This window comes from Tyto alba, unplaced genomic scaffold (assembly GCF_018691265.1).
Source record: "Tyto alba isolate M040663 unplaced genomic scaffold, T.alba_DEE_v4.0 Super-Scaffold_2, whole genome shotgun sequence".
NCBI classification, from domain to species: Eukaryota; Metazoa; Chordata; class Aves; order Strigiformes; family Tytonidae; genus Tyto; species Tyto alba.
In genome coordinates this window covers 74,245,945-74,497,364 of record NW_024881282.1, presented here as the reverse complement: position 1 = coordinate 74,497,364, position 251,420 = coordinate 74,245,945, and the positions used below count along the sequence as shown (strand labels likewise).

At 39.6% G+C, this 251,420-nt stretch overlaps 2 protein-coding genes across 3 annotated transcripts; one reads left to right on the top strand and one right to left on the bottom strand.

The window, feature by feature from the left end:
• Window positions 1-60,817: 60,817 nt before the first annotated feature.
• SLC2A13 (solute carrier family 2 member 13) lies at window positions 60,818-222,207 on the top strand. 2 transcript variants are annotated; one of them, XM_032996257.2, is made up of 11 exons: window positions 73,443-73,462; window positions 73,862-73,981; window positions 90,703-90,862; window positions 96,735-96,943; window positions 133,147-133,255; window positions 173,689-173,852; window positions 178,735-178,855; window positions 191,846-191,971; window positions 214,221-214,342; window positions 214,476-214,628; window positions 215,802-222,207. In XM_032996257.2, the coding sequence occupies exons 2-11, from the start codon at window positions 73,945-73,947 to the stop codon at window positions 216,026-216,028; spliced, it is 1,428 nt and encodes a 475-aa protein (XP_032852148.1). In that variant the 5' UTR covers window positions 73,443-73,462; window positions 73,862-73,944; the 3' UTR covers window positions 216,029-222,207. The 2 variants fall into 2 exon arrangements, with proteins under 2 accessions (XP_042648403.1, XP_032852148.1); XM_042792469.1 differs by lacking the exons at window positions 73,443-73,462; window positions 73,862-73,981 and adding an exon at window positions 60,818-61,699.
• A 4,036-nt stretch (window positions 222,208-226,243) lies between these two features.
• CUNH12orf40 (chromosome unknown C12orf40 homolog) lies at window positions 226,244-242,122 on the bottom strand. The gene is made up of 11 exons (XM_032996256.2): window positions 241,995-242,122; window positions 240,976-241,108; window positions 240,408-240,474; window positions 238,498-238,695; window positions 235,356-235,462; window positions 230,851-231,383; window positions 230,544-230,616; window positions 229,814-229,874; window positions 229,180-229,246; window positions 227,987-228,069; window positions 226,244-227,384 (listed from the first exon to the last, which is right to left on the bottom strand). Exons 1-11 carry the CDS (start codon window positions 242,095-242,097, stop codon window positions 226,773-226,775), a joined length of 2,037 nt encoding a protein of 678 aa, XP_032852147.2. The 5' UTR covers window positions 242,098-242,122; the 3' UTR covers window positions 226,244-226,772.
• Between the last annotated feature and the right edge of the window lie 9,298 nt (window positions 242,123-251,420).

Here is a 251,420-nt window from a genome sequence, read left to right as displayed (position 1 = left end):
TGCCTCTGTGATAACCTGTTTAAGAAAGGGGAAAAAAAACTTGTGCAACAGCAATTGCAGCTGGAGAGAGGAGTGGGAATATGTGAGAGAAGCAACCCTTCAGACACCAAAGTCAGCGAAGGAGAGTTTGGAGATGCTCCAGGTACCAGAGCAGAGATTCCCCTGCAGCCCAGGGTGAAGACCACAGTGAGGCAGGCTGTGCCCCTGCACCCGTGGAGGTCCATGGTGGAGCAGATCTCTGCCTGCAGCCCGGGGAGGACCCCATGCCGGAGCAGGTGGATGTGCCCAAAGGAGGCTGTGACCCCGTGGGAGGCCCACGCTGGAGCAGGCTCCTGGCAGGACCTGTGACCCATGGGGAGAAGAACCCACACTGGAGCACGTTTTCTGGCAAGACTTATGACCCTGTGTGGGATCCACGCTGGAGCAGTCTGTTCCTGAAGGACTGCACCCCATAGAAGGGACCCACACTGGAGCTGTTAGTGAAGAACTGCAGCCTGTGGGAAGGACCTGTGTTGGAGAAGCTCACGGAGGACTGACTCCCCTGGGAGGGACCCCACGCTGGGGCAGGGGAAGAGTGTGAGGAGTCTTCTCCCCGAGGAAGAAGGAGCAGCAGAGACAACATGTGATGAGCTGACCACAATCCCCATTCCCTATCCCCCTGTGCAGCTCAGGGACAGAGAGGAGGTAGAGAAAATCAAGAGTGAAGTTGAGCCCAGGAAGAAGGGAGCAGTGGAGGGAAGGTGTTTTAAGATTTAGGGTTTTTTTCTCTTTACCCTACTCTGATTTGATTGGCAATAAATTAAGTTAATTCTCTTAGTTGAGTCTGTTTTGCCCACACTGGTAACTGCTGAGTGATCTCCCTGTCCTTATCTTGAAGCATGAACCTTGCATTATATTTTCTCTTCCCTGTCCAGTTGAGGGGGGAGTGATAGACTGGTGTTGGGTACCTGGTGTCTAGCCAGGGTCAACCCACCACAGTCCTTTTTGGCACCCATCACATTAGTCTTACCTGAAACCACAGATGTCTGATATCTTCAGTGTGTATCTTTTACTAGCCTTTATAGTAAGTGTAGGGTAGTTGTAATATCCCTGCCCCTTCCATCCTGTTGTGTACAGCTGACATGCTGTCCAGGATCATTTGTAGCTCCTTGAGTAAATAATTTGTAGCAACTGTAGATTGCTGAGCTAGATGGCTTGGGGCCTGGGTTAATATTTCCTCCTCTTTCCACTTGTGTTGGTAAAGAACAAAAAACTATATTAGTGCTTGAGGTGGCTGAACTGATAAAGGAACTGTCTTCTTGAGATCCAGGCATCTCAAGCCTGAAACTTGCAACATGGCTCCCAAACTTAATTCCTTTGCAGGTGGAAGACCGCTTGGAGGGGATGCCAACTTCTGCTAAGTCACCATGAGTCTGGGAGAGTTTGCTTAAAGTCTTCTGCACTGTGGTAATTAGTTAAACCAGAGGAGAATGGAAAGAACAAGATGGTCCTGGTAAGTATCTATGTTGTACAGTTTTCCTATATTTTCCTAGGAAAATCTGCTGAAGATATCAGTAATATCTGTAGAAGAGATTAGGGGTTTTTGACTGAGCAGTCTTGTCTTGATGACTGGCAGAGAGGTTGAGCTCTGATAGTAAAGTGTAGTTGTCTGGATGGCTTGCTTATCAGAGCATTGGAAAAGAGGCAAAGGACTTTGCCTCTGGAGCACCTCTAATATTTTTTCTGTTCTGGAAGTTTTATATTTCTGTGTTCTTCCTAAGGCTGCATCAGTGAGTGTGGATGGCTTGTCCTGCCTAACCATAAAGAAACACAGCAAAGGGCCACCCCCATCTTTAACTGGTTTAAACAATTTGTTCTCTTTCTCTCTTGGGGCCCAGTGTTTTTCTTTCACTTCTGCCCTCTATCAGCCATAGCTTGTGTTTTATCCACGTTTTGAAAAGAGTGTGTTCCCACAACACATGTCCAGGTTTCTTGGCTGAGCGGTGCCTGAACTTCTCAGTGCTGTGTTTTCCTCTGCCTAGAAATACTCTGAGTAACTTTCCCCTAAGCTGAATAGCTGTTAGCAGGCATCTCTGACAGATGGTGGTTCTTCAGCTAGTTGTTACTGCTAGGGTCTTTTCAAAGTGCTTTACTCCACGGCTATAGCTTTCAAGCTGGTCCATTTCTTAAACCCCTCCTTGAAATCTGGAAATAAATTGGCTGGAGATTTTCTATTACACCGTTCACTTGATCCCATTAGTGCCTATGGTAGCTAGATCTTTTAGGGTTGTTTTGGTGACGTTTGTCTCTTCACTAAGGCCAATGACTGTCTACAACATGTTAGTCGATTTCTTTGCATCCCTCTGCAGCCATTTCTCAGGATGGTGGTATCCTGTGTATATGAAATTCTGTGTAATCTGTGAACTCGTAGATTCACAGTGAGCTTATGTGGTGCTAACTCCTAAATTGCAGCCCTTTGTGCTGCTGTAAAGTAAGTGGTTTTCTGTAAAGGCTGGAAAACATAACCCCCCTTTAACAGCACTTTTGGTGTTGTTATTCAGATTTTGAACCTTCCATCTGCTAGTTATGTAAATCTTGGGATTGTGAAGATATTTAAATTGTGAGCTTTTGGCGAGGTTTTAACAGAGCTTTTGTGATATTAGAAAGTGGAGATTCCAGTTTTGTCAGTACTTCTGGTTTAGCAGTTGCTACTCACAGATCAATTTTTAGTTAGATATATTTTAAAAAGTTGCCTGGATGCTCATACTGAGAATGTTGGACAACATCCATGGACTGCAGTTATTGATTGTGTATGCATTATGGCTGGGTTTGATAGAAGACTTTATGACACTTCTCCCTCTGAGTTTATGAACCAGTGTTCCACAGGAAATATGAGAGGTGTTCCTCATATCTGTTCCCATGACTTTTCAGGATCAGACTTCCAGCAAAGGCTAGGGTGGTGGATGTGTTCTCTCCATGGTGGGATGCACTGCTGATGGTCTCTAACTGGCAGAGTAATGAATGTGTGATGATGTTGGACCTTCTTTCTTTAAACTCCAGTCTTAATAGTAATTGATTCAACGAGTTCCTTCAATTCCAGGTAAGGAGTAACAATTTTGTCTGCACACAGGATTAGTTCAATTACTTGGTGACTAGCCTTTTTTGTCTAAGAACCCAGAGGATGTGAAATGGAGTTGATGGCTTCACCAAATTGATGAACACTACCCCCAGGGGATTATGCTGCTCTTTGACATGTTGAATCATGAATGCACGTGCTTTTCAATTTTTAGAGTGGTCAGCTGCAGTTATGTAGTCTCTTTGACTTTTAATAGCATTCTTACCCAAAGTAGTAACCGGTCAGGTACAATCTGTGTTAAGCTGAGATTTATTGATTAGTTGATTGATGTAGGAGGGAAAAAGATATAGCATTCAGGGGGAAGATAAGTCAGGCATGTATGTACACTGTTTTATCAGCCTGAAGAGCTTGGCTGGCTGGGCCAAAGGATTCTTGGTGAAGTGGGGCTTCCTGAACCTGGTAGGTGTCCTGCAGTTTTGACTTGATGTGCAGCAAGACAAATTCTGCTGTTCTCTGCACTTTTATAGTCTCTGGGGTTGCCAAGCTGAGTTCCTGCTGGAAGCTGACAGAGTTGCCAGGCCAAGTTCTCAGGGACAGCCATGCTCATACTGCAACCATGCTCAGCAAATCTGTCTCGTGCTGTGGGGACTGGATTTCTCACTTGGTGGGTTTGAACCCCCCTCTTTCTACTTGGACTCACCACAGCTTTTGTTGTAGTTGGTGTCTTCCTCTACCTTTCTGGACTGATTTTTCTCTGGTTCTGGGAGTCTGTAACTCTTTAGGGGTGGGAATGGAAGTAACCACACTGGTAGTGCATCTAGTGAGAGCTTGTTCACGTGGAATCCAGGCATTTGTCAGGCAGATTCCCCTCACTGTGTCAATGCATGGATGTGACTGAAAGGCTAATCCAGACTTTTAAGTGGGTCCATGAAATAAGATGCCTGAGATGCAGCTGGCCAGTTGCAGAAAAAAGCTTAACCACTGCAGCTGTAAATCCTTCTAAATATAACAAGAAACCAAGAAATATTTGTTGTCTCTTCTTTGTGGTATGGGTAATTTCCTGTAAGAAGCAAGTAGTCATTTCCCTATTCTTTTTGTAGATGAAGCAAGAACTGAAACAGTCAGGGAAGACTAGACTGGTGGAGATATTTTTTTTTTTGCATGTGAGCTTGAATTTAATTTTTCTTGTAAAATGGTCTGTCACAGACCAAAGTGTAACTGTTCATGTTGAGGCCATACTTCTGGACTGCTTAAGTCTAAGATGGTAGGTGTATAGCATGGGGAAAGTACTGCTCTGGCTTCTATTTCTTCCTCATTCTATGTGTTTGTGTGATGGGAAAGATTTGACCCTGAGTGCTCAGCCACTAGTCCAGCCTCAAGAAGTGTCAGCCGCCTCCTCGTAAGCCTTGTTGCTCTGGTCCTGTTCTTTGACCATGACTTCAACCTGTATGCCATGCCACATCTTACCTATCCCTTGTGAGAGCCTGCTGCTGCAGTTCCTCCTCAGCTAGTGCGACTTGTAACACTTAGCAGTGAAGCACTTCTGTCCCCTCTGTCCAACAGAGAGGTACCATATACACATGTAAAGTAGCTGATTTTAGCCATCCTTTTTATGCGTTTGGTTTAGTGGCCCTTCTTGTTACTAGCCCTCCTCACTCTTTAGAGAGGGGACTGTGGGGAATAGGAGTACCAAGAAGTATTAAATGTACTTGGTGTAAGTTTTCTGCCACTGTGTGTGTGGTGGTGGTTGCAACTTCTTGACTTAATGTAGCTTCCCAAAAGCTATGGGCCTGTATAAGCTGTACACTCTGTATTGGTTTCCATTGTAGCCTGACTAGTCAATACACCTCACTGCAACTGCCTGAAGGCCTTGTGATTTCTCAGATCTTATATTTCACGGTGTCAGCAGAAACAATATGTATCTTAGGTCTTGAAAGATGGAGTTGGTAATTGAATGAATTTGAGAGGCATCTTGCAGAAGCTATAAATGGGAGGGTCTGTAGGGGGTATACCAGGAAAACAACCTTCAAAGCAGACTAAAAGAAAATTGCATCACTAAGGCCCTATAACCATTTCCCTAAAATGGGAATTGTCTGTCTAATGTGGAATATAATAGTACTTTTCCCCCATCAGGCTGTTGTATAAAGTTTGTGGAAGTGGTACCACAAATACAGCAGATGAACTCTGGACAAAGACTAGCAAAACTAGCTTTTATTTGAGTGTAAAATAACATTTAAGTATAGATTTAAAGTCTAATCTAAAACCTAATTTTTCTTGAATAAATGTGTTCAATGCACTCTGATACTTTACAGCTAGGGACACCTGTAGTTGAAGTGCTTTGCCACTTGATGCTTTAGTATTGTATTACAGTTTGTATGATATAGTTGGTGTGAGGCTTACTAGCTTCAAGCAATTATCCCAGTGATTTTTGTTACTCTTACCACTTATCCTTTGGTGTTACTTGAATTTTGTACAGTGTTTAAAAAACAAACAAACAAAAAAACAAAACAAAGATTTGATTGCTTTATTTAAACAGTCTTATTAGAGTGTGCACAAATGACAAGGTTTCAGTCTGACTTGTTGCTCAGGAAATGGTAATGATGAGCTGCTCTTAATCATTCTGGAAGCTGTGCTGTTTTATTCCCAGTGAGCTCCCCCATCTTGCCAAGCAGAGCATTACTGACAATTTCATTCTTCCTCGACTGTCTCCAACATTTTTCTTATGAGACCGATAGCTGGGTTTACTGAGAATGCAATTTTATTTTTGTTCAGTCTTACTGGATATTGCCACTAGGTGTCCGCTGAGCATTATCATAGAATACCGGGTTGGAAGGGACCTCAAGGATCATCTGGTCCAAATTTTCTTGGCAACTTAGGTATACTTAACATTAATTGTTTTTTTTTCCTAGACTAAACTTTTTTTTCCTCTTGAAAATGATGCATACGGTAGTCTGGCAGACCCAATCATAGCAGTCGGTTTCAATATCTCATTCTCAGCTGGTGGCTTGCTAATACTAAAGAAAATTCCCATTACATATTGTTTGTGAGCAACACAAACTTGATTAAAGCATGGCAAAATGCCCTCTCAGAAAGATTCTGGGGGTTATAGGTTAGAAATAAGGATGAATTACCCTGGAGTCCCAAATGACAAAATGCAGTGCTAAAAATCAAGTCCCAGTTTGTGATATCCAGAAGATTTATAAAGACACGGGGCCAAAAAGCTATTGTCTGCATAATACAACTAATTTTTTTTTTTATTCCTGCTCCTTACAAATGTGGCTAAATGAGCTATTCTTTATTTTCTGATGATTGCATATGTCTATTCCCACTTCAGCTATTTCTCTTCTGCCTTTTTCATCTGGAATAGAAATTGTGATGTTGCTTGGATCCTCTTATTGGTTATTGTACCTTTACTGTATGAAATAGTTCTCTCGGCTTGTGTTACAGGTAGGTCTATGAACAGTTAATAGAAACTTACTGAGCATGTCCATGTCAGTAGAATCTGTTTTCAGGACTGGGCCACCAAACATCGTCAAGGACGAGGAGGACCTTCCCTGGCAGGAAAAGCTGAAGGAATATCTTCTGCCCAGAGAAAACAGTTGTGGGGGGACATAACAGCAGCCTGCCGATAAGTTTGAGGTGATGGAACCACTTTCTTTGGTGCATGGTGGGAGGATGAGGGACATCAGGCATAAAGTAAAATGATAGGTTCAGAATGGATATAAGGGAAAACTGTTTCACCATGGGACAAGTCAGTACAGCAGGCTGCCTGAAGAGGTTGTTAGGCCTGTGTCTTTGGATGCTTTGAAAACTTGACTGGATAAAGCACTGACCAACTTGGCCTAACCTCAGAGCTGACTGCTTGGAGCAGGAGCTTGGGCTGGCAACTTAGACATCCCTTCCAATCTGAATTATCCTATGATGCTATGATTTGCTTTCTGTTCAGTGGCAGACCATAGATGATAAGCTGTTGCTTTGTCAAAGTTGGAAGTCTTAATAAAATGTGCTGAGGCTCTAGACAGTCAGTGTGGTTATGTTAGATGACACAGAGAGCTTCTGAATAGTTAATAGAATATTTAATCATAGGCAGTTCTGCTTTCCTCATGAATAGTAGTAAAGTCTACAGTATACATGATTGCATGACTAGTGGCTGGTCAAAATTCCTGGTTAGATTGTCTTTCTGAAACCAGCTTGTGACAGCAAGACTTCCATCTCTTATTTCATGTCATCTTGGAATACACAAAACAGGACTTTTTTGTGTATCTGTCAGCACAGGTTACTTTTACCTTTGTTTGGACAGGACTGGGAAGCAGTGGAGTGGGAGAAGTAGACTGCCCCTCTGTTGCTAATCTTTATTCTAAATTTGATTTGCTTTGTGAAATCTATGGGGCAGTCAGCAAAGTAAAGACAAGTGTTCATATGGATATGTTTATTCAACAGAGCTGTGAATATTGTAACCTGACCTCTTATGACAGTGGAATTATCACTTTTACTTCTGTTTTTTAAGCTTACTTAACCTGATCCTGACCTTTTTAAGATGCAAACAAACGGAAATTGTTATGAAGGCTCTATGTTGTTACTAACCTTTCTCTGATACTGTATTGATATTTTTCCAGTTGTAATAACTCATTCCCACATATCTAACCAGAGAATGAGGCCTTGTGACTTCTTTTTCACTGAGCTTAAGTTTTATCTGTATGTAAAATGGACCTGGAATCTGCCTTTTTTTTTTTTTTTCAACCTTTGAGTTTTATATACTTATTTCAGGCTTTAGCATTGTTATTTAATTGCCAAGTCAATATTCAACAGTAGTTAATCTCAGAATCACAGAAGAGCTGAGGTTGACAGGGACTTCTAGAGACTGTCTAGTCCAATGCCTGCTCAGAGCAGGGTTACTTAGTTCAGGTTGCTCAGGCCCATATCCAATTGGGTTTTGAGTATCCATGGACTGAAGGATTTCTGGACAGCCTATTGCAGTGCTTGGACACCTTCTCAGGAGATTGATTTTGTCCTTGTATAGCATTTCATGTATTTTAGTTTGTGCCACTGCTGTTTATCCTGTCATTGGGCACCACTGAGCAAAGCCTTACTCTGTTATCTTTACTTTCCCTTATCAGGAATAAGATTCCCTTATCAATAAGGTTCCCCTGAGTTTCTCATCTTGAGGTTTCTCAGCACAGTTCCTAATATTTTTGCATGCGTCTCTCCCCGCTTTCACAACCTGTTCCTGTCTCACACCTTTTTAATTTAGTGATTCTACTTTCAGTTTCAATATTCCCATTTAAGTTTCTGAGGTATCTTTCTTCTTTCCTCCTGAGTGAGGAAAAGTAGGAGTTAATCAATGAATTCTAGGAGCAAATATGGTTGCAACCACTTTATCAAATACTATGATAATATAAAGCTATTACAAAGTACTATCAGTAATCAATAATATAGCAACAATTAATAGTATGGCAGAAATCAATTGTGTAGCAACAAGCAATATAATAGCAACAACAAAATAGGTGTATATACTATTACAGGTTGCCACAAACTTATTGCTACTGAAGCAAACTTATCAACAGTATAACAGCAGATATAATTATGATGCATTACTTAAATATACACATGGTACCAAGTGCATTAAACAGATGCCAGAAGGGGCCAAACCATCTGAGTGAGGGTGAACTAACTGATCCCAGAGAGGGACCCAACTATGTCAGAAGTGAGTGAACAAACTGAACTGGCCCCAGAGGTGGGCCTAGAGGGGGACCAATAAAATAAGTCTCACTACAAAGCTGATCGGCATCTTAGAGTTTGGAGTCAGTCATATGTCCTTAGTGGTGGTTGAAGATCTCAAAGTTTGTGTGGAGAGTTCAACCCAAGTACGTGCAGCACTGGAAGTTCTCTGAGAAAAGCTCTACTTTGGATAAAAATTAAGTCTTTCTTGTATCAGAGACATAGGAGGATGTTGGACACCATTGCTTTGAGCAGCCAATATATGCCGTTAATTTGTGGTTTTCACCTGTAACAGTTGATCGATAATGGTTTTTGTCCTTTCAGACCAATTTTTTTCTCAGACTGTTTCTACTTTTTCAGATAAGTTGCTGTTACAGTTTCTTGGGTTTTGCACTTATCACTGGTATCTTAGGATGTCTCTGTTTTCTAGGTTCTCAGCTGTCTACTTCAAAGAGGCCAGCTGCACTTTTCAAGGATGCTTCTGGTTCCCAGGCTGGCTGGAATTTCTCTGTCAGTATTTTTCAGTAGACCTTTTCTTTTGTTCAGTAATATTTTTTCCCTTCTGACCAGGCCCCCTTTATGCCTCCTCACATCACAGGATTATGAGAGGGACAAAGTCCCGGGTTCCATTTAGAGTATCAGTGCAAAATGGACACTAAGAGAAGGATTAGGCTGCCAAATGACCTCTCCCCTGAGACCTGCTTGGTCTAAGTCAGGACTGGAGTCTGAGGCTGAGAGAAGGGCTAGGGTTAGGAGCAAAGCAAAACCTCAGGTTCTACTTAGTGTGGGCTGAAGTAAGCTGCCAAAGGAAGGGTTGGGCTGTCAAAAGATCTTGCCCCCAAGAACATTAGTTTTGGGCTGTTGCTGGGATTCTTGTCTTAATGCTCTGGCTGTGCCCATCCTTAGGGTTAGGAGAGAGGGAAATCCTATAGCTTCTGTTGGAGTAGGGCTGCAAAGGTGTTGTGGTTTAGGGCTGGTTGGCAGCCAACCACAATGCAGCACCTCTCTCTCCCTTCCCCTCCAGCAATGAGAAGGGACAGAGAGCCAGGCTTGGGGTTCAAGATAGGACTGGGATGGGGAAAAATCCCCCTTTTATGATCACGAGCAAAAGACAGACTCGTTAGGGGAAGAAAAAAAGAACATACATTTATTATAAACACTAACAACACATAACAGAGTAGGACAGTGAGAAGCATTGCCACATCTTGAGAACACCTTCCCCCCACCCCTCCCTTCTTCCCGGGCTCAGCTCTGCTCCCGATATCTCTACCTCCTCCCCCAGTGGCGCAGGGGCAGGGAATGGGGGGTGCAGTCAGCGCTGCCACTTTCTTCATCTTCGGTGAGGGGAGTGTCCGAAACTTGTTCCTCCTGCTCCATCGTGGTCCCCCTCTCACAGGAGACAGTCCTCCACAAACTTTCTCCGACATGAATTCCTCCCATGGGCCGCAGCATTCCCCACACTGCTCCATCATGGGTCACTAACTTCCTCCGACTGGATTCCCTCCCACGGCTGCAGCCCTTCCCGAACTGCTCTGGTGTGGGACTCCCCCACATGCTGCAATCCTCCCAGCGCTGAATTACAGCAGCGGGGCTACCTTTTCCCATGAGACCCCGGCCTTCTTCAGGCACAGAACCTTGATCATCAGAGCAGGAGCAACAGGCCACAAATCAATGTCTGCTCCACCGTAGATCTTCATGGGTGGCAGGGTGGGGCCGCCCTGCCGTCTCCCCACAGGATACAGGGGGGTCTCTGCTCCAGCACACCTCCCCCCTCCTCCCTTCCTCCGTTCCTCCACTGACCTTGGTGTTCATGCAGCTGCAGCAACTCCTCCTCACAAGTCCAACTGCCCGTCACCATGTCCCTTCTTAAATACGTTATCGCAGAGGCGCAGCCGATTGGCTCAATTTCCCAAACAGAAGTGGAGCTGACGTGGAGCTGGGGGAGCTTCGAGAAGCTTCTCACAGGGGGCTGCCCCGATAGCCCCCTCCCCTGCCACCAAAAAACTCCACCACTCACTCAACCCAGGAAAAAAGGGGACTCCAAAAGAAGGGGCAGGCTGCTAGAAGACATACCAGATGCTCTGCCAAGAACTTTTTCGTCTCGGTTATGGCTGCGGTCTGGGCTTGAGGCTCATCCCATTCCTAGGATTAGGTTTGTGATAAGTAATAGAAGAATTTTGCTTTCGCTAAAAGTAATTAAACAATTACTTCTTAGGCTAAAGCTATTATTAGTACAGTGATCCAAATTTTAAGAAAAGTAAAAGACATTACTACTGGAAAAAGAAAAGGGGGGAATTGATCTGAGGAAACACCAACCCAACAGCCCCCCCCCCTCCTTGGGATGCTCACCAGATGATCCATATCAAAGGGTGGTAACTCCTTTGCAATGGAATGAGAAAGAACAGAATGGGCCATCTCTGGTATCCCTTGTCCTTGAGATAAGAGAGGAACTGAAACCACTGAGCCATAAAAGGCAAAGGAGCTGCAAATTGGCCCAGACTGGAAGGATGGACAAGGTGTACATGACCACAGGACTGAAGAAAGAAGAAGATAAGATTGTAGAAGAAGCCAGGAGGCATGCCGAAGGTGTTGAAAGCAGCAGCTGTGTGGATAAAAGGGGGTTTGAAACTTAAACAATTTGGTGAGCCTGGACAGAGCTGTGACTCCTCAGCCACCCCAGCGCTGCGTTTGCTCTCTTACCTTAATAAAGATTCATTAATCCATATTTGGATGTGATTTGCCTTAATCTACCTATAACAGGTTTAGAAATTAAATTCATCTTGGAACTCCAGTTTGACTGGGGCTGTAAAGGGTCTGTGAAAAACATAGGTATGATTCGTGTCAAAATAGAGTATGGTGTGATAAGTGTAATTGTTGTACTCTGCGGATCTGAACTGAATTGGGATCACTATAACCTATATAATAATTGTGATGAACGTTGGAATCAAATCGAGAATGTGTAGGAGTATAAAGTGTACCTTTTGCTTGGAACAATGTAACCGCTGCCTTTTAGAAACACTCCTTAAAACCCCACCCCCACTTCAGAGCTGATGCAATAGCTGCTTAGAAAAAGCCCGCTGAAAGATGAGACCCCGAGACTTTCAAAGGATCCAATAAGAGGAAAGCGTGCCAAGAGGTGGAAACCTTCAGACTTTCAAAGGATCCAATGGGAGGAGGACGCTGCTCCAACAATTTAAATAACCCAATAGAAGAGGAGCAGGACGACTATCTGATGGAAAGGGATTGGTCAAGACGCTTGTGAAAGAGTATAAAAGACACTGCTTTTAGAACTCTATGTGCGTGTGGCAGAGTTGTGACTCTCCACGCACCCAGCGCTGCTTTGCCTATTGTTTTTCACCCTAAATTGATTAAACCTGAATAAAATGATATGGTTTTTATAAAGATTGGCTTCAATCATTTTATCAGGTCCACTTTTGCCTTCTGTTTTCAGTCAGCCCCGTGTCTCTTCTGAGAATAATTTTCCTGCCTTGGGGCCCTTTTTCCCCTCTTAGCTACATTTATTGTCATGTTTGAAATAAAATTTCCCACTTCGTATTTGAACTCAGTCTGTCCTTGATATCAGCCAGCTCGGATTGGCTATTGTCATCAGTTGTGTAGCAATTCTTTCATTTCTTCGTCCTTCCCAGCTTTGGTGTTGACACTGATTTGAGTGTTCTGTGATGCTTATAGGGTGAGAGATCAGGAAACATAGAGACTCTGGGTTAGTTGTGACAGGCCAGTATGTTGCATTGTGATACAAACATATTTCAGAACCGAAGCTTCATCTTTTTGACAGGAGAGGGAGGCTGTGTGCAAGAAAAGACTGTAGGCTGTGTTTTCTGCATTGCTGAAAATGAAGGTGGTCTTCTGGAACAGTTCTTTTCGCTGAACCATTGCTAGCTCCAACTGGTGATTCTTTTGTTGTTGTTTATTTGTTTTGGTTTTCCCCTTCCTGCTCTTCCATTATTTTGTTTGCAGTGCTTTACATCACTGAGCTTGCAGAGGCTGTGTTAGGTATTACCTAGGGACTTTCCTCTGCAAGCTCTTTCTGACAGAGTGCAATGTCAGTCAGGTCCATTTTCCCACATTCAACTTCATCTCATCATACTCCCCCTAGAGAAGGAAATGAAAATTTAATTACAGGAGACTTCATAACCACCTTTTTTGTTTTTGAAATCTGCTTTGAAGAGCCCATGCATATTTATGACTGAAGGCATAATACTCTGAATGCATATTTTTCTCTATGTTACATCCCTGTTCTGTGTGTTTTAAGCCGTGCAATTGGAAAGGGGGTGGTGTTAATCTGAATGACAGAAGGTGCTCAGACAGGGGCCTGTTCGGAAGTGATATGACAGTTATTTGATTCTCTTCTGGACAAAATGCTGATAAGTGGTCCATCTGTTTTTATCTCCTAGCCAGCAGGGGCTCTGTGGTGGTAATGGATTCATTGCCTCAGAAAACATTGTCAGGGCAGGTATTGAACCTCGACTTTTTCAGCTCATGTTTTAGCTGTCAGGGCTTTGAATTTTAAAAAGATGTACTGTCTATGGGCCTGAGCTAGTTCTCTGCTCTCAGTACATGAAGGTGAATCATCTCCAAAGCCTCTGAATGGACAAGCTTGGACAGGGGTACTCTTTGCTAGGTAAAAAACTGGCTGGATAGAAGATCCCAAACTGTTGTGGTGAATAGAGTTATATCCAGCTGATGGCCAGTCACAAGTGGTGTTCTCCAGGGATCAGTACTGGGGCTAGTTCTGTTTATCAGTGAGGGGATCGAATGCACTCAGTAAGTTTGCAGATGACGCCAAGTTGGGTGGGAGTGTTGATCTGCTTGAGGGTAGGAAGGCTCTACAGAGGGATCTGGGCAGGCTGGATCAATGGGCCGAGGTCAATTGTATGAGGTTCAACAAGGCTCAGTGCTGGGTCCTGCACTGGGGTCACAACAACCCCCTGCAATGCTACAGGCTTGGGGAAGAGTGGCTGGGAAGCTCGTTGATGGAAAAGGACTTGGGGGTGTTGGTCAACAGCCAGCTGAATATGAGCTGACAGTGTGCCCAGGTGGCCAAAGTGGCCAATAGCCTCCTGGCTTGTATCAGAAGTAGTGTGGCCAGCAGGACGAGAGAAGTGATTGTCCCCCTGTACTTGGTGCTGGTGAGGCCGCACTTTGAATACGGTGTTCAGTTTTGGGCCCTCACTGCAAGACAGACACTGAGGTGCTGGAGTATGCCCAGAGAAGAGCAACGAAAATGGTGAAGGGTCTAGAGCACAAGTCTTATGAGGAGTGGCTGAGGGAGCTGGGGTGTGGAAAAAAGGAGGCTGAGGGGAGATCTTACCACTCTCTACAACTACCTACAAGGAGGCTGTAGAGAGGTGGGTGTCAGTCTCTTCTCCCAAGTAAGAAGTGATAGGACAAGAGGAAATGGCCTCAAGTTGCACCAGGGGAGGTTTAGATTGGATAGTAGGAAAAATTTCTTCACTTGAAAGAGTTATCAAGCATTAGAACAGATTGCTCAGGGAAGTGGTTGAGTCACCATCCCTGGAGGTACTTAAAAGACGTGTAGATGTGGCACTTGGGGACATGGTTTTGTGGTGGACTTGGCAGTGTTAGGTTAATGGATGGACTCTATGATCTTAAGGGTCTTTTTCAACCTAAACGATTGTATGATTCTATGAAATGTATTTTTGTGAAAGCAGGTGCCCTACTTGAGTTTCAAAAATGTGCTAGGTGTTTGATAGTATGCTTTTCTGTAAATGTCATTAGGTGTGTTTCTTAAAGTCAGCTTAATAGTGTTATATATCTATGTATTTGTTATATGTATGTGTGAATATTTCCATGATATAGTTAGAAGGTTAAAGTATATTGAAAATGAGATTTTATCAAAAGAAATTTGTATATATAATATCTTAAATTGGGCTGACACCTAGTGGTGGGTATTCTTCTAATACAGTTAACGTACAGTCTATGGATCCTCTGGTCCTGTGAGTCCTCTAAGTTAAACTAAGGCTTCTTGAAACTGTGCTTTTCTCAGGAGAGGCCAGAGAAGACCTGGATTTGCTCAAAGAATAGCTGTCCCTGGAGTTCCTGCTCTCCACCTCTCCTGAAATTCCCATTTTCCTCCTGCCTGTTTTTCCCCCTCATTATCCTTTGGGGTGCACTGTTTTGCCATATACCGCTAGGTCTATATGTTAACAGGGCAGATAAGATTACTATAGTACTTCAAAGCCCAAATAATTTTTCCAGATCTTTCCTGCTGAATAGCTGATGATGTACTCTGTGTGTCTAAATTAGAAACCAAAGCTGATATTCAGGATGGTTTCTACCAGTATCCAGCTGATTAAATAGCTTCTGTTAAAGAGGTAAAACTCGCCTTCGATCAGATATTTAAACTGAACAATTAATAAGTGGGACTTGCGGCTGGTTTCTAAGGAGGTGCAACATAAAGCCTAAATTCCCAGGCACTGGCTTCAAGGTTATCTTGAAGAGGGCTGGGAAGAGGAGGGCTAAGGACCAGCTGATCCAGAGGGAGCAGCTGATCTGTGGGGATGTAGCACTTGGCCTTGATGGAGTTGCAAGGGGATGTAGGTTTAAAAAAGAGGTTCCTATGGCTGAGGATCAGACAGCACTGAGTGCATGAAAACAAGCACCAGGAAGAATTAACACTTTCAGAGTGTCTGAAATATATGGACCCTGGATATAATAGGAAATGTGGGCCTTTGGTTTACTTAATGTGGTCCAGCTACACTACAATGCATACAGAAGTGGCTTTACTCACCAGCTAGAAGCCAGTGCTAAGTCTCACCTGGTTAATACTGCTCATCTTGAGATTATTTCACTTATTTAAGTATTTTCTTAATAACTGGAACTAATACTTTACAGCATCCGTGGGTTTACAGGGCCAGGTATGATGCATTTTACCTGTGTCTAGAGCTTTGTCTGTCTTTTCCAATTTAATTTTTATGAGTCTCTTTAATTGCATCATAATGTCTATCTGTGATCAACTTTCATAAAGAGTACAAATAAAGACAGGGATGCAAATGAGTGTAAATCCCTGAAGCAGAATTAAAGAATGTGGCACCAAGGTAAGTCATAATCCAGCAACATAATTTTTCCCCTTTCTGTCTGTTCATTTATTGGTGAATTGATCTACACTGTTTTTAGTAAGGAAGAAGGTTCTTGGCTCTTATATAGGCAGTTATTCATAGGGGTTCATTATTTATGCTGGATATATTCTGGCAGTTTATAGAAAAATTATCTTATTTGGTTTGCCAACCATTATAAAATAAGAATTTTTCACTTTCTATGGGTCTCTCTTAGAGTTAGTAGATCTGGTTTTAGTTCTGCCAGAGAATGCATTGTTGTCTAATATGTGTTTTTGCACTATAAATCAAAGGCATTTTCTTTACAAGAACCGATTTCATTAGTTTAAATATAAAAATTGTTCTAAGCTCTCACCAGATTTGCAAGTGGCTAAAATGATTGACAGTTAGACAATTGGTGTTCCTATGTCTCTCCAAGCATTTTGGTGCTATATCAAGTAACTCAATGTGAGCTGATGCTCCATATACTGCAAAAGTTGCTGGAGATAAATGAGTTGATAAATGATAAAAGTTGGTCAGATATCTTGGTTAATGTTCACTACAAGTGTGCCAAGTCCTCCATGCTCTTGCTTATTCCAAAGAGGGTATGTGTATTGAAGTGCTCATGAGAAAGACAACAGAGCCTTTGGCACCAAAGGTGCAATACTGAGTGCTTCCAGTAGCACAGCTGCTCGCTATAATGTGCATTTATCTTGTGTTATCAATACTGGTGGTGTTTGGCTTTCTGGCAGGCGTCTTACCACATCAGTGGGTGTTCCAACTCCAGAAATGAAATGATACAATTTTCCTACTTTTCCTTGCACTTTGTTAATGATAATATTGTATACAAGGTCCTTATTGTTTTACTCTGTGTTGCCAGTGTAATTAAGCCTCTTTCAGAATGGATTTGGCATTCACTTCAGTCACTGAATAAGTCTGTCATATCAGGGGCTGGTTACCCACAGCAGTAGTGGGCCTGTCCTCTGACTCACGGCAGGACCTGATAGATGAGGAAGTGGCAGTGGGCTCTACAGGATCACAGGGAAGAAAACATACAGTTGGAATATACGTGTCCCTTTTGTAGCCATGTCTTTAAAGGAAAAAAAAAATAGACATATGTTTACAATGGAAAAATATTAATTTAAGCTTTGTCTCAGCTGAATTCTTAAACAAAAAGGAAAATGAGGCCTTCATATGGTTTGGTCATTGCCCTGTCTGCCTGAGCACTGTGATGCCTCAGGATTAAGTGTCCCCAGGCCACTGCTCAAGTCCTGACCCACGTGATATGTGGGGATGGCCAACAAAGGGGTGTGAGGACCAAAGAAATTTGGTATTGTGGAATCTGAGAGACTTTCCATAGAGGAGAGGGAGGCAAGCCTGACTGGGAGGGTGGGACTCCATTTGGCGGGCTGGAGCATGGTCAAGTGAAAGCCTGACATAGAGGCCATGTCACCCTTCCCTGGTGTAAGTTGTGGTAGTAGGAGAGCCCTGGTCTTAGACATGCAAGATCAGATGCTGCTGCATGTGCTGGCAATTGAAGCAACTCATAGCAAGGAAAGGCATTTTACCATCCTCCCTGATGTGTTAGTAGCTTACTTTTCATGTTCTCCTGTGTGATGCTGGTATAAACTGCAGCACTGGGCTCTAGTATTTTCCTGCTATGCTTGCGGAGACAGGCTTTGCCCCAAAACAATGGGTAAGGCCACTTTGCAGTTTGCTAGGTTGGTGTTTATATAGCAAGATGGGACGGATCAGTATAGGATGCCTTAGAGTATGGTGTTGAGATATGTCTGATCTTGGGAAGCCTCAAGTCCATTGGCACAGGCAAGTGATGGACTGTGGCAAGTGGGGTGGTGAGATATTATCAGGGTCTTGTCCATGCAACCTCTGAACAGCAATCCCTGCTATCATTTTACCCCAATCACTCCAAGGTATCATTCTAGACTGAGCCACGTGAATCACTGGGGTATTTATTATGTAGATGAGGAGGCTGACTGCTCCCAGGCTTGCTTCTTATGGTTATTTCGTAACACAGACTTGTGAGGACTTTTTGCTGTTTCTCATGTGAGAATGGTTTAATTGTTTGGCAGTGTGTACTGAGCCTTGCAATTGTATGCAAAGCTACGCTGACTGCTCTTGGTTCAGAAAGTTTGCAACTGTTCATGTGAGAATTTCATGTGTCTGACTCATTGTGAATAAGGCTATGAGTGACACAGTACTTTGCAGTTATTTTTCTTTTTTCCCCCCAAAGAGTAGGAGGAAAGCAGAGATATTCCTCCCCCCTGCATAGAAATAGCAAGCCTGGATTAGATTTTTAGGGTGTTTTTTTTTTTTCCTCCCTTAATGCATAAAACTAGGTTGTGAATTTCATCTGTAGGTTGCCTGGCAAGTTTCTTTGAACTTGCTTGAATAATCAGCCATCACTTTTGCTGCAGCCAATATCTTTAAACACCACTGGTTATAGAAGATGTGTTGGTATGCAGCATTGTTTTTTTTCTTGGATAGTCAGCCAATACTCTCACAAAATGCAAACTGTAGCACTTAATTTTTCAGTCACAAGTACTGTTTAATAGTATTATCTGAGCTATTTTTGTCTGCTGTGCAAATGTGAGTGTCTAACATAGAAGCCACATGGACTTCTGTTCAAAGTATAGTGATTTCCCCGAAGAGTTTGTAGTTGGGTATTTGATACCTTGCATTTAACACTTTCAGGAGGTCTGACATCCTCCTTTCTACATAGTAAATAGTGAGATTTGGTTCCTGCAAATATACAATAAGACTTCTAGTTTCTTTTTTAGCTTTTTGTAATCAGTGAAGCGGGACTTACTCTTGTTGATATATGGCTTCAACCTTTTGATGAATACTGTCTCCACATGTCTATTATCAAGCTAAAATTAGTCCATATTTAGATGTATGAGTTGGGATATAGTGACAGCAGTGAATATTTGGGGACTGCAAGAGTGTTCCAGAAGTTACTGTGTTGTCAATATGTTGGCCAGCAGTTGTACTTCCCATAAGATAAACCTTCATAGATACTCTCAGATAATACCTTATTTTTCCCTCCCAGAGTAATTTAGTCCCAACAAAGTTTGTTCAGGACTGAAGACGATCCCACAAACAGCAGCCACATCACCACATTCCTTTACTCTCCCAGCAAAAATTTCCTTTCCTCAGTTATGGCTCGTTTGCAAAGCCCAAATCTCAAATATATCTATTCTATTAAGGGAAGTCATCCCCAACCTCACAGCTGGATAATCTCATTCTTTAGTTGTACAATAAAAGTTTTTGAATTTCATGAATTACTTTCATTTTATTTCTGAGATCTCAGCATTCATGCACAGTAGGGCTTATGTCCAGCCCGTGTGCTTTTGGATTCTTTTGTTTCATGACAAAATGAATACGAGCAAAGATTTTGAAGCTAGATGATTAGTAGAAATTATTATTGTCAGAACTCTTTTTAAAGTATCAGTGAAGGAACAGTAGCTGAAGCTTTATAAGCTATTAGACTATTTATGAAAATCACTGAACAGAAAAAATGCCCTTTTTACACTGACTTAGTGTGTGCTAGTGGCTGACAAATTTCAGTAAGTCTTAATCTCCATTTATACTCAAAGTTTTAGTATTGCTTGTTAATTCTGTGCAGTTTTGTGCTAGACATCTGAATTTTGGGGTCAGCAGCCAGGCAACAATTTCTTGGTCCAGTCTCGATGAATAGCATTGCTTTTCAGTTTGTCAGAGCTTTCCAAATATATTGCACAGTTCTTTAAGTTAGGAAATTTTTCTGGGAAGACTTTTACTCATTTTTTTTGTCATGCATTGGCCTTGCTTTGTGCAGTTTTTGTGCAGCTTCTTGCAGTTGTACTTTCATACTGTTTCCCATAAAATAGTGGATAGAATGTAGCATGTCAGTGGATTGGCCATGACAAAGAAGTCTCTGAAACTGACAGTTAATTTTAATACTCACTAGATGAAATGATTTCACTCCTATTTTATTAGAAAAATATTTCTTCATGTGACTGTATTGATTGGCCTGCTGAAATAAAGTTAAAATTCCCTATATTGCTATTATAGCTTTCCTTTTCTGCCTTTAATCACATTGGTTGGAAATGGTTGTAGATAAGTTTTGTTCCTATTTGATCAGTTATCCTCTGATTTAGTCTTTTTATTGGTAAAAAAATGTGCTTTGAGCTATTTTGAAATGTGTGCACTGGAAGATTTTGGATTCAACCAGTTTTGGCATATCCTATTTTCTGTTTGTCTGGAGATTGTTCAAGGTTTTTACTGTTCAATTAATCAGATTTTGGCTTTGGATGGAGTCATAAAGGGAGACTGTGAAGCATTTTGTAACAAAGCCAACTCCTCCAAAATTTGTTACAGAGCTGGTTTAATTTAAGAAACTATAATTAGCTATCTTTTTCATATTTCTGGCACAAATTGATTTTTTTTCAAAATTAAGTATATAGGACAGAAAATTTGTAGTGGAACACAGACTACAGACAGGTCCAAACCTGGACCATGTCATATGCAAATCTTGCCCATTTTTCTGTCAAAATCTTCAGTAACTTTTTATAATTCATCCTGATTTTACAGGGTTTATCACAGTTAAACTACTTACAAACACTGCTGGATGAAATATACTTCATTTAGACATTGAGCTGTTGACTGCAACTCTCTGGATGTGGACATCCAGCTAATTCCTTAGCCATAGAAGAGTCCATATCTCCAACTGAGAAACAAGGATGTTGTGTGGAACTGTGTCAAAGGCCTTGCAGAAGTCAAGGTAGATAAAGTTGCTCTTCTTTTGTCCACTGATTCAGTCAGTCCATCGTAGAAGGCCACCAGATTAGTTGGGCACAATTTGCCCTTTGTGAAGCCAGAAATCTGAGAAAACAAATATGCCCTAACTTGTTAAGGTTAAATCAATATATGACAAATCTCTTTGTTGCTGCAAATGAAACTTACTTAGCAGAGCACCAGTTGTGTGCACAACTGGTGGGCTGTGGGCTAATAGTTTAGATTGTCCAAAGTTATATATAAATCATATACTTACTAAATTCAGTCAGATGCAAAAAAAAAAACAAACCCTCAGAATTCAAGAACAAGGTTTTACAAGGCTAGGGCTGCAAGAAGAGTTTAATAGAATAATTATGATGACAATAATTTGCCATTATCATTGTTTCTGTCAGATTGCTTCTTTAGGAATAAAGAAAATTATCTGAAGTCTGCTGTTGATGGCAAAATTATTATTGTTCCTTCTTTTTTGTTCACTAATTGAAAAATTCATAGATGAGACTTAAATGTGCCATGTTAGCATATCCACATTATCTTGTTATTGCAGAGAGAGCTAACAAAAAAATCTATGCAATTCATCCTCATTCATCAGCTTTACTACATTTGCTGCAATAATCACTCTATTTAGCCTTGTATTTGTGGTTCAATCTTGCATTGTTTTTTCACTTCCTCTGTAAACATCAGAGGTGAACCTGAGGTTTTGTTTTAAGCATGGTTTTGTTTTGAGAACTTCATTTTCCATTACATTTCTGGAATTAGATCTGAAAGTGTTCACTAGGGCAAAAATGCTCAGTGTGCACATTGCTTACAGATGTTACTGAAAATAATCAGTGTGAATATTGCTTCCTGATATTGCCATAATATGTTGAGCTATCTTTAGCAAATTAAAATAATTGTTTATTTGGGAGGGCTTCATGCACCATATACTTGATGTCAGGTCTGCATTTCCTGCTGATGAATACATCTTTGAATAATAGGAACTTGTTTTGGAGATAGTTACCATGAAAAATACTGTTTTTTCAGGCTTAGATTGCTTTGGCAAATAGTGCAAACATAGAAGTGATGAAGGTAGCAGTCTGAAATTACAAGAAATGTGGAAATTCTAGAAGAGCCTTTCTTGTGCAGTTAGGATAAGCAAATTTTGAGTGGCTGCCAATTTTTAAGCAAACTTAATAAGGCTACAGACCAGAGTAACCAGCATTTTTGTAAATGGCATATGCTTGTGTGCTGTGGTATAGTCAAGGAGGTTTTGTGAATGTCTTCATAAAAAGCTGGAGGCTTTTTGCCTGATTGTTTATGAAAATAAATAACCGAGAAACAAAATTTCTTGGTCTCCTGTTTGATATATCTGCTGATGTAAAAGGACTACAATACATTTTTTTTCCTGTATGGAGGACCAAAAATTCACTTGGTCTTTGTATGTTCATGTTTTATTGTACACACAATGGAAAAATAATTGAACGCTGCAGCTGTAACATTTGTTTCCATGGCCTTGAACATCAACATTGTCGCTATGACTTATCTTATAAATAGTTAAAACGAATTCTGTGAGTGCTACTTGCTCCTCTCTGCAGCTGCTGTTTCTGTCACAAGAGTCCTTTTCACTGCCTTATGTAGAAATGTTGCATTTCCCAGGATTATTTACAGCTCTAAAGCCATCATGCTCCATTGTGAAGTTTAGTAGATGCAATTAACATCATCCTTTCTCAGCAACGTCCTTTGCTTGTGCTCTTTTCTTTCTTGAACTGTTAATCACTAAATGGATATGTTACTGTATACATCTATGGTATACTGACATCTTGAACATTTTGTAATTGGTCCTCTTATCTCAAGAAGAATATAGTAACACTGGAAATGTTCTATCTAATGGCTGATTTTCTGATCAAGGAATGGAATGATTCCTGTATGAGGAACATTTTGCTGAATCCTCATCCAGGGTCTTCAGTCTTAAAGGGAGAACTGATCTGGGTTATTAATGTATAAATCTGTGAGTGGCACAAACTGGATAGGGAACTTCTTCCGTTCTTGTTCTGTGCAAGAATTAGGGGTGCCAAAGCCACCTAGCCTGTAGTAGGTTCAAAACAAATGCAAAATATATTCATCAAAACATGCTGTGGAACTTTTCATCACGGGATGTTCTGGATACTAAAGATTTACATGTATTCCAAAAATGATTGGATTAATTCACAGATGAAAAATATGTCAATGACTACTAAATACAAAGATTTACTTCTGGTTTAGGAAGTCTGAGATGATAATTCCTGGAAGCAGTGCTGAAGCTTGGACTGTTCAGATCAAACCTTGACATCTGGCAGGTCTGTTCTTACTCATTTGTGTGGTGCTGTAGTCTGACACTCAGGGCTTTACTGTGCAAATGCTGGGGAAAAATTTGTCCCGAAATATCTGTGCATCTGAGGAAATGGAAAGTGTCATCAAAATGGGAAATAGTCCCAATGGCTCAGTGAGGCTAATGGGGAAGCAGTGTGGGAACCAGTAAATGCAGTATCACAAAATGGTTGAGGTGACCTCTGGCAGTTGTCCACAGCTGGTTGCTCAGGACCATTACCAGACTTTTGCATATCTCCAAGGAGGGAGATTCTGCCACCTCTCTGGGCAACCTGTGCCAGTGCTCAGTTGCCCTCACAGAAAAAGTGTTTTCTGATGTTCAGATGACATCACCCGTGTTTCAGTTTGTGTCCATTGCTTCTGGTCCTATCACTGGGCACAGCTGAAAAGAGTCTGGCTCCATCCTCTTTACACGTGCCCTTCAGGTCATTTTCTGAAAGCTGCTTTCCAGCTAGGTGGCCCCAGCATGTGCTGGTGCATGGGATTGTTCCTCCCCACCTGAAGGACTTTCCATGTCTTGTTGAACTTCATGAGGTTCCTGTCAGCCCATTTCTCCAGCCTGTCAAGGTCCATCTGGGTGGCAGCACAACCCTCTGGCATATCAGCCACTGCTCTCAGTTTTGTGTCATTTTCAAGCTTGCTGAGGGTACACTCTGCACCACCACCTGGACCATTAATGAAGATTGTAAACAGGATTAGACCCAGTATTGACCCCTGGGGTACATTGCTAGTTACTGGCTTGCAGCTAGACTTAGTGCCACTGATCACCACCCTCTGGGCCTGGTCATCCAGCCAGTTTTCAGTCCACCTCCCTGTCTGCTGATCTGGACTATACATCAACATCTTCTCTATGAGAATCTTGTGGCAGACAGGGTTGAAAACCTCGCTAAAGCCGAGGTAAACTATATCCACTGCTCTCCCTTTGCCTCTCCCTTTGTCTACCAGGCTAGTCATTTCATTGTAGTTGGTTATGAAGTTTGTCAAGTATAACTTGTCCTTGGTGAATCTATGCTGACTCTTCTTGATGATTGTCTTCTTTCATGTGCTTGGAAATGGTTTCCAGGATTACCTGCTCCATCACCTTCAAAGGGATCAAGTTGAGTCTGACTGGCCTGTAGTTCCCTGGATCCTCCTTCTTGAAGACAGGAGCAACATTTGCTTTCCTCTGTCCTTCAGGCACTCCTCCCAGTTGCTGTGGTCAATCAAAGATTATAGAGAGTAGCAGTGCAATGATATCAGCCAGCTCCCTCAGGATCATTATCCAGCCCCAGGCAAAACTCCAACTGTTCCTTCATGTAAAGGACAACTCCCCTCCCTCATCTTCCCAGACTGTCCTTCCTAGAGAGCCTCTACCCCTGCATTTCAACAGTCCAGTCATGGGAACCATTCTGCCATATCTCTGTGATCCCAATGAGATTGTAGCCCTGCAACTGCACACAGATCTATAACTCATCACATTTATTCCCCACAATGTGTGCATTAGCATAGAGGCACTTTAGGGAGGCACCCTAGCATGTTGACTTACTAAAAAGGGGTTTGGGAATTTCTCCATAATGGTGCCTTGCAGGTACTTCCTTGCTTTACCTGTAAATGCTAGAGTTGACCCCAATTAAGTTCTGTATTGCTGATTTTGTGATCCCTTCCTTTCACGTCACCCCATGCCCTTTGCTATTGACACTGTCATTCCCCACTGTTGTACTCATCTGAAGGGGTGAAGAGATATTTAGAGAATAGCTGGCTAAGCCTAGACCACCTTTTTGATCTGAAATGCCAATATCAGATACCTATGCACTGGGGCAGAGTTGAGTGTAAAAGTATATCAGTACAAAAGGTTGATGTTTGTGCTAGCAGTACAGAGGCTTCCATCCCTGATAAGGTGAAATGTATTTGTGGTTGAATTCAGAATGGGCATTTCAGCACTTGCAGTCCTCTGATCCTTGCTTCCTGGAGAATCTGTGCTATTTGTAGAAAACTTGCGAAGTTTCTTCTGGAGAGGCTAGTTTACTGCCAATGTAAGAATAGTATAAACAGTATGTGGTAGCTTTGTAGTTTACTAATGGCTTCATATGGACGTGTTCTACTTATTGCACTTTCTCCAGAGCTAATAGCTGGTTAAGGATGTCAATCAGCTGAATGGATGTGATTTCTAATGCTTGCATAAAGCTAGAAGTCTATAGCTATCCCTTCAGTAATTATGTGGCTTTTGATATCTTGACTAGTGGTGATATAATGATAGCTATGTGAGAGTCTTCTTCCTGTGGAAGTATGGGAGTAAGGACTGCTTGACATCTAGCCTGGGAAGGACTATCTCAGCTCACAAGTGCTTGAGGTTAGGTACGAAGCTGAGGCAGTTGTATTAAGTGATTCAGGTAGATCTTGGACACAAATTTTAGTAATGGCAACAACAGTATATCCAGCCTCCCTGGAGAAGGAAATGATTTTATGCATGTCTAAGAGACAGCGGTCTCTTAGGCAGTGATGGGTGGGCACTGCCTCATGCTGAAGGTACAATTTAAAAATGGTTCCTTTTTCTGTCCTGTTTTCCTTGTGCATACTTCATTCAACTAAATGTCCTGGGTTTCTTACCTGTATTTTGTTAACTCACTGAATTCTTCCTTTCCAGCCTAGAAAATATTGATATCAGTGTAAGCATGGAACAAATATTTTTATGGAGGTCCAAGGCGAAATGGAAATTGCTAACAGCTTAGTGACATGACAGAGGGCAGCAGTCTGGAAAAATAGAAAAACAATGGTTTTAAACTAAATAAATGGTCAAGCCCTAGTTTGAAGTTATTTAATGTTTCTGTCTACTGTATGAAAGAAAAAGATAGCGTGAAGATATCCAGAATTCTAGCAATGATTGAACAGAATCTAATCATATAACTTTTCAGTAAATATAATTTGAAGGATGTGGGAATTGTGGCTGCTGTATGTAGGGCAGATTGATGGACGTGATCCAGTCAATGCCAAAATTCAGCAGCTACTTAATGCATAATATGAAATGCTCCAAAAGTATTTTTTTTCCTCTAGATGTAACAACAATCAATGAAAAGTTATGGCATTACATAGATTGAACTTGGTGATACATTGAATTGCTGATGAGAAGCCAAGGTGGAACACCCACAAGGCTGTGTTGACTGTCTTAAAGACTTTGTCTTCTATGCTGTTCTTAAAGATGTTTTATGTCAGTCACACTCTTGTAGTACTCCTGTAAACCTGCTGTGGTGTTATATGATTATAGACAGGTTTATGCTGCCATCTTTGTGCCATGTTGCACACCAGATGTCAGGATAAAACTTGCAGTAACAATGTTGTGGAATGTAACTGGTTTTAGGAGCTGAATCCATGATGTTTGGGCCAATATCTAAAATGAAAGTCTAGAAGCAGCTGTGTCTTGTGAGTTGAAGCAGGAAACGATCAACACTGAAGCTCAAAGTAGTGGTTGAAAATAACTGACATATGCCAAGTTGTACTTGTGCTGAGCCGTTCAAGTTAGAGTGGGTAAGTGTGATGATAATGTGAAAACTGCTATTGAAGTCCAGGAACTACTGCTGAACATCAGTAGTTCTGCAGGTAGAGTCCCTGCAGACTCTACCTGCTGCTGTTACTGGATACATGAGTAGCTGACATAGAGAACTCATACAGTTGGGCTTTTTAACTAGATTTGTATGCATTAATTGTAATACTGCCAGCTGCAGCAAGTTTTTGTTTCAAAGGATGGGGCAATGACACTCTGGAAGGAAAGGCTATCCTCTTCTGCTCCTCAACAGACTTCAAGTACAGCTCTGGACCTGGAGAAGAGGTTTTAGTACTAGAGTGTCTGAGCTCTTTAATCTCTATTCCCTGCCAAAATCAAACTCAACACAGAAATCTGTTTGGACAGATGGAGGCAAAGGCTGTCATTTTATACAGCTTCATACTGTTGATATTCTGAGTGTTATCCTTTGACCTGCCTACAAACAGCTCACTTTATCTTTCCCATTCTTAAATTCCCCTGCCTAAAATGCAGTTTTGTGTGACAGCTCTGAAACCACAAAGTGGTTCTAATTCCCTTCCTCCAGCTCTTGCTCAATGTCACAAGCATCCAATACATATGAAATCTTTCTTTAGAGAAGTACCATTTCTCTGCTTCCTCAGCTCTACTGTGTGCTATCACAGATGACAGTTCAGATGACAAAATAAAAATTTCAATCACCCATTGACATGTGATAACTCCTGACTTCTGAGGATGGCCATGTTATTCCAGATGCTGCAAAACCATATTTACAAGTGTGAAATCAGTCGACTGTAAGAATTGTGGAGTATATCTACTGACTCCAAGGTATGTAAAGAAGGGCTTACTTGTTTTAGAGGGATAATTCCTGGGCAGACATTTTCAGGATTATTGGAACAGTGTAGCTTGGGATAGAGTCTACTAAATATAGTTAAATTTGAATTTGTAGATGTTCATCAGATTAACTACTTCAAAGACTCTTAGCAGAGGAGGAGGAAGATGTTGTCTTGATGTATGATAAGGTGGCAGATTAACAGCTTTATTTTTCCCTTTTTGGGGGAATGTTGAGCTTGATCAAGATGCTCAAGCTGAGTGGTAGCAGGAAAAATGGTCTCTCTGCAACCTTACCTAGCCAAAAAAGAGGCAGATTAGAAAAACAGATGTAACGGAAGCGAATGATACATCCAAGTCACTCATGCACAAGAAGATTCCTTCTGGATACGGAAGGGAGATGAAGAGGTGAGATACCTGATGCTGAGATGAAGGTAAAATGCAGGAAAACTACACTGTTGTGAGAGTAGCATTTGGTGATCATCAGCTGGACTGAGGAAAGAAAATGTTTATGTCTTGGCCTTTGAAAGTATACACTGAGAATGATGCAGCCGTGGTGGGCACTGATGTTGGCATTTTGTTGCACTTGTAAGCTTCTCTTATACTCAGTACAGAACCTGTCTTTTGAGGTAGAGGTGATTGGATCTGTGCTGCAAATTCCAAAAATGTGCACTACAACAGTTGGAGATGAGATTCTTTTTCAGACTTAGTTATTGGCTGGACTGCCCTCTTCAAGCTGCATGGGAAGATATCAGCCTTACTGGTGTCTCTGCCAGTTGTTCTATAGACAGTCCTATTGACAGTGCTCTCTAAAGATTGTGAAGCTTGAGTAATGTATAGATGGAGCAGTGCCTTGATGTGTGGTTCTCTTCCAAGCAAACATTCCTGTTTAAATAAAAGCAGTCTCTCTGTATTACATGTAGTTTGAAACACTTGGTATCTTTATTGGAAGGTTGTCACAGACTCAGGTGAGGAGACATCCGGGTTCCGAGTTTACATAAGAGATTGAGTTTCAAAGATAATCCCAAGGTTAGAAAATAAATAATGCGGTTCAAAAGCTGAATGAGGAATGGAGGACTTCTTATGACTGAAACATCTGAGACTTAGGGACACACCACTGAGTCCCACCACTTGCATTTCCTTCAGTGCTGTTTGCCCATCAACCAACTATCAGGTGGTCCTGACTTCAGGCACATCATTCCTGGCTGGCATTCTACTCAAGCAGCAAAACTGCAATATGTGGGCTCTGGTTTACTTTTGGCCCTGGGCATTAATTCTTAAACATAATTAACAGAATCTTGCTGAGATCATGGATCACTGTGTGAACACTGAGATGATCCTAGAATTCTCAATCCTTTGTCACTTCAAGCTGCTCTATAAGGAGGTGACTTCTGCCACTAGTAGAATGCCTCTAAGCACGGAGCCTGCACAAAGTGTGACTTGTATCACTGAAGCATCTGTTTCAACTTTCTGGTTTCAAGTTGAGAATGATGAATATTGAGTGTCATGATCTATAGTTACCAGGATGTTTCCAGAGTTACTTGTGTCTGCCTTTCTGGAAAGCAAGTCAATGCATGGCAGCTCCAAAGAGTTGATACTGGTGACATTTTTTATAAATAAAACAGATTGTTCTCTTTATCCAGTGTGGTTTAAAGTTCCTTCAGCTACCAAAGTCATGATTCATAGTCCTAATATCAATTGTTTCTTGTTTTCTGAATAGCACTGTTTTGTTCTTTTGTTTTTTTTTTTTTTTTTTTTTTTTTTTTTCCAATTCGATTAAAGAACTATAAATATCCACTGCAGGGCTGCATCAGTCAGCATCAGTCTGCTTAATTCTCTTAATAGCAAATCAGTTTCTAAAACAGGTTAAATACCCCCTATCCTATCTAATTGAGAGAAGCTAATGGTACACTTCAGGATCAGAGTTTTGCTGATGTGCATGTAGACTGTCAAGTCATCTAAATGCTTCCCAGTTTTCTCAGATATCCACCGTGTTTGGAGCCTATGGGTGTTGAACTTGAGCATCACCATCCTTCTAATGGGACTTTCTAGATTGGTAGAGAGTGTTCAACCTGTAACTCACTGGGTAGCTGTCTTGCATGGGAACACCTAGCTGGACCCTTTTCAGCACAGAAATGCTGGTTATTGGCACCTCAGGTTGAAAACAAATACAACCTCTTCACTTTTTTGAAAGAGCCTGTTTTAGGGCTGTGAACTCCATGCTGTGAATGATCCAGTCTCACCACCAGAGTTTTCCCTGGCTGACACAGGGCAGTGGTTCCTGCCCCTTGATGCATCACTGCAATGGGAGCACAGCACTCACTTCTGTGCTGATGTCCTGCTGCATATAGGATGAAGTTAATATTAAGAATGAGGAATGTTTGTAGTCTGGTGATTCTGGTTCTTCTTGTTGGCCCTTGAACTTTCCAGACTCTTTCATGTGAACAGACCTGGCTTCTGGTCAGGTCACTTGGCAGTTCAGTTAGAGTGGTATTTTTTCCTCACAAATCATAGCTGTGGCTACAAAAGTCCATAAAATGTTTCAGCTGTGTACTTTTAAAGCCCAAACTACATAATGGAGGATGTCTCTCTTTTTGGGGCCCATACACAGACCTTACTGGGATGCACTTTTTCAGTTAATATCTGAACTTCTTGTTCTTCAGCTGTTCACGCAGAGAACCTAAAGCACTTCTTTGACTCTTGTACATACTGTGTTGACTCAGTCTGTCTCCTGAGCTCATACTCCTCTCTCTCTTTTCTTCACTGGCCAGACTGAAGAAAACCTTTAACTAGTTTGCAGTTGATCAGTCAGCCACTTGCTGGCAAACTCCCTGGCCTTGTCATGGATATGCACTAACGCAGGCAAAGGACTGTTCCCAATGGGTGATATGAATGAGGCCACTTTTGGTGGTAGGAGCCTATTTAGCTGTATGAGCGTAAACTCAGGGCCAGAGAATTGGTTCAGGCTATAACAGCTGCCCAGGCCGTTTTTTCAAAGTTCACTGTTTCTTCAGCCGCAGATCTCTATAGCAATGTCTTCTGCCTCCGGGTGCAGGCAGAAATACCATCTCCTCAGGACTGTAGGGATTCTCTATGGATTTCATGGCTGTCAGACTGTTACTAATGCCAGCTGCAGTTTTCAATCTTCAAGGTACAAATTACATCTGGAACTAGGCCCCTGAAACTCTCTTTTTCTGCTTTTGACATCTGCCTCTTTCAGCATTTGAGTTGCATGCAAATGGCTCTTCACCTGATACCATTGAACTTTGAACTAGAAATTGTAGTAATTTCCTTTAGGGAACTATCCTGGGGCCTACTGCAGAACTTTTGCATATTTGAGGGAGAAGCTGCACCTGGGATTGGGGCTGTTGGTATTCACCCAGTCCCTTAAGGTTTGCCATCATGTGGCCAGTTGACAAATGCACACACTGGTCAAGATGGTTAAGGCTAGTGGAAGTGCATCAGTGAGTGCTTATGTGATTACGTTAGAAGGAGATGCACAGTACCTGCCAAACCTTAGGCTGGTATTTGAACCTTGGGTAGGCTGGGATCTGTGCCTGGGAAGAGGATCTTGGCTTTACCTTTCTGATAGATAGAGGAATTCTTAAAGACCTTGGTGTCATAAGTGTAGCTTCTGTATTCATCTTTCTTGGTGGTCTTCCAAAAGTGATGGGTAGATAGCCTTTGCAACTGATTTCTTGGTAGGAACCTCATGGGAGATGTGGGATATAATTTTTGTTGATGGCCCCACTGCAGCTGAGGAGCCCCTGGCTGGTAGGGCCAGACCAACCTTATGTTATATATATATTTAGGAAGCCAACACTCAAATTACAGAGTCTTCCCTCACAAACATGCTCATTGCGGACATGCATTGGTTTCCCTATTCTCCTTTATGAGTCAGTGATGGCATAGCTCCAGAGGTAATCCTCATTTCTACCAGTATAGCATCCCGGGAGATGGTCTGTTAGTGCTGAATAGCCCACATTAGGTTCCTTGATATCCAGAAAGTTGTGGTCCCATGGTTGTTCATCCTGTGTGTGTACATTAGTCGTTCCCATCAGAGATAGAATGGTGATCGCTAAGGTGAGCTGGCCTGGTACCATGTACCTGAATGGCCAGCTCGGGTCCTTAACCTGGAGTAAAACCTAGGATCTGTGGAGCAATTCTTGTAATACTGTCTGCAGGAAAATTCCAGGCCCACAAACCGGGGAGAAAAAATTGCAGAGGCTCTCTGGTGGGAATACAAGGAGCAAATGCAGTGGATGTAGAGGTATCAAGACCAGTGTGTGCAGATGTCATTACAAAGGTAGGAGCCATCCTTAAGGCACCTGTTTCTGTGATATGAGCAGGCAAATAGTGCACACGTTTCATTAGGTAGGTGAGAGGAAGACACCGAAGGTCATAAAATGGATACTGAGCACTACAAGTGCGGTGTGGATATGATAGAGTAGATGTGGTCTGTATTGTGCTGTTAGGGCTGCAAGAACAAAACTGCTCCTCAGGGGGGATATTTGTGGCCGTGTAGATGTAACCTAAGGTAACTGTGATGCTGATTTTGGTATGTAACCACATACAGCTTAAATATGCGTGTCTAATGAGTTAAAAAAGTTATTAAAAGCCATGTGTAAAGAAAGTTTATTATAAACCAGGTTTCTGCAAAGTATTGCCTTTTACCTCTGGCCAGCACAGTGTTCTTCCAAACCAAAAAAGTTTGTATATAATATATGTACCTCATTATAGATCTACTCAGGCATGTGTTACTAGCCTGGGAGACCAACTTACCTGTAGCCATCTCCATTCCACTTCTGATGGGAACGCATAATGTATGTGAATAGTGTAAACATATATAGAGAGAGATAAATATATAAAATATGTACTGAGAGACAGACCACAGTAACAAGAAATGTTGATAAAATTTGTTCTGTAGAAGGTCTTTTTTATCTCTAGTAATAAACTTATTATGTTTCTGTGGTATGGATATATTTCATACTTTTTTACCTAAAATCTGTTACATCTAGCTGTTAACAGGCCTACTTTAACAGCTATTAGGTAGTAATTAGTCTCTTTTGGGGAACAATTAGAGCTCCTCCTAGTGTCTTTGGAGTAATACTGTAGAGGAGCTGGGCCAATTATGCTCAAAATATCTTGCAGTTTTCACAGAAATAAAAAGTAATTAACAGCTTGCCTTAGTGTTCTCATTAAGTTCAGAACTGTTTCAGGGCTAGGATTTTAATTGGAAAATAATTGGAAAGCTTTCCCTTAAGAACTATTCATTTTTTCTTTTTATCTCTCTTTCTTATATAAACAGATTTTAGAGTACTTGTTTGTGATCCCACTGCTGGGGAAAACAGTTACATCTTTGGTTTATTAGAGTCAGGCAAAGATGACTAGAAGAGCTGCAAAAACCTGTACATTTTCATGATGAGACTGTTTAAAATTACCCACCAGCATGTGTAATTATTTTCTGTTTATCTTGTATTTTCAAAACAAGTGTATCCTGTAAAGGGTACTTGCTAATTAATTGTAGTTAGAGCCTAAGCTTTGTATGCCATTAAATCAAAATGAGAGGGAATTCTTCTAACCTACATTATTTTATATTAATTATTCTCCCTAGATTCTGAATTGCTTTGTAAAGTAAAATTTTGCTATAGTGAAGGCTTATAAATGCTAAGTAGTACTCTTGTAATATCATAGCATTAATATTTACTATAATTTTTATAAATACAAGTATATTAGGATTTTATGTGACGTAGTTGAAGCATAATGGCAAGTTCAGTTTGGCAAGTTCCACCTATTCCTTGTAAAACTAGAGGACAGGTTGTTACTGACTTTGCTCATGTTAAAATCTCACTGCTGCCAAAAGGCAGCAGCAGTTGCTTTTGGTTTGATGTGAAATCATGTTTTGGAGAAGTAACATTGTGGGCTTAAAACTGGTGAAAATCTTGATGTTTTTCAGCTGAACTATTCTTCAGCTTGATCAAAAAAACTGCCATTGCATTGGGTACTTTGGATGTACAGTGTGCTAGAACTACCTAGCTTTGGGAAATTGGTATGTTTGGGCAACTAAAATCAGCTGAAACAAGAAAAAAAACTTGGAAAAGACTTAGTTTCTTTGAAGTGTTGACTATGGTTTCATGTACTTGTAGGTGTAAATTGAGAATCTCTAGGCAATTAAATCACATTTTCACTGTGAATTCATCATCTTGAGCCACACTTTTCTACTTTCCTGTAATCTTTTGAGATCAGTTTTAAAAAGTATGAAATCATTTAATCCTTAAGATACCAGAGGATCTAGGGCTCTTGTCAAGGCAGGGGGCTCATTAGGGCAATAGCAGATCACACTAATGAGTGGGGTACCAGCTGCCAAGTGATGTAGCACCTGGTGCTGGAGGTGTGCATAGGATGAAGATTGACTTTCATCATATTTCAGCTCATTATAAAATTGGTCTTGCAGACCACTTGGATGGTTTGTGCACTGCAAGGACCGTGCTTATGGCACTAAAGCAGGCAACTTGTTTTCAAAGCATGTTACCTTTCTTGCTGTGGAAGAAGCACTGCACCTACCAAGAAGCATTTTAGGTTGCTAGCATAAAACATTGCTTACCTAGGGAGACAAGGAATAGGAATTTAAACCTTAACCTTTGAATAGCTCTTTTTCTCCCCTTGAGCATCACTGAGTCCCTCCTAGCCTTTGAAAGGAGACCAAAGTTGACCAGAATTACACAATCCTGGAACCATATTCAGTGAGCAGAGGAAGCATCAACTTTGCAAGTTACTGCAGGGATGGCATGCTAAAAGTGTTTGTCTGAGATGTGTCTGTCTGATAGTAGTGTTCAGGGCCATGTATATTAAAGTAGGATTCCTTTACTTGTCAAACTAATCTGTAATGAAACAACAGATCTATCATGGATAGAACTGTCAACTGTCTGATAGGCAAGTGGATTTGTTTCTTAAATTGACTTCACCAGAACAGTGAAGAAAATTTAAGATTAAGAAAAGATTCTTCTTAATGTTTTGATTTACAGTATTTTTGGAAAATACTGTATTATTTAAAAAGTATTATTACTTTAACTGAGGAAGAGTAAGAGGTTTTCTGTTTTAGAAAGTAGTTCTGTATTCTCCATCACTTGTTTAAAAAAGAAAATAGAAAACTGAAAGCAAAAGTTGTCCTGAGCTGTTGCAAAGTCACTGGTTGCAAGAATTGACATATGAATTAAACTGCAGAATGGGTTGAACCCCACTGTGAATACAGGTAGCTGAGGACTCCTATGCAGAGATACTTTCAAGTTGCATGTGGGGTGTTTTGGTGTTGGGAGGGTTAAAATAACACTAATTCTGCAGCCTGTATGTACTGGGCATCACAGAATATATTATCAGCTTCCTCCCTACTGTTCCATTAATGGAAGGAAGCTCTCAGTTTGTGACAAGGTCTTTAATCTCATTCAGTCAGAAGTAGAGAGGTTGAGACCTGGTACACATCTACACAATTTATACCAACACAAAACTAAGAGAATTCCAGGTGATAATTTTTAATCTCTGGCTCCTTAAATTAATTTGTCCTTTGGTAGTTGTTAAATTACCTACCAGCCAATCCTTATTTGTCCTGTTAGGGTTAAAAGGCAGATTTTAATGTGATACAGAGCACAGAAAGTATACTGCTGTAGTAATGAGCTGATGAAAGCATCTTCATTATTAACAACTGCACTATCTGCATAGAAGATATTGTTCAGTTTGGGTGAATGAACTGAGATATTTCTGAACTGACTTGGACATAATTTTTGTAAGATGTCATTTGGCTTGCAATAGTCCTATCTGCATCATCAAGCACAGTTGAAATTGGAACCATATACCTCAAACAGACGTTGAATTTCTGTATCTGTTGGATCTGAAGGGGTCACCATTCTAAATATTTTTATAGCCTTTTTGTTTGAATTGTGATTGAATGCTGACGACTGTAAGAGCAACCACTTCCAAGTAGATATAATTACAAGATGCCCAAATTTGGGTACCTGCTTCACTTGCCCCTATTTGCAATTGTTCAGGATTTCTGTTTCCTTGGAAGTTCAAGCTTTCTTACTTGCCACTTGAAATGTTTCTGATGAATCTATTCTCCAGTGTGACTTTTGATTAAATGCATGGAAATAAATTAAAAGATCAGCCTTCTTTTGTGAAAGACTCCAGTACTTGTGGACACGATACATCTGTTGTGATTAGAATGATAGGTTAAGTATGAAAAGGAAAGCTACACTTTTTCATTTGAAGTGTTTTGCTATCAATTTAGGGTCTGGTTCAGGGATATCCAAAGTATATACACTGATAGACTTTTAGTTGCATACCATACAAGATCTCAATGAAGCCTATACTTTTGCATGGGACTTATTGGAGAGGAAACAGCAAGGTGTTTATGATGCATTAACACAACATATTCTGAAATACAGTATTTCTTTCAGGGAACTTTTTGCCTGTATGGTTTAACTAATAGTTTCTTGGATGCTATGTGAATACTATTCTTGTCAGGTCAAATTCAAATCATTAATAGTCACATTGATTTTTGGTTGTTGCTGTTAGGTACAGGTGTTATTAACAGATTGTAAATCTGCTAAATGAATCATGCAGTTAGAGCTCAGAGTGGGGTGTTTGTTATTCCACAGATTTAGATTAATCACACACAATTAATTTTGCTGATGTACAGGTTATCTTGAACAATCCAATTAGATTTTAACTTTTCATATTGTCACTCACTGTAGACAGGAAACTATCAATTTTTATCATCCTGTTCTAGTATTACAAAGTATTTTTTTACTGGACTCACAAGAAGAAATGCTAAAACAAAAATGTAATTGAGAACACTGAAATTTAGGTTCTAGTTCTTTCCTTCCTTTCTTCTTCCTGTTCCATTTCCCATGCAGATGGTTGCTAGTGTATGTTTTCATAGGACTTGTACAGTTCATTTCAAAGCCCTGTGATTTACAGCCGTGCAAGCATCTCTCTTGTGTTTTTTTCTGCCATCTTAACAGGCAGCACACAGCACTTATTCTCTTGGTGAGTTGCATCTGTTCTGTAGTGGATGGAGGACTGATAGGAAAATGGCTGGAGTAGTTACAAAGGTAAGAAAAAAAAACAGATGACTTATCCTACAGTGACCTGCATTTTATATTCCCTGTTCTTTTCTTTCAGCTGTTGAGTAGCTTTGCTACTTTCAGTGTTCCTAAACGACTGCATTGAGAGGCATGAATGCACAAAAATATGGTGTGACCTTAGACTATCTCCATTAATAGTAAGATATAAGGTCTATGCTACATATGTTTTAGACCTGTTTTCATTAATGTGTAGCATAACTTGGTCATATCTTTTCTTTGCTACTCCTGCTGTCAAACTTAATAGCATTCTTTGGAGGCTTAAAATTCATCTAAAACACCTGAAAGTGGCAGGAGAAAATCTATTAAACAACAGCAGGTGAAAATTTAAGAGCTATTTTATGCTAAATGTTACCCACATCAGTTGGTATACCAGAAGTGTGAAACATGGTTTTGAATTATCTTGCAGTCTTGATTAGAAAATGATTTTGCCCATGTACTAATCTGTTCTGGAGTGAGATGGAAAAGATTTACAGTGCACGCATAATTCCTGTGCATTTAAACTAGCTCAGGCTATGACTGTGCATTAAAAAGTAGGCAATGAAAGATTCTGTTTTTGAAGCTTCTTTAATTTGCCATTTTAACTTAAACTTCTGAAAAGCTGACTACTCTCTCACTGGCAAGCTAGCTTTTTAAAAATGGTTTGCTTTCCAGCATGGCCACTTCTGCAGCTTTAAATTCTTAGTTCATGTCTGTTATTCTTAAATGCCATGTGATTAAAATAAAGCCTTAAGGCTTTCTCAAAGCCAGTTCCTAATATTTGACAAATACCATAGTACTGTGTAAATACAAAATTATTGGATTTGCAGAATGTTTGTACCAAGAAACCTTGTGGAAGATGAAGCACTTTCTGGGTTGGTCTCATACTAGCAAACAAAACACATGGAAAGCACATGGGGCACCATATTATTGCGAACTGGACTATTTGTCACACCAAGCATTGCTCTATCAGGACTTGGCTCCACCTCTTGATTCATCTACTATGAAATTTTCCTCATGTTCTGTTCAGACAAGTCATCTGTAGAATTAACCTTTCTTTCTGACACTGAGTTTAAAGGAAAAAAAATACTTCTTTAGTAGACAAGCATGTTTAATCTCCATAGTTCCAAGTAGCTCTGATAGTGACTAAGCACACTTTTTCAGAACTGATTATTAACATTCACTCTAAAGCTGGGTTTGCAGCTATGGCCACCATAGCAACAACAGAAAACAATTTCTTCAGTAATAACTAATACAGGTAATTTGGGTGAACTTTCTGGGCAGTTTGAAATAAATAATAAGATTGGATTAAGGATCTGGGTTCTGTTTCTTTTTGTTTGTGAGATTAACTTTCCATTGCCTCTATTTGTATTACCTGTTATGTTGTGTATGTTTTATGATATTTATAAGAGTTAGTGTTTGATAAACATTACCAGAGAGTGAAATACAAATTCAGTTCAATATAAAAAATATTTATAATATATTACAATGTTTATAACATATTTCTGTGACTCTAAATTCAGTTAAAAAGACAGACAAGTCTCTGGGCACAAAGAAGATGCATCAGAGCATGAGCTGTCCTTATAAACTTGCAAATATGGTTGCATCAGGCTAAGCTAATCACTGCTGAGGCAAATGAGCACCAGACTTGGAATACTAAAGGTAGCTTCTGGCCGTAGCCTGTGATTCAGCCAGGGAGAAATGCAGCTGGGAGAGGGCTATGAAAAAACATCATGACAGGATCTGATGGAAAGGAAAAGGCAAAGTAGTTTCTGTAGTGGTGGAGACAGCCTAGTTGTTTTTGAGGTTGACAGGCCTGCGACCTGTGGCTATCAAGGCTGAAAAAGGAGAAACAATGTTGGAGAGTCGCTCAGAGACAAGGGTCCTGAGCCCACCGAGCAGTTGTACAATCAGAGCCTGTTCTAGCCGCTGATGCTGGGCCTCCCTAGGGTTTGCCTGAAGCTGCTCGCAGCTGCTGATACATGAAGAATGTCGAGGATGCTTCGGCCTTGTGTACCGTGGTGTGTCGAAAACAGGTTAAGAGGAATTAGAAATAGTGGCCTGAGAAACTTAGTGTTATGAGAAGCTTGTGCTGTTAGCTAACCGCAAGTAGGTGGACCGTGCGAATACGACCTTTAGAGCTTAAGCCAATCAGCTAGTGACTAGTAGGCATAATAATTAGTGTTGTCTGTATAAATATATGTACCCTGGACCAATAAAGGGAAACAATGCTCTATCACCCACATTGAGTCTGTCTCGGCGTGTCGTTCCTCCGCTGCTCCGCAAAACAACTACTAAAAATAGGAATAAGAGAAAGAATTTTAAAATAACAAAAAGTAAAACCAAAGCATACCCTGCTGGATGATGAAGCAACTCATAGAAGAACAGTTGCATGGCATAGGACTAAGAACGTAAGGTTCACCTTGTGTTTAAATTAAGTCTTTGCTGAAATCCCAAAAGGAGTAGACTTGGTTGAAAGATCATGTCAGCCAATTGCTTATATTTAAATAAAAGAGGTCAAAGAGAAACTGATGCAGCAAAGTGAGGTGGGGAGGGGGCAATGTCAGATAGTATATTTAGGGTGATGTTACTACAATCTATTTCACAGTTTAACATACCTTTCATCACTGATTTGTCTTGAGCAGAGTAGACAACCCTGGATGTCAGCTTAGTCTGTTTTTCTTGTTTTACAGATTAACTTTCTTGATGTAATAGTTTCAAAAACTGTTGAGTTTAAGAAAGCCATAAGCAACTATTTGAGGACTTCCTATCTGCCCTAATACAATATTTTATTGAGTAGTAAAAAAACAGCAAGTAGTGGTTTGTAAAACAACCCTGAATACAAGTGCTGTTGTCATATTGTATATATTACTGTGCCTGGTTGGTAAGCAAGGTTGGTGTTGTACTACTTTGCGGTAGTGTTGGCATTATACCTGGGAAGACCTAAGACTACAGGAAAAGCCAAAGTGTACAACAAAAATCTATACCTTTATTTTATTAATTTATGCATTTATTTTGTTTTAATTGTTTGAACAGATTAAAAGAAAATTTAAATTGGGCCTAATTTTCTGACTATACCACTAAGCAGCATGTTTTATCCTGTTTCAAATTATGACCACTTTAAGACTCATGTTTTAGTGCCCTCCCCAGCCTCGAGCACCCTCCACAAGTCAAATACATAATTATCCTGCTCTTTGCTGAGCTTGTGCCCCAGTCAATTTTGTGATTTTCTTCACAAAGTCCCTGAAGTTGGCTGTTAGGAGCTTATTCATCTTCTACCAGTTATGAACATCTCGGTTCCTTCCTCAGGGTCCGCACCAGCAAAGGCTTTGCCTGTTCATTGGATGCTGTGTAGGAATAAGTTGAAGCCTGATGGAAATCTCATGGACATCTCTTTGGGTTTTCAAGAATGCAAGAAGTGCCCTATGGGATCAGACCAGTTTCTGGTGGTGGCAATTGGAAATGCTGTTTAGGGAGACCACATAAATCTAGCTGCTTTCTGCCATCCATTCCACTTGCACTACTCTAATAACCACATTTATTGTGTGAGGGATGTTAGAGGGGGAAGTCCTGGTCTGTTTCTTCAGTATCTGTTTATGGACATGTTGTCCATAAAATGGTACAATACCTGCTCGAACCTTTCCCCTCTACATCTTCCTATGGCAACAGATTCCACAGGTTCACTACAACCCATGAAGAAAAGCAGTTTATATGTTTCAAACTGATCCCCAGTTATTTTCAGTGAGTGACCTATAGTTCTGACATTTAAAGTACTTGGTGGATAAGTTGTAAATTTTTTTCCTCTGCCTTTGTGATTTTGTAAGCTTTGCTTGTATGCTCCCTCAGCATTTTTAGTTCTTACAAGGCAGCTGACCTCTCCCTTTCATCATCCTAGCTGCCCTTCTGTGTTCCTTCCCTATCTCTACTATTTCCTTCCTGAGATGTGGAGAGTGGGGCTGCAAATGGTGCTTGAGACGAGAGCTCAGCAAGGTTTTGCATGGAGGCAGAATGGTGCCCTATGTCTTGCTTTACTGCCCTTCTGGGTACAGATGACAAACTGAATCGTTAGCTGTTCAGTGTTGCAATGTGCAAATGCCTGTCCCAGCCATTTTCCTTTTGCATCTTCCTGATCTTGAGGCCATGTCTTGATGATGCTCCCCAGAAGTGTAATAAGCACAGGCCCCTGAAATGTCCTGGGGATGATTTTTGACCCAGGCATGTGAATTGTTGCTTCTTTTGGAAAGCTACAAATAGGGTTTATTCCTCCTGCCAAATGGAGGCTGACTATTCTTCCCCATGGGATGGTTAGTGACCAGGATGATCTATGGGTTATATTACAACAGTCACAGAGGTGCGGGGAAAGACTCCCCAGAATCCTGTTTGTGGTGGCTCTTGCCTGGTGGCTGCTCACACTGCTGGGTAGGGAGGGAAATTTCTCATTTCTGGCAATGAGGATTTGTCTGTGTATCAACTCCCACCATTTATTTTGATTTCCACATTTTCTTTCATGAAATTTTTAATTCCTTTGCATCACAGGCTGTTTTCCACATTAGCAATTCACTTTAATACCAATTTCTTCTGAAGCTGTCAGATTTTGAGAAGCAACTCATAAAGCTGAATTAGTTTACGTGACCAGAAACTGAAACCTAAAGATACTCAGTCATTTCTGCAAGATTTTAATCCACAAATAGCTGTGGATATTTTATTTAGAAAAGCATCTTATTTTCAGAGCCATATTACTGCAAAGCTAGAATATATTGCTTAGTGTGTCTGTTAGGGAGTCCCTGAGACTCCCTGTCCCATATGGGCCTCTCTGTTCTTTCTTTCCTACTCCCTGCCATGATCCAATTCTGTTCATGTAGCTCATGATCCCAGGCTGCATTTAAATTGCTACAGCAGATTGCTTCAAAGAGAGACCCATCACCGATACCTGCCTCTTCTCAGAAAAGAATACAATAAAATCAAGCTCCCAAGAATATTTCCTGGGTCCGTCTTTGCCATCTTTAACAGGAATGTACGAAAATAGGAGCCACTACCACGTACTGCCTTTTGCCCCATTTTGTTCCTTCCCAAGAAGCATTTATTGTGCTGGTGCCAAAGCAGCTGCTGGCTCTATGGGATTTTGGAAAGTTAACTGTAGCTTGTGACTCCTTTGGTCTTTAGTTCCTTGGGGAAATAAAAAGCTGATGCCCCTTTCTCTGAGCTTCTGTTACACAGACAAGCCAAAGATCAGGCTGAGGAACTCCCGTGGTACTGTAGTAGAGCTCGGCAGGTTAGCTAATGGAGGGCTTATCGATCACTACGGTCTGCACAGATGAGCGTGGACTAAACCCGTAGCAACTGAGAGTACAACAATAAAATTGCAAAAGCTAAAGACAAATTAGTGTGGTCCTGGCCTCCTGCACCTGCATCCTTGCAGAACAGGTATTTCCACTTCATCCCTATGCCTAACGATCAGCTTAGACTACACATCGTCTTTGAAACTGCAGAGTAGTTTCTGGCAGTGGTTTCATGGACTTCAGGCACATGTGCACACCTTGCAGAGAAGTGTCACTTTGTCTGTGGCTGGTCAGGGTACAGCCTCTGTTACCAACAACTTTCATGATCCTGCTGGCTGCTCATCTAAATGAGCTATCAGGCTCAGAGGCCCATGGCCCTCTCCCCTTTTGCCCCCCACACTCCAGGAAATCTGGAAGGGGTTCCAGTTTTGGTCTCCAGCTTGGCTGTCCCTCCAGCAGTGCACAGTGATGGCTATGCTCACAGGGACAGGAAAGCCTGACTACTGCATGTATTGGAGAGGTGGGGGGCTTTCTCTGTGGCCCTCCACATGGTTAGAGAGAAAGATGTGCCTTGAGGAAGAAAAGTCTGTTATTCTTACCCAGATGTCTGTGCATACCTGGATGGGGTGATAGTTCCTTTATGGAGCATGTACACTAGGCTGTACTGGGAGGATAGTACTTGTGTTAGCATTTATCAGAATATTTACCCTTTGCACAGACATTTCCAATCCCATATCAAACCCAGCCTTTGCTTTCATAGGGTCCCTTCCACAGAAATGTTCATATCAATACAGCAAATGGCAAAAGACCAGGCAGTACTGGGTCTTGGAAGATGTACTGCAAAGGAGAAACATGCCTGAGCATCCAGTGGGAGCCCCAGGCCCTGAGACCCTGGTGTGAAGATGCCCGGCTGGTGTAGTGCATGAGTTCACCACAAATGTTCCTCCATGGGACATTTGCCTGTAGGGGATCAACCACTGCCTCCTCTAAGACCTTCATGGGATCCCCTCCTCTCACATGCAGTCTTCCTGGGTTTCCAGGAGGCTGGGACATAAGTTATTTGTACCTCATTGCCTCATTTTCTCTGGGCTCCTAATGTTCAGAAGATGAAGCAATTAGAAAGCAGTGTACTATTTTGGGGTGAAATGGGCAATCCATGTCTTGTGTGGCATACTTAATAGCAAGCAATCTTTGTAAAGTTTTCTGATTGGTATTTTCTCCCTTGAAGACAGATATTACATTGAAAATGGGAGAAAAAATATGGCTTTTCTTTTGTACCTGATATTTCTCTTTGTGTAGGTCACTATTCACAAACTGTGGACATGTTACTTGAAAGCCTGTTTTTCTTCCTGAGGCATTTTTGTAGCTATGTGATGTAAGCAGTGTTTGTGTCTGTCAGCTCCATGGTTTCCCAAGGTGGAAATGTCTACAAAGGCACAAGGAAGCATCTGGATGAATGGTAGGTGTTGGGTCTACCCCTGAGGCTGACAAGGAAATGTCTAATTGTCACTAGTAGCTGCCTGGAAGAAGCTGAGTAAGGTTAAGAAGCATGTAAACTGTAAGTTCAGCAAAGTGCTAGCTCTGAACAGCTGGAGAGAATGCAAATCAGACAGAGTGTTCCTCTGTGAAATCACCTTGTTTGAGATGTTTGATAAACCACCCTTGAAAGCAGTGAGTTAGAAATTATCTGCTATAAAAGAGACTGAACAACAGCAGGTCATCCTACAAGAGTCCTATGATTTGAAATGGATTCCTCAGCTTGTCTGTAAGAGCCAGATCTCTCTGCCTTCTGAACACACTGTAAAGCATCCTTTAGGAGGTTAGGAAGAGGGTTAATGTACCATGAAGATGCTTTTGTTTGTATTCTGTGGGTAGAGTTCTCTGGTGTCTGAGTGCTTGTTACCGGGGAGTCTTTGCTGAAATGCTGGCTGAAGGATAATCCTAGTGACTTCAGAGTAAATGTAATTCTTTGTATGTTCAAACACTAAATGTTTTAGACAATTTATTAAGGAAGGTGGAGGAAGAGGACTGAAGATGGGAAGACTGGTATCAGCAATAGATTTAAATTCTAAGGGCTGTTGCTGTCTTTTCTTTAAGAAGCACTCATAACTCTTCCATTTATAACAGGGTTTTGTTGTCCAGCAGAGGAGATTCACTGGGCTTCCAGGGTGTCTCTTCTGTGCCACACAGAATTCTGATACGCATTTGAGAAACTATAGGCTATTATTTGCTACTTCAATTCTCTCTCTTTCAGTCCTCATGATAATTTTAGCAATTGCACAGGAGTGCTCCATTTTGCATAAGCACTCAGCGTCCCTTGTTCCCAGCCTACCAGCCACAGTGTCTATACTGAATGAGGTGAAGGAAAACGATACTGTGTGAAAGAGGTCTTCTTTAAGGCAAAGGGTATAGATTATAGGTATATCGTATCCTTTTTACCCCCAGATCCAAGCCAAACTTAGTAATAGGTGCCCTTGGGCACTATTTTGAACTGTCTCACTCCTAGCTCCTGGAAGTAGTCAGAGCTCCATACTGAGCTGCGGTGCTAACCGCCAGCCAGCACAGCTAGTTTTGAAGGCTATCAGTTGTGATGGTAGTGGTTCAAGGCTTCAAATCTTAGTGCTGATTCCTGATAGCAAAAACATTGCCTCTGAACTCTGTTGATTCTTTTTTACTCTTTTCGTTCAAAATAACTGTTCTAAATGGTGAAGTGAAGCACATGAGAGAATGATTGACAGTCAGGTGCCTCTTATTGGGCATGATGGTGTGATATTCAATGTCATCAGCATGCTCTGTTATTTCAATAGAACATTCAAACTTCTGGATGGATGGTCAAGAAAAGATCTATTTTGGTCTGGGTGATCCTCATGGTTTTTACTAATTCACAGTTAAATAATATTCTTCTAAATGTTTGTTATAGGTACATACCTATCCACAACTCCTTGGCTATACTGACTCCCAACATGTTTTCAGTGCCTTAATTCCTATGTGTCATCTTGAGCCAGAAATGTAAGTAGTGGAGGAACATCTATAGATGAAGAAATAGATCCATGTATATTGATTGAAAGCTGTGTCAATGCCCATGATTAAAGCCAGAAAAATAAACAAGAAGTTCTAGAATAGATCTTCCAATATGAAATTTAAGAAGTATGATCTCTTCAGCTTTGAAGGTGATTGGTGATGTTGTATAAATGCTTGCACGTGGGAATGAGAAGTGACAAACTTCTCAGTATTTTAGACAAAAGAAAATAGCTTGCAGGTGAAGTTGCTATCTGGAAGCTGCAATCTGGTAGATGGGGATTTCCATAGGAGGTAGATTTTCTGACCTGCCTGCACTGTCTAGAGACTTTAAAATGAGATCAGGCAGCTTCCTAAAAAATTATTTTATTCCATCCTTTGTAAAAGTCCTTTGACTGTTCTGTGCAGGGAAGCCTGGAAGAGCAGACTTGTCTCTTCTGGCATTTGTCTGTAAGTCATGTAACTAAGAATGCTCAGTTTACCCACCACACCTGCACATGGCTTGCATAACCATCCATGAGTTGAAAGTCTCGGGGCTTTGTATTCCAAATTCATCATGTGTAAATAACGTTTCAGAATTCTATTAGCAAATTACATCACCTGACACTTCTCATTCTTCATATATTTCAATTTAAAAGCAGCTTTTAATGCTTTTTCATTCATTAATATTCTATAAATTTCAGCAGCTGGCATACGCTAAGTTAGTTTTCAAAGTCAAAATCTCCATAAGGCATGGACAGATGTTGATATCAAAATAGCAGTGGTAGAACATTCTTCTATTGAACCAAGAGCAAAATGTTGTTGCTGAAGATTAGTAGTACTTTAGTGTCAACATTATTAGACAGAAGGAATGTTACCTCTTACAGTCAAAACTATAACTTTTCTTCAAATGGGTGTTGCTGTTTTCCAATCACTGGATGCAATGGATTGCAGCACATAGGTTCTATAGCAGTTTCCACATTCAAAACCTCTTATGAAATAGTTTGTAGAACGTAGCTCATAAAACTGCTGTCACGCTTTTTTGTTTGTTTTAGTAGCCTGGGGTGCTGGAGGATAATTAGGTTTATATTTGGCCTGTAGCATCTTGTTCAGGTAAAGCCAATCCCCCAGTAGAGTGACTTTCACTGAGACATAGTCTTGTTTAATACCAAAGTAGTAGTAAGTTTAAAAACAGTGGTCAGATGAACTTCAGTGATAGATTTTAGACCAATACGTAGGTTCAAGTACCAGATCATAACAAGAAGAATGCATTCAGGTTGCCCTAGAGAACCTACTTTGTACCATCATCAGCTGACTTCAGTTAAGGAAGGCCAAAATGGTCCTACCACATGCTGCAACTAAAGGGATGTGTACTTGAATTACAAAAAACTGTTTCCACATTTATGCCACTTCTTTCTCTCTCAGTCGTAGCACTTTGAGTCCCATCTGAAGGACGTTTGAGTAGTGCTTTTTCCAGCTATATTTGGGAATATATGACAAGTAGGACTTAAAGCATGCCAGTTTTGCTTTTTTTTCATCTTGTTCTTGTTGTCAGGCCCCTGAGCACACTCCCCACTCCTGAAGGTTGTCTGCCTGTGCTCAATGTTGGTGCTGACATGGTGCCCCCAAGTATCCTTGGTTCAAGTGGATTGTGTTCAGGTGAGTTATGCAAGGAAGAGCCATGAGAAGCAGCATCTTCCCTCTGGAGCTGCATTTCAGCTCAGACCCCTGCCCCTCTTTGTGCCTGAGCTACGTTACAGCCATGCCCATGTACCCTGTCTGTCTGCACCTCACCTCTTGGCATGACCTTGGATCAGCCTCATTACTTCAAACTTCTCCGGCCATCGCTGTTTCTTGACCGCCCTGGCTATCCTCACTGGACCTGATCCTGACCCTGATTTGTTGACTTAGATTTTTCTGCTTAATCTTGGAGCTGCCTTATTGCTATAGACTTGCCTGGTGGATCTGTGGACATTATGGACCCTTAGCTGACCCTGGTTACTGTCACTGGAGCTGCTCTGCTCATCTTGCTCAGGTACAGTGGGATAGCACCCTTGACAGTGATGTTACTGCCTGTGCCTGCCTTGCTGTCACCCTCTGGTCCAACCTCCCCCTCACCAAGGATCTATCTGTTGCTACAATTTTTCTCCAAGCCTAAGAGTAATGCTTTAATTTCTGGTTTTATTTGGTGAATGTCTATCTTATTTCACAACTTAATACTTTCCTTTTAATGCAGTATCTTCTTTGGCCTGTTATTGTATTCAAGTATATTTCTGAACAATTGCAAGCTTAACTGAAGAGCCCAGAGCTTTTTTTTCTTGCTGAAAAGCAGATATGAGTAAATCTAAACTTTTAAATATTTAGATATATGTAAGTAGAATCCCTTGAAGCCATTGTGACATTTTGATTGAATTTTTTTAAGGCTCAGTCCCCAAAATAGATTAATGTTGCAGAACACATCTGGTGTGGTAGTTTGCTGTTGTAAGACCACTGCTTACAACAGATGTAGTCCATTCTGCAGTGAAACTGTTTTACTCAGTTTCATCAAATATGAACAGTTTGGGGACACAACATTCTTCATGACTGAATAAAAAGGAATTAAGAAATTACTCTCTTGGCACAGGAAAATTTGAGGACCAACTGTTGCCATCTTTGGGCATGGCTTACTAATAGAAGATAGTTTATAATATCTATATGAAGTTGCAGCGTGTTGAGTGGCTAACACTAAATGCAATAATACGGAAGGCCATAAGCCAAACAGCAGTGCAGACATGCTACTAAATATTCAGGGATTCAGTGGTACCTGGGCTACCTGTTCAACATGGTGTCATTAGTGTGATGTTCAGCACTACATTAGTAAAACCTCTATGAATGACAGATTAGACCAAGTAGAGCTCTGTTTGGGTGGCAAGGTGTACCCTGATCTAGTTCAGATATATCTGCTTGAAGCTGCAGCGTGTGATGCAGACATACTCTCACTTCTTCAGATGCCAGCCACAGTTAAAGCTGCTCAGTGCCTCCCATTGGAAATAAGACATGGTTATAACTTTGTTAGACTGCAGTTTATCATTTGTGTCAGACTGGATTTTTCCTGAAAATGTCAGTAAAATTTTCCAAAAAGTAAATGATGGAAGAAACGTGTTGATTTGACCGTGTCAGTAACCAAATACCCAATTCTTACCATGTTGGGATTGAGAAGATGAGCTATCTCTTTGCTCAGGACTCAGGAGATGATGGTTGGTTGCTGGGTAGAAAAGAGGACTTTAAATCAGCTGTCCGTTTTATGATTTCTAAAAAGAGACATTAAAACTTTCTGGAGGAAAAAAAAAAAATGGTTAGGAAAAAGATTTCAGTAGAGATTTGTGACAGATTCTTGGCTGCACAGAAGATAAACCTGATGTGAGTATGCTCCAGTCCAGAAAGTCTGACCTCAAGCAGGCATTTGTGTTGCTTCTGAGCAACAGGTCTGCTTTGGGGCTTTTCATGAGCTCTTTTGTTTTCTCAGAGGGTCGGTCAAAGTCTTTCTAGAATGGAAAGTTCATCTCTTTCATCAACAAGGAGACTTTAAATCAATGATCCGATTCACCAAGGCAACTGATTATGAAATAAAATTAGAACAAGGTGTTGGTTCTTTCATGTTGCATCAGAGAGGGAGAGTGAATAGAGATTCCCAGAGAATAGCAGCGTAACTACACAGATGTCTCAGCATCATCCAGAAGAGTTCCAGCTGGACACCTGGTGTAATAGAGAATAGAAGCAGGTCCCATCCCAGCGGACCAGTCTCAAACATCTCTGCCTTGGGTCTAATGAGTGGTGATGCTAGGCAGCATCAGGAAGAGGCCGACAGTGGCAGCTTTCATGGCTACAGATAAGGCAATACCTGTGAGGAAAGCACATTGCTCATTTGCGGTCCCCCCACCCCATACAACAAATCAATGGCCTATTTTAAAAGGTTTCTTTTATTTCATTAGTAATTCTTTTCCTTGGGGATCTCACACGTCAAGAAAGATCCTCTCATCTCCTCTCTTACACTAAGTCTCAGATACTTTCTTTCATCTCTGTTGATGAACCCTTTAGTTCATGAGAACTAAACCAGTTATGAGAATTTGATGACAAAAAAATGATTTTTTTTTATCCTTTCATATGACTTCCAAATAACTGATACAGAAATTTCAAATGACAGGCACCAATGTATTAGTACTACAGAAAGTTCCAGTGTAATTTACGGTGCTAGTGCCCTGCCTCTCTTCCCTGTTTGCTTTTTATGAATGAATATAAGGAATCGGCACACCTGTGAGAAATAAACCATCTCATAGCTGAGAATCAGTCAACAAGCAGCAGCTTTTAAGGCAAACAAGTCTGAACATCAATGGTATTTGAAGAAAAAGAGAAGGAGTAAAGAAGCAATCTTTTGTGGCACAATCCCTCCCTATGCTCCCTCTTGCTATTGGGATTGACATTGCTTTAAAAGCCCAACCACATTTGTTTGTAATCTGATAGCAAAGCCGTGTATCAAAGAGCTTCCAGGCTGGCATTTGTCAAGAGGAACTTCTGCTGAAGCACAGGACAGACCTTCACTAGGTTTCTTTGCAGGAAGACATAGTTAAGATGGGTGTTTTTCAGATCTGCCTCCAAGTGTCAGGCCCACACTCAGACCTGAACGTGATTCTCTGGCAGAATCCATCCCAACCCTTCTTGTGAGTTGGGCCCTTTGCAAGGCACAACACAGCTGCCTGCTCACCAGAGTTGTACCCTGATCCTGCCTTTCTATAAGGCAGGGACGAGATGAATGGATGGGGTTCCCTTCTACTTGAAACCTTCTACAACAACGCTTCCTCATTTGTCGTTGGTCCTGAGCAATAACCACCCCATTGATCACAGAAGTGTATATTTGATAGCAGTGGTAAATGCATTCATCAAATTGTGTTCCTTGAATAGTTCTTTTTCACTTAGAGATGTTCCACCTGTTTACTGTTAGAAAAATACAGACCAGTTAAGTCCCCACTTCTTTATTAGGCATTTCCCTCTGAAATTAAAGTTATCAGAAGAATTAGCATACAGCTGCGGAAATGCAACAAATAAAATGCAAATTTCGTCCTCTTCAGTGTTGAGAGTAAGCACACACGTTTCAGTGTAGCCAAACCTTTCACGCTTTCTTAAATGTTTACAGTCTTATGGTCTTGTGAAGAGTATCAGTCTCATTGCACAACTCAAGATGCAATCCTTAAATGTGTTCTGTTATCTCCCCAAGCCCTTGCATTTACATACCTCCATGTCAGCTGTTTGGCTGTGTTCCCCTAGGATATATTCAGGATACCTGTACTATTGATTAACGGTAGGTACCTGCCATTTCTGTGTTGACTGCACACTTGGTGTCACCTACATGTGTCACTGTCAGAGTTAGAAGCTGCACCTATCCTAAACTGCACTGCTAATGTTTTAGAGGGAGGCTGAATACTAAACCATCCTTATTACCTTCTATATTTCATATTAACACAAAAAATGTATATTGCTTTATTCTCTGCTAACAATACTTTCTGTTGCTTTCTGTAAGCCAATACCTTACACTTATGTTTGTATTACACACAGGGCTATGCCTCTCAGGGACCTAATTGTTTTCTGTAGTAAATGCTTTAGTACAGGCAGCATGCCCAGTTGCCTACATGAAGGTGGGTTTTGACACCATCTGCTTTAAGCGTGTAAGCAGAAGTGCTGAGGCAGGAGCTACAGCTCCCTGCATAGTCAGCAGAGAAGGTCTTTTGCTCTGCTAAATAAAATAGTGCTTGGAAGCGAACTCAAGTGCTGATCTCTAAAATGCCAAAGTGCAAAATTTCAGTTCACTCCAGCCTCCATTTTGAAGAAAACCAACTGGATCTGAGACAAATCCTGGGAACGGTTTGGGGTTGGTTGCTCTTGGGACCATTCCTGGCAGGCAGTATGAACGTGGCTGCATGGGTTGTGTTTCTCTGCCTCACACAGTCCTCCAGCACAGTCCCAGCACCACTCATGCCATGTGCACTCATGGTGCCGAATGAACACCGCTTGTGTGGAGGGCAGCGCTGTCATCCTACCGAGGGGACCCTTGCGCTCCCAGGGATAACAAGGAACAGCCTGGTGGCCCGGTGACACCCTGGGTGTCTGTATGAAGCAGAAATGAGCCTCTTGCATAACCTGCCAGGGGCTGCTCCAGCAGCTCAGCACTCTGCACTGAATGGTTCTCCACATTAAGACACCTTTCAAGGCTGCCTGCATCAAGGCTTCCAGCATCAGTGAGAGATGTGGGGAGCTCAGCACAGGAGCCACCTGGCATAGGTGAGCTTGGATTCCACCACAGCACTAGGTGACCTGCGTCAGCATCTCTGGGCACAGCCAGGAGGAAAAGGGCACAGTCAGGTACCATCTTTCCCTGGAGGATCAATCAGGGTGACCTACAGTTCTCTGTGTCCTTGTTGCCTTTATTTTAAAAATATGTGTAATGTTAGCCTTCTTGCAGTCATCAGGGTCCCCTCCTGCTTGCCATGAGTTTCTGTAGATGATAGACAGTGACCTTGCAATGACACTGCCCGACAATATTGATGCTCTTGAGTGACGACCACCTGACTCCAGGGGTTTGAATGTGTGCAAGTTGTTTCGGTGGTCCCTAACTGCTGCTCCCCCAGTGCCCTCCTCAGTCCCTGCTGTGCTGTGCAAAGGCCAGGGAGCACAATTCACGTGACAACTGGTGCAAAAAAAATGTGCTGATTATTTCAGCATTTTCTGTTCTGTCTGTGACTGTGTTGTCTCTCCCATCCACCTGCGTACCCACATTATATGTGTAGGTATCTCTTTTTACCTTACTACCCTTTATGTCCCTCACAAATTTTACTTCCAGCTGGGCTTTATCATCCCTGATTTTACCCCTAAATGCCTGAGCAGTGCTTTTTGCTCCTGCTTCTGCTTCCTGCATATTCTCTGTCCATATTTTGGTTCATTAGGATGGTCCTTTCCTAGCCAAATGGGCACTCAGCTGAAGCTTCCTGTGCTCCTGAACAAGGGGATAGTTCATGCATGAGCTTTCAGTAAGTTCTCTTTAAAAACCAATTAGTTCTTCTGGAGACTCTTCCCCTTCATGGCTGCTTCCCACAGGCTATTTCCTGCATAAGTCACAGTCTGCTCTCCCAGAGCACTGCTCACCTTCCCGGCTCTCCTCTGCATGTGTCGCCTCATGGCTGCTGCAGCACAAGACATGTTCTGTGACCGTTCTCCCCTGACTTCACCCCTGCTCCTCAGCAGGAGGTCAAGCCAGCATTAAGCAGAAGGCCATGACTTCCCCCCTCTTGCTTTTGTATTAGGAAAATGTCACCACTGCTCTCTAAGAACTCCCTGGATTGCCTGCCCAATGCCACACTGCTCGTCCAGCAGACAACCAGGTGGCTGAAATATCCAGCGATGACAGGGGTTCCAAATGGGAGACTTCTAGTTTGCAGTAAGCCTCAGCCCCTGCCTCCTCATAGCCTGCAGGCTGTAGTACACGCTTAATCACAACGTCCTCCAGGTTCCTCCTCACTCTGATTTTGACCCAGAAACTCTCAGCAGGCACATGTCCAGTCTGATACTGGGGCACTGTGTAGTCAAGGAGCTCCTTAACGTAAAGCGTGATGTCCCCTGCTCCTCTCTGCCTGTCCTTCCTAAAGACCCTGTATCCACCTGTGGCCATGTTCCAGCCATGGGCACCAGCCCACAAAGTCTCTGTGACTCTGATGAGAGAGACTCTGCGCTGTGCCTGGCAGCGCAGCTGCTCCTCCTCACTGCCAGGCGCTGTGCATCTGCCTACAGGCACCCGAGGGGAGTCTCCGCGTGCCTGCCTTTTTGATGCAAGGAAACATAGGATGGGAGCAACCCTGCCTTATTTAGGCATATAATTTGTAGCTGGAGAGGGAAGCAGGTGCACAGATTTTCCATCATTAGTGAAAACAGCCTGGTACCTTGGAAAGCCTCTAGAAAGAAACCCCATGTGCTTAACTCCCACCCTTCCTCTTTCACCTAGAGCACTGTCAGAAGTGCCTCCTAGATATATCCAGGACCACGTGGTAGCATCAGATGGTGAGCAAGAGTTCTCACTGAACACACAGAGGCTTTTTAAAAATCAGTGGCATTCCTTTGTGATGGATATCAGTGACTCTTCAACACTTCCTACTGATGGCATTAACCTTCCCATAAGATTAGCACATACTCATATCAATTGCTTTGAAGGGGTCAAGAATCACTATTAATGCAATTTTCATGAGTGTTTAATGTTATACTTGAAATTATCACTGTGGCAGGTGTGATGTTCATCAGGGAATTTGTTAGAATTTCTAGAGGGAGTTCCATAAAACATTTCACAGAGGACCTATTTAAAAAATGTAGCAGATTTTAATACTCGCAGCCTAACAAAATAAAGAGGATGTCTCTCTACATTGGTGGAGATAGAACTTCTGAAGTACAGATACAGAAAGAAACAAGCAAGGAGGCAAATAAAAGTCCCAGCTTGTTGCTGCTCCATCCTGTTTCCCAGCCATGGAAAGTGCTGGTTTTCAGGTTCCACATTCCAAGATGATGTCCTGGCACGTATCAGGTTGACTTTAGGCACTCTCTGTGCGTATTTTGCCTTTGCACAGGGAATTCATGTGGTCCAATTTCCTTTTCAGGCTTGCTTATCCCTCATTGTACAGTTCTCTCCAAAAAAACACCGAACAAGTTTTGATGGATTCACCATCTGTCAGATCCAGAGGGTATGACCAACTTAGTTAGTCAGTAACTTAATTCCTCCGAGTCTGTTTCCAGTTTCATTTGCAGCCTCGGATAAAGCACTCCTGTGTAGTGTTCTGCTCAGAGGCAATGCAATGTCAAGGCTGACAGCAAAGCCAGCTTTTAACCTGCTGCTTAAAACATATGGTTTCCACTTCTCAGGACTTTAATTTGACAGTAAGGTTTTGCTTTGATGAGGCAAGAGCTTATAAAGTAGTGAACTCATGCTGGGTCAGCCTTTACTTTTCTAGGGATTCAGAATAGCATGTGGTTATACATAAGCCTCAAAGCCTTTCTAATTTATTTTTCATTTTTATTTCATTAAATGATGGACAACTGATGTTCTGGTCTTATGTAATCTGTAGAAGGATTTGGTTTAGAACTCCTGTCCACCTTTTAGAGAAATGGACTCTCATAAATCAAATTTGGTTAGTGAACAATAGAATTAAGTGGGTTTGGACTACAAATGATGGTTTTGCACGTGGTTCTCTTCTTCCTGCATATGTCTTTCATCTGTGCTGGAAGAGGGGGTTACCCTCTGTTGCCAGGAATCAGAGCTGACTGAGAGATGACCTGTTGTTCTTCTGGGTTTATCTGCAGCACTTAAGGAGGTTTCTGTCTGGCAGACAGACAAACAGCTCTGTGTTGGTTTATGTTTGTTTGAAGAAACGGCGTATCAAGAGCAGTGTTTCCCTGGTATCTTGTGGGTAGTGTTTTGCCAAGTCCTTGATTTTTATGCTGTCAGGTATTGTAACTAAGTAATTATAACTTTTACAGGCTAATAATGACTTGATAAGGATTGGAACGTGGCAAACCATCTTTTCAAGTACATGAATGTAAAAATTCCACACTGTACAATAATAAAAGTCTTCCTTCCCCCAAAAACTTTGCACCACCACTGCCTTTCAGTATGTGCTGGGCCCTGATTTTTAAAGCAAGGTATCTAAATGGGCTGTCCGAATCTCGCCTCTGGATGCCTACACAGAGGTTAGTGCAGTTACCAGTTCAATGGCTGCAGACCCTCTTGGGGCACACTTGGATTTAGCAGCACGCTCTCACACATATTGCTGCTGACTCTACCAGAGACTCTCTTTCAGTCAAATCTCATTAGCTCTTTCTTTTGACAGCCAAAGGCAGAAAGGAACTGTTCTCCTGCCAAAAATCAAACCCCTGCTTTAAAGCATGAAAAAGCTGGAGATCTTAAAAATAGAGAGAAAAATTCAACTTAAAACCCCATGTGTTTCTTACAGTTGCATTTTCAATGGGTCTGAGGTGGGTTTGCTGGAATTCATATATTTAGCATGAGAGAGAGAGCAATTATGCAAAATGTGAGCTCAACTGATTACTTTGGTAAAGTTACCTGGGATTAAAAACAGTCTGTGGTGTGAAGTCTTAGGCAACCTTAGCTGTACTGCTGCCAGCTCTGCGTGTCAGGAAAGGAATGCATCATCCCACAGTTTTGTCAGCTTCTGTCTGCAATCACCGTCATCCACACACTTTTCCAGTGCTAATACTGTAACTCTTCCTACTTGCTAAGCAATTTATCTCTTAACACTTGACCAGTAGGATTAAATGCATGCTGCCAGTGGGTTCCTTGCTAATAAATTCTGACATGACTTTCATTTTGAAAGGATTTTACAGAGGAGGTCAATAGCGTTGTTCCAGTTTACAGACTCAGATAACCAGGGTAGAAGGCAAACAATTAGCTAAAATTCACCAGAGAGACCAGAAGACCAGGACAGCCAAGAATTAAAGTCCCAAGTAACAGTGTCCAGTCAGGGAGAGCTTATGTATATGAAGGGTGACTTTTGTTGAGATCATAGAATCACAGAATCATAGAATGGTTTGGGTTGGAAGGGACCTTAAAGATCATCCCGTTCCACCCCCCCTGCCATAGGCAGGGACACCTTCCACTAGACCAGGTTTCTCAAAGCCCCATCCAGCCTGACCTTGAACCCTTCCAGGGAGGGGGCAGCCACAGCTTCTTTGGGCAACCTGTGCCAGTGGCTCACCACCCTCACAGGGAAGAATTTCTTCCTCATATCTAATCTAAATCTGCCCTCTTTCAGTTTAAAACCATTACACCTCTGCATATCCCTACAGTACCTGATACAGAGTCCCTCCCCACCTTTCCTGTAGCCCCCTTTAAGTACTAGAAGGCTACTATAAGGTCTCCCCAGAACCTTCTCTTCCCCAGGCTGAACAACCCCAACTCTCTCAGCCTGTCCTCACAGGGGAGGTGCTCCAGCCCCCTGATCATCTTTGTGGCCTCCTCTGGACCCACTCGAGCAGGTCCATGTCCTTCTTATGTTGGGGGCCCCAGAGCTGGACACAGCACTGCAGGGGGGGGTCTCATGAGAGTGGAGTGGAGGGGGAGAATCACCTCCCTCGACCTGATGGTCATGTTTGTTTTGATGCAGCCCAGGACACAGTTGGCTTTCTGGACTGCAAGCGCACATTGCTGGCTCATGTTCAGTTTTCTATCCACTGATACCCCCAAGTCCTTCTCCACAGGGCTGCTCTCAATCCATTAATTGCCCCGACTATATTTGTGCTTAGAATATTGGAGTAGGGTCTAATTAGGATCTGTACATCTAAGGAGAACCCAAAGCAAACACTGGAAGGATTATAAACAACTAAAACCACTTTGAGAGCTAAGAGATAGATACATTCAGATAAATGAACAAACTGACTCTGTCAGGATAGTGAAAATGACTGGAGAAGGAATGTTATACAATGATCAGAAAATAATGGAATGTATCTGAAAATGTCTTCTTTCCAAAGAGACCAAATAAGAACAGGATGAATTTTGGAATAAAAGGAAGTTTTAAGGCAATACACAGCTTATTTCAAACTGTTTTCAATGTTAAATTCCTATTCACAGCTCCGATTTTTTTTTTCTTTTTTTAAACTAGTGTTCGTTAAAGTCCCAACCTTGTATTACCAATACATATTTGCAAACTCAACAAACTGGTGTGATCCAGGATCAAGGTTTGTGTCTTGTCAGAAGGAAAAAATACTTTTCGCGTGAAGCGGTAGCTAGCCATATTCCTTGGCACACTGATAATGTATAATTCTGTGTAGAGAAAGGTTTCGGAACCTTGAGAACTGCACACAAACCTAAGTTGTAAGAAAAGATTTTGGCATTTCTATCAGTGTTTCTCCAAGGTTTCAGACATTATATAAGCTGCTATTATAAACACTATTTGCTGATCTTTTTTCGTGTATTAAGCTAGGTGATTTCCCTGAGCCCAGCACAGTGGTATTTCTCAACATACATAGCAACTCTGCTTATGGTTAAATAGTGTGAGTATCAGCGCAGGCTGCTTATCAGAGTTTAAGGCATCATAACACTAATGAACAAGAAATCAGTTTAAGAGCCTAAAACCACAAGAGGTTGCACATTGTATTGCTAAAGCCCAGATAAGGTTGAGGCCCTCATGCCTACCCCTGCAGCACTGACTGAGATGGGAAGAACTCTTGGCTTGGGGATTTGCTCCTTGTATTATTCTCTTTTTAAATGCAACCACAACTTCATGTAGAGAATATAACCAGCACTGAAAAGGCTGGGCCACCTTCTGCCAGAGAGTGCTTTTCTGCCTCACTGTCTGTCTAGCCCCATGGCTCTTACATTCTTGTCTGCTGTCCTGGGTTGAGTGAATGGTGGAATTTTTTTGGTGGCAGGGGAGGGGGCTATTGGGGCGGCCCCCTGTGAGAAGCTTCTCAAAGCTCCCCCAGCTTCACGTCAGCTCCACTTCTGTTTGGAAACTGAGCCCATCAGCTGCGCCTCTGCGATAACATATTTAAGAAGGGACGTGGTGACGGGCAGTCGGACTTGTGAGGAGGAGTTGCTGCAGCTGCATGAACACCAAGGTCAGTGGAGGAACGGAGGAAGAAAGGAGGGGGGAGGTGTGCCGGAGCAGAGACCCCCCTGTATCCTGTGGTGAGATGGCAGGGCAGCCGCCCCCCGCCACCCATGAAGATCTACGGTGGAGCAGACATTGATTTATGGCCTGTGGCTTCTGCTTGCCTGATCAAGGTTCTGTACCCGAAGAAGGCCGGGGTCTCATGGGAAAAGGTAGCCCCGCTACTGTAATTCAGTGCTGGGAGGATTGCAGCATGTGGGGGAGTCCCACGCCGGAGCAGTTCGGGAAGGGCTGCAGCCGTGGGAGGGAATCCAGTCGGAGGAAGTTAGTGACCCATGACGGAGCAGTGTGGGGAACGCTGCGGCCCATGGGAGGAACTCATGTCGGAGAAAGTTTGTGGAGGACTGTCTCCTGTGAGAGGGGGACCATGATGGAGCAGGAGGAACAAGTTCCGGACACTCCCCTCACCGAAGATGAAGGAAGTGGCAGCACTGACTGCACCCCCCATTCCCTGCCCCTGCACTGCTGGGGGGAGGAGGTAGAGATATCGGGAGCAGAACTGAGCTCAGGCAGAAGGGAGGGGTGGGGGGAAGGTGTTCTCAAGATATGGCAATGCTTCTCACTGTCCTACTCTGTTATGTGTTGTTAGTGTCTGTAATAAATGTATGTTCTTTTTTTCTTCCCCTAACGAGTCTGCCTTTTGCTCGTGATCATAAAGGGGAATTTTTTCCCCATCCCAGTCCTATCTTGAACCCCAAGCCTGGCTCTCTGTCCCTTCTCATTGCCGGAGGGGAAGGGAGAGAGAGGTGCTGCATTGTGGTTGGCTGTCATTCAGGCCTAAACCACGACATCTGCACAGCATCTCAATTTCCTTGAAGAATCCACTTTTTTTCCCCATTTAACCTACAGTCTTCTTGAGAGGTGAGAGAAAGATTTGAATCCTGCTGGGCTGAAGCAAATCTGTAGTTCTGGCCTCCTGCTTCCTGGGTGAGGCTACCAACCATGAGGCTACCACACAGAAGACCTGCAGCATCTCACTGTCCATCTTGGCTGGACTGAAGTCCCCAGGAGATTTAGGCACTGGTCCATCTGCTTTGGAGTGCCAGCAAAGGGACAGGAGCTAACTCCCAGCTATTCAGGTCTGGGGGAGTTCTGGGCATACGCACAAAGCGTTTGGTAGTTTTCTGGAAGACATTTTCTGACGTATGCCATGTTTCAACAATATAAAAGCAGTAAAATCCTGAAATTATTCCTGCTCTCTGCTGAAACACAAAAAATCCGGTTTCTTAAAGCTGGGCTAGTTCTTTGATCTAGTTCACGACATCACCTGGCAAACAATTGTGCAAACATAACTTAAAGGAGAGAATAAGGCAGTGCTGCAAATCTAAACATTGTTTCAATTAAACATTGAATCTCTTGGAAGCATAACATCATGCCTAAAATCCACCCAAATTCTTCTTGGATCTGACCCCCCATCTTAATTTACAAATCCTACCTACTACATCTTGCCTTACTGTGAAATCATTTATAAGTCAGGTCTTATAATGAAATCCAGTACTATGGAGAGATGGTCACAATAACGAAAATCTGCACACAAAACAAACAAATTCTCCCTCTTTCTCATGAGGTTGGTGTTCAGTGTAGTGTGCCCCGCAGCTGAACTTCTTTGTTTTGTTTCTTCAGGGAATCCTTTCAAGAGGTGAGCCTGACAGTATGATCTGATGAGAAATTATGTTTGTGATTGCGTTGGGCCAGCGATGGAAAAAACCAAGGCTTTTTGTTAGCTCTCTGGAGTCTCTATTAACTGTAACATACAGAAAGCCTCCAGCTTCTGAGATGGCTGTTAAAAGGACAGGTTGTTTTTGTGACAGCCAGCTGTTGTGACAATATTCTGTGAAAGCACTCCTAGCTGGCTAGGGATTTGGTGTGAATATTTTCTGTTTAATGCACTGTGTCCCATATTTTTTATTTGGGGCTTATGTATAAAAAGCATTGAGTGCTGTGCTTGTCAGGCAAGTGTGGAGACTTCTGGAAAATTACAGATCTCTCTCCTGATGGCGTTGTAGAAATGTAAGCCAGTCTGCTTGTGGAGAGCTAGATGCTGGACCTGAGGGGACAGCTTCTTGTAGCACAATGGAACTTCATTCCCAATGCTACAACCTGGAACTGCTTCTTGCTTTAGTGCTGGGTTGGGCTCTAACGGTCTGTACAGGAATAAGGAATGCTCTGTGCCAACCACACCACCTTATCCAAACCTTGATTAAAAACAGCTGAATGTTAACGTGTTTAATTTTTACCTAGTTCAGGCTTCTCACATGTCCAAACATGGAAGTTGTATTCATAAATGTATTTATTGTATTATTATATTGTATTTATAAATCCAATGCCACATCTATCACTAACTGGACTAACTACATAGACAACTGTTATTATAATTAATTTTCTTAACTACTGCTCACTATTTTAGTCGGCATTACCTGGCCTGCGGTATTAGCATTTCACAGCTTGCTTCGAGGCAGAGGCAAACCACTCCAGAGGCTGTGCGCAGCTGGCCACATCGGACTTCGCTCCTTCTTCTAGTTTTTAAATTCATGTGGCTATGACTATTACTGCTCACAAGCTGTGGGCTGGGAACAACAGAGCCAATTAATTACCGAAATTCTCCACCTACTGGCTGGCCCCATTATGAGGATCTTTACAGAAGACTGTCGAGTCAGAAGAGAAATTTTGTTTAACACATGCCATTAGCGATACACCACGAGTGACAGTATTCTGACGGAGCTCCCGTTCCCCACAGCGCTCGCGTCGCACCAGGGGGCCTCTTTCGCGCGCTCGCCACCAGGCCCCCCCCGCCCCGCCCACCGCCCCATGCCCCGCCCACCTCACCCCTGCCCCCGCCCACCGTCCCCTCTGCCCGCCCCCATCTCCGCCTTCAGCCTAGTGGAAGCCCCAAGCGCAAACGCGCGGGGAGGGGATTATCAAACCGCTCTGCTCTGATCTGAAACGTGACAGCAGGCTCTCAACTTTTCTCCTGTGCAGGAACAAACCAGCCCCGCTCTGAACAAGCGGTGGAAATGTTCCCTTCTGCCACCCAGCACTTTAGAAAATTACAAACGCGAACTGTCTCTGTTCAAGCGATCCAGTTATTAACTGCGATTTCTACGTACGCCAGCCGCTCGGCCAACGCGCCCCGGCAGAGCGGTGAGCGGCGCAAGGAGGCGGGCGGGGCCGGCAGCCCCTTCCACCCCGCGCGGGCGGGGGCTGCCCAGCAGGCACACCGCCCGCCCCGGCGCCCCACACCGCGGCGGGCTGGGGGAACCGCCCCCCGGGCCTGTCTCCCACCCGCCCATGGCTGCCGCCAGCCCCGCCGCTTGCCAGCACCTTCCGTGAGGGCGAGCGGGCGGGGCCGGCGGCGTCGCGGCGCTCGGTGCGCAGGCGCAGCCCGCCGTGCCTGCGCAGTGCTGCCCGCCACGGAGGATCGGGGCGGGGCGGCGGGGCCCGCCCCCTGGCGGCCGCCGGGCCGCGCTCACCGCTGTCCCCGCCCGCCCCCGCCTCCAGCTCCGCCCGGGCGCTGGGAGCGGCGGCGGGCAACTTCCCCTCAAGTCTGTCCGGTGTCGGGGGAGGGGGGAATATGCGACCCAGTTGAACGCGGCCCGGGAGGGGCGGGCGGGGCGAGGGCAGGCGGCGCCAGCACCAGCAGCAGCCCCGCTGCCGTAGATCAGAGCCGCCCGGCGAGCCGCACCGCCTCAGTCCCCCCCTGCCCTCCCCCCGGCGGGGGCAGGAGCCGCCGCGGCCGTCCCATGTCCCGCAAGGCCAGCGACAATGTGGAGTACACGCTGCGGAGCCTGAGCAACCTGATGGGCGAGAAGCGGCGGCGGCAGGCGGACGGGTCCGCCAGCTCGGGCGCGGCGGCGGCGGCGGCGGCGGCGGGCGAGCGGAGCCTCATCGCCGCCGAGTCGTGCTCCAGCCTCAACAGCGCGGCGTCGGGCGGCGAGCTGGAGCGGGCGGCGCGGCGGCAGTTCCAGCAGGACGAGACCCCCGGCTTCGTCTACGTGGTGTCGGTCTTCTCCGCCCTGGGGGGCTTCCTCTTCGGCTACGACACCGGCGTGGTGTCGGGGGCCCTGCTCCTCCTCAAGAAGGAGCTCAACCTGGACGCCCTCTGGCAGGAGCTGCTGGTCTCCGGCACGGTGGGCGCCGCCGCCCTCTCCGCCCTGGCCGGCGGCGTCCTCAACGGGCTGTGCGGCCGGCGGCCCTGCATCCTGCTGGCCAGCGGCCTCTTCACGGCGGGGGCCGGCGTGCTGGCCGCCGCCCGCGACAAGGAGACGCTGCTGGCGGGACGCGTGGTGGTGGGGCTGGGCATCGGTGAGTGCCGGGCTCCCCTCCGGTCTCTGCTGCGCGACACCCCCCCCACACCCTCCGCCCCGGGGGGATCCCCCCCACCCCCTCTGCTCCGGCGGGGGAAATGCTCCCCCGGGAGGGCAGGTTTAACCGAGCCTAAAATCCGCCCGACTCCGCGCGTCCACATCCCGCTTTACGTAAGGCAGCCCGCGAACAAAAGGCGAATGTTGGCCCGTGGGGTTTGAAGTGCCCTGGGCTGCTGGCGAGGGAAAGGCAACGCCGAGCTGGGGGCAGGAGCGGGGTCCGCTGGCCTTCGCGGCGGGGGTGGAAAGGGAGAGAGCGTCTGCCTGCCTTCTGCGTTTTTACTTACAGGTGGTGTGGTCCTAGCCCGTTCTGGGGCAGAGTTGTCTGGTTTCTGTACGAGGAGAATGGTCTCGCATGCCTGCGGCCAATTCGTCTGGAGGGCGGTCTGTCGGTAGCAGCGGCTCACGCTGCAGGCTTCGCATCTGAGGGGGTTCTGGGGAGTCGGGGGGGAAGATCACGCCGGTCTGGCTGAACTGTAAATACCTTTCTTCTGGTTCCCCGCAGAGCTTTGCTTTTCGTTGGGCGTTAAAGGAATGCTTGTGGGGCAAAATGAGATACTCTGTCTGGTCAAATGAGATGACACTTGCTTTGGAAGGCTTTGGATTTCATTAATAGCATCCTGCAAAACTGAACATGAATTGCTGCTCTTAGGCTGTCTTCCTATGTGCCTTGCATAACTTGCAAGCAGTAGGTTCGGGTAAAACTTTGTAATTGTTCCAAAAAACTTGATGTGATGAGAAGTGTTTCCTGTAACCTTTGAGGCTGGTTTCTGTGCCAGCTATATTTTAAATATCTCCACAATTTTGGTTGCGCTTCAGCTGCCATCCTGTCAGGCAGTAATTTGAATTATCCTCATCATCCAGGATGGGCTGTGTGAGGTTATTCAGAGTCCTTAGACTACAGTATGTGTTAAAAAAAAAAAAAAAAAAAGAGAAGTAGATATTTCTTACTGTCATCTTGCAACCCTTTCTAAAACCTTGAGGACAAGTTGAGGATTAGACTTGTTGTCCTCTACATAGCAAAGTTCTGTTTCTTAGCCATTGAATAATTTTTTGAATTCTCTGGCTTGTTATAGACACATTTGATGTGATGCAATTTGTGGTCTTATTAAGGAAAAAACGTTAGTGAGTCATAATAAGGGCTGTCAGAAATAAAATTGACTCCATCCTTGAAAGGGCTCATGCTGGTTTTCCCATACAGTAAGGGACATCTTCAGGTTGAAGTTTTCCTACCTCGAGTTGGGTGGTTATTTTTTATTTTTAAATGCTACCTCTCTGCATTTTTTTTTTTTAATCAAGACTTTATTCAGACTGCAGAATGTTGATAACATTTGTTATAATGTTTAGGAGACAAGAAAACTAAACTTGATTATGAGGTAGCAGAACACGTATTTTGATGGCAATATGTAATACATATGTTTAGTGTCAGATACTAAAAATATAATATTTGACATTTTTGTGTTTGTAAAGCTTCTCATGTTATTTGCTGACTGTAACTGGTTACATTGACAACTTAGGCGAAAGAGAGAGGAAGGGGATTGATGGTTTGCTTGACTCTTGTGTATGTGTGTCTTGTAGAGAGATACATAGGCACATTGCAGTTGTCTTACAGTGGTGCAAATAAGTGATACTGGTATTGTCGGAAGGGTATGTGACTTGGAGCTTAATAAAATTAATAATAAATCACGGAAATTGGGAGCTAGGGGTTGTTCTTTTGTACAGGTCTAGATCTCTTGTGTGGTCTGGGGAGAGGGATCTCTCTTTGGCCTCTTTCCACATTGGGGACAGAGGTGGTTGTTCTTCTGGGGCTCTGGAGAGCTGTAGTAAGGACTGAGAAATGTTTTGAGGATTTTGGAGCACAGACACTAACATATTTTAAAAATACAATATTTTCTCCTTTTTGTCAAAGGTTGCTCTTCTTTATGTGATGGGAGTTTATGGCCAGAAACAAAGCATTATCTTAAATTGCTGTGACTGAAACATCACAAAAGACTTCGTGAATTGCCGAGTCCAATCCTAACAAGGTTTATTTTACAGAAGAAAAAAATGTGGTTCAAAACTGTTCTACAGCAAACTGCAACTCTCTCTACATTAAATCCCCCACCAGAGGGAGCCTGGATAATTTCACGAAGGCATTAGAAACTGGGACTTTTAACCAGTTTCTTCCCTTTCTTCTCTTGGAGCTCTCTGACTACCATTTTACAGCCCATGGTGAGCAAGAACTTCCTAGTGTTGGTATAAGGAGGTCTCTCAGTAACGTGACGCTTCAGTGACTGTGTGAAATGCTGAAATGTAAGGGTGCGATGGTATAGTGTTATGAAATGCTTTCCTACGTGCAAACCAGTAAAAACTTCTTAACTGTGTATAATTTTATACATTTTTGAGGTCTCTGTAGCTCTCTGCCAGTTGCACATCAAGGGATCTACTCCCAAAATACGTGTTTGCTTGCATTTAATAAATGAATTACTGTTTTATGGGCAGTACTGTGGTGCTGTAAGAGCAGATGCAGTGATAGTTACCTATGGGACTTCGTTCTGCCCTCACGGGTACAGGGCAGATCTGTGTTAATTGTGTCCATGTGAGAAAATGGCCATTTTTCTCATGACGGTCATTTATAGAGGGCTACAATTAAACTTTCAAGGAAGAAAACCACAGGGTATATGCTGAAATGAGGAACATCTCTCACTTGGCTGTCTCATCTGTTTCTTACCATTTTCCACAGAGCTGTTTTGAGATACAAAAACTCTCCCTTCCTCCCAGCGATTACAGAAGGAGATGTTTCTGGAAAATAAAGACCTTCTCTCAAGGACAAGTCAAAGTGCTCTTTTATTGCAAATACTGAATAGATGTTTATGGTTGGAAACAGTTATGTTTCCCTTCCCCCCCCCACCCCCCTAGTATAAATACAAAATATAAGGAGTGCAAAAAAGGGGAAACTGTTCAGCATGAGCTTAGAATATGCATAGATCTTTTCAGATCTGAATTTCTAAACACATAGTTCATGACAACTTCAGGCAAAATGGCTTAAGAACAAGATTGTGGCTATCCTTCCCTCCCCCACACCTGCCCCTTCCTGAGCAGCTCTGCTGTCCCTGACTCCTTAGGAATTTGGCTGAGCCTGGCATCAGGAATGCAACATTTGGATGGATGTTCATTACAGCAAATGTGGGCAGAATTCAGATGTTTAGGAAATTAGATCGCATGTGCTTGGTAGGGACTTGTATGACCTTAGCTAGGAAAAACACCATCGATACCAACCATATTTGGATCTTTTGCATCTGATAATGCTCATAGTCTTAGCCTGGTGCTGACGTGTGACCAGCCACAGTTGGTATGGGATTGAGGGTCAACATAATTTTGTGTTGGCTGATGCAGTTTGCATGCTTGGCAGGAAACCCAAGTTCTTCCATTGGCTCATCTTTGGTCTGTCCTACCGAAGTCAGAGGACAGGCCAGAACTGAAACACCAAAGGTTAGAGCTAGGCATGGCCATAGATGAGAGCCAATTCTACTGAACACCTGCTGCCGTGAGATGGAAGGTAGAGAGTGAGTAAACACTGGGACTAAGCATAGTAAAGACTGGAAAGGATAATAATAAATTGTGATGTTTGCAAAGTCACTTCTTTCTTAGACTGTAATCAGTCCAATGTCCCAATTTTACAATCGCTTTGTTGTCTGAACCCATTGGCCAGGTGTGTTCAACGGCTCGCCGGTCTGCAAAGGGGGCAGTTTATCTCGTCATCTGAGGATGCTGAAGGTTCTGAGCCTGCAGCTGATGTACGTGGGTGTTGGCGTTGTGTTTCAGGTAGTGTGCTGTTCAGATCAATGCTTCAAGAACATTTATGTACCAGCTGTGGAAGGAAGGCTGTTTGAGCTAAGCGGAGTTCAGGAAGTGACAGAATTAAGCTTGCTTGTGGAGAGTTGATCTCTATCTTAATGTACAATCATTAGCTGGATGATTAGATTCTCCTGTCTTGTTCAACATGCAGAATAGATGGTGCTCAATTAATGATCAGCTCTTCAGTGTTTTGTTTTCTTCCTCAGTGTGTGGCTTAGGCGTTACTTAATGCACATGCTACCCAAGCCCTTGGGAAAGGAAAGCAGAGTTACTTCTTAGAACTACTCTGTGTGTGTGTGCACTCTGTTACTAGGTCTGTGATGCAATGGAGACCTGACTGGTTAGGTGCCTTGTCTTCTCTCTGACCCCTGTCTTTGCTGGTACGTGATGTATCTTCACAATGTAAGCCTACTGCTCAGTGCTTGCTTTGTACTCAAAATGTCTGTAGTTTTTTTTTTTTTGTTTGTTTGTTTGTTTTTTTAAAGGCTGTATTTGGATGTGACATATGAAGTGTTCCTGGTAGCATCTTTTCCCTGCATATGTAGGTCATTTTCTGAGCAGAGGAAACAAGATTGTACACAGAATTGAGCAGGAGTGAAGAGCGCTGGCATATGGTTCAGGGCTCCCCTGGTGGGACTTGCTTCTACTGACAGTAAGGTCCAGTAGCAAATAACAAAAATAACCAAATTTAACTAAAGGACTTGCATAATGTAGTACCAGCTCTGTAATATCTTTACAGTGGTTAAGCAAAGATCCACCATATCACATATCATCTGGAATACCAGGTATGCTCTGAAAATGTTGGAAAATGACTGGTATGACCTGTTGCCTATTAAAGATGAGGATGTGTGCGCGCTGTGTTTTTTTTTTTCTTCTGTGTGTTTCTTGAGTTTTTTTTTTTTTTAAGTGTACTACTGAGCTTTTTCAGGTTCTGTGTATTTTTATCTTGGAAAAAATTATAGGTTAATCTTTTTCTTCCCTGCCCCAACCCCTCCATGGGAAGCTCTAAAGCTTAAGTCTGTTTTTATAAGTGAGTGTCCACCAGACTTTTTTTTTTTTTTTTTTTTTTAAAGTAATTCATACTTTAGTACATTTTGGAGGGGAATGTCACCCTCTGCCCCCAAATATGCTTTGCTGCTTCTGGCAGATGGTAATTTTCAATCCAGAGTTTCATAGGCTATTTTTTTTTTCTCCAGAGACAGTGGTTTGTTAGTATAGGCTTGCAGTAGGGATGGAGGGGAATGGAGAGACAAATAGCCACGTTGTTGGAATTGACTCTTGTACTGCCACTGTCCCTAGCTGCTCACTCCTCATCTATAGTTACTGACATTACTGTGTGTGCTCAGGGTTGAATCTCTGCATTTTAAGAGCTTAATCTGTTCTTGTGCAAAAGCATCTGGGAGGATACATTTAGCTTCTGACTGGAGCTGTGATCTTGCAGGATACAAGGAGTACATTAAGATGAGAAACTGTATCTTTTGAAGTCTTCTAATTTTGTGTGCATTGGACAGGATACACAGTATTATGAGCAGTTCACTGTCATGTCAACAAGCACCGACTCCATTATTGTTTTGTCTGATGGTGTAATACAAAAACATCAGTGATTTATACATAAATGTTGCTACCTTTGGCAAATATTTAGTGACCCTTTCAGGATAAAGTATTGAATACACTGAGATATATCTAAGAATTTTTGGACTTTTGATTCTTCTGGAAACTGTTTAAAGTCATAAGGGTGGTGTTTCCTTTTTTTCTTGTTTAGTTTTGGGTTGTTTTACCTTTGTTTTGGGCTTTATGCTGTTGTTTTTGTTTAACTTAAAAATAAATTTTCCCTGGTTCATAAATGTTGAAATTGATTTTCTGTCTCTGAAACATGGGAATCTTGTAAAATAGTTTTCCCTGTACTTGGTCAAACTGTTCTATCAAAAAGTAGTTCCTGTTGCATTTTAAGTATTTTTGTTCATTTGGGAAAGAATACAATGCATCCAGTTCATACGTGACATAAAACTGAAACTTCTGTGATCCTTTTACTACTTATAAAAAGGCAACTTGAAGGAAGCATGCACTGTTAAACACAAGTGTTTCCTTACCTATCTTGAAAATTCATGTGGGCACCCACAGGTGGGCCTATTTTCAAAATATTTGCTACGGAAACAAGAGACCAGTGGCATCTACTTACCATGATGTTAAAGGTAGCAAATCATTCAGCTGGAACTCATGGATTTGTGTGACTTGTTTGACTGAAGCTTATACCAGTCCCATCAGCAGAGGCATGAGGCAGGACATCTAAGGACAGTCCAAGCAGCACATTTGAAGTGCTAGCTACTGTATTCGGCTGTGCAGTGTTAGCATATGCACTCAGTTTTTATTCTGAGCGTGCTGGTATGTATTTTGCCAAGTGTATCCTGAGAAGCAATGAAAAAAGTAGAACCACTGAACATAGATGCCGAAAAGGGGGTTTTTAAATGATCTTTTTTCCTTATCTCATTATTGGTAGACTTTGAGATAATTAGTTATAGCAGCTATATGCTCTTATGTGGATTTTTATGCGATATATTCTATTTCTAAATACATTATTTTAAAATGTAGTATTTTAGGGATTGTTCCATGAAAGTATGGTAAGCTCTTAGGTTGCAAATACTACAAAAGTGCTGAAAATTGATGATTTCTACTTAAGATGGCTGGACTCAAACTCGATGACTATGGTTTTGCTGCATGCTGGTACCACAGAAGTAGAATGGGCATGATGGATAGCTTTGTTTGCAGAACTGTTTTATGGGTCTTCATTTGGTGAAGAATTGAGTTTTTATATCTGAACTGTAAAGTCAGTGTTGCTGGTGTGAAGCTTAGTGAGGAGGCTGGGTCAGGTGGAACAGTCATTGGAGCTGCCATAAGTGTAAAAGTAGTGACAGCTGAAAATTAGGGGAGCAGAGTTCTGCCTTTGGTTTCTTTTTGCAGTTGTTATGCCAGTAGCAAGAGAAGCGGTTATTAAATACTTTGTAGAGATCTTGTGCAACACAGCTCTGGATGAGTGTGTAGTCATCTCACTACTTTAGCAAAACTATAATTCTGTAATAGGTCTTACGATGCAACTTGAATGCAAACTCTTCTAAAATGTATTTTGCTTATGATAATTGAAGAAACGAAGCTTTAAAACCCACACTTTCCTGTTCTTCCCGTTTCTTATCTTCCTCTGATTTGCAGGAGGTTTTAGACATGAGGTTTTATTCAAAGTAAATGCCTGTTCTGAAGGTGAATTTTTTCATAGGTGGTTTCTCATTTTGACTGCTTGTATACCCAGTCACTGAACTTGGATTTCTTAGCTCAGGGAGTCTGTCCCTTCTTCCTTTGCAAGTCCCTTACAGATGTGCTGTCTGCGTGGATGAAATGTCACACTGTGACCTCGGAGCTCCCCACGTGTTTGGCTGTGGATAGGCCAGGGCATGCTTTCAGCATGGTCTGAGAAAATGCATTCTCACCTCCCTCTTGGTTTGGTCTCTTATTTGGCTAAATTGCAAGGGAGGTTGCCTGTTCTGCAGCTGGGGACAGACTTCCTTCTTGTTGCTCCCCTTCAAGCAGCAAATCCTTGTTTGAAGTCCCACAGTGCCCTCCGGATTGCTCCTGAATTGACTTTCCTGGGAGTTCAGTCATCTCTTCATGTGGCCGTTGCGTTAGTGGGCTCAGGCACTGAAGCGGTTGTGTGAATTTAAAAAAGAAAAAAGTGTATATTTATTGATACATGCAGCTTTTTACCTTGGGCTTGTCCTTTAGTTGTTCCTCGGGGGTCTTCTTCCTGCTCCCCTAGAGATACGTCTTCCAGTTAAGTATATTCAGGAGCTGTCACACCAGCTTCTCTACCTTAACTTTTCTTCCTCTCTCCCCGATTTCTCCAATGTAATTCAGCAAGGGAGCAGCTCTCTGGAGGAGGTTTGCCCTCTATGGCTAATCTGAAAGGCTTCTTGCCTCTCATTAGAGCTGATGTTTTCCAGAGGTACCTGGCATTGACATTGGGCTTCATCCTTTGCTCGTGAGCATTTTACATCAATGAGTACATTCTACTTCTGTTCCCGAGTGACGAGGCAATTTCAAGGCAAAAAAAAAAAAAAATTCCAGTCAGTGTGGAAATCCCCCGTGATGCCTGAAGCTTTTAGCACAAAGGCTGACAGGTACTCTGCAAGGCTGAGCAGTGGTAAGGGAGAAGGGGGGTTTCCCTGGGAGGCAATTGATTCAGCCTCAAATCTAGAACTTTCAGGTGTCTTTTCAACACTCTGTATTTGGGAAGGTCTGAGTTTTCACAGGTCTCATGCTAACTGGTAGCACTGAGGAGCTGTCTAATCTAATCAACAGCCAGCCAAGCACATCCAGCTGTGTGCTCAGTTGTCTCTGAGGCAATAATGAAGTGATTGTCGATCTTCAGATGATAGATGCCAGCTATTGTTGGAGGACCTGCTGTGTAAACAAAAACGTGTATCCAGAAGTAGATTCACCTGGCAATTGCCCATATTTTCATAGTCTAGACAAAATAAAATAGCTTTAGAAACCTGTACTACAAGTGGGAGCCCTAAGACAAGATTTTTCTAACCATTTCCCGGAAGTGGAAGTTCATGCAAGCTAACCTTTTCTGTCTTGGACAGAAACAAGGAGTGACAGCCCTCACGTTTCTCTTTTTTTTTGGTCAGGAGCCTCACATGCATGGTTTTCTCCACTGTTGCTTCTCTTGCAAGCTTTCAGGGAAGCAAAAACAATAATTGTGGTTATAATTTGCCTATGGACATAATTACTTTGGGAAAAGAAGATTCCAACAACTGGAAGGAAGTATTAGGGATGTCTTTGTGTTTAGCCACAGATCTTCTGCTTTCCTGTTGTACTCTGGAAATCCAGAGGAATGCGTTCCAAGTTGGAAAGAGCAGAAGAACCTGTGCAGTATTGCATGCATTGTATTGCCCATGCTGTGGGGCATGTGGTCTTGTAAATTGGGAGCATGTTCTTGGGAGTGCTGTTCTTGGAGAAACATCTACTGAAGTGATCACGGGTTGTGCCAATGGAAGAAGGTCTTGCTGATTGCTCATAAGGTCTGATTTCTGTTGGCTCATAAGAAATTCTCTCCTGTTCCTTCTTTCAAATGCTTGTTCTGTGCCAGAATGGCATAGAAACCCTATGAAGCCTTGCATAATCTGCCTTGCTTAGTAACTTCTGGTAGTTTTCCAGGTGTATTTTTGTAGTTTGAGCATTGCAACTCTTTGTTCACCAGATAAGACCTTTGACCTTAGGCCTGCTTGAAGGCACTAAGAATTTGAAATTTAAATCCATTTTGAACTGATTGCACCCCTAATGAATAGATGGATGTAGGATTTTTTTTTTTTCCCTCCAACCTTTTGGTTGTTCCTGTCTGATGGTCATCTTCATGCTGACGCAGTCATAAAAACATGAAGGTGACCTTAAGTAAGTGTCTTTAAGTGACTTCATGTTGTTATGGCCCATACATTACTATCGGAGCAGTGACATCATTCATAAGCTATAAATCACATTTATTGTAATCAAATAGGAGAAAAAAAGTTAGTTATTGGTAGTATTTGAAAACAATAGTAGTTATCTTGATTCATGTCCTGTTCTCAACTGCCTTCTGCAGTTTAGCCAGTATGTGATAGTGCTATGATACCTAGTAGTTTTCTGTGATTCTGTGGGGTTTTTAACCAGTATTATAAAAGATTCAAACAGTGTGGCCCATTACTTTTTTTACAGCTCTGATCCTGGAGGAATTATCAGTACTTAACCTGGAGAAAATACAGTTATTGACTTACTGCCTCCTCAGCTGCACACTTGGAAATGGATAGGCAGTCCGTATTCAGTAATTTCTTTAAGGAAGAGTTAGATGGTCCTGATGCTGAAGGCAACTACCTTCTGAGCATGTTGCAGTTTTCTTTTGTGCTGTTGAACTGGCAGTTGTAGTATAGGCTTCACATTCTGCCATTCAACAGCAAAAATTATCAGGGAATTATAGAAGAAAAAAAAAAGCTGACATCCTAAAGGTGCCCAGAGAAAGTTGGAAACAAAAGCTGTGTATTTGAAGCTAATAAATATACTTATTCCTAAGTACTTGCTCTCTTGCTTTGGTTGGTGGTTTGATTTTTTTTTTTGTTAGAGTTGTTGATTGGAGCTATGATGGATCCTGGGGAAGTCTGACATCTGAGAAAGGCAGTGAACTAGATCACAGCAGGCATGGAGGAAGTACTGGTTAAGACTGAAGCAATGTGTACTTTAAGCGTGCACTTCAGCAAATGTTTGCATATAAGTGACCTTTTTTGTTTGTTCACAGGTCCTTGATTATTGGACTGTTGAGGTCAGTAGTAGCTATGTCAGCACAGGAATGGGGAATCTGCCTGAGGGGAAAAGGTAAGCCTGGTTTTATTCACTATGGAGTTCAGCAGCTAAGTCTTTTGCCGTGTAGACTCCTTGCTCCTGCATTAATCATTGGCACTGCTGACCTCACCAGTCCAACTCACACTGGAACAACTTGGTACAGATGGAAAGCCAGGGCCACCCGGACAGCTTCAGGATCTTGAAGAAAAGGGTGGAAAAGACTAAATGTTGTACATAGTCATTCATGATGTTTTAGCCCAGGAATTTAGTCACTGTAGTAATATTTTGAGCTGAGTACTGGGTCTGGTTTTGTGCTGTATGTATAGGAGAGGAGAAATAAACCACATAATGTAGATCCTTTCTCTTGTAATGATTGACTGGCATGTTCTGGGAAAAAAATGTTAGTGCATACAGCAGAAATCTGGGCACACATTGAGTACAGCATTACATAAATAATGCCAACTTCTCTTTTAGTGAGTGGGAATGTATTTTACTAAATTATTTGAAAGCTTGGATGAGAAGGTACCATTTATCTTGAACTCTAACTGTGATGCAGGGCACAGTAGTTGTCTACATCTGTATGGTCTGTGTGAGTAGCTCTGCATCTTACTGTCCTGCAGGTTTAGGGCTTTCCTCCTCTCCTGACCCCAATCTGCAGTTTTACGAGCTAGGGTAAATAAAATATTATCATGTTCAGCACTGTGTGTACATCTGAAAAAGCTGTAGTTTCAAGGCATAATTTTTAGGTCAAGCTCTGTTGTTTTGCTTTCTTTTGTGTCTGCCAATGGTGACTTTAAAGTAAGAAAAGATGCAGCTTGTGTTTTGACTGTGATTCTGCCTATCCCCACCTATTTCTGAATCTTCCTTCCCTGGAGTCAAAAGCTGTCTGTGCTATCAGTCTGCAGGGCTTCTCCCTGATTCAAAGTTAATTGCTTTGCCTGACACCCAAGTACTATCTGGGCGATTAATCATTACCCTCTTAGATGTAGAGTGCTCCCTTGCACAGAAGGAAACAGTGCTCTAAGCTTATAAACTGAGCAGTGCAGAGGTTTTTCCTCATAGCTCAAGACCAGCAGGCCTGTCTCTGCTGTAATACTGACTGTATCTTTAGCAAGATCTGAGCCACCTGCTCAGAATATTTATGTTTAGTCTATTCAGAAGTTAATTCTCAGTAATTCACTTTGTAATGGTGAAACTTCTAAGGGACTGGGTGTGTGCTTTCTGTTTTTTCCTTACCTAGAATCTTAACCTGTTTCTGGCTAGCTTAATAGAGCCTCTGCTTGTGGTCGTATGCCCCTTTGTAGCTTTCATCTGTGAGTATGGATTTGTGTGTGTGTGACTGTTTTAGATGGGTTGCTGAGGCATGAGGCCCTGTGGCTGTGTGCTGGTTGGATGAAGGTGAGCCTGGCCTCCTGTTAGCCTGCTGTCTCACACTTTTGCATTAATTCTGCTTTTCTTTCTAGAGGCTCTTTCCGGGATACACGAAGTGAAACTGTCCCTATGTGTGGTGAGGACTTCTTATGGACCACTTCATTACAGTCAAACTATTCAGGTTTTCAATTTCTCTAGATGCAATGGCTTCTTATTCCCAAGTTTCTCTTCTGAGGGAGTTTCCTTTGAATTAGGTTATAGAGAAACCACGCTCCTTGCACTGGTGCAAAGAAGGGAGAACTGGAAGTGTGAGTGCTAAAGTAGCACTAGTTGAACCTCAGTAACTCATCTGCCACACTTGTCTTTCCTGGCCCATGTTGGTGAGGAGGAGTGTCTGATCCAGGCCATTTATGTTGGGAAGTAGGAATACAGACATTTGAGAATTCTGTGTGTGTGCATGCGCAGGAAGAATTGAGTAATGAAATAAAATTGTATTAGTGGATATTTTAATTAGGAGTTGTTTGTATTTTTGTAGTGAGAAAATATGTGATTGAAGGTGGCTATGGAAGAGGATGCCATTAACCAATTGTGCAGATTTTCAGGATTAGTGTGTTGGGAATGAATTCCACAGCTGTGCTCAGGAGGACAAGAGAAGGTATGAAGAACTGCTTTGGGGTATGGAGCTGTTCTTTTTGCTTTATATTTTTTTATTAAGTGGAAATATATAGTTCTTGGCTCAATTCTTTTTTCTTAGTTAAATATTTATCAAGTAGGGATGCATGTTTCTTTGCCTAGATAATGTGGACTTGCATGGTCTAATACCTGCACAAGGTAACTAGTTTTCATCTGTGCTGTGGCAATGAGCAAGAGAGAGAACTTAGAGACTTGAATTGGCACTCTTACCAGTTTTAAGCCAGTGTGATTCCACTGTCATTACAACAACATTAATTTCGTTATCTCATGATCGTGATAAACTACTAATTAGTATAGTACTTTACAGGAGATAGGAATCTGTTCATCAAGTAATTGTAGATTCATATAAAATGAAGTCTGTAAGGTATAGATATGGATGCCATACTGAGCTACAACTGAAAAATACAATTTTAGGCAGATTTGTTAGAGAAGTTTTTAAGACTTTTAAGCTGATATTGAAGACAACACATATCATTTCTTTGTAAATGCTTATATTCTATGATACGGTGCTTACAGTAAGCAATGCTCTGTTTCTTGCTTAAAGCAAATGATTCAGTTGTAGTAAAACATAAAAATGCCTGTGTGCATACTTCTCAGTCTTGTACAAATATGTTCCCCGTGTAGCTGAATCATCCAGAAGCAATGTATGGCTCTCTTTGTTTGGATTTCTATTTATTGTACATTATTAGCACTCAAATACATGTATCCCTAAAGCAATAATAGGTTGAGAAGTGCTTGGTCTACCGTGTCTCCTTTTAATAGTTGCTCTGTGTGTTCTTTGGTTTGGATTTCTATTTGTCACGCATTATCTGTCACTAAAATACATACATCCCTGAAGCAATAATAGACTGAGAAACATCTGGTCTGCTGCATTTCCCTTGCACAATTGCTCTGTGTGTTCTGTACTCTGCTAATTCATCCTGCTACAGGATCTGTAGCGATCAGTTTTCTAAATCGCAGTAAATTTTGCCAAGGCAAATACCAGCTTGGGTTACCTGTCCCAGGAGCTGGAACCCATACAATTTACTTGTGTGCTGTAGAAGCCATAGTAGCAAGGACACTGTTGTGAGGGAAAAAAAAATATTTCATGCTGATGCAAAGAGCTAGACACACATAGCCTTGAACTCATCTTGCCATAACATAAAGTTCTATGTGTCATGCAGTTTTATAGTCTCAAGGCTGAATTACAACAAGCCTTATGTTAAAATAAGTTAAATACATGCATGTGGTTATTTTACTCTGCCCCTCAGAAGGCTTTCTAACTTTAAATACTGCAATAAGAAAATGTCTCTTGTACTGTTGAAAGGCCTGACTTGCACATTGTGAGACCCCAAATGTCTGATGCACTGTCTTTTGCTAAGTAGACATAAGACTAATCTGTAATTCTTGGATTTGTCACTTCCTGGAGACTTGATCTTAAAGTGACTGTGGTACTTTATGCCTCCATTTTTCCTTCTGTAAGGTGGGGCTGACATTGGCTTGCATTTTTGAATGGCATTCTTGGAGTTTTTTTAAAAAAAAAAAAATCTTAAATTCTGTAAGTCATAACCTGTTCAACACTACAGTTTCTGAGAGTGGGCTTCATAATCTGATTTTCAGTTTCTCAGATAATTTCCTCTACAGTCACATTTCTTATCTCCTCTTTCCCTCCTTGATGTGTGTTTGGCCTTCAGACAGGCAGTACTGTTGGTGGTACTAGTCAGAGAAGACGGGGCTCAGGGAAGCCTGATGTTCAAATCTCACTGAAATGCTGGTAAATTATTAGTTACGCATTGCAATTAATGGCTGTTACATAATTCCCACTTGGCTTTGTAACTGTAGGTAATTCTACTTAACTGGCAGCACAAACTGCGCATTAATAGATTCATATATACAAATTGTCACATACTTGTCATTGCCCAGAAAAATAAGCCTGCTTAAAATCAACCCAAATCTATAAAGTATTTTTAAGATGCATCTCAGTAGACTAATGTAGATTTAGCTTCCAGAATGTAATCTGACATGCTGTATCACTAACTATGCTTATTCTTCAGTTACTCCCACGAGCCTTTTCTGTTCTTTACAAGCAGTTGGCACAAGTCATTAAAGGACTTTGGTACTAAATGCTTATGGTAATTTATACCTAAGCTTGAGTTTTCTGATATGGTATATTGAAACACTTCTCAAGGGGTCTGTTGTATGTCTTAGCAATTAAAAAGTCCTTTAAACTGAGAAAGGAAGGCAATGTAAACTCAGAGTGAGCAGATGAGTGTAGATGTGAATTTGACAGTATTTGAAAAGTGGATCATGCTGCACCTGAAGATAAGAAGCTATAGACTTTTGAATTGCTGAAATCACATGCTGCATTGGAAGCACAGTGTGTGTGAAGTTTTTCTAGCTGTTATATTACTGTGGTAGTTTGTAAGTATTAAGGAAGGGGGATTCTGCTATTAAGGAGGTCATCTTTGGTGTCAGGAAGAGTAGCATTCTGCTAGAAAAGAGGCTTTTTCCCAATTTTACAAATGTGTCCTTTGAAATGGATTGTAAAATTTCATAGGGGAAATACTGTGGTTTTATTACTTTCTTACTGCATGCAAGTATAAATGGTGCTAGCTGGGAAGGCTGGAGAGGAGTGGGTAGTGAATAATTCAGAGATCCAGGTACCTGTGAGGTATTTTTGCTTCATTGCTGATTCCTAGCGCTTTGTTAGAAGCTATTGCAACTCGTTTCTTTCCTACTCACAGTTAATCTATTACTGCTCAGTTTAATGAATCTTCTCTAGTTGAGTAATTAATTCTGCCTCCTGATGCTGCCCTCCTACAGTATCATCAGCAGTCCCTACCTTTTGTTTTGGGAAATAAGGAAGAGAATGTAGACCAGAGATGTTCTTAAAATGTAAATAAAAGTAATTCTTTTTACGTTTGAATGAGAATTCAATTATACGTAGCTAGGTTTTACTGTAATTGATGTTTCAATTAGATCTTGCTTTATGAAAACTTAATTAAAAGATCAGGTGAAATGTGACCAGATTATAGGGAAAAACAAGATGGGAGCCAGTAATTACTTCATAGGGTTTTTTTGAAAGAGTGCTGTGAGGATTCAGAGCTCCCTCCCCACTCTGGTGTTAGGATTGTCAATCCTCAAATATGAAAATTTCTTAGTAAAGTCTCTCTGCAAAAGTCAAGTAAGGCTGGAAGTGCAGAACTCACAAAGTCTGTGTTTTAGAGAGATCCTGCATTTAGTTGTTTTTTCTTGGTGATAGCTTGTGCATGCATCTTTTCACTTAAAACTTGAACCTGACATGAGAATATCTTGTTACTTCGAAAGAGCGTGGCTTCATTTTTATTGGTCAGCCCTTCAGTTTTAAGGATGGAATCTGCTTCTTGGTGGAAGCAGATATGAACAAGGTAAATAAAATTGACTGGAGGCTTTCTGTAATAGCTGTACCTCAGAGTACAAAAAAGCTGGGGCACTTAGAGGCTGGGGATTAGCAAACTGAAACAGCAGAATATTTCATTGTCTGGTTAGTCATTTTATGACTTACAGTGATTTATTGCAACAGGAAAAGCAGATTTTAATCTTAACAAGGATATTTGCTGTATCTATGTTAGAATGGGATTGTTAGATACGCCATTTTAAATGCCAACTCCTAATTCTTCTTAAAATTGCTTGTTTTCACTATTCTCTTATTGCTTAGGGGCAATACAGTACACTGCCAGATGAATTGAGTGCTCTGAGTTACAGATGGGCATTTTAGATACCCATCTTTATTTCCTTTTAATCTTTAGGTTGTCTAGAGTTACCAGTGTCTTGTATCAATTAATGAGATTTACTGAGAACATCACAGTGTTTGCCCAGCTTTCGCTGCAGGCAGACCTGCAGCTCTTCCTAAACCCTCCCCTATCAACATGCCCAGTAAACGAAAAAAGGGCAGGAAAGAGCCACTCCTCAGGGGGGCCTTGGAACTGTGCTCCTGTGATCTGCTGTTCTCCCATCTGTTTGCTCTGAGCACTATTATTAATTAGAAGGTCTGCAAAGCAACCCTGTTAACAGAATTACATCTGCTGTTTGGAAGACAGCTGTCCATTACAGTGCATCTGGGTGACTGCAACTTGTCAAAAGCTGAAAGCTGTGGGAGCAGCATCTCTCAGGTCTTCCTGAGATCTTCTGTCCTCTACAAGTCTCTTCCCTGTGGCCTTGAGACTTGCAGCCTTATTTTTAGGAAGCTCTTTTGTACTCCATTTCCCTGATAAAATTTAGCAATAGTTTCTTCCCACCTGCAGCATCCACCCACTCCTGGTTAGCTGAGGCTTTCTTCAGCTTTTTGTCATTAGATGTTGGTAATTGAGTAGTTGATCTCTTCCTTTTTTCTCTTTAACACTTGACAGCTACTGTCTTGTTTGTTTTTTTTTGTTTTGTTTTGTTTTTTTTTTCACAAATGCAGCAGCCTCATTCTTCACTTGTAACATCTTCTTTTTGTTGCTATAAGTAACTGATGGAAGTAAATATACACCAAAATAGGTTAATGTACCCTTGTATCCCTTGACAGCTTGAGTATTACATTGTGAATCCTGCAGTTGTGACTCGATCTAGACTATGGCAAGTCATTTTTAGGAGTAAACCCATGTGGCCTAAAGAAGTTCAGCACTTGTTTGTCCCTCTACTAAGGACAGCCTAGTGCAAAATCTTTGTCCTAATAACCAAAACCCTTTCTGAGACTTAACCACTTTACTTGAAAGATCCTTAACTGGGATTCCTCCATTGGATGTTCTCCTATTACAATTTCATTTCACTGGCACCAAGCAGCTGTTACTGAAATGGCAGCAGGGAAACTCCAGACCACGGGGAGAAGCTGCATGGAAGCTAGACACTTCAACTGAGCTGCTTCTCATAAAGCAAGGAAATGTGCAGCACTTAGACTATAGACTCAAGATGTTGACTTAACCTGTGTGTACTGGGAACACCCTTCTTCTTCCTAGAAAGCAAAATGTATGTGCCATGGGAGGTATCTTGAGGAAGAAGTACTGTATTGATTTCTACCACCCCCCTCCAGTATTGCAAATACAGACACCATTTATTTCCCTATACGATCAAAAAAATGTGTTTTATTTTCTCCACATGGATCACTTGTGTTTGTAGAGACAATCTTATTTGTGTCTTCACTGCATAGACAGAAATTTGTTTCTGTATGAAACCTCTAGTGTAGAAGGAAACTGAGCAGTCACTGTGACTCGTATATTTTCATTATAATGATAGTTATACTTACATTACTGTCATAAATGCTACTTGCATTATAATGATATAATGAAAACTGTTTCTAAAAATTAGGCCTTAGGCTATAAAAGGCTTACAGGGCTTTTGTTTGTTTTTTAGAGCAATTGTTAGAAAACCATATAACTGGCACCTGTCTTCCTGCAAATCATTCTGTTTTTTGAGCAAGTGAGTAACTAAATGTAGTAATTCATATCAAAATACAGTTTTCTGCATTGATGGTTGCAATGTATTTACCCATTGCAAGTACAAATTTACCGGGAATGTAAACTAGAGACAACATTATTTTTATGAATGGCTTTCCAGAATAGCAGATGAACACATTCAATATTACTCCATAGATTTTGTCTAAAATACTAAGTTTGCAATATTAGTCTTTCTAGATGAGTTTGGTTTTTTTTTTTTTTTTAAATTAATGGCACATGGTAGGTAAGAAAATGCATTCTTCTGGTTGTCTTCATCTTAAGCTCAAGTTTGGAGTTAGTTGCTGGATTTCTGGTTAACTCAATGAAACCTAAAGCAGTTTACAGAAAAGTTAACCAATTTAGCTGTTTTAGTAATTGCACTTGTAGAAAGAGGCACAGTTAAAACCATGTTACTTCTTAGTTGAAGATGTAGGGCTCTGAGTTGGGCTTTAGTATAAGTTGAAGGCATGTTTTTAGCTGAGCTGTAGTTCAGCTTCTAAAGCTTGTTCACGTTTGTTTAAATATCACTTCTCTTAGAATTACTGTAAATTGGGTAAGGCATCACTGTAGTAGAACTAGGAAAGAAAAAAGTGATTTATAAACAAAAGCACAAAGATAGAAAGGAGTATTAATTTTATGTGTAGCTTTCAAATTATTACCCTTGTCCTCTGAAAATAAAATTTCTCTGCAGAGATCATCTTTGCTAATCCTTGAAGTGCTCAACTGTTGTGTGTTTTTTGGTGTGAGACTGTATTTGTGGTTTTTGTTAATCATGTAATGATTGCACAGTGTTCATAATGCTGGCTTTCTAGCGTGTGTGAATGGTTATGCAGATGAGTCCTGCCAAATCTGTCAGGGCTGTTATAAAAACATACTTCCCCGCTGGAAGTTGCTGTTTGCTTGGCTGAGTCAGCAGAAAGAGCTGGATGGTCACTCCCCAGCCCCTCAGTGCTGCTTGTGCTCTCACGCCTCAGCACAAGTCCATGTCAGCCACCAGATCAAAAGTCTCAAATGGGACATGGAGTAGCTGAGACATGGATAAACATCCTGATCTGCTGCTTTGCTGGAAAGGGAGGAGCCACTGGCTGGGGAAGCAACTCCTTATCTTTGGCTGTGCCTGCCTCAGGACGTGGACAAGTTCATCTGCCTGTTCTTCCTAGGTGTCAGCAAGCAGCATGTATAGTGCATAGTCTGCCTGTGCTAAAGAATGTCTATGGCAAAGCACTGCTTGTATCAATTATTATTTATTTAAGCTAAAAGCTTTACTTTTAGAGTAGGTTAAGTAGTGCTTGTCTTACGTGTTTATACAAGCTGTCATAAAGAAAACTATGTGGTATTTATAATTTTCAAGTGAAAGAAAAATAAAATGCTGTTATTTTCTGAAGTGAGAAGCTTTTGTAGTATTGTAAAAATAAAAGTAGTGTTAAGTAGTATAAAAATCTCTACTGCTTCACTCTTTCACAAAGAAAGATCTTCCACAGCTCGTAAGTTCATTCAAGCTTTGTGAATTAGTTGTTGATCAAAATTAATTCAGAAACAAAACAAATGAGGACTTTTTACTAGCTGCTTTTGGTAGATTTTAGTCACTTTTAGGACCGATTGTTAATCTTGTACTGTTATAATGGTTCAGAAATGCACTTTTTAACGGTTCCTGGTACTTTTCAAGTAGAGGGAGCCATAGCAAATTCAATATTGAAAATTAGTGGTACTCCCACTTCGGCATACCTGTGTGCACACACATACTTTTTGAGAAGGAGTTTTTCTTATTTAAGGTTTCCTCAAAATGCTGTTCTAGAAATAATTCATCTGATGCTATCTGGGTCTCTTAAAAAAAATAAAAAGGGGGGGGGAATCCACTTCAGTGTTGAAAGTTGCTAATTGATAGCTGTGTAGGTGACCCTACAAAAGACTTTTTAACACTCTTGCTTATTGAAAAACATAGGTGTAGGTTAGTAAGCAATTACTTTGCTTATCTATTTTGAAGAACCTGTCACTGATGAGCTAGCTCAATGAATTAACAGTTCAGCTGTTACATTTTCATGATGCTGTCTTCTAGCTGGATTTGTTTTAGGAATGATTCTTAGTGTTTTTAAGTAACCTGACTCAGGCTAAATCTTAAAACCAGGTCTGTGGATAGATTTGGAGAGCATGAAGGGAATAACATGCTTTAAACATGCCAGCTTTCTGGAATGAGATCTGCATCCGTGAAGTACAAGCACAAGTTCCCAGTATGGCACGCTGTGAGGAGGAGGTCGGTCAGTAGGATACCCAGAAGGGCAGCTAAGTGAGGAGATGGCTGACCAGGTGTTTCACAACCTGGATTAAAAGTGATATATGCTGGCCATAAAGAATGACTGAATATTATGGGTATCTAATCTGAGGTTGCTGAGAAGCATGAACTGTGATCTGACATTTGTAGTGCTAGGCATGCTCTTATGCTTTGGACAGTTGTGAAGATCTTTGCTTCAAATTTTCTGGATGTTTAGCTTGATTATTTTGTCTCTGGTTAATTAAGTCCCACTTTCTCTTTCTGACTTTGCCACTCAGATTTCCTCTTAACATGTTTTTGGGTTACTGTCACCTTGAATAATCTTAAAACAACTTTGGATAGAAAAAATGATTTAAAAATCCTCTTCCCAAAATGAGCTACTCTATACATAGTACTAATGTTGAAGTTGAGGTTGAATAGGACCCTACAATTAAAGTGGTTATAACACTTATAAATAGTTACTTTCACGTGACCTTAAAAACTTTCTCAGTTCTGTTTGCTTTCATGCAAAATTCTCTTTCTCTTCCCACTGTTTGACAATTTTCTGAGAAAAGTAGTATTTTTCCCCAACTTAGCTCTCCTACTTACTCTATTGGTGTCCACAGATTGTGGCGTGTTTTGTATCTTTCTCTACATTGGGATGTTATTTGGTAGAGCTGAATGCCTGCAGTTTTCTGGCTGTGGGTAGTATTTTTTTTTTTTTTATTTACTGTGTGTGTGTTGTTAAAGATTCCTGTAAATTTTTGATATGTTTTCAAGTTTTTGATAAACTAAGTTTTATTTTAAGAAACTGAATAAGCCAAGTTTTATTTTAAGAAACTTTCACACTCTACCCTGTACATTGTAGGTTCTTGTCTATCTTGCCTCAGGTGTTATGGCTGGCAGTTTCCCATTTCATAACCACCCAGTTTCCAGATTTAAAAAGATTCCTTGGCTTGCAGAATTGCAGTGTAGGAAAATAAGTACTGTGATAAATAGTCTCTCCTTGTTTACTCAGTTTGAATATTCATGTGTCTCTACTATGATTTGTGGTTTTCTTATGTTCTTGCAAGATACTGCCCTGGAGATGTCAGAGAAAGGTCTTGGCACCTTCATTATACAGAAATTGTACTCTGTGTTGGTATCTTTTTTTTTTTTTTTTTTTTATGAGCTGGGTTTGCAACTGGATCTTTAGATCAAGGGAGAGTTTGAAACATGAAATTTGGTAGTGTAGTGTGGTTCACAGAGGCTAATACTACCCTTTTGGGAGTTTGCCTTTACAGTATGACAGTTGTGGTTGTTCCTAGTGGACTCAATTTGAGTTTTTTTTTTTTTTTTGTCAAAGAGGGATTTTGTGTTCTTGATCCTTACTGATGCATACAACAGTGAAAAACCTTCTTGTGGTCAACAGAAGGAATTATTCATCCAGGCTCATTAAGATATGATTGTTCTATAAATTTGACACAACATCAACTAGTTAATAGCTTCGTTTATTTTTCTTAAGGTTGTTCTTGGGCCTTGGACTTCTCCACAGTTGAATGCCACATAGTAACATAGGTTTTTGGCAGTAATTATAATATTGGTCACTCTGGTTTGAGCTAGTGGCTAGGTAAGGACAGAAAGATCTGCAGTTACTTAGTGTGTTAGATGTTCAACAGTACAGGTTCTTTAACTATGATGAACCAGCTCTCTCTCTGATTTAATAAATTAGTGATTAAATACAAGACTTTAGTGAGGTCTGCTGACATTGGACCCTCATTCTAGAGGAGGTACACCTAAATCTACCCGTTACTGTGATTTATGTTCTCACAAAGCAATATGGTTTTAGGGCTAGTGGTTTGTCCCGCTGCACTTATGTATTTCAGAGCTCTGCTGTAGCTGAGTACAGTTGTGCCACTGCTAAGAAACAGATTTATAATCTGATGTAGGGGAGAGATTGAAATGGGAAAGTGTGCTGCCAGTCATACTTCAAATAACTTTCAGTCATCAGTTACAAACTATTAATAATGCCTTTACTAGATATGTGCAGTGGGTGGAAAGCCTAGATGTTAGAAAGGACTTGAGCTCTCCCCTGATGTTCACACTCAAATACAAACTGTTTTGATGAAGATTTTAGGTTTATCTGCTAGGGCAGTGGTTACTGTACTAGAACAGTGTTCAAATGCACTGCTTTCTCAAGTATTTCCTATTAGCATGTTTAATGTGGCACTAATATCTCCTTAGGTTGACTGTTTTTACTGGAGGCTGAAGTGTTAACTGTAACAGCAGAAAAGACTCTACAATACTATGAAAAGGCTTAATTTTTGTTTAAGTTGAGCCATATAACGAAAATATATTGTGGAGTTGTCTGTAGAATAGAGGTGTTGATGACTGTCAGCTCCTGTGTTTGTGAAAGCTAGTGGTCTTTTAAAGTAAATATTCTTTGCGGCTAAAATGCATCCATTTTGTCAGTGATTGACATTCTTCTCTCCACAAACTACTGAAATAGATTCTTTTTTAGAATGACAGTAAAGAATGTACAATTATTGTGGAACTTGTCCCTTCTTTCAAAAAGATAACCGGTGTGTTGCCCTTATCCTCTTGAATATTACTATTCAAATGTCAGCAATGTTCTAAACCTATTGGTTGGCAAGAATGCCGTTTTTGTCAGAAGTAAAGTAAAAACCTTAGAGTATAATTTGCGGGAACACAACTGAAAGAAAATACTTGATGAAAGTCGCTTTGTCTGTATAATCTCATGTACTTCTGGGATCAATAGTGTTTCAAGGCACTAAATTTAGGTTGCATGTCCAATATCAAAGATGTAAGAAGTTTATCAGATTTCCTGCAAAGTTGATGGAAGAAAACATTTAGCCTGGTGTTCAACTGTAGCTTGACAAGTTCCCCCTGTTCCTTTTGGAATTTGCTGTTTAGTTAAAAAAAAAAGCTAAACAAAAAAAAACAAACCACCACCAAACCTTGAATTCATATTCAGACTTTCTTGTAGCGTAATGACCTCTATTAAGCTGTTTATTAATATTTAATTCCCAATTCTCTTTGCCATAAACTTGCTTCTTCATCAGGTTGCCTCCACAAATCCTCCATCAGTGGAATCACTTGCTAAAGCTGATTGGAATCCTTACAAGTAGAACAAACCGTTATGGGCAGCTTCTAAATGAAGTGAACTTCAAAGTTGATTGCATTAAAGTTTAACATTTTAATGAAAATTTGCTTTTACATGTTCATTCTAAGATATGTGAAAAAACAAAACTATTACCTTGGTTAAGTTTCTCAGTACAGCTTTATATGTTAGTGAAGAATGCCTCATTCCCATGAGTATTCCCTTGAAAGGAAATGTTTTTGGTAACTTCTGTTTGTGCCTCTTCATTTGGAACTTGTACCAATACAGATTTCTGTAATGAGCTGTGAATATTCTTTGTTGTTAATAGAGATTAATGGCTCAGTTGCTATAGTGTAAAATAGGATCCGGGATATCTTTGCATTTTGTTTTTTATGATTATTTCACATACTGATTTTAGTTTCCAACTGGACAGTCTGGAGTCTCATGGCAGTTCAAGCCAGTCTCCTTTACTGTACATAGTCCTGCCTATGGGCCAGTACAGGCTTTTGATCTTTTGATTTTGAGCTGTTGAAGGGAACTAAGGGGTACAAATCCCTTAGAGGGCAGATGGATATCCTGTTAGCTCATTGTATTCCCTGGTTTACCTAGTGTTGGTGCAAAGAGTCAGGGTGAGCTGGACAGGAGGAGGGACAGATCCATGATGCAAAGAGACCAGCTTCTGGATGTGCCTCCTTAGCGCTTCCAGTTAACCATCAGTCCTGTATTCCTAAGCATGAAAGGCTGGTTGAGTTGTATGATTTACTTTTTTTTTTAAGTTACCCAGTTCTTGTCACCTATCTCTTGTGTTTATGAAGCTTTTGAGTAGTAATCAAAACTGCAACAACAAAAAATTGTCAGGAATCCTTCCCAATGTTTTTGCTGCTCCTGACACTGGTTATTGGTTGATGCCAGTGGCTGACCCTTACATCCCTACTACCTTAGAGCATTTATATTATGCTAGGAGTAAAAGTGCATCTCATTCAATCTCCTGGCTCCAGCTTTTGTTGCTCCTCTGTTGCTTTTATGACACACCTTCACTCATGTCTGCTAGACACACAATTGGAGCTGTGGTGGGAGTCCTGGTCTTTACAGGATGTGTTTATATCCATCTGATCTTGCAAAAAAGTCTTTAAAATTATTCTACCTCCCTAGTATTTATTCCTAAATGCTCTTTATAAACAAGATCTTGGATTCTTCCTTTAGTCGTTTTGTTCTGCTACCTTAATCTCATTTTTAAAAATATACCTTTAATTCTCCTAATTATTCTAGGAGTTTTCCTTCATGAACTTATCTCTTCTGTTAGTAGATTTGTTGACTTCCTGAACTTCTTAATGAATTCTTTATAATGCTTACATGTTCACACTGAAAACACCTTTCTGGATGGTAATGTGATTCTAAGATGTCTCTTCACATCTGCTTTCTATTGACTGTCTTAAAATTGAGCTGTGCACTGTCTTGTTGCTGCTTTCCAATAGTAAATCTGTAGATTATAGTAGCAGCTCTAGTAATTAGTCTCCTAAGTGATTTTAGAAGTAAAAAAACTTCTAATATGATGATTTCAGTCCATTGTGTCACCTAATGCTTCCCGTATAATAATTAGATGCATCTTGTGGTCTAAATTTATGGAACCTTCTATTACATTTTTTTCTGAACTATATTCTTGAATGAGGGCAGAAGGTTAATGCCTTGCTTGCTCAAGTGCATAAAGATTGGCCTTGCCTGCTCTCTTGTCTCCAATTTCATAGCTGTGGTGCGCAATGTAGAGCTTAAACTTTCTCTGACAGATTTCCAGTTAATTGTTTTCATTTTCTTTTCCTCACATCTTGTCACTTACCAACTTTATTAGTTAGGTAGTAATATACTTGCCTGCAGCAAGAATCTTGTATTTGGATTGAGCAGTTTAACAGTCAGTGTGTATTAGAAAATGCCATCTAAGTGTAAATGAAAGCATTATCATATGAAAGATTAAGGAAAGATTCCATTGCAGCCATATTTATTTTGCTAGGAATGCTGTTCTTTGATTTCAGATTTCTTTAATATCTAGCTATTAAAATAACTACATAATGAATACAGGTTTTGTATTTCAGAGATTTTTATAGTTGATTAACATTTAGTGCCTCGTTTCTGACTATGTTTTTTCACAGGAACTTTTTCTTCTGTGTTCTAGTGTGTCTTAAATTGAAATTAGAAGAGAAAAATCTGGAGAACATTGATGTATTCTAAGGCAACTGAAAGCAAATATGTAATGTAAATAACATTATAGAACCAAAAACATTGTTTCTGCAAAGTGGTGTGTTTTTTTTTTTTTTTTTTTTTTTTTTTTTTTTTTTTCTCTCCTTAATTTGACCTGTTTCAGAAGAGCATTTTTTACTCCTGGTATTTTGTTTACGAAATAACTTTGCTTTTGTACATGAATGCTTGCTGGATAGCAGCCAGACAAACTGGGGAGGCTTTCCTAATTGCCTCTTCCCATTCCCTGAAATTTCCAGCTACACTTTCTTTCAGGCTCAGAGTAGCAAACGTATGTTTTGATATCTACATGATAAGTGGAAATATATAATATAAATTCTGAACTGTGGTTTTTGTTTGGATGTTCTGAACCTATAGGTTTTGGGATAGCCACTATGGAAATAAGGTCTGAGTACAAGGCCAAAAAGGCTGTTTTTGACAGCAGCATTGTGAAACGTCTCAGAGTGAGAAAGCTGACATGGAAGTTGCAGAATCACAGAATAATTTTGGTTGGAGACCCACCTGTGGAGATGATCAAGACCTAACTAAGCATGGTCCTAGACCTGCTGTAGCTCACTCTGCTTGAACAGGGGTTGGACTAGATGATCTCCTGTCAATCTAAACAATCCTGTGTGATTTTGAACTAATACTCAAGTATTAGTGTGTTAGATATTACATCTAGTATGATGAGTTCAAGACACTTTACAAACACGTTTTAACCTTCACTATCCTTATGTTACAACAACAGGCTTTAGTTTCACCTGTAAATGGCAAGTATTGCATTAGCTGGGGCTAACGGTGGTTCTAGCAGTGTCCCAGGACTGATGGTATGTGCTGGACATTACTAATAGCTGTTGGTCTGATCAATGGTATATGCCTCTGCTTTTTGGATGCCTGAGAATCAGATTTGGCTGGCACATTGTGAACAAGATTTCTCTGCAGATCCTGTGTAAAATCAGTCTTTTTTAAGGGGGGGGTGGGGAGGGTGAGGAAAGTAGCTTTTTTACAGAGCATGTATTGGTTTTGGGTTGTGCACATCTTTAACTGCTTTGCAATAAAGTTCCCATACAGGTGTTGCCAACATTACCTCTCAAATTAGCTTCACTAGATGGTTATCTGTTTCAAAGATACCCTTCTTAGGACTATATGCTACTTTTCTAAAGCTTTTAATGGGGACTGATTTTTCAGTAGCTTCCAAGAGAAAGATATAAGGTCAGTTTTTCTGTCCCCTGAAAGACAAACACAACCATCTTTTTCTTCCCTGTGTTTATTGCAAGACCCTGTTCTGTTTCTATACCTGTCAGCTCTGTGTTGGAGGGCTTGGTCTCTCATTTTGTTCCTGCTGCTCTGCATTCAGTCATCTTTTTTCATTTCTGTGTTACTCTTGCAAACAGCAGGGAAGGTGTTTATGTGCCAAATGATAAAATAGCCCTGGCAAGCAGACTTTTTTTTTTTTTTTTTGGGTGTTTCCATGGCTTTTTAGTGATGATTGGCCTGAATAGAGTAGCAGAGAGCAAAGAATGAATGACCTCCAAAAAACCCTCCAGAAATATCAAGCATCTGGTCCATCGAGTCATGAGTTCCCAAACCTGGCAATTATCAGAAGCTCGTTTAGAGTGTAGCAGGGGAATTATTTGATGCTTGTTTTGCTGCTGACCCTTTCCTAGCCTTCTGCCTGCCAGAAGTGGGGACCGTGACACCAAGCTTTGGGCCTGGCCCCACAGAGCTGGGTGTCTTGCTGGGCCAGTGCCGGCGGTGGGAAGATGGCAACGCTGCAGTGGGGGAACGAGCGTGAGCGTGTGAGGTGGCGTGCCCGAGGCAGAGGGGAGGGTGGGGAGCGGGAAGACCTGGCCTCCCTGGGACAGGGCTGCCACAGCTGTAGGACCCTTCCCCTCCACCCTGGCGTGAGCCACTGCCTCACACGGGTCCTCCGTGGCTTTTATTTGCAGAAAGTGGACGTACTTCTCTGCTTTCCCATAAATGCTTTTCCCTTATATGTGTGCTATCTCCATCCCTTCAGTTGTAATTAGTTCAAATGCTGATGTGAAAGATGTGAGAGAAATCCCCAGTGGTGGACTGTTTGAAAATTGGCCTCTCTCAAACATGCAAAGGGCTATTTGAATGCTTCTTTTCCGTGGTGCTTTCTGGTTGGCTTTGAAAAATGGTTGAATAAATTTTTAATGATTTTTTTTTTTTTTTTTTCCTGACACTTTTAATTGTTTTTTTTTATTCCTATTGACTGAGCAACCCACACAGAGGAGGTGGCATTGACACGTCCTGGGAGGCTCTGCTGGGAACTGGGTTATCACACTGAGAGGCTGCTGCAAGTGTTTACCTATGGTAACAAAGGATCTTCTGATGCCATTTTATTATTAAACAAACCATATTCCTCACTTAAGCTTTTGGAGGCTTCCAGCAGCTCTGTCAGGCTAACCTTGTCTCTAAAGATGATTTTATGCTCTTAGTTTGGTGAGTCAGCCAGGTAGCGGGGCACCAGCCAAAGCTTCTGCCATTTTATGACGAAGCCTTTTTGTTGTGCCGTGAGCTGGGAACTGTAGCCATGCTTCAGCAGCCATGTGCATGCCTTTAGGTGCACACTTTTATTGCTGGAGGTGCAACACTGGCCCTTGCTGGCATGGAGCTATTGGTGTGGAGCCTGTGGAGCAGCTCCAGCCTGGAAGATGTGATGTCTCTGCTGCTGCTCGCCTGTGCTCACTGTACTCAAGTTTTACCTCAGCTGGCTTCAGTTGAAATGTATTTTTGTGTGTGTGCCACCAACGTACTTCCAGTTTTAACTATGAAAAGAATTGCTGTTGGTTGTCACTGTTGGTTCTCTTAAGAAAATAGGGATATAAATTTCCTTTAAATCAGAGCGTGACTTTGTTGGTGGATTTGGACCACCAAAGCATGTACCTCACCCAGCTCTGTTCTTTATATGCTCTTGAACTCCTGTTTTTACAGTTTGTGTGTGTGTGTGTGCTCCTGTGTGTGTTCCACATGGGCATTTCTGTCATTTGCCCAAATGTCTCATTTAGAGCCATTGCATAATTCATAGGAAATACTAGTGTTAAGACAGACTAAAAGGCAGCTATGCTTTAGCTTCAGTCCTTGCTTCTTTATGGCAGTAGAGTTTTTAGCACTGCATGTGGAATACTTTTAAACCAAGTCAAGAAATAATCCATTCTATATAACAATAATGAAATTAAACAATAATAATAATGAGAATAATAATGTTTGACCTTGCTTTTTCTTGGAGGTGGAAACCATGCTAAAGTTCTGTTTAAACTCAAAGCTGTGAACACTTGGCATCTTCAGTTAGTCATTTTACTTACATGTGCTTACTTGGATCATAGCATCTTTTTGTTTCAAAACTATAAGTATATTTATGCTTTGTAGTTAGTATACATGCAATGTGAATTGAAGTGAGTTATGCCTTGTGTCATTACATCAAACCTTGAACTTGCAATACAGCCGCTAGTAAACAGCGTGTGTGCCCATTTGCTCTGGGTATGCTTTTAGAGTTCATTAGGTGTATTTTCTTTCATTTCATCTTTTGGAACCTGGAAATCAAATTCCTTCACCTTGTTCCATTTAAATTTTATAATATTTTATTATGCAAAAGTGACGTATCTCTTTTGGTTTTATAACTATAATTGAATTTATTCTTGTAGGTGTAGCATCTATGACTGTGCCAGTGTACATCGCAGAAGTTGCACCACCGCACTTAAGAGGCAGATTAGTCACCATTAACACTTTGTTCATCACTGGAGGGCAGTTTTTTGCAAGTGTCGTCGATGGAATCTTCAGCTATCTTGCAAAGGATGGATGGAGGTTTGTGAGTCTTCCTTGATAAAAGCAAAACTGGCGTGGTCGTGATTTGGTTGACTGCTATTATTATTCATGTTGGTAAAATAGTTTACATATGAAGTGGTAAAACTGTATACTGAAATGGAACTTTAAGAATTAACTCTTGCTAAATGATACCCGTACTGCTTTCACTTAGGCTTAATATTCACATTATGATTAGGCTTTTTGACTTTACTAAACTTTACAATGGATGAGCAATAAATATGCATCTACAAGCATGAATGATTGTCATGCTGTTTATGAAAGTAGCTTGCCTTTTGCATTTAGAATAATTACATGCTGTTTTTTCAAAAGGCAAATTTCCAGTGAGTATGATGCTGCATGTGCAAAATAGATGCGTATTTAGAATGTTCTTAATTTGAGCAGTAGTAATCCAGTCAGAATCGAAGAATACTGTAGCATAACTTTATAGTTAAAAGTTTAGGTTACAGAATGATAGGAATCTCTTTTACTCTACTTCCTAGATACGTTCTTCCTGTAGACATCACTAAGTGTTTCTGGATGTGTCATTTGAGAGAGATGAGAAATTTCAGTGGCTCAGGATTTTACTTGCAGTGCTGACATGAAAAAATAATTAACAGACATGCGTAGGAGGAATAATTTATACTATACATTCCAACTTCTGGAAACTTGTGCTTAATTTTGTGTTCTTTTCTCTTGAAACACTCTTGGGAAAGGACGCATGTTGTTGTAGGGCCTTCTATTTTTGTTCTGCGTGGAATCATTTTGCTATTCGAAAATCCTAATTTGAAGGATCTTCCCCCCAACCACAAAAACTTGCAACATAAATATTGTTACGTACTCTGGCTTCTAGCGGAGCTGAATTGGGATTTCTAGGTGCACTGATGTTTGAGGCTTAAGTTAGGAACAATTAATTTGGGACTCAATACATAAAAGAACTTGAAAGCTGATTTTTTTATAGCATGTAAAGAAATATGCATTAAAACAAGAAGTTTGTGTTTTCTTAATGAATCTGTGGTTTGTGTATGTCTGAAGATTCAAGAACTTTGAGGTTTTACTTTTTATCCATATGATTGTTTCCTTTGCCTCATTTATAAAAAGATGGCACATTCTGACCTTAAGAAGTCACTGTGTGCTGATTTTTGTTTAATTTTAATTTAAAGGTTTAGCTCTGCTTTGTGCTTTCTGAAAATGCTTTGGTTACTTCAGCTCAAATGAAAACAGCATTTTGCATTTTTACATGAAGCTTTTGATGACCTTTTCATTATAATGCAGCTGCATTCCCTGGCAGTCTATATGTCCACTTACGGAGAACTGAGAAACAGCCTTCACTGAAAGAAAAACTTAGTTTTACAGGATTGCTAATCCCTTTCTTCAGTTAAAGAAATACGCTCAATTTTGAGAAAAGGTAATGGCATGCAGTAATGCATTTCTAAGTAAAATACAGACTGAAGTATTTCATCCCCCATGCCAGTTATTCAGTAGTTGCTTTATTATTTTAAACTAACTTTTAGCATAGATAATTTGCTAATGTAATGGCTCCCTGTGCGTGGAGCCGAGTGGGAGGAATGGACAAGTAAAGATATTTATTTAGAAATGGAGCTCTGAGTCACTGTTACTGTTAGAGGCGTTGTGCACTTTCTGTTTAGGCAGATTTTTCGAGTTCAGTTTACCTCAGCGGTTAGGGATTCAGCTGGGGAAAGCTTTTGTGGATGTAAATCTGTTTGTGGTTTTTTTTTTTTTTTTTTTTTGTTTTTTTTCTGACACATGAGAGGTAAGGATGTGTTTGTAATCTGTGTGTTTCAGTAAATACTAGCCTATTGGAAGAAAAATACAAGTATCTGACAAAATAACAAAGTATCCGACAAGTATTGATCTTATTGGAGTTGTGTTTTTTGTTTAATTGTTCAGGTAAACTAAGATATTCCGTAGCTTGAATTTTTTCAGCTCAAAAGCAGACTTCTAGGCTTCTTAGGAGAAGATCAAAGAGCTAGCATTGTGGTATAGGATGTATCGGTTTCCAAATCAAGCAGTGACACAGGATTGACAAGTACATTGGTATGTAAATGATTATGTAAGTGAAAATTATCATTCTGATTTGTTACACGCACACAAGTAACCATCTTTTGATATGTTACTTTGTAAATATATTTAGCTAATGTAGAAGATTTGTGGAAGGCAATATGTAGATTTCATCTTTTTGTAAAATACTGATGTTTTGATGTGCCACTATACCTTAAATAGGAATGAGGCCCCCACAGACTGAAATGCTGCACAACTGTTCTGAGAACTTCTACATTGGCATAGCTTATTCTTCCATTTGGAACAAAAAATAAACTACTTGGGTTTAAAGGCCTGAATTACCAATCTGAAATTAAAAAATTAAAAGTAAAATCTTAAATCTGTGGTTTGAGTCAGACTGGGAGGTTGGGTATTTGAGAGCTGTGTAAGATGCTGACTTGTGAAAATCTCCAATTATGGACATTTCCATTTCTCAAGACAACTTGTTTACATATTCAGTCACTCTTACTGTGAAGAATTGTTTTCTCTCATCTGTGATCTGAGTTTTCCTTGTTGCAACTTGTGACTATCAACTCTTGTCCTTCCACAGTGTACATCTGAGAAAAGAGTCTGTCCCTGTCTTCTCTGAGCTCCTTTTCAGTTGCGAAGGAAGCAATTGGATTTCCTCTTGATCATCTCTTTTCTGTGTAGCACAAATCCAGTTCTCTCAGCCTCTTGTTTTATGTCTTACACACCAGCTGCATGACTGACTGTCTTAGTGATCCATTGCTCTTCCTGGTTTGTAACTTCCTTTCATGTTGGTGGTCCCAGTCTTCCAGATTCAGCATGGTGTGTTGAGCAGTGAGGAGTAATTGCTTCTTTCAGCCTGCTGGCTTATGCTGGGTAACTTTTGCGAAGGCAGTGATGCCGTGCTTTTCGTACATGCCAAGTACTGTTCTGTTGGATTGCGTGAACTGAAATAGTTGATGATTCATTGGGCAGAAACTGAGGCTATGCTAGTGATGAGGTATCCAAGGATTCTCAGCTGCAATGTTGGAGCTGTTAATCGGGGATTGTGTGCTTGTCTGTCCTCAGCTAGTTCACTGCAACTTAAGACTGAGCAGGGAAGAGTACAGATGGTCTGTCACCTGGAAAAAATGGCCGGCAAATGCATGGGGAGAAATCACAATTGTTCACCCCTGAGTCACACATATAAGGAGGAAAATTACAGTAGTTATTGTAGCTTGTAGTGACTGAATGGCTAGCTATTGGAGCGCTACACAAAAAACCAATAAAGAACTTTACTTTTTCTCGGCTCTGCTTGTTCTTGGAAATGCTGGATATTAAATTATAAATAACCCCCCAAAAGTAAGTATTTAACCTGACTTTTATGTCAGGTTAGCTTTATAAACCTTGCTAATGCCATCTTTATAGTATTGCAGTGGTATGTCTGAGAAGGAGAAATGTTACAGTAGACTTAATAGATTTCATGCTGGATTTTTTCAGGTCTGCTAGACATCTGGCTTCATATGCAAAGTCTGGTACTCTGTATAGGGAAGAACTATATTAGATTTCTGAAAGCTGGCTCACTTCATGAAATGTCTAAAATTGCCTGCTTTTACTATAAATTGGTTATATCAAAATTGCTTGATCTGAAAATTGGAACAACTTGAACTTGGAATGGATGTATGCTCTTAACTGAATATTTTCCTTCTTGTCTGCTCCTTGTACTGAACTTTGACTAGAAACATGTTGATTGGAAACTAACTTCAGTGAACGAGCACTTTCTGTATATTTCTTTTTTATCTTACCTGTGATAAACAATCTGTTCAATAGGGTCCAACTGGTAGCTTTAACAGGCTGGATCGAACTTTCAGGAGCCTCAATTGATTTTGTCTCCTAAGATGATTGCAGGTACCCAGCTGCTTAGTTCTGGAGGCTCTGCTGCATTTAAGGGACTGAAGGGCTTTAGAGGAGCAGAAATTAAGTAATATGAGTGTAAAGGACTAACATTGTTTATTTAGATTCAATAAAAGACTCTTTGGCTTGCAGTTTGACAGAATACAGTGATTGTGTTTTTAATCTCTATGGTTTTGTTTTACTCTTAATTTGAAATAGAAAAGGCTTCCTAAATAGCACTCTAATGCAGATATTGAATATACAATTTAGTGAGCTTCAATGGTGTATATGTAAAGCTGATTCTGTATACAGCTGCCAGAGTGTTTGTGGAGAGGGAAGAGCATAGGAAGAAATGAGGACATTAATGAATAAGAACATTAGTGAATTAGTGACACTTGTTAGATGTATTAGCTGAAGACTATTCAACTAATAATCCTTCCACACAAGATTTGTTTTGAATTTATTTTCTTCACTCTGCTTTTCCTTTTTTTTTTTTTTTTTAAAAAAAAAATGATGAGCTATACCGTTCATAAAGTTGTTAGAAAATAAGAAACTTGCTCACAGATTTCTTTCTAGAGCAAGATTACTTGCAAGACCATTAACAGAAACCTTGTTTCAGGGCAGTGAACCAAATGTATCTAACAAGTTCAAATGCTTTTTGGGTGAGAATGGAAAAATACTTTCTTAGAGGCATCTGTAGATTTAACAGAGAAGAACATAGCTGAGGATCTAGAGGAGAGATTAGGAAATCTCCTTAATCTCATGACTCATGTCAAGGTGTGAACCTGTTCGAGTACCGACTACCTCAGTATTCAGTCTGAGGGCTAGTTTCTGGAGGTGTTTTAATGATTATAACCACTGATGTGAAACCTGTGATAGCTGCAGTAAGTATGGGTGTTGCCAGCGCAGTTTAAAGCCTTTAATGGAAGTGAAAAAATCTCAGTGAAGTGCAAATGGGAAAAGGTCATATTTAAAAAGCAGAGCAAAATTACACCTTGTTCTGCAGTTGTTGTTATTCTTCTTAAGTGTTTTGTTGAGAGAATATTAAGATGTGAACTGTATAGACTAGAACCACGCATGAAAGCTGGTGGTATGCTTGTCTTCCACAGCCTTTTCCCCCCACTTTAGCTGGAGCAACTCATGGTAACTCTGGGTGTTGTCACAGGTGTCTGCATATTCCTGGACGCATAACACTGGCCAGTTGTAATTCTCTGTTGAGTAGAGAACTAGCCTTAACGCTGTGTATAGTAAGTCACCCAGGCATCTAAAATGCAGTTTTGATTGAAAATAGAACATGGCAGCTGGCTGAAGATTTAAGAGCAGACTCTTTAAAGATTTGATGTAAATTGATGTGCTGGTGAAATTAACTTTTTTCAGTGTTTCTGCTTATAGTCAGAAGTTTTGATGAGTAAAACAGGCACCTCCTTACATAGGAAGTGTATTCCTTGGTCACCTGTGTCTGTGTATACATATTACTGACCAAATTAAGCATTTTTCATTGGTTGTTTTTGGGTTTGGGCTTTTTTAATTTTTTTTTTTTTTGTAATGTCTGTAAAACAATTAGCAGGATTTCAATCTCATTTTTGCCATCAGCAGTACCAATTTGTTCTCTGTGCCTTTGCTTTCTCCTTCTGTTCACTCTTTCATCTTCACTGAAGGGATTATCAGTTTCCAAACTACTGGATAGTTTCAGGGTTTTTATTTAGTCTGATTTAGTGTCCTCAGGATGAGTGACTATAGGGTCATTGGTGGCAGAACAGATAACGTGTCCTTGGGATTTCCTGGAATTGAAAGCAAGGGTCCTGTTTTCTAAAACACTTGCAGAATCTGGTTCTTGCCTGCTTAACTTCTGGTAGTAAAGAATGTGAGGGGAGGAAGGTTTGTTTTGTAAATTACAACTTGAGTAGCTGTAATGGAGTCGTCTCATTAGCATGTTTAGTAGGCAAATATTAGATATTTATTTATTTATTTCCAGGTACATGCTGGGCCTGTCAGCTGTTCCAGCAGTTATACAGTTCCTTGGATTCCTGTTTCTTCCCGAAAGTCCCCGCTGGCTCATTCAGAAAGGCCAGACTCAGAGAGCACGGAGAATTCTGTCTCAAATGCGTGGCAACCAGGCAATTGATGAGGAGTATGACAGTATCAAAAACAACATTGAAGAAGAAGAAAAAGAACTTGGAGCAGGTATGCTGAATGCTTGTTGGCCCGTCTGCCTATCAATGAGGATATAAAATCAGAAGAAATTTTGAAATTGTAGCCTGTGGGAACTTGATGTTTTGCTTTTTCTTGTCTGTTTTGCTGTTGTTTGAAATATTTCATATACTGGTGGATTCAGAAATAAACAGATGTTTCAACGATCCTACAGTTTTAAATTAGGTTCTGATTTCTTAAGTGAGGAAAAAGTAAAGTTGTGGAAGATTCTAAGTTTATACACCTATGCTTATGTGGGAATTGTACTCAAAAATTACTTCAGTTTAAGAATGCACATCTTGAAGAGTGGAAATAAATAAAATAAAGTTTGGGGTTTTTTCACCTGTGGAAAAGGCCAGCCAGACACTAGGGAGGTCAGAAGGCATTTTACATGTCTGAAGTATCCATAGGCTGTATCCTGGCCAACCATATTCTAGACAAATAGCCTTTGGAAAGATTTACAAAACTAGGCATGTAATATAGAGATTCTTTTTCAGTAAAGGCAGTTTCCAAAAGTCCTCTTGGTCTGCCCCCAAGAAAATAAGGCATCTAAATCAAATCCTTTTTTAACTCTTCTGTATCCTTATGCCATTAATGCTCAAAACTTTATGTATGTACTTATGTGTGTTCTTATAAAGCATGATTACCATTCCATTGACTTTCTGTCCTCTACGTATTTTTCCTTTGCTTTGTGCTGAAACTGTCAACCTGGGAATCTCAAGTAAGGCTCTTAAGAATTAAGATGAGTCTTATTTCTGTAAACATTGATAGGAAAATACTATAATTCTTCAGAGCTGGTGGGAAGAAAAATGCCAGTTATTTTACATTTGTGTAAATTTAGATTCAACATGTTATAATATCTAATCTCACTGCCTCATTGACTTTGGCTTTGAGCCTTAGAATAAATAATTAAGTATCTAGAAAAAGTTATTTGACACTAGTGAAGAGATTTTCAGAATATTTATCACTGGTGTGAAGCATGGCTGGATTTTTTTTTTTCCTCTCATTTTGAGGCTTTGAATACTTCTTTTTTTCCAGTTCTTTGAGGGTGGAGGGATGTGAAATTAAGTTCACTGAAGCTGATTTATTAAAAGCTGAAGTCTATATTCATAGAACAGCTTGGGTTTAAGAGTCCCATGCCAAGGTTCTTGATCCTGATTAGGGATTGGGCTGTTCAATTCTGTGGAAAGCCACTTAATGTCTAGTATTAAAGTGTTCATGCTTAGTAGAAATTAAAGGAGCGGATGTTTCACCCATCCAGTCCCTTACTTTCAGTCACTGGGCTGTAGGGCAGGACCTTGATTCTCTCTCTTAAATCTTTCTTCATACTGGTGTTTCACTATTTGTAAACTAAATGTGGTGGTGTAAGGTTGCAATAGGACTGACTCCAGCTCAGTTGTTAAATCAGTCTTCTATACATTTGTAACTTGGACTAGCACACTAATTATGAGGTGGTTGGCTTTCTGGCATGTGCAAGTTTCTTGATTCCCCCACACGCTCCCCTGAAAACGTAATGTTCCTGGAGTGTAGTTAAATTGAGCACATTCCTAGCAGAAAGCCTGGTTACAGGGAATCAGTGTTTTCCCCTCAGATAATCCACAGCTTTAGAGTTGTCACCAATGGGTGTTAAAAAAAGAATTAGGGTAGTTACAGGTACACGCTGTCCTGCTTGTTATAAATGCTTAGCAAATAGGCAGTAGATAGTTATGATTTTGATTGGTTTTGATTATAACTTGGTTATAAATGCACTTCATCCCATTTAACCCAATGTCTTTGTTGTTATGAAAAGGTATGTTGTGTGTCAGCATCAAGACATACATTATTTTTGTTATCTTTCTGTGACTTAGAGGTGGTGTTTACAAGTGGTGTTAAACTGTAATTTAATTTCTTGAAGAGTTGTCTGGATCCTCAGTATTGAATTTGGCATGCTTAGTGCAAAAGCAACTTGCTGTTCATGGTTGCATTGCTAGATGTTCAGGTATTGATGACTTAAATGTGTGCTTCTGCAAAGACCTGGCGTTTCATTTTTGCTATGTGTATTTTGGTTGTTTTTTTGTGTGTTGTTTTGTTTTTTTTTATATGTTGCTGTAGTACTTCTTGTATTCATTTCTCCTATTTGTGACAGACAATGTTTTACATCACTAGTCAATAGGAATGATAAATGGTGGTAGTAATTCCTATCAGACATTGTGGACATCATTCCAGTTTTACAGAAAGCTTTAATGACCCTAAACTGACAGTGTTGTGTATGTGACAATCAAGAAAAGGTAACTTTGTAGGTCAAAAATAAAACCTAATTACTTTTAGGTAAATTTACTTTTAGGCCTTTTCCTTTCCTGTCTTTTCCTTTTTAGCAAAAGAACAAATGTTCTTGTTCATTAATTGATAAATGAGCATCTTTAGCAGTTTCTTGGGGTATCATTTTCTAAGTGAAAATAAGCCTGTGTTTGACTCTTCCTCTGCAAGGAAGTAACAGAACATAACCGTAACATATTCTTCAGTCCCACACTAAAAATTGTAATGCTTTTTGTAACTGTTTCATCAATTATTCCTGTCATGGAAATAATGAATCACATGGTAACTTCATCTGTGTTGTTTAAGCAACTTTCTTAAAAATTTGGTTTTAATGTCTGTCGTAAACCAGGGAAGTTTTACATCAAGCAGCTTCTGTCCTGAAAATAATAAAAATGCCTTCAGCAACAAACCTCTGTTTCAGAAGTCCTTTGTACCAATGTGGGATACCTGTTAAGTGAATGATTCCCATTTTTTTAATCCTTTCCAATATATTCAGCCAAATCACTGCTGCTGTTACTGCTTGGCAGCTTATATTTTAGCATTTTCAGATTGGCAGCAGGAAAAGGATGTATCTTTTTGACAAACACTCTCCCCATGACTGGTTATGCAAATGACTTTTTTTTCTGGCAGTCATAAAGACTGCTTTTATGTGATCTGTTCCGTACTCCCAGTGTGACTTTTGGTGTTGTAACCTTGCATGTTGAGAAGCAAAGGGGATGGCATTGTATTCTATAGTAACATTACAAGGCAAGTTGGGTCTTGGTCAAGTCCAGCTAATCATCATCCGTTAACATCATCCCCCTCTCAGATAGTGGGTGTGTAGTGCAAAAGGGAGCTGGGAATATGAACATCAAGGGCAGAAGGACTAATGAGGAAGATGTTAGAAAAAGGAGAGCTCCCCAAGAGTTGTGGAAACAGTAGTTTATAGGTGCGAAGTGGCCTTTCCCTTCAAATACGCAGTGGATCTCACCGATTCCCCAGTGCTTGGCGCAGGCTCTGAAGCCTTTAGGGAGAGGGTGATCAGAAGGGGTTTGCAGCCGAGGGAAGGATCAAAGATATTGCTGGGAGAGTGTTCTGGGGCGACTCATCCTAGAAAAACACGTGTGCCTTGCACAGCTGCTGAATTGTAGTTTTTAGTATAGTTAAGGCCAGAGATTCTGTACTGCACGCTAGTTAAAAACAGGGAGTCAGGTCAAAGCAATGCAGGTAAGCACTGGCACAGTGGCTTAATACACAGGTATAGATGAAGTAGCTTGTGCTCCTAAGCGAATTAGAGAGTGGGATTTGTAATGCTGATTCTAGAGCAAACACTTTGGAGTGAATTTAACGTGGTGCTTTTGTGTATAACAAAGCTATCTAGCACCCCTTTCGTAAAAGTTTTACAGGCTGCCAGCGTAATGGTCATTTCAGACTGGAAAGAAATCTTTATAGCATCCAAGAGGTTAATTTTAAATACATCATTAATTTCCTGTATGTTTGACAACACCCAAGTGTTCAAAGCAAATCAGAGAAAACTCAGTTTGTACTGTCTTTCTGCATGAAAGCATCTGCAAACTGCATGGCTTTTCTTCACGCCCGTCTTGTAGCAATACTGAGCTGTGATGTGCCAGGACGCATGGTGTTTCATGTGGAATCGGTAGTGATGAGTATAGTACTAACTTAGCATCTTGACGAAATGAACATCATTTACATTAAGACTAGACATTTATTTTTGTGTAGATGAAGGATGTGTAACCATGGATCACAATTGCGCTAGGAGAGCAGTGTAATCTCCCCCAGCCTTATTTATCCCACATTTCTCTAACCTGTGAATTAGGATTGAGACTCTTGACCTTATCTGCTATGCCTCTGGACCTCTGCATTTCATTATCTGTTCTCATCCATGTATATATGTCAACTTCTGATCATGAAGCTGTCTTTCTTGCACATGTTATGCTTTGTAATTCTGGTGGTGCAAAACTGCTGGGGCTCAGTGGTGCACGGAACCATGCTGCTTCTGTGGAATTCACTGAGTGATTTAGAAAATTGATCATTACACTCTAATATTGTTTAACCTACCATTCTGTGTCTGTACCAGAATGTTACGTAATAGGCACTGCTTCTAGATTAGACATTTACTTGAGTTCTTATTATTGTTAATACATTTTTGTTATAGCCTAGCTTTTTTTTTTTTTTTTTTGTGAGACCAAGAAAAATGTATCCATGACACTCTTTCACTCCTGTAGGCTTGACTCACTTCTTTGCTGAATTTCCTATTGCATCTGTGAGTCAGTCTCCTTTTTTAGGTTTTGTATTTCCCTGTTGGAGATAAATGTCCCATGATACAAAGGTAAAATCACCTCATTACATTAGGTTTCAGCTCATAACTTTACCCAATTAACTGTCAGTTAAAATAGGGTATTATCAGGCAGGAGATCTGGACCTTCTGTCCTTCGTGGTCCCAGTATATTTCTATATTTTGCACTTTTTCTTCTCAAGTAATAATCTTAACTTGTTAGTATTCCTGGCTATGGCTTTAGCTGGAACCATGACATGCATCTTTCTAGGGAGATAATGGAACCTTGCAGTGTTTTCGTTCTTAATCATAATTCTCCCCTTACTTCTGGGAGACCTTTTTATCCTAGGCCATTGTCTGACATGACTGGTGTTGAAAAAGATACAGACGTGCTTATTATTATTGGGCATCAGCTGCAATCTTATCTAATGAAACTTGGTAATACTGTGATGCTCTGGTAGGGCTGTGCAGAATTCTGAATCATTCCACTTCCAGGCACTCAAATCCATATTTGAAGTTAATTCCTCTTTTATGATATTAAGTGGCCGTCATTAACTATAACCGTGAAATTCGATGGAAGTATTTGGGGCAAAAGGAAACAAAGGAGTTGGGCTAAGGATTTGTTGAAGAAAACCCCAAGTTCAAAATAGTTGGATGTCATGTCAGCCTGAAATTCTTGCTTGTGGCAATACCAAATGCCAGGGTCAGTTCCAGGTGGATTTTGTCTCTGGATTTTGTGGGAAGCCTGGCCAATGCAAGAGGTACTTGAAAGGAATGTCTTAATTTCATTCTTGTATTTTAACCATTTGATGTGTGAAATTGTCTTGCTGTTCCCTTAGGAACAAAAATTCTTCCTGTGTATGTCTCCATTGGAATTTGTTCTGAGTTGAACCCATAAAAAAAAGCACCCCTCTGGATAATTTAAAATTCATGCAATGCAGGCAAATAAAACATGGAGACATTTGATCTTGAGAAAGTATACTAACTCAGTTCACTGTATGATCAGATAACAAGAAAAAGACTCCTACAAAACTTGGTAAGGAATATTGAAAGAATGAATTACTGTATTAAACAATTGATAGAGAGATAAGAAGATTTTTGGTTCTCCTTTTATCCCTGAGGTCTTTCAAAAACCAGACTTATTCTTGCAAATATGACCTTTGAGAAATAAAATCTATAAAGAACATTATTGCTTTTCTGCCTTGCATAGAAATATGACTGCTATATTTTAAAAATAATAGTTTGTTTCTGATATCTTAGAGTTCTGCTTATACCTTTGCCTTGTGTGCCTAACCATGTCTGTATACTTTAGGAATCCTGGTGTTAGTGTGTTTACCTGGCAGGGCCTTTGGAGTCAGCCTTGCTTCAGTGGCTTATGACCAAAACCAATCCCTTAATCTTTCACCTTGGCTTTCAGTGCGCTGACATAAATTGCACATTTGTCTGGAAATTATGGTTAATTGCCTGTCTAAAGATCAGATTCTTTTGGGTAGACTGCTTCAGATGTATGTTTTGGAACAAACTCTGTGCCTGAAGTCCAGACAGATTTTGTAGTCCTAAAGGCCAAGAAAGAGCAAAACTCTAAAACACTAACTCTGTAAGTATAGGAAGCACTGTGAGGCAGGAAGGTTTGGTTTGGTCTCGTTTCTTTTTTCTCACTTCAGATTAACTATGAAGTTTCTGGAAGTAAAATTAGCTTTCCATTGACAGTGTTATTTGCTTCATATTAGTTCGCAGCTTCTGAAGCCTACAGAAAATTCAAGCTACAAGTCTGGAAAATAAAATTAAAAAGACTTTATCTCTTACCAGTTAAAAAGTAAATTTGGGCGTAATGATTTTGGTTTAAGCCAAATTACATTATTCACAGATTGAAGCTGAATTTGCTTATGTTCAGGAAGTATTAACTGCTGCTCTTCATCTGAGGTTGCTTGTGGGACTAAAGTTTGGAAACAGTATTGGATTCCACTCCACTACTAGTGTATCACTGAACATTGACTTGCTCTGTATGCTTTCTTTAGAAACAGTTATCAGTTTTAAGAACACATGTTTCAGAGTGGAAGAGTAAGACTACAGATTGACATCTTTTCATGAGACAATGTGGTTCTTCTAAAGCAAAACCTGACCGAAGGGAGGGCTGTCAATAAGGATAGCCTGTGTCCAGGGAACTGGAATTTAACTTGTTTAAAAAACAAACAAATCCCTACAGCCCCCACCCCTACAAATTTAACTGGAATAGTTCATTTTTCTTTCTTAATATGAATAGCCAAAGTTAGTAATTTTTAGCTGGTTGTTTAGATGTTATCATTATTTCATGTTTGTTATTTGTTAGGGCTAGCTACAATACTTCAAATTTATGGAAAAGTATCTTTTTCCTTTAACACAAAACCTACTTGGTTTTTGTATTTAAATAAGCTAGTCTGACTGACTTGGACTGGATCAATTTCTAGAAGCTGTTGACTTTTGAACCCAATTTGCATGCCTTATAGGAGCTCAGTTCAGTTCTAGAAAGCAGTAAGCTAGATACATTCCTTGGATTTTCTCGAAGTAGTGCTTAGCTGTATAACCTGACCTGTTATTAAAAGTCTGCTGTACAATAGCATAAACTTTACACAGCATTTGTTACAATTTACAATAGTTCCTTCCTCGTTAGTCCAGGGGAAAACCACAAAAATAGTGTGGCATGTGGTGAGATTTTAGGAAAGCTGGATTAAAGATTCCTGGCAGAAATGAACTTGAAGGATGTGGTTGGAACATTCTTGGTCAATAAAAAGAAAAATGGGTGTGCGTAACATGAGTTATAGGAAAGGAGTGAAGCAAGCAAAAAAGACCAGGTAAAGGAGAAGGGAGGGGAGATGAAAAAAAAGAAAACAACAAAAAACAACCTGAAGGAGGTGGTTCTTGCATTGTTGGGAGGCAGACCTATTCTGATCAGTAGTAAGACTTGTTCCTTACTCAGTACAGAAATGGGAGAGAAAGTAAGTGGTGGGAAACACCTGTGTGTGGTCCGTAACACCCACGGTTTGTTATGCTGGGAAGGGATCCCGAGGAGGTGAGGTGGGCCTGAGAGAGAAGCCTGTGTTGGTAAAAGGTAGGCATAGGATTTTAATGCCAGGATAGGAATGAAAGGTCAGAGTACATCTGCTTAAAGGAAGGCTACAGCATTTACCATTGACCATTTTTTGATCAGCAAAAGGTTAGAATTCTGCTTTCCTTTTTGGCTATTTTTTTTAGATGGTATCCCCTAAGCCATAGTGCTGCTCAGTAACTGTGTAGTAGTGTGCTAGTCTTGCTGTAGAGCCAAATCCTTAGGAGAGAGCTTCCTCCTTGTGTTATTTCACCCCAGAATACGAAGGGTGAACACCTTTAATCATCTGTATGAATGTGTCTGTGGACTTACAGTTTTCGTGTGGTGTTTCTGTAAGTGAAGTACTTTCTAGGAAGTTTACTGTATTATTTCGTATTCTAAAATATTACTGGTCTCCTGCAAAATGTCCTTGTAGATTACAGGGAGGTTTATGTGGTTGAAGCATATGTGTGTGTGTGTGAGATAACTAACACTTCATGAATAATTCACAAAGAATAATTTATCTAATTAATTTAGACTTTCTTTCTGCTTGTCAGTTGTCTGTGGGGAAACCGCAGTTTCCTTAGACATATTTGTTTTGGAAGTGTTAAAGTACTTTTGAATTTTTCTGTGTGAAGCTGTAACAAATGCATTGCAAACTTGAAATTTTTAGTATAAACTCTTTGGAATCTGTGGCTTTCACAAATATTAAACAGTACTTCAATCATGTTCTATAAATACCTGTACAAATAAAGCTCTGAATAGCTCAATTAACAAAATAAGAAAAATATAAAAGAATCAGTAAGACTGGTCCCTCTCCATCCCTGTTTTCAGGTTTCCCTTTTGTTAAAAAAAAAAAACAACAAAATGAACTAACCCCCACCCCCACAAACAAAGAAAAAAACCCCACAAATAACAATTCCTTCCCCAAAAGCTGTTCGTAATTTTTTTAGCACTTTTTTTCCCCCATGATGAGGGAACACTGTTCTGTTAAATGTCTTTTCCTATGAGGAAAGGATCGCTCCACTGTTCTAGTAGTTGTCAGTTTCTTTATGTTGTTGTGTTTTTTCTGTCAACATTCAGAGGTAAATACTGCATTTGTGGATAATGGTGGCTTTCAACTTTTTCTGCTGATTCTGCACATACTTGTATATTTCTGTTTTTGTTGAATAAGAAGTAATGTTTTCAAAACCAGTATAGTTCAGTGTCTATGGATATTCAAATATTTGCTAAAAGTAATATGGAAAATATTGTTACCTAGTCAAAGTAAGTTATCTCACAATGCAGCCGTGGTGATTTATGAATGAAGAAATATTTTTTTTTTTTTTCCTCCAATATTGTGAGTTAAGTTTAGAATTATTCTGTAACTAAAGGTTGCGAGGGCTCGAAAAATTTCTCCTTTTCCCTGCCATATAATGATCATCCAATTCCCCCTTTATAGAGTTGACTTCAGGCCAGTATTTAGTGAACAGCAAACCTAGCATGTTGTTATTTTTCCCCTCTTTGGTTACAAGGAGCTTGTAGAATTGCTAAGAAACTGCCAATCGTTAAAGTTGCTGTATTGCTTGTAACTGCTTAAATATGTTTAATTGAACATGCTGCACGTTTATTCTGCCCTTGTTTAGTGAAATGACAGTTTTTATTGTACATTATGGAACAGACATCTTTGTTGAAACACACAATAGCCTTGTCCTGCAGGCCGGTCTGCAGTGGTGGGCAGGGGCCGGTGGGAACCCGCTGGTGTTCCTGGGGTGTCCGTGTGCCCAAACCCATGCAAATTGGGGTTGTGAGGATTTCCAGGCATTCATTGCCTTGTAGAACAGTATTTTAGGGCAGAAAGAGAGTAGATCTTTGGTTTGGTACTAAAATTGCATAAATATATTTAGGTTTTTTCAGTGCTGTACATCTTTAATTTTTATGTGCATTCTCCTTGGTGGCAGTGACTATAAAGAGGAAAAAAAATACCATTTTCTTTGGTGTGTTTTGACCTGTTTGCCATCACTTACCAGACATGGAAAGGTTTAATTACAAATATTTAATAAAATGGATTAAGAGCATAAATAATTTTAAAATAATTATGTCCTTTCATAATTATATAGAGTAATTGCACTAGTTTCATTTAAGTATAAATGTAGAAATACCTTGTATAACAAAACGCATGTGATCTTCATTGTAGCTGAAGTGGATGTAGCTCACTTAAGAGAGTGCAAGTATGGACACATAAATGGATAAATTATAATCTCTTCTGTAGTGTATGATATAGAAAGTAGATGATTGGCTATGAGCCAGGAGACTTCCTTTTTAGTTCAAGCAAATATACGTTTCTATGGCAATAAAAGCAAATTTAAAATGTAGGTGGTTCTGACTATTGCTAGTCTAAAATAAAGGTTGCAGTTGCAGAATAGTTCATTTCATAGCCAAAGGAAAACAAGATTTTTATTAAAGAAGATGCATCTATATTGCCCCATACTTAATTTTTAAAATTTCTGAATTGCAAGCTCTTTCTGATATTTATTTTTCCCTCCTTTAATTTCTCCTTGTTCTTCACTGCATGTAGCAAAAACAGGAGTCTGCATATAAATGCTATACAGATCTTCTGTTATTATCAAGTAGATTTAAACTTTAATGGTGATTTGTATTATCTTTGCAGCTTTAATATTGTGTTGGCACTGTCAATTGTTAATGTTTTGTTAAGTGATGATTATTTTCAGTAGTAATCAGAGACAAGAGGCATGAGAGTCTTACAGCTGAAGATAAATTAAAGCGGTATTTACCAACAGAACACCAGATTGGTGGGATGGGAAGGGGACAACAGGTCACAGATAAATAAGGTTGAATATAGTGAGAAGTGTTTATCCTACTCTAATTACAGTGCAGTGTAACAATGGAAGAGGTCTGAGACACCATTTCATCTCTAGATTGGATTGTTTAGAGCTTCACATCCCTTTGAAGCACATTCCCAGAAGAATTATCCATTATAGAATACTAAAATACCACCTATTTGTGAATGAGTGGCCTCAAATTAATCATCCTGTCCCATCTGTCATACTTGGTATCTTTCAAACTGTTTAGTATTCTGGCCTCTAAATCTTCCCCAAATCAGTCGGATAGATTATAGGGTCCTGAGGATTCAATATCTTGGGGGGGGGGGAAGGGGGGGGTGTTGTTTAAAGAAGAGAGTATGGGCAGCCTATTTCATATATGAGATTGTTTTGCAGCCAGAATTTGTTATTATTTAGGTATAGGGTGTGTGCATACATAAAAACCAAATGGTATCTTTTTGGTCACTTGCACACTTTGATTTGTTGTGACATACCCTGACAGAGACAGAGCTTGACAGGTACCTGAAAAGTTTATTGATCATTGGGTAGGATGGGAACGTGTGGTACCAATCCAAGGTTGAAACTGGATCTTTCAGTTCATCTTAATGTCAGTTTTCATGAAGTTTTCTTTTGCAAAGATGATCTTGACTGAAGACAGTCAAGGTCATTTTAAAGTTATAACTTGACAATATTTAATGTGAAGATACTGACCTAAATTTGCACCAGAATGTGGTATCTGTGAGATGCACACTCATTTCCCTCATTGCAGTGAAGGCTCACTTGCTTGTCCTTGGTAATTCAGAGAATTGGTGTTAGCTGCTCAGTGTCAAAAACTGGACGAAATATCATAAAAAGATGTAAGGTGTGTGCCAGCTGGCTGCTGCTTGAAGTGCTGGGATGGCAGGTTTGAGGGCTTCAGTTCCCATCCAATGGAAGGAATCAAGACATAAAGAAAGGGCTTTGGATATCTGGGCTGCCAGGAGCCAGTGAAGCTGTTGGTGTTGAATGCTTTATTAGGGAAAAACTGCCCAGTTTTATGTACTAAAAATCTGTGTATAAATATACCAAATTATGGTTAGTGAATAATATTGTAAGCCTGGAAGTAATATATGTACTCCCAGGCTGCATAATGATAATGTTTTGATTTTAAATATTTCTTGACAAGCTGTATTAGATGTAAATCCTTGAAATACAGACACACTTTTAAATGTAGCTTAATTTATTCTATATTTAAATCAACTGCAGTGTAACCTAGCAGCATTACAAAGGAGGCAGAATTTATTTTTTTGTTATTTTGAGGCAAATGATTTGTATTTTACAAATCTGAGAAGTCAGCGCTGAGTTTAGCATTCTGTTCTCATCTGAGAAACATTCCCTACCATCTGCAGCCAGTCATCTGTTGTGCTGTGTGAGCCTGGCTCCAAATACAAAATATCAGCTAGTCTGTATACTGCCATCTTTGACAACCCCTCCAAAATGTGACTGATGGACATCAAGGTACTCTCTGTTCAGGTGCTGGCAGATCCATTAAAAATGTGAATTCTGGAAAACATTGACTGGTCTTTCACGGATGCAGCTGCATTTTACCAAACTGTGCAATTTATAATGGTATGTTAGGAGATACTACACACAAAAATACTTTAAAACAAGGACTTCTAATATGCTTTGAGTTTCTAATTTTTTTTCTTAGCAGTTGAAATTCATTTTCAGACTAAACTCTGAGTTATTTTGAAATGTAGTTTTAATAAGCTTGCACTCCTCTGCCCTGCTGATAAACTTCTGTTCCTTTCTTCTGTAAGTCCAGTAGAGAGAAATTAACCTGCAAAACCTGTTATATGCCTTTTCCCACCTTGTATTTTAGAACCGCATGAATCTGAAGAGCTGTCTTCAATTCTAGTTCAGCAGTTTCAAAGCAGTTTCCTTTTATCATGACTTGGATAATTTCAAACAATCCACTTTTCTTCATGTGGTGCTTCTTAAACGTATTTATTTTCTTTGGTGATAAAACTTCCCCTCTATATTCATATGTGTTTGCAAATTTGAATATTGTTTTATGCTGATATCAGTATTAGACCTTACTTTTGCTTACATTTTGTAATGATATTGAGACATTAGTGCTACATTAGAGAATATTTCTGAGTTTTAATTGTAAGACATAACCATTGAAAACAACTAACCAATTTTGTGTAAATCCTATATGATATCATACTCAAAAGTGTACTATTTTGTTGCTATGGTGATGAGCACAGTAGGTTTTTTCAGGATTTTTGCAGCAGCTTATAATAGTTGAAATGGCTACAGAGAAGAAGCATCATCTACAATTTGGGTTCCATTGAGAATCTAAACTTTGAATGATGTATAAACTATTTTTACAAAATAAGTTGCCTTGAGGACCTGAGTTGTAGTAATGCATTATATCCAAACTTTATCTGTAGAATAAACTTGGATTTAACACTTGAATTAGTTCAAGAAGGTTTTAAATGTATTTGTTGAATTGGAAAAATTTTTGCAAGTGATTTACTTGAAGGATTTGATTGAGGTGAAAACTCTTATTTGTCTTTAGAGAGAGAGAGTGTGGAGTTTTTTCAGTGATTCATTTTTCTATGTAGATAGAGCAGAGAACATTGGGTGTAGGCTGTAAGGGCTGTATATTTTTTTACTGTTTGTTGTATTTCTTAGTAAAAACATGCAAGAACATCTGTTACTACAGTAACTGAACCACTCCTGTGACAATACATCAGTAAAATTCTGATGTGCTTGGAAAATTAACTTGTAACTGTGGGCTAGTGGTGATCCTGAAAATAAGAAAGTTTTGCATTTAAAAAAAACAAAAACAAAACCAACAAAACAAAAACCAACCAAACAAACAAAAAAAAACCCCAAAAAAACAAAATGCACACATTTATTTTGGAACTGTAAAAATTGTGCTCTGTTCATGAACTGTTGGGAGACACAGCATGGAGCCAAAGTCCTTAAAAACTCAAGCAAACCACTTTTTCCTATTTTCCTCCATTTAAAGTCTTTTGGACAGGGGATGCACCAAATGGGCTGGAAATAAAAGCTTCAGTTCCTCTTGCAACATTTCCACTACTAAGATTCTAGACAGTGGATAGCCTATAGGTAGTGGTCCTTACACAGCATCACTGATGAGAGATCAAGGCCAACCTGCTGTTTTGCAGAAATAGTAGTCGAGGCAGTGTGATTTAATTTCTGGTAAAACTAAGAATAGACCCAAGGTATTAAGTGCTTTGACTTCAGCACCCTTCTGAGACACAGTGTTGTTCAAATACTGTATGTGTCAGCTATGAAATGTGCTTACACCATTTGTTGTTCACTATTACATAGCATCTTCTAGTGGTAATAAATCTGCTGGATGATTATTCTTGTCTCATTTACTAAAGATAATGTATGGACTCAAGTGAATGCAGATAGATAATTACACTGTTTTTTTAATTAATAAGATGTGTATGTTGGTAACACCAAATGAGCATTCAACAGTAATATTAGAAGGACATGCAGAAATGAAGAGAAGCATTCACACATTTATGGAAAGGAAAGAATTAAATTGCCTGTAATTCTTCTTACATGTTTGTTTATATAGTCCTATTAGCCCAGTCTTGATTCAGCAGTAGCCAACAGTAAATGTCTGGGAAAGAGAAGAGCCTGAGCATGTATGCTTTTTTATCCAAGTACTCTTCTAGTTTGTGACGATTTTGGATGGAATTGTCTGGTCTCCCTATGCACGCATTTAGTTCGTTATGCATATTCAACCTTTAACCATAGATTAACTACAGTGTGAAATATAAGTGATGGTTTTAATGCTGTAACTTTTTTTTTTTTAATCTGAGGGTTTTTCAGCTTTTCAGTAGATGTTCTTAGGTGTTTAGATGTGGGACTTTTTTAACATAACAACTAAATGTTCCAAAAGTTTACAACAACTAATTCATTTTTTTGCACTGATTTTTTTTTTTTATAGGATTTACCTCCTGTTATCAAAATTCTTCAGCCTTTTCCAGGAAAGGTATTTGTTGTTTTGCCATCTGATTAGGAAATGACCCTATATAAATGTATACACCTCTTCATTTCTGAATAACTTCAAAATCATGAATGCAATGAAGTGCTACTAATCCCACTTTACAGAGAGAGAACAGGCAAGGGCTTTGCACCAAAGAAAGTTTCCAAGGGTTGCATGAGGCTTGGGATGGAATTCAGCTCCCACAACTACCCCTGGCAATACTAGACCATCCTCAGAAGTTTATGTTAAAGTAGATAAGCGTGTATGTGCACCTTGAGGGGAGGCCAGAGGGTAAGTACCAGCTGTGGGTGAAAGCTCTTCAGAGGCTTCAAGTGTAGATGTTGACAAAACTGGCTTAGTACTGACCCTTCTGTCAAGTGTACCGAAGTGGGTGCTGCTAAACCAAGCACGTGTTCAGGCTGTTATTCCATGGCTTAAGCACCTTGGTCCTTGAATAGAGTCCCGCTTCATTCGGGGTGATGGTCTCTTGTATATCCGTTTGAAGGTCGGTCCGGGTAATTCCTGTGCAGGTAAAACAACAAATTACCGCTGACATGTGGTGGGATTCTAGATGCCTGTGAGGAGGATTTCTCTGTGGCCCATAGGGCTCTCACAAGTCTGAAACACTGTGTGGGACAGGGGCTGTCACAGAGATCTGCCTCAGCTGGTGTTACTGTTGTATTTGAAGCCTGATACTTGCTCATGCTCTCTCACAAGCTTAGGGTGCTGTAATGCTTTTCTTAAGTGTTTTAGAAACCCAGCATCATCAGCAGAGTCTGTTCCTGTGCTCTCCTTATGCGAGCTCAGCTGCCATGCACAGACACAGTAACACTCTTATAGTCTCTTTAAAAATTAATACTTAGCAACACAAAGAAAAACTTCAGTGATCGGCAAAAATTGCATTAGATGGCTAAGTAGGTCGATCCATCCACTGTAGACAGATGCAGAGAGACAATCCACATGCATTACATCTTGATTGGTTCCAATGTGAAAGGAACATTTGTATGAAAAGCTTTCTAGTCAAAACAGGAGTCACAAATTAATCCCTGATGTGTGAAGTACAGACCTCCTGAATGATGAGCTCTGGGGAATGCTTGTTGTGCTATAGCTTTTAGTTGGTTCATATTTTCTTCATTTCTTAAACCTCTTTTTTATTACTTCTTGAGATCTACTGTTGCCTTTTCATTTCTTTAACTCTTATGATACTTTATAGGGATAGGTACTTCTTGTTTCTTCCACTGTTTCAATAACAGTGGCTAATTAATTGGTACCTACAAAGAATGCTTAGGAAAAATTGAACTGAGACTTGCTGCTCGCAACTGCATGTTTTGCTGTACTTTAGGGAAATCAGAACTTGAATTTTGCCCATGCTTATTTTTGTTCTGTATCTGTCAAGTCAGCCTGCCGTAAATGAGTTTTGTTTTCTTTAATAGCTTATTTACTAAGGATATCACATCCAGAAGGATATAGTCTTGTGCATTAGACCTTGGAAACAAGGGAAAGTTTGCCTGTATGCTAGCAGGAAGTGGTGATTGCCTCTGGGGATAGGATGGATGTTTGATACTTTCTGTGATAGCATTATGCCATCAGGTAACATTTTCAGTAAAACAATTTCCATTTAGTGTAGTGCATCATTTGTGAATGAGTGATGCAGTGGTGCAATCTCAGCAATATCCTACCCTGAGTTCGTGTACTTTCCAGATCAGTCTGGGCACTTTGCACATGCTATTGACAGTGTTGCCATACTGGAATGAAAACCAACCTTGGGCTTGTAAAAGCCAGGCTGTGTTTCCCCAGTAATTCTGAGAATCTACAGATTCTGAAAAAGAGCAGAGAGAAGGGAAGTGCCTTCTCATTTGTTAAAAGTGTAATGTTTTAATTACACTGGTTTTCCTTCCCCTTCTTGCAAGGGTAAGTTACTAATGAATCTTTCTGTTCAAACTTTTTTGGTCTATCCATGTCCAGAAAGATTTGTTACTTCTGGCGCAAGCAAGACGATCAGTTGTACTTCTTTGGTATACCTGGCAAAGATAGCTGACATGTTCATTCTGAGTACGTATCTGTATACATTTCCAGGTTAAATTTACTTTTCAATGCTTGAAACTGAGTATGTCCACTGAATGTAGGAAAAAATATTTTAAAATACAATCTATGTATTTTTTTTCCCTCTGTTTTGTATATTAAACATGAAGTACTCTTTAAGGAGCAACTGAATTATTTGTATAGCTCATTCTGAAGTCTTGCATTATTCACTGTACTTTCTTCTTTGATGCGAGACCGCTGGAATAATGGTGCTTTTTGAGAAAGCAAGAGCAAGCAAAAAATAAGCATTTGTTCTCTTCTAAACTGAAAAGCTGTTGTCATGCTGTAATTCTTTTTGGTTTTCTACTCTTTATCTACATGTATTTGAGATTTGCCTTCCAGCATATACCAGATGTGAACAGCCAAAAGTCACTGTTTCAGTGACAGATTAATGTGTTTATCACCATCTTAAATATTTCTTTCCATCCTTGTAAAATAAGGGAAGATATTGGAGATGTAGGTGTTAGATCTGTATCACGGTGCTTGAGATTGGAATAACTTTTTTTTTTTTTATTGTTCTTGTGGTTTAACCCCAGTTGACAACTAAGCACCACACAGCCAGTTGCTCACTCCTTTCCCCTGCAGTGGGATGGGAAGGAGAACTGGAAAAAAAAAAAAAAAGTAGTAAAACTCATGCGTTGAGATAAGAACAGTTTAATAATTGAAACATGATATAATAGTAATTGTAATGAAAAGGAAGATAACAAAAAGAGAGAAAAATAAAATCCAAGACAGACAAGTGATGCACTATGCAATTGCTCACCACCTGCTCTGGCTGATGCCCAGCAGGGCCCCCAGCAGTGGTCCGGGCCTCCCAGCCAGCTTCCCCCAGTTTATATACTGAGCAAGATGTTCTAGGGTATGGGATATTCCTCTGGCTATTTCGGGCCAGCTGTCCTGGCCATGCTCCCTCCCAGCTTCTTGTGCACATGGCAGAGCGTGGGAAACTGAAAAAACCTTGACTTGTTGCTAAGTAGTGCTGATACTAATAACTAAACCATCAGTGTGTTATCAACATTATTCTCATACTAAATGCAAAACACAGCACTGTACCAGCTACTAGGAGAAGAATTAACTCTGCCAAAATCAGGACAAGTGTAAAGACTTTTCTTTACTAGTTTAAAAGTTACACAGTGTGTTTGTGGAAAATTTACAATCTATACAGTCCTTCCAGTTGGTCCTTGTGGTGTAACGCCACAGGGAGTTAGTGTCATTGATGAACCTTGAGATTATAAAGGAAATACCTGGCCTTTGGGAGGAACAAAGTGTAAGTAAAGTGTGGTGTTAGGAAGAATGTTAAGAGACCTTACTCAATTTCATCATGTAAGTCAAAAATGCTGAGTTAGAGGATTGTTCTCCTATGGCAGTACATATTGGTAGAGCTTCATGGGCTGCCGCTTTGCACAGAAGAAAGGGCACGCTGGTGCCGATTTTACATGCTGGTAGTCTGAAATGGTTTCTTAAATGTTGATGTCTCTTTTCTAGACAGAACTGTATGTTTTCGCTCTTGTTATATCACATCAGCTGCTTTTGAGAGCTTCTCTCTACCTGAGGCCCAGGAAGAACTGTGTCATGTTGGTGACATTTGTGATCATTGTATTTATCCACTGAGAATAGAAAAGCCTCCTGTTTTAAATCAATGGCATTGTAAATACCATCTATCAGATGTGAATGGTGAAGTGAAATACCGCTCTTCTCAATCACAGGATTAAGTTGCTGCCCTTTACTGAGGAAGGTCACTTGTTTAAAATCTGAATTCTTGTACAATACAAGACATCTAGACTTATGTCCACAGGTTAGTTTACAGAGTGAATTATCTGGAAGAATCAATGTAAAAAAAGTGTTCAGCCTCTCTTCTCATATAAATAGCATCATGTATCACATATTTGGAGGCTTGCACTTCCTCCATAAAATAGTATTTCTCTGTTGCTGTGATCGATACTGGTAGAAGATTTGAGCACATGTGAATGAGCCGCATGGCAGAGGGTCGCTGGGTGTTTTTGAGGTAAACACTTGGCTTCGCAGCAGCGTAGGATGGCACCCTCTCTGCAGGCCATCTGTAGAGAGCACAGAAGAAAGAGCAGTCGCCTGACTCAGCTGCAGAGCTTCCGGGCACCGGAGCCAGATCTACGCTCCTGTGTCCTTTCTGAGTAAGTGCAACATGTGCCAATCTACTTTGCTGGTATGTGTGTGGGTTCACCTCTCTGGATCTGTTCCTCTCCCACAAGCTGCTGCCTCCCCAGTTCCTTTTGTAGAGGCTGCTTTTTTTTTTTTTTTTAAACTTTAGGTGTTTCTTGCTGATAGAAATGTTGCTGCGTCCCACATCTTTGCTGCTTCTCCTGTTGTTCATTGTGGGTGGCGAGGTGGCCTAGCCTCAGTATTTTTAATGGGAAACTTGTGTGTTTTCCTTTAATGGTAAGTGATATTGGACCACTGCCATTTTCATGTGTTATTTTAAAGATGCAGAATGTAGTTTGTAGTGTTCCTGCAAAATCTTCCGTTCAGTCACCTGGATTTCACTGTCACCTGCATCACCTTGTCAGCCAGCTGCTGCCCCCACAATATACCAAGTGACCGAAGCAGAAACATCTGCTGGTTGATGTTCCCACATCTGGACTGGAAGTGAAAGAGCTAGCATTCCTCTTCACAGGTCTGCAAAACATCTGGAAGTGCCAGCTGTAAATGCCCTGATGTACTTCGAGTCAGTGGGAGACATTAGTTGTATTTTTGTGGCACAAGTAAACATTTTCTCCTGAGCCCTCTTATCTGACAGCAGCAAATAATTTTCTTCAAAACTACCTCTTGAGAAGCTTGATTTTTTTTTTTTTTTTTTTCTTTCTGTAAATTACAACTAGACTCACAACCACAGATTTCTGCTTTCCTTTGTCCCAGTTCAGTCCTGGCTCTTGTTCAGCTTCTTTAAATGTGTTGTGAGCTTTTCTTAATGCTGCGAAGGTTGGTTTGAAATATGGAAAAACTTAAAAGAATGTCACCTTCAGTCAGCTACTATCAGTTGAGCTCATCGTTATCTAAAGCCAATACAAAATCCCCTTTCCTGTGGTGTTTCTAAGCAACCAGCACGGACCGGTGAGGGAAGCGCGAGACGTGCGGGAGCTGAGACCTGAGCGGCTGCTGCGGAAGGGTCAGCGGCGTCGGCTGGGAAGGAGGAGAGGAGCTGGAGCTGGGATGCTGCAGGTGTCTCTGAGGATGGGATGCCTGCCTCGAGACTTGCATTTAAATGGTCAGGTGTGTGCAGGTTGGTCCAAAGAAAAGCTAGTGTTGTCACTAGCTGTTGTCACACCAGTAGTGTGAACAGTAGAAGGTAATTTGGTTTTGATGTAAAGGCTTGGATCTGAAACTATGAAAATTAATGCACTTAAATAGTGGCCTTCCCTGAAGCTGGAAGTGTGGAGACACACTGTAGTGACATTGATAAGTTCATCTCTTTAGTGTTTACACTGCCATTGGTTTAGTTATATAATGTGTACCTAAATTTGGTCCTAATGGACAAGATTTGTTTTTTATTTGAAATGAAAGCACACTTTTAGTTTCCAACAACTTTCTGTAGCAATGTAATAAACACTTCTTTAAACTGATTTTTAAAAATAAAGGCCAACTTATTCAACCTTTCCATACCTCTTTGGACAATTCTATTCTAAAATTATAAATTATTTTCCCCTTGTTTATATGTTGGTTGTCCCTGAAAATCCAGGATGCAAGAAGAGGGTGTAGAACATAACCAGCTATCAGAACCTGCCTTTGTCTTCCCTCTGCTCCCCATCCACTCCCAGCCCTCATATTTTTTATCATTATTTACTAAGCTTGTCTAGTAAAAAGATGTACAGCCCTACTGGAGGAAACAGGACCTTATAAATCTGTTGAGAAAAACAAAATATTGTGCAGGGAAAAAATATCTTCTGTTTCTTGTCAAAAGCTATCATCCATAGTGTTAAAGGACCTGAGGTGACTCAGGTTTTTGGCTGAACTTGCAAAACTAGTAATGAGGAGGAAAAAGGAAGAGAGACAAATTAAAAGAATAAAACTCAAACCCACAGGGAGCTGCTGCATGATTGAATGCATTGTGCTAGCATTACAAAATATTGAATTAATTTTGTCTGATGTTTCTTCTAAATAAAACCTTATAGTTCATAGGAGCAGCTTATATTGCTTTTTTCCTGGTGTGGTTTTATGTAGAACCATTCCAGTTGCTGTCAGCGACTAAAAGATGCATCGACTGCATCTGCATTAGCATTTTGTCTCTGAACAGCAGCGTAGCTCTGCAGTGAGTCTCTTCTCATCTCCCGTCATCACCCCCACGTACTGTTTGTTCAGACTGCAAAGCAGTGTTAGTGCCCATGGAGTAACTTCCTTCAGGGGAAATTAAACCAGAGGTCTGCTGCAGAGATGCATTCAGGTTGTTCGGACTCTTTTGGAGATGTGAAGGTTTAAATCAATGATAGAGTCTAAGGGCAGCTTCTAGCAGCCCGTGCAGGGTAGTGTTCTGCCTAGGGGATGGGGCTAAATCTAGTCTGACATAAAGCCTACAAATCATGTGTCATGTACATCTAGGGACCTCGGCTTCAAACAGCTTCAACCTGGTGATCCCCACCTACTGCACTGCCTCACTTGCTGACATGCACATGGTCATGCTGTCTCATAAACTGTGTATTGCCCAGAGGAATTAATCTTGTGCACAGTTGAGTGAGCTTCTCTGTTAAAATACCTTGTATAACTTAGTGTACTCTTAAACCTATAACCCTAGGTATATAGTTAAACCTAAAGTTCATTGGATGTGGGGTGTTGTGTGTACCCTCCCCTTACCCCAGTCAAAGTTAGCACTTCTCCAAGGAGGGGAGGACTTAATAGTATTTTCCGTCTTTAAGGAAACTACTTCTCTTTGTGGTGGAATTGATCTTGAAGTTACCATGGTAAGGCCAAACTTTTCTTGTAGCTTGTACTTAGTGTATTACGCTAAGAATGAATTTACAGTTGAGTAATTTTTGGTAATGGAAATGATTCATTTATGTTTTGGTGTGTCAGATGCAGAGATCAAGTCAGATGGCTGTTGCGTCTCCGTATTACTCTGCAAGTTTTACTATATTTGATTTTAAACATCCTCCATTCCCTTTAGGTGAATGTTAGGTACTTGAATGACGATTCCTGCATGCATTCATGGGCCAGTAATTATCTTTAGGAAAACACTTGCAGAAATCAGTTTGTGACTGCAGGCATACTTTACTTTTTCCTTATCTATCACTGTTTCTATGAAAAAGAAGCATATGTTTACCCTCTGTTTGTCTGGTTGCCCAAAGTCAGCCTGAGAGTTTGAGCTCATCGAAAGTGATGTCATTTCTATGTTGGAAACTTGATTTTATATCTGCCTTTTTTTTTTTTTCCCATGTGCTGTAGTCAGGCAAGTCATTCTTTCCTCCACTCTCCGCCTTATTCCATGCTTGTCTGCTGGTGTCTTCATCCTAATTGTGTAGGTGCAGAATGCATATAGGTACATAGAGGTGGAGAATAGAAAGGAATTAGCTTCTCAGATTAGCTTCACAGCCTGCATGATCAACAGTAGCAACTTCTGTCAGTGACTAAGTGGCAGCTCAGGGAACACCAGCAAATATGAGGTCAGTGAATGGAGATATTTGGACATCCACTCTGAAATGTAGGTGGCTCAAACACTGCAGCTTTCTTCCAGCTTTGCTCTCTCTCTGTTTTTGTTTACAAGTTTCCCCCGGACTTCCTGCCCAAGAATTTTTCCTTTCAGCCTGCTTAATAGGTTGATGACAGCTGGCAGAAGGCACAGTTGGGCAATGATGCTCTTACTGAAAAACATGAAAATATTTTCCTGGTATCTGTATAAAGATGCAGATGCTTCTTATATCTGACACTGAAAATTAACTTTCATTGTTACCTGACCCAATCCAATGCCAACCAGACTGTTGTAACTCATGATGGTACAAAGCAGTTTTGCTGATGCCTTCAGGTTCATCGGTCTCTCTAGCCTGACAAATTCTGAATGGAGTAACTGCCCCCTCCTTTTTTTTTTTTTTTTTTTGTAAACAGGTGGTTTATACTATTCCTGTTCTTTTTAGTGCTTACTGTTTAAACATCTATTTTTCATATCAAGTTTCTTTGCCCTTGAAAGTAGTTAACCTTCCTGGAAAGGTACTTCCTGTGCGTTAGAGAGGACATGCATGTCTGGGTAAAATTCTGCCCCTCCTCTGTGTCACAGCCAATCTTTCTGGATTACTGCAGGTGGGAAACCTGAAGTTTGCCTTGAAGACAGGAAGATTACCTGAAATTTCAGCTATGATAGTGATACTTTTTGCCTCAAATCTAGGAAAACGAGGAGCTCCTAGGGAAACTGAAATGCTGTTTGGTAACCACTAGTTGCTGAGCACATACTTCCACTGGGACGGTGTGAAGTTTGTCTTGTGTCATGTTTGAGTTTAGGTAGCGCACATGTGCTTCTGAAGACCTAGGTAAGAATTCATGTTGGTCCTAAAATCAGCTTCATCTCATAATGCAGCTTAGCCTCCTACTGCCTTTATATAATTTTTCTGAAATAGCGTTACAGCTGAGAATGCTTGCTGTGTTTATGCAAGTAATAATGTTGAAGTTGAAACCTTAAAAATATCAACAAGGTGGTAATGCAGGTGGTTTTTCCCTGGCTATTATTTCTTAACTCCAACAGATTTGGCTTGGAACCTAAGCAGACCAAAAATATTGAAATAGCTTGTTCTAACAGCATCTTCCATGTGCAACAGTTAGCTAATGTAGATTTTCTTACATATTTTACATATAGAAGTATATTTATTGATTTTACTGTACATGCCCTGGTGCTGCTGTAGTTGCTGTTTCTGTTTCCATCATTGTTTTTTTTTGTTTCCCTGCAAAAATGAGCATCCGCAAATTAAATTAGGAAGAAGCTGAATGTAACATGTTTCTGTGTAGCATCTTTAGGGATAGTTGGGATGTTCTGAAAGCAGGTTGCTGGCACAGATGTATACACCCAGGGACATAGCTTCAGGGAGTTAGTGGTGCCTACAAAACCCAAAGAATCTAAAGTTTGGTTTGAGTAGATGGTTATGTTGATTCTATTATAATAGTGATTTTTCTGTTATAGTCTATAGGGTGTAGGTAGACCAACTTAAAGGATAGGATTGTTTTGGTGCCAATCCAGTTTTTACTTACTTTTTTTTTATTGAGTCTTCATTTGGTGACTAGGGCACGTTCTTCAGTGCTACAGGGCAGTTGGAGTTTCACAGTGATTTTTGCCTTGTTCAGAGCCAAAACCCAAAGTACCTGTGCACGGGGTAGGCTCAGCCCTGAGTTGGAAGCTTCCATTCCTTAAAATGTTATGTAAGTAAGTGAATCAAAAACTGCGTCTGTCCTAGATGATCTTCTGGTAAAGGAACAGTTGTGGCCTGTACCGTGCCGGTTGGTTGGTGTGGCCTCGGGGCTGTGCAGCAGGACAGCTGTTGCCTGCAGGCAGGACCCTGCACCGAGCCCCGTGGTACCTCGTGGGTGACAGTGATGGGAGGGGGCCAGGGACAGCCACGCCTGCTTCTGTCGGAAGTACAGCCCTCACAACACGGTTGTAGGATGGACTCTGCTGGTTTGGCACTGCTGTCCTTGTACAGGAGTAATGGGGGGAACAGTCAACGCTTGCCAAACAAAACGAGTTCAGACAACCTCTACTCCCACACCTCACGGGGTTTTTGGTAGCATCTCTTCACAAGGGCCTCCTGACAGTACACCAGTGTCTGAAATTGCATCTCCTCGTGTCCTGGCAGGCAGCAGTGTGCCAGGGAAAGTCTGTGCTGTGGATGTTACTTAAAACCTCCCCTTCATCTTCTGGTGTGCAGGGGCTTTCTTCATGCTTTGTTCCTCTCTAGGTAAAATCAGATGTTATTCCGTCACAAACTGTGTTTCTTTCCACATGATAACATATCATGGTCTGTGCAGACAGCCAACACTGGGGTCCTGAAGCAGATCACCTTTGTGAGTGAAGCAGATGTGTGCACTCTTCCGTTAAAGTGGGATTTTTTTGAATACAAACTCTGACTGTCCTTGCCCAGGTTGTATTTAGAGATCAGTTGGTCTTTGTAGGTCTTCTAGGGAGTGTGTAACAGTGTGACTCCTTGATAGTTACACCAAGACATGTAGATTTTTTAAAAATATTCCAGTTTTCCTGTGAGGCCCATGTTTGTTCTTACTGGCTTTCAGGCCAAAGCTTGCCATGCTTCTTCTCATTACCACATTGAAACTTGTTTGCTTCTACTCTTAACACTGAAGAAATCCTGATGGTCCCTTTTTATTCTGAGAGAATAAAGCTCTTGCCACATATTTAGAAGTAGTATTTTAACATTATTGTTAGTATCTATTGCCAAAGAAAGAAATGCCTATCTGTTGATGTTGAAAGGGCTCAGATCACTGCAGGTGTCTGAGAAATGACCGATAACTTAAATGGTTTGATTTGAATATGGTCAAATGTGATGATGGAGTGGAAATGTGCCCCTTCAAAATGGCAGCTCTGGTGAGGCCTGGCTCTGCTCTTAATGGTTCCCTTTTCCTTGTGATTGGGGTTGCCTTCTCTAATTAGGACCAGCTGTAAGCTGCTGCATAAGAAACACAGTTTAAAAACACGATGTCTGTCCAAAACCTAAAAATTTCTGTTTAAAATTTTAAAACAGATGGCGTTCAGTAGGGGAGCACAAGAAAAGACTGAGATGCATCATAAATACCAGTTTTTATATATGTACATCCAGCTTAGTGTTTTCTGAATGGTGTCTATCATTTGGATATTGTCCTTTCTTTTAGGTGATGGGTTAACTTGAGGATATAAAATCAGCATAAAAATCTACTTCCTTAAATTAGTGAGGAAATCTATTAGAATTCCTGTATCTTTTTGAAAAATGGGTCTCAGGTCTCTAAATAATTTAGGACACTCTTTATGGTCTTCCTTTCTATCTGCTATGCAGAGAAGCAATGAAAAGATCCATGTTCTGCATGCTTCTACCTTGTAGTGCATACTTTGGGAAAAGAAATCAAGCATTATCTTACTCTACAGGATTTTCAACAACTTTTTAAAGAATTGTCTTTTAAAATATTTTATATTAAAGAAACTGCTAGTAAACATGGCATTTAGGCAAGGACATTCTGTCTTCATTATGCTGAAAATGATCAGAAGGATTTCAACTCAGTGTAAGGCACACAGCTTGCAGATGAGATGTATTCTGTAGTACACGAGAGACCTTGAACTGCCCATTATGGAGTATTAATTCTATTTTCCTTAAAACCAGCATCATAATGTGGAAAGATGCATTTTGCCTGCTGTTTTGTGCAGTCTTTACAGTTTTGTGTTTTGTTTTGTTTAATTTTTAAATTCTGTTTTATCTATGACCCTTTGTTCACCAAGTTCGGCACTGCTGACGATACAGGACATCCATGTGCCAGATTTGGAAATTTAAAAAAAATGATGTAATGAAAGCAAGGCCCACAGTATGTTCTATTAATCAACAGGGAAAGAATATTTCAGCTGTACAAACAATTGTACGTATATCCAGCTACTTACTTTCAATCTCACTGACACTGGCAAGAATTACTCTTGAGAAACTCTCTGAAGTTTATGCAGGGGCAGTTTCCCTATAATCCCTGAAAACCAGTAAGACTGTACTTCATGGTGAAGGTATATTTAAGAAGTCTGAGCGTCTTGCTGGAGGAACTTTGTTGCTAACACGGACAACGTTTATTTTTATAAATCAAAAGAGGTTGCTAATCAGATTATCCATAGGCTTTCTTCTTTGTGCAAATAGAAGTAAACTGCTTCCATGCTGGTTTTGCGTTGATGCTAATGATTATTTCTGATGCAACATTGTGAAGTACTTTGTTATGTCTGAAACTCCAGAGTGGCTGGAACATAAAAATTCACATAGGCTGTATGTGAGTCCTCCAGAAATTGGAAGATTTGAGAACTGTTATGAACATCAGCTTTTCATAATCTTCAGTTCTTGTGATAAAAACACTTCTTAGGATCATAGCCCAAGAGAGTATTACCTATTCTCTGCATTTTTATATTGCAAATTAGTACTAGTTTAGCCAGTGATAATACTTAAGTGGGTGATTGATTTGGACTCGCTGCTCCAGCAAGATATAATCTGCAGTAGCAAAAATTTGGCCCTTTTCCCATGTCTTCTGGACTACAGACAAGAACCATATGTCCACTGCACAGTAGATTTTTCACACTTTGGTAAAAATGGCCATGCTGTGTCAGACAAAGTCTATCTCACCACCATTCTGTCTTTATAGTGGCCAACATATGGTGGATCATAACTATGCTTTTGGTTTTGCATCTGACATTTTGTACAGGCCTTTCCCTGTTTTACCTCGAAACAACCATGTTCTATACTCAGCTTCATTGTGCCATTTTGATTTTATGAAACTTTTGTTGTATTCCCAACTCCTAAGGTTTTTTTCCTCCAGCTTGAAGGATAGCGTACTTGATTTATTGCTTTTATCTCTGGCTAAAGCAGAGGCTTATTATGCTAATGAAGGCAGAATCACACTAAACACTGTTAATATTCACTCCTTGTGAATCCAGACATAAGTACGCTAATATGGTATAATTGTATATGCATTTTAGTACCCGGGGGCCAAATAAAAATAGTATTACTACTGCTGTATGTTGGAACTGTTCCATTGATTTGATTGTTCTTTTTGCTTTTTCCTCACTCTTTCCTCGTTTCTACTATACTAATTTTTTTGAGGTGAGAGTGAGAAAGCAAGAGGGACCAGAACTGCGTACAGGTCTAAACAATCATAGAATGGTTTGGGTTGGAAGGGACCTTAAAGTTCGTCCTGTTCCACCCCCCCTGCCACAAGCAGGGACACCTTCCACTACATCAGGCTGCTCCAAGCCCCGTCCAACCTGGCCTTGAACCCTTCCAGGGAGGGAGCAGCCACAGCTGCTCTGGGCAACCTGTGCCAGAGTCTCTTCACCCTCACAGGGAAGAATTTCTTCCTTATATCCGAACTAATCTACTCTCAGTTTAAAACCATTACCTCTTGTCCTGTAACTACAGAACCTGTTAAAAAGTCTCTCTCTGTCTATCTTATAAGCTCCCTTTATATATATTGAAAGGCTGGAATAAAGTCTCCCTTATTGCTGTGTCATATTGCATACCAGTTATGGACTTGTCAATTGAGTATTTTACACTTGCTGATTTCAATATTGATGGGTAGATATTCTCTGCAGAGGTTATAAATTCAGGGTAAAAGCTGTCAGTCTAGTGTGACTGACAGGTTCTTAATTAATGAAGCCTAGGAAATTGCAAAAAGGGGTGGATCTGCTGTTGGCAGTATGGTGATGGCTGAGTTTTACAGGATCTGTGTGTAATGATGCTTTTCAGTCACTGTTGGTTAAGATAACTGTGAAAATTGTACTATTAATACATATTAGAAAGCCAAAGGTTTTAATAGAAGTAGAATAAAGTGCACTATCATATAGTGTTGTGATAGTCTGTTAATTCCTAATACTCAGTTTGATTTTTTTTTTTTGCTACAGTGAAGTACCAAACTTTTTCATTAGTACTTGTTGTAATAACCAGTACCAGCACAAATCTTAGAATGCTGTAGGTTTCACTTAAGAATCATGTAGATGACCTCTGATGGTTGTCTAATCCAATCCCTAATCAAAGCAGGACAAGTCAGAACAGGTTGCTCGGGAACTTTCAGTGAAGTTCTGACTATAACCTGCTCACATATCTCTTTCTGTGTTTGACCACTTCCATGGTACAGAATAAACAGACTTCACATCTGGTCCAAATTTTCTGCATTCCAACTTGTCTGCTGCCTTTTGTCCCACCCCTGCACACCTCTGAGGAGCCTGGGTCCATCTTCTCTTTGGCCCTCCACTAGGTAGCTGTAGCCAGCAGAGGCTTTTCTTTTTACCTTCTCTTTTAAAGTTGAATAATCCCAGTTGTTTTAGCATCTCCTAATATGTCATGTTCTTCAGCCCCATCCCCCTTGGTGGTTCTCCTGCAAGCTCGTGCAGCAGTTTGGGGTGCTGCTCAAGCTGTGGGTCTCACAAATGCTGGGTAGAGGGGAAGAACTGCTTCCTTGACTTGCTGGCAATGTTTCTGTTCCTTCTCCCAGGATGTGGTCGCCCTTCTCTGCTGAAAAACATGCTGTCATTGAGTGATAGTGGTTGTCGTAGAGCCCTCTGTGCTTCTGATAGAAGATGGTTAATACTAAAATGTAGTAAATTAGCTAGTACTTTTAGAAAACGTATGATCTTAGGCTGTAGTTCCCTGAAATGTTTAAGCGTGTATATGTCCTTCTGTCTTCAGTGGAACTCAACTTTGTGCTCAAGTTTAAATACTTGAGTTAAAAGAAAAAAAAAAAAAAAAAACCAAAAAAACCCAAGCAAAACAAAACACACATGTTGAAAGAGTTTCTTAAGACTTACTATTTTTACCTTCATTCTGGGTCTGCTCTATTGTCTGTCATCTATATATCCCTTGATGGTGCTGTCTTGTTGTTAGGGAGCTAAAGTTAAAGTACTTTAACTTTAACCTACAGTGACTTTTTGATTTTTCTCCTCTCTTGTAGTTTTTGAACCCAACTGAGCTGTGATAAAATGATACTGATTTCAAAACAGGTTTTTAAAATCTGTTTAACTGTGGACCTCATCCCTAATTTTAGCTTTTTCCTTACTTTTATTTTTAATGAAGCTCATATGCTAATGACATCTGAATTTTAAAAAGTGAGAGTTTTTCAGGCCCCCTAGATAAATTGTTTTGTTAAAACTTTTTTTTAAGGAGATGGTCTAAACTAAATGTGCTATTAATAAAGTAAAAAAAAAAAAAAACAAACCCAAAACGAGTTCCCATGGAGATTTTCATTGACTTCCAGGCTCCTTTCTCAGTTATATTAAATTTCCCCTTTTTTTTTTCCAGTTTCCCTCCTGGGAATGTGGCCCTGTGTCTCATTCTTTTGGAGGTCAAGGAGTATAAATCTGTTTTCACTGTTAAACTACTGGTTTAGGGAAGGAACAGGGATTATTTCATTTGGAAACAAGGCGTAGAGGGGGGGAAAATAATATCACTACGATTTTTGGCAGAAAAAATTACAGAAAATACAAGTCTTGAAATGTCTTGCACAGGAAATAAAATACAGTATCTGTATGAGTGTTAATACAATAACAGCTGGGAAGATCAGCTTGAGAGTAGGTTACTGACGGGGTTGGAGGGAACACTGAGTCATCAGCTTTTTTGCTGTTCTTTTAATTGAAAAACAACAGCAACAACACTACCAACACACACACAAAAAAGCAAAGGGAGGGAAGCACTCTTGAAACTGTCCTGACTGCAGTTTTCTTTTACATGTCTTTCCTCAACTTAAAAAGAAAGAAAAAAAGCTTTCCAATTCCAAATTGCTAAATTCTCTGCATTGCACTTTATTACTTGATGAGAGAGTGGAGTGTGAAGCTCTTCAGGCTGTGACAACACTTGGCTTATTTTGGTTGTGCCTGCGTAGTGCTAGCGACGTCATCTAATCTCATCTGCTTTCTCCACCTTTAAGTGAATGTCATGTTACTGTTTCCTACCTAAAGCAGTTCTAGAGCAGACCATAAAAAGAAATGTCTGTTTAGTAAAACCACATTTCAGGCTGCAGATATGCACAAGTCTGCCTTAATACCTATTGCTTTATTTCTGAGGTGCTTGCCACAACTAGGAGGAAGGCACAATGGGGTCCTTACTTTTCTTTGTCCCTACCCCAGTTTTCCTATCAAAGAAACAAGTAAACCTCCCCCTCCATCACGCCCCCCACTCCACAGGTCTGACGGTACCGCACTGGGGTCCCTCTTCCACCCGTGTGGCCTCTCATCAGTCATTGTGGCTGCTTCTCTCGGCTTCTGCTGGCATCATGTAAATGTCCACTCTTCTCTGTTCATTACCTGTTTTGTCATGGTTTCTTCAGTTTTAAAGGACTTCATTGCAGTAGTTTCTGTTTTCTTTAAAGAACATGTCATATGGAGCCAAAATGCACTCCTTTTTTGCTTCCCTACTTGCCACTGCTTCTTGTCCTGTTCAAAGGTATTCTTAACTTCTGCCTCCTTTGTGCAAGTACTCAGTCATATAGATTTTCTGTCACCAAAGTTTTATATCAAAGAATGTGGCATCAAGGGAAAGATATATTTTTTTTCCTTTTACAGATAAAAGAAAATTACTTTGTTTTCAGGCTTCCCAAAAGACCAACTCAACTTGCTGTCAAAACAAAACAAAAATATCTTTATTCTTAGTGTTTCTGTTCTCAATGTGTGGATTAAAAAGATCATTTGGAGGGAGTATTTATTTGACATCTAGGTTTCCTGAGCAAACAAAAAGCCTCTTTCAGTTCATCTAGGCATGGAAAAACTCCTGCACTACTTAATTCTCTAGAACCAAAGTGGTTATGTCTAATTAGCTTTTATTTGCTTTTAGAGCTGGCTGTCTTGTTATACCATTGGATGTATTTGCTGTGGAAAACTGAAAAATACTAAGACTGGCAAGCTGCCAGTCTTGTCTCATTCTTGGCTGATGGTGGGTTATGCCAGTTTAAAAAAAAAAAAAAAAAAAAAGACTCAAGCAAGCAACCTTAGCAACCCTTTGGGCTTTCTCAGGGGATTAGAGAACTGCATGAGGTAGGAAGTTTCCTCTACTGCTGAGGGTGATTCTTCCAGTTTTACTGGAAACATTGTGAGATAGTGGGGAAGAGCTTGGTACTTACGTAAAATTGTTTTGTATCTTCTCAGGTTAAAGAATGCAGTTTTGATCTTAAAAAAAAGACTTCAATTTTCTTTTGATTTGGTAAATGTTACAGAAAGGAAAAATGAAGTTGATACTTTTAGAAAATAATCATATGATAGTCTAGGAGAAGGAAAGGGTGTTTGCTTTAGTATGTCATTCATATGCAGAAAATAATAGCTAGCTCTAAGTCATTTAGAGGAGGAGTCTTAGGTGGAGGAATATTCTGCAGATGATGCAGGGAAAGAAGGGCTGGAAGCTGTGATTTTTGTAAGGAAAGGCAAAACAGAGAAATGATTCCTATGTCTGTGTTCTGTTATCCAGATCACCAGCCCGAAGTTTCTTTTTTTTTTTTTTTTTTTGATCCCATTTCCAACTGCAGTCCAGTTCATTGAAGATTAATCTGGATGGAAGAGAGGGTATTGACTAGCATTAGGACAAGAATGGGTCTGAGAAACTAATCAGAAGGTTGAACTTAATTGATGCTAAACTGATGAGTGGCTGGCTGTCTTGTTGCTTGGCTAAGCCTGCCTTTTTGGAAACAATCCTCTACAGCAAGAGCACAAAATGCTGGCAGGAGCCCTACGTAGTTTTAAGCTGTTGCTACAAGCTGTTACCTAGATTAGCTGGCATGAGAATGTTTGAACCTGCAAATGACTTTGGCAGAGCCCAGTCTCTTACCGTAGTTTCCTGGCTGTGAAATTCTGCCAGGTATTGTACTAATAATTTGAGGGATAGAAGATCACAAAGTTTCCAGGCACCAGATGTTTGCCTGCATTTGCCGAGTGATTTTTAGGTTGGCTTTATGTCTTTTTCTATATATTCGTATTTCCCTGGAAGTGTATGCAGTACATTTTCAGGACATGCTGAGATATCATTAATACCCATTCTTCTGCTTTGTAGCTTCCATTATTTAAACTCCTTTTAGAACTAGGGTTGGTTTGTTTTGTTGTTTTTGAAAGGTATCTATATCTTTTAGTTGGCAGTAGGTCACACCCCGGCTCCTGTAATCGCCATACAGTCCGTTTTACCTACAGAGGAGAGTCAAATTGCCTTACCAGGTGATTCGCAGTTTCTAAACCTAACTTACTTCTGGGTTATGCCTAGTAACAAGAGCAGCAACTAAAATATAGGAAGCTGATGTTAAAAGTTTCAGATAACCGCTCATAAAACGTAATGTTTGGAAAGCATCACTTGCTTTCTGGAAGTAATGATTTGACAAGAACATCTTCTCCCCCACTGTTTAGCTCAGTGGAAACTAATAAGGACTTTTTGGATGTGAAGCCAATCTTCCAAATCCTATTTTTGCCTTTTGCTTATAAGGATGAATGTCTAGTTGGGTAGGCAGTTTAGACCAGGCTAAGAAAAAGCTACTTAGACCACAGCAATTCACTGCAAGTATTTCCACTTCATGTAATGTCACCTTCTACAACAGTGGCATCCTTATTTACATTACACTTTATCTGTTGCTGCCATGTTGCATTCTCACTAGAAGAAGCTTTAGCTGTCTTTTACTGTAGCATATCTTGAACCCTTGTAAACATATGCATTAAGGAAATTCACTTGAGGTAAAGTAATTATCTGCAACCACATCACAAAGTCCAACCAAATCTAGTTTCATTAAATTAATCATGGCATTAGGAGGTCTCATCCTTTTGACTTCATTTTTATTCATAGATTAGAAGGAAAACAAATATCTCTGTGGTTTCTCAATTTCAAAGTGGTTCAAATGCAGGAATGTTTCTGAATCTGCTAGCTGCAAGCAAAACAACAGCAAGTAAGGCAGAAGTATCATAAACAAAAAATATGGACTTTTGGAGACAATTTTTTTTTTTCCACTTTAAAAATTGCCAAATGTTTATTTTTTTTTTGATGACATAGTTTTCCATCATCTATTTCCCTCTAGTTTTGTGAGCAATTAAGTTGCTCCATGTTTAAAGATTTAATTATTTTATTGTTTTGTGTTATTTCAATCTGTTGTAATAATAACATCAGATTTAATGATTATCAGAAATTCCTGAAGTACAATTTCAATTTTCAGAAGACTTATTTACACAAGAAGAATGTATTTGTTTCTGAAAACTTGTTTTAATTTTTTAGTTTAGACCCATTCTCTTCTTTTAGCAACCTTGTTTTGCCTAGAATTGTTTATTTTTAAGAAGGCTGTAATATATGAACTCAACAGAAGATGCATCTTAGGACTGATGATAGGAAAATGCAAAAATAGTATAGTTAGTTCTAGGGCTAGATAATTTTAATAAAAAGTTTCACATTCATTGTCTGTTTTAAAAAAGCCACCTCGCGGTCAGAGTCCTTTATGTTTTTCAGTGGCGTTTGTAAAGCTCCTTTAATACAGAGATTAATGATTTCTTTTATTTCTTTCATTCCATTTATTGGTTTGTAAACCTGAAGGCTGTGAATTTTATGAAAGAAAATCCATTAATTTTGTGTATGCCTATTGATATGTGCGGTTGCCATGGTACATATTTGGAGTGAAGCTTTTAAATCTCCAGCTTGAACCAGTATGATAATTTTTAGCATCATTTTTCTGATACAGTTAATCAGAAGTCTGAAAAATTCCAGGTACTTACTGAATTTAGCTGACTGGATGCTCTAAAGGTCTAAAGTTCTAACAAAAAAGATCTAAACTTTGGTACATGGTCTTAAAATTTCTGCAGGGCCTTAATTCAGGCGTACAAACTGATTTCTCTGATAAAGTTTTGAGAGTTCATGACTCCCTCTGTGTTGCAAGCCATTGTCTGAGAACAGCTGCTTTAATTTCTAGCTATTCATTTTAATGCCTTCTTTTCAATTGTTTTGTACAATGCTGTATTGTGAATAGAATTTTATATAACTTTCATCAAATAGCTGAGTGGATCAGGGATTGTTAAAAACCTTGCATCAGTTCCTTAGGACATTTCTGCTTCCTTTCCTAACAGCCTCTGCTCTAGAGTTCCAGCTCATTCGATGAGCATAGTCATTAAGGGTGGACTTCAAGATTTAGGTTGGCTGTAAAGTCCTTTGAAGATAAATGTGGATTTTGAACTTTATAGGACGATTATGAAGAATGGAAGATCTCTCATAGGCATGAACCAGCCTACATTCATGACAGATGCTGCAGAATGAGTTGCCAGATAAAGGTTTTTCAGCCCAGAGCCTCTATGCTTAGGTGTAATGATGAGTATGAAAACCTGAGGGCTGTTGTTTGTGAATTAAGGTTCATAGTTGCATTTGTTAGTACACTTTTTTCTTTTGTGAAGCTTGGAGGTGAGGAGAAATCCCAGAGTATGTCTGAGCTCCGGACTGCTCCTAGCTAGCAGCGAGTGCTGGTTTTGTTGGTTTTCCACTGAGGAAATGCCACTTTGACTACTGAACCCTTTGATATGCTTGTCCTACTCAGTGATGTCCTGTGCCTTGCTTGAGAATATTTTACCAGATGCATAGATTGGCTCTATTTATCTGACAGTTGATTTTACTCAGAGACATTTTGAATGTAGTGATGTGACTATATGGCAGGACAGGTGGGACTGTATACTGTCCAAATGTTAATGTTATTTGGAAACCAGCTGGAAGATTTGTCAGACTGAATTCTGTTAATAATAAAGGAGCAAAGTTAAGTGATGATACAACTGAGATATGAATTACAAATACCATAATTCTTTAATGAAAATAAGCTTTTGTTAGGCAGGTCTGATTATCTTTCAGTGAAGAAAATGTTATCTAAACTGCCTTCTTGAGTTCCACTCTTGAAACTGTTCACAGATTGTCAGCTTTCTGAAGTTGGAACTCTTTGCATGTAAATCATTCTTCACTAACAGACCCAGATAGGTTTTTATACTGAATCAATACACTTAATGTTTTCTGTATGTTCAGGAAAGACTCTGAAGATGTAAAAATGTAGATCCTCTTCACCTTTTTTTTTTTTTTTTTTATGATGACTATTTTGACTTATACATATTGAGATCTATATTAGTTGTTCTAAGTGGGTATACCAGATGTGATAAGATGTATAAAACAGAATTTTTCCCCAGACTGTGTTCTGCCCTAAATACCACTTTGGGCAGAAAGAAATTCAAGTAAATAATGGAATCAAGTATTTTAAATTTTTGCCTGATATCATACAGCTTTCTGTATTTTTTTTTTATAAGATACTTTGAAAATTTAAAAATAACGGAGAAGAAAACTTTTTCAGTTTGCCAGAAATTTTTGGGTTTCGCTTCATTGAAAAACTGTTTTCTGCTTTTTGAATGCAGCCTCATACCATTGCTACCAAAGTTATGGAAAAAAATTGAAATAATTTATGCTCCCTCAGCTGGCCTTACAGCTGTGCAGGGTAGATCTATCCCATACCTTCAAAATACCCATACTTGCAACTGGTTTGTAGAAATTGGGTCTTTGGGGGGGCTAGGGAGAACACTTTATCTGCAAGATTCAGATCTGAGCAGTGAGTAATGGCATTTCTGAAATAACCTTTCAATAACAGTAGGAGCTTTTAGAGAAGAAACAACAATGATATTTTGTGGTAACATTGAGTACATTCAGTTGCAGCAGATGTGCAATCTGTTAGTATGATATTGGAGAGCTGTACATTTGCCACCAGTAGTATACATTGTGTACAAAAATTGTTACCTTTTTTTTGCCTGGGCTTCCTGGAAATCATCTTTGTAGTGCAGTGCAGAAAAGTAGAACTGAAATGTTCAAGTTGCTCAAAACTAATTGAAATAATCCAAGTCTGAAACTAAGGTGCAAAGCCTGTTATGCCTGGGAACATTGTTTTGATAGCGATCACTTAAGAACTATTACGTATTCTTTTGTTGTTTTTTTTTTGTTTTGTTTTGTTTTGTTTTTTAAGCTGGACCTGTGATCTGCAGAATGCTAACATACCCTCCAACTCGAAGAGCCTTAATTGTGGGTTGTGGTCTGCAGATGTTTCAACAGCTGTCAGGGATTAACACCGTCATGTATGTATTTACTGCTTGCTTCTCTTTATAAAGTATAAGAAAAAGACAAATAGACCAGTAGCAGTTGTAGATGGGCTTCTGGACAAAATCTGAAATGTAAAAAATTGAGTGTGAGAGGTGGAATGCTGGGTTGAAATCCAGATATTGACATATTTGGTGTCTCAGAAAATTGGTACAAGAGTATGTTAGTATAAGGGCATACATTTATATAGAGATGAGAATGCAAACTGTACTCTGGGAGATGCATTATTATATGTTAGGGTTTATGGGTCAAAGCTATGTATGTCTAGACAGGAAAGTACGCTTATATTTTGAATTTGTGTGCAAATAAATCAAAATACAGTGAGGGTTAGACTGTTGACCGTGTAAGATGGAAATTTACTGTGAAGTGCTAAAGGAGGTAAGATGCTGAAGGAAGAAGCATTTCCTGTTGTCATATGGTTCTGTTACATGTATGAAGACTCAGTAAACGTAGAAGTGAAGAAAATATATTGAGTTTTCAGATAAACTGTCAGCTCACAAGAGGAGTAACTCTTGACAAATGTGCAGTGCACAAGACCTAGGTTAAGATGAAATTATTGTAGAGCTACCCTACAAGAGTAACTGTAACAAATACGATTTCCATGTTGTTTTAAGAGTAAGCGTAAAATATATTGCAGTAACATCTTAGGGGAGAACCTAAAGGAGCAAGCTTGTTAGAAAATTGTTAAAAGGAACAGCTAAAAGGTTACAGCTTTTAGTGGTATCAAGAGCTACCGTATTAAGTATTTGAGTAAATATCTGCTAAAGGGTGAAAAAACCCGAACTCAGTATTGTTAAGCTGCCATGGAGGGAAATCTTTAACAGGTAAAGAAAGACTTTATAAAGTAGAAATTGTAACCAAACGTGAGAATCACTGGAGCTTACTTAAGATGTCTCAGATGGTCTGTTTCAAATTCAAGTGTTGGGAAGAATTTTTAGAACAAGCTGATTAAAATGAATAACAACAAATTGCCTGGACTAATCAGGGTGCACCTAACAGGTCTGAAGTAATTCAAATACATAATCACTGAATTTGTAAATGTAGCATAATCTGCATGAAGCTACAGTCCAGACAGTTTTATTTCTGTCCTTATCAAAATTAATTAAAACTGTCATATAATCAAATGAGAAGACGTGTTTTTAAAAATATGAATAATGAACATGTACATGAAGAATATAAAATAATAAAGAAGAGCCAACATGACTGTTGTAGATAGATTGTAGCTTGCAAATTGGTTGGATATGAGTTCATGGTCATGTTAGAACTATATAACTCATATGAACTAACTGTCCTAGTCCATGACAGCTGCTGCCAAAGTTTCCTGAAGAAACCAGATGGTTGGAAAAGTAAGAGAAGCCCTCCCAGGTTATTAATTTTTTAAGATAGGAAAAAACGGGTAAGAATAAAAGATCAGTAGTCTCAAGCCAAAAGTAGACTCCTACAGGGATTTATGTGGAGATCTTTGCTGCTTTAATAAGGCTGTGAAAGTGGCTAAAAAGCAAAATAACAGCTTGTACTCATAAACCATTCCTGATATTAAGACCCCGAAATCTGTGAACATGAACGCTTGTGGGAAGATAATACAACATAACAAGTTAATAAAATGGCAAGTTAACTATACAATATTACGCAATAATGCTCGCAGGAGGGAACTGGCTAACTAACATGCATGGTAGTCTAAATCATTACTACTCAAAAAAGAGACCCTGAAGTTGCAGTATAGTTCTATACAAACTTCATGATGACATCCATGACCGATCTGGAATAGTACAAACAATTGCAGTTGTCCTTCTTTTTAGTAAGGATAAACCCGGTTATATATGGGGAAAGAGATACCTCTGTTCAAACAGGATGGTACTCTGCAGCTTGGAAAAGAAATGAGTTCAGAAGAAATGCAAGAAGCATATAAAGCTACTAATGTTATGGATAAGATGGGGAGAGCATGATTCTTCATAATTTCTTACTGCACAATTTTGATGACTCCTAGCTCTTACCCAGCATTAGATTTAAAATAAACATTTTTTCATGCAACACATAATTACATAGTGGAACTCATTGCCACAGGATGTTACAGATGCCAAGTGCAGAAGTAAGTTTAGAAGTTAATTAGGGAAACTTATATAATAAACATTATTAAAATGTTATTAAACATGATGTCGATGCAACCTCTGGCCAAGGGCAATCATTCTTGCGTTTTGGTTCTTATTACTTCAGGATGCCTTATTAGGCTAGAACAAAAAATTGACAGTTCATAAGGTTTATGGCACTGGTCGGTTGACTTTGTTTATTTCAAACTTCATATGTTTTAAAATCTCGAACTCCTTTCTGTGTAGGAGGTTTTACAAATAGTTTGGAATTGACCTAATTTGCTTGTGGATGTGTAGGAGGACAGAATTACAACTAGAAAACATAGCTGAATCTTAGCTTTAAAATAAGAAAATGCCTATAATAAACACAGGAAGGCACTGTTGTTAAAGGACTGGCCTGTAAACCATTTGCAATATCCAGTATTTTTTTAGCAGTCCAGTATAACTAAACCTTTTGTTACCAGGTATGCAAGACAAACTTTCTCCTATGAAAGGACATTTTTCAAATATAATTAAGCAGCTGTCTGTTGATGGTTTGCTTATGCAGAAATTGGTGATTGCTTTTTAGCGCAATAATTAAATGGTACCTCAAGAAACTGTCAGATTGTATTAGCTCTCTAAGCACAATTTTCCTCTCCATAATGTTCAGTTGTGTCATTCTGGGAATGGGCATTGGTTAAGGTTGGAAGTTGTAGAATTGCATGGACTTCCCTTCAGTGGTTTTGCAAACTCATTTACCAAAACCAGTCACAAACAAATGTTTTGATGCTTGGTATTCACTGTAACCTTGGTGCTGCTGTGAATACTCTTTTCTTGGTCTACCCCATTTTAGGCCGTGTTAGAAGAGGTTGATGACCGCGACTCGCTGTTGCCTGGCTTTCCCTGGTAGAGAATTTAGCCTCTTAATGCCTCCTTTCTCCTTACATATTTCCATGGGACTCTTCTACACTGCAACCAGTTAACTTAACGTGGCAGCATCCATTATGGGCCATGACTTGTTCTAATTTTCTGGTTTGAGGCTTTCCACTATTTCTGATATAAAAAAATTTGTCCAATATTGTATTTTACTGTAAGAAAGTGGGGCCATTGGAATGAGTTTGTGTGTGTCTGAAAAACTCATTTAAAAAAAACAAACAATAATCAAATCACAAAGCAAGAAAGTGAAATTAAAATATAAGGAAGAAAACAGTTGTAGAGTGATTTAATCCTTACCTAATCTGTATATGCTTTATTGAGTTTCTTAAAAACTCAATCCAAGAAAACAGAAGTTTGAATCAAAAAGTATGGGTGTTAGAGGTAGGAAGTTACATAGAAGAATCTTGCAGGGTCGCTAAAAATAATCACTGAGTGTAGCCAGTAGTGGAAGAGATCCTAAAAAGCAGAAAAATACTTACAAGAAACACATGGAGACAACAAAAATCTAGGGCTTCCAAGCTTGAGTTCAGAAATCTCTCGTATATTTTCTGGTTAAAAATTGTGTATCAGTAGTGAAGCCAGTTAGAGCAACAAAGTCCATGTGTTGATTTCTTTTGACCATGGGGAGAGGAAAACTAGAACTTTTGGAAGAATTATTGAGTCCTGTGCTCTGTCCATCTTGTCATGCAATAAATGGATCTAGTTTTTGCAAAGAAATAATTTCATATTGTATTTGAATCAGTCATGTATGTGCATCCAGCTGTGTGTAACTAGAAACTCTCCTCACAAACAGGGTGTTATTGAACTGGTGAGAACAGCATGTGGAGCAACCTCTGCATTGAGGAGGTGGATCTAAAAGAGAAGCAAAATGTAAAAATAGGCTAAGGAGATTATGACTCTCACAGGAACGAATTCTATCATGATAAATTTAGTCAGTAAAAGAATAAAACTCAGTGACCTATTGCTTTGATTTTTTTTTTTTTTTCCCTAAGAACAAGGGTTCCACTGCTGTTTGATAGAGTACCTGAAGTGGAAAAAAATGTTTCCTTTTTGTCATGTCTTTCACCAGCTTAACTGACCTGTAAAAGATAGTTATACGGTTTTAGACAAGTGTGTCTCTCACTGGTGTGAGCAGGTCTGAAATAGCTGAACTTTTCAGTTTCTTATTGTTCTGGCATTTTCTTATCTTGAAAAAGGAAGATGATGCCTGCAGTCACAAATCTGGATGACAGGGGATGGACAAAGGCCCTGTGAAGCAAGTTATATTCCAGGAGAGCAGTTACTACAAATTAGCTTTTTAATAGTAACATATCCCAGAATTTTGTTAAAACAGTGGTGTGCAGATATTTTCAAGCCCACAGTGGTCCATAGTTAAAACGTGGGGGAAGAGGACTATTTTAAGGTAAAACTTGAAGCTGATTTTTCCCATCATCATCTTCATTAAAAAACAAAACAAAAACAACAACAAAAACCTGTAAAAATTAAGAAATTCCCTTTTAGGTGTGGGAAGAAGAGCGCACTTGAAGGATTTGACTATTTCAGATTGTTTGGTGAAAAACATCAATAAGAGTACATGGACGTTTTAGCTATATGCTCACATTCCTGTAGGACTAGCACTTCTGAAAACATTTCTGCTACTGTGTGGCTTCATTGCAGTAAAAAACAAAACAAAAAAAAAAAAAAAACCAAAAACAAAACAAAAAAAACCCAACCACCAAAAAACATGGGGAAAAAAGCTTTTGGAAAAAATCCCGAGTTATCTTGAATACTGAGCAGTAATTTAGCCATAATTGGAGTGAGTTCAGTATTGTCTTGTCAGAACTGCACGTAGGTCGTGTGGCCTGTGCTGGAGTTTCTCCTGCTCTTTTGGGGTCTTGCTAGTTTTGAGTGAGCTGATGGATGTTCACACAGGCTGCCTGTGCCCTCAAGGCTATAAATCTGAGATAAGACTGAAAAGGCAGCTGTATCATCTTGATTATTCTTATTCTCACAAAACTTTAAGTGGACTTGATGAAAGCCAAACAAAATATTTTGTTCTGCAGTTGAAACACTAAGCTTGATGTGATGCTAATTTTGTAATTTGCCATTATCTTTTCACATTGTGTTAGAAAAAGCTTTCTGCAACAGAGAAGTGGTATAATGTGTCAACAGGGAGAGTTTATGGCCTTCAGCACTTTTATTAAGCTTGTATTTTTGCTGGTGTATGTGATCTGTTATTCCTAGTTAATAAAAAGTTTTTTTATTGTTAAGATATCCTTGCATCTGCTAAAAGTTAAGTGAATCCATGTGTAAAATATATTGGTGTTTGGATTTGGTCCACAGATGCTTCTGAGCTCTAACAGTCTTGCTTTTTAAATCTGTGCAAGCAAACAAAAGAACAACAACAAAAAAAAGAGATGATAAAAGGAAGCAGCTTTTTCCAGCTGGCAAGAAATAGGGAGTAGAGGAAAATACTATATTGAGCAGGAAAAAAGCTCAGAGTAATAAGAGAGGGGAAAAAAACTGGATAAAAGAAAGAAGGAGAAGACAGAAGAGGACAAGAGGAGGTTATGTAACAAGTAGTAATTGAAGGTTTGAAGAGAAGTTAAGAATATTGAAACAATTAACATGAAAAGTGAACGAGTATTGTACTGAATGTAAATGAGAGAATGAAAGAGAACAGGAGCGGGCCTGGAAAGAAGCCAGGATCCTTTTGGAGTTTAATAGAAGCCAGAGAGGAGTTTAATGGAAGCAAAGCACATTTCCCGACAGGTTTAATCGCCGGGTCTCTTGTGAAGCAATTGCGGGGCTGGAACCTGTGAGGAGCTGTAAACCTTCGCTCCTGGTCGCTGAAGTGAGTGTGCGGCAGCACGCACCTCTCTGTAGCCTTAGGACTGAGCAGGGCTTGTACCAGCACTTGGTACTTCTGCTTAACAGGGATGTGTGCAGCCTTCTCTATTCCTTCAGCATCAGCAGCTATGGAAAGATGAATAATTAATTAATGTATTTATAAATTTTGCCAGATTTATAATGAATAAATTGGTCATTGAAATGAGTCTTTGCTCGTCAACACTGACAGTTGATTTGGATATTCGAAAATAGTTGCTGAGGATCTGTAAATGAAAGTTTTACTGGCAAAAAGTATCCACAATTCACATTTTTCTTGTGGTTTGTATTCAAGCATTGATTTTAAAGGTTGTATATGTTTCTATTCTGTTCTCTGGCTGTGTGCTTTAAACCAATATCCAGAAAATTGCCTACTTTGTTTAAAAAAAAACCCCACAAAACTTAAACAATGCTAAAATTTCATCCAACTTGCACGACAGTTACGGAAGAACAATATATCTTTTATTATAGTCTCCACTTAGAATGAAATTGGGCCACAGTAATTATCAAGCAGCTTGCCATGTAGCCTTTATTTTTGCATGGCCAGTAACTTGTCACCTAAGTTGTTCTTGAATACTCTCAGACCCAACTGTGCTTTAAGTTTGACTGAAGGAAGGATGATTACAATAACGTTTTTTTTTTCAGATACAAACTTTGTAATGTTGTCAAGATAACTGAGAAGTCTTGGTAATTGACAAGTCTAATTTTCTGTCATGGCTCTGTAATATTAAGGCTACTGCCTGATTAGGTTTTCATCCTTCAGTATTATTTTGTGAGTAAACTGTCCAGTTTTTCTCTTAAATTTTGCATTTCACCTTAGGCTTTAGATGATGTTTAATAAAACAAAAAGAAACCCTATGTTGCATGTCCATTTACTTTTCAGATAATAATCCATTAAATATTTTATTAGGTTTTAATAAATCCTTCCAGTAACTTTTTTGGAGACGTGACCCTTCATTTTACCATGCTATTCTTCCTTCATATTGTAAGATGCTTTATATAGTACTGCATGCAAACTCATAATGTAAAAAAACATTAATGGGGAAAATAGATGCGTCTTTGGACATACATAGCATACAGATGGTTTTTAGATAGACAGCAAATATTTTTGGAAAAACAACTAAGCAGAAGTCCAGACAAGCACACTAGGAAAGGTGACTCTTCTGTTATAGCAAATGTCTGTTGTATGTGCTATACAGAAATAATGTGATTAACTTATAACAGCTCTTGAGGGGAACAAATTGCGATTAATAAAGTAATTTCATATTACTCAGTGTAAAACATTCTAAATGAGAGTTTATGGAAGCCTCCTGTATCAGTTTCATAGTACTTGAAGGAAAATGAAACCCTAACTCTGATATTTTGAAAGGTTTGCACATTCAGCAACCATTTTTGCACAGGCAGTGTACTATTATCACAGCTGAGCTTGTTTCTTAACATAAAGAGTGTATTAAAAATAAAATATATTTTAAAAAACCCAAAATGCCAAGCAGCTGATAGGCACCAATTTGTCCTCATTGGACACTAGTTTCTTGCACAGAAACACAGAAACCAGCCTATGCTATGTTTTCCAAACACTGGAACATAGTTTTTTTTTTTTAATTTCTGCCCCCAGTAAATTGGCAGATCTGAACTGAACAGTTAGTTTCTTTGTGGAAATCCGTCCACCTAAGTTTGGAAAATTATTGCACAGCCTAAAGAGAGGAGCAGTGGCTTTGGAACTGTGACCAAGGACAAACTCTGTGTTGCTCGAAGTTTGGGGCCTTAGTCTGGGCAGAAATGGTTTACAAGCCAGCAGTTAAGATGCTGGTGGAGTGGGTAACAGAAAAGCTAAACACCCTTTCATCGAATGCTTTCTACAGGAACAACAGGCATTATTTACAACAGCTGGGAAGTGACCATGTTAACAGAGTCAATCCTTTCCATTCCCTCTTTCTGTTTGTCTTCACCTCTCCCTCGGTGCAGGTCAAGGAAGAGTCTGACCATGGTTTCTCCAGACCCTGCTCTGATGATGTTTCCTCACAGCTGTTAGAAAATATCAGCAAGGGGAGGGAATACTACCTGGTAAGGGGAGTGTGCCTTACTAAATCTGCTAGGAAGTGGCTGAAACACCAATGTGTTGATGACAGGATCCCAATAGCTATAGCCAGAAACTGAAACCGACCAAGCAAACAAAACACAAGCTGGCTAAGTAAAACTGCAGCAGGTCTGAGAAAAAAAATTAACTGTCTGTTCCACAGGGAGAAAACAGGCTGCTGACTGCTTCAGTTGTGAATTAACATGACCTGTACAAATCCTAGCCCTTCTCCAGATGAGAGGGTGGTAGGTGGTAGTGAGTATTGGTATTTAGAGTTGTGAAGAGGGATGTGGAGAGAAAATAGCAGATGGTACTGCTGGACATCTTAAATAGCTCTAAACCTGTGCAAGAACTACGAGGAATAGTTAGCCTTCATTTTGAGTTTGTACTTAGCCAGCAAACTACAAGACTGAGTTGAGTGATCCAGATGGATCTGTCTTGTGGTTAAGGCACAAGAAGGCAATTCAGTAAACTTGAACGGTTTTAAGGCTGTCACGATAATGCTAAAGTTTATGTATCATTTGCTGTGTTTTAAAGACAACTCCCATGCTTTAGAAATTTTGTTTAAAAAGTGAAATGTTTTTCTTAAATAGTCTTGCACATGCTTGTTGGAGAGGGCCTACAAAACCCTGAGGAATTTAAGGGTTTAGTGGTTTAGCACCAAAGGCTGTAATTTGTCAGTCGAAATAATTGTGAGAGTATGTTTAGGATAGAAGTAAGAGAGTACACCTGTATTAAAAACAAGTCACTTCTGTATCAGTGTTGCTAGCACTAAAATCACACTATGCTAAGTTTCCACTTAAAAATAACATTAAAAAAAAAGTGAATCTTACTTCTCCTAGTGTTCTGACCTCGTGTGATGGCTGGAAATTAACCTGAGTCAGTTTAAAAGTATAGATTTGTAATTTACTGTAAAACAAACAAATGAAACCCTGTTATTTGGGTTAACCAAACTTCAAGGTTCCCTCTCAGGTTGAGGTTTCTCACTGCTAATGCCAGTTCTCTGGCACTTTGTGTTCTCGTTCCTTTTGAAATAGAAAAGGAAAATCACAGCTTTAAGCCACTTAAAGGAAAGGGAGAAAAAAAGATGCAAACCAAACCAGTAAATCATGATGGAGTTGTTAACTAGATTAAAGCTGTAAAATGTTCGTCTTATTTAAGAAGCTGGTTGCTTTGTCAGTCTAACTAGCCAGAGCTTTTGGAAGATGGCTTTTACACATGCACCCTTGTCCTAAGCATTGGAGATCAAAGAACAGGTAATTCAGATACAAAAATTTTGAAGGTTTGAGTACCAGGGAGATCAGAAGTAGTTCAAGATGCTGTATAATGGGAGTAATGGCATGAAATTAAGTAAAATCTAGAATGTTTATTAGAACATGGTTTAGTACTTAAACATATTAGGTTGAGCATCTCCAGGGAAGTAGGAAACACTCATAATTTGTAATTGCTTAAATTGTTACAACAATAAAAAATGTATTAGAAATAACATATTTGTGGTTTTTTGGTGTAGGAATTAGTAGACATACAGTAGAAGATGAACGTAAGCGTAACAGAAAAGGCTGATTCCCTTTAAATTAAACTTTTACATCCTACCTCTCTTCTGATAATTCTCATAATCTATCAATTTATTATTAAAAAAATACAACAAAAAAAAACAACACCCCCCCCCCCCCCCAAACCTAGACTGCCAAACACATTAAATGATGTTGAGGTGGATGTTTATTTGCGTTATAATTTTCCTCAGGTTTAAAAATAAACAAAAAAACCTTTTCAGATTGCAGAGGAAGCAGGTTCAAGGTGCTGAGATGAGGTATGGTAGTAGGCACGTACCTATAAATTCTCATTCTGTTTTGAAACACTTTTTTTTTTTTTTCATTTTATAAATCTTTAAATATTAGTCTTTTGCTTATTTCTCTGGTGCTGAACACCTGTTTGGTTGTGGGTTTTTTATGGTGTTTGTTTGTTTGTTTTTTCCCAAACCTGGACCTTTAACTCAATCAGCTGAAGAACTACTACATGAAATATTTTTCTTTATTCCTGTTTTTTTTTGAGTTCTGTCTCGGGTTATTGGCCAGAAGAAGATATCAGAGAGAATGAAATAGCATGAGTAAAAGTAAACCTTATGGTATGACAACAGCAAATTATTAGTGATGTTCTGGACCCATCTACTAGAGGGTTTGGTTAATTATTTCTAAAACGTTGCAGATGTATTAAAAAGGATTCTTCTGAGTATTAACTGACACTTCAGTAAAAAAAAAAATTAAATAAAAAATCCCCTGCAAAACCCAAAGTCTTTAATAAATCAGCATTTTTCCGTGTAATATTTTCACAGAAGTAAATTCCTTTTAAGTTTTGTGTTGAACATTTTTAATACATTCACTTTGAAATATTAATCTTTATTTTTATAACATGTTAAAAGAATTTTGTAGGAGTTAATATACTGAGTTATTTTAAAGGAAATCCTACTATCTGTCTTCTCATTTGGAATCTGTTTTATTTTTAATGACCTTTGATCAGCTTGGACTATGTGCACAAGTACGCAGTTCTTACCCTCAGTTTTTCATACAAATTAATGTAATCTTCAGTGGTAAACCAGCCAGAATGTTGAGACACATTTGTACTAAAATGTTGAAAAACAATGAACAGTCCTGCTGATTGTACCTTTTGTTTTGTTTTGTTTTGCCTTAATGTGATTTTTTTAATGATAAGTGATAAAATCTATTCCTATAGTTCTTCAGGTTGTGAAAGCATATTTAAAGGACTGTCACTTTGGAGAAAGCTTAAAACCAAAGTATTTCTTTAAAGAAGAAATGTTTTCAAACCAGTATTTTCTACCATTTCTTTTGATGTTTTTGAATGATTTGTGTCTTTAATAGAAATTTTTCCCAGTTGTTTTGCTTTTGGCTTCTGCTCTTCCTTTTGACTGTAGTGAAATCATAATATTGTTTGATATCTATCTGTTGCCTTGGTAATAACTCTCATGCCACAAATGCAGTATTAAATTCACTGCAGTGCCATACAGGAGGAAATGTGTGAACTGCATGGGCGGGAGCGAAGTCTGTGCTGAAACATATGGCTTGGGTTATTAGCAATTGTGGTAAAGAAATTATGTGAAGTAAAATGTCTTTGCTTTCTATCTAGTATATAAACGGTGTAGCTGTTAAGTCAGTTAAATGAATCTCATTCATGTTTTTCATATGTAAAGCCAAGTAATGAAATGAAGTCAGTGCAGTGATGTTGTTTATAAATCATTCATGAATGATTGCTGGAGGAAGTTCCCTAAATAGCAATACTGGTTGGTTGGTTTGTTTGTTCGTTTTAATGTATTATTTGTCTAGACAGCTCCTGGAGCACCTTTTGATCTCAACAGTTTTTCTTGTATTACTACCTTTCTCATAATCTTGTAAAAATTCCTTTTGTATGCAGTTGTTAATGTTTAATATGCATCATTTTGTTGAACTGTACACTATTGCTATCTCTAGCAAAGGCCATTTTTTTATTTTTGAGAGCTATCAGGAAATCAGATACCAATTAGTGACCGATTTAATATTTTTTTCCTTAAGATAACAGTAGAGTAGTAAGGGTGGAGGGTTTTGTTTGTGTCACAGTTTTGCTCACTTGTGAAAACCTAGAGGGCATGTATTATTCAAAAGTTGTATTGTATTCTTAGCAATAAGAAAGTTTCTCCTCCTTAGATGAAATCCAAGGGATATATAAATGTGAAACAATTCAAAGCTTACGATGTAACCAATCTTGAAAAGACACAAAATTAAAGTATAAAAGGTCACCTGGTTAGATGCTGACTGATACAGCAACAATGAACAGACTCACTGAAATACATTACTGGTCCATTCAAACACAGAGTAATAGATATTATGCCCTTTAGATCTGTTTATTCACCTTTACTTTAAGGGCATAGGAACTGGTTCTGTAAATTGGATTCTTTGGAGTCTGTCAATAAGAGTTAAGCTGATGCAAGCTAGTCAAAATGCCTTGTGCCACAGAGGTTGAGACACACACAAAAAAAAAAAGGTTGAAGGGTTATGTGCAACGCAGAGATTTACCATAAATGATAATAGTCCAGAAATGGATCGTAAATAAAACATGGTGGCATCTAAAAGCTAATCAATACTTTGTTGTTGTGAACAGTCTGCAAAACAGAGAGATGGCTATGGTCAAAATAGCCCATATGGAAGGTGTGATATGGAGTACAGTCACCAAATTGAAAGAAAATAAGAAATCACCGAAGAGACTCTTAATTCCTCAGCGCAGTGAGAAGGAACACTGTAAGGCCATCAGGGAGAATGTGTGGTAACGGGGAGTTCAGGGAGGGGGTGGGATATCAGGATGGGGAAACTAAGCAGCACTTGGCTTCTCATCTTTGGAGGGGCCAGCCCTTTCCTGGGGTGTCCACCCAGGTCAGGTGTTGTCAGAGCCGAGAGGTGTGAGTTGACACTCGGCCCCTGCAGGTCAGGGGACCTCACCTCTGACTGCTTACAATGGTTGAGGTTTTTTTCCCCAGGTGCTAACAAGTATATGGGAGGTAATAATACTTCAGAGAGTGGTTTTGGAACTTTTTAGTGAAAGAGGAAAATCCTTTTTTGATGTTTTACCTCCTTTTAATAGTCACTTGCATATTGCATTCACGCAAAGCACGTTTTGCACGTGTCCTGAAAATAGAAAAAAATGGTGAGACTGCATTATTGTCAGCAGAATTTAATGTGTTTTACAGAGGCAGCTAATTATTTTCTACGTTTCACAACGGAAAAGTAGAACAGAGAAATACTGGACTGCTGATTAAAACTTCTGCTTGCTGAAGGCCCCTTTCTCACCTAACTTGAATTTTTTTGTCAGAATTATGAATGGAAGAGCCTTTTTTTTTTTTTTTTTTGTTTTTAGAAATAAAAATGGGGAGAACCCTGTTAGAGGACAGGGGAGGGAAACAAAAACACAACAAAAAAAATCAGTGAAGACAATTTGGGCTTTCTTACCCCACTCTACTCCCTGTTCCTACTTAGTTATATTATTTCTATGGTAAGTTTGTACACTGGTAAAGGAGATGAGAATTAAGCAGTTAAACTTTATAAGATGGCAACTTAATGTTTTCAACTTCAGTCCTTTAAATCATATATTTAGTATAAAAAAAAAAATAAATTGGTTCTTGAAAACAGCTAAAAGTTGACAAAATCTAAAGCATTCTGTGTACTGAAGAAATACTTGTTGCCATTGTATGTTGATAAGAGAGAGAAGCAGGTAAAAGTACTGAAAAAAATACCAAGATACACATTGGCAGCCCCAGGCTGTAAGGAATGATGTAAGATCTCAGGAAAACTTGGACCAATTTGGCTATTTTTTAACAAAGTTTTGAATGTAACCTTTTAAAGCTACCTTCTATCCTACATCTAAGCCCTTAACAGAGTGTGAGAACAAGGGACTGAAACAGTGTGTAACCACAATTAATACCACAGTGAGATACAAACTACTAAAAGAAATCTTAGCGTTATGCAGCAGCTCTGTCCCATTTGCACACAAGAGCAGAAGAAAAGGAATCTTACAAGAATGAGAAGTGTAAATTATGCTTGATAATGGTGACACTTTTTCAATTTCACATTCCAGAAATTTTAGATTTTTCAACAACCATTTTAATATTTGAAAACCAAGTTTAAGTGTTTGTTTTGGGTTGTAATATATGCCTATAATGTAATTTGTTTACAGTGGAAATAAAAGACAGGATACAGGTGGATGTTTTTTCTGGTGCATGTAGGAATGGAGAGTGACTTATTAGTGAAATAGGACAGCTGGTAAAGGAAACATGCACTCATTCCAGGTAATTTTCCTTTCTTTTCTGTTTCATGTAATAGTAGAGGAATAGTCATTGTGTGAAAACATTTATAGTTTGAAAATTATCAAATACTTTACAGTAGTCTTTTCTATCTTAGATGCTTTATTAGAGTTTTGAATAACTAAAATTAGTGAGACATTGCTCATTGTATTTCCAGGGTTTATAGTCCTATTTTAAATGCTTATATCTTACAGCAGAAAACAATTTTTTCATGATTCTTGTCACATTGTGGCAGAGTAACTTATTCTGCCAGAATTTTGAACAGAGACAGAAACAAGATTTCTTGTAGTAATATATAGATATGTGTATATACAGAAAATGCAATTGAATGTACTGAGATCTGGAACATGGGCTCTGCAAGATACTGGTCAGGTCTCCACAGGATCTCACTGTTTATTGATTTATGACATTTCTCAACTTAAACTAGCTAGAAAATAATTTAAATGAACGCTCATATTGCCAAATTCCTTCTCTCTCTGCAAACTCTGCTCTGATCACCTCTTTAAGCACCTCTGCAAAGGATTGTGCTGCCCAACTTTGTCTTCACTTGTGCTTGAGCAACTGCAGTGACTTTTCCTTGCATAGATACAACTGATGCCACCATCTATGCAAACTCTTCAGTGCAGAAATGCATATTAACCAGGCAATAAATAGAGGTAAGCAGTCTGAGATGGTGGACTTCCATCCAGTTTTGGAAACCTTAATTCTCTTAATAGTGCAATCTGCTACTGCAAACAACTGGTATGACAGGGAGGCTAGACAGTGCTAAAGAGGGAAATAAGGAATTACAGAAAGAGAGGCAAAAACCACATTAGCGGAGATGGACAGTGCTTTAAAATGTACTGGAAAGGTTCTGTTGGAAAAATAAATTATTTCCATGGCTAGAATCTTAGCTCACTTGCCCTTCCTCTCAGCAGAACCTGAGAGTCATGTTTAGTTTTTTGCTGTTTGAAAACTGAACAAATAGCTCTTGGTCATTTGTGACAACACTTCAGCCCTCATTTCTGCTGTGCCTTGTTAGGATACATTGAAGCAAACGCTTGTGTAAAAGAAAAGATGCTATTGTATGACTTTTGTTCTTTCTCAGGTTGCTCTGAAAGCTGTGCTTGTTCTGTTGATCATGTAGAGAAACAAAATGTTCTCTTTTCCTGAAATAAAGTTATTTGTGAAAATTACTCAGCCGATGGACAAATGAAATCAGTCAATTCCTGCAAAGAACAGATTATCTTGCCTTCAGTCCATCTTACAAGGATTTACAAACACCGCAGTGGTCTATATGCTTGCAAGCAGCTTTAAGCACGTTTTCTAACTCTGGGTAGCAATTTACTGCCCTTCAGTGATACGTTTAGCTTCCTGTGGTGTGTCTGTAGTGTGCATATGACAATAGTATTCACACAGTGGTATGATCTTCTACTTTTGAGCTTCTCTAACTCAATCAGGAGACTCACTGGGGCTGTTAGCTTGGAAGAAATGGTAGTTCAGTTCCTGTAAAGCTCTTGGTGTCCCTGAGTCTTTTATCATTCAGAGTTGTATATGCAGGGTTGTGCAGGGTGCCTAGAGCTGTATGACTGTCGTCGGCCTGGGCAGCTCCAAGATCTGTCTTTCATCTTCTCTTGCAGTATCAAAGGTGATCTGTGGCTCATATTTTCAGTAAAGCATCTTTTAGCTTTTACTAACAACATAATTTTGCAGTGATTCCATGCTTGCTGCATGGTAAACTGTCACATAGAGAAGCACTGAAGTAAATTTACATACACATTTTAACATTTTCACTGATATAAGCATGTCTTAGATCCTGTGCATTAGCTTACTACTTTTTTTTCTCTAAGTGTAGTTATGAAGAGTTTATAAGCAACTGTTACTTATGCTGTCTTTCTAAACTAGATGTTCTCCACAGAGTTGAAATAATTTACTTGTTTGGGTTTTTTTTTCTGGTTTCATAAAAGACTTTTTCCTTTCCTAACAGGAAAATTCTCTGTCTGGAACAAATTAACTGCCATTCAAGGACTAATCTCTTCTTCCATGGCAGAAATTTCTTCATCTGTGGTACTGCTTTTCAGACTGACTGCTACACTCACTGTTACAGACACTCCCCAGAGGTTTCAGATCAGAATCACATCTGCTGCTCTGAGTCACAACTTCATCTTAATCTGATGGGGTTTCAGTGTTCATTAGTCTAATTAACAATCAAGTACCGCAATATGACATGGCTTGGCTGTTTTGCCATGTCAGTTAGCTTTCTCGAAAGTTCAATGTATCGACTACTTTCTGTGTCTAAACGAACATTTGGTTATATGCAAAATCTTAAACAAGCAGCTTTTTCATGTTGTTCGTAAAGTTAGAAAAAGTACATTGCTGCCTGGTATAATCTTGTACAGAGTTATCTAAGGCCAGCAAAACCTGTATTTGTGGAAGGAAATGGCCAGGCAGAAACCACTCTATAAAAGGGATCTTTACCTATGTGAAATTAGAAGTATTATGAGAGAGGAGTGGAAGGGGGAGAACGGGAGCAAAACACAATGTTGAAATTTAGTTGCTGTCCTTCATAAAGCAGAATGACACGTAGCATTGAATCTGCTGCTGCTTCATTGTGGCCCTGTGGTTTTCACTTGTAAGAACAGACACTCCACTGATTTGTCTCACCTCTTCTTAAGTACCTATACTGCTTTTCCAGGTTTTTGAGGGAAGATGCTGAAATAGTCACCTCATAATTTTTCTTAGGATAACAATATCTAATTATATTGTGTGTATAAGTAATAAATGTTTATATATGTTATAAAATTAACAATGGATAAATGTTAAAATTGTGTTAGTTATTATGTATCCACAATTATGTACATCATGTGTCTAAAGTCTGTAGGCTTTTTTCCTCTCTGGGCAATTCTAGACATCAAAGGAAAGAATGGGCAATTTTAGGTTAAAGGTAACTAAGAAGTATATGGAGTCTTTCTAGTTAGAGGAAAGTTGAATACATGGCAGTTTTAAAAGAAGCTGTTGTTCAAGTATGTAGAAATAGATTTAATTCACTTTGCTTTATTTCTGCAATGTGTGGGTAGAAACATAAATATGTAAAACTTACCTATCTTACATATTACTGATACTGGTAAAGGTGTTTTGTGTATTTAACTGCATGCAGTGTTTGCAAATAAAATTTATTTACAAAATATATGTTAGATATGGTAAACACAGGAATCTTGGTGACCACTGTATGTCTGAGCCAAACTGAAGCAACTGATAGTAGTATGGCACTGTCTTCATTGAAGAAATTGGGGAGATTGCACTGATGACTGATACAAAGGGCATAGATTTACTAGCTCTTGGAGAAGGTTGAAAAACTGTGTGACCGAGTGATGAGAAGGCATTAGAGCAAGTATTTATCTACCCATCCCTGTTCGAGGGTTTTGACCCTTCAGTCTTCTAGACCCATGTTTTCTGTCCACCATTCTTGTAGACTGACTTGACTGGGAGAGCATGACCTTTGCTTCAGTAGATGCCACCTTACTCATGGGATCAGATTTCCTCAATTGCATCAAGGAAGGCTTGGTTTCTAATCCTCTGGCTAGGTGTTAGCCACCAAAGGGCGATGTGTCAAATAATAATAATCTTTTGTTACTCGCCCAACAAAGTAAACTATTTTTTTCTGTGAATTATGCAGTAATTCATTTGATGTGCTTGCGATACAGACTTTGAGGAAATTTTCTTCCATATCTGCAAATATTTGTGAAGAACACTGAAGAGAGGCATACTCTAATGCTAAAGGGCATGATTATTTGCTCTATGCATACTACTATTTGATATATTTTAAATGCTCTGATATTTTTCAACTTGCAACCTACATAAATGGGTCTGCCAGATAAGTATTGTTTAAGATTTCTTTTTTTTCAATTTATTTTTCATATATGTTGTAGCCGATTTTTTTTCTGTGCCCCCCCCACGTCAGAGTATAATTAGCAGAAGCTAACATTCTTTCAGTATTCCTTGTTCAGAAAATGTATTTGTATCATACACTTTTGCCTCCTCTCAAAAGTACACAAATTCTGATTTTCTCCAGTCTCCCATTATGTGGCAGTCTCTTTATGCCTATAATAAATTTTGACAACTCCCAGCTCAACAGTTATTCCCATCAAATGCAGACTGCTATGTCACTCAGGTTTCTGAGTGCCAGCCTGAGATAAGGACTTGAATGAAAAGGCAGATGGCTTAAGGTTTGTGTTTGGAGAAAATGTTACTGAGTCTTGTAAGGGGTGGCAGCAGTCTAAAGCAAGAACATCATGTAAGGCTTAACCTTCAGGGGATGCCCAGATCTCCAACATTCAGGGACAAACATGTACCCTTTTGGCTTCTCTCAGAAGTACTCCTGATAAAGATTGATGTGAGCTGGTGGGAGGTGGTGTTTGCTTCTTTGCAACATGATGATGCCACAGTGATCCAGGCTTTCAGCTACTCTGAACTAGGCTGCTCCAGTGTATTTTGATTAAGAACAGTATGTTGAGCTCTATCTTATTCAACATACAGGTCTCTGCCCACTGGACTTGTCCTCGTGGGCAGGCAGCTTACTGTAGCCACTGGGCTAGCTGTAAAGAGCTTCACATAACTTTTTTTTTTTTACGTTCTCCCTGCTCCTTAAAGGACGAAGTTGTCAGGTAGATACACTATGCAGTACAGTTGAGCACTCAGGAGAATTGATGTTTCCTTTCTCTGCTGTACCAGTCTTGTATTTCCCCAGTCCAGGCATTTTACCTGTGTTAACTATTGAAAGCTCTTCAGCTTTCTTTTCCTTTTCCCTTGCAATGTAAGTTTTCTTTCTGAACCTGGTTCTTAACAAAAATAAAGTAACCTTCTCAAAGCAAAATCGCCATCAGCAGTAGAGGTCCATGGTGTCAGTGTGCTGACGTGGTTGCAAGGGATTAGTGGTGCTTCTTTGTTATCTCTCCCCATCTATCAGCATCCATTTCTTTTTTTTTGCCTTGTTTTTGCACTGCAAGCTTTCTGGGAGAGATAATTTAATTGTTCTGTATTTGTACAGCACTTAGCACACTGAGTCCTTCTCAGTGCTGGAGATAGATATTTCAGTAATGCAGTCAACCTTTAGGAGTGAGGCTATGTGATGTTTTGCTTCCGACAGTATAATTTTGCAGACAATTCTCTGTAATTGTTTTTATCCCAGTGTGGAAACTAATGATCTGATTTCTTCCCTCCTCCTTCCCCCTAATGCCCACTGATGGAATGCTTGCTATGTCCTTATCCAGGTTTCCTTTCCAGAAGGAAGGTCGTACTCTTGCTCCATCATATGTCACAGACAGCAGCTTCTGCACTGGCCTTAAGTATCTAATTTCTCTAAAAAAAGTAGTCTTTCCATTTAAAGAAAAAAAAAAAAACCAACCAACCAACCAAAAACAAATGACACAGAAAATCCTTTCTATTTGTTGCAAGGAGAAAAAGGAACTTTACTGATGATAAATGACAACCTTTTTAATAAATGCAGCTGAGATTTTAAATTCTTTGTGAGAAAATGGTTAGATGTCACCCTTTTTTTGCCAGTGCAAGTACAGTCTGTCAGTTGCAATGTCAGTTGTTGGTGTTAGAGGGTGCAGTAGTTACCAGAATTTATTTTAACTATGTAACCCCAGAATGTTTTTATTTTATATTGCAACATGCTTTATTTTACAGTGAAATATTTAAATGAGGAACATACATGACCATTTAATACTAGATTTCAGAATTTGACAATTCAGGTATGATAAGGATTTACCAATCTCTCTAGTATTCTGTCTTATGTTAAATACCGTGTACTTCTCATAACAACTTGGTAATGTGAGTTGTTTGCCAGACAGTGCTGGTTATATCAGCAGTTGCAAAAGTGATTTTGATCTTCTCAGTTTTAAAATGATGTACAGATCAACAAGTCAGTCTTCCACAAAGAGTGCCAGGGTCTTCCCTGGTCAGGAGCCATGGGCCTGCTGAAGCCCCAGTGATCACAGTGAGATTACAATAACAAGACCCAAGTTTTGTAAGATGTAGAGAGGTGTGGAGAGTCCAAGGCTGAGGCTGGAGGTCACACTGGGAGGAAAAGGTAAAATTTTAAGCAAAAGAATGCATGTTTAGTATGTGTATTGTAGAACTAGAAAACAAAATATCAACTTAGCTTTAAGAGATCACCATTGCAGAAGTTTTATTTCAAGAAGTATGTTAGCATCTCTGCACATTACAATATGGAAATAAAATATGTTGTTGCAGGTATGTGATGTTATTAGAAGTGCTATTATGAGGAACAGTGAAACTGCATGTTTACAGGGGAGTCCTGCTACTGTATTTACATATATTGTTCTCTTGGCAAGAATCTCCAAACAAGCTTTAGTTTGAGAAATCAATGTGTCTCCCTTAGACACAGCTTACTTGGGTTTATCCTAGATGTTTTTCTTGATGCATTAAATAGATTCTGGGATGGAATTAAGAGCAAATAAAAAGCCGAGAAGAGTGAAGACAAAGGCAGCAGGCAGCAGGAAAAAACAGAAGCACAAGCAACAGTTCAGATGAATAGTGGGGTTTTAGCATGCTGGCGTATCTGTGAACTTCTGTTACATTGGCATGGGAAATATTTGGAACAAGTAAGGTTATATCTTCTTAAGTGTTTTGTTAGATAGTAATAGACCATCAAATTTTTGAGGTATTGTTTTGCATCCTACGTTTTGCTAACCTTTTAGCTTTTTTTATAGTCAGTCGGTCACTGTTTGGTTGACCCCGTGTGTGACTATCCATCTGATTGTACTTTTTAAAGTCTTGTGAAACACTTCAAGTCACAAAATGTGGATTAGGACAAAGCAGCAGCATTCAGATTGAATGAGTGGGAATGCGGAGATAACAGTTTTTTACGTGCAGAGATGCTTTGCTCTGAGTGGGCATGACCAGAACAAAGGGAGCTTCATCCTACAAGTCATTCATAATCACCTGCTTACAAATATAGTTCTATCTAACCTTAGAAAACAGAAAGAGGAAAAAAAAGTAGATGAGAAGCTAAATTACTTCATCCTAGTCCATATAATAAGTCTGTTAATTCTTAAGTAAATAAATATCATAATAAATTTTATGTATGTAATATAGTACACAGTTTTAAAAGTAGTAGTTTGCTCCAAACATTTTTTAGGCCGTATCTGAGGAAGTTAATATGGCCAGGACAATTAGTGCAAGATGTGGGAACACTCTCCCAGCATGTGTGTGGATTATCTCCAGCTGGGGTTTTTCCCTCGAAGAGAGGAAAAGCCTACTTATGCACAGCTTTGCTTGAGAAGGTTTTTACTCTTCCCTTGCCCCATAAGTCAGATCTGTCTCCTCAGTGAACTGCTGCTGCTTCATGCTTTTGTAGATGTCCATCTTCCATTTGCCTTTTGGTTCTCTTTAAATGATAACTTGCTCTTAGGACTGCTGATTTGAATGTCCTCAGCCAAGACCTTTCTTTTGTGCGAATGAAACTTCATTTAGAAATTTCATTTATGTGATGGGTTTTCTCCTCTCAGTTTCACTGTTCCTGCCCCTCTGGGATTAATTATCTTGGCCACTTTGGGAAGAAAAGGACTTCTATTCCACTGCTATTTCTAGAATTCTTTTTAGCAAACCAAGAAAGCTGATGCAATGAGGATGTGTAGTCACAGTACTTAGTTGTCCGATGCAGAATATTTTGTGAAACAGTAAATCATCTGTCTTGCACACCATGAGGCAGTCATCTTCCATCAGCTGGGCTGTCAAGCTGAGATGCAGTTTTTATTCAAGGTTGCTATTTCTAAAAGGACCTTTGGGAAGAATTGACTTTGTCTGAAAGCTGATGCCTGTTGCCCTGTAATTGCTACTTCATTAAAATATTTCAGTTCAAATTCTTGTATGCCCCTAAGTTCTCTAGATACCTGTCATGAAAATTCTCAAATGTAAAGTAAATTTTTGTTCAATGTGACATTTTGGAGCAAAATCCCAGTTGTGGGATTTAAATTAAAGTTGTCAAGATGACTGGCTTTCTCTAGAGACCATAACAAGGCATCTGATATCAGAATTTCATCCATATTCTCACTTGAGTTTTTATACAGTTTTATTCTTATTCTTAGTAAAACTTCCATTCTGATTTCCATGTAACCTGTTCTAATAAGAAATGATAAGTATTCACCAGATAATCAGTTCAGTAGAGCCTACTGGATGAAGTGTGAATATAAACCAAAAGGAGTTTGTTTAGACATTACACTCCACAAGCAGTGCATAGATCATCATAATAATAATAAAAAGAAACAAGACCAGTAGAAAGAATCAAAGTTATCCTAAGCAATTTTGGTAATATGTTTTTGCTGTTCATTTTCTTAGATTATACTCAAACATGTAATTACTCTTCTAAAAGTATTAGAGGTGAATTACCTTTGCCTACATAAGAGAACTCAGGCAATATTATGCTGCTTGATAATTACTACATTAACATAAGCACTTAAAGATTGTTCTGAATAAACCTTGTGTAGGTTGCCGTTTGTTTTTATCTGGTGAATGTGGCTGAATGTTGAAAAATGTGTATAAAAGCAATTTCTGTGTAAAACAATTCATTTTATGAGTAAGGTGATGGCATAGTCGTCTTCACTGTTCACACTGTGGCGATAGGACTTTTTTCCTCTTCTCCAATTCCATGAATTTGAATGTTTGACTTTTCCGTCTTTCTGCATACATTGTGTTGCATTTTACATACTTGGTATTGTTTAAAAAAAAAGAAGAAAAAAAAAATTAGCAATAACTGTTGTGTCATTTACTAGAAGTCTTGAAAGGGTAGTTGTTGTTTTTTCTCCCCCAACCCCCCATAGCTGAATCATAGCAAGTTTCAGAGAGAACATATTACCCATTAGCAGCAAGCTTTACTATTGGCATATGAATACAGTAAAACATAGAATTGTTTCATTAAGTGGTGGGAAAACCATGCAATTTTGTGGTAGCCAGCCTCAAGCCTAATAAAACTTATTTGTATTACTGTTGCATTTTATAGGCTTATTTGTGGAAGAGAACAATGCTGCGCTAAGTGGTGTAGAAATATAGAGGAGGACAGCTCTTGTTCAACGAGATTACACTTAAAAATTATGACAGAATAGTAGCTGGATACAGGAAGAGTGCAAGCAAATAAAGAAAAATTAATTAAAGTATGAAGAATAATTGGATAAAGTAAAATGGGATAAATAAGATACAATGCATTGATTTAACAAGGAAGAATCAAGCTGTAGACAGACCAGATATTATTCTTTGAACAAATATATGATTTTGATAGAACAAAAAAATGTTGAAAATTTCATTTATCTGGAAATTTTTGATTTTTTTTTCACATGAAAACATTTTAGTTCAGCTTTAGTTCAAGAATACCTGGCATTGCTCAAGAACCTTAGCATGAGTAAAGGTCTAAGCAAAGGTGATATGACAGAAGGTTGTGAGAAGAGGTACTGTGCTGGAAAGACTAATTAGTCTTGCATTATTTAGTATTCTTGTTAGAGACTTTAATAAAAAAAGTTTCCTTTTGCTAATAAAATTGAAACAAAGTTAGGATTCATTACCACCGGTGATAAGTATGGACTGGAAATCAGAAGTCAGTTCCTAGCTGTTCGAAGAGGATGGTTATGGAGCATAATGTAAGGTGGAGCTTAATTGATTTTATGAGGTTCATTGTGATTTCCTGCAATAGTGCAGGATTGATTTAGGAGTTTCATTCTCATCCTTTATTTAGATGAATCTCAAGAAAGTTAGAAAGGGTCTTCTTATGTCTTAAACATCTGATTGTGCAAGTGGCTGAACAGTCTTTAGGTACTGAGTTAACTTGTAGTGAGTAATGCAAGTTAGGAGAAACATCTAGAGATCATTTGGTCCACCTTGCTGTTCCAAGCAGAACTACCTTCAAGGTTAGATTGGGTTGCTCAGGGGTCTACCCAATTGAGAGTTAAAAATCTCTTAAGGGTGGATTCAGCCTCTCTGGGCAACCTGTTTTGGTGGTTAATCACTGTCATGGTGAAGAACTCTTTTCCATTATTTTCAGTTGAAGTTTCACTTCTTGTAGCTTGTGGTGATTGCGACTAAGACTGACTCTGTTAGTAGCCCTCCTTAGGTTGTGAAAAATACCTGTAGTCTTTTCCAGACTACACAAACCCACCTCCCTCAGCGTCTTACTCCTTTCACCATGGTTCTATTCAGGACTCTTGCCTGGTTTGATACTATCAGGAATCAGATCTTTCATATTTTGAAATTATGTTAGAGCTCAAATATGATAATTTCCTACACAAATATGCAGTGGGCTATCTGAATTTTAGTTTTTATTTTCAATGCTGTTAAATCTTGTTATTGTTGTAAATGTACACCCGATATGGTGGAGCAGAAGTAACATGGGAAATCCCAAGGCCCTGTCATCATACTAAGGTATGTGTAATAAATCTTTCTTACAGCAGCATGTTCTGCTTAACTCCCACTGAGACCCTTTGTTCTGTAACTGGCTGAGAATTTTATAACCCAAGGTGTTACTGTTTGGTACATTAAATTGATTTCCAGTAAGATAGTACACTGATGGATATAAAATAGATTATGTACTGAGGTTATGATTAGATTAATTTTTAATTAAATTGTGGAATTAATGCACAATTAAAGAAATGTAATTATTCATCATCATATTTTCTCTCCATTTCTTTAATTAAAAAAGAATATCTTAGTTTTTCTTCACTTTGCTTTTGTGATTAGTGTTTGCCAAGTGCAGGGCTTAGTGCTGATGTTGCTAGCGTAGCCTTTTGAAGTGTTTTTCAAGTACTCATCACTTGAGCACAGCAGTGCTAAAGTTTTCTTGAGGACTGTTGCATGTTATCCTCAAAACAGAGTCAGTCCCTCCGGTCATTCTTTGCAGAAGAGTCTCCTCATATGGAGTGGAAGATAATCTTGACAGTACTTTCTTACTGGAGTCTGAAAGGTAGCAAAAAGCAATTGTAACTTCTTAACAAATTAAGAGAAAGATCCAGATTTCATTTTCACTGACCTGAAAAACAACCTCACTCTTCACCTCCCCCTTTTCAAGATCACTAGTGCTGTTCAGCATACTCTTAAGCTGTAATGCAGACCTCCATGGAGTACTTCTGGTAAGCGTTAGGAGAACTGATCAACAACTACCTTTGTTTCCTTTCTCTTTTCCGGTTGTTTTCAAGTACTACCCGCATACAAATATTCTCATGAGAAGTGTGGAAAAGATACTTAACAAGCTTTTTCAGAGGAGGAGCAAATGTGAAGGAATGAAATGGCATCTCCAAGGTTACAAAGTCATAAAATTTAGATTTTTTGATCTTGGCCTTGAATTCGCATAGTGAACTCTGAAGGACAGAGAACATAAATAGTATGTAGTCAAGCTGTCCTTGCACATAGAATAATTGGTCTTAATAGTATAAGCTGCCAGGGATTTAAAATTTGGCAGCTTAATAAGTGCAACAAGGAAATAATAAACATGAAAGTGATATTTACCCAGAGGCAACACAGGAAAACAGACTGTGGATATGGAATTTATTTGCTTGAAGCACTTAAACACAAAGGCCATTCTGTATCTATCCTCTACTAGGTGTTCACAAGTAACAGTGATTATTTCAGAGAGAAGTTAAAATGTAGTTTCAGAAGGGACTCTTATAATTATCTAGCATTGAATCTTTTCAGCTATTTATTGACGTTGTGTTAGAAATTTTCATGCAGTTTTATTTTAAACTTTGTTTTATATGTATTTTCTAGCAGCCTCACTGAATTTTAAATTCAAATACATGTAAATATTATACATAACATATAGTAGTAAATGATGGCATGCACACTTAATACTGAACTGTATATATGGTAAGTTTTCTGCTGTGTGGTTAAGTCCATATATAAGAGCATTTTAAAATGTTGTCTGTATAAATTTAGAACAGAATTTCCCTGCTGAATAGACCTATATAGTATATAACACACTCTAGAGATTATCAAACAAATCTGTTGCCTACTATATTGTTTATAGATTAAAAGGCTACTATTCTGCACTGTAGAGAATCTTAACTCTTTTTTAGATTAGCCTTTAACTCTTTATTACATTAGTCTTCACAGTGCTTTATACAGCTCTCATAATTTTGATGTGCTTAATTGCTACATTTCGTATTGAAGAGCAGTGTGTTTGTTCCTTTAAATAGTAGCACATTCACAACACGTTGCTTTGCTTTCATTGTGCAGGCTATGTTGAAACATAAATTCCCAAAGTAACCATTCAGTGCTTTTCTAAGTACAGTTTTATTTTTCACAGTACATTAGAAACGTATTGGAATCCTCCGCTAGAGGTCTTTTTTGTAGCTGCTTTAACTCCTTATTGCATCCAAAGAGTAATGATAATTCTACTTAGCATTTATGAATGGCAACTGGTGCAGAAGTCACAGACTTCACAGCAGTGGTGAAACGTAGTTCCACCCACATAGCAATTCAGAAAGTACAAGTTAAGAGCTAAATCCATGGAGGAGTGAGTAAATTCAGTTTCCACGGGGAAAATTCCTGAGGTCTTCACGTAGAACATGAGTAGACTGAGGTGTATGTGAAAGGGGGTTCACAAAGGTTGGTGGCTTGACCAGAGGATTAGCAAGCCATGATGTAGGAAGAGGCAAGGGGAGAAATAGCTCCCCTTGTTGCAGACCTATACCTGCCTCCTCTTGCGTTTTCAGCCATGAATGGCATTGTAGAGTGAGGTGTCTAAGCTAGGGTAGCTCTTTCTCAAAAGAAGTCAGGAGGGTCTCTTTAAGGTGCAGTAGGGCTCGGTGTTTCAGGCACCTGCACCAGGTGAGGCACACTTGAAAGGAGCTCAGCTTGTGCAACAAATTCTCTAAATTTTGTACTAAAAGCTTGTTCTGGGTCTTTCCAGCTGATGGTGTTACATTTTTGTATTAAACTTTTTGGACTGGGAATTAGAATCCAATTCTTCTCACCTCTGCTGGAAGCAGAGCATCTCCAGAAAACATATTCAGGGCACGGAGCAAAACAATGTGGGGTAGGAAGAGGTCTAACTAAAGAATCTCAGGTTAGAGCATCAGAACTTGAGACTGATGCTTTGTTTATTGGCAGAAAAATAGAAATACATACTTGGGATGCTTGCAGATTACTTTGTAGTGAGTGAGAGGCAAGAAATTAGGCTGTTCAGGCAATTTTTACTGCTGAAAGCGAAGAGGAAATTTCAGAAGCAGCAGCTAGTTGCTGCATTCAGGTAGATTAATCATTCAAACATCAACAGTCAAACTCTTTGGTTTTCTGATTGTCATTTATATGCTATGTGAACATTACTTCTACGGTTTAAACCATCCTGAACACGAAATGAAAAAAATTTGTGTACATTGGTAATATTGCTCTAAGGAATTTTTTGAGTCTGCTGTGATTTTTTCCTTTCTCTGCTGGAACAGATGGGATGAAAGACAACAGAAAAGGCTGTGTGTAATAGAAGCAGACACTGCCAAATTAATATTCACACTTCACACATTAAGTTTGCTGTGCAATTAATTTTGTTTTCTAAGGCAGAAGAAAATACAAGTCTATCAAGATCTAGTCTATGTGCTGTGTATGTCTGAAATATATTGCAAGGGTAATACTTGATTGTATGAATATTAAAACCTGAGATTGGATTTAGAAATCTCAATTAAAACACCATAACTGAATGGCATGAATTTGTAAGACACCGAACATCTGCCATTTCTTGGTATTTGGTGCTAGAAACATCTAAAAACGTAAATTCCTGAATGCAGATTTAGAATGGTCAGTTGAGGTTGTCAACTTAGAATATGTTTGCTAAAACCAGTACTCCAGAAAAGGATCTCATCTGCCACCACAAATAATGAGCTCAGATGGTGTCACTCCAGAATTACTCTTTGGAGTTTGTTTTTTAAACAGTCCTGAAATAACTGTTGATAGTATGGGTACATCTGTGCATTTGAGCCCAGGGAAGACTTCTGTGCCAGTTATTTCCTGGAACTTTTTTTTTTTTCCTTACATAGGACATATGCTTAAAATTGTTACTAGTAAGGGCATTGTGCCCAGTAGTGACTGCAGCTATGGTGTACTCATACACACATATGCATGCTGTTACTCCTCATTGCTCACCGTGGAGTTTTCTCTTAATGACTGTGGGACTGGTGCCAATATCTTTTTTTTTAATTTATTTTTGTGTGTGTGGTGCTGTAATGAATAAGCTAATTCAGAATGAGAAGAAAACATATGTTTACTGCTACATTCTTAAAGTAGGCTTCCACCATTTATTCCGGTATTATTGGGTGTATGTGTTAGGGCCGTCACAGTGGCTTTAAAAGCTCCTCCCTAACAATATATTGATGCTAGAGGTTGGGCGCTGCCATCCTGCACCGTGTGCAAGGGCTTTTGTCCACCTCACTTACCCTGCAGATGAGTTTTTCCTCACTGAGTTGTTAACTGTTGGCTTTCTCATTTCTGCTGTCCTTTGTCCTATGTCTCCAGCAATACATTCAGCTATTGGTTATATCTGTTACTGGTTATATCTTTTTCTGTTTTCTTTTCATTGCTGGAATCCCTTCACAGTCAGTTGTCCCAGTGGCCTAACTTCTGGTTAAATTATTTTTTTCCTTTATGCATCCTCTTACTTGAAGTACATCCTCTTTCCAGAAGTACAGCCTATTGTCTGGCCTGACAGTTCTTCTGGAGGGACCGGGATGTTGTGTTCAAGTATTTGAAACCTGAGCCAAAGAAACCCAAAGCCTTTAAGAAGACAGTAGAGGACTTTCTGTGGGTTTTGAGCTGTCTAGCTGCTCCATTCTTAAGAGCAACGTTGTCTTTGGCCGCTTGGCCTTGATAATTGTGACACTGGGACAAGTAGGATGGAAGCTGAAGGGCAGTTGCAAGCTTCCTCGGTTTTAAAATTGACATTAGTGTGCAGTTCAGTGTCCTAAGAAAGGAGGCTTGATACAGCAATTAATGACTGATTTCTACAAAATAGGCAAGACTTGCATTTAAAAGGTCTCAGGAGATGTGTATTAGAAGGTCAATCAGTATCTTAAAATAAATAAATATATAACTTAATAGCCACAAAGGCTTCATTATGTCTCTTTTAAGTTTTTCTTGGTGACCAAAAGATTCTACAATGATCTAGTCATTGTTTTAGATCAATTTTGTGGATTCATAGCAAGAATTCATTGCAATATTTTTCAGGGGTTGATCTCTAAGAACACAAAGCTGTGCAAGATAAACATTAATGCAACATCTTCTAATTAAAATTGAAAAGGCTAGAATATTAATCAGATTTCACGTATGAATTAATACTTGTAGTGTCATTGGAATATTAACTAGTTTTTATATGCCATAGACAAATTATTTTGATAATTTATATTATTTCAATATGGAAATAAAGTTCTGTATATGGAAGACTGAGTTTTTAGTAAGATAGTTACAGATTTGGGAGATGTACAAAGTTCTTGTTTCTGATTTTGTACGAACATTTGAAACTGTAAACTTTTGGATTCACCATGATATGTTGTCTGTAAGTGAATTTACTCATTTAAAAACAGAAGAAAGTGGGGTTTCACGGAAGGAAGTATTTTTCTTTTGAAATCTAGTATTCTCTGTTTAGCTGCTGAGCTTGCATAAGATACCCCTTACTTGAAAATACACAAATTGGAGAAATGGAGAGAGATGGGTTTTTTTTTTTTTTTGTTGGGTTGGGGGTGTTGTTTGTTTTTTAAAATACATTTTTAAAAAGTTAAGTGAATAACAGGAATGCAAGGTGAAGCATTCAGAAATGAGGAGATATCAGAAATAATCTACTTGACTTGAGGACTGAAATGGTAGGATGATAAGAGAGCAGGAGCTTGACAACACTTCTGGGAGGAAAAGGGGCAGGAGCTGGTCTGAAAACAGAAATCAGGAACCGGGAGCGGAGTAAATGGGCGGGAATGTGTTTACATCTGTAAAGACCTGTAAAGGTTGTGTCATATTTCTTTACACCATCAAAGGCCAAATTAGGGCTTTGCAGCTTTGTAGCTGGAAGATTAATTTATTTGATGTGTATTCTACAGCTTGTAAGTACGTGCAACCTGTCTTCTCTGTGTGGATGCAGTACCATGGTCTTTGAAGAATTGGCAGAAAATGTTAGAGAAATCGTTTGTGAGCCATTAGTCCTATCTAATCACTGAGCTACTTATGTTCTCCCAAGTAGTTGTACAATGCTAATGTCCTTCTACAAGAAGATACATGTATGTATATTAATGAATTTATTGCTAAGGGGAATAGTGGGGCTAATTTTCTTAGGATTGGGTCATGTATCTTGGCCATGGAAAAGGTTAATTTTAGAGACATTTTTATGTAGTTCTCAGTTGTATATATTGAAACTATTATTCTAAATACCCACATATTTGTCATATGGTTATAATTAGGAAAAATGTAAACAAAGCTTAGATATTCCACTGGTAGGTGACAGTATGGTACCATTAGGCAGTTATCTGTCTAATAAGATGTTAAATGCTCCACCAACTCAAAGGTGTCCTTTATAAAACTCCACAGAGCATATGTGGGGAATCTGACCCTGCTGCGGTGAATAAAAGAGCTAAAGATGCAATATTTTGAAGATGTACTACCTGAAAAGAAGTGCTCTGCAAACTGAATAACACATTGCCTTGCTAAGCATGAAAAAAATCCTCTTTTTTTCTTAACTGAAGAATGACTGAAAGATCAGATCCTGTTAGGAGTACTGAAATTTTTTTTTATTTTTTTTTTTTAAACACTTCATAGTGCATTTATTAACATATGTTTTTCCTTCTGCCTGCCTGGAAGGGAACTTTGGGACATTTAGCATGATTCCATTCAGATACTAAACCATGGATGAAAAGGTGGGGGTTAAATTGCGATGTTATTTTTTTATTATTCAATAGCAAAACTAGAAGTAGTACATTTTTTTTCCCCAAAAGAGAAATAAATATTTAGCACAGAAGCTTCTTCTTTCTTCAGAAAGCATCCATGAACTATGTTCAAAAGAAAAGCCATTTATTTTTTTTCATTACCTTTTGAGATTCCACTATGCCCAGCTTGCTAACTCCTGGCTCTTATAGTGAGACTACAGTGTCTATAGTCCCTTTGTTTGCTGCCGGCCTTGGCTTAAACAAAGGGACTGATTTGATTTTTTTTTTTTTTTTTTTTTTTTTTTTGGTAATGCTATGTACATTTAGCAAGTCTGTTGATTTTAATGAGGACTGGTTTATTTTTCTGGCATCCCAGACAGCTTATGGCAGGCATTAGTGCTTTCCATCATTAGAATACCCTGGAATATTAAATGTAATTTAAATTAAACTGAAGTTGTCAGAATAAATGAATAATTGAATGAGAGATATTTTGTGAAACACCTGGGGGATTTTCTTTCCCTGCTTTTATACTTGGTCATTTGCAGAGAGCTCTTATCTGCAGTGAGACTCTGGAGTGTTATTATTCTACTGCAGGTAGTACTGGTGGATAACTGCAAGTAGTCATCTGTCTTCCCCCTCTTCCCCAAAGCCTTAGTGGTCTCCATTTATAAAACAGGGATGATGGTGGTGATTTTCTTTCATAAGGTTCTGTTGAAGAGTTACGTACTTACATATTGAGTGAAGACACCAAAGACAAGTTGAAAATGTTGACATTACTTTGCTTTTTGTTGCAGTGCTAAGCATATAGGTGTTACAGACTCCAACCTGTTTGTTCTGTGCTGGAAACTGCATCTCTGTTTTGGGAAGAGGAGGAGGATGGTCAGGACTTTGTTTCTCCCAGTGCTTTCATTTAATTTCCAGCTCTGCCTGTTACTCTTCAGTTTAACTCTCCAGTTAAACTCAACCTGCTTCTTCAGTGGATTTAACTACGGGCTTCTGTCCTCAAATTTACAGAGCACTCTGTTTGTTACAAACTTATGTAGGAGTTTGGTATTATTTTTTCTTCCTGATTATTTTTTTCTTTTAAATAATAGTTCTAACTCCTCCTTGTATTTTACCATCTTTCTATTATGAATAATTAAAAAAATTAATCTCCACTGTAGTTTCAGGTGAGATCTGTAAAGGACCGACATAAGCAGATGAAGTGACTCAGTGTGAAAAGAACTCTGGCTGTGTGCAAAGATATATCTGGTGCAGAGTGAATAAGCAGAAAAAAAAAAAAAAAAAAAAAAAGGAAAGGAATTTTTCTCCAATCTTACAGCAGATACTGCAACAATATTTTCAAATGACCCAATAGCTATGGGACAATATCCCATTAAATTAGGGAAGTAAATTCCTTCATGTATCTTGGTGATTTTAAGCCTTTAAAGGTATTTTTAATCCCTGTCAAACACTGGTACACTTACTTTGCTTAATAGCTGTAGAATTTAGTCTCTTTGGACACTGAAAAAAATTCCCATGTTTTCCTAACTTAATTGAATCTTTAAAACCTTTTCATGTGCCTTGCACATGGATAATGTGGTGAATCAGAGAACCTATTGGGTGTCAAACAGTACCGAATACTGAGGTTTTGTATTATCAAAATATACTGACCGTAATAAATGGCATTCAGTATGTCATTTCACTTAGTGCTGAAAGCACTTATAACACCATACATCATTACTGCTAAATGGGGAATTTGAAATTGTAAATACAGTAGGTAAGTGCACAGTCACAGTCCCCCAAGTTGCCTCCCAGGCACTCCATTTGAAAAATCCGGTATAGACATTGAGATGATACAGCAACCTTTTCCTTAGAGAGCTCCTTGGGACTTCAAAAGTAGAAATATGGGAAAGAATATTCAAGTGTTGGTCCTAAATTGAAGTCCTGTAAAGCAGCAGAGTCTGCTGTGAATTGGCAGGCTTCAGTAAGATTTCAGGATCCAGTCCTTAGGTATTTTGCCTTATTAACCTGAAAATAAAGGTACGTGTATTTAATAGTTCTGTTTCATAGCTGAAGTCCAGTAGCCTTAAGAGCTAATGAGCTGGAAGGGTTTTACTGACGTCCAGTAGATAGATGATAAAAGACTTCTTGCTTGTACATTGTCATACAGGCATGTCTCGTTTTTGCCACAGAGATGCTGCTTATGTGCACAAATAGCATCTTATAATTGATTAAAATTATTGCTAAGTATTTGTTGGAAGATAACAGTAGATATCACAGAGTGTTCCCTGCTGTCCTGCTGAAGTGATTTATCATGTGAAGTAAACCAAGATGCATTGTGTTTAAGAGAATTATATTAGCCACAAAATTTGTGTGTATGTATGTGTATGTAACTGTGTGTGGAGTCATCTATACCTAAATATACAATATTTTCTTGTGTAAATATCATTGTTCACATTCTCTGTGATTTTCAAATGCAGAAGACAGAAGCAAATTTACTAATATTTTTGAAACATAATAACTGATACTATTTTAGAGAACAGAGGAGTGTCCTGCAGGAGGGAGGACAGTACTGAAACACTGGAACAGTACTGTACAGAGCAGAACCTTGAGACAAGCTAATTGTGTCGCTTAGGATGCTGCCAGTCTGCAGTAGCACACATGTATAGGTCACGAGGTACATTTTCAAAGTATGAATTGAAGGAAAGTGGTATACATGCTAAAGGGGAAAGCAATAAGTCATGCGATTTCAAGCAAGAGCCTGTCTGCATAATGTTCAAAAGTTAAGTAAATGAAAATATGACTAACAAGTTTACAGTCAGGTTGGGTCTAAGGAGATCAGAGACTGTGAAGGGATTGTACAAGACCTGACAGAACTAGTTTGGCTGGACAGATTTGCCCTGTCTGTCGCTATATGGGCTTCCAGATGGTAGTTGAGGTTGTATGATACTCCCTTTTTCAACTTAACAGTTGATGGTTTAAGGTTTAAATTTTTTAGGGAATCTAAAGGCTGTAAACTGACTAATGTGATAGTCTTAGAACTGATGCTGAATCACAGTGGTGAAATGGATTTTTGCAGCTTTAGTGATCAACTTTATTGTGTGTCTAATGTCAAATATAAGGTTAGTTCTTACCCTTGCTGTGACTTTCCATTTTCATTATTCAGAACTAATGGAGATTCAGCATCAACAAACTTTTATCTGGCAAAGGCAGTTCCCATTGAGAAGTAGACCTATGCTCAGATATTTCAAAATATTAGTGCTACTGTTGATATTAATATTACTAATTTATATTATAGGAGTTCAGAAAGGAGGCAATCAAATTTGTGTTTCACAGAATTACAGACTGGTTGAGGTTGGAAGGGACCTCTAGAGGTCATCTGGTCCAATCTACCTACTCAAGCAGGGGGATTAAAAATCAAGGTTAGAGATGAAGGCCAGGAAGCAGCAGAGTTTCAGTAACTGCCCAGGTTTCCACACTGGTGTCCATGGTTGCTCTGAATGCAACCTCTGCGAATGGAAACCGTCATATCGACCTTATCACTGTGGTGTGCAGAACGTGAAGCTGGGAAGTCGAACCACATTATCCAACGCTCCAATTATATCATCAGATACTGCTACTGCTCTCCTATCCTACTTCGAACAAGGCATATTTTCACTTTGCTGCTTCTACAGCACATTGCCAGTGTGCCTGTTTCCCTTCCCCAGGCTTCATATGGTGCTTAGCAGGGCCCTAACATCCCTCCTGTCAGAGAGTCTCCACAGCTGGAGCATCTGCTGTCTTTGGCTCCTTCCAGATATATCGACTTCTTCCTATCTTGTCTTAATTTCCAGTAGTTTGGCATCAAATCTCCCATATGCTGCTCTTGCTTTCTCCTGCAGTTTCTGTGAGTTCATCTACACAGTTGAGCTGCCACAGTTTAACATGCTGGTGAAGCCACAGTAATTCTGCAGGCCCTTAGTAGTGAAAGTGTCAAACTTTCTTGATTAAATCCCTTCTATAGCATAGGTGTAAACACGTGGGATGTGCAGATGCAAGGTTGCTCAGTCTACTAGCCTGCTTTGTTCTAGAAGGTGTTCTCAAGCTTTTATAGTCCATCTTTCAGTAAACTGCAGTTACTTGATGTGCCTGGCCTCTTTCCAGTAGTGGCAATACCATTGGGAGTTTCCTGGCTTGTGCTTCTTGCTTCTTTAGCACCTCTGAATCTTCAGAAATGCCAGACATGCTAAGATTGTTGTGTTCAAGCTGCAAACAAAAGACTAAAGAGGAAGGTGTGTACGTCTGCAGGACTAAAAAGTTAATAACAGTAGTACTATTATACAAATTCATTTTCAGTTCTCAGCAAAAGTAGATGTGCTGGGTTTCTGTGGCACAGTTTTTTGGTAGTGGGGGACAGGGCTGCAGCAGTGGCCCCCTGTGAGAAGCTTCTCAAAAGCTCCCTTGGCTTCAAGTCGGACCTGCCTCTGGCCAGGGCCAAGCCAATCAGTGACGGTGGTTGTGCCTCTGCGAGAACATATTTAAGAAGGGGAACCTGAGAGGAGGTTGGGACTTGTGAGGAGGAGTTGTGAGAAGGACAAACACCCAGATCAGTGGAAGGTAGGAGAAAGACGTGGGGAAGGTGCGCCAGAGTAGAGACCCCTGTAACCCGTGGTGAGACGGCAGGGCTGCCCACCCTGTCACACACAGAGGTCTGTGGTGGAGTAGAGATCAACCTGAAGCCCGAGGAGAAAGCCACTCCAGGACAGGCATCTGCACTTAAAGTAAGCCAGGACTGAGGGGAGAAGCGGCCCCCACTGTTGTGGTTCAGCGTTGGGAGGGCTGCAACATGCAGGGGTGACCCACGCCGGAGCAGCGTGGGAACGGCTGCAGCCCGTGGGGAGGGCTCACGCCAGAGAAGGTTCATGGAGGACTGTCTGCAGTGAGAGGGGAGCCCTGGGGAGTAGGGGAGGAACGTGCATCATTCACCCCAACTCCCGAGGAGGAAGGAACAGTGAGCTGACTGTAACCCCCATCCCCTGCCCCCTGTGCCGCTGGGGGAGGAGGTAGAGAGATCAGGAGCAGAGCTGAGCCCGGGAAGAAGGGAGGGATGAGGGGAGGTGGTTTTGATTGTGGTGGAGCTTCTCACTGTCCCATCTTGTCTGTTCAGTGTGGTCTTTGTTAGCATTTGAATTAAAGTGATATTTTATTTTCATCCCCTAAGGAGTCTGTCTTTTGCCTGTGACCATAATGGGTGAGCTACTCCTCCCTATCCTTAAATGGATTCTTTGAGTCACTTTTGCTTCACATTCTCCTTCCAGTCCCTGATGGGTGGAGGGGTGAGTGAACAGCTGCGTGGTGCTCAGTTGCCCTCTGGGCCTAAACCACAACAGTATGTCATGTGCAAATTCACATCAGGCCTTTGAGCAGGTGCAGAGATTTAGGACCTCTATGTAGGAACATGGGATCTTTCTCCAACCCCTCCACCTGCAGCGAATGGGACACGGCAAGCTAAGCCAGTCACCGCCAAGCGTGGTGGTGCTGCGGAGGTTCAGTATTGCACACCATGGAAGTGCCAGTTGTTGGGCTGTTGCTTTTCAGGTTAGCAAGATGTAAAACCACTGTGATCTTTCATCACCCAAAGGTCTAGGTGTGGTCTCATACTGATACAGCTGCCTGGCTTGACAGATGACACCATGGCCTGCCTGCAACTGCCTGTATCTGAAAACATGGACTTGCTGCTTCTCACCTGAACTTTTCACCACTTCAGAAGTCAGCTGGGGGACAAGACTCTATATTCCATGTGTATAGGCTGTAATATATTGCTGATTTTAAAATAACTATGCTTTGTCTTATGCTTGGCAGCACGAGTCATTCTAGTCAGGACTATAGGCAGGAGGAGGTTGTGATGGGGCTCTCCTCGGGGTGACAGCCCTGCTGCTGGGGGCCGGGGAGGCTGCAGTGCCCTCGGTACCTTGGCTGGGTAATGCTGCACACCTGGCCCAGCCTGGACACCTCTCATGCAGCTCCCATGCTGGAAATCATCAAACTTGATGGCAATAAGCATTAGTAATTCCTAAAGGAGCAGAAAAACAGATTTAAGGTATAAATGGAACATTATTTTGTGAATGTGGAGCATGTTTTGTTATGAATACCTGTCTTAGTCCAATAGTTGTAACATATAATAAACTGATAGAGCAGAAGGAAAGAATCTATGTTCATGCACAAGTACAGAAAAAGAGCATGTAAAACTATTGAAATTGCTACCATTTTGGATTTACTTCAGTATTTAATCATTTTCTTCTTGGCTACTGCACTACTTGCCATTTCATTTTGTGTTATTTCAGTTGAGTTGAGAAAAAAAATACAGGGTTTTGTTATCTCTAGGGACTTATTTTCTTGGACTAAGTAGTTTGAGTAGCTGGACAGTGATTTCCAAAGTGTTGTGCTAGAAAATGTTAACAGAACATTGCAAAGCATTGCCAGAGTACTCTATTTTTGTTTTCTTAAAAGCAAAAATGTAAATATTTTCAGGATGTTGAAAGATACTTCTTAGTTACTTAGATTTATTCATTAATTTTACGAGAATTACAAATTCTGTCCAAAACGGCTGACATCCTTAGATAGAACATTTGTTGACGTAGACTTGTTATAACAGATAGTCTGGACCAGCCCTTTGTGAAAGATGGGAGCAATCGAAGCTGTCATGGCACCTTATTGACAATCACTTTTTTTGGAATAAGAGCTACAAAGCCTGGCATGGTGGCCTGCTTCTCTGCTGCTGAATGAGCTAACCTGGCAACTCTTATGTATCTTGAATTGTCTTTAAGACCTTCTTGAAGAGGGGAAATTCTCTTTTTCTTTAGACATCGGATGTTTTTGCTTTAAAAAGATACTGACTCTTTAAAGGAGAAGAGGGATGAAAATGTTTGCGAGTGCTTCATTTCCTCCAGTAACTGTGAATGTTCAGTATATCATCAAAGGATTACTTTGAGGATTCTTGAATGTGGAAATGTTTCAGGGTTTTTTTTGTTTGTTTGTGTTTTTTTGTTTGTTTGTTTGTTTGTTTTGCTTTGTTTTTTTTTTTTGGTTTTTGTTTTGTTTTTGTTTTTGTTTTAAAGGAACAGCAATTCTTGATAGAAAAACTTGGTAATTTTTACATTCTCAGAAATGATCAATATTAAATATTTCTGTATATATCTGACTCAGTTACTCTGGGTGGCTTTGTAATTACCTGTATTTATTTGCTTTCTAAGATACAGTACTTGCTTAAAAATTCCAAGAATACAGTTGTGCTTTTGTCATTTTCTTTACGATTTAGAAAATATGCAAAACTTTGTCACTGAAATTGCATTCCCTGCAAGAGCTGCAGTATTCACTGTGGTTGTATATCATCACAACTTGACCTTTTTCTGCCACATATTTTTCTTTCTTTTCGGGAAGAAATTAAATAGACCTGTCATCTTATCACATTAATAGGCAGTTAGGGCTGCACAGGTTGGTATAAAAAATGGGCATACTAAAATAGGTAAACATAAACAAATATATTTAGTAGTTGTCATAATCTAGGCAAGTGTCCTTTCAAATTTTTTAAATTAGATTGATATGCTGTAATAAACATGAATGTTTATTATGTGATTGCCCAGCACCCTGGTTTTGGTAGCTTGGCATTTGAATTTGCAGAATCTGAATTTCCCTGGTTTGTTTTCCATAGAAATGAAATATGTTGTTTATTTATGGATGAACAGTAAGCTTCTAGTTGAGAATATATAACCAGTGAATGCAGTAAGCAACCAGATGAAACGCTGGGGGCAGAAGGTGCCTGTTTGTATATATCAGGCAGTAGACATCAGTAGATATCTATGTGCTTTTATGCAATTCTTTATTTTTCGCTCTTTTTAACCATATAGAATCAGTATGCTATACATTGCTGCTGAAAACTGACAATTTCTGACCTCCCAGTAGAGCCGGATTTTGAGAAGATTTAGATGTGTGGAGTTAAACGTGGCTTCCTGAAGCCTTGTCTGGTGGAAGTAAATAGGAATTTCATAGTAGGTGTCAGCAGGCCAAGACTTGACATTTATTGTTATTTTCCTACCCTTAAGAAGAGAAAGAAAGGTGTATTGGGAGATCAGAGACTGTTTGGATGATTTTGGTGACTAGAACAGTGCAGTGCGATGTAAGTTTTGACAGGCAGTTAGCAATTTAATTTAGAGTGCCTTAAGAAGTGAGGATGCATTAACATTAGCGTTTTAATTCAGATGATTTCTATCCCTCGTGAATCTTCACGTATCCAAGATTCGCACCCTTGCTGGGACCTCAGGGCATGCAGCTCTTTCAGAGGGAAGAAGCCTGGAGGAGGTGTTGCAGTCGCTAACAGGCCGGCAGGCCACGGGGGCAGGCTCCAAACCCATGTGTACGTATACACTGGGTCCTCAGGACCAGCAGTTTCACTCTGGAGGTCCTCTCCTGTTGTACCACAAGTTGGTTGTGTAGGCATGGCTTCAAATGGCTGTACTGGTGGGGCAGAGGAGCTGAGGGGGAGGATCTAAATGCCTTGTCTTAACCAACACGCGAGGTGGTAACATCTAGCCGTAGGTGCAATTGTTTACAGCTGGTAATGTCTTAAATGGCTCAAGCACTTTTGCAAGTAGTCACTTGAGCATATTGTCCATCATGGATTATTGATTTGAAATAAAAAGGGATTTCTGCTTAGAATATAAAAATGTGGACCGCTAAAACTTCTGAGGATGATACATCTGGGCATTAAAACAAAGGGATATTTAAAGCAAGCTGCATTTTGACCAGGAAAAAAAAAAGTGAGCTTTGACATTTTTAATGCTTATTACTGTGTGATAGCCTGTAGGCTGCTAGGTATTTGAGGGCTTGAATATTCAGTATATTTCAGTCAGGACAAACTAATAGAACAAGATGAAAAATGATCTGCAGCACAAATGAAACTACTCATATGTTTTTTTGAAGGTTTATTTGACTCTCCCTGAGAACATAGGCACAATATCTGATTTGATCTCTGTGAAAAATGGTAGAAGGCTTCCTTTTTCTTCACTTCTCATTTTACTCTGTTTATTTATGAGTTACTGTTTGTGTGGAACGGTTGATTCCTTTTAGAGAGAAGTAGGAAATTCTGTCAAATGCTCCTGTTGGGCGCAGATTCACATTCCTGCAATGTTGGTGCTAAGGCGTTTCAAAGCAATCATATTCTGGTTAAGACAAAAGTAATATGATAGATAGGATTTCAGGCACTTCAGTGGTAGTGAAATAAAACTGCAAAACCTAAAACCGAGACATTGTAAGTGTTACTTGCAACATGTTGGATGCCATAGATTAGTTCTCTATGACCTTTAGCAGAAGTGAAAATGTATTTGATTTTTGAGCTATCTTTCCCTAGATGGTACACATTGCTAAAATCCTGCATGTTTTGGCAGAAAAAAAGATAGAGCACAAAGCAACATCTGGATTTGAAAGCCAGATTCATTTAAATTAAAAATGCAAACCCCATTGCTAGCAGAATATGATTAAACATTAGAAATACAAACAGTCAAGAGAATGGTAACATCTCTTGATGTCCTCCAGTCAAAACTTTAGTCAAGCGCAAGTTATGCCTTGGTCATGCCTGATTTCCCAGGGTAATTGGGTGTCAGTCTGTGGCTGCATTATGTGGGAGGTCACACTTGATATCTGTTACGATTTTTTTCAATTTAAAATCGGAAACTGTAACACAAGCCAAATGAGCAGTGTTCATATTTGTCTCTCCCTCTGCTCACAGGTACTACAGTGCTACCATTTTGCAGATGTCAGGAGTTGAAGACGACAGGCTTGCAATCTGGCTGGCTGCACTGACAGCATTTATAAACTTCATTTTTACTCTTGTGGGAGTCTGGCTCGTTGAAAGAATGGGTCGCCGGAAACTTACGCTTGGTAGCTTAACAGGTGAGTGTTTAATTAGTGTATTGTGTTTTCCTCATAATTATTAGTAAAATAAAAATGAAATTTCAAGTGCTAATTTCTTCAAAGTAGTCCTCTTTGAGATAACAGTGTTGACCCCATCTTCTCCCTGAAATCATATAGCTTTCAAGACTAGTAGTACAGTACCACAGCTAAAGGCTAATTTAAAAAAGAGCGGTTTAGCATGTTAGTTTTTCAGGTGCAGATTCTCCTTTAAGCCGTCTTTGACAATGTTTTTATGGGTCTTTTTTATGCTTTTTCTTTTCAGTATAAGGAATCAAATGCTTGGCGCTTCACAGCTGGTTAGTTTTTAAATCTTGTGTATATACGTGATATGTAATTTCTGGGTCATTAATTGGAATTCAGAACATCTTACCAAGAACTATGGGAAATAGCATATTGCATAGCCACTGGGGAACTTTTAAAAAAAATAATGCAGTTGTGTGCGTAGTTACCTCAAATACAATACAGTGAATACCTTACCTACACTAATGTGATTTTAATTCATCTCCTGTATAAGACACTAAAAGACAGAATTCTGGATTTGTACACTTTGCCCAAATATTCAAACACCCTAACTCATCACGTAGCCATCTCTTGGAAGCAAGAAAAGCCAGAGTGAGCAGTCTTGCCTACGCTCAGCTGCATCCTGGCATTTACACCCAGTAAGTCCCTGCCTGCCCCCGCGTTACGTGCTCCTTCTGGCTGAAGTGATCTGTGATCACTACCTGCCTCTGGCTGAACATCTGAAAGGTTCAGACATTTCCAAGAACGGGGTTTGGAAAAGAGAAACAGTTCCTGCTCCTCCTGAAAAAATGTTCACAAATGTTTAACTGAGAAGATTTAATGTCTCCATATTTCATTCTGTTGTCACTGTCAGGGATCCAAACTTTTAGTTAATGCAACACAGCAGAGTGGGGGACCACCTGCCAAGTCGCTGGCCATCTGCAGTTCCCAAGGGATGGGAGTTAATCTACAGTCGCAGCATTTGAATGCATTTATGTAGGCAGAACAGTGATGACACCGTGCTGCGTCTGGTTTGATACACAGTTGCCCAAATCTGTAAATTAAATAATGCAGGAGACAGTTTGGTGTTTCAAGTTATCATAAATGTGTATTTGGTGTGTTACCATTTTGATTTGGCATCAAGAAACCTGAAGCATTTTTCATGGTCCAAGTTTGGAAATGCGGTAATGACAGAGAACATTGGAAAAGCATGTTCTTCGTCTTAAAAAAAATGAATAAAAATTTCAAATCACTACTTTTACCACAGTTTACCTCTAGATCAGTTAAAATATATCTTCCCTATAAGTCCTTCTGTGCCTCCAGCCAGTTCCAAGTCTTTCAGAGGGGAAAGACCCAGTTCTGTACCATTCCCCCTGCCGTACTTGTCTGTTTTCTTGTCTTTCTGTGAAGCAGGTCTCTCCTGGCCCTGTACTGGTACTTCTGGTTTTTGAGTGCTGCCTCTCCTATATACTTACTGGAATGGAGTGTTTGTTTGTTTGTTTGTTTGTTTATTTATTTGGCCCCACTAACTTCCCATGTCTGGCCAGCCCTCAGGAGTTTATTGCTTATCTGGACCCAGCTGTATAGGTGTGATTCCCACATGGACTTTTCAAACAATCACAGAAGACTTTGCTTTTTGACTCTGGTTAACATATTCAAAGGTCATACTTCTGAAATGTAAATATAAATGTCTCTTACAAAGCATATTAGTCATAGAACAGAGGAGGATATAGAAATAAGACACAGAATTAACAAATGAGCATAATACAGTTAGTTAAGGGTTATTTGATTATTATGTTTGGACACAAAGTAATTGTTTGGTAAAAATGACCTTTCTTTTGTGGTCAGTTGCTGGCTATCAGTCTGCAATGTCACTTGACATGTGCTACATTGCTTGCTGTGTTCTTTATCATACGGTCCCTCCTTAAGGAAGATACAAGTAATGACTGTAATGAAATTGTATGTCATCTCTCTGTACTATTTAGAATTTTTTTATGCAACATTTGACACTTTGATTTAGGCCGTGGTGGATATTATGTGTTTTTTCCTTCACAAGAGGGCTGTTTAGTAAAATGATAATTACTAAATCTGCTGATGGATTTGTTTTCCATGGTGAGTTTTCTCTTGGGGTAAACTTATATTTTACTGTTCTACTTTGTTTGCATTTCCAAAGACACTGACTTTCACACTGAGTTATTACTGGCTGCTTCTCTGGTCTTTGGAGAAGACAGGTATGCCCCGCCCCGTCTCCCATTACATAAAATGAAGAAAAAACTACTACCTTTGCTTGCTGCTGCGAGGGTGTGGGTTTTTTTTTGGTAAAGGTTAATTGATTTGATGTTTGTTAGATGATAACCTCCAAGAATAATCAGTAGAGAGATAGTAACAATATTTTGGTTAAAAGCCAGCATACTGTAATTTAATTTTGTATACTCATGCAGCTTTTCCTGCTTTCTGAAAGCATTTGGAAAGAGCTCTTTTACATTTAATTTGAAGTATCTTTATTGTTTTCAAAATATTAGCAACTTTTGAAAAATTGAGCCTTTCAGATACATCCAGAAGCATCAGGAAAACCATAGTAAAGTGCTTCTGCCAAAAAAAAAAAAAAATCACACTTTTTTAGTTCTTTGCTACAGCTGCTTATTCCTCCTAGTTTCCACTCGTTTTGTATCTTGGCATCATTTTCATTACGTTTTTTCTGCACTTTTTATTCAGTTAATTTCTTCCTTTAAAGCTGTTAATTGAGAAACATTCAGGAATTTGAGAAGTGCAGTATTTATTTTATTTGTTTTCCTTTTCCCTCTTCAGAAATTGTCAATTTGAAAGCATGGTGGTGCTTGGACATTGGACAATATGTATCTCTTTCTCTAACAGAGAGTATTTACAGTATCTTCAGGATATTTCCTTTTGAGTTTTTTTTTTCATCTCAGCTTATCATGTTCTGTAACTGTATGGTTTTCTTCATCATAGACAAACTTCCTACAGAATGAAAATATATAATAAACTTCAGTTGCCAAGTTTATATATTCAGTACTTTTCCAAAGAAATAAGACATTTGCAGAGGTACTGGAAGTGAGTGTTAGTATATTTGGTTAACTTAAAAGACAGACAAAGCGTATTTAGAATGAATATAAATAAGATTATAGGTCCTGTCTAAAGATATTTGCAGTCTGGCTTACGGCATTTTGAAAGTACAGTAAATCTAGTGCAATATCCAGCCCACTCAGAAAACTAGCTTTATTAGGGTATCTACTAGCCATAGCAGTACACAGCTAAGTATAGAATAAACTGAAATCACATTTTGTAGTGGGTAGGTGCTTTCTCCACATATAGTTTGTGATTGAGTTTAAGGTCTTAGTTGGCTCGGTTCAGGTAAATGGGTGGTCCAATCATCTGCAGTTTGTGCATATTCATGCCTATTAGCCAGGGCAGCTGCACAGACACATTTGTGAATAATTTCATTACACAGATGTTGGTACTTCAGCTATTTATATCACAGAAAAAGTTTTTCACATACTTGGTGGGTTTGCCTGCTAGGAAACTCTTGCTTTTCTCTTTAAAAATGCCATCCCACCCAGCCCCAAAACTGCCAAAGCATCCCCTCTGCCCACCAAAAGGACCAAACCCCAAAATATAAACCAGATAATATGTAATTTCTTAAAGATTACCAGAGTGACATGGTAAGGTTTTCTATGTATCAGCATTTCTAAAGGTTTGCACAGATGCATTTCTGAGAAAATTACTTACATGCTCCTAACATACAGAGCAAAGGGATGATGGGGTGTATTTGGAATTGAATACAGTATCCTTCGTTTGCCCTCAACCATTAAACTATATCACTGCACACTTCTAAATGAATGCTGCCTTCCAACTGGGATGTGCTTCAGTGGTTTGTGAGTCTGTTTTTGTATGGTAAGGGCAATGTTATTAGACCGTTAGTAACTAACTCACAAACAATGTTATTGCTAGTTTTGTATTTTCAGATAAGGCTATACATGTTATATGTGACCTCTCAAATAAAATATGCCACAGAAATAGTTGACTATACAAACAGATATTCAGGGTGTTTTATACAACACAGAACTCTGTGTCATCGAGTAGCAAGATGTAAAGGTTTTATAAGTCTGAGTTTGGGATAGTTGCAGTAGTAAAGTATACAAATTTTCATTAAAATGATACAGCATATTGTGTGTGTGTGACAAATAAGGTAGGAAAACTGAGTTATGTTGTTTCACAAAGTAAGAACCTTTTTTGCCATTTTCCCTCTCATCATTTTGTCCAACTTATGCACAAGAATATCGTTGGGGGGACAGGAGCAAATAGGTGAAAGGGGGCTCTTTCCTAGCAGGTGTTATGTGTGCTCTTTGAAAAAAGATCAGAAATTGCAGTTGGGCTTTTTGGTGGTGTTTCTATGAAAAGTCAAATTCTCTCATTTCACAAAGGGAGGTATAGAAAATCAAACAGCTGATGCTATTATCTATTTTACAGGAAAGCCTGCAGGTCCCGGTGTGGAAGTGGGAAGAAGTATGGTGATTTCAAAGTCACTATTAAATTTTACCTTTACAGCATTATTTTCAACACCAAAAAGAATATGTCTGTTTATTCATGCAGTCTTTAATTTCACATATTAAAAAACATCTTATTAATTTAATATCTGAATATTAAACCTGATGCACTTGATTTTAACATATAACCTAATTCAAGAGGTGGATGTAGCAAAGGGTATTTTTCTTAGGTTCTCATCACAATTCCTTAGCAAATGCTGTGTGCCTTGCTTTCCCAAGCATAGTTCTGTTCAATATAGGATTATTTCATGTGCTCTGGAGAAAAGTATCACATTGTTCTTTATCTGTATTTTTAGGTACTGCTGTAGCACTCATTATCCTAGCTTCGGGATTTTTGCTATCAGCTCAGGTCTCGCCAAGAATCACACTTAATCCACCAGATCCTTCACATCAAAACTCTACCTGCACAAAATACAGGTGAGATTCATGATCATTTGTCCAATTTTCTTGGAGATTGTTTCCAGTTAACTGAACTTTACAACCTAGTGGGAGTAACAGACAATTATTTACACAGTCTAGTACAAGGAACTAACTAGATATCTAAAGTTAAAATCCTAACTTCCCTCAATAGAGAAAATTGCTTAAATGCTCTGAATAATCATGTGGAGTTGCTTGGACTAAATAAAGTGGTTAAGTGGCAAATTCCATGGTTCACATCTCCTATGTTATATCGCACCTGCTGCAATTTATAGTGGACACAAAATTAAGAATATTTTAGAAGTAATTTGTAAAAACGCCTGCTGTTATTCATCTACTAGTATATTTGTCATGTATAGCAGCTGTAAACTCTTCAAGATGATGTTCCTTGCCTTTTGTTTTCCTGAGTGGAAAAAAAAAAATCTTCAGATAATTACAGACCAATTAATAATTAAAATAAATGTGATTTTTTTGACCTATGTTTCCATCATGGGTAGAAGATGTGCTTTCATGTGCAATCATAGTTTCAAATTACATTGCTTCTAGGATGTTAGGAATGTGTCGTTTTCTATATTTCATGGGTTTTATTCATGTGTGAGTGCTCATAGGTTCATTTAGCTGGCAGATTAGAAAATTCCCTATTGATTGAAGACTAGTTAAATGGCTAAAAAAATTCTTATATTCAAAATCTGTTTTACATGTGTTTGTGATAAATATCAAGAAATGAGAAGTATGCTTCTAGTTTCCTTGTGATATTGGCTAGAAATATGGTTCATGGCTTTTCGTATGCCAACAGAATGTCTTAGATGAAAGATTCTGAGGATCTGAAACTTTACAGACCCCTGAGAAGGGGACAAAAGGTCTTCAAAAGAGTGTAAATAGATCCTAATAACTGCAACATTAGATACTACCAGATATGAGGATCCCTACATACAAAAACCTATATTTATAGTTCTTTTCTACTGCAGAGTCAACTATATTTTTCAGTTTCTGAGATGTGCTTATGCAGCTTTTTAAAATGTCAAGAAATCTCATTAAAAGATGCAAAGAGGGAAAGAATTTACAAATGCTCTCCTTTCAGAATAAGATAACATTAATAGTAGGATGTCAAAAGCATTTCCTTAGGACTTAAGTTATCTATTCAGAAGAGGTGTCTGGAGAGCACAGATGCACCATTTGTGGAACTCATTGTTTGTTATCTAATAAAGCTAGATGATTATATAACCTGAAACAGTATAAAATCTGTGTGGAAGAAATATGGTTAGTCCACCTTAAGAAGTAATGAAAAACTATTCCACACAGTTTCCATTTTCCAGTTAACCACAGCTAGTCAGGAAGAAAATTTAGACACTCTGCAGCTTGCTCTGTGTGCTCTTCTGGACAAAAGCTTGAGAAATTAAAGCAGGTAGTTCTAATAAAGGCATGTTGTTTCATGAATTAAGGGAATATTTTAATCTGTCATAATTTCTGTTTCTGACATGAAGTGAGCAAAAGCAGAAATTATAGAAATTCAAAGGGTCTAGAAAAGAGCAATAAAATAATTGAAATATTTTCATTTGGGAATGTTTGGAAACAATAGGAGCTCTCCTAGTTTACAGATAAAAGTGAACGTGTAGAGGGGGATGTGAAATAACGAGCAACATATGAGAAAGCTTTAGTTGCTCTTATTTTAATCATACAGTATACCTTGGTAAAGAGACACAAAAGCCAGAAGAGTTGAAACTAATAAATGGATGCATTTGCCACAGATCACACAATTGGGCTACAACATCCACCGTTTAAAAGGATATAAAAAAAAAATTAGGCATTTATATGGTTAATAACAACTTTCACACTTGTATATCTAAAACTATATTTGGGATGTCAATTTTCATGCTTCAAAACATCACCAAACCCTGACCTTGCTGGAGCTGGACAAATAATATTCCTTCAGCATAATGAATCTTAGTGTCTATTATGGGAGGTGAAATCAGCCTTAACAGAAAGCCTCAAAATTCGAGGTTTCTTCAACCAAGGGAACATCAGTGCAAGAAACATTGTTTGCTTTCAGCACAGATCAAGGGAAGAAAAACATTTTAAATGTTTTGTCTCCAGTGATGTATCCAGTGAAACTAAGTTTCAGCATGCCTTTCTGCTAAGCTCTTGTAGCTATACATAGAGAATATATGTTATTACCTTATCTAAATTATTTCTGGAGGGGATGACATACAGCCATACATTATATTCAACTTGGAAAAGTGGCAGTTCAAGATATGGGTATTCCTGCTTTCTGTGCACATGGTCAATAAGCTGAATGAAATTTAAAAAAATGTTTTTGTCGTCGGAAAGTAGATGGTGTCTTCACCATTCCACCCAAGTTAGAACTTCAGCATAACGTGCATGGTCTTGGAAAGAAGAGGAGGTAGGGACTGCAAACCAAAGGAAAGTTAAAGGCCGGGCTGTGGTTTGGGAAGATCACCTCTCTCTTTTTTGTCCCTGAAGGTAATACCCATGGCAGTTATGGAATTGAGTCAAAGAGATTCTCAAACCTGAGGATTTAGAAGTAAAAGTCTACTCTGCATAACACCAGACTTGCATATTTTCTATGCTGTTCTAGGAATAATGGCATTAAAGGAGCTATATAGATAGTCACTATGTAGGGTAGCGAGTGTTACTGTGGGGATAGTTAGATAAGATATCCAGTCAAAGTAAAATGAAGTAACTTATTGACAGTGGTCTCTTACTGTTTTATATATACTTTAGCTTGCTTCAGTATAATTGCTGGTATCTCATTGCTTAACATTGTATCTTGCAAGCCTTGAAGAGGTCTCAGAAAATTTTGGAAAAGCAAAAGACAGCAGGACTTTGGAAAATCAACACATAATGCCATATCCCTGTAGCCACTGTAACCACTTTTAAATATGTGCACCTACACAAATGCAGCCAGCTCATAGTCTCCTTCATCTAATGGTGGTGCAGTGCTTCTCTGAGGTGCGGTACACTTAGAGCCAAAACCTGTTTGCAGCTTGGCCATCTCAGAATATGAGGGTGCTTCCTAAATATAACTTATATTTGTCTTTGCCAAAATGTACGTATAAGTTATAAAAACATCAGTAAAATGTATTTTGCTGACAGAAGTTTCACTGATACTCTGCAGGGTAAAAATGTTTTTTATGTTTGCACATCCATTGGTTAAAGTAAGTGTAGGTGTCCATTATGGAAGCCTTAGAGCTACCACAAATAGTCTGTTGTTCCTTCAGAGCTGTATTTGTCTGCACAGATTAATTCCTGCTGCTAGAATAGCAGTGAAGGTAGAGCAGACTGGCAAGTGAAAAATATGATCATTGTCCTGATTCAGAAAAGAACCTACGGCTTGAATACTACAGCTTGAAAGAGCTGTGCTGTGTGAAGAGAGGTACAGGTTATCTGTACCTGCTTGCAGAAAACCAGTAAGATAGGCTACAAATACCAAGTAAAATATTTTCATTTGGCATAGAGATGTATGATAACATAGTTGATCAACAGCCAAAAAATAATCTGTAAATCAGTGAAAGAAATTGAACATAATCCTCATTCACAAGGATATCATGGAAATAATGCAAACCCTGCAGGACACCCTGAACACGGACATTCTCTTTGCCTCCTCACAGATGGAAGTGGGTGGGTGTCTTACTGAGGAAAGGCAAGGTGAATGCTCATCTGTGTGCCATCCTTAAATCAAACTGCATTTTCACACTCAACCTGTGTAAGGTTGTATAGATGTTTGCAAGTATGTCCACTTTGCTTCTTTGATCTTGATCTCTTCAGCAGCTGTGAACTGTTGCTTATCATCAGGCCACAGAGAAGCTCAGAGGTAAATTTAAGAGTACAAAACAGCATCATCCCAAAATTTGTCATCTTAAAAATGAAAGGATAAACCAGCCATTCCTATTATTATTCTGACTACTCAAAGCTCTATAAACATGTTCCTTTTTTTACTGGGGACTTGCCTGGTTCTGGAAGGAGGTCAAGGTTAGAACGTGTGGACTAGCTACCCTACTGCCTTCTCCCAATCTTTAAAGAATCAAAGGTGTGACTGTCTTTCTCTGGGACATTCACCCATTTCTTGAAAATGACCATTGTTCTGTTGCCTTGTATTCTTGGTCTTTTTGTCTCCTTTCTTTCGTGTGTCTGTCTCTCCTACTGCACTACTTGAGTCTTGATCAGCTTTAGAAAACATAATGCGAACTTGTTCGGCTTAAGCAATATTTTTCTCCTCAGCTACTGTATGAAAATGGTAACTTTTGTGTTGAGCTTAAGTTAATCCTGAGGCTCACTCATATCCTAGGGAAATTATACCTGTGCATAAGAACTTTCTCGAGTTCCTTCCTGAACTGATTGTCTTCAGAGTTTGATTAAAATAATACAGGCAGTGCCAGCTGTGCTGGGCAGACAAGGGCTCTGTTGTTCATCTTTGAATTAGTCACCCTCATGTGGTTAATGTTCCTAAGCTTATTGTACAAATACTCACCACTGAGATGAAGGCACCAATATTTAGTACTCTTGCAGAGCAATTTTGTGAGAGCTGAATAGACAGAAATATATATTTTCTTTATGAACTTAGCAAAAGTATATAATTTTGATCAGTCCTGAAAAACTCAGCTAACCTAGTAACTGAAGCTGTTTTTATTGTATTTAATAGCCTTAGAATATATGTAATAAGGCTATTAGCTATTGTACTTTATTTTGTTGACTCATTGACAATCTGATTTGTCTGCAAGTTAGACATCAGTATTCTTTGTGCTGTCACTGTATCATAGATCCAATATTTTTTAAAATACTGTTTTCATTTTATATTTCTAATGTCAAAATGACTGAGCTACTGGTCATTCTGAAAAATGAGAATTGCAGTGATAAATACAGTAATGTGTTTCTGCTGTTAAGATCAGAAAAATATGAGTATGCAAAGAAATAAACATGTTTGAAAATACTTCTGCCAGCTCTTATGAAAAGTAATTAAAATTCTGATAGACAGTTTATGTTGTAGAACTATAAAATGACCTCCACATAATCTTGAAATATATTAAGCAAGTAATATAAAGATTTATTGCTTAGTAATAATTTTGCATTTGCTGGTATGTTGCTCCTATCAATCAAAATTTGTAATTTAATTTAAAATCATAAGGGATAGGAAGGGATGTGTCAGTTCCATATAGTAAGAATCTTTAATGTAAATGAAGAAAAACTCCTCTCATCAGTTTAAACACAAAAGTCTGAAAAGTCACTTATCTGAGCTATAATGTCTGTGAATGTAATGCAGACCAACTGTTCTTAACATTTCCACTTACCTTGTCTTTCAGTTAAACTCTGCATTATTGAGGGAACAAGGTGATATTGATGTAGTAACCTATTAAGACTTCACATGGCTGCTAAATACTTCTAAGACTTTGCTGTTTAACAAAACATGAAACAGTGCTTTGGGAATTATTTTGTAGAATCTTCCAAAGTGATGGTGACTTTATGTGGTCTGCAGGTTTTAGTCACACAAGGATGATTTTAATCAGTTTTGAACAGGGCCTGTATGTGATCTGCCCAGAAGCTGGGACCATAGTAGCTATGCAGGGTCTCTTTGGAAGAATAGTTTTACAAGCAAAGTATTCTGTGGAGACTGCCATTACACTCAAAATAAAAGTACATGTAAGTCATTTGTTTCTGTTATTTATTGTCTGTGTTGCTCAGTGTAAATCAGGAAGCTGTTGTGCTGGGGGCTATATAAATTCAGAAAAAAAAAACCATCATCAAAGACAAGAGACAATTGATACCTATGTATGAGTAGATTGGGACACTTTTCATGTGGTGTCAGCATTTTAGCCCAGTCTGCTTCTGCTGTCAAGGCTCTTATAGTAGTAGTGGTGTAGCCATGATGATCTAAGGACTTAAGCAAAGTGAGGTTTGTAGAGAGTAGTTTCCTTTATAGGACCGTGATAGGTAGGGGAAATGGATGAGCCATTGAGGTCCTCTTCGGGTCTAAAGCAGAAATTGCAAACACCAAGAAGCCAAAAACAGTTGCACTGAGTTCATATAAATTGTGTTGCTTAGTTGAGGCGTGTAAGTCTTTGGAAAAGAGGGTTTAAGGAAAGTTTGAAGAGAGCTAATTATTTATATGTTGCTGGCATATCAAAAAGGTTAAGGATTCATTACTGGTCTGGAACTTACCGGTGAAGGAGTCATTGAAGAACAGTCTCAGTGGACTAGATGGAGCAGGGGCCTGATTTGAAGATGAGGAAGGGTTGATCATACTTGAATGTAATTGTGATTTAGATCTGTTGCAATAGCTGCATGGTAAATTACGGAACTGGAGGTAGCATATGAGTACTGTGATTCCAAATGGTAGCTTTTTCCCTATGGATATCACTGAGTGGATACATATGTTACCTCACAGACTGCCAGTAGACCTCAGCAAATAAACTTCGGTCATTTGGTCTCCTATAATGGCAGGAAAGTGCTCATGAAGTCCGAGTGGGTTTTTCTCATTCTTTGCTAAATGTTGTTTTACTGTGTCCCAGATATGACAGCTTGAAGTGGTACCTTGAAGCTGCCATGCATTTTAACTACTTAAATCATCCCTTATATTTTTGGACAGTGATATTCAGTCAGAATTTAATAGTTAGCTTTTGGAAGCAACACAAGAATCATCAGAAGTATAAGGCAGTGCTTGATTTCATGCCTGAGGTGCAGTGAAGCATGTGCAAAAAGCAGAAGTCCTCAGACACAAGCACTAGGAAGTTTTAATGTTTCTAGTACCTAACTGAAATGCATTTGTGTATAAAAATGCTGTAAACCATTTGCAAAAAAAGGACTAAGATCTTTGATTGTGTAGCTGACTGGAAGCGAAATGCACTGATGTCCTCACATGTCAGCATAGCTGATAAATCCACTGTAATACTTGTCCAGAAGTCCTTATATTTTTGTTGAGTTGAATATCTTGGCTGTTTTTCTTGTTTACATTCATCAGTTGCCTGTGTCCCTTGTTGAGTCCAGTTGAGTAGGCACACTGTGACCAGTAATACTCAGCTATCATAGCCATTTTATTTCAGTTGAGTCTGGAGGAAGAGGTATTTTCTGGTTATCGATACAACAATACAAGCAGAGAAGCAAGGAAAGCTTGATTCCAGTCTGTTTTCTTGCTATAAGGAGTTGGAAAGCAACTGCACTGCACTGCATGCTAAGAGAGGTAGAGAACTGTATGTATAACCAGTCTTGAGAGCACAGAGTGAACCTGAGGGCATACAAGCTAAGATGAAAGATCCACCTAGCCTAGAATCATGTCTCCAGTATGGCAAACAGCAAGCTGGAAGGGTAGAAAGAAGCACAATCAGAGTGATGTTGCCTTCCAGCCTGCGGTAATTTGCAGCTTATATTCTCTTTGGGTGGTATGTGCTAATCCTCAGTAGATATTTCAAGACCCTCCTGTCCCTACATCATGCTTTTCCTGCCTGTTTTTTATTATTCCTACAGTTCTATGAGCTAAACCCTGTTCAGCAATATAAGTACTTGCATCATGCAGAGCAGGAGCAGTGTGTTCAATAAGCTCACAACAGTGTCATTTATTCTATGGAGAAGACAGGGCATGAGCAAAATGTCTTGCTTGCTGCAAGTGTATTAGGTTTTCATGTATAGCTGCTTCTTCACATACAAGGGCTGTTGGTGCAGCATGTGCTTAATGAGACTGATGAATCTAAACAAGTGGAAATAGTCCATACCCCAGAAACATTCATGTTTGTGGACAACATGTTACTCTGGGAGGCTGTTCATGCTACCCATGTAGTAGAATATTATGAAATCAAGAGTTACATTCTGGAAAAGAGCTACATAGTCCACAATATATTATCAAGCTCAGTTTGTATTTCTGTAACTGGATGGTAGGAATGAATTAATATAGTCTTATAATTGGATAACAGGATATGGAAGGCAGAATTGAAATTTCCTTAAAATGTGGCAAAAGTGAAAACTGATGAAATGTTTTGAAATGAACAATTCAGAAATTGAGGTTCAGCTTGAAAAAGACAAAATGACAAAAAGAGAAATGGCACTTACAGAGCAAGGGCACTGGGCAAAGGTCTTTTACTGCTAAATCACTCAACAAAAAGTGGCAAGGTACAATTTGCAGCTGAAATTAAGAGACTCCTGAGAATTGTAGGACATTCATTACTTACAAGGTCATTTTACAAATTTAAAGCACAAAATATAATCACAAACCAAATGTAAGTATGGAGTATTCTAATCAGTTGGGAAAAAGCAGGGGAAGAAGCAATTCTGAACCTTTCATTGGCATCTGGAGGGTCACTTTAGCAGGTCAGAGATTTTATTAAATCTTTTTAGAGACTGCAGTAGAGGCTAGTAAACTACTCTGTTAGGAAGAAAAACCCCTATTTTGATAGAAAGAAAAATGTGCAGAGCTAGACAATTAATAATTAATTGGTGCTCTGGCTGGCAAGAATTGCTAGTAAAGAACTATGAAGTTAGGCTTTCTAGATGTCAGATTTTCCCATTTGGTCAGATGAGGAGGACATAAGAGCATGGAAGCCTTGACTGTGTTGGCAGAATTGGAGTGGGAAATTGCAGATTTGGGGATATCTCATCTCCTAATGGTCCATCAGCTGGTCAGTAAACGTGCTCTAACAGTGAAGCAGGAACCCCGAAATCCCGTTTGGTGTCAGTTCCCAATAAACCAAGGGGTCAGGCTACTGAGACCCTTGTTCTGTAGACTTCGTGCCACTGAGCTGTAAAGAAGCTGGGCATCTTTGGAATTCTGGAGCCTCACATTCCTGGTTGTTGTTATTCTGCTTGATATATGCTGGAGCATCTGAAGTCTGGATGCTTGCCTTGTTGGGTTGCCTAGGAGCCCGGCTGGTGATCAGGGAGGGAACTAGGCAAAACCTTTCCACTGTAATGCTGCCTGATATCATCGAAATCAAATAATCTCTCAGGTATTGCAATCTTGATGAGTTTTTGGTCTGATTGAGAGCCATCCTGCCTAGGAATTTTCAACTGGCTCTTCATGGAGAAACCTGTTTCCAAGACACTAGCTCATAACCTTAGCACGGATATAATTATTTCATGTTAAAGTACAGGAATCATTATTTCCCATTTTCAATTGGGTGCAAATTTCCTTTCCTACATAGACATTCTGGTGTGTTCTGGTATAGAGCTTTCAAGGCCATAACTGATCTGTGGTGTAGATTTGACCCAGTATCAGTATTTTTATAGATTTATACTCTGACATGTATTTGGGTAGGGCTGCTAAGAAGGTAATTCAAGGACAGGAAGGAGATCTGTAGTAGATAGTTACATGTCAATAAGTATTGTGCATTATTTTCCTGGTATATTGTGTGTCCTCATTTATTTACATCACTATGAGCATGTCTGTAAGAATATGTGCTCAATTTCAAATTGGTTAAATATTTTTGTTTCATGAATAGTAATGAGACTAGAACGAAGAAGAGCATAAGTCTGAAACTACTATATATTTTATTTCCATTATTTGAGAGAAAAATTTAGAGTAAACAGCCTCAGCACGTGACTTTTTTGGTTGTTTTTAAATTACTTTTAAAAAAAAAAAGCTTCCTTGCTTATTTCATGCTGCATCTTCAGTGGTCATTAGTCTTTATTAACTGATACAGATTTCTTTATTGTGCTATGAAGCAGTTGTAATGTGTATATGGAATTTTGGAGGAAAAAAACATTGATCTTCATATTGGAAAAAGCGATTACTACCTACCTCATCAAAGTCAACATGAAAATTTTATATCAGTGATAAAACAGGGCACAGAAGAATGCTGGATGTTCTGAACAGCAACTGCCTACCCTAAGTTCTGCTGGGAGTTAGATTTGAAAGGGCTTTAACTCCTGTATATTGAATTTCTGGGTTTCCTCTGACATAAATTGGTCTTGTCTGTAAAACCTGAAGTCAAAGCCTGATTGTATGAACTCACTGTGTAGCTAATGGCAGAAAATCCTAACCCAAAGGCAAAGGGTTTTTAAATAGTTGTTATTTAACTTTTCAACCTACTAGACAAGCTTCAGAAAAGCTGTAGAAAATAACCAAGCTGTGAAAAATAACAGTTTAAATAATTTAAATTTATTACGAGTAACTGTAACCTCTGACATTTGGCATGACATGAAATTCAGAAGCCTTTATTATGTTGAATGCCAGCTGGAAGACACAGTTGTGCATACCCAATAAAGCCAAAGGAACAGCTGAATTAACAGCCATATAGACAGACACTGGAATCAATATCAAATTTCTTAAGTTTTTCTGGACTGCTGGGTGGGCAGGGAAGAATAAATAAGATATCTTCTGTGTCCCAACTGACCAGTCACTGATACCCAACATTATTTGTTATGTTAGTGGTAGAGCAAGCCCCATAGGACAGAACAGGCAATTCACAGTTCAGTTCTGTCATTCAGCTCATGCATTGATTTTTGTGAGGTCACTGAGGGAAATGACGAGGTGTCCAGTCCCCATCCTGTCCTCTGCTGGCAACACTCTAAAGCAGACACTCATCACTGTGTCTAATTGTCATTCCTCTGCATTCCTGTGTCTTGCTGATGTTCTGGCTGGTGTTGGGTATTTGACTATACTTCTGCTTCAAGTAAAACCTACAAAGAATAAATTCTGAGAAACCTTGAATCCTGAAATTTTTCAAAGAGAATTGTTGCCTAAAGACCACTTTAAATTTTGCACATGGTGTTCACATTGGTTACAATTTCCATATAGTTGACTTAAAGATCCACTGCTGCACTTGATAGCATGTAGTATTTGGAAATGGCTGCTTTATGTGCCAGGATGCCATGATGGCTGTGCTAGTACCTTGGGTGTTTTTAGAAATTCATGTGGTTAAAAGGTACCCTGATATACAACACAGTTTGCATGGAACATGTTCTACAATTTGAAAATCATATATCAGCATCCTCTTTGATATCATAGGTTTCTTTTTACTGGAAGATGCTATAATTTTTTAGTGATTTTAAATATTATTATTACATACTTAAACACACTTGTGATTTATAGAAGTGTTTTTATTCATCTGCAGTCATCTGTTCCTGTCTGCTGTTTTGGTTGCTGCCTGTTGCTGTCCTCGTATTGATTAACAAAATGTAGCTAAGTCTCACTAATGTAATATTGGAATTGTCCTTTCCTTTCATAATTGATAATTGCGGAGTTATGATTTTCTTGTTTACCTTTGCAAGAGAAGAAATGCTTACTACAGTTAGATGATTGACTTCTGCATGAAAGTTTTGTTTCATCTCCATTGTAAAAATATTTTATGCAGTTTATTTCTCTATTAAGAGCTGATTTAATGTAGCTTTCCTAATAGAAGAAAAAAACAAACCAAACCAAAACGAAAAACCCTTCAAACCTGAATTGATTTATCAGTTAAGCAAGAGGATGCTTAAAATAGATTTATTGTCTAAAAAGTAGACAACTTGGAAATTCTGCAATAGTTTAATAATTTAGAAAGCACACAGTAACAAAGAGCACAGAATTCTGAAACTTTGGAGGAGGAAAATGCAAATGAATACATTGTTTTTATAATTTTCCCAGCCCTCTTTTTTGACAACTACCATATGAATTGACCTATTATAACCCTTTTAGAAACATCATAGTAAGAAAAGTTTGAATTACTAGATTTTAAACATGTACTTTCAGACTTTTTAAATACATATAATCTGTTTTACTGATTTAGTTTCTTGGGACTTTGTTGTACAGTTACTTATACTTTTTCTCATAATGGTATAGTAGTTTAAGCAGGTTATTTCTTCATTCACTAAGTCATTGTTATAATAATGATATGCTGAAAGGATTATTTCCTTGGTTTTATTGTTACAGAGATACATGTTGAAGCTATTTTGGTCACCTTAATTATACATTTCTAGATGTTACATTTCAAAGTTTAATTTTAATTTCAAATTTCCAGACTTACTCCATGTTATACAGTTTTTCATTCTCCTATTCTTAACTTCTAAAGTTAACTGTTAGAAAATATCAGGGGCTTTACTGATGAGAATATATCTCTGAATCTGAGATGGCTTCCGCAGAAGAAAAGCACCTGGGTAGTTTAACTACAGTAGCAATGGTCTTAGAGCATTTGCAAGATCTGGGGAAGCTTGTGCCAAAAACTTTCAGTTAGCTTACACTGCATGAAGGGTTTTGGAGTACCTTCATAGCTCACGTGCCCAAATCTCAATTTGTCCTCAGGGGCAGGTTTTAGACTGACACCTAAGTGAAGTATCTGTAGGGTACTTGGCGTCTAGGCTCCCAGTAGTCAGTGGGGATGTGGTCAGTGCAACCAGTGAAGTCTGGAGAACAGTTTTACTGTCTACAGTCACTTCAATACCTTGCAAGATTGCATTGAGGAAACTTTCCCTGAGTGTAAGCATCTCTTGCTCTTTGAGACTCCCAAGGAAATCAGAGATCTCTGGATGGAGCTGATAAGTGTGATGCATGGGAAGGATCTGCAAGAGCACTGCACACTCTGCAGTGACAGGTGAAGGGCAGGCGAGATATTTTTGAGCGTTAGATGCCTGTATGTGAATTGGCTTCACTGACATACTGACTTTGTCCATTGAGTGTAATGGGAACTCAGGCGCCGAGCTCCCACATGGAGACACACGGTATCGCGATCTCAGACTGACTCCCACATGATACGTGCCTAAATCCTAGTTTGGTTATTAGGTATGATTCTTTCTCTTCGATTGCAGTCTTTTTTTAATTAAGATTCATTCCAAGAGTGAATTCTCCTGCAGCCTGATCAGGTGCCACTGGGAGATTTGCAACTGGATCACCAAAGTGTGGTACAGAAGAAAGCGAAAGCAATCTCTATTAGTTTTTGGGCAGATTCTATTATCTTGTCTCCAATACTGACAACTTGACTATGTGCATCCCAAGACTGATTAGGAGATGCTGTTGGTTTTGACATGTACAAATGAATAACATGTTTCTTAAGTATTTATTTCTTTCTCTTTCAGTTATTGTAATGGATGTATGTTAGATCCAGACTGTGGTCTCTGCTACAGATTGAATAAATCAAGTGTTGTTGAGTCCTCATGCATTCCTGTTGATAAAGATTCTACAATGAAAGCAGCTTGGGGCAGGTATGTCACTTCTCAGGATTTTCTGGTCTTGTGCTGTACTGTCTGTGTATTTTATGCTATTGAGAACACTTTTGCTTTTACATAAAATGTTACTCTTATGATGTTCTGGAAGAGTAATTATCTTGGAATGGTCAAAAATGGGTGATTACATTATAACAACTGTTCCAGACTGCACCCTGATGTGTGCAGCCCGTTCGATGTAGTCTGCTGCTTAGAAAGTATGGCAGATGTACACTAGCAAAATTACTTTTCCCTCATGTCTTAATTCACTTGAGGTGGCATATTCCCTAGGTACACAACCTCTGAATTCATTTTCTTTTTAGATGCTTTAATTAAACCACACTTTTAATATTGGCCTATGAAACGAGTTGCTCAGCTGAATAATCTAAAATGATAAAAATCTGAAAAGTTCAAATTGTCAAAATCATGGTTTGTGGCCACAGATTTCTGTGTTCCTGTGCTTAAAAGTGGCATCATACCTTGTGTTACATTTGGGGTATAGAAACGTGTGCATTCATAGGTAAGTCCCAGTGCAACTGCAAAATGCATCACACCTCTTTTACTTAAACAGCACAAAGATTCTCTGTGAAGTCACAACAACCTTCAAGTTTTCTGAAGTATTGACTGTTCTTAAGGGATGGCTTTATGAGTTAGAACAACATCCTGTAAAGGCTTTATCAATACTTTAATAATGACTAGGGATTGGATTAGAGTTTTGAATAGTTCAGTGCCGCAAGGAAATTATATAATTACTGCTGATAAAATGTTTAATTACTGCTGATAAAACCTCCTCTCTATAATTCATCTATGCCACCCACATGCCATAAACATACTTGTGAAATAGGCAAAGGTTCGTGTGGTGGTTTGGTTTTTTTTTTTTTTCCCTCCCCCTTTAACTTTCATGTCTATTTCTCAGAGTTAAAACCAAGTGCCTTAGTGGCAGTGAATCATAGTGGACAGAGGTTGGAAGGTATGAAAATATCTGCTAATTGTAGAATCATTCATTTAAATTTGCTCTAAAATTGCCCTCCTTTTGATGTCAGTTACTATTAGAATGTTAAGCCTAGTAGTTCATTCCAGATGCAGAAGAGGGTAGTTTATGTTCTTTGTAATCCTAATTTAAAAACACTGTGATCATTTGGGGGCTATCACTGTTTATTAATAACTGTGAAAACTACAAAATCTCATCCCACTTGCGTGTTCTGTGTCTGTCTTCAATGGCTCGTTATACAACATAGCTTGCATATTACCTTATATCCTGATGTGCTCTGTAGCACTTGGACTCTCAAATTCATATTTGTAAGGTGACATATCTCTGTATTCCAAGTCAATATTAATTTCATTATGCTGTAGTTTTAAGTAGCATGTCTGTAGTTAGCAGAATTGTACTAGCACACAGAAAGAGATAAATGGAAACATAAGCTTGTTATGAATAGTTGATAGATAAAATCAAACCTTACTTCTTAGGCAGTGTTATGTATAACGTAGTCAATGTGGACATCAGTAATCCTTTTATATTCATGATTCACTCTCATACAGCACTCCTTGCTGTACATCCTACTGGAGCAAAATAGATATGAAATAAGAAATAATTTATTTCCATATTACAAAATACAATATTTCTATATTGTAAAATAATTTCATAGTATAGGGACCCTGTTCAAAATCTTTTAAGAGAAAACAAAACTATTTTGAATTTGTTATATTGGTAGTCACCAGAGTGAAAGTCCTGCCTTATGAAGGAAAACAAGTAAAATACCCACATTTCTTTTTCCAAAGATTGTATTTTCATCCCCGTTTCTAGTGTTTATTTCATTAATTTATGATCTCGCCTCCACCTGGTCTGTGTAATCAGGCAGTTTTCTAAAAGCCAGTCCTTCAATCTGTGAAATGTCAGGTGGGACCTTCTGTGCCTTCCAAGCCTCATGGAACAGACAGGCATTTCACCTCCTCCTCACAGATAAGTGTGTTTCTGCATAGTGGTCCAGAGGGAATCCCCATGGATTTTGACTTCCAAGGATTCACATTCCTGTACCCCACCCCCAGCTCTGCTTCCTCAAATCCTGAGTCTTCTTTACAGCAAAATCAGTCCCACAAAGCCGTAGGATTTCCCTGCCAAGCAAGAGGATTGCTGCAGTGAAAATGTCACAGTTACATCCCCAGTTGTGTCTCAGAGCAGCAGGAGTCATCTGTATCTTTCTGGCAGCGTAGGGAGAACACGTGCTTAAGACAAACTAGCAGCATGGGTAAAGAAGTTATGTCCCTGCTGATGCTTGAAATTGCAGCCCTTCATTTTACAATGTTACTTTGTCACAAGCTAGACATACATTGGCAGTTATTTTAAAAATACATGGCATTTTTATGATCAGAAACTACTTTAATAACTGGAGAGATGATTTTGTGATCTATGGACAGCTGATAACCATAGTTGTCACATGTGGCCTCTTTGTAACTCCTGTGTATTCTGATGGCTTCATGCCACCTGGAATGGGCTGAATGAGTTTAAATGGCTTAAAACCTCCAGAGTTACACTGGCCTCATATGGCCAATTTATTTTGCCATTAATTTTGCTCAGGAGAGGTGGAAGACCTGAGCTATTTGTTTGGGATTTGTTGGAACTCTGTTATGCCTGAGCGTTAGCAAAAGCAGCAACTCTGACTGTCCTGCCAGGTGCAGGAGGTTCAGAGAAACAGCTTCTGCTGGGCTCGGATTGACGGTGCCATGCAGAGTGTTCCACTGCTGCTGCGATCGCATTTTGTTTGTGATTTTCCCTTTGGAGAGCTGGGAGCTGCAGCCACGGAGAGGTGCCTACGGTCACGTCATATGATGTGTGTGCAGCCGTCTTAACCCCAGCTGTCCTGACATTCAGTCAGGGGCTTATCTATTGCTGATGTGTAACCTACCAGCAAGGTGAGAGGTGCTTAGAGGCATCAACAGGGAAGGCCTTGTCAGATTTTTCAAAGCTCTCTGCAGCCATGCAAGCTGACATAGAAAACCCTCCTGTTTATATATTTATAGCTTTGTGCTGTTCTTCACAGTTGGTCCCAAGGTACTTTGATAACACTGACATAACAGGCAATGTTTTGACTGTTATCATAAAATACTGTAACGTATTTTTATTTGCATTAAGTTTCCCCGGTGCCAGCCTGGTGTACTAGACACCACCTCTGTGTTTATTGTTAATCATATTTATTTGGTTACAGTATGTTCTATGCTGAGAAGTTCTGGAGAGGGAAGAAAGCAAAGATTTTAGTCTCCCGTGGCTGCCAGCAAGGCTGTTTATGTTGCTGTGGTTGTCATAGAAACCTAGAGAGACAATTAGAGCATCCAAATGTTTTTCAAGAAGAATATAGCATTTTGATTCTTTTGAATATAGGGAACTCAGTGACCAGCACTGGCCCTGGGGGAGGGAGACCACGTAAGAATAAATCTGACCAAGTCCAAGTCAGGCCTCAAAGCAGCATGGGTAATGTGCAGTGGGTACACTCGTAAGTTCATACATGTAAGACAAAGAATAGAGATTTATTTTTTATTATTTAACCAGTTACATAAGCCTGATTGGTATTGGAATAACAGAGAGGAGCGTCATGCCCAGGGCACCAGCACAGTCAGGTGGTTTGCTGCCTTTGGTATTACTGAAGCAGTTAACAAAACCACTGTTGACAGGCAAACCTTGCTGCCTCCAGCCCTGCCCAGGGACATATAAAGGATGGTTTCAAGACGGTGAGCAGGAATATTCTTAAATTATTCACTTTGTAATAAAAGAAGAGGAGCTGTGTCTTCTCTCTCAATGTGGTCTGAGGGTTTTGCTGGGACTCTGTTCTCCAAGATTCAGGGAAGTTTTGCATTTAGCAGTAGCACAGAAGGGCTTTCAGTTCTGTTCTCTTCATGAAGATGGAATTATAAAATCCCCACGAAGTTGATAAAAAGCGTTATCTCGCTTTTACAGATGGGGATGCAACGGGAAGATTCCAATATGAAGCTCAGGTGGCACAACAGGGGTCATGGGCAGAGTTTGTCTCTCAGCTAGAACTGAATGTGGAGGTGATTTCTTTCAGTTCTGTGCTTGCACAACACAAGCCAAAATCTAGTTTTGTCCCCACAACGGCAGTTACTCCCACCGTACTCTCAAAAACCTTGAAACTTCTGGCTGTGTAATTGCAATGACCTTAAAGGCCAGCCAAGAACGTACTAGAAGTGACTTAAAATCGCATTAGTATTCTTACAGTTGGGAGAATAGCCGTGTAAGGAAAGGAGCTACTAATATTGCCTTGACATGAGTATGTTGTCAAGACCACAGCAGGCCCACAACTGTGAGCTAAAAGGCTCTCATGAGTGACTCTGAGCAATCTCCCTCTGGAGAGAAACATGTTGACTTTATACAGTAAACAATTATGAAGAAATAATAACATCATCTGCAGATCAGAGACAAGCCTAGAGGCCATCCTGTCCACAAAATTAGTTGGCAGGTCTCCACAGTCCCCAAAGGAGGATGATTGGGAACAGAAATCTATAAAGGGAGAGGAGCTGAGTGATTTGCTTTCTTCAGCCGTTTTCATTAACTTCGTTAGAGGAATATCTCCCTGCCACAGGAGTTTAAAGCTTCATGGAGAACCCTGCTTTCGTCAATATAAAGAAGCATTCCCCTCTCTGAGGGCATTCAGTGGAAAGGCAAGTGCAGGAAGAGCTCTCCATTTGGGAAGCTCTTAATTTTCCTCTGGCCAGTGCTCTCCTGAGCTCCTTCCTTCCATGTAAAATTAATGGCGTGTTTACAGATGCTTGGTAGTGCTGTTTTATGTCACTGTGTGCCTGCTGCTTATATCCATCAGTTTGCTGAGGAGTTTAACTGTATCTTGGAAATCTGTTCTGTGGAAAAGTGGGTTTAAGCTACCCGGGCAATGTGAGGAAGCAGGTCATGCAGGCAGTCCAACCCCAGTTCCAAATTTCAGGAGAGTTTCCACTGCAGGAATGTGCCTAACGACCTTGGCATTTGAGCCTGGATGCTAACTAGATTCCAGTGGTTAAAAAAAAAAAAAAAAAAACATGGAAGTTCATTAGCTGGATTCTCAGACAACAGCCTGGTTTATGTCCAACAGGGGACATGCCAGTGTCTGTCACAGCCTCGGGAGTATTCTGGGGAGCTTTACATTCATATAGTGCTGCCTGTTGTCTAATGCATTGCAGATGAGACTGTTAAAATTATTATCTTTGTAGCAACGTCAGATTTTTCTAGAAATGTCAGCTTCATTTTGCTTCTTGTAAATAAAGACAGACATAAATAAGTTCATTACACTTGTTTTGCTAGTCACTGTCTAATAAAGATGCTTTTGCATTGTGGGAAGTACGTTTGTGAAAGTTGCTGTGACTGCTTTACTAATGCAAAAAAAAAATGTGCGTATTCACGCATTTAAAGACTGAGAATCTATTTTCAGTACGTCATGGGGAACGGGTATACAGAACTTTCCTGTTACCACAGACAGGCTAGCACCAGAGCAGCCTTCCAGGAATGAAGTACTTCTCTGTCCATGGTTAGACATTGCTTGTTTTGTCATGCAGGAAGTATTGATAGAAGATTTTATTGCTGAAATTATGATTTGGAATCTTTCTACAAGGGCATGCATTGAAAAGTGCTTCTTAATTCAGCAGCAATTAGAGGAGACTGCTATTTCCCTTACTAAGTCTTCAGATCAAGATTATACCTTGAATTATGGTTCTCACATTTGCAAAGTAAAAAGGTAGTAGAGGGAGTAAATTATTCAGTAACGTAGCAGGATCTACAGAATATTTACATCTGCATGTATATCAGCAGCTCTCAGAAGAGCTGTGATTATAACCAGTTGTCTTAGAGAAATTTATTTCTGGACAATGTGTTAAATGTTTACTAAACTGAAATATTCATCACTTCAGTAGGAACTAGAACAGAGAAACCCCCCTATCCTCTCCGGGATCATTTAGAAAAGAAACCCAAAATACATGCAGTTTCACATAGAATTATATTCTGATTATCTTCACCATTGCCAGTAAGTATGGAAACCTAGAGTAGCTGGATAGCAGAATGCAATGCTTTATGTCCTTTTTGATTAGGATTGTGTACTTCAGCATAATAATATCTAATATATGTTAGTGAGGTGTGCAAAAACAGAAATGAAAACAAGATCTGAAACTGATTACAGTCTTTGTCAGCCTAAACTCTAAAGCACAAGGGCTATTCTGTGAGGAGGATATTGGACAGTGTATTCACAGTCTTAATGGTTGCATGTACTGTTGTGATTCTGGAGAGCTAGGGAGGTAGAAGAGGAATTTAAGAAATCTGGTATGTGTATTTTAATGCCATCTCTGTTAACTGGTAAGAGCAAATACAAAGACTAGCAGGATAAAGTGATGCAGAATATTGTGTCTGAAACTATTTTCATTCCTTTAGGGTAATTACTTAGGAATTACTATTAATAGCTTTAACTCACTGTATCTACTCAACCAGTGGTAAATTCTGGATGCTTGAAAGAAAGGACAAAATATATGCTTAGTCAGTCCTGTTACAAAATGAATGTATTCTGACTCTGGAGATGTTTAGTTTATATGCTGAAGACAAAATTTATTTCTTGGAGACACACAGCACGAAATAGAATTTTAAGGCAGGTCTGGTTAGTTTGAAGCATTGTTTGTATGTTTTTTCTCTGTTTGTCTGTATTGCATGTTGCTGCTGAACACTACTTCCAGATGCTACTCTAAGTTATTATTTAAAAGGCATTCTGGTAGAGACTGAGGAGACAGACACCTGGCAGCTATTTAGGTTACTTGTAACAACTACTTCAGATGCTATAGCATTGAGATAACTGGAATAGCAAAGCAAAAGTTGAGCCTTGAGCTAAGACATTCCAAAATGCTGTTTTTTTTTCAGGAAAAATTGTGTTATTTAAGTGGAAAAACATTTGAGTCAATGCTCTTCACCCCTTAAAAATGGCCCAAGGAAGAAGATGCTGTAGTGTTTAAAATTTGGATTTACATCCTGTTGAAGGAGCAAGCTTTTTACTCAATTTCAGACATTCTCTGGTCAGCTGAGATGTGTCTAGAAGGAAAATACTCGTTTCCCATTTAAAAGCATGTTTGCTTCTAGTTGACAAAGGAGATAGATGGGAAAGTGAAGGAAAAAATATGCCAACGTGTATGAGAGAATTGGCAGTCTCTTGTCAGTGTGTTTAATTCCTGCAGCTTTTCTCTCTCTCTTATGCAACATACATTGGAGAAGAGAGTCCTTTATTGCTCATAGGAACCTGCTGTTAATTGGCTTCTTCAGCTGCTCATCTTTTTTAGGGACAGGTTGAAAGACACCCATGCCTCCCCAGGGGCGTTCTGCCTGGGCAGTGTCGCAGCAGCGGCAGAGCACGGCCCGGCGTTCTCCTCGGCCAAGGGGGTCGGAGCGAGGGGCAGGGGAGGATGCTTCGCCAGGGAGCTACTGCTGAGAGAGAGCTGGGGATTCCTCCTTCTGCCTTAGAGCCAAAGCAAAAGGAACTAGCTCGTATTTGGAAGCATGTGGAGTTTTTTTTCTGAGAGGGGAATATTTCCGATACTTGTTTTTCACATGCATTCGGTTATTGAATCTGAAGGCCAGATTTAAATAAAAATCCTCAGTGAAAATTGTCTCAGCAGATTCCTTTAGGTTTTTACACTCTGAAATACAAATTGAAATTTTCTCTGTTTTGCAGGCAGAAAATATTTCTGAAAGATGCATGTGGTCGGGGATTTTTACTGATTGAGAACATTCAGCAGGGTTGAGCCCAGCCCTCCATACAGCACCTTGTACCTTTAACGGCATCCCTAATCTAAACCTTATACACTTTTATTCCGAAATAAGTAACTCTTCAATAATCACATCATAATAGTGTAAAATTGCTATATCTTCTCTTCTTAAAAGCATGAAGTTTTTGGAGTATTTTTTTTTCTTTTTGAGGGAAAAGAAATTAACACATTTCTGCATTAGGACTGCTGAATAATTCAACACGTTTGATGAGTTTAATTCATATAAATTATTGTATGTGCTGTCTGCATGTGTGGTTCATTTCCTTGAGAATTGGAGGCAGTAACATCAATCCCTCACTGGCAAAGATGAGCTGGAATTATTGACTGATTTGATTTAAAGTTGTGACCTTATTTTAACTCGGCTCATCGGATAACACAGGCTAGGAAATGGTCAGCCTGTTGGATGGCAGGTCATACTTCTGAACAGCAGTACTTTGAGCATTTCTTCTTGCTTGTAGGTTGTATAGACTTTCTTTTTTCCTGTAGCTTTCCACAGCTGTCACATTAGCTTTGCATAGATGATAATGAGAGACAAATTTGACGTTCTGCATGATTATTTAGTTCTTCAGACCTGTGATTCAGATGATGTATGTTCCCATTTAGCATATTTTCTTGGCAAAATAACTATTGTTAAAAAGCACTTATTTACGTAAAATTCTTTTTAGTTGTCACAGGCCATGGAAAATAGATGATTAATTTGATTTCTGCTGAGTTCTTCTACTGCCAGATCCCAAACTTTGAGTTTGATGTAACAATGAAAATTTTGGTACCCAATGTTTGAAAATGTCATAAACTAGACATAGTGTAACCACTTATCATTTCTGTACTTTATAAAATTCCTTAGATTTGTCATAGGTATTGCACCTGCATGCACAAATCAAAGCAAAGCGACGCTCTATGTTAAGTGCTCACTCTCACAAAATAATTATCTGGTTATAAGTGTTATAAGTATTATTTAAATCTCCTTGAGGCTCCATTTTCAGTTACAACTTTAATGATTTCCAGTGAATTTTAGGGCTGACGGTGGAGGAATCATTCTTTGGATAGCTCTGCTGGTTGATTTAATTCAGAGCCTCCCCAGTAGAGCCTGTGTGGGCAGGGATGCGGTGCTTCGTTCCCCTTCTGAAGCACCAGTTTCTCTGAGCTTTTTAGGGCAGAGCTATTGCCACCTACTGGAATCAGAGAAAAGCTCCTTTTTAAAAATGCCCTTCCATCATTTATTTAAAGTGATGAACACAAGATCTCATATTTTTAGTCTGGATAGATTACAGTTGTAATGGCAGAAAGACTGTTAGTTTAAAATGTAGTTATTTGTGTCTAAATTGCTGTTACAGAAATTGAATGCAACAGTTCAGTACTTCAGGGGGAAGGTTAAGTTGGCCAAAAGGTTATTACTAGAACTATTAAAATATTAAGTTTCTATATATGTCAATAACTAGAAATCAAATGGAGCAGGGAAGTGCTGAAAAGGGTATACTAATACATGTAGTATTGTTCTATATTTTAAATGCCTTGGCCTTATGCTTTTTTGTCTCAAGTTCAACAAAAAAAGCAAATTCGGAAAATTATTTTTACCTCACACACACTTTCCTTTGGATTTTGGTGGAAATTTCAGAAGGATAAATATTTTCTTCTCTCTTCACTTCCCAATGAAATATGTGATTGATTGTGATTTTAAGGTTTTAACAGCTCTGTGGAAAGTCATTTCTGCACAGCGATGGTTTCTCAGACTCTGTAAGGCACAGGGGCTGCTGCATGGTATCAGCCATAAATGAAATAGCTTTAAAATCTCAGCAGCGTGCCTGCAGCAAGCAGAGCCTGGCCCCGGCTGCGCTCGCAGTGCAGGCAGCCGTTCGGGGGCTTCGGGGCTAGAACTTGGCAAATAAGGTACTTGGGTGTCGAATTGCATCGGTGATGCTCACTATTCAGTGCCACATCTGGTTACTTGTTATAATTGTGTCAGCATGTCCCATCTGTGGTTTGAGTTTGGGATTTGGGTGGGATTTGCTTTGTTTTTCTAAATTGAACTATAAAATCTCGCCATTCTCTACTAACTTCATATACCAGGTTTCAACATGAAAGTAAATTTTTTCCACTACCTTTGTACATCTAAAATTTTGGGGTAGTTAAAAGCAGTGCATTTATTTTACTGTTTCTTTACTGTTTTCTAGAGTGTTTTGAAGCATTCAGAAAAACAAGACTGTAACACTGAAATAGAAGCCATTTCATTTGGAGGTTAAACACTTCCACTGAATATTTCTGCTAAACTGCCTTTACACTGAGTTACAACCACCACCTTGCTTTCTTTGTCTCTGGTCTTTTTTGACCATGGGCTTAGAATTCCTTTGCCAGTTGTAACTCAAGTGATGCTTTTGAGATGCTGATGACGTTCCTTTGATAATACTGCTGACACGTGGTGAACAGCACAAACATCAATAAAAGGTTACTTGTAATTGCAAGTAAGAATAAGAGGGCTGGATAGAGTTTGTTTTACTCAACTTAAGATGTCTAAAATTTTGAACTTGAGCTGTCTTGCAGTTCCTTGACTGATGGAGTAAAAGATGCTGTTTCTTATTTTTCCATATTTGCAGCTGGCCTTTGCCTGTGTTTCACAGAATAGACTTTGTTGCATCATGTCAGTGATTCTTGCACGCTGTTCTGTTAATAATACTTTAATTAATATTAAAATATTGATACTTGTTATTATTGAGCCCTATGCTTGGCCCTTTCCACCAGTATTCATTGAGGCAATCTGTCTTTATATACCATAGGAAAGAGGTGTCCCCTGGGAGAATTTATACTTCTACAGTGAATAGGCAGCTGGTTGATATTTCTGTTGTAACCAAAAGACCTTTAGAAATGCTAATTATTAAGTAAATTAAATATAAAATCAGGTGAAAAAACAAGTAAGATTGTTAGATAGAGATATATTTTATAGGAAACTTGGCACGAATTTCTAAAATGCTGCATTTGACATCATAATCTTCAGACCAATTTGTTTCAGTAATTTAAGTATTCATGCTGCAAGGAGATACGGTCAGAAAGACTAAATGCTTTTAGATATGGAAACAGAAGCTAGAAATTCTCCAATTTGATTACCCCAGTTCTGTCAGTAATTTGGTTGGAGCCTGGTGCTCCATCCAGAAGCTCTCAAGCCTATCAGATCCAGGATGACCAAGAACTTCCACACAAAAACGCCGGGAGCAGCAGAACCGCCCCTGTGCAGGGAAAGACCAGGAGCGCTGAGCTACAGAGAGGGGTTTGCATACAATCAAAATATTTAATATGCTAGTCTCTCACGGATGCGAAATGCCAGTCTGTCTTTAACAAAAAATACTTCAGAGTCCTACATTTATGAGCATTTTTGTCGTGAAAGAGCTTGAATAGAATGAAGCTTTCCTGCCTGCAGGAACCTGTGAATAATTGAGTGACCAAATCTGTCAGTTTTTTGGTGGAAAGCATCATGTGTCACAAGTTAGGTTCAGGAGCCCCCCGCGGTGACTGGTAGCCACCTTCTAGTTAACTCCCATCACTGAGATCCCCCAAAGGTTTGTCTGTCAGAAGGAACGGCCAAATTGTTAATGAGCGCTCCCTCCTTTCAGAGAAATAAGGGAAACTGACAATGACTGGATGCAGGCAGAGGTGTGTATTTGTGCTCATTGCTGAAGCTGGTTGTTCCAAATTTCTGTATAACCACGGAAAAGCCACTAAACAAACTTCAAAGCACATTCTGATGTCACAGGGAGTCCACGAGCCTTTCTCAACCCTGACAGCTGCCGGGAGGGAAATAATAGCTCATTCTGTTTCCAGAATGCCTCTGTGCTGCCTTTTTGCTGGTTGTCATGTGGAGATAGTGTTGTGTTCACGTTGTTTAAAATTTGTGAAATGGCATCTATTTCACGAGCAATATTCCCAGATGCCATTTCTTGCAAGGGCTTGCCGTGCGCCTGCGCCCACGCTGCGGCATGAGATGTTTCTTTTCAGTTCGCGCTTGATTGCTGTGAACAGTATTGAAGGGAGGATTTTCAGCAGTCTCCAAGGTGGTGGTAGCAATAATTCTCTTGTCCCACCGACTGCTGTGTGTGCAAGTCACATCATTGAGCCACAGCCCCATCATACACGTCACATCTCCAGCCAGACCTGCACACAAATACGTGATGCTTTAGGTGTTACAGCAGTGGGTCTTGCCCTCTGCCACATCATGGCATTTTTTTCCACTCCATCTGTTAGAATGCAGTGTTTTTCTTTTATTTCTTGATACTACTGTTGTACTAAAATATCTACTGATCATGGTAAAAGGCTTCAAAATGTTGGGCAGTATCACCTCCATCGTATTTACCCAAATTTCTAAACATTCTTTGCTGATCTGCACCTCAGTGAAGTTCCTTGAGAATTGATGGTACTTGAAAGATAGAATTAGTGAAAACTACAGATTTAACTGATTGAATTTTTTCAGTGTGAGAATTAGGACCAAACTAGCTATTTCTCTGTCTCTTACTGAATCTTGCTTTTTGTGAGGATTGGCTTAGGCTTTTTTAAATGCAACACTGGAATCTGGGAGGCTTCATGACTTGCTGATGGCACTCTACTGGAGCCCACGTCTGGTTATAAAGTGGTTGGTGTTCTCATGTACATCATTAGTTTGAAAGCTGCAAGAAACAGTAAAATCTGTCTTAAAAGAGGTAAAAGTTTTAAAGTTAGTAAAGTTGTTTAAGGACATGAACAAAGTTTTGTGTTGAGAGGTGAAATTTCAGTGACTAGCAGGCACAACCTCTTGTAGAGGTCCAAACTTCAGCAACCAGATGTGCCTGTCAATAAAAGGGGCAAACCCAAGGTTTATGTGCATACTAAGAATATTTAAATAAGAACTGTTAGATAGTTTACTGCTTGTGAAACACTGTGTGGTTATTTTCATTTTTTTGAGATCAGGATTTGTATTCTACAAATGAAAAAGCAGGAAAAGTTACTGAAGGTTTGGTCTTTAAAGTACTGAGATGTACATTGTAAACCACTGGAGTGCACCCTTGAGAGGGGGAAAAAGGGCAGAGATCTTATATTGCCTGCTGTTGCCTTCTGAGCCTTACCCAAAACAGTGCACTCTCTTATTGGTGCTTTTTCATACTCTGTTAGCTTGTAAATACACAGAATGATCTTTAAAGTTGCAAAAATACATTCTTGTGTCTTCTTAGGAAGACATTAGCAGATGTGGGTTTTGCTTCTCCGTTAACATTACCTTGCTGTAACTTCAACCTTGTATGATGTCTAGTTGCAGTGAAGCTTTCTTTGATGTTTTTCAGAAATATTTTCTGCAACTAAGTATCAACATATCAAGCTAATAAGTGAGTCATACTGTAAATTGAGGAAAAAGCTCTTCATCTCTGTCTTTACAAAAAAAAAGAAACAGTGTCTTTAAAATATTTACTCAGTTTTATGAAGAATCTATCCAGAAATAATTACCAGATTGTACTCTTGTTTATTTATCGTATACACTGGTATTTGATTCTCCATCTTAGAATTATCACTCACTGCTGTTGGTGTCACTGAATTTTACAGTTTCAAACCTTAAAGTAGTCTTCTGGGTATACATAATAAACGCATCTTTGTCATGGCTTCTTAACTTGAGAGTACTGCTCCTGATTTTTACAGCTACGATTTCAACCTGTGAACCCCTGAGCTGGCTGTTAACCAAGTCATCTTCTGACAAGTGCTTGTTGAGTTTAGTCATAGACTTTCATATAAATGGATATAGATTAGACCTCTGTGCACTCAGTTTGTGCAGTAACATATTTAGATATTTGAGGGTTTTATTTAAATTATTTTTATAAGATGCTAATTTTCTTTAAATCTATAAATATTTTTAATAATCCTTTTCCAGAAAACAATGCAAAAAGATCTTTTTTAACAAAAACAAAACATTTGTTATTTTTGTATTTCTTTCTTTTTGTCTCGTTTCATTTCTTTGTTGAAAATGGGGGAAACTTTGAAGTTTTTCACAAAAAAAAATTAAAGAAATAAGCCATATTCCTTCTGTTTGTTTTGTTTGGTTTTGTTTTGGTTTGGTTTTTTTTCCCTCAGCAGCACAGCTAATTTTGTACCTGAAAGTGTCCAATGTTAAAAAGAAAGACAAAATACCATATTTTGAAACTGACCTATTGTCTAATGATTAAAGTAGTTAAAATGATCATAGGTAGAAATGCATGAAGGACAGTGATATTCAGCGAGGGTACTTGTGCTCAAAACTAGTTAAGATTTTGCATTTTGATCAGGTTTTCATTTGAATTCTGCCCATTAAAATTCTGTAGGTATGACTGCTAGTTAACAGATTATTATTTTTCATAGTTGTGTGACCTCTCACAATTTTATGCATAATTAATATAATATTTGAATTATTTATGATTTGGTCATGATTATGAAATTGTACGATTTAATTATTACTAGTTAATTTTAATTTGTACTGAGGTAAACCAAGTGTGTCCAGTCAGGATCAGAATTAGGGCTAGGATAGGGCAGTTTGTAGAGCACAGACGTCAGATGTTTCTTGACACCTTTATTACCATCTGATACTTTGAAAGAGTAGCAAAAATCTTGGGAAGAAACGTAAGTCAGGCTCTGTGTAGCGTGATTAAGGTATGTCCTGTAATGAAAAACAGGTATTTGCTTATTTCTTCTCCCAGTTTTTAAGTGTGCTGTAGCTGGGACTGGTGTACACATGTACCTAATGGGTGCTGTCAGCTGTTGCAAAATCTCAGATGGTTGGGCTTTAACACTAGGTATAGACGCTATTCTGCCTTTTCCTGGTTTGAGTCCATTTCTCAAGGTAAGGAGAGCACAAAAGACAATAAGAGAAGCTTGTTGGGCAGTCTTCTGGTAGTAGCAGCAATTGGTCTCTCTCCCCTCCTGGTAGATATGATGAAAAATGAAGCTTGAAACACTTGTGTTGTGACAGCAGACTGGGTGATTGCAGCCAGTGGCCTGCAGGTGACCAGCAGGACTTGGAAGGCACCAGTATAGGGTAAAAGAAGTGTAATGTAGTAGCAAGCTGAACTTTGAGAGGACAGAAATAAGTTACAGCAATATGAAGGAGAACCTTCAGTCCAGTAACAAATCCAAAATGGAACATCTTTCACTGGGAGATTGGTTATCTAATCACACAAAAGCAGCTTGCTGAGACCCACAGCTAACGGGTGTCCTAACAGGCCCTGTCAGACAGCTGAGCTTCTCCCTTTGGCAAGAGACGCAGCAACAGTGTTGTCCACCCTTCAGAATCCAATAAAACGTGGTTACAAAAATACTGAAACATACAGAACAGCGAACAGTTAGGAACCCCTTTGATGTGATTAATATTGGAGAACAATTTGTTACGGGGAGAAGTTGCTTCTGTTTTCAGTCATTTGGTAGTCTGTTGTTCAGTCTATTCAGATTGAATACCAGCTCCAGTACTCTATTTATTGGGCAAATTCAGATGCCATAGCAAAGCTGAAATTTCTCAGTTTGGGAAAATGCAGATGTTTGAATTAAAACTCTAATGATTTTTATCTAAATAAATAATAACGTTTTTTAAAAAAAAATGTTCATCTGTGACCAGGTGGCTGGGAACAGAGGTAGATCAGATCAGCGTACCAAGTCTCATGCAGGTGTGCATTCTGACATGACTGAGAATCACAGAATCATTTAGGTTGGAAAAGACCCTTAAGGTCATCGAGTCCAACCTTAAGCCTAACACTGCCAAGTCCACCACAAAACCATGTCCCTAAGCACCATGTCTACACATCTTTCAAATACCTCTAGGGATGGTGACTCAACCACTTCCCTGGGTAGCCTGTTCCAATACTTGAAAACCCTTTTGGTGAAGAAATTTTTCCTAATACTTAATGTAAACCTCCCCTGGTGCAACTTGAGGCCATTTCCGTTTGTCCTATTCCTTGTTACTTGGGAGAAGAAACCGACACCCACCTTGCTGCGACCTCCTTTCAGGTAGTTGTAGAGAGCGGTAAGGTCTCCCCTGGGCCTCCTTTTCTCCAGGCTAAACAACCCCACTTCCCTCAGCCGCTTCTCATAAGACTTGTGCTCTACACCCTTCACCAGCTTCGTTGTCCTTTGGACACACTCCAGCATCAAGTACAGGGGGACAATCACTTCCCTAGTCCTGCTGGCCACACTATTTCTGATACAAGCCAGGATGCTGGTGGCCTTCTTGGCCACCTGGGCACACTGCCGGCTCACATTCAGCTGGCTGTCGACCAACACCCCCAGATCATTTTCTGCCAGACAGTTTTCCAGCCACTCTTCCCCAAGCCTGTAGCATTGCAGGGGGTTGTTGTGACCCCAGTGCAGGACCCAGCACTGAGCCTTGTTGAACCTCATACAACTGACCTCGGCCCATTGATCCAGCCTGCCCAGATCCCTCTGTAGAGCCTTCCTACCCTCAAGCAGATCAACACCCCCACCCAACTTGGTGTCATCTGCAGACTTACTGAGGGTGCGCTTGATCCCCTTGTGCAGATCACTGATAAAGATATTAAACAGACCTGGCCCCAATACTGAGCCCTGGGGAACACCACTTGTGACCAGCCACTAACTCGATTTAACTCCATTCACCACAACAGTTTGGGCTCTGCCATCCAGCCAGTTTTTTACCCAGCAAGAGTACAACCGTCCAAGCATGACGGCAGGCAGTTATTTCTTAGAGATATGTATTTCTATGAAGTAATCATTTCAGTAAGGTCTTCTGCTTGGGTAAATTAAATATTAAATAAATTTTTAATTTAGTAGTGTGTACGAGCTATAGTGAAATATTCCTTGTGATTGATTTTAAGAGATTTTGGCAGTCTGTAAAGTCTCGGTTTCTTTTGTGAGAAAGAAGATAAAAGAGGACTCAGAAGATAACAGCCAGTAAGGGAAAAGATGCGCAGTGTGAATAATTGACAGTTATTTCTATATATGCTACATGTTGCCTCCAAGTAGATCTGTAAGAAATGCTGATTTAAATGTAAAACCTTATTAGAAATTCAGTTCTTACCCTACAGCACACAATAAAGAAGGCATCTCTCTAAACTCTGTCTCTGTAATGGGCAAAGCAACCAAGCTTCTGGGTTTGGAGCTTTTTTAATTTATCTTTGAATATGTGCTTTCAATTTCCCAGATGCAGAGTATGAAGTGCCAGTCATTCAGCTTGAGGAGAATAATTTTCCTGTTGGTATTGTTCTAGCCCTAGTAGCTGCTACTAAACTTACTTGGCATGGAAAGCGTTGCATAGAGAAAGGAACTGCCTTTGTCTCCTCAGTTTAAGATTTTTTTGAAATATTTTGGACAGCAGCAATTACTATAGCTGTTATTCATTAAAGTGCCCTGGTTTCTGTTCTTTGTGGAGGATATCACCCACAGCTCTATAGGTATAACAGATAGATCCTATAGCAGGGGGCCTCAGTGTGATAAAGACTATTTTTCAGTCATGTGCAAATGCATCAGCAATCTGCTGAGGTGCAGTTTGCTTTCTTGCTGTGAACTAAACTATTTTTCCAAGTTTTTGAAGTGCATGCTAATATTTTAAAAACTCTTTGCCAGTTATAGCAAAAGGCTTCAATGCGCGTCCCAAAACGCTGCTGGTATTTTTATGTAATGAAGGTTAAGCAATGTCTAGCTGAATACCGTGAAATTTTATGAGTACATGTTTTGAAAGCTGTGTCTGTTTGTTCTTTTCTGTTTTTTTTCAGTTGCCATCATCTGGCATAAGAAGCTTCATCTGCATATTTTTAGCAACATCTGTTTTAATGGATGAGTTATTTCTCCATATAAACTACAAAGTCAAAGCAGTAGATGCAGACTTCTCCAGAGAGGCGTGGAACTACAGTGCATCTTCTCTGAGACACAAAAGCCAGTAGCTAGGGAACTGTGAGAAAGCTTAGGAAATATTGATTCAGACATTAGTTAGGTTTAAATTAATCTGTTCACCTTCAGAAAAGATTGACACTTTTCTCAGAACTTCAGGTAGCATTTTACCATATGTATATATAAAAATTAAGCACTGAAAGGAGCAGAGATTTTTCTTTAAATCAGAATATACTGATTTATAATGAAACTATATCTTATGGTTTCACTGGTCTGGAGGTTGTGCTAATGTGACTATTTTGAATGTATATGAGTGGGTTAGAGGGGCCACTTGATGGACAGGATAGAGGCAGTTTCCAAAGTTCTCCTTAGTTACATGTCTGAATACCACTAAATTATTACACAGTTAATCGGGTACCTTGCTAAATTCTGTCCTTTAAGTAATTTAAAGATAATTAGGGGTCTGTTCAGAGAACTAGATACCTTTATCAGAAAAAGAGGGGCTAGAAGTTGTGGGAACTAACCGACATGTCAAGGTCTACATTTTTCCACAGGATGAGTAATCGCTTGTAGATAAATAACCTTAGTTGTTCCCACGCATCTTCCACAAAAACCTTCCTCAGTCCAAAGAGCAGCTACTCTAAGTTATGTCTCTTTGGTCCTCTGTCCTTTCTGTGACCAGGCTTCAGGTGAACAGATGAGTCAATAAGCTTGGCATAAATTCATATTGTTCAGTTGCATTGGCATTCTATGCAGGAGACTTTAAAAATCTCTTTAAAGGAGATTTTTTTTTTTTTTTAACACAGTCTGTTTGTGTTACACTAGAGACTAAGTTGGTAAATCATAGATTATCATCATCTTGATAACCTAGACACAAAAGTATGGCATAAGACTAGTCCTTAAGTAGTTTTGCTCTCGTTAGAACAAAGAAATGACGGATTAGCGAAATTGTGAATTAGGTCTAAAATCTTTCCATACTATCAGCACCTGGTGTTAAAGTTTATCTTGGAGCAGAATGTGTAATTTTGATATATGCGTGTTCTAACAAGCATTTTAAGTAGATGAACGATCACATTAGTGATTTTCTTTAGAAGTAATTTATTTCCTTATCCTGATTTGATTTGAATTTTGACCTTTTAAGGCTTTTGATCGAAATCCATTTAAGACGATTCTGAAGGGCTTAAAAGACAATGAGAAGTTAGCAGCTTTCATATTAAAAATATATTAACTGTTCAGAATGAAACATTTAATTTCCACAAAAGCCATATCTTTAGGGCTACCAGTCCTCACTCTACAGCAAATCAAAAATTAATGGAAATTTGAGGAGAAAATCAGCTGGGTCTCTGTCTTGTGCTGTGCTTACTCACCTGTGCTATGTACTGCCTAGCCATTTCCCTATCTGTGGTTTTCAGTGTTGTGCTTGAGAATTATTGTACAGCCAAATTGGCTCAAGTATTATGAAAATTTAGATTGTTTATCAAGGAAATGGTCTTATGCTGTTATTATTACCCTCTTGTTATTAGCAATAACATTTTAGACCACCCACACTAGCTCTTCTTCTCTTAACTTCTTTCATGTGCCATATGAAGGTAATTCAAGTAGTTGGGGAGCAAAGCTTTAGATCTTCTGAGCTACATACCATATCTGATAAAGGATGGATTCTGTGATTATGGAATCAAGCATATAATGCCTGTAATTTAGAAATCTACTGCTGTTCTGATTTATTTCCAATCGGTCAAATTGTTTGCATCAATTGTTGGAAGGTCAGGTTTTCACTAGTTAGAACAAATGTGCATCTTAAATTATCTGTGGAAAATATATAACAAAAAAAAATCACAGTAAATATTTTCAGTGTAGCACTATCATGTTTTCACTTTGGCAGTAATTTCAGAGGAAATGATGTGGTGTGTCTTCACTGTTTATACTGATATGACTATTACCCAGCATATTGGTATTTACAGACTGCACTGGTACCTGACTGCATCATTTCACTTGTAAGCAGTTTACAAATGCAGATATCTTTGCTTTTACTCTGCGTACCATGCTGGTTTACTACTGAAGGATAAGCAAAGCACAGTTTATTACTGCCAGGTTTCTGTTAAATCTAGTCTCAAATGCGATTTTTCCTGTTTCAGTGCACTGAATCTGCTTTCTTGCAACAGAATTTCCTCTCGGTTATCGGCAGGCAGCGCACAATGGATGAGTGGCTTCAGCCATAGGAGACTTTGGAGACATCTGGTTTTCCCTTGTATCATTTGTGTTCCACTCTGTCAAAAGTAGGACACATCTGGGGAAAGATGGTAGGGGAAGGAAACATGCAGACCCCCCAGCAGTTTTGTCTATATGAATCAGCAGGTCGGTTTGCGCTGATGTGGATGGATGCAAGATGATAAACCAAGTATATCTTTGTTTACAGTAGCATTTGAGAGAAAGCATGAAGCTCCTCTCCGGTAATGAATACAAGCTGATTAGCATTTTAAAACATCTTGATGCTGAGATTGGTTTCTTCATCCTGCCCAGCCAGATCGGCAGATCCTCAAACACCTGCAAAAGAAATTAGAGTAATAACGAAAGGAGCAAAAGTGATGTTGTTAAAATGGTGTGAAACTGAGCAATCCTGTGATCTTGCACTGGTGCAGATGCAGAGTGGGCAGCTACACGGGGCTGAGTGGGAGGTGGCAATGGGATCGCTGGGTGTTCAGTAGTTAATCTTTCAAACACTATTTCCTTAGCATGTAAGGAACTTCTGGTTTAAATATAAAGACGGTTCTCCAGCACAGTTTAGTCTTCTACACGTCTTGTACCTGGGACACAGCTCAAACCTGATTTAACCCCCCCCAGTGAGGAGTAGGTAGAGTGGTAAGGAAGCATCAAGGTGGACACCTACAGGGAATGATCCATGTCTTGCACTCTTAACACAGAAGGAGATGCTGAGCTGAGCCATGAAGGAGCAAAGTGACAGAAGGAGGAACCTGGGGTGATGCTTAGAAGCAAGATGAAGAAGTGGCAAGAATGGCAGCAGTACTTTTGGCTGAGAAAAGGTGAAAAATCTCTGTCATGGAAGCTGCTGGTCTTAGGCTGATAGGTGCTCCAGTGGCCAGGCAGCAGCTGAGACCATGAGCCTGTTGTATCCAGGCACGAGGGACTTACCCTTGAGAGGAATGCTCATTTGGCCTGTTTCCTATGTGTTTTTCACCTTAAGACTGGAAGTGAATCTGTATGCACTGGATGAGATGGGCTTTCTGGGGACCTCAGCAAGGCAGAGCTGCAGCAGGGTGGAAAGTTGCACACCAGCACTGGCTGCTTTGCTGGTGGCAAATCAAGGGCTCGGCATATCTCTGGGGAGTGCTGGTTCCACTTGATCATGTGCTGCTCAAGTGCAAGGTAGAATGGCAAAGCTTACAGCTTACTGCCACTAAGGTGGTTTTAAGGCTTGGCTGGGGTTTCTGACATGCATTTCTTCAGTATTTGTTGGGTTAACTTCTCTCTTTTAAATATATTTGAAATTTGGGTTTCTGGTGGTCCTGAAATTGGGTTTGGGACTTCATGGTGATATACTGCTTTAAATGTTTTCCTGTTGGTACATCCATGCCAACATAAGGAAGACTTCTGCCTCAGGAGTGGGAGGGGGGTTGGCCATGCTTAGTACATTCCTGTTCGACCTGGGGCTGTCCGGTCATTTCTTAACAGAAAAGTTAGAGAAGTGTTTTGTTGGAGTTTGCTTTTGAAAGTCAACCGCAATGGTGGTAGGTCCTCTGAAACATTTAAAGGTGTCTGTTGCTCCACCATCTTGCCACTCATTGCCCAGCTATCAGCCGTTGAAGGCAGCTTCATTCTGGTTTTCCTACTGTCAGGAGGGTCGTATCCTTCGTGTAAGTGTTCAACTGACCTGGAAATCGTAATCCAGACAGATATTCAGCTCTCTGATTTATTCTCTTCAAGTAAATAACACTGCATATGAAAGGGTGGTGTCTGCCTAATTCTTTTCTCCCATAAGTACATGTTTTTTCAACTGTAGCAATTGATACGGTTGCAGCTGAAAAGTTTCTCTAGTTACAGTTATGATTTGTTGTCCCTTTAAACAAATTTAAAACAAACTAATGAACAAAAAATCCCATAAAGATGACAGTATTCCTTTAAAATATATTGTTAGCAGTCAGATGGAAATACCTGATTTTATACCTATTTCTTGAAACATGTAATTTCCACATAGTCCTTGGGATAGAGACATTTTTTCTTTCAGCAGCTTAGGCATGGTTTACATCTGGTCTGATTCTTATTTTTACTGTCTAATTAGAAATGCTACCTTCTTCTAAATTATTTCACTGTGTAGAAAAGAAACAAGAATCTCTTTTCCTTATAACTTCACTTGACCTTGGCACAATCCATAGAACATTCAGGAATGTTCTGCTGGTTACTCTTCCTAAGATCAGGCTTGGGAAAAATCACACTTCTGAATGTAGGACTTGGCTCAGTGATCTTGACAGATTAACAGGGATGAAGTTTTTTCATCTTACTTGTACATTTGTCAGTTTTTCATAAGACATTGCGTACCATATTTATATTGAGGTGCCACCCATTTCCCTGTAAATTCTTTAATATTAAGATTTTTGTTGTTTTTCAGGTGTTCGAATGAAACAGTATTCAAAAAGGAAGATTTGTTTTGGGCGTACAATTTCTGCCCCACTCCATACTCTTGGACAGCACTTCTGGGCCTTATCTTGTACTTGGTTTTCTTTGCACCTGGTAAGCAAATGTTTATTTTCAGGTATAAGTTAAAAAATTTTAAAGATAAAATATCAAATAGTGAAGCTACGTGTTAAATTTAATTTTGAGTCCAGCCGTTAAAGTGAGATTGATCTTTTCTCCTAATTCTTAGGGATGGGTCCTATGCCCTGGACCGTCAATTCTGAAATTTACCCACTTTGGGCTAGAAGCACAGGAAACGCGTGTTCCTCTGGAGTCAACTGGGTTTTCAATGTGCTCGTGTCACTGACATTTCTGCATACGGCTGAATATCTGACGTACTATGGTAAGAAGCAGTGTGTCTCTGTGTATGAAGTACTACCATTGACGCATAGATTTTCTGCTGAATCTGGGTGACTCGGTTTTGCTATGAAATGTCAACTGTGAATGCAGTGTTCTCAACCCACTGTGGTTTAGTAAGACCAGAGACCTAATATGACCTGCCTGGATCGTAGAGTTTGGCTCAGCTTTCATAAGAAACATTTTTTTCTGTCCTCAGCTGAGAACTTAGACAGTTGATTAAAACAGGGAAGCTGGAAAAAAAAAAAACAAAACAAAACCACTTTTGACTTACTGAAATATGCTGATTCCCACTTAGGGAGATGGCATCTGCCATTTTCCAGTTTATGATGGCATCCAAGGCCACTATCCGGTGGTCCTTGCAGAATTAGCTGTGTAAGATGCTACTGCCCCACTCCCAGCTTTTAAGTCCTGTCTGCTGGAGCCTGCAGAACATTTGCCAGATTACCGCTCAGCCACTCCAGTACAAGTCATTTAAATTACATTAAGCTGCTAGGGAGTTGATGTGACCTTCACATCATTAGTAGTACAGAGCCTTTCAGCTCTACTTGTCATTCTTTTGACTCATCAGTCTAGAAACACATGGCAGGTAAGTGTTTGTTGGTCCTTTGGTACCTTCTCTGCCCCCATAGGTAACGTGGGTGGCAGGGGGAATGAGCTCTTTCTCACTGCTAATTGTCTCCACAGAGGACTTTTAAAGAATAATTATGTGTAAGAGTCACAAGCAATATTTTAATCCTGACTATTTCTGTTTTGCTAAAGTTTCTCATTTTAGGGGGATGTCTTAGTGTGTCCTTCACTGCTAAGATAAACTAAGAAAGTTTTTGGCTTTCATATCTGATTTGTTTTACTGGGTGTGCAATTATTTAATTGCTGTTTATTTTAACAGCAGAACGACTTGCCCAGAAAGGACGTGTATTATTTTCCATGTGAAAATAAACTGCTTTTGTTAATTCACTCGGTTGTGGAACAATGCAATAAAGTGGCCTTCTCCTACACCCACAGCCCCCCAGCTCATTTTAATGATGCCGCTCCAACCTTTGCTTTTACACACTCCTTTGATACCCACAGCCTGCTGCATCTGCTGCTCCCTCCGCTCTGGAGCAGAGAAGGGATGGGAACTCCTGTAACCAACCGTGCATATTGTTTTACATTGCAGGAGCCTTCTTCCTCTACGCAGGGTTTGCTGCCTTGGGACTGGTTTTCATCTACGGCTGCCTTCCTGAGACTAAAGGGAAAAAACTAGAGGAAATTGAATCTCTGTTTGAAAACAGGCTATGTACATGTGGTATGTCAGATTCTGATGAAGGGCGCTATATCGAGTATATTCGGGTGAAGGGAAGTAATTACCATCTTTCTGACAATGATGCTTCTGATGTGGAATAATTTTCAGCTGCTGATGTATTTAATCATTTAAAAGCCTTCTGGGGGAAAAGCAGCTCTCTGATGACCTCACTGCCCTGCTTCTGGTCTGGTTCTCCTTTCTACTGTCTAGTTAAAAATGCATTCATGTTCAAAAATGCTCCATTTTGGAGGAAATTCAATATGCTAGTGTTTTCTTGATAACTGAAAGCAATGGCTTCCAAAAGAGATTGAATTCCACAATTATGTGAATTCACCAGGTGTGCACGACACTGCACCATCCCGAGATATTTAGTAGGGTGCACTGTACCACATGAATACAGAAGGCTATCTTAGATGGTCAGAGGTTATCCTTATCTTCAATACAGATAAAAGATAAAATAATAGAGTAGCTGATCAGAAAGCAGCCGACGTCTGTCGGATCCCCATCCCATAGCAGCCTAGGAGATAGCTCTGCTGTGCAATACAACGAATGATGAATGCATAAGCTGCTGCAAAAGTAACCACTTTAAAGGTTTAACTGATTAGGAAAATACAAATATCTGCTCTGTCTATCAGAGGGAACATTTCCCACATTTACCCTAATAGAATTTCCAGTTTTATTTATTTGAGATAGCAAGTAGAGAGCCATACTCACCTGGGTAGAGGTTCACTAGGGTGGCATACATCTGTGTTACACCAGGTTATCTAGCCACTGCTGCTCTTGCGTACACACTACAGTCAGGAGTTGGTGCTTGTGAGAGAAACTGCCAAAATTAACTACCTGACAGCAGGAAAACAGAACTAAATGCGTGGCCGCACATACAAATGAACTGGTATATATTGCTAAGTACAATGTAGAGGCTTCAGTTAGTTCAAAAAACATTTTTTTTTTTTTTCCATTTGAACATTTGAGTTCATGCTGTGTCTAGATTTGGACACAAAATATTAGCTAAAAGAAAGAAGAACAGAGGAGAGTTTTCGTGCTGCTAAATGCACAGTGGTCATCTGTCCTGAGCCTTTTGCAGTCATATTGCCTTCATTTTATCTTCATATGTGCAGCGTAAATGAATCCCAGCACATTTTTCCTTCAGATGCCCTTAGTCAACCAGTGTCTTGCTGGATCTAAAGAGAAATATTAGCAGTGGGCAGAAGCCTACATCTCATATTAATTGCCTTACTGAAGCATTGCAAAATTGTCAAGAAAATGTCAGGCACAGGAATCAACTTGGCTGCCTTTAGCATGGTAATGAAAACATGAATGGGATTTTATTCACCTGCCATGATTGCTTGCCTTGGCAAATTGAATTTTATGCAGCTACATAAAAGTATTAAGTTATTTTTTCTTCCTTGCCCTGTCCTCACTGCGTTAAGTCTTCAGAGATATGAGTTTGAAAGCATCAACAATTCAAATTCTTATCTTTGAAACATTTGCTTCGTGAAAGAATGTGGAAAACCTCTGCCTGTGGGCTGCCCCCCATTTACTTGGTAAAAGTACATTTATTTTTCACTATGTAAAGTTTAAAGAAGTTGTTGGATTTATTAGCTTTTATAGAGTTACTTTATGGGCTTTTCTTGGGTTGAAAAATATTTTGAATGTAGGATTACTATCAAAACTGAGACTGGACATTTGTTACTAAATTATTTTTTATTGGATAATGTGGGGTTTTGTTGTTGTAAATAAGTCTGACATTATGTTATCTGATCTTCTTTGGAGGGAGCTCTTACTCTCCAATTATTGGCCTTCAGTGATTGGGTGTATTTTGCATTATTTTCTCCTTTACTTCATTAATCAAAGAAATATTTTTGGAAAGAAAACATTTTAAAGCATACTTCTGTGACTTGACTGGGACTAAAAGAGGAAAGCATAGTGGACAAAGGGAATTTCAAACTAATCATTGCGAAGAGTGTCTCAACCTTGAACATCTCGTTGTGCGGGGAGGGGGTTGGATTCTCACGCCTTCCATCTTGCCTCCCCTTTAAGCACATAATGCTTTTATGCTTGAAAGCACCAGCTGTTGAAAATGCTCGGGTCTCCAGACCTATCTGCAAATGCAGGCGCCGTGGGATGACTCTCTTAGGCTGCCACCTCTTTGAAACCTTCACCAAAGGTGCAGTACTTGGAATGAGAAAAAGGGACACTTGACACAGACAAGAACAAAATAGTTCTTGGTTTTTTGTTCCCGAAACCAAAAAATGTGTTTGAAGACCCTTATTGAGAAGTTTTGTTGCCCAGAACAGCGTGTGAATATATGTGTAACGCCCAGCCCGTGTTTACGTGGTTGATAGGTTTAAGTGGGTATCTACTGGCTTTTGAGAATAGGGACTTATGGTTCTGATCCCCCCAAAAGTGTAAGCCCCCGCTCACCGTTACACCTATGAACATTCCCTTGTTTGTGGTGTTTTGCTGGAGCGGGGTGTAAGCCGGGGAGGGGGTCCCTGCGCTGGCACGGTGTCGGCGCTGACCTCGCGCTTCGTTGCACTTCTGTCCACAGGTAGCGGAAACTGCTGCATTTATTGGGTATAACCAAAGCAAAGTCACTGGAAAGATCGATCAGCCTCTTCTGTTTTGCAGGCACTGCTGGGGCTTTTTAGCAGCAGAAGACCATCTCTCTCTGGCAGCCTTGTTTCACGGACGTTCTCAAAAGCAGCACTCAGTTGCGTGCAGCACTGGGCTCGTTTTCTCACACAAGTTCAGTCTTACTGAAAGCAGTCTCCTGAAGGTTTGCATCCCGTGCTCTTTTTCTGGAGGCAAAATGATTGAAACACATGCATTTTATTCATCGTTGCTACTGGCTGTGAGGGTACAAAGTCTATCAGCTTCTTTATCGCCACTCCCCCTTTCCTGCCTGCAGGGAGTTGGGTTTAAGCCTTCCTTTTAGGGTTGCTTTACACCAAGACAACATTCCACACCTTAGAAACACAGAACCTGGTACCAAGCATCATGTGTAATAAAAAGGAGATCAAATACTTGAAATTAATCTTACGCAATTAGGGTTTTATTTTTAGAATCTGTGAACATTTATAGTATATGAAGAAAATTAAATGTTTCTATTTTGCAAAGATTTTTTATATTTGTGCATATTTTAAGTTTTAAGAGATTTTTGCTAAAGGTAGACTTAGTAACATTCCAGATAAAAAAATAAAAATATTATGTAGCTGAATAATTTCTTATGACAGGATTTTAATTTATGAAGTAGCATAAATAGTATGTCTAAGCACAACATCATTTTATTGAAAGCTTTCTGCAGAAGCTGTGAAATCATTTCTTCACAAGGACTGCACACTTAATTCAGGTATCCTGTGCATCAGGAATGCTGGAGTAATACTGCTGGTAGAGCTGATTATGTACAACAGTTGAGATATTTTAATTCTGATTAATCTACTGACTCTACATCTTGTGATCTAACAGCAAGTATAAAAGAAACGAGTCCTGATATATTCTTAATCTTCTTAAATTTAATTCACATTAATTCACATATAGTAATTTGTTCACCATGTTGAAATTCAAAAGTGTTGGGGGGTTGAGATAATTTGACAGTTATTTCTTCCCCTGTCACTGTTGCTCAAAATCATCTTTTAACAAGAGAAGCAAACCTGTTTTGAAAATAGACGTAAAGGCAAAGCAAGGCCCCAGGACTCATTTGAAGGGCTGAAGTCACGTTGCTACGTGGGTACCTCAGATCGATCGCTCTTGTGGACGTTGCTACCTTGTGAGTTGCAGTGACAGCCCTGTCAGAAATTTTGGGACAAGAGAGGATACATCCCACAGGTCATTTTTCCAATGCTGACTTCTTTTCACATGAGTTGGTAAACGCAGCGTTTCACTGGTGTAGGAGTTAGGGTTGGGAGGGGAGAAGAAAGAAATGGTGCATCAAAAGCCCCATGAAGTCATGTTTCAGAAGAGATGGGTGTCGTAGCCAAAAGGAGCAGTCTCTGACTTGTCTCCCACGTGGGAGAAGGATGGTGGGACCCGGGGGCTGTGCTTAGTCCTGTGGATTGGAACAAGGGGCTGGCAGGCTAAGGGGGCAGAAGCACCCAAGTGCTCCTCTCCCATGCCTATGCAGAGGTGAGAATGTGGCAACAGAGTTTGCAGAGCTAGTGGTTTTTTCCTTGGTGAAATCTCTTTTGCCCTTCTTAGTCACTCAGGTTGAGCACTGGGGAGAAGTTTTGGCTTTTCGGGGCTGCTGCAGGCCCTGAGCAAGGGTCTTCGGCCATGGGGGGGTTGGGTGCAGTCCCACAGGCACGCAGTGGGCTAATGAAAGATAGACCCTGTACTTCTTAGCTTTATACCCAGCTTTCTACTTCTCAATGTCAACACTCTTCTAACATGGTCGTCTTGAAATTTTACTTGTACTTGCATAAGAGGCTTTGTTAGCTGAACATCACTACACGAGAAAGAGGCAGAGTCTTCACAGTATAGAGGGATCTCGGGGTAGAAATCAAGGCAGAAGAGACAGTTCTGCAAAGCACTTTAAAGAGTAAGATATTTGTGCACTTTTTTTCTGAGAGAGTCAAGCTAACCAAACCCATTCCTCTGCATTGGGAAGAAAATCGAGTTTTGTGTACCAGGCCAGAAGCAGATAATGCCACAATATGTGCTTTATGGCAAAATGTGTTTTTATTGCGGGTAACATTTACAGCTTACATGTAGCTGCTGCCTATAAAGTGACTCAATCGTTCTCTGGATTTTAATAAGTCCCATTTTTGTGCAAAAATCTTAGTGGTTTTCTATTGATCTTCATCGCCTTGTGTACGGTACAGTTAAGCGTAATCCACTAAGTGGTCTAGGTTGTGGCAGTGTTACAAATGTCAGCACAGTAGAATCTAGGTGAACATTGTTAAAGAAACATTGTTGTTTGTGACACCGGGGGTTAAAACTCCTTAAAGGCAACTATATATAGATTTTCAAAGTCTGAAAAAAATGGCAGTTCTTATCTATTTTGTGTATGTTTTCATATAGAGAAGGAGTTTTTTATGTGCCAATAACCATCACTGTAGTGTTTTGTAAATGGGTGTTAATAGTGTTCCAGAGTTCTGTATATGAGAATATACTTTAGCCACAATGACCTGTTAGTGTGAACCAGCGGCATGTTTTTAATCTTATTCACACCTCTCATCAGAGGTGCTCACTCCGTCGGCTTCAGTAGAGCTCACTCACGCCAGGGGAAGGTTGACCAGCATCAGGCCTCAAGAATACAGATTTCAGCTAAATCCCGGCTTTTTCACATTGTCCCTAGACAGTGTGTTACTTGTGGGTGATCTGGCACATGTAATTATAAAGCTTCAACTTCGGTTCAGTTACACTTGTCAATTCTGTTGAGATAGTTTGTCAGAATTTGGTTTAGCCTTTCATCACATTTATATAAATCAGGGGCACACTGATGAATTATGAATGTCATCCACCTATTTCTAAAGGAAACTGGCTTCTGAAGTGTTACAATAAAGGCAAATTTCTCTTGCTGCCTTAAACGTTACACATAGTTCGGAGAGGACTGAATGTACGGCCATCACCATCACTCCTGCAGGAGAAACTTAATGGATCCTCAGCAGGTGTGAAATGAGATGGTTTCGTGGTGCTGGGATGCTGCGTTACACCGTGGGCCCTGCCTAGTGCGCGCCTGCCATCTGTTCAGTTTTAAGTGATCAAGCCGTCCCCATGAAACCGATAGGTTTATCCATATGCTTGATATTCTCCATGTGCTCAGTGTCCTGCTGGTCCAGGGCATCGCTGGGAAGTGGCATGAGTCACGTCTCTGCTTTCCATCATGAATCTCACACCCCTACAAAACTGTTAACCAGATCTTTCTGTGGCAAATTCTATGTAGAATAATTGAGACGTCGTTGGAGATCAAATTGATAGTAGTAATTCTATGATGAATAACAACATGCACATGGTGCCATCACGCATACTGTAATCCCTGGGCGCATGTTGCTGTATTCAGTACAAAACAGGTTTTGGCAAAATTAATTGTTGAGTTGTCCAAGTTATTTCTTAACCATGTCAAACACGTGCCATTTCCTTTTGCAACCAGTCAAGCCTATAATGTATGAAAGTGTTGTACATTTTCGGAAACTTAAGTGATGTAAAATTATTTCATTGAATTCTGTTCTGATTGCTTTAATGAAGTTTGGTCTCTACATAAAACTAAATATCTTCAAAGAATTGTCAGTGCCAGAAGTGTAAGAGAACAAAATAAAAGGTGAGATACTTAATTACAAAATCTTTCTCACAGTTTCCTTTGTTCGTCTATCCAGGTCGCCTTTTAGAGCTGCAAAATTGCATTGCTCAGCAAAGTGAGCTAAAATAGCCCGTGGGCTTGCTGAAATAAGTGAAGGGTAAGAATAACTTTGAATATGATCTTAATATGATATGTTTCAAACCAGGAAGCGTTTCTGTGATAATGGCACACCAGATGAGTGTCCCTCCCTTCCTGGAGGATTTGTCTGAGGAGCTGAATGCAGCTACGCAGAGCTGCCAACTGTCCCCATCTACCCCTATGGCTTTTCAGTGTCCCCTGCCCAAACACAGACCAATTTTGTGACAGCAATTTGTACCTTCAGATTTGATTATCAATGGGGAAAAGGGCAGAAGTTGCTATTTTCTAATGGGGAAATGTCCTAACTCTGTGTGTTTTATTAAGAAAATTGCTTAAACCAGTTTGATGATTAATGAAGAGCAGCATGACCGAGGCCGGGCCGTGCTGGGGGCTGCCTGGGCTGTGCTCCCCAGTGCATCAGAGGAATCACACCCGATAGACCAAGTGGAAATTGGTCCTGTCACCTCCACCTACCCCAGGTACGATGATCTAATCCTTGCGAGATCCAGAGGTGCCTCTGACAGAGCTGTGGCCGTTCAGTCGGGGATGCAGCAGCACGGCTGACGGGGAGATGCCGGCAGCGGGAGACTGCTCAGCGAACCTGTGTCTGGGGCAGCACTTGGCCTCTGGGAGGGGAGAGAAGAAGCTGATCATTGGGCACTGACAGGTTATGTTTTTAGGTTTCTGGCTGATAGTGCTTACAGAGGTGATGAGTGGCGGCGGTTCAGATTACTTGTCACCAAAACCACATGGCAGCTTTGTGGGGTAATGAAAAGCTGGTGGCTCTGCTGGCAAACCTTGTTGGAGTTCGGTATCACCAGCCCTGGAGAAGCAAGCTCTGATTTGGGGACCTGGGAGTGTCACCTCCAACCCATCGGCTGCCATCACTGAGAAGGGGCTGTAGAAGCGTTGCAGAAAGGTCATTCGCTTTTGGGGGGCAGAGGAGGCATTAGATGCAGAGCGTTGAATTTTTTTTTCCAGGAAGCCTCATCTTTGCTGAGTCTGCTCTCTGCTAAAACCCTTAAAAAGCCAATTCACAAACACTTTCCACCTGAGAAATAATTACCTGTATGAAGATTTAAGCTTCCCATTTGCCACAATGATAATCCTTCACGAAAATGAAATAAGGATTGCTACAAAGTTTGTGTAGGCTCTTGGCATATGAACATCCAGCCATTAATGTAACAAAGCTTCTGGCGGTGCTTGCCCAGAAAACCTTACCTTGTAGGTTACTGTAATTAGAGCTATTTTATAGGAAAAAAAGGTTACCAGCTGCATATTAAAACTGCTTCTGACAGAAGCTTAGGGTAACATTTTCAGTGAGTCTTTCTTTCCATCTGTATTTAGCATTCTAGTGCCACCATTAAACCAATGCTCCCAGTCTTTGGTTAATTACAGGTACCCTTCTGTCCTTTTCCCCAGCAAAACTCAGTTTATAATTGATGTTTACCAAACACAGTTAAAACCATACGTGTTTCTGTGGCCTCCCCAGGGGCTTAGCACACTGCCAGGAAGATGAACATGGATCAATACGGAGTGTCTCTGCCTGTGCTGTTGCCTCAGAGAAAGCTGATGGTGACTGGGTGTGTAGAGTGGGATGATGGCCATTACTGGAGGTTACAAATATCTGGATTAATAGCATTGGCTGCTGAAGTATCAGGTGAAGAAGGCAGGATTTGAGGCTACTGCTGAGAGAGAGGAAACTACTACTAAACCAAACTCAGATCTTCCCAAAAGTTACCAAAAAAATTGGTGAAAGAAAGTACCTGGGCAGAAGGGAAGACTGGCACTGAGAGAAGGGCAAAGCACAATTCTCTTCTAATGTAATAATAGTAATGTAAACACTTTAAAATGCTTCTCTAGGGGCTAAAAAGAGCGTGCTGCCTTATTTATAATCATTGCCAGCACACATACCACTACAAAGATAGTTTTCTTCCTTCTGATTGCTTTGCAATTACAGGTAAAAATCATAAGGTAATTGGATTTTATACGCTCTCATCCAAAGGCTTTGGAACATTATCTACAGCGATTGACATATCCCAAGTGGTGAATTACTGCATTAGAGACATGTATGCAGCTCTGACGTACAGCCAGTCAGAAAATGTGTGTCTGGCACTGAGCTGCGTAATTTCAGTCCTTCCTAGGAAATGGTGCACTCTGGGCTGAAAGCTGCCTGGAACCAGACAGATTTTTAGAGCTTCTATATTACTGGCTAAGGTGAAAATAAGCTATACCTACTGAACGGCTCTAAATTGTGAGAGATATGAGAGAGAACTTAATGAAGAGGTATTGCTTCGTTAGAAATCCCCCACACATACATCCACACTGTGCAACCAGTTCTCTTTTCCCAGCTGTGACCGGCACGTTTGTCCTGTAGGTTCAGAGGAGCAGACTGCCAGTATGTCCCGCTCAGAGGCTAGCTCTGCAGATCAGGAGTTTCTGCCTGAACTTGGGAACCTCACTTCACTGTAAAACCAAATAAAACTTAAAAGTCCCAGCACTGATGCCACCCCCACAGAAATCAGGAGCATAGCTTCCGTCGCAGGTTAATGGCAGTTTCCCTCAGGTTGGGTCACTTCGGCATCTCCCCAAGCGCAGCCACCAGAGAGTAACTCGCTGGCCATGAGGCAGTTTTACATCTGCCAGTCTAATAAAAACCCCTCAACTCTGGAGCGCACGGTGCTGGAGGTTTTATCTGTGCCGTGGGCTCTGGCTCGGCGTATTGCCGGAGGCTGGCAGAGCGAGCGAGCCGGGCGGCGGCGGGGGGCGCCGCGGAGCTGGGCACAGGGGATCGCCGGGCAGGCGCCCGCCTTCCAGACGCCCGAATTCAGGCCGGCGCGGGCGGGTGCTGGTGTGGCACGATGTGGGCGGGCTTCGTTCTGCTGAGGGAACAACTGTGCCTTGCACAAACCACCTGTAATGGCTGAGCTTTCAGCAAATCATAGCTGTTACTCGGATAAATTATAACTCCTGTGAAGATGATGAACGTTGCAGTTTCAGATTAAAAAAATTGACTGGGGAGGTCATTTTGAGACAACCTAAAAAAGAAAATCTGCTTATGTCAAGCCTTATGAAGTGGGCAGTGAATTGGCTAAATGATAGTTACACATTTCAGAAGTCTGGCTGTGCAAACCACTTCCCATGTATGCAATTTATATATATAAAAGACAATGTTATTTTCTTCCGAGTACAGAGAAGTCCACTGTAATTTCTGGAACCCTATTTTAAAAATGGCCTAGCCTTCAACTTGCAAACCGTTGAGCAATGTAGATCATCTTTTAACACTGGCTCTTACCTTTAAAAATAAAAGCCAGCAGAAAACACAGCCACAAGTTTGATGATGAGAATAGAGGCAAAGAATGGTGACGGGTCTCATCAGGGCTGGGTGACACACAGCCCTTCATCTGCAAACCTTTGGTTACAAAATGTAGAAATAAAAGAAACCAACCTAGTGAGAATTGGGGCAGTGAATCTTTTAACAGCAGTCTCCAAGGGAGAAAGCATAATATATTAACCTTATAAAAGCAAATCTCCTGCGCTGTTTAAGCAATAGCTTCCAGCATAGCTTTTGCCCAGGCCCGTTTGTAATGAAGAGGGTCCCTGCACGCAGCCAGCTGGCTAACGCCAGCGTATACACACACACACATATGCAGGATACAGAGAGAGAGGTATGCATGTATAAGTAAAGGTGGATGGATATATAAGTAGAAGATGTCAGTAACAGAGTGAGCCTCCCTGCCATCTTTACTAGGGACTTTCTTAGAAGGAAGGAATGTAACCTAGAAATATCATCAGAAACTTTTATTTGTTGTGATTTGTAGCATCACGCAAATACTGAAATGAAGAGGAAAGCATTTCAGGCTTTCAACATGCAGGCAAAATACAAACGTAAAAGATTTGTCAGTATTAACAGTCAGAGATCGAATCAATAGATCTGCTATGGAAGCAAAATTAAGCATTTTATTTTGGGGGTAAAAAATAATAAATTAGTTCTTTTAAAATTACATACTACGTGTGCAAATGTACCTTTTCTGGTGTTTCCCATGTTTGCATTTGGTACAAGCATGTGGCAAAGGCTAGTTTGTATGCTAAAATGGATAAGAATCAGACAATAGTTCTGAACTAAAAGCCACATTACATATGTTTTGAAGTGAAACAGCATCTTTCCTCTACCTTCAAGCAAAGTCAAGTCAATCCCAAACTACAGAATCCTATGGATATACGGTGGAGAAGCCAGTTTACTAGGCTATTGTAAAATCATGTGTTAACAGTTGGAGAACTATAGAAATCCATAGTTAGAGATAGCAGTAGGTAGATGGAGATCCATAGTTAATAATAGTTTAAAGCAAACTAGCAGCAAAAAATTATTTTGTCTAACCAGGCCAGAAAAATCAAAATAATGCCATTTAAATGAAACACACTGAGAACAGGACAAAACTTCTCTATTCCTTACGTGCCGTTCTAGTTGGTCAGTGCTTATCTCTCTTCTTCATTATGTCAAAGTAGTTCAGCACCTCCAGAGTCCTGCCGGCCAAACTCAGATACGCGGCCTCAGCAGAAAGCGCCGCTGCCCCTGCGGCGCAGGCCGTGCCGGCGGGCTGCAGCCCCTCCTGGGCCGGCATTCTGTGCCCTCCCGCGGTGCCGGGAGGAGGGACCCCCCCCGGGCCACGGGCAGGGGCACAGGAGCTCCCACAGCTGCTCCCCTGCACGGTGCCACACTGGGTGCCAACGTCCACTTTCGCTACTTCTGGGCCCCAGCGCTCCGTCTGCGACCAACCGTCACACCTGGTACCGGGAGCGGCGGGCTCTCCTTTAAGGGCTTGGTGGAGTGAGCTGCCCTCGGATGGGGCGGTGTGGTTGTTATTTTCCTCCTCTGGGGCACATAAAATAGAGACTTTCTCCTGAACGTGGTTTGCTGCTTCTCTAGTCCAAGTACTGCCGGGCTGTTGAGGCGGGGTTCTGGTGTGAGAGGCCTCGGGGGGCTCTGCGCTTGCTGAGGCTGAGGCTAGGGTGGCATCGCTGATCTGCGAGGACTGATCGTTCAGAATTTCCTTCCTTTTAGGTGTGTCTTCCTCTTCAGACTGTTCAAACAGAATTGTGTGAATGCAGCTGTTTAAATAGCTCAACAACTAAGGCCCAAGTTAATGACTAACTAATAACTAAGTTAATGAAATAAACAGAAAGGCCAGAACTGTCTGGTTTTGGTTTTGTTTGTTTGTTTGTTTCATTCTGTCTCCATGGGTGGACTCCTGGCCTTTCTTGAAGAGAAGGAGGGTAATGAGGACCTTCAATCTCACATTGAATTTATAGTCTTACATCGTGGCATTTAGGTGTTCAAGAATGGCTGAAAACACAACACAGTGTGTCAAATCCTTCTGCCTCACAGGCATGTACTATAAGATAGCTCTACATCAAGGAAAAATGCAGAAGCTTGCTTAGCATCTTCCCACATGTTACTGTAATTCCACAAAGCCTGGTGTTATCAAGAGACCAGATCACATGTCTGTTAAACTACTTAGGAAAATTTAAAGCTAATAACTTCTTGTCTTCCTCACCCATGAAGTTGCTTTGTACAAAACAAAACCATAAGTTAGATTCCAGCTACATCCACCCTTAGATGCAAGCAGGCATACGGATATCGTTCGAATGAACCCCTGCAAACCCATAAAGGGGCAGGACTCACCATGCCAGGACTAGAGCTGAAACAGCCCTCTGTCTGCCTTGGCGAGTAACAGGGAGACTGGCTGCTGAGTGATGAATCCACATCTGAAAAATGGGATGAAAAGGAAAGAAATCTTACTCAACGAAAATTCCCCAAACATCCAGTTCTCAAGGACAGCACGTAGAATTAAACATTACTACTTCTGATGCAGTTTTCAGGTACTGTTTAAAGTGTTAGTGAGGTCAATCTTGTCCTTGGCAATAACCAAGTCTTCTCCTCTCAGGACAACACGTCTTAACAGAACGCGTGGGACGGGTGCCCCAGGGCTTCAGCGATGCTGTTAACCAGCAGCCTGCACAGCAGCAGAACTGTGCTTCCCAAAAGGAGGAAGGACTCTGCAGGGCAAGGGCAGGGCGAGGACGCAGCAAAGGCCCTGCACGCACTGGCTGCCGTGCACGTTACGTGTTTTTCTCTCGGAGGCCCTTGGGAGCCCTTCTGCTCTGAAAGGCAGCCTGCACAGCTGACCCCTACAGCTACGGAGGGAGCAGAAAAGACGTGGGATCTGCCCGCTGACTCCCCTCACTCTGTCCACATGTGGAATGACAGCACGTAGTCTGGTAGAAAAGAACAAACATTAGTAAAGTCTGGACCAATGAAATGGCACGTGTCAAACACCTAGTGGAGACATTAATGAACACGGAAAACATGTCCAAGATTTTTTTCAATCAGCAGAGGTCTGCAGGAACAGAAGGAAAGAAAATTACTGGCATTTACTTGGCATTTTTACTAGGTGATGTTAGTAAACCTGAGTTGTGGTGTTCAGAGAAAACCCTTGACCTGTCTCACCGATTTTTTATTTTTTAATTTTTTTTTTTAGCACTTACCCCTACTTTCAGAGCTGGCTTTTCAGTTTAGGGGACAACTTTGGAGGAAATGGGACAATGAAAAATACATGTGTAATACTCACCAGAGAGAAGTTAACCTGAATTTATTTTTTCAAGGACAAGCAAACACAGACAGTTCTTAGTTACCTGGTAATGCTAGTCTTCTTTAAACAGTGCTGTGTGAATCAAAGATACAAGCCCTTATCAAATGTAACATCCTAAAAAAAGGCCAGAACACTTCACCCTGGCTTTAAAAGTAACTGTCTCAGTTTCATATGTAGAGAAACATCTGATTTTTTTTTTAATTAATAATGTATAAATATTACTAACCCTCTTCCATCTTGTGAAGATTTGAACTCACTCCAAACTTACACGCCTTCTCTCGTGCTGCTGTGAACTTTTAAAAATAATTAAATGTTAATAGTGAGGGTTCAGCTGGATCAGCTCCTCAGGCTAAGTGAGGAACGTTCAGTTTCTGTATTACATGAGCGAGTCACTGCACTGTGCTGCAAACTATTTTAAGAAGTACAAAACCCCTGAGAAATACTGTATGTACCCGGGTGACTTCTATGGGCAAAATATCTAAAAGATTCTTTATATGTATACTGGCATAAAGCTCCTTTATAGTACTGAAGTGTCCTGCATATAATGTTTGGGCACTGCGTGCAGAATCTGATCCTAAGGGTTAATGGGCAACTTTCACACAATGTATTTCGGGCATCAGCTTAGGTGTGAATCAAACCATGTAAATTATGGGCCTGAAAGGGCTGTCTATCTGAATCCCTTCACTAGAAGCTGTTCCTCCTGTATTCCCTATATAAACCATGACGGAAAAGAAACTTCCTCAGAGCTAATTCAGTGAAGCTAAATTCAGTTTCTAACTGCTGTGGCCATTCCTTCTTCACCTCAAATGAATGGTGCAAACAGTAGCTTTGACAAAAATGATGTCTCTTTAAAAAGTTACCTCTTCAAATGCAAAGGGCTGGTTCTGTCTCCAAGCTGATTCTTTCACAGACTCATCATCACTGAGGGATGCAAACACAGCGTTCTTTGGTAAGTGAGTTTTCCTCTTGTACTTTTCTTTTCTTTCTGAATTAAAATCATTACTGGTGACCTTTTTGTCTTCGTTTTTTATTTTCTCTTCAGTAACCATGAAATGCTTCCCACTATTGAGATCATTGAACTTATTTCTGAACCTGAGATTTAATACCAAGAATGTGTTTTTCACAAACTTTACTTCTGTTGAAATGCAAAATGCAATATGAGAAATGACAGAAGATCATGCTGCTTTGTAAAATGGAAGATGTTATAGATCAGAGTCTTTAATAAAACCATGTTCTGTAAAACGTGAGGCACTCACATATGCTACCTGTAGCCCAGGGAAGACAGTAACTTCCTCTGTAATCAGACAGGGTCTTTTAGAGGGCAAGTCAGAGCAACAGCGTAACCTCAGGGACTCAGAATTGCCCCATGAAGCGGTCTTTCTCTGTACTTATTACAGGCAGATGAACAACGGTATAACAGGCTTACCTGTGCATAAGTTTATTCACATTATTCACTACTGTTTTCACTGGGAAAATAGGTTCTCGGTAATACTTTTGGAATTTTGCCTTCAGGCTGGATTTCTCCAGTTCGGAAAGGTGTCTGCAGTTATCACTAGCGTGTAGATGATTGATAAGTCCTATGGCACTCACCTTTTTTTTCTTGAATAGTTCTGCACATTCTCCTCTAAATTAATCTCCTGATCATGATGATAAGCAAATGTCTCTAAAATAAAAAAGCCTTGATTTTAAAACACAATAGCATAAATGCAACTTAAAAATAAATGCTTGTCAACTTTTAAAAATAATTTAAATAATTGGATTTAAAATTGAACTACTGCATTCTGAAGACTCGTGACATGTTCTCAGTCAGAGCAGACACATCTCTGGTTATAAGAACATATGTCTTTAAAAGTAGAATAAAAAACAGAATATATGTCCTTAAAAGATTGACACGCACCAATTTTTTCAAGGTTTGCAGGTTTTTCTTTCTTTTTAGAGGGTATGAAGTACTGCTGTCCCTCATGACAGTCCTGCAGGTGGGTTTCATGAAGTCCACTGGTTTTCTCGTAGCTTGCACTTGAGGCAGCGTTACTTTTAAACAAAACCTGTTCTGGAGCTGTGAAAATGCCTTCAAGGTGTCTGTCTACAAAATTTTTTTTTGCATTGATTGCAGGATAAGCCTCTCTAGTATCATAAGGATAATTTCTGTTGGTCATTTGATCTTCATCATCGGGATCAATGAAAAAAATGGCAGTATTGCTTTGGTTAACAAAAGGATTAAAATACTTTGTGGAAGGATTATTATGGATTGATTGGCTCTCATCTTCAAACAGTGCCAGAAAGGAACAATCACTTCCATCTTGGGGAGCTTTCAGTTCTGCAGTTTCTTTCACAACACCAAACAATGGTTCTTTTATTCCTTCACTGTTTTCTGATTCGTTACTTGTCATTATCGCTGGATTTTTCCTGGCAGAATTCATATAGCCTAGCCTGAGGATGGGGGGTGAGGTGGAGGGGGGGATAGAAAAGAAAAAGCAGTTTGCTCAGTATATGAATAAGCAAAATACTAACTGCTAACACAACAAATTATGATAATTTGATGATAAAAATCTCAAAAACTTTACTGCTCATCACACTTGCAGTTCTCCCAAATGTACATTATTTCAACCGAAAAAGTGTCCTATATTTTATTTCCACTTTATAGTAAGGTTGATTTTAAAAGGTGTTCTGGTTCATGATGTCTCCAAACATACCAGGACATGGAGCACATCCTCCTCAGTAGGGAACTGTGATTTATAAAATCAGCCACAGTATGTCACTGCTGCTCCACCAGCTGACCAAAGAAGGCCACTTTGGAAAGGAAAAAAAAAAAAAAAAAAAAAAAAGAGGAAGACAGCTGCTTCTGTTCATAAAAATAGTTTATTCTTCAAGACTACATTTCTCTCCTGTACTGAAAGCCCATAATAATCTCTGTGTACTGTTTGATTCCTGGTCTCTTTGGCAAGTGAGTTCCATTGTGCTTGAGGTCAGTAACCCTAATTCAGCACAGAATTTTTCTATTCTGCAGTCAGGAGGCGAGTCAGACATTTTGGTTTGCCCATATTTCCGGGCTGTGGCAGTGTGCTCCCCGCCCCCAACCTGACCTGTGTCACCCACAACCCTGCTCAAGTGACAACCACCAGTGGCAGCTGGTCACAATGGATGTGTCTGCTTGTGATGGCTGCACCCTACTCAAAGTGGGTTTGGGGGAGACCGATAACAGTACAATAGCCAAGGGCTAATTTGAGCAATGCACCCACATAACCACAGCGCTGCTCAATCTCTGACTCAAGCCACATTTGGAGGAAACTAACACCTGTATTTGGTATGTAAATATAAGTCAGTTATCTTACCGCTTAAATAGTGGACAGCCCAGGGTCTGTTGAGCTCTCCTGCACGGCAGCGGGCTGCACGGCAGGATCTCCCCTTGAGCAAGGATGCCTCTCAAGGTTACTCCTTGAGGTTGAGAGATGCAACAGATTCTCAGCAGGTGATTAGCAGCATGCTAAACTTTGAAATCTTAAATGATACAAAGGCTTGACTGTGCATACATAATCCTTTAGACATAAACCGTCGACCAAGTCTGGGACTAACTCCTCTCCGAGAAGGAGTTTAGAAGCAAAGGGGTCTGTTCTGAACCTTGGGACTCAATGGGAATGTCTCCCTGACAGTTTTGTCTGACCCTGTCCCCTATGCAGTAAATATCAAGTGAACCTTGACACTGAATCTTGTTAAACCACGGTTGCATTTGCTATCAAACTTTGTTAAACCGCTGTTTTATATCAACAAGCATATTGCTGCTTCTCTCTTACAGGTGAGGTGTGTCACTCTATCCGCAACACCTACCCCCTTCTGATAGCAGTGGTTTTGAAGATGCTATCGTGCTAGCATTATTAGCATGAAAGCTATCATGCTTTCTCTTACTTGGCTCTTAATCTGACACTTTCACTGCTTTTTCCTGGGCTTGATCTGCATCTCAGAAAATCTGAACAAAAAGTTGAGAGGCTTCTGAAGCAGAGAATTGGCAAAGGCGGCCATTCAAAAATGCCCTTTCTTTAAAAAATTTTGAACAACGTAACCAATGGAACTTGCAAACTGAAAGGTAGTACAGAAAACTGTTACTGGAGAAAAACTGTGTAATGTTTTGATCAGCAAATACTTGGAACTGGATAAAGATCCTAGAGAATTTAAATGAGAAAGTAGTGTCCTCTACTTAACAGATACCTCCCCAGAACAGTTTTAAAAGGCTAAACACTCTAGAGTTGCTTTCCGGAGAAACGTAAAATAATTTTGTGAAGCAATTCAGAGGCTCCTTCTTCACTCCAGATGAACATTTTTTAATGCTAAGTAATAGTCGGTGAGGAAATAAGACATCTGATATTTTTAGTTAATATTTCATGACATTGAGGTGCCACAGCTCTCAGATGTATGCACATTGATTACAGCATCAGTATGTTACAATTACATTAAACAATTGTGTAAGTTTATACTCTACACATACAGCAAAAGAAACTCCCTTCCTGGGAGAACTGCCAGCTCTTGAGGTATAAGAATTTATGATTACAATGGATGAAAACAAAACAAGGATGATTGATAGAAAGAAATGGATTTGAAGAACAGTTGCAAAGGAGCTGTTGTTAGTGAACCATGCAGAGCACTGAGGGAGATGCCATAAGCTGATGGGTGCAGGCCTGAGGGTCTGTGGAGAAATGAAAGGGGAGATATAGGTGACATTAGGCCATGTAGGGCCTTAATGTAAAGATATTAATCGGGATTTCACCGAGATATACAGGAAGATGAATGTTATCCTCATTTTAGGTTTTGCTGGAGAAAGCTGGGAAAAGCTAGAAGAGAGAAAGAGAAAGTTAAGGTGGCTAAGACTGGAAGCTGACGTGTTCCTCTAGCTATCATGTGGTCAGTGAGCTTATCAATCACTTGACTTCCCAGGCAAACAGGATGTAGGTAGTTCAGGAATAGCAAAATAATATATGGCCTTTTTATGGCTTGTCATGGTTTAGCCCCAGCTGGCAACTAAGCACCACACAGCCACTTGCTCACCCCACACCCACACACAGTGGGATGGGGGAGAGAATCGGATAAAAAAACAAGTAAAACTCATGGGTTGAGATAAAGACAGTGACAGTTTAATAGGACAGAAAAGAAAGGGGAAATAATAATAATAATAATAGTATTAATAGTAATAATAGAATATACAAAACAAGTGATGTACAGAACAATTGCTCACCACCCGCTGACCAATGCCCAGGCAATCCCCAAGCTGCTGTGTCCCCTGGCCAACTCCCCCCAGTTTATATACTGGGCATGACATCATATGGTATGGAATATCTCTTTGGCTCATTTGGGTCAGCTGTCCTTGCTGTGTCCCCTCCAGCTGCTTGTGCGCTTCCAGCTTCCACTGGCAGGGCAAGAGGAGAAGCTGAAAAGTCCTTGACTTAATGTAAGCACTGCTCAGCAACAACTAAACCATCAGTGTGTTATCAACGTTATTCTCATCCTAAACCCAGAACACAGCACTGTACCTGCTAGTAGAAAGAAAATTAAGTTTATTCCAGCCAAAACCAGGGCATGGCTCTATCCCGCCACAACTAGAGACTGACAAGAACTTTTGACCAGATGGCAGACTTACAGAATAAAAAGAGTAAAGAAGTATTAGCCCTGCAAGACCCCTAGACTCAAGGCAAAAGTGCCTGGAAAGAAACTGAAATAAAATGTTCAGTATAAATGAGTCTAGTCCTAAACCCTCTGTGATTAAAAAGATTTTTAATCAGCACATACAGAAAGAAACATGTTCTAGATTTCCATCCATTCTTTTAAAAACAAAGTGTATATTCTCATAAAAGTATTACTGAACCAAGGCTGAAAAAAAAAAAAAAATCCCAACAAAACAAAACAAAAAACCAAACCCCAAACCAAAAGCTATATTAGGATCACATATGAAAGAGAAGGAAATAAAATGCTTTGTTCCTGACATCCCAAATGTAAACAATGCAGGTGGAGAAGTTGCTCAATTGCTACAACATCAAGGTCATAAGAAAAGTACTTGCAAAAGTGAACAGAACTAATGGGAGCTGGGGCAGCTACCTTCCCTGTGGCCTCTTCGTAAAACTGCCTTTTAGTAAAACTGCTTCCCACTTGTGGTGAATTCAGTAACACCATCATGTTTGTGATGTTGCAAAAAAAAGATCATGGTTCCAAGTGCCTACCTAAAATTCACATTTTGCTGCCTTTTAGCAAATTTATATAGCTTGATATGTTCAGTCTTTCTATTTAATTTCAATTTCTATTTGAAAAGCACCAAAAATCAGTGAAAAATCAAGTAGCAATATGCTTCAGATCATCTTAGTATTTTTCTTACTTAAACTTGACTGTTATTTCTCTCTTTAATGTAAAGTCACTGCCTACCTATGCATTGGCTTAAACAGTTCTTGAGGCACTGTATCAGACTTCCTGAAAATACACTGGCTTGGAGGTTTTGTAATCCAAGGGTCTTGATCAGAACTATTTCCTGGCTGAGAAAACAGTAGAAGCTGTCAAACTGAATATATATAATAGCTATAGTGTTTAAAACTTTAAAGTTGGGTTCGCAAACAATATACATGTTTTCCCACTATTTTTACTTCTTTTTATCTTCACAATGGAAGCTCAAACCTCCTTACAGCCCAGCTAAACTCTGCACAACTCACACTTTTCCATATTTATGTATCACTATGAATACGCAAAATGTTCTTTTAGCACCCCATCCTCCCATAGCATGAACAACCTTGCTAGCCTGTAACAAGCTGACGTTCCACTGAAGCTCACATAATCACATAATAGAAAGCTGAAGCTGCTGTCTGGAAGGGAGCTCAAGAGATATCTAGTCTCCCCTACTCAAAGCAGGGCCAGATTCAAGGTTAGGCCAGGTTGTTCAGGATTGTTCAGGGCTGAGATTTCACAACCTGTTGGGACGGTCTTTTCTGGTGCTTAGCTACTTTTGTGACAATATTTTTTTCCTGTACAAACATAATTTCCATTGTTGAAACTTGTGACTTTTACTTCTTGCCATTTCACTGTATACCTCTGGCTCTGTCCTGTCTGTAACTGTTTAGACTCTGGAAGACAGCAGTCAGTTCACCCCACAGCCTCCTCTTTCCCAGGCTATGAAAGCTGTCTTCGTTCAGTCTCTCCACATTCATCATGTGCTCCAATCCTCTAACAATTTTTGTGGCTCTTCATTGGTCTTGCTAGTTAGTTGATCTCTATCTTGTACTGGGGGTCCCAAAACCAGACACAGTATTTCAGATGTGTTCTAACATATGCTGCTCAGAGGGAAATAATCACTTGCCTTTGACTGCTGGGTATGCTCTTTCTAATGCAGCCCTCTATGTGGTTGATCTTCACCTCTACAAGGGCACACTGCTGACTCACGTACAACTTCTTGTCTACCAGAACCCTCAGGTCCTTCTCTGCAAAATTGCTGCCTGAATCAGTCACTCCCCACCTGCACTGATGTGTGGGGTTATTTCTCCCGAGGTTCAGGGCTTTGTATTTCTCTGTGTTAAACTATGAAGTTCCTGCTGGACTTCTGCTTGTCAAGATCCTTCTGAGTAGCAGCCCTGCTACTGTAACGATCGCTCTGCCGATTTGGTGTCATGCGTGAACCTGTTGAGGTGCTGAGGGTGCATTCTGTCCCATCCAAGTCTCTAATGATGATGTACTGGACTGGGTATTCATCTCTGGGAATCCCTATCATTACTGACCTGTTGCCAGTTGAATTTAGCTGACAGTCAACTACTTTGAGAATGATGGTAACTGCTGGGTTTTTACCCATTTTATTGTCTACTCATCTGGTTCACACCTCCCCACTTTGGCTAGTAGGATCCCATGGGAAATTTTGTCAAAAGCCTTCCTAAAGTCAATGTAAATAATATCTGCTGCTCTCCCTTATTCATAGAGCTAGCAATTTAATCACAGAAGGCAATCAGGTTCAGCAGGCATAGTATGGCCTTGCTAAATCTATGAGAGCTGTTCCCAGTCACCTTCTTGTTCTTCATGTACCTTGGAACTGACTCCGGGAAGTCTAGCTCCATAATCCTTTCAGAGACAGAGGTGAGATAATACTTCCCCAGATCATGCTTACATTTTTGCAGATGGGCATAACATTTGTGTGTTTCTTGTCACTGAGAAGCTTTCCTGATCGCCACAGGCTTTCAAAGATGATAGACATCTGTCCTGAAGTGATGTCATCCAACTCGCTCAATATACTTGGGTGCACCCTGTCCAGTTCCATGTATTTCTTTTAAGTCCAGGTTATTAAGGATTCCCTAACTTATTCCTCCACTACTGTTTTGTACCACTCTTCCCCAGACTCCCTGCTGAGCTTGGAGATGTGCCAGAAAAGCCTGAAGCAAAGTAGGTCTTGAGTGCCTCAGACTTTTCCATGCCCTTTTTCACTAGGTCTCAATTCTATCTTAGCAGTGGACAGTAATTTCCTTGGTTTCCTTTTGCTGATGCCATACCTATAGAAGTCATCCCTGCTGCCCTTCTCACCCCTTGTAAGTTTGAGCTCTGACCATCCCAATGCCACCCCTCCAAGCTCAGGGGATGCTTCTGTATTCTTCCTGTGTTGCCCGTGCCTCCTTCCACACTTCCTTTTTGCATCTGAGCTCAGTCAGGAGTTCCCTGATGCAGCCAAACTGGCTTCCAGAACCTACTCATTCTCTTGCACACAGAGGTGGACTGTCCTTGTGTTTTGAAAACACCTTTCTTGGGTTCCTTGGTCCTTTAGGTCGGCTTCCTGTGCATTTCTGCCTACCCATCCCCTGAACAACCCAACATCTCCCATTCTAAAACCCTGAAGTACTCCTTCCTCACTTACCTCAAGACTTTAAAATATCACTGGTAATACACATAGGATTTGTTTTATTATTTTCAATAAATAATATATTTTCTAAAAATAAAGCATATTATATTTGCTGTTGCTTTTCTAAGGATGATTTTTGTAAGAACTCCAAAGTTAACAAAAAGAAAAAAAATAGCAACATGCATCAGAAAAATAAATTCCAATCATTTCTTAAACTTCACTTGAGTTAAACATCAGGCTTTCCTCAATCCTTTTAGGAGCATTGAGAAAGCTGTACCAAACTGTTCTACTCACTGAGACACTTCATGATTACAAATTAGGTTACACTGATCACCTGGGAACATACAATACCCAGTTATACTAATTGTACATTTGAGAAAGCTGTATTTATAACTGCAGTACACTTCAGCCTTCTTTGACCAACTTTACAACCCAGAAACAAAAGCAAGTCAGCAGTATGTGACTAACTCTCTTTCTGCAGATATCAGCAACACTGAGAGCTCAGTGAACAAAAGATCAAGTGAAGCACATTTTATGTCAGTAAAATAAATATATTTGTGTATATGGAATATTCATTGCCACCAGCCTGCAAGAAATGCTGATGGCTCATAATTATTTTTACCATTATGGTAATTCTATACCCCAAATAAATGAAAGTTAGTTTAAAATAATTCTATGGAAGTGACAAAATATTAATCAAACCTGGTTTTGCAGCTTCTCTTCATAGGTCTGTTCCCAAGTGTTGCTCATTAGGTTTGTGTTGAAATTTTCTTCTAGGTGTGTGCAGTTAGAGGACCAAAAACCAGAAGAGGGCAATGGACAGGCACTAAAAGGTCTTGCTATGTTGTCTTCATGTTCCATACTAGAGTCATCATACTTTAATTCTGTTACTTGTGATAACTACACAAAGCATAGCCAAGAGACATTTTATTTACCTAAAACTATTCTGATGTAAGCATAGAGTTCAAAGTAATCAAACCCTTCTATATCTTTTACATCTCTGCACATATGCCATATGCAAGAGAAAATTTGCATGTATTCTGATATGATTTTTTCATGAAAAACATAAGGTAATAAGGGCTTATTTCAGGGAAACACATAAGTACCTACTTAAGTTGAAGCATGCACATGAATGTTATCCTGAGGAGAGATGGGTATAAATACATTTGTAGCTTTAGATCTGTAGGTAAATGATTTGCTGACTTGGTTCTTAAGTAGTAAAATGAAAAATATTTTACTCCATTGAGGAGAGAACTCCAGCATGTCATGATACCAACAATGCAGACCAGAACACAAGGAGAAATTTGAAGGCAAAACTCTCGACATGTCTCTGTATCCATTAATGGAGTGCGAAAGCCTTGTACATTAATTACACAAAATCTTTGTACCACAAAACTGTAAATTTCCAGAAAGCTGAAAATTATTATTTTTATAGCCCCTCTTTCTGCTTAATAAAGTGGATATATCTTAATTAATTAAATTGGATATACTTCAATTTATGAAGATTTTAAAAACAGTTCTTTGCAACATACAGGCCTTAGACTTTATTTTTTGATCCAAATATTAAATTAGCTTTTTCTGTGTGCACACTGCATTATCAAGTGTTATCTGATGCAAATTATCTGATGTAAATCTGTCCATAGAAGTGAAGGTTGAGCTATCATTTTGATCTGCTATTTCTGGCCACAGTAAATCTGAAATATGTCCTCCCTGTCTTCAAGAAACAGATGAAAAAGAGTCATAAGGGAAGGCTGACGTAATGTGATATCCAAAAAAGTAGCAGCAGCTCATGGAGATCTTTTCTGAAACACATTAGACAGCTAAACTTTTCAATCATACTAAGTATTTTTTTCTGACTCAAAAGAAAGGAAATTCTAACACCAGAAACCATCTGTCTTTCTCACTCTAGAAAAACATTCTTTGACAGCATGAATGGGCCAAGAACGTACAGAACAATACTGTGCTAGCATCTTTTGCAAGCATCTTTTCCTCAGTCCCATATGATATGAACAGCAGAAGTCAGTGGAACTATATTATCAAGCAAGTATGAGTAACCTAAACTAAGTTTCTTCTAATAGTTTTACTAACTTGTTTTTTGGTTTTTTGTTTTGTTTTGGTTCGTTTTTTTAGTTGTTTTTTTACTTAACAGTGGAATGGGTCATTAAAAAAGCCTAAATTCCATCTACAAAATCTTTTTCACTGTAATCTCAATGACTGTATGAACTTCCCAGTTGTATCCACTGAGACTCGTACTTAAGTTCCTCTTAAAGACTCACTTTTGTCTATGCTTCTCACATTTAATTTCACATTTCTGGATATTGTTTTTAATTTACCTGCTGTTGGCCTCAGTCTCCCATAACCTCCATCCTTTGTGACTAGCACAGATAAATATTTTGGAAAATGCCTAAAACAAAGTGAGCCTTTCAAGAAATATGTAAGAAATAGCAAGAATAAATATAAAATATGATTGGCAAATAAAATATCAATATAGTCTTAAAGAGGAATATTTCATGTTTCAGTATCCATAAGATTGTGTCACTGAAAAGTCACTCTAAAAATACAGTAATTGCTGCACATTTTTAGCTTTACACCAGTGAGAACAATAAACTTACATTATGCTGGTATTTTACTTTCTCTGAGAGATGCTGCCTTCTGCTGTCCAATACTTGCTTTTGTAACCTTGTAAAATGAATAAAAACAGCCTATGAAATACAACATATAAAATCTATAAGATTAAAATCATTATGAATATTAATTTTTAAATAATTTAAGAATATTTTTCCACATAAAATAAAAGGCCTCATTCGTAAGCAGTTATGAGTAGCCAGTGTGTGAATTGGTCACTTTAGGGTGTCTGAAGTTGGATGGGAAAACAGCGTAAGTCCAAAATGCTGTTTGAATAGCCTGCTCTGAGATAAACTTAGTGTATGTACCTGACATGAATAAAGAAACGTTTTTTTTTTTAAATCTCCCAGCTTCATGTACACCTTTTTATTTAGAATATACCTCTTTACTCTCTCATAGTAAGTGTATCACTGGAATGCTAGGAGTGATTGTGAAACTTCTTCATCTCAGAATGGTGTATGTATGTTTACTTAATTCCCCAAGCATAAGACCATCATGAAATACCTTTTCCAGAACTTCATTACAGCTTAACTACTGTCTATTTTATACAAGTACCTGTTCTGGATGTCAGCTAAGTTTGACATATGTTGTGTACGTAATGGTGACATGGGAAGCTCTATGTTGTGCCTCCTAACAGGTATTTTTACATTTTCAGTGATATCAACGTGGGCTGGCTTCCTTGTGTTCTCTGCAATGAAAGTATTTAGAATGTCAGTTCTGGGCTTGGAGAAAAATTTTAGCTTCCTGAATTTTCACTAGAGTACAAAAGCTGTTGGTTTAGGTTTCTTAATCCACATAAAGCCACATTTTTGCTTTCTTTGTTACTAGCAATGCAAGAGCTCTATTCTAAACAGCATTATAGTATAAAATTATTCACAGTCATCTGCTGTGTGTAGTCAGGCTCTGTTGCTCTCTGTCACCTTCTAATGTTCCTGAAAATAGGACAACAAATTCTACAAGATATGGTTTATAAATATGTGACAGAGGATAAGAATCACAGAATTGTTTAGGTTTGCAGAGACCTTTAAGAATATCAAGTCCAACTGTTAATGTAGCACTGCCAAGTCCACCACTAAATCGTGTCCCTAAGTGCCACATCTACACGTAAAGCGTTAGGACTCAAGTTGTAGAGGTGGTTTTCAGGAGCTTAGTGACGGATTTTAAGAAAGATCCTCTGGGTAGAACTGACAGCTTATTCCAAATGCCCTGCAAAAGTTATGAAAAAAGAAGTGGAATACAAATGGACCCATTTGATGGCAAAGGGAAAAAGAAATGGATGTAGGATAATATTAATGAATGGAATGACAAAGGTGCATAAGTGTACAAGGCTTTAAAGGTGGAGTAGGCCGTAGCCAAGGTTATTTGATTCTACTTATGTCCTAATCTTTTATTCAATCATAGGTTTTGTATTTACTTAGAAATGTTGCTTTTAAAAATAATAATAATAAAAAAAAAAAACACTTATTTGAGCATTGTTAAAAGGAAAAGAACAAGAACTAAAATAATAGCAGGAATAGTTAAGGATAACTGATTCTACTAACTGTGAAGTCAGAACACTGTTACACTAAACTCACCAGTGTTGTCTTTTTTGGTTGATATCTGGTTAACAACATATAGATTAATGAGATCTAAACTGACTGCTGAACTTTTAGGAGATGATACTCCGAGAAGCTTCATCTTTGATTTAAGTTTCTTTTTTTCAAAGAATTCCTAAATTTTTTAAAAGAAAGAGTAAGTTTTTGACCAAAGCTTTAACAACATGTTAGCAGCCTGCATAATTCTTTTCAAATTAACATGTAAGACTTAGTAAACAATTCCTGATAATAAAAGCACACAATTAAATCTCTCTGAATTCTCATACCCTGTATACTCCTATTTTGTTTATTTTTATTGCCTTGAAAAAGACTGCAAATATAATTTGGTCACATTCAAAATAAATCACTGTTGTCTTGATGCCAAAAACTTAGTCCTTAAACACACATGCCTCAAAATTTGTGTGTGATCATTAAAAAATATTTCTTTAAAATAAAACACATACCAAAATACCTCAAGGAAAAAGTCTTTACAAAAATTAAACTTGGGCTTTTTAGGCAGCTTGTAAACTAGTAGGCAAATAAGTCAGCAAGATTACATACACACAGCCATCTATAATGACACAAAGAGTTTATTGTTTTCCAAATTTGTCTTTCTCAACATGGAAAATAGTCTTGTGATTAAAAAAAAAAAAAAAAAGAAAAAAGTAAAGAAGAAAAATCTCTGAGACTGGGACTTCAGAAAGGCTTTTTGTTGCAACAAAAAAAGAGATATGACTAACACTTTGAATACATCAGGCAGATAATTCTGGAAAATTTAGGAAACAAAAATCTCCATTTTTTAGGGGACTATTAATAATCATCCTAAAATCATTTGCATCAAACACAGCAGATGTATAAATAAAAACAGTAAGATTTCTTTATTTTAACCACAAGAAGGATATTGAAAACTGAAGGCTATCCCAAACACAAAATAGTATTGGCTTTTCTCCTGAATAGTAATTCCTCTTGTGATTGCAGGTTATCTGTAATTAGTATACCCAACATGCTTGTTGGTAACTATTTTCCAGTATAACTTATTATATCACAATCTTTATCTTTCTAGGATGTTATCATCTATGGAAAATACCTGTTCTTCAGTTAAAAATACCTGTGGTAGGTAAATTCGGCCTGTGTACAAATCAACACTTCAAAATTCATATTGCTTTGGAGTCCACACGCACAAAATATATCCATGTTCCTTCAGTGTCCCATATTTTTTCTTCCCATCACCTCTAAATTACTAAATCACTATTAATTGTGTAATAGCAATTACAAAATTACCATTGTGTGTAGTAATTCAGTACTAAATTACTAAAAGCAATCCTGCCTTGGATCCTTTCCTGTTTTTTCTCCTCCACTGAAGCGAATTACACAGTTGTAATGAAAATTATGTAGCTTAGACCAAATTCCTGAGGAAACAGGTATCTTGAGAACTCACAGGCCTCCAGGAGATTGGGAAAGTGATGGGGACAACAAGTTGCCAGTTTCTCCCACATTCCCTTAGGTAAAGGTTTTCATTTCAGAGACTGTCTCCATACTATCAGCCTGCTTTTCTTCCTCCTGTATATGCCAGTGTATCTGCTCTGGGCATTAGGGTTTACGAGCATCAGTGGTAGAGCTTTCATATACTGTTTCTTTTTTCCCTGCTGATGAGAAGGAAACTGACTTCTCTTACTTATGTTTATAACTATTTTATCTTATTGTTTTCTTTCTCTTTCCTGTTTGAAATGTCTTACGCTGTGCCAAAGATAAATTTGATTTATTATTTCTCTTTCAGATTAAAAATACAAATAAAATGTCTTACTTTTGCAAATGCCAGAATGAAGAACTTCAGCGAGCCTAACATTCTTCTTCGTAGCCCAGAAAAATAGCTGCGTGTATGTGTGTTAGACTAGCTGACCACCTGGTTGTCACTGTGAGGCTTCAAGCAATCCCATGTGTCAGCACATACCAACGAAATATAGTAACAGGAGTAATTCAGTAAAACTTAAATTGTGCACATTCATTCATTCATGTCTTCTCCTACTCCCTCCTCTTCCTGATGGAATTCAATGTAGTAAACCTAGAACAAGACCTCTGCCCTAAACGTTACATGCAGTCAGGCGAACACATTACAACTGTTATGCTACAGTTTTGAGTCTCACTCGAAATGCCCTGAAAGATTTTCCTAAGTGAATAAACTAAAACATTTATATAACATTATAAAATCCAAGATGGCTAGAACTGTTTACCTTTTGCTTTCTCCTTTCCTGCTTTAATATGATTCTGCTCCTGAAAGATGCAAATCATTATTGTTTTAATTGTAAAAGTATATTCTTGAGTCATGGCTTGAATTTCTCATCAGTGGTATTGAGAATTTAAGACACAAATATGTTACATTATGCTATGCTACAATGGATAAAACCTGCAGGTAGTAAAGTCAACATATCTCTGTTGAAGTCATTTTGATCGTGGTTTAGTCAGGTAAAGATAGGACCACCAAATACATTGAACATTCAGAAGTAAAAGCTTTTAGACATTTAACCTGTAATGCAACATTTAATCAATTCTTAATTTCTTAAAACATTATAAGAAATCTTTGTCAATACATTAATTTCTCCTCATTTTCTTTGTTATGCTGCAACACAGTTACAAAACTATATTAGCAAAAAAAAATGAAGCAGCACAGTGCAAATTTCTACCTTTTGGGACTTTACAGAATATTGTGAATATTTTGTAAAAAAGGTATGAAAAATAGATTGTCAGTGCAGGTCTTATCGAGCTGATGTTGTTTGTGCAATATAGGAGACAATTATACTTTAAACTACATATCTCACTTGTTAAATAAACATAGTCTTAAACTAATTGCCTACAGGACATGGTGCATGAAGTTAGAGCTCTGGGTCACTGCTGTGAGCAGGAAGAGCATGGCTGCAATCCTTGGGTCAGTAAGATTAGGATGTCTTTTTGAGAGTTAGAAATATGGAATATCCCCTTGGAATCCTCTTCCTCTTCTCTAAGTTAGAACACTTTCTAAACATATGCACATAACAATTACCCTTGCAGTGGGTAGAAGCCCGAGTAATGGATAGTTTTTCTGACACCTAAAATGCAAATCTCAGACTTGCATGAGGAACCCTGAGAGCAGCAGAAAGCAGCGGTCTGATTTGCTATTTGCTAAGCGAGTGCAACACTCATACATGCTGATTTTTCTTACAGACAGAATAGTATGATAGGCAGGTGTTTAGGACAAAGTTGGGGTGTTTTTTTCTTTTTTCATACTGAAGCTCCTCCTTCCATCTGCATCACACAGGCAACTTTCAGAAACCTCATTTTGCTGGTAAGACTTCCAGATGGGCGAGACATTCTTTTAGTTTGATTTTGCATAGAGTCAGGATGATTATAAAACTGTGTTTAGCAAAAGCAACTTTCAAATGGTTGACAAAGTCTGTGGGGTTTAAATTTCTAGTAGATAGGCAGATGGCACAGAACCTAAAGAAACTGAGTGTTATAATTTTTTTTTTTTTTTTTAACATTACAACTCAGTTGGTGATTATTTTACTATTTTGGTGAGTCTCAATAACTATACATCTTTTTCTCCAAATGGTAATCACTGCAGTTCATGAGGGCACAAGGAAAGGCCCAGGCGGGAGAGCCTCACCCAGCCTCAGTCTGTGGAGAGATACCAGGCCCAAACGTGACCCCCCCTGCCTGGTGCGGGACGGCATCTGCGTCCCCTCACGCAGTCCGGCTCAGGAGGGGACACCGGGGCTGTCGCACCCACCACGGCCATGCCGGGTCTGTGAGGGGACACCAGGGCTGGCACACACACAGCGGCTCTTGCCCAGTCTGTGAGGGGACACTAGCTCAGCACGGAGACGTTTCTGACAGTGTCTGAAGAGTTTTACTCACCGGCTGCCACCAACCCAGTTCATTTTCTGCTGCTGAGGATGGAGGGAAGGCTGCTGTGTGTGGTGCTGGGGATGGAGAGGAGAGGCAATAGCCACCACAGGGATGGTTGGCGGCCTCCCAGCAGGGCTGCAGGGCCCTCCTGCAGGGTCTCCTCCTCCCTGGGAGCCCAGGGCAGCTGCTCTCCATGCCCTCAGGCTGCCCAGTGCTGGCAAAGAGGGAGGGGGCGGTACAGTGACAGACAGCAGAAGGAAAAAGATGCAGAAATACCTGCAGCGCAGGCTGATGGGGAGGAGGTGATGCTCTGGGTGCTGCCACCCTTCCTCTACCACTGGCATTTCCATACAGGCTGCTGCTAGAAGCCATTGCCCTTTTGCAAGGGAATCACGAGCCTCTTGCCATCCCAAGTGAATCAAATTCACAGTTACTGGAGTGGGTTACACAGCTGTTGACATTTTGTCTTTCAGGCCCAGATTGTCACTGCTATAATCACCATAATTTTTAGGGCAAGAGAGAAGCGTCTTCTTCCCCAGAAGAGATTTCCTGCTCTTCCTCAGTTATTTTAGGGGCATTGAGGGAAGCAATGAGCATTTTCTACTAGTAGGTGTTGTTGCACTTGGAGCTGCCTGATGAGCTTTTGCATGTAATTAGGAACAAACCCTTGAGGAGGGACGCAGGGTTGCCAGTGCTCCCTGTGCTCCCAGGGTGTCTCAGCAGCATCCCCTTGCTCCCTTCCCTGTGAATGAAAGCAGCCATTTACAAAACAATCATTACAATTGTATATGAATATTTTCCTGTGGTTTCTTTACTGAGTTATCTTTAGCCTAACATTTTTCAGGGTACTGATATTTGATTGCCGTTAGTACAACAATGTGAAGAGCACTCGAAGCAGTTAGTAGAAGCCTAATATTAAAAATTACCTGTTTTTTTCCTAATGCTTTTAATTTTTATAGGATGTCTATAGAACGAATAGCTAAAAGATTATAAAAGTGAAAAGACCCACTTTTCTAAAATATCACTAATTAAACTGAATAAACTTACTGGACAGAATATTTTATTGTTGTGATATTCCCAGTATTTCTGATTTGTATGCATAATTGTTTCTTGTAAAAACACTAGATTAAAATCTTCATAGTAAAACTTATCTATATATTAAGTGAGTTTGCCTCTACAGATAATGTAACAGAAGACAACAGACTGAAAGTTTATTTAACTTATTTCATCACTTGAAATAATCCTTTTTATTTTGTTTGCATTTCCATCTAGTGTAAATGTTTAACTTGTTAATACTATGCCTAAGAGGTAGTTTCAGGCATGACATAATCGAATGCCTTCTACTTTTGTTTTTCTAACATATGTTATTTTCTATGCCACCCCTACTCTTCCACAGAATTATCTGGATTTAAAGGAAAAGAGTGCACATATCTTTATGTTTGATTTATTGAATCTGGTAGTTAGCAGTAGTTCATGGAATCCAGGAAAAGTGACGTGGCAGATTCAATTAATTATTTTTCAACATAAGAAGTCTTCCCCTCCTCAAATTATTTTCTGCAGATAAAGCTGAAACACCTTTCAAACAGCTGTAAAATAAAGAATCAGTTCTTTCTTTGATGAAGGCAAAGTAAAGAGTGAAATAAGACCTGAGACACATATGACTCTAGATGTCCAATGTCTAAATATTGCACCTTGACTGCCAACACTTGAAAACTTTGAAATAACTGATTTGAATTTCCAAGTGATGTCATACTTTCAAAGAATTCCAGGACATTATTATTAATTTTTAAAAGGTCATGAGTTTCATGGAGCTTAGTTGCTTCTCTGAGAAGTGAAGTAAGTAGAGTACAAGGAGACTTCCTCTATGTGTCAGAAACTGAAGTTTAAAGAAAAAGAAAACCTTGAAGATTTCAATTTTTTGTAACTTTTTTAACAGTCATTCTTCAGAATAACTACATCTCATGTTTCTTTGTTAAGAAAGTATTATACAAGATCTTCTTCAGAACAGCTTTTCAACCTTCAGCACTTAAGTTTTCCCCTTTGACATGCTTTTATCAGATCAGCTTTAGATATAAGTGACATAGCAAAGCAGTCCAAAGCAATGTACTATCTATCTGATGTAAGACCACATTTCTCCAAGAAGGCTGGTGCTGAAACACTGATTGTGCAACTTTTGCCACCCAGCTGTAAGTCCTCACAGAACTCCTATATAATCAAATAAGAGCGAGAGGGGTCTTCTGATGGGTTACTCAGAGCACTTAAGGTAGGCCTCTCTGTCCCAGCACCCAGAGAGGAAGCAGCTAGGTTAGATAACTGAAACTGCTTGAAGTGAAAGTGTGTGCCACTGTCTGCAGCATTACTGTACCCTGAAGATCTGAACATCCTTTTTTTCCCAGTCTTTCCCTTGAGTGAATGGACACTGATTATGTAAAATTTTGTACTCACTGAAGACAGTAAGAGAGAGTGAGAAGATGTGTTTCCAAGTAATTGCTTGGAACTGCAAATGGTTCTCATGTTTCTTAATGAATCTTCCACTTCTCAGCAAGTATTGTCCTCTAATGCTCATTATAACAAAGGGAAGTATTACTAAACAGATGAATGTGTAGTAAAGAAAAAACCTGGGGGTTCTCACAGTTGGGTTTAAATAGTTTACATTACCATTTTTGTGTGTGTGTTAATTTAGCATATTTTAACTTTGATTTTTTCCCCAAATGTTTGATCTTGATATCTAGCATTAGGTAACTAAACCCATCTGTAGACAACTACATAAAAGATGCAGAGTAACTGAAATGCTTTTGAATCCTCAATGCAGGGTGAGAATTTCTGGTACTTTTAAATGCCAGGATACACTTATTTAGGTGCCTAAATATTGACTTAATCCTCTAATGCTAGAAATGCATGACTGAAAAAAACTGAGTCTGTTCCAAGTGAAAGCTTTTGTTTGCCAAACCCAGTGCTTAAACTTTGTTTACAGAGTTGCATGGTCTTCTCCCAGTTAATGCTTGTTCTCTTCCTTGAGAGACAAGCTTATGGAGAAATAAAGTAATACAGTCCTTGTGGTGTTTTATACTTACCTGACTGGTGGTTTTGCACTAAAAGAGCTCTTTTTAAAAGATGGCTGTGATATTGCAAAGTCATGATAGAGTCTGAGGAGGTTTAAAACAGAAGACAAAACTTGTTTTAAAAACAGTTTCTCCTTTAAAAAGTAGTTCCTTTTTAAAGACAGAACTCTTTCAATTAATTTAATGAAAAATCCTTCCCCCATTCACCTTTAAAGGACAGAGGCCTTTTTTGATTTACTCTAAGGGCATCAGTTCAAAGAATTCTAGAAATTGCAGAAAACCCAAGGATTTTTATATTTCACCACACAACACTAATCTTCAGCCAAATATCTAAAGAAAACCACAGTGGGCTTCCTTATGTTCATGTACAAGGTATCAGCATTAGATTAGAAAAACGATAGTAAATTGTTGTATGAGATGAGCAGCATTCATTTGGTATGAAACCCCAGTTTAAATGCCTACAGCATACGTTGAAATCAACGACTACCCATACATTCAATAGAAGATCAGTTTTTCCCCCGCTGTGTGGAAAACAGTGTGATAAGAGACCACCTTTTATGGTTGTTTCTCCTGATATGCACTCCTTGCTGAGCTGGATTCATTGCATTAGGTTTGAAGGAGTTAGGAGTGAGCATAAATGGAAAGGGATGATGCCATTAATCCAAAGACTAGACAGTAGAGAGGCTAAATACTTTCCAAACATAACAAACCAGCCACCTCAAAGAGAAGCACATAATCTACATAGGTTGAAATTCAAAGCCCAGTTGGGAAGAACATGGGATTGGATCTACATGTCAAACCACTAGCCAGAACAGTACTGTTGTCAACAGTATATTGATACGTTGCTATATGAAGCAGATGCCATTCTGGTGGTATTATTTAGATTGGAATATTTTTCACAGTATAAGCCTTCAAGATGAAGTGCAGTCCTTGGCTTGATGGAGAACAATGCACAAGATCTGGTTCAGAATTTCATGCTGGAATCCCCACTTTATAAAAACAGTATTTCTACAGAGAGTAACCAAGACCAAAGAATACTCTATAGTTGAGCTAATCTCCAGTAAGGGAACAACGTGAGGTTTGTTAAAAACAGGAGAGGGAGCTAAAAGAATTAAATCCTTATGCATGGCTAGGAGAAAGATGAGGATACCAGACTTGAAGCAAAGACGCAGTCTAAACCACAGCAAAAAGTTGTACTGCATTCAGAAGAAGATAACATAAAGGAACGTGAACTTTGATAAACATAAAAATACAATTAGATAGGCCAAAAAGAATTTGGGAAACAACTAAGCAAAGGAACAAAACTACTAAATCATTCTTCTTACACATCAACCAGGACAAAAAGCCTGCTAGAAAGTCTATAGGGCCAGCTGATGACAAAGGTACAACATGAGTGCTCAGAGGAGACATGGATGTTGCAGAAAAGGTAAGTTAGTTTTTTTTGCATCAGTATTCATTGATGAGGAGACTGGGGAAAATTTTATGCAGGAATCCTTTCTGGGGAACTCAGCAGAGGATCTGTCCAAAGCGAAAATAACAGTTGACAAGTTCAAAATGAACATTAGTGTAGCACCAAGACTAAATGGTATTTACTGAAGAGTTCTGTAATGCAGCAGCATGGAGAGAACCAATTCAAAATTCTTTGGTTTTGGAGACTAGAAGGTAGTAAATGTGACACAATTTAAAAAAAAAAAAAAAAAAAAAGATTCTGTGGCAGTCCAGAAAGTCTACCTCTGTAGCACAAAAATATAGCAAGAACTATAATATAGGTCAGCATGTGAAGAGCAAGCATAGCTTCTGTAGATGGAAGTGCCACCTCATAAGCATGTAGAAGGGTGATTGCTGTAGTCTTGATGGATTTAACTAAGGCTGTTGACAACATCTGCTACTGAAGGTTTTAAGGAAACCAAGAAGCCAGGAAATAAAGGGGAAAGTCTTGACATTGGCTCAAATATACGAGAGAGTGGAGAGAATATTTAGTCCTTGCATCCATGCACTCTGGAACTGGGGCTGATATAGAATGGAGACCAACAAACTCATGAGTGATATGGGAAAGTTGCAGGGAGGGAAGAGGGGGAGAGAGAGAGTGAGAGCAAGCTCTGTTGTTGAATGCCTCTTCCAGAACAAGCATGGGTGGCCATAAAGTAGAGCTTGTGAGAGCCAGGGTCAAAGCGAGAAGAAAGGAGTGGTTCTTCACGTACAAGATGGTAGATCTGAGGAACTGCTTACCAAAGGATTATTATAAGGCTATTATTTCTGTAAGATTCTGCATGATTTCAAAAGAGACTGTGCAAGTACTTGTAAGAGTGGAATATTTCATAGAAAAACCTCTCAGTCTCATGAAAATGGCCAGAGGTTGGAAGAGTATGAAGCTACAGCAGGGAAGGCAGCATCATATGTAATTGCAATTCTTTTTCTTCCTTGGGTATCTGCTTAGAGCTATTAGAAACATAATACTGTGCTCAGTGGAGCACTGGCCTGA

Coding starts and splice junctions, on each gene's coding strand:
- SLC2A13 (XM_042792469.1), top strand. CDS start 61,138: ATGTCCCGCAAGGCCAGCGACAATGTGGAGTACACGCTGCGGAGCCTG. Junction 90,863..96,734: donor CTTGCAAAGGATGGATGGAG/GTTTGTGAGTCT, acceptor ATTTATTTCCAG/GTACATGCTGGGCCTGTCAG. Junction 96,944..133,146: donor AGAAAAAGAACTTGGAGCAG/GTATGCTGAATG, acceptor TTGTTTTTTAAG/CTGGACCTGTGATCTGCAGA.
- CUNH12orf40 (XM_032996256.2), bottom strand. CDS start 242,097: ATGAAGCTTCTCGGAGTATCATCTCCTAAAAGTTCAGCAGTCAGTTTA. Junction 231,384..235,355: donor CTGTTTAAGCCAATGCATAG/GTAGGCAGTGAC, acceptor CCCCATCCTCAG/GCTAGGCTATATGAATTCTG. Junction 228,070..229,179: donor TCTTCACAAGATGGAAGAGG/GTTAGTAATATT, acceptor CCCATTTTTCAG/ATGTGGATTCATCACTCAGC.